General features: G+C 44.3%; 3 protein-coding genes and 2 long non-coding RNA genes across 15 annotated transcripts in view; 3 read left to right on the top strand and 2 right to left on the bottom strand.

The window, feature by feature from the left end:
* Nucleotides 1–33,329: 33,329 nt before the first annotated feature.
* Nucleotides 33,330–214,899, top strand: EDA (ectodysplasin A). Its single transcript, XM_030576225.1, has 8 exons — nucleotides 33,330–33,787; nucleotides 140,326–140,431; nucleotides 195,623–195,652; nucleotides 201,493–201,672; nucleotides 203,580–203,614; nucleotides 204,211–204,262; nucleotides 209,947–210,068; nucleotides 212,068–214,899. The coding sequence occupies exons 1-8, from the start codon at nucleotides 33,491–33,493 to the stop codon at nucleotides 212,317–212,319; spliced, it is 1,074 nt and encodes a 357-aa protein (XP_030432085.1). The 5' UTR covers nucleotides 33,330–33,490; the 3' UTR covers nucleotides 212,320–214,899.
* LOC115657891 lies at nucleotides 118,105–130,072 on the bottom strand. The gene is made up of 3 exons (XR_004002084.1): nucleotides 129,426–130,072; nucleotides 129,137–129,330; nucleotides 118,105–118,270 (listed from the first exon to the last, which is right to left on the bottom strand). It is a non-coding gene; the product is annotated as an uncharacterized LOC115657891 (long non-coding RNA).
* A 3,453-nt stretch (nucleotides 214,900–218,352) lies between the features above and the next one.
* Nucleotides 218,353–256,091, top strand: LOC115657894 (protein Wnt-11b-like). Of its 10 annotated transcripts, none has more exons than XM_030576235.1 (5): nucleotides 223,992–224,074; nucleotides 250,153–250,388; nucleotides 251,666–251,943; nucleotides 252,882–253,174; nucleotides 254,381–256,091. In XM_030576235.1, the coding sequence occupies exons 2-5, from the start codon at nucleotides 250,160–250,162 to the stop codon at nucleotides 254,553–254,555; spliced, it is 975 nt and encodes a 324-aa protein (XP_030432095.1). In that variant the 5' UTR covers nucleotides 223,992–224,074; nucleotides 250,153–250,159; the 3' UTR covers nucleotides 254,556–256,091. The 10 variants fall into 10 exon arrangements, with proteins under 10 accessions (XP_030432089.1, XP_030432091.1, XP_030432092.1 ...); XM_030576236.1 differs by lacking the exon at nucleotides 223,992–224,074 and adding an exon at nucleotides 231,278–231,404; XM_030576237.1 differs by lacking the exon at nucleotides 223,992–224,074 and adding an exon at nucleotides 237,358–237,437.
* LOC115657897 lies at nucleotides 239,125–242,670 on the bottom strand. The gene is made up of 2 exons (XR_004002085.1): nucleotides 241,774–242,670; nucleotides 239,125–239,264 (listed from the first exon to the last, which is right to left on the bottom strand). It is a non-coding gene; the product is annotated as an uncharacterized LOC115657897 (long non-coding RNA).
* Nucleotides 256,092–266,346: 10,255 nt separating the features above from the next.
* Nucleotides 266,347–273,499, top strand: part of IGBP1 (immunoglobulin binding protein 1) — a 15,357-nt gene continuing 8,204 nt past the window's right edge. Inside the window, exons 1-4 of one of the 2 annotated variants that reach the window (XM_030576241.1) lie at nucleotides 266,347–266,571; nucleotides 268,067–268,378; nucleotides 271,206–271,401; nucleotides 272,812–272,894. In XM_030576241.1, the coding sequence (XP_030432101.1) occupies nucleotides 266,381–266,571; nucleotides 268,067–268,378; nucleotides 271,206–271,401; nucleotides 272,812–272,894 (782 nt within the window). In that variant the 5' untranslated portion in view covers nucleotides 266,347–266,380. Of the gene's footprint in view, nucleotides 266,572–267,759; nucleotides 267,781–268,066; nucleotides 268,379–271,205; nucleotides 271,402–272,811; nucleotides 272,895–273,499 lie in introns of those variants that run through there. The other variant, XM_030576242.1, reaches the window with a different exon arrangement.

The following is a 273,499-nucleotide window of genomic DNA, read 5'->3' as shown; positions in this document are numbered from 1 at the left end:
TGTATTATGTGACTTGTTTACATTCCCCCAAATCTGGGGGTACACAAGCTGGCAGAGCCTGATTCTGGAGAAAAGAGAGACTCTGCCACAGAAGCTGCCTACATTTTCAGGACAGGCCTTTATCGACCAGTTCACAGCTCAGTGCCAAGTGTAGAAATGCTGTCTGACTGAACTAAAATAGAATAGATAGAGTTTTGTGAACAAGGAATAGGGCTAGAGGAGGTTGGGTAGGGTTTTGTTGGAACACGCTATATGCTTCAAGACATTTTCTGACCTTAATCAATATGAATTGATGAACTGCACCTCTTTTACGAAGTACCTTGGCACTTGTTTTAGGATTGTCATGGTTTGTGACATAGATCAAGCCACTGTCCTTTCTCCATTTGCTTTATTCCTTCTATCCACCACCCACTGTAATTGTCCTGAGACCACTTTCTAGTTTCCAGATGAGATAGTTACTGTGAGAAATGCTACTGCCCCTTGACTGTAATAACATCTTGTTGGCATAGATTGCAGATGCATTCCTGTTTGGTCCTCGATAACCAATGCTAAATCAGAGCAGAGTTCTGCAAAGATACCCCCTTCATAAGGAGAGTGGAGTGACCACGTAGCAATGTGAGCAAATAGAGTTCAACCCTCTCATTCTTTCACCTTTAGTCACAAAATATGCTCCAAATGTTCCTTATTTACTTGGTAAGTGCTGATAGTTTGCTTGCCTAGCTTGGGCAGGTCACTTACTACAAGGTGACCAGACAACAAATGTGAAAAATTGGGATAGGTGGTGGGGGATAGTAGGAGCCTATATAAGAAAAAAGCCCCAAATATTGAGACTGTCCCTATAAAATCAGGACATCTGGTCACCCTAGTGCTGGGTTTCCATTGACCTGGCAGGTTCAGGACTGTCCCCTGACTATGCTGTTTTGTGCTAGTTCTTTCTCTCTGTTCATGAACTTACTTGGTACTGAGAGTGGTTGGGGGGAAAGAGTTGTATCTTCACAGAAACAAGCTTTTGAAAAGAGTTATTTTCTCTAACAGGTCCAGGCTGTTGTCAGTAAGTTCTGTGGTTTTAGTGCACCATATGCTGTATTCAACACTTTGCCAGTCTAGTTAAATGAATCCAGGCTGGGCTGCTCTCTGAACAGGACTGAACAGCTGGAAGCCATGTTTATTACACTTCATCATTATAAGGCTGTCTGAGAAAATCCTCTTTCTGGTCTGACTGTGACATTACACTCATAATAAACCTTTGTCTGTGCTAGCCTTCTCTCTGGTATACTGTGGGATGCTCCTCTTTACTTAGACTGTAACCCTGCCTCAATAAAGCCCATTTACATTGCTTACATTATAATATTTCTCACTAGTCCTGGTACTATTCAGCATGTGAGATAAGGAAAGAGGAGAGAGTATGAGTCTCTCTGCAGAATGCATGCACAAACATATATGCCCCACATAACTCAACAGGGGCTCCAATGCTGAGAAACCTCTCTGGAGCAGATTTCAGCACAGCCAGATGTGTGTTGAGAAAACACTGTTCCCAAATGGACTTATCTTACTATGAATTCAGAATCAAGATGCTACTTACTTTCCCTTCCAGTTCAGTGACTTGGATTCTTTTCTCTGGAGAAAGACTCCATGCATTGGTGTGGATATGTAAAACCAAATGTTCCCCACAATGTACACTGAGCTCTGCTCCGCTGAGAGAAAGAACCTGTTCTCAAAGCAGTAGCTCCTTACAAATGCATGCAAAGTGCTTCCTTTCCCCTATAGGGTCTGTCTGAGTCAATGTGAAGATGTGATGGAGCAGAATTAGCCAGGATTCTCTTACTTTTCCACAGGACACATAGACCTGGTGAATATTTATTCACATACTTAGCCTATATCATTTGGCATTATTGGCAACTTCTACTCAGGAGAAGCCCACGGCCTGAATTAGCAGGGAGAGCAGCAGGTCAGGACTGAGGTGCACTGGTAAAGTTGTGAAAGGAAAGCTTGTGAAACGGCAGCCCATTTTCTATCTGGATCTAGCTGGGGTATTTGTTTTGGGCTTTGCATTTAAAGTAAAGTACAAATTCTATAAAATAATCAAAGAAAAATCTGAAAAAATGCTTTGTTTCCTCTGACAGAGCTGACTCATTATGTGAACCTATTTCTTGTGAAAATATGGATACCCTGCAGCCCCAGATGAAGGATTCTCAGGGAGTCTCATCTTCATCCAGGCACTGGATTAGAGAAGATATTTTGAAAGAGTCTGATAACAAAAGCAGAACACATCAAGTAAATTGGTAACACTCGGAAAACACCTTGAAGTAGTTTTATCAAACATATTTTTGCTCTGCTTCAGTGGAGGATATTAGGGCAGCTCAGTCACTGCCCCTCAGCACCCCAGATAATATTTGGAAGGAGGCAATTCCCCTTGTCCCATCTTAAACAGAACTTCACTCATGATAGCTACCACTTGGGTTGCTGCTAGTTTACAAACATGGCACCTGATTGGCATTACGGTGGCACCTTCCATTTCTAAACACCCCTCACTTTTTCTCATCATCATGGTTTTCTTGTGCTGCACTTGAAATTAAGGGTGATGATTGTGGAACATTCCATGATGACTTCTGCTAGGGAGGGTCACTAGTTTGTGTTCAGACTATATTGCTATACTTTTTAGAATAGTCTTTACCCAGAAAACCTTACAGTGGCTTATAATAAAGGAAAATATTATGCCTAGCCGCCACATCTGCGTATTTACCATAAAGAAATGTCTAATAGAATTTAAATATGGGTGATAGCAGTAGAGTTCTACAGAAATTTGTAGGATTTTATGGAACTCACTGTAAAAACCTGTATAATTTAATAGAAGATGGGATCCTTTCTATAGACTGTTGGAACCATCCTAAAGAATTCTAATAACAGAGACAGAATTCTCTATTAAATTATTTTCCATGTGGGTTAGGAAGGACAGTCTCCAATATTTAGCCAAAATGTTACAATCTTTTCATGCTGACCTTTCCAAAAAATCTATTCTTATGCAGTTCAGTGGGACGATAGAGGTGTCTAGTGAATGGGAAGGTAAGGATTTCTATTTTTCCTTTCAAGTGGTCCCTATTTACAGCCTTCAGATATTGGTATATGTGTGTAAGCATTGTGTGGATCCTTCCTTTCCATGTCAATGTTGCTTTGCTCTACATTTCAGAGGTGCAGTGACTTATTGGCAGCTCATTAAGGTTATCCTCAGACATATGTTGCTCCTTAGAGAGTGTTCTTGTTGGGTGATTATTGTCATTTACTCACAGTTGGTAGGGGAATGTACAGGCCTTGCATACTGGCTCAATTAGAAGGACAGTAGTGCTCAGATACACAACTCAATATGAGCAGGGCCCATCTCAAAAAATGTAATTTGTTCATTTCAGAGTTTTTATTTTGGTGGATTAAAATTGAAAGGCCATTTGGAAAGTATATTTTAAGGAGGGATTGGAGCAGAAAGTCAGTTGACACATGAAAAGTGGAATAAATGGTATCTCCTCAGTTGTATGGATAATTGTAGACATCATCTTTCTGATATTATTTAAACTTTCATTGGAAGAACCTGATACAAATTGCGTAGCTGTCGGACAGGGGTTGTGATGCTGTTGAACACCTGGGGCCTGACTCTTCATTCACTCATACTGCTTTTACCCTGGTGTATCTGCACTAACTGTAATAGAGCTACCCCTGATTTACACTAGTGTGAGCAGGTAGAGAATAAGGTCCATGGGCTGTATAGATCATCTCCATCATTCTTACAAGAACACTGAAATCCTTGAAGATTTGCACCTTTCCTATAGCTCCAATCCAAGACTTCTGCCATCCCTAGCCAAGAAGTAGCAGTGTAAAGCTGAGGAAGCCCACCACTGACCCTTTTTTCCCAGGACTTGTTATGCTTATAAGAAGCACATGGGATCTTTTTCAGGGGAAAAGGCAATACGCTGCGTTTATTCACTGTTATAGTTACCAGTCCAGATCAACCTAGTGGCCAGCTAGGTTGATCACCGGTAGGGAGGAGTCGGGTTCTGTTGGTCACGACATGATGCCCGGAGGAAGTCTTGGCAGGACGAACCCAAAATTTCATGGCAAGGCACCCTGTTTATATAGTGATTTTCCTTCCCTGGGACCAATGAGTTTTGCTTCATCATGCTGTAATCAATAGTTGTTTGACAAGTGCTTGTTTTCTTAAATTGTCCTTCTCATTCTTTATCACAGCTATCTTGTCCTCATTGATAGGTGCCTGTCTCATCTTTAGAGTTGTCAATCTGCCCTCCTCTGACATTTCAATAGGGGTGTGTTGCAGCCTCTTGGCACCCTTGTGTCTGTTTCTAGTTCCTCCCTCGTACATCTGGTTCAGCAATGGCCTTCACACTTATCTCTTAACAGATACATTCCTCATTCACACAAAACAGAATTAATTGATACAGAACATTTTGAACAGGAGCATCAAATTGCAATGCAAAAGAAAAACAATCATGGCATTCTTTTACTTATTTTAAAATGCTAAACCTACAACAAATTGGTGACCCTCAAAGGTCTGTCACTGCCTTGAAATCAGTCCAAACACAGATTCTGGCTGATGCATGTGTGCCCATTTGCCCATTGGGACATTCTTTTCTGTTATTCAAAAAGGGTGACTGGCAGGATATGATCAAACCATACACCAATACATTTAATACATACTACATTACTATTCTTTATTCTTCATCCTAAATTATATTAATACAAACATATACTCCTTCTACTGCAGACTGACTGGAGAAGCATTATAAAAACTGGATTTACTTTGCATTCTGAGGGCTTGCCATCAGATGAGTCTCATGTGTATTTACCAACACCTGCTCTGGCCTTTTACATTTTGAGAAGCAGTCCTCCAGGCTCTCTAGCCACTTTTCCCCTTAGGTAGGTCTCTCATCACAGCCATACACCATCCTTCTAGCTAGGAAAGGATAGACAAAAGTGAATGAGGGGTCTCATAACCCATTGGCCTGGTTAGTGTGGAACCTGAACTCAGATTCTCTGTGGTGCCCCTAGACCAGAGGTGGGCAAAGTATGGCCCGCGGGCCACATCCAGTCCACGGAACCATGCTGCCCAGCCCTTGAGCTCCCGGCCGGGGAGGCCAGCCATCAGCCCCTCCCTCCCAGCCTCAGCTCGCCATGCTGCCAGCGCTCTAGGCAGCGGGGCTCAGAGCTCCTGCTGGGCAGCACGACTGCAAGAACTGACAGGTGTGGTGTATTAAATTGCTCCCTGTAGAAATGTGCTACTTATGAAGAACCAGGACTTGCAGTGGTAAGTAGAGCACCCTAAGTAGCACATGCTTATGGGGAGCAATTTAATACACTACACCCCAGCTAGGGATGGCTGTGCCTCCCCAAACAGCCTGGCCTCTGCCACCTATCTGCCCTCTCCCCCTGACTGCCCCCCTCAGAACCTCTGACCCATCCAACCCCCCCGCTCCCTGTCCTCTGACTGCCGCGACCCCTATCCACACCCCCACCCCCTAACAGGCCCCTTGGGACGCCTACATATATCCAACCGCCCCCTGCTCCCTGTCCCCTGCCTGCCCTCCTACCCCCCAGAACCTCCGCCCCATCCAACTTTCCCCTGCTCCCTGTCCCGGCTGCCCTCCCACCCCCTAGAACCTCCGCCTCCATATACCAATATCTGAAGGCTGTAAATAAGGACCACTTGAAAGGAAAAATAGAAATCCTTACCTTCCCCTGACTGCCCCTGGAACCTCCTACCCCTTATCCAACCCCCAACTCCCCGCTCCCTTACCATGGTGCTCAGAGCATCAGAACTGGCAGCCATTAAGTAGTACACCGTAAGTAGCACATTCCTAAGGGGAGAAATTAATACACTATACCTGGCCCTCCATACAGTTTTGGAACCCCGATGTGACCCTCAGGCCAAAAAGTTTGCCCACCCGTGCCCTAGACTGTCAAGCTACCCCAGTGCAAGTCTTAAGGAGACAGCACCTCCTCCAACCTTTCAGGGCTCCCTTCTGTAATGAAGGGAGGTAAATGTACAGTGTACATTGGGGGTCATGTACAATGTATAAATCATTTTCAAACAGGGGCATTTTTTAAAATCTTTGATTACCTTTAAATGTTGCTGGAATTTTAATGTCTTCAGTTTTAGATTTCTAACCTATCCCCAGTAGACATGCCCCAAGCACATGGACAGGGTCACTGACCAAGGATACCAACCAGTAGTCTCCCTCAGAAGAAAGTTAACATATTTTGGTATACATTTCTTTGGTATATTTTAAAGTTCTCCTCATGTAAAATAAAATATTCCATATGCTTCCCAGAGAGGAGCCCAATAGGTGCAGCCTCATGGTCTGATTCCCAGCAAGCATAAGTGAATCTTTCATCTCTGAGTGAACAAGGCAGCAACAACTGCTTATGGGCAAATTCATATTATGGTGTTTTCCAGAACTTCATAGATACATTTCCATCCTATTCTGATACTTTGAGGTGTTGCTACATTTTGTGCTAGACTTATCTGCTAACCTGATCCTGCACACCCCATCCTAAGGAACCAAATAGCTAGACTCCAAATCCCTCCCATAGGGCACAATCACTTAATTGGGTATCTTTCTGAAGCACCTGATGGAACCCAGCCTGTAAAGAACTTCTGAGTCTCATTCAATATGCAACTATCAGTTCTAGTGACCTTCACCCAAATCTCAATGCAGGGCAATGGTGGCACTATTCACTGGGCTCCCAGTCCATTGGCAAGAGACAGAATGGATGACTGAAAAAGATTTTCTCCTGCTAGAGTACATGTACTGTATGTCTGAGTTATTAAATATTTAATTAAAACATCATCTATCCCAATTCTTTGAAATTCCAAGTACAGCAGGTCAGCAGTGAAACTGAGTCTGAGTTTTCTGTTTTATAGTGATTATGTTCATTTAATCCAAGATAATCTACTTGGGGAATTGCTTCTGCACGTTCTTGACTGAGAACTGTGTAACTGAGTTGCTATCAACTTCAAGGAGGCATCACTTACTCCCCCAAAACCTGGCCTCATGCTGACTGCCCCCAACCACGCTACTAAACAACCTCTGGTTTTGTTTTCCAAATTAAAATCAATCCAACACCTTCTAACCCATCCACTCACATACTACAGAGAGGAACAGCCTTTTAAAAACCAGAGACTCCCCCACACACGTAGAGAAGTTTAAAAGGGGGAAGAAACTAAACACACTGTTCCAGTGGATAAACCACAAAGCTGGTGTCTTGGAAGTGGGAAGAGCAGGTTTTTCAATATTTTTTTAAGGGATGGGATGGGGAAAATCTAATATGAATCCTGAGGAAGACATTTCTTATACAATCCTCCTGACTCTTCCATCCCAAGCACAGGAGATGCTGTTTCTGCAGCTACAGCTCATGCACCACATAGGCCCTCTCTAACCCTTTACTGATAACTGGGGCCAAGCACTGGAGAGCATAGCTCTGGAAGAATCACATGGAATGGGGCAAGAGAACATCACTGGGGATCGAGTAAGCCCAGTGGGATGAACTTGTGTGTACATGAAAAAGGTTGGTTGTGACCAAACCCTTCTCAAGTGCTTGTGAAATATTGATGGTTACTGAGCTCAGACCTGCAACAGGTCCTTTTACAGTTCATGGTGGCGAGGTGAAAAAAAACATACAGCTGAAGTAAAAATATTCTTTCTACTCCCCCCTACCCAATTTCTCTTTCTTTCTAGCTTTCTTTTCTCTCTGCCTTCTCCTTCCCCTTGCTTTCTCTATACCCTCTTTTCCCTTTTCTCTATTTCTCTCTTCTCCTCTCTGTCATAAGAAAATGACTGTGTCCTTTGAGGGGACAGTTTTCTTATGCCATTTTATACACTGTGCTTCATGTTTAGAACTTTTTTGCACTAGTTCCTATTACATTTATTTTCCAAAATGGTTTGACAAAAAACAAACAAAAAAATAAAAAACAAAACCATGCTATAATTCAGTTGTATTAAAAATATTATCCTACTACTCTCTGTGTTCAATAGTCTCTGTACCTGTAATGCTTTCAGTTCTGTTGTATTTTGGAGCAGAGGTTTTCTCTCTCCTTGTTTAACCCAGTAAAGAAATAAAATGTTAAGAATTGATGATAACTTCCCCCTCACTTTCTCTGTGGCTTTATTTGGGACTACTAGGTTTTACAATGTGTCTTGTATTCTGAGGCAATTAGCTGGGCTTGTACCTTGTCTAGCCTTAGTGCCCAATTGGCCTCTTACCTCCAGGTGAATAGCAGAGACTGTCCTGCAAACCATAGCAAAGACACGCCAGTGCTGATCAAATATAAATTTGGGAAAGTGATACAGCATGAATGAAGGGTCCAGTGGCTCTCATATGTCTGTCCTAGTGGTGGTTTCCTACAGAATCCAATATCATATGGGGACAGAGCAGGCAGAATAGAGGGAGAGCAACACTGTCCTATTGAATTTTTTCAAACCTTTCTTTGTCCTTCTTTCTACTCATCAGATTTTTTCCATGGGTTTCACCTCAGGACAGTCAGAGGCAATGACAAGCACTCCACTTCCAACAAGGGATTTATATAAGAATAAAGACTAAACCACTGAGGTCCACTGTGGCAACTGCCATAATTCTAATGCCCATCTGGAACTTAGTGGGACTAGGACATGCAGCACCACGTCAAGTACTTTATATTGGTATCCAAGAGGCTATATGATAAAACTCTGAAGGCTGTATTTTGGCCATCCAGCACTAAGCTGAAATATCCTGCTTTTTCTCTCAAAACAGCTAAAGCAGAAGAGGAATGAGAAGGATAGAGAGAGAGAGAGAAGGAAAGTGAGAACAACGTACACAAGATGTGTGGAGGAAAAAGACACCAAGGTGTGCCATAAGAAAAGGATAAAGAAGAAAGAGTGGGTGGAGTGAAGTCAGGAACAGAAAATCCATTGAACAAAACCAGGGGAGATGGAGTATGATGTATTCTATAAAATGTATAAAGGAGAAAATTGATTGCCAGGATAGTAAATACCAAATATGTTGTCTGAGTTTGGACACAAAAATAATATATTACTCTTAGAATTGAAGAGGTGATTTTGTGGCTTCAGGCAAGGTGTATTCCCCCTCCTATCCCTTGGTTAAAGCTAAAATCATTCCTGCCATAAAATCTTTTGTCCATGACCCACAGAGATACTTCAGAATAATATATATTTTGCCTGTGAATGCCAGATTTCACCAAACGGTAGAGTTTCAAAAAGCACACACAGGAGAAGAGATGCCTGGAGCCTTTCCCACAAGGGATTTTGCCTCCAGCAAAATTGATAAAGGGCAAATTCTAATGTCCTTGGCTGAGAAAAACATCCATTGAGGGATGGCACAATTTGGCCCTAAGTATTTTGTGGAATATTCAAATGATATTACCTAAGCTGCTCGTCCCTGCCAATCCAGGTATAGTCATTTTGCAACCTCATTGAATAGCAAATTAGTGGACAGAGAACTTATTGCTTACTTCCATTTTCTGACCAACTTATATCCTGTTTATATAATGAATTGGGCCCATTGTATCTCAAATGAGAAGCAAATGAATTTCCTTTCAGTTTTCCCACTCCCTATGCTAATGAATGAGTCCTCCTGAGGCCTAAACCTGACCTGGTTAGAACTGCTTCAGACTCTCTTATCTGGCAGTAACACCTACTCACCATCCTCCTATACACCTTCATCTCTCCATTCCTTTCCATCACACATTCAGTTCTTAAGCCAATATCACTATTCTGTTCTGCAGCCTCAAAGTGAGCCTGCAGTGTTCCAGGGTTGCACAGATTGCTTGCCAACTGCCTGCTTTCTTGCTTCTTCCCACATGTACACACACGTACATATTTTCCTTCCCTGGGTGCCACGCATGGTGTGTACACAAGACTCACTCTCTCCTCAATAAGGCTAGCACCTGATTTTCCTCTCTATAATATTCTGCCCCAAGGATCTATCTACTGTGCAGAAGATTACACAAAATATTTCCTTGGAAGAAGCCAATATATTTAAAACACACTGTCTGGCCATCTCCCCATGCACATCTTTATGGTGTGGAGTCCAGGGAAACATTAGGGATTTTTGAGGTATCCCATCTCTCAGGGAAGGTGCTTTTGATTAGTCCCTGCTGAGATGATTCAAGATCAAGATAATCCAGACAGCCTGAGGCTGGAACAATTCTGCTAATGGGTTTGGTAAGTTACTAGCTTTGCAGCAGGCAGGGTCCAAAGGTTATTAGATCCGCCTAGGGACAGAAATATTAAGCAATACAGTGAAATCCATTCAGCTAAAGAACTGAGGAGTAGAACCCTGATCAAAAGACATGCAGCAGTGTTATCTGGGGTCAGTCTAAGCCATTACAGTCTGGAGCTCAGTCTTTCACACAAAAACAGCTCCGGTCCCAGTTTCAGCACGTAGATTGTTTTGCTTGCTCTGAAAGTTTGTATTAACTGTCTAGATGTTATTCTCCATGTTCCTATATCACTTAAGACAACAGAGAAAAAGAGTAATGCTGCAGCCCTCTTTCCACCCTATGAGGCAGACCTGCTATCCAGACCCTCCCTCCTGTTTGCCCTGTAATAAATTATGACTCTCCATTCCCCGGTTGTTTATAGCAAGGTCCCGGAAATTTTCTTTTTGCTGATGGTATAATGGGCAAAGTGAAAACACAACTGGCCCGCCTGCTGCAGACTGAGGCCTGCAAATCAAAACAACTACAAGGAGGGGCCAAGGCCACATGGGGAGCTCAGGTGGGGTAACCTGAAGAAGCTCTTTCTGTTGAATTCTAGGGAGGGCTAGCAGTCCCAGGCCCTTTTTTTCAGGGTTTAGACCATGAGGGTTGTAGTACTACACAGCTCCCCTTGCCAGCTGAAACTGCTGCTTCTAAACCTGGGGGCAGCCAGTTAGAAATAGAGAAGATAAGGGGAAGGACCAAGGTCCTCCAGTGTTTCAGGACATCTGCCATGAGAGGAAGCTGATTTTGTCAGATAAATCTACCTGATCCCAATGATGATACCTGCTAAATGCCATGGCAGAAGAAGAATCATCCATGATCACTGCTAAAGGGCAGTAGCAATAATTATATAACACCCTAGTGTAAATCTGTTTTCCACATAGTCCGGTTCTGTTTTGTTGGTGCCTTAGGGACAATAATTGTAACTGACTCTAGATCTTAAGTTAAAAATGAAGATACATGGAGGTGTTCTTCATACCTTGGGAGGGGAAGAAGTCAGGGACTGGGGACAGTTGTTGCTTGTAGTGCTAGTACTGGAAATGAAGGAGATAGGGCAATGATGGGATAAAATAAGTCTCTAGGGGTTGGTCTGTTCTTCTAAGGTCAATTTGTCATAGTTTGCTTGAGGTTTGTGGGTTTGATTTTTATAATGAGCCTAGAGAATCTGATCATCACAAATAAAAAATTGTAATTAGTTAATTAATTAGGCAGGATGAGACAAGGAGTTTCACCCAGTCTGACTGGAGCCTAATTTGCATGGCCTTTCATGCAGTTTATTAGAGAAGGAAACCTGATAGGACTTGGCATAGAGTGCTGGGAGTTGCAGTGGGATTAGGGACGCAGATTTTATTTTGATGGGGGCTGGCTACATCCTGGCAGTGGTAGAGAGTTCAGATTTATCCAGCTCCTCTTTCCAGCTCACAGCAAGGTAACAATTTGTAAATGCAAACATGGTGTTTTGGATTTATTAGCTTGGTTTGCAGTCTGTTATAGGGTTTGAGAGTCTCTTTGAAAATATATAAACCCAGAAATGGGTTTTAGACACCCTCAGATGCTTTAACTAAATCAGATGTTTGTGAGAGGAAAGAAATTTCACCTTACACGTGGCTCAGATTTCCTGGCAGGTTTTATGGATCAGCTGTGATTCTAAGTAGACTAAGTGTATAGCTCTCTCTCAGAAAGCCCCATTCCCATAGAATAACTGTTTTCATACTAAAGATTAGCACAGCTTGTTGCCCCACACGCCAGTCCCGTCAAAGGTTGCCCAAGTATGCAGACACTGGAAAGTCAAGATGATTTCCAGTAAGGAAGCACAACCATGAGCTTCTCAAAAGTGACTGTGAATGTGTGCTACCAGGAGCAGCATTTCTCTGCTTCTGTGTATATAGTGAGATCACCTTTAGGCCCACAGTCTAAAAGAAAAATATACACCAAGTTCTTTCCTTCGTCACTACCTTCCTAGAAGGGAAACACTGAAACACAAATGGCCTCACTCCACTCATCCTCTTTGGAGCATTTGTCTCCAATCCCCTTCAATGGTTTGAGACTATGAGCCCTTAGAGCAGGGACCCATTTTATATCCAGCTCTATATTTTCCAGTGCATAACACCATACACATTTATGGAGATCTTTTAGCACTTAATCAGAAATAAGAGCAGCTTTCAATAACCCAGTGTTTCCTGTTGTCAGAGTCAAACAGGAATGCCAGAATCCACAAAAGTATTTAGTGGAAATCAGGAGTCAAAATACATTTGTCAGTCTGGGCCTAATAGCTCTGACTAGAAGCAAGTGTAAGAGTAGAAAGGCCCAGTGATAGCTTCCCACATGGTCAGTGCGGCTCTGCAGTCCTCCCTGCTATTCTTCACGCAGTGTTGCCAGTGTACTTCATTCCTGGTCTGTAGCATTCCCTGCTATTAGAGTTGTAAGCCACCCCACATATATGTTAGGGAGTCTCACCCCTCTAGACATGTCCAGAGCAGATACTATACAACAACAGCTAAAATGTGTGGTGCTTTTGTGACGTGGACAACATATGGCAAGAACTAAGGTCCCTTTGCTCCTTTCATATATGGTCCAGTCTGGGTTGGAATCCAGGTCTAAAGAGATGAATGGCTCACAGCATTACCAATTCCATGTATACAAAAAATGAATCTGGTCCCAAAAATCATGGGATTTTAAAAAAATATTTAGGGTTCTTATTATTTGCCTTCTGGATTCTCAGTTTTCAGGTCCACTGAGGCCTCATTTTCAAGCTTTTCTAACCAATCATGAGAGAAACTTACTTTTTAAAATGAAACTGAAACTCTCATATAATCACATGACTCCAGGAGGTAGGTCATTGAGAAAAGCAACAAATATCACAAGAGTCCTAATAAAATCACAAGAGTTGGCAACACCTTCCCCACGCAGTGTTCCAGATTCATTTCTGGCTCTGCTTCCATTTCACAGCTATGTAACTCAGCTTTGTTAATTCAGTACTTAAATTTCTCATATTTACTGGACATGCAGCTTTATCAGATCTGTGACTACTCTAGACTACCACACAGGAACAGGAGCTGGCCCTGGCAGAAATACCTAAGACCATATATGAGGAATGCATTGAAATCCATACTGAGTCTAATCACTGTACCATCTAAGCAAGAAACAATGACTAGTAGAGCAGAACTCCCAGGGCACCCGTACATGAATGAAAAATGTATTTTGGTTCATGTGACTATGATTCTTCCAACTGACCACTGGATGTCACTGGTGTTCCTCATAAAAGCATCAGAAACAGCTAAGCTGCTTAAGGAAATAGCACAAGGGTAAATCCTGAAGAAAACAGCTGAAGTCTGACATAAGGGGAATTGAAGTATCCACTGAATTAAAAATCCAGAGCCAATAGAGCAATTGCTGCCAGAATTGTAGCTGAACAGCTAAAGGAAAATAAATATATCAGTGAATTTTCCTTAGAATTGTATTGTATCTGCTTGTTGTTTGAAATAGGCCTCTTTTATGGGCAGTTTAATTTTATCATTACTCACAAGGCTTTCTCTTTCAAAATCCCCTCACCAGTATCCCAAAAGGAGTAGTTTATCAAATCTCTGTTTAACTTTGCTGTTTTATAAATTTTCTGCCTGTAAGTTATTTCCTTCTGAGCTTTGTGACCATCTTTCTCCTCACTCAAATCTGTAACTGCAAGGATGCTTCTAGGAATGAATGGGGAGTGAGGCTTTCCTTCCCTCATTCATTGCAATTACCTAGTATCAATAGCTACTTGGGCCCCGAACCTGCACAGCACTAAAGTCAATGAGTGTCTGAACAGGTGCAAGGGGTCTCTATATGGACCAGGGTCAGGGTCTTAGTCATTTGACTTACTGCATGAAACTAGAAAAAATATTATGCGCAGAGAAAAGTCATCCCATTCATCCCCTTTATGACTGCTCTTGTTTTGTCATGAGACCTTCAAACCCATTCTTTCCAGAACCTGTGTTTTATTCATTTAGTTCCTATTAGAAATTAATTTCTCTGACCCACACCTAAAAAGGAGCCACAATGGAATAGTTCATACAATTTCCACCTCTCTAACCACTCCTACATGCTCAACTTTTGTGAGATACAGATAAATCGGATCACCTCTTCAACTGTGCCGATTTATTTTGTCACTTTTACTTTACTGATCCACTTTAGTCCTTTCACTTTACTTGGTGGTGAAAGCAGGGGCGGCTCCAGGCCCCAGCATGCCAAGCGAGTGCTCAGGAGTGGCGCCAGGGTTTTTGGCGCCCTAGGCTGGGGTCCTTCCATGCTCCCGGTTGTTGGCGGCAATTCTGGGGCCGCGGGGGGGGGGCGGTCCTTTCACACTCCCGGTCTTCAGGGCACTTCAGCGGCAGGTCCCGGAGTGAGTGAAGGACCCGCCGCAGACTTGCCGCCACTGACCCAGAGCGTGGAAGGACCCCCTGCCGCCGAATTGCCGCCCCCCCAAATCCTGGTGCCCTAGGCGACCGCCTAGGTCACCTAAATGGAAGCGCCGGCCCTGCGCGTGCTTGTGGCTGCAAACCGCGGGGAGCGCTCTGCAGGCGACTTGCCTGCGGAGGGTCCACTGGTCCCGCAGCTTCGGTGGACCTCCCATAGGCAAGCCTGCAGAGGGTCCGCTGGTCCTGCCACTTGGTGCTTGGGGCAGCAAAATCCCTAGAGTCGCCCCTGGGTGAAAGGGAGATGAGGGAGAGCAATGACTGACATCAGGTAGTGATTTGAGGACCTCCAAAGCTAAAAGCATGAATTTCCACAGCTTGACCTAACAAACTAGGCCCTATAGCAGACTCCTGTCCTCTGTGGATCAAGGCACAGGGGATACATAACACACTAGTGAGTGAGGTATGTATTTGCATTGCAGTCCAGCTCAATTTACAACTAAATTCTTTTCTCTTACTCTCCTGAACATCTCTCTTTAACTTCTTTGATCTACTTCTCTTCGTTATCTCAATTTCATAATTAATTGATCTCTCTTCCTAACCTGTACTCCAGAGACTCCTACCCAGTCTCCTCTGCCTCTGCCTGCATGAATTGTTTGTGGGCTAATGTGCAAGTCACAGAGACCTGGCTGAGTGCTTTGAAAAGATAATTAAGTAAGAGCTGAAGAGCTTGATGGAGTTTCACTTGATACGGTGCTGGAATGGAAATCTATAGTAGTGCCTATGATGGGGCAGGAAATCTACATTAAGTAATTCTGTTTTTGTCAAAAATAATACCTGTCATATGATTAGAATTTAATTTCAGTAGTTTGGCTGGTTTTTTTAAAAGTGGTGGTGTACTGGCAAAGGGAAATAACTGCAAAACAGGGCTAGGATGGGGAAAGATGCAGACTGGGGAAAGAAAATACCTTCTAAAATTAATTGCAAAGTCTGACAGTTAGAGACCCTGGATGAAAAGTGCTATTTTAAGAGCAAGATATTATTAATTATTATTATTAGGCTTTATCTATTAATTTGTTTGCATATTCATCCGTTTGCATCCTTAATGCATGATAGGAAGGGTTTGTAAGTGCTGGGGTGGAGGGGAAGTACGTAATGTGGTAATAGCATTTCCCTTACCCAGAAAGTGGATTGTTTTAAATCAGTGGGGTGTCTCTTTAATGGATTCTGTGGCAGTTGGGGGGAGCCCAGAAGGTTCCATGGCAGCTGAGGGTGGGCGAAAGGTTCTGGGGAAGGTGGGAGGGGGGCAGGTTCTGGGGAAGGTGGGGGTGGAGGAGGAGGTGCTGGCACTGCCGGAAGGCTCTGTGGCAGTTCCAGAGAGCTGGAGGAGTCTGAGGAAAGTGCTGGTGGCAGCAGCAGGACCTCCAGGGAGGAGAGGGCAGAAGGGAAAGTTAATAGCAGCCAGGTCAAGCGTGTCAGAAGAATTGTGTCAAGGGGACAGGTGTTAGGGAGGGAAAGGAGAGGGTGAAAGGGGCAGCCAACCAAGCCAGGCAGAGAGTGAGAGAAGAGAGATGCTGAGTGAACAGCCCTTGCTGATTTTCTTGGTGCGGGGAGGGCAAGGAGAACAGGTTGCGGGAAAGTGCCAGGCAGGCAGCTACATTCAATGCCCCTGCTGGAGGCAAGAGGGAGACAGTCATCCTTTGTGCAGTCAGTAGCCCAGGTGGAACAGCTTCTAGAGGAGAGTGTTGCAACATGGAGAAGGGCATGACAGTCACCAGAGAGCCCCAGCGGAATACAGGGAGTTACTGCCTTGCTAAGGGAGCAGCAAAACAAGAAAAGTGCTCTCAAGCACAGGTGATTCCTAGAGCCTTGAGGAGCCGCTGCTGCACAGGGGAGGGCCACGCACAGGAAAAGAAGTTCCAGGTAAACTGTGTGGTCTATTTGAGTAGAAAAGGTGTGAGATCTTTTCAGCTGAGCTAGCTTACAGTGTGACCAGTTCCTGCAGTTTTATCACAAAACTCACAATATTTCTTGTTTCATTCAAAGCACCGGCTCCTAGAGACAAGGGGCTATGCAAGAATCTCAGTTTTCTTTTACAAAAAAAAAATTCTAGACCTTCTGATTGCAGAGGAAAGCTTACAAATGTTAGTCCTGGTGGAATTCTGTGCCATTGTGCATGCACAGAATTAATGTCTCCTGCAGATTTCTTTATTTCCCTGTAGAAAAAAAACTTTCTGACAAGGAGCTGCAAGAGTGGTCAAACACCCCTCTCCAACAGTACTGGCACATTGTTTCAGGCTCCAGGAGCAGCCAGCAAAGAGGTAAATCAATGAAGTTCTGGAGATGCCTTAGCTGGTTGCTCCTGCCTTGTGCACAGCTCAGCAGCTATTCCCAGCTGGACTGAGGATAGGGGAGGACAGGACTTGCTCTTCCCCTGAAAGGAGCTATTGGAGCTGGATCAGACCCATGCCCAGAAACTTCTCCTGGCTGCACCAGACCCCCACCCCACCACGCCCCAGTCCCCCAGCACCTCAACCTCCCTCCTAAGCCCCCCGCACCCAAAATGCTTCTACTGATCACCATCCTCCCACACCCAGACCCCCTCTACTGGGCCTGCCCACTTTCACCTAGATTCCCCATGTGTAGTAACATGGCTGAGCCTGCCTGCCCACACCTGGTGCATCTGGCACAGAGCCCCAGGGTGTTGCTGAGGCAGGCCTGGCTCTTGTGCTGTGTCATGGTCAGACGCAGCCTCACTGTCGAGTCTGTGTCCTGCAAAGGAGAGGGGCTTGAGGGCGATCTCTCACCTCCATGCCTCCAGTGGCCTGTGCTCCCCACTTCCATGCCGGAGCCTCCACATTTATTTATTTACAAATAAAATTTGCAGAATTTTGCAGAATTTTAAAATATTGTGTGCAGAATTTTAATATTTGTTGGTGTAGAATTCCCTCAGCAGTAAAATTTGATCCAAGTGTGGCCCACAGCTGAAAAAGCAGAAAGCAAATGAAAAGACCATCATTTTTTTTATTTATATGATTTTTTAGAAATCTCAGGATTTTGGGGGGGATCCTGACTTATGACTTTTGAACATTTGTGCTTCACAATACTGAGCTTAATCAGAAGTCTTCAGGCTTCCATGCAAATAGCTTAAATGATTTTGGGATGTTTAGCTGTGTCTACAGTGATTGACTGGTTTTCCATTGTATAACTTGTTTGAAACATGCACTCTTTTTGCCCATGTAGATGTGATCACAATATGTAGTGGAGAGGTGTGTAGGTGGGTGTAAAGGGGGCCACAAGGAGCTCTTCAGGGGCTGATTCTGCCCTCTGTGCTAAAAAGTGTCCCCCCCCTTCCTCCATTGCCCTCACTCCCATGCACTGATTGTATTTTCACAGAAAATTAGTAAAATTAGCTCTTATTTGTGAACAGGGTATGCACTGCACCTGACACATCTCTGCCACATAAGAATAGAAACTATTTTTTCACCCAGCTTAGGGCTTGGCTACACTCGAAACTCCAAAGCGCTGCCATGGGAGCACTCCCGCGGCAGTGCTTTGAAGTGCGAGTGTGGTCGCGGCGCCAGCGCTGGGAGAGACTCTCCCAGCGCTGCAAGTACTCCACCTCCCCAAGGGGATTAGCTTTACAGCGCTGTAACTTGCTGCGCTCAGGGGGGTGTTTTTTCACACCTCTAAGCAAGAAAGTTGCAGCGCTGTAAAGCGCCAGTGTAGCCAAGGCCTGGGTCTCTAGTTAAGGGCAGAGAGGCAAAGGAGCTGTTGCTATGATCACAAACTCCAAACGTCTCAGCAGTAGCAGTACCATCTCTTAGGACTTGGCTACACTCGAAACTTCAAAGCGCTGCTGCGGGAGCACTGCCGTGGCAGCGCTTTCAAGTGTGAGTGTGGTCGCAGCACCAGCGCTGGGAGAGAGCTCTCCCAGCGCTGCAGGTACTCCACCTCTCCATGGGGATTAGCTTGCAGTGGCACTGTTTACACTGGCACTTTACAGCTCTGTATCTTGCAGCGCTCAGGGGGATGTTTTTTTCACACCCCTGAGCGAGAAAGTTGCAGCGCTGTAAAGCGCCAGTGTAGCCAAGGCCTCAGAGTAGATTTCCAAACACAGTGATTATTTTTGACAAGGGAAAGGAGGGAATGTTGACACTGCAAGGTTGCATGGCAGCTGGAAGCCTGAAAGTTTCTGTGGCAACTGGGGAGAAGAAGAGAATGGAGTGAAAGCAGCAGGAAATCCTGAGTAGGAGAGGCAGGGAACAGGCTAGGAGAAAAGATTAATTGGGAGCTGAAGAATTGTCAGGAATACGAGAGGAAAAGGGGAAAAGAGGAGTGAAAGGATTCAATCAAACCTATGAGAATGAGAGAAGAATGCAGTTTGGGTGCAGCATTTGTAATCCACTGCTCAGTATGTTCTGGGTGTCTTCCTCTGCCAGATCCACAGAGGGTTTGTTACAGCTCTATCCTTAAAATCCTGCATCCTTAGCTAACACTATAGAGGTTCATGCTTTTAGGTCTGGAGATCCCTGGTTCAATCTCTGGGGTCAGCAAATATGGCACATATGCACAGAGGCATCATATCATGGAGTAAGAAAGGTTGGAGAGCTTGTGGATGTGACAGGATATGCCCCTGTGTTCACACCCTACATGCTACTGTAATAATGTTTGTACAAGGTATGCTTTATGAGGTATCACTTAAAAACTCATAATTTGCTGATGAGTAATATCACGGCAGAATGCACATAGCAGTATTGTATGTGAAGTTATAAGCTGAAATTAGGACTAAAAGTATGTTTTCCAGATAAATGTGGGCAGTGGCCAAACAAGTTCCTCAGAGTCAAAGGGCAAGCTGACACCTCAGCCAAATGTAAACGAGGCTGATGGACCATTACCTGCTAAGTGGCCATACTTTGGCAGGAAAGGGGGCAGGGACAAAAATCTATGTTTTAGGAAAGAAACAGCATGGAGTTTCCTTCCACATAGACTACCCGCCTGTCTCATTGCTGCCAGCTGAAAATGTTTTTCAGGAGGGGGACTGAAACAATAAAACTATTTCCCCATGCTTATCTCTCTCCCCCCCCCAGCCCAGTTCCTTATATCTCCTTGTCAAATGCTGGAAATGGGCTATTTTCATTACCACTACAAACAGTTATTTTTCTCTCCTGCTGACAACAGCTCACCTTCCACTACATGCATCTGATGAAGTGAGATGTAGCCCACAAAATCTTATGCTATAATAAATTTGTTAGTCTCTAAGGTGCCACAAGTACTCCTATTCTTTTTATAGAAAGCAGGACACCCCAAGACACCCTTGATCTCCCTGCCTATCACATTCATTGCACCTGAAGAGGCAAAGGAAGCAGCTCTTGGATTCTGGGCAAGGGGTCCTGACCTGAAGAGTTTGGTCAGTAAGACTGCTGAAAGCATGTGGTGAGAAAACTTTGTTTTGAATTTTATATAGTTTAAGTTAGGCACTAGTAAAACATTTTCTCTGCGTTTTTCTTGCAAACCATTTCTGACTTTTATGCCTAATTACTTGTACTGACTTAAAATCTCTCTTTGTAGTTAATAAAATTGTTTTATCTCATCCAAAGTGTTTAAACTGAAGTGTTTGGATAATTGCATTTGGGGTAACAAGTAGTGTGTATAGTATTCCTGTAAAGGCATAATGGACTTAATATATTTATACTGTCTAGAAGAGGGCTGGGCACTACAGGACATATGTTTCTGCGGGGATATCTGAGACTAAAGCCTTGTCTACACTGCCACTTTACAGCACTGCAACTTTCTCCCTCAGGGGTGTGAAAAAACACCCCCCATGAGCACTGCAAGTTTCAGTGCTGTAATGTGGCAGTGTAGACATTGCACCAGTGCTGGGAGCTACTCCAGCTGGTAGAGCGACATGAGCTCTCCCAGCGCTGTGCCGTGACTACACAGCCATGTTGAAGTGCTGCTGAGGCAGCGCTGCGGCAGCACTTTAATGTTGCTAGTGAAGACATACTTTGTGATGTGTGGTAATCTTTAAAACTGATAAGAGCCAAGGTGTGGCTGGCTGGCTGCAGCACATGCAGACGTAGCTGGGAGTGACTTGCACGCTGGAGGCTGTTTGTGAGCATTCCAGGCTGGAGGCTACAGCAGCACAGCATTGTTAAGGGCATGCCAGGTTACAAGAATGACACAGCCAGGTTACAGGGCAAGGATAAACAGCTACTCATTGGTCTGGATTTTACTGGTATGTCACAGTGGCTATGGGGCAGTCACTTTAGAAATAGTGATTGCATTTCTACGCCCCTTATTACCAAATTGAAAGAAGTTGGGAGAAAAAGCATGTGGGCCAGGGACTGACTACTGATAAAGGATTAAAAGAGTTACCCAAGCTAGACAGGTTTCAGAGTGGTAGCCGTGCTAGTCTGTATCAGCAAAAAGAATGAGTACTTGTGGCACCTTAGAAACTAACAAATTTATTTGGGGATAAGCTTTTGTGGGCTAAAACCCACTTCATCAGTTGCATGCAGTGGAAAATACCGTAAGAAGATATATATATATATACGCAGAGAACATGAAAAAATGGTGTTGCCATACCAACTATAACGAGACTAGTCAATTAAGATGGGCTATCATCAGCAGGAGAAAAAAAACTTTTGTAGCAATAATCAGGATAGCCCATTTCCAACTGTTGACAAGAAGGTTTGAGTAACAGTGGAGGGGGAGGGGGAATTAGCATGAGGAAATAGTTTTACTTTGTGTAATGACCCATCCTCTCCCAGTCTTTATTCAAGCCTAACTTAATAGTGTCCAGTTTGCAAATTAATTCCAATTCAGCAGTTTCTTGTTGGAGTCTGCTTTTGAAGTTTTTTTGTTGGAGTATTGAGACGTTTAGGTCTGTAATTGAGTGACCAGGGAGGTTGAAGTGTTCTCCGATTGGTTTTTTAATGTTATAATTCTTGATGTCTGATTTGTGTCCATTTATTCTTTTGTGTAGAGACTGTCTGGTTTGGCCAATGTACATAGCAGAGAGGCATTGCTGGCACATGACAGATTTAAGTGAAGATGGAGTGAGGATTTAACAGTCTGCAAATATCTGAAAGGTGACAACAGCAAGAAGGGAAATGGACAATTTATGGTGGTAAACAGGATTGCAGCTGGAAGGAAAGGGATAGAATTAACAGCACGAGTTACATCAGAGATACATCTCACTCACAGAAAGTAATTAGGGTGTGCAATTGCCTCCTAAGGGAACGGATGGAAAGCCCTATTACTTGGGATGTTAAAAACTAGTGGAGAAACAATTATTAATTTTACAATAGGTTACAATTCTGCATTGGTGCCTAGAGAAAGGGATAGACTAAATGACCTAACAGCGCTTTTCTATCTCTAACAATCTTATTATTATTGTAGAGAAAAATACTGTAAAATAACCCTGAAAAAGGTCATTGAGCTCCTGGCTGCTTTTTGTCATGCTAGGGAGTGGACATGCTGGGGGTGAATTACAACTTCACCCATCTTTTGTTTAAAAAGGAAAATAAAAACTCTTTCCACAGCCCCCATAAGTTATTGTTGCTAGTAGCTAAATTCTGATATTACCAAACCTGTTGAATGTGCATTTGGTAGATTGAGGGGGTGCTGGAGAAGTCTAATAAGAAGGCTTGATTTCTTGGGCTAAATATTCCTATTGTTGTTGCTTCATGTTGTATCTTACATGATATTTGTGAAGTAAAAAGGGAGATGTTACCAGACTGTTGGCTGAGTTTGAACAGCCAGACACAAGGGCAATTACAAGAGCACAGTGAGATGCTATACAGCTGAAGGAGGCTTTGGGAGCACATTTTGACAGAGCACCATAATTGCATAATGTGCTGATTTGTTTTTATGTGTCACATCATGATTAAACTGTAATGTGCTTGTGTATGAACCTTAACTGAATTGCCAGCATACTCTATGAATCTTCAGAGGGAATACTGATTTGGGGGGCTGTTTTGTGAATCAACAGAAGTACATTTTAGAGATCCACTAGGAGCAATAAAAAGACTTAAAAAAACCAATTTAAACCATTTTAAAAAGTGCAAGGTGCTGTGCTTTCCTGCATTCGTCACAGGTCATTGTATGTATATTGACAGAAGTTCTTGTTTTCCACTGGGGTTGAGTGGAAGAGATAGTGTGGCACACTGTGCTGGCATCTTGGAGGTTATATTGGACAGGGTCTAGAAACATGTCCGTTCAATGGAATGGCTGCTTGGATGAAAGTCTTTTGGAGTTTGGCTCCATAATGCTTTGGAGCATTTGCCTTTGCCATCTCAGGAGTATTTGCTGGACTTCCCTACATATCTCTCAGTTCTTTTGCCTGTCATTAACATATGCTCCATCCGCTGTCTTGTCTCATGGGCCCTAAACTCAGGGGTCCTGTAGAGATCTGAGAACATATCCATTTCTTGTTCCTCATCAAGGTCAGTCTTTAAGCTGATGTGGAAGGGGTGCTTCTCAAGGATACCCAGTTGATGCCACTGATAACAAGATAAATAGACATTATTAGATTCAAACCTTGCTGGAGAGAAAGAGAAAAACATCCTAAAAAGTTCCCATAAAGATATTAATAAAAGTCTGAAGTGGATCAGACTAGCTTCAGGACAGCTAGCTTTAGTTCAGCCAGTCCCAGTACGGTGAGTATATTTTGGCCACTGAGTCTCCTCGATGCTAAGACAATATAACTTTCGAAAATCTGTAGAGTTGCGAGTTATCTGCTATCTGTATCCGACAACAATTGTAGAGAGATTGCAGTAAATATTAAGAACATCAGAACGGCCATACCCAGATCTGTAAATATATTTACGTGGTGGTCTGCTCAGGGTTGCAAGACCTAAGGCCCAGACTGTAATATAGATAGCAAAGTGACAAAGTCTCAGATTTTTAAAGGTATTCAGGAGTTGCTGTGCTCAGCGTTGCAACACCTGACTAATTTAGGTGCCTAAATCCAGAGCCAGCTCTAGGCACCAGCATTCTAAGCATGCGCTTGGGGCTGCACTTTTCAAGGGAAGGCATTCAGGCTCCTGGGGGCAGCTCTTTTCAAGGGGCACAGTCAGCCTTTTTCTTTTCTTCGGCGGCAGCACTCTCATTTTAAAAAATGATTTAGACATAAGAGCCAAAATCCTATTGAAAGTTGATGGGATTTAGGTTCCTAAGTACCTAAAGTACTTTTGAAAATAAGATTTAGACTCTTAAATTAGTTAGGTGTTGCAATGCTGCATGCAACAATGCCTAAATAGCTTTAAATATCTAGGCTCTAACTCCTGAAGTCATGCAACTATGTCAGCTGTACCAGGAACCCCAAGCCAAAAAATAAGTGGCTTAAAAATTATGAGGGCTTTTTTTAATTATAGCTTTTAGTTCTTTTTCTTTGCCTTTTGTTTTTGGAGTCATTACAGTACTCTGAGGGTCACATTTTCAAGCACATTTTCTCCACAACCATGAGGATTGGCAACTTTTCTTCTTTTCTTAAATGAAAGTGAGATTTTTCTATTGTGATCCCATGCCTCAGGAGCTGGAATTTAAGAGAAACCCAAATATCCAGAGAGCTGACAACACTTAGTTTTTTTAAAGTAAGTTTCTAGTCCTTGTGATAATAAGGAACATTTAAAATGTGACCTAGTGTTGCAGATGCCGTGATGTCTGCTTGAGTCTGCAAAGTGGGGCTGCCAAGTGATTAAAAAAATTAATCACATGATTAAAAAAATTGTGATTAATTGCATGATTAATTGCACTGTTAAAAATAATAGAATACCATTTGGATGTTTTCTACATTTGAAAAAATATTTTTCAGTTACAACACAGAATACAAAGTGTACAGTGCTCACTTGGTATTTATGACAAATATTTGCACTGTAAAAACAAAAGAAATAGGTGAATCAAAAAATACTAACACAAGTACTATTGTGATATCTCCTTATCATGAAAGTTGAACTTACATATATAGAATTATGTACCGAAAACTGCATTCAGAAACAAAACAATGTAAAACTTGAAAGCCTGCAAGTCCACTCAGTCCTTCTTCTTGTTCAGCCAATTGCTCAAACAAGCTTGTTTACATTTGCAGAAGATAATGCTGCCCACTTCTTGTTTAGTGGGCATCTGAAAGTGAGAATAAGCGTTCACATGGCACTGTTGTAGCTGACGTCACAAGACATTTACGTGCCAGGTGCACTAAAGATTCATATGTCAGTTTATGCTTCAACCACCATTCCAGAGGACATGGATCCATGTTGATGACAGGTTCTGCTTGATAATGATCCAAAGCAGCATGGACTGATGCATGTTCATTTTCATCATCATGAGTCAGATGCCACCTGCAGAAGCTTGATTTTTTTTTGTTTGTTTTTTTTGTTTGTTTTTGTGGTTTGGGTTATGTAGTTTCTGCCTCAGAGTGTTGCTCTTTTAAGACTTTTGAAACCATGCTTCATATCTCGTCCCTCTCAGATTTTGGAAGGCACTTCAGATTTTTAAACCTTGGTTCAAGTGCTGTAGCTATCTATAGAAATCTCACATTAGTATCTTCTTTGCATTTTGTCAAATCTGCAGTGAAAGTGTTATTAAAATGAACATGAAATATATGGAAGAATATGGGTAAAATGAAGGAGGAGATATACAATTCCCCTCCAAGGAGTTCAGTCACTAAGTAATTAACACATTTTTTTAATGAGCATCATCAGCATGGAAGCATGTCCTCTGGAAAGGTGGCCGAAGCATGAAGGGGCCTACAAATGTTTAGCATATATGGCACCTAAATACCTTGCAGTGCCAGTTACAAAAGTGCCATGAGAATGCCTGTTCTCACTTTCAGGTGACATTGTGAATAAGAAGCGGGCAGCATTATCTCCTGTGAATGTAAACAAACTTGTTTCTCTTAGGGATTGGCTGAACAAGAGGTAGGACTGAGTGGACTTGTAGATGCTAAAGTTTTACTTTTTGTTTTTGAGTTCAGTTATGTAACAAAAGCATTCTACATTTGCAAGTTGCACTTTCGTGATAGAGATGGCACTACAGTACTTGTATGAGGCAAATAGAAAAATACTATTTCTTTTATCATTTTTACAGTGTAAATATTGTAATATAATGAGCACTGTACACTTTGTATTCTGTGTTGCAATTTAAATCAACATTTATTTTAAAATGTAGGAAAACATCCAAAATATTGAATACATTTAAATTGGTATTATATTGTTTAACAATGCGATTAATCAGATTAATTTTTTAATCGCAATTAATTTGTTGGAGTTAATTGTGATTAATCAACAGCCCTACTGGAAAGAGCTTGAAACAGTAGCTGTAAGAGAGACAAACTGTTCCATGAATCTTAATAACCCCCCTCCAACACCACCCTAGCAGCAACCTCTATTGCAGGAGTGTGAAAATGCATGCTTACCCAGGGACAGTGAGTTCTGTGGGCCCATGGTCCCTGTGCGCCAGCAAATTCAGGGCACCAGGGCCCAGCTCCACCAATGTCTGGGGCCGGATCGCTCTCCCAGCCCCACCTGCCACCCTGCATGCTTCCCCCGGAGTGTCCCCTGTCCCTGCCTACTACCCCCAAGTGCTTCCTGTGGCCCCACCTGCTGACCCAGAGCACCTCCCTCGGAGCATCCCTGCCTGTGCCCTGGGAAGTGGGTGGCTGCCCTGCAGCTCTGTGCTGTACTCCCTTGCCGGCTGCTGCCAGCTACAAAAAGGAGTGGCATCGGCAGCAGGCTGAGGCAGCGCCTGTGGAGCGAGGAGGTACACATGTGATGGCAGCCCCTCCTCCCCCACCGGCACCCACCACTGGGGAGGTGAGGGGGCTTCCTGGACCTGAGAGGGGCCCAGCCCCTAGGAGCATGTGCAATAACAGTGGTGCAGGGTGAGTGTGCTGCCTGGGGAGTGGAGGAGCAGAGGGGATTGTGGTGACCTCCTCTCTGGCCCCAGCCCTGGGGCAGCTTGCCTGCACCCAAAACTTCTCATCCCCAGCCCCTCCCTATCCCAGAGCTCACATCCCCAGCCAGAGCCCTTACCCCTGTGCACTCCAAACCTCTGCCCTAGCCCTGAGCCCTGTACATATCCCAAACCCCTTATCTCCAGTCAGAGCCCTCATCCCCCCCCCCATTATGCAATATAGGGAAATTGTTGAATGCTTATTGTTTCCAGTCCATTTTTACATTATTTTAAAAAAGATATATTGGCTTACAAGGGAGGGGGGAGGGACTTGGACTCATTCTGGGCACCACCAAAAATTATAAACCTGCCGCCCCTGTGCTTACCTATGCACATAAAAATGTCTTGACTGCTGAGGGTAAGTACTGGCATCCTCTCTGCTGCTATCTCTGTCCCTCTCACCTGCTGCTGGCCCTGCAGGTACCCTCTATCCACTACTCCCATGCTGCTAAATCATGCTATCTTTCGGGGGTGTTACCAATAAGGAGATCTTTGTCCGCTCTTAACAAAGAGCGTATTTCATTGTTTTATATTTGTATTGCTTTGAGCAGCATCAACGGGGATCCTAAGTTTCATTTCTTCCTAAACTCGCTTATTTGAAAAAGGTGATCTGCATCTTTACCTGACATTGACTGACTGTGATGTAATTCCAAAAGGAAATAACATTTGGAGGGGCAACTACAGCTGTTGGCAGTATTCTTCCAGCCTGTGTGTTTATATTACTCAACATATCTCACAGTGGGAAATTAAAGCTATGGAAAGTCTTTTATGGCAAGTATGTGTGTCTGGCCTATAAGGAAAAAAACTTTAGAGCGGTGCTGTGAGTCTCTGCTTATTATTCCAGCCCCATTCATCATGCCTTAGATAGCATCCTAATTGAGAGCTCCCTTAGCACCAGCATTCCATATTTTGCCACCACTTGTTGTCTGCTTTACTATTAGTAGTAATATGTATAGTCTCAGACAAAAATCTTCTGATGATTGAAAGAACATATCAGCGATTTACTGTAAAAACTTACAATAATTTTAATTGCCACCATCTCAGCAGGGGGCGGTAATCAGGGAGTTAGGTCCCTGTTTTTGAGGAGGGACTCCTGGGTTCTAGGTTGTACCCTGTGCTCCTAGGCCGATTCCTCTCACCGGTATAATGGGGATGAGATAAAGACGAATGGCTACACTTGAAATTACGGAGCGCTGCCGCAGCAGCGCTTTGAAGTGTGAGGCCATGGCTACACTAGAGAGTTGCAGCGCTGGTGAGGGGGTTACAGTGCTGCAACTTAGGATGTGGCCACACTTGCAAAGCACAGCCAGTGCTGCAACTCCCTGGTTGCAGCGCTGGCTGTACACCTGGTCTGCCTCAGGTGTAGCGATTCCAGCGCTGGTGATCCAGCGCTGGTCAGCAAGTGTGGACCCCACCAGCGCTTTTATTGACCTCCGGGGTATAAGGAGGTATCCCAGTATACCTTTTAAGCCTCTCTGGTAATCCTGCACACTCCACTGCCCTGGGCTCAGCTGGCCCCACCTTTAAATGCCCCGGGAATTTTAAAAATCCCCTTCCTGTTTGCTCAGCCAGGTGTGGAGTGCAATCAATCTATCAGTGACCATGCCTCCATGCCCCAGACGAGCCCCAGCATGGAACAGTTCCGAGCTGCAGGACCTCATCAGTGTTTGGGGTGAGGAAGCTGTGCAATCACAGCTGCGCTCCAGCCGGAGAAATTATGATACCTATGGGCAGATATCACAGTCCTTGCTGATAAGGGGCCATGAACGGGACGCGTTGCAGTGCAGGGTAAAAGTTAAGGAGCTGCACAGTGCTTACTGCAAAGCCCGTGAGGGAAATCGCTGCTCAGGAGCTGCCCCCACGACCTGCCGTTTTTACAAGGAGCTGGATGCCATACTTGAGTGTGACCCCACTGCCAATCCTAGGAGCACGATGCAGAGTTCAGAGCAGGGAGAAGTGGGGGAGGGTGTAGAGGAAGTGGAGAGTGAGGCTACTGGGGTGGAGGGAGACACCCCGGAGTCCCAGGAGGCATGCAGCCAGGAGCTCTTCTCAAGCCAGGAGGAGGCTAGCCAGTCGCAGCAGCTGGAAGTTGCTGGTGAAGAAGAAGCAGAGGAGCGTGCTCAGGGTAAGCAGATTTTATGTTTTGGGAGAGGAGGGTTTGGGTTATGGCTGCCTGCATGCATGCCTAAATGTGGAATAGCCCATTGATTTGCTCTATCACGTCTCTGTAATCGGCCTCGGTAATCTCTTGAAAAGTTGCAGCCAGAGCGTGGGCAATGTGCTTTCGCAAGTTTATAGGGAGAGCCACCGTGGTCCTTGTCCCGGTCAGGCTAACTCGTCCGATCCACTGTGCAGCGAGGGGTGGGGGACCATGGCTGCACACAGGCAAGCTGCATAGGGGCCAGGGTGGAATCCACATTGCTGTAGAAGACCCTCCCTCTCTTCCCAGGTAACACGCAGCAGTGATAAATCTGGCAGTAGGAAACCCTGTTGAGAATTTAGGGATACTTCAGTGCAGGGTGCCAGGTTCGCGGTCCCCCCCGCCCTTCCAGCAGGTAGCCAGCACCGTGGTGCGTTCCGGTCTCCCCCCCCTTCCAGCACGTAGCCAGCACCGTGGTGCGTTCCGGTCTCCCCACCCCCCTTCCAGCAGGTAGCCAGCACCGCGGTGCGTTCCGCCCCCGCCCCCCAGCCGGCCGGCACTTCCGCGGACTGCCCCTCGCGCCAGCAGCTCGGCAGCTTCATGTTCCCTACTGTCCCCTGTGCAGGCCACCAGCTACCTCCTCTACCCAGTGCAGATAAACTCCCGTGAGCCATCAGTCAGTTCCCCCTCCCAGGTGAAGTCGGGGCAGAAACACTCACCCCATTGCTCGCCATGCCTTCGCTTCCCTGGCCTCTCTGTGTTATGTTAGGTATGTGGGAATGATGCTACAAAAAGTCTACAACCTCCTTCACAGTGTGATAATATACAATGTAGCCTGTGTGTATTACATGTTTCTATCTATGTTTTTTTTAAGTGACCTTGACTACTGTAGCTGGATCACCGGCCTCACGTCGGTTGCAGAACTTGAGAAAAAATCTGTGAAAATCAAAAGAAGAATTGATCAAAGCAGTTATGAATCACTACAACAGAGAAAGTAGGAAGACGCAGGAATGAAGAGAGAAAATGTATGAGTGGAGGCAAACACAAAGCAGGAGAAAGGAATTGGTTACCAAAAAAATCTCAAAGCACATGATAAGCCTCCTGGCTCGCCAAACTGACTCTTTTGAGTCTCTCGTAGCCATGCCGGCAGATCTGTACCGTGGTAACTCACAATCCTCCCAAAGCTCTCTTTCTTGTGCCCCAGTATTTGCACAAAACACCTTTCTCCAGCAGCCAGTTTCTTATTACCCCCAGCTGCCCCCAACACCTGTACAATTACCTACCAGCCCTGATAACTACAATCCTTACCCTGTGCACTCCACCCCCATTACTCTGCAGCATAGTAATCCTGAAGTGCAGCAGATATTGAACAGCAATCCAAACAGGACATATTCAAACCTCTGAATGTACAGTCCACCACTCTAACCCCCCTGGCCTTTTATGTACTGTACTTTGAATAAAGGATTTTATGGCTTTTACAATACTTTTTATTATTGCAGAAAGTGGTAAATACTGTACCCCCAAGGTAGAAAGGAGCACAGCAAAGGCACCAAACATTACTGTTGGCTCTCAGCATCAAATTGCTCCCTTAAAGCATCCGTAATCCTTGAAGCCCTTTCCTGGGCCTCTCTAGTCGCCCTGCTCTCTGGCTGTGCAAATTCAGCTTCTAGACGTCGAACCTCGGAGATCCATTCCTCACTGAATCTTTCACCCTTCCCTTCACAAATATTATGGAGGGTACAGCACGCGGATATAACAGCGGAGATGCTGCTTTTTCCCAAATCTAGCTTCCCATAAAGACACCTCCAGCGGGCTTTCAAATGGCCAAAAGCACACTCCACAGTCATTCTGCACCGGCTCAGCCTGTAGTTGAACCGGTCCTTGCTCCTGTCAAGCTTCCCTGTATACGGTTTCATGAGCCAAGGCATTAAGGGGTAAGCAGGGTCTCCAAGGATCACAGTGGGCATTTCGACGTCCCCTACTGTGATCTTGCGGTCTGGGAAAAAAGTCCCAGCCCTCAGCTTCCTGAACAGGGCACTGTTCCGAAAGATGCGTGCATCATGCACCTTTCCAGGCCATCCTGAGTAAATGTCAGTGAAACACCCACGGTGATCCACAAGCGCTTGCAGAACCACAGAGAAATACCCCTTGCGATTAACGTACTTTGATGCCAGGTGGGGTGGTGACAGACTAGGAATATGCGTCCCATCTTTTGCCCCTCCACAGTTAGGGAAACCCATTTGTGCAAAGCCATCCACAATGTCCTGCACGTTCCCCAGAGTCACAGTTCTTCTTAGCAGGGTGCGATTAATGGCTGTGCAAACTTGCATCAGCACCATTCCAACGGTCGACTTTCCCACTCCAAACTGGTTCGCCACCGATCGGTAGCTGTCTGGAGTTGCCAGCTTCCAGATTGCAATAGCCACCCGCTTCTCCACTGGCAGGGCAGCTCTCAATCTCGTGTCCCTGCGCTGCAGGGTAGGGGTGAGCTCAGCACACAGTCCCATGAAAGTGGCTTTTCTCATCTGAAAGTTCTGCAGCCACTGCTAGTCATCCCAGACTTGCAGGAGAATGTGATCCCACCACTCAGTGCTGGTTTCCCGAGCCCAAAGGCGCCGTTCCACGGTGCTGAGCACGTCTGTTACCGCCACAAGCAATTGAGTGTCTTGAGCGTCAGGTGTTTCAATATCATCGTCTGACTCCTCACTGTCACTTTGCAGCTGAAGGAATAGCTCCACTGCCATGCGTGATGTGCTGGCAACGTTCATCAGCAAGGTCCTCAGCAGCTCAGGCTCCATTTGTAACAGAAATTTCAGAAATCGCGCTGTAGACTCACAATGCCGCCAAACTGCTCGGAATGTGTAGCAAAGCACCACCGGGCGTTGGAACAGGAAGCGGAAAGACCGGCACACTTCCTTCCCAGTCCCACAAGCCACAGCGCCAAAATGGGACGAGGTGCTCTGTGGGATAGCTGCCCACAATGCACCACTCCCAACAGCGCTGCAAGTGCTGCAAATGTGGCCACACTGCAGCGCTGGTAGCTGTCAATGTGGCCATACTGCAGCGCTGGCCCTACACAGCTGTACAAACACAGCTGTAACTACCAGCGCTGCAGAACTGTAAGTGTAGCCATGGCCGAGTGTGGTTGGAGCACCAGTGCTGGGAGAGAGGTCTCCCAGCGCTGCACGTAAACCACATCCTCTAGGGTGTAGCTTCAGTGCTGGGAGCTGGGCGCCCAGCGCTGCAGCATTGATTACAGCGCTGTATCTTGCAGCGCTCATGGGAATGTTTTTTCACACCCCTGAGGCCATGTCTACATCTAAAATTTTGCAGCGCTGGTTGTTACAGCTGTATTAGTACAGCTGTATAGGGCCAGCGCTGCAGAGTGGCCACACTTACAGCAACCAGCGCTGCAAGTGGTGTTAGATGTGGCCACACTGCAGCGCTGTTGGGCGGCTTCAAGGGGGGGTTCGGGGAACGCGAGAGCAAACCGGGAAAGGAGACCAGCTTCGCCGCGGTTTGCTCTCGCGTTCCCCGAACCCCTCTGCAAACCGCAGGGAAGGAGACCAGCTTGCTCGGGGTTCGGGGAACGAGAGAGCAAACCGGGAAAGGAGACCAGCTTCGCCGCGGTTTGCTCTCGCGTTCCCGAACCCCCCTGCAAACCGCAGGGAAGGAGACCTGCTTGCTCGGGGTTCGGGGAACGCGAGAGCAAACCGGGGAAGGAGACCAGCTTCGCCGCGGTTTGCTCTCGCGTTCCCGAACCCCCTGCAAACCGCAGGGAAGGAGACCTGCTTGCTCGGGGTTCGGGGAACGCGAGAGCAAACCGGGAAAGGAGACCAGCTTCGCCGCGGTTTGCTCTCGCGTTCCCCGAACCCCTCTGCAAACCGCAGGGAAGGAGACCAGCTTGCTCGGGGTTCGGGGAACGAGAGAGCAAACCGGGAAAGGAGACCAGCTTTGCCGCGGTTTGCTCTCGCGTTCCCGAACCCCCTGCAAACCGCAGGGAAGGAGACCTGCTTGCTCGGGGAACGGGAGAGCAAACCGCGGCGAAGCTGGTCTCCTTTCCCGGTTTGCTCTCGCGTTCCCGAACCCCCCTGCAAACCGCAGGGAAGGAGACCTGCTTGCTCGGGGTTCCGGGAACACGAGAGCAAGCTGGGGAAGGAGACCAGCTTGATTACCAGAGGCTTCCTCCTTCCACGGAGGTCAAGAAAAGCGCTGGTAAGTGTTTACATTGGATTACCAGCGCTGGATCACCAGCGCTGGATCCTCTACACCCGAGACAAAACGGGAGTACGGCCAGCGCTGCAAACAGGGAGTTGCAGCGCTGGTGATGCCCTGCAGATGTGTACACCTTCAAAGTTGCAGCGCTGTAACTCCCTCACCAGCGCTGCAACTTTCTGATGTAGACAAGCCCTGAGCGAGAAAGTTGCAGCGCTGTAAAGTGCCAGCGTAGCCAAGCCCTCACCCACCAGAGCCCAACCGCCAGGCAAGAGTTAAAGAGAGGCCAGGCGAGGTAAGGCGGAGTTCCCCAGCTGCCCCGCCTCCAGGCCTTGCCTGGACAAGGAGCCAGGCGTGTCGGAGGCCGTGGCGGCTCCTCCCCTGCGGGCTCCTCCCCCTGGCCGGGTGCTTCATGCGGCTCTTCTGGCCGCACAGCCTGGCTGCGGCTCCGGCTTGGGGTTCCTCGGGCGAGGATGGAGCAGTAGCCGATCCTCCTTTTCCTCGCAGGAATCGCCTGCGGTGGTACTGACCATGAGCTCCGAGCGTAGGGAGCAGGCGGCGCCCCGGTCTGACGGAGGTGGCTGCGCCTGTGGCCGCCGGGGCAGCGGCGGAGGCAGCTGGCGCCTCTTCCTGGGCTTCTTCGCGCTCTCGCTTGCGCTGCACCTCCTTACCCTGGGCTGCTACCTGGAGCTGCGTTCCGAGCTCCGCCGGGAGCGGGACCCCGATCCCACGCCTTCTCCCCGTCACGGGGGTACCGCGGCCGCCCAGAGCTCCTCTGGCTCGGCCCGCCTGCAGCACCTCGCCGAACCCACGGACCGCCGCCAGCAGGTGAGTCACGGGCACTGGGGAACAATGAGGTGACTCTGGATCTTGGAGGTACTAGGAGTGTGAGCACCTGGGTGGCTTTGCGGGGTATGCGAGTGGACAGGGGAAGTACAGGGCAAGTGTCTGCACTCCTTAGATAGCCGGCGTTTTTGCAACTGCTCTTCAGGGCTGATGGAGGGTGTCTTGGAGACAGGTAGGGGTAGCTGGGCATTGGGGAGAAAGTCCTGCTGCTTAGCATGCTCCCTTCTCGATCACTGTGAAACAAATTCTCTGCCTTGAAGAATTTCTCCGTCTCCCCAGCATGATGTTAATGTCACCTAATACTAACGCTGGGGCTTCTGTTTCACGTGCAAGAGTGGATTTCATCTACTCCCTCGCCCGTGTTAGGATTTTCCAAACAGCTTGTACCAAGCCTGTATTAAAAGGTGAGTCTGGTCCTTCTCTCCTTCCTCGAAGCAACAGACTTAAGAACATGATGGCTTGTGGCTGCAATTTTGGAATATCATGCATGCCTCTTCTGGCCAGGTGGGTGCATGCTTTCATCATATTCAGATAGAGGATTATAAGGAGTTTGACCAAGGGGTAGAGAATGTATGGGTGAGAGATCTTGTTGCTGTCTTGGGTCTGTAGGAAGGAAAAACCTTGTCACCAATTACAGAAATTCTAAAAGTGTTTTATAATGCTATGCACTCAACCTTTTTAGCTTTGTGAGGTTTTGTACTTCAGATGTATGTTTAGATGGATCTTTTCTCCCCTCTTCATCTTTTTCTTTATGTACAATGCAAGCCTGAAGGGGTACTTCAAGTGGCAATTGTCTTGATAAACATTAGAATCCTTCCCCAATGCTCTTGCAACAATTTTCTTATCTCTGGCTTCTTCCAGACCTTTTCAGCAATTCAAGAAGCATTAAGTTTATCATTCTCCTTTATGGTACTCAGTCTCATGAAAGTTAAATAGCTTTATATAAAAAAAAAACAACTGAAATCTTTCATAAGGGTCCTGATCACCTGTTTGATTTTTTATACCCCAGATACCTATACTTTCAAATACGGGATTGAAATTTAGGGAATTTTTTTTTCTGTTTTCATATCGTTATGGATAATCAAAGGCTCACTTTTATTCACTTAAATCTAACTTTGTTTTAAATGAATTGAATGGTTTCATCTACAACTGCTGTTGAACCCTCTAACTTCTGTTGCTTTAAAATTACACTTTCTATGACAAAATGTGTTTTCGCCACTGTATTCTGAAAGGTTGACATTAACAACTGGGGAAATTGACTATCCAGAGGTAAGGTGAAACTATACAACTGACATGACACAAAACACTGTCAAACACAGAAAAAACAAAGATTTTTACTTACCTTTTAAAATGCTGTAATCTTAGGTGTTAATTGTAACAATAGTATATATTATATATAAAAAATGGACAGAATAAACATTCAACTGATTGTTCTCAAATTTTAACTGCTTACTTTTAATGTGGAGATTATAGTTATATAATTCTCTTATCTCCTAATATCACCCTTCTTGGATCCCTTTTTGTGTGCTGCTCTTTCCTCTTCTGGTTTGGGGTGTCTGTTGCTCACCCCTCCCCACTGAGCCAAAAGTGGCTTTTGTTTTTCAATAAGGATAGAGGAGGAGGGGCTGATTCTACGCTAACAGCTGCTGGCCTAACTGGCTGAAAGGTTGAGTGGGGGCAATAAACTGGATTCTTCTCTTGCATGAAAAATGAAGGTGGAGGGAAAACAACACCACTGGAGGAGGTGGAGTCTGAAGCCACTCTCCCTGTCCTGTACTGCCATAGACTGAGCGGAAATCGGGACTCAGTCTCCTGCTCATCACGTTCAGGTCATCACCCCATATGTGGAGTCACTCTATAAACAATAGCTAGTCAGTAAGGTTGGAGAAGGCAGCCTGCTTTTGTTTAGCATAATTCAATCCATCCAGTTACTTGTCTTTAGAACTGTATATTCCTATGACTTGAGGTGGAATGGTGGTCCCTGCTGAGCATGAACTCCAGTGACACATTCTCCTTCCTGGGTGAAAAGCACAATTGTGGATGAAGGGGTACTTGTAAAGAGAGCCATTGTGTAGCAAGCATAAAGCCCTGCCTCATCCCATGTAGGAGTTTATTACAGTTGCTTCCCTCCTCATTATAGAAGATACATAGCCCTGAAAAATCCATGAATTTGGAATAAAAGTTTCCACTACTTGGCAGTTGACCATAAGCCATCAATCTCACTGTTCAAGTCTCAGCAAGTCTGCAATTTTAATGTACTGTACCTGAACCACAACTGATTAAGGGAAACAGACTCTGTTGTAGCTACAAACAGTAAAAATAAGCTACCTATTGAACTCAAATAAAAACTGTTGAGTTCTAACAGTTTTTCATTCTTTATGTTAAGCCTTGTTAATATAAAATTAATTGAAACTGATTTATTTGATATATTAAATCTTTAGATTGCCTTGCACTGTATTCAACTGTACAACATTACTCCTACATGCTTGAAGTTCCTCAGGGGCCTTCATGCAAAATAAGATGAGTCTTAAACTATCCAACTGAACAAATGTACCATGTGTGACAAAGTTCCTCCCCTACCTTGGTAGGTCCTGCACTTATTGGCAGATTTGTTCACCTCAGTGATCTTCCCCTCTGGTGGAACCCACAGTCTGGGTCAACTCCTGTGTCTGATCAGGAGTTGGGAGGTTTGGGGAGAGCCTGGGCCCTCCCTCTACTCCAGGTTCCAGCCCAGGGCCCTGTGGATTGCAGCTGTCTGTAGTGCCTCCTGTAACAGCTGCATTACAGCTACAACTCCCTGGGCTACTTCCCCATGGCCTTCTCCAAACACCTTCTTTATCCTCACCACAGGACCTTCCTCCTGGTGTCTGATAATGTTTGATTGTCTGATAATTCCTCCATCCTCCAGTAGCACACCCTCTCAGTCTCAGCTCCTTGCACCTCTTGTTCCTAGCTCCTCACACGCACTTCCTCTCCTCTGGCTCCTCCCTGCCTGACTGGAGTGAGCTCCTTTTTAAACCCAGGTGCCCTGATTAGCCTGCCTTGATTGTCTGCAGGTGTTCTAATCAATGTAGCTATCTCCACTGCCTTCTAGAAAGATCTTAATTCACCCCAGGTGCCTTGATTAACCTGGAGCAACTGCCATTTGGTTACCATGGTACCAGGGATTTGTTTAGCCTGGGGCTAACATACCTGTTCCCCAGTACTTTACTGTAGCCTTCTGGCCATGCCCTATCACACATGAAATAATAAAAGAGTGATTGCACTTAACCAGATTAAGTAGTTAAACCATATGTGCTCTGTTGTATATGGATTTAGGGTAATTGATCAATTTGGATACAGACTGAAGTCCAAATGTTGTCTGTACAGTTGAAACACTCCAGGTAGGTTAATAGTCTAAATATGTTCATTCTTGTATAGCTGGGCAGTAGAACATTAAAATGCTTGATAGTGATGGAAATATTCTAAGTAATAATGAGAACATGCAAATGGCAATTTAAAGGACAGTATACTACACTTTTGTCCTTGAAGTGCCTACCTGTAGGTAACTGAACAGTATGTGCATATTTAGAGCATGGTGCCCTTGACTATAGGTGTAATTGATAATATTCAAGAATACTCACCTCCTTTTCACCTGTTTTTGTCTTTGCAAGAAGCTTGAAAAAGGATTACTTCAATCTTTGTGGGAAAATAGATAAATTTTAAGGCATGTGGTTTTATTTTACATAAACTATTGTGATTAGAGCGCGAGTAAAATTCTGTAACTAAAAATCAACACCAACGGTGCTAAATAATACAAAATACACAATAGACTTCTTGGTAACATTAGCCCCATTTGAAAAGTTATGTTGTAACCACAGTCCTATCTAGATATTGTTATGAAATAATAATCCCAAATTATCAGAGGCATTGTAATATTTGTTAAAATTAAATACACTATACCGAGGTCTGCAACCTTTCAGAAGTGGTGTGCCGAGTCTTCATTTATTCACTCTAATTTAAGGTTTCGTGTGCCAGCAATACATTTTAATGTTTTTAGGTCTCTTTCTACAAGTCTATAATATATAACTAAACTATTGTTATATGTAAAATAAATAAGGTTTTTAAAATGTTTAAGTAGCTTCATTTAAAATTAAATTAAAATGCAGAGCCCCCGGACCGGTGGCCAGGACCCAGGCAGTGTGAGTGCCAGTGAAAATCAGCTCATGTGCCGCAGGTTGCCTATCTCCTGCACTATACACATCTTCGATATATCATTTGTTGCTTATATTCTTTTCTGTATGTCCAGATACCAATAGTAGCTAGCTGCACCCTGTGAATGCCATCAGAAGAAAATAAAATTGAGCAGGTTTATTTAAAAAAAAATTACTACTGTTTTAAAACTAACATTATTCCACAGCATTTACAATAATCATTAGATATCAATTTCTAAACTAGTTTTAAATATATATGATTTTACTTACAATATTCATAGTGCTGATAAATTAACACAGTGTGCCATGAATATACAAGTATTTATAATCTATCAGACTTAAAAAAAAAAAGAAAAAAGGAAATCTTATTTCAACACAAATCTAGAGTGATTATGACTTGTATTGATTATTGAAGTAATTCAATTTGCTGTAAATGTGGACAATTTTGATATTTTTTTTTAAAAATGGTTTCCTGCATTTTTTGGGAAGGAATCTGCAGCAATGGTCAGCATAGATATCTTCATTGGACAGAACAGGCTCTTGGCAGGAATTTTGTTTGGCTGAGCTCCAAAAAATGACCTCATGACAGGAGTGAGATCTGGCAGCTTAATAATTGTGCTTTCCTATCTCACAGGGTAGTCAAACATGTAACTGCGTTTAACTTCAGATGCAAGGACAGCTCTTTCATAGCAAAGGTTGAGGAATTGCAGTTCCTAACTTTGTCCGAGTAGGTCCACTGTTGTTGCATCATCAGTTTAGCATCTAGGCGAGCAGTTTAGTAATGGTGCTTTATCTTTGACTCTTAGATTGCTGCCATTTTTGATGTTACATAGCGCACAGGTAGGTGTCCGAGCTAAAATGGTACAACACAAGCAATCTGTTCAAATCAAATTGTTTGACTGTAGAAATAGTTCAGTATCAATGCTGTATTTGAGTTTGGCAGGCACTTCATGACTAAGTGCATTTTCAAAGAATGGACAGCGGGTTGCACCACAGATGTAGGCTTAAGATGCACTAGTTTATTCTTCAAATACATCCAAATTAACTTCTACAATATTTGGTTGTAAAGAAGTCATTAATGTGACGTTTGAGCCCTGCAGCATGCACTCAAGGCTCAGTTATTTTGAGGGCTTATTTTGAGGAGTTTCTTGAATTTTGCCTTTCTATTTCCTGCATTTGCTGACATGCATTGTACAGTTCTTGAGTGCAAATAGTTGCCTAATTTGGTTCAACATCACATCATAAAAAGGATCAGATTGACACTTGCATTACTATCTGTGCATGTTTTGAATTACTATTTGACTGAATACAAATTTAGTGCACTCCATTTATAAGAATCACCTGCATATAGTGATCGAAACCACTGGGACAAAATCATTCCTATACCTAAAATATTCCATTTGTAAGAATCAACCGCTTGTATGAATCAAATCATCCAGGACGGATGTGAGTCTTATAAAAGGAGTACACAATGTTCCCTGGGATTTTTACTTCTATAGAGTACAGAGAAGACCGGGAAAGCTGGTATAACAGCAAAAGTCCTTTAATATAATGAACCTCCAAGTTACTTTTGTGTGCTTCTGATAGGATCTTGTCTATAGTTACTGTGAAGTCAGGCTTATGTTTTATGAATGTCTGAATGGGAAGGGACTGAGACTAGCGTAGCCTATTTCTCAAGGCAATATTTCTTCAGTATAATCTTCAACTAACCCCCTATTGAAAAGAAGAATCTCATCTGTACTGCACTGTATAGACTGCAGTGACGTAATTCAGTTTGAAACCTTTGTGGTAGCTTTTTTCTCTAAGAAATTACCTCAGGATAAATCAGTGGGTGAGAACTCTGTTAAAGAATTGTATCTCCAGTAATTTCCCCCCCAAGTAGTCCTGAAACTTGCTCTAGAGTTTAGCTTAAAAACACTAAATTCTGTTTGAATCAGTCTGTTCCTTTGCCTATAATCTGAGCAATGATTTTGAATAAGTCTCTGCTGACATCTAGCAGGTGATGGATTTTGAAGCCTGGCTTTTAATGAATGTAAGGTGAAACTATTGCCCCCTTGCGACTGCCATGGAAGAAATAAAAAGCATCCTATTGGAGTTAAATCAACTATCCATCGATTATGACTAAGGATACGATTCTGTCATGGAGGTCATGGATTCCATGATTTTTTTTTTCCCCAGGACCTCTGGGACTTCGTCTGCAGCAGGGCTGGAGCAGCTGTCAGCCCCGGGGCTGGAGGAGCAGCAGCCACTGGAAGAGCTGACCAGTGGCCAGCTCTGGACCGCTGTAGCAGTGGCTGGAGGTGGGGGCTGCTGAAGCAGCTGGCCAGGGCTGGGTCAGCTCCTCTGGGGCTGGAACAGCAGTGGTCAGCTTCTGCCACAGCAGCAGTTGTGGGGCTGGAGCAGCTGCAAGACCTGGCAGTGCTCCGTTTGTCCCTCCCAGGGTATTTTTAGTAAAAGTCAGGGACAGATCACTGGCTTCCATGAATTTTTGTTTATTGCCCACCACCTGTCCCTGACTTTTACTAAAAATACCTGTGACAGAACCATAACCTTAATTATGGCACACCAGACCTTTTCCTGAGGCATTATGGCCTACTTAGTGAGACTTCTTGATATGTAATTTAGTTGCTATTTGAGCTTCATATAGAAAAAACATGCAAAAGCAACAATATTATCTAGCTATCATTTTCAACATAGAGAATATCTTCCCCAGATGTAGCCTTCGGATTAAAGGCCTCTTGTTTGCCTTTGGTGTATAAATGTACTGCACTAAGCTTAAAAAAAAATGGAGAGGGGAGAGATGGAACATTGGCTGGGTGTCAAGTTGGTATAAATGCTAAACAGAGGTATTCTCTCACGTCAGTATCTGCAAATCTCTAAGGTAACTCCTGTTTTTTGTTTTGTTCTGTTTTCTCACTGGTTGCATCTAAGCAGTTGTTCTTCCAGTTGTAGATAGATTTATATGAAATAAAAACTATGGAGAGAGACTCTCTCCTTTTTACCATTGATGGGCATTATCATAGCAGTTATGGGCTGATATATTAATACATTACTTTTGCAACAGACCCTGAGTATCATTCAAGTTTTCAGCGATGCATTCTAACACCTTGTCTGTTTTATTGGTAAGGCAATGTAGGTGTAGGAATGAGACTTCTGGGTAAGAATAAGATTTGGCATTCCTACTGCAGAATGTTACCTAGTAACATTGCAACAACTAAGTTGCCTGGACTAAATACAACAGTAATAACTAGCTGTACTTGGAAAGGATTCTTCCACAGGAAGGAACCTTGCTCTGTTCCTTATCTCACTTCATTGTCATGGCGATAATGTGATAGTAAAGGATGAGAATTCCTGATCAAATCAACTTGGGGATGGAATGATTATGGTAGACTGCCTTTTCTGCGGGGAAAAGGTCAGTTGGTTGTACAGTGTGGAAAGATATGATTTTGCTGTCCTCCTACATAAAACTCGGTATTAATTCAAATACCTGTCTTTAAATTCTGTGGTGGACAACAATTTTTATTCAGATGTCTGAAACAATATTTTTAATGTACTACTTTCAAGGAGTTTATCCCATTGCTATCTTCAACACATTTCACTAGTAGTGTAATATTTTCAGAGATCATCTGCACATCTCTGTGTAAAACAGCTATATTCAGATATCTGTGCATTTTAAGTATTTCATTACAATTTTGGTTTAACTACCATTTATATAAGTGTATTTGCCTGCATCTAGAAGTCTTCCTCAAGATGTGTTGCCCAAATATATTCTCTACTGTTTGAGGTGTGCATAGTACACTTAAGCTGGAGACTTCTGATCAGCAGTAATTGTTGGAGTGGCGCATGCACCCTGAGTATCCTTGTGCTTCTGAGGGCATAGAGGGTGGGGCTACCTCAGCGGCATCCCTCAGTTCCTTCTCACTACTTAGGGCCACAAGTTGGAGCTCACTTCTAGAACACTTTGCAGCCTTCTATTCTGTAAATAGCTGTAAATTGTTAGTGATAGGTTAGGTTTAGTATAGGAATTTTGTAGAATTTCCTGTTGGGGAAACTGTGTACTTTGTTTTTACCTTCCCAGGAGGTTTTTGATACCAATTCAGTCAGCGTGACTGACCATAAATTCCTGGGATTCAAAAGCTACCCAATTTGTGAGGCAGGGATGCTATTAAATTATGGCTGCACAAGATATTTGACCTACCTTGATGGAGGCATGTTTCAAATACATGCTCCATTTGCAGAGCATTTACCAGGAGGACTTGGTGAGCATGGGAGTCTCACCTTAGGATATTCCTCTTTGAAAAATCAATGCACCCTGACTCTCTTAAATGAATCTGGCCTATGACCCAAGATTCCTTGCAGCAGAAACTAAGGATGAGAGAAGTACCTCTGTATGTCTGATTTCAGAGATTGTGGAAGATGCTACTGTGACCTGGTCAATGCGTAAAACGTAGTTCAATATAACTATGATATTCACGGGTGTGAAAAATCCACTGTAGCTTTATTGGTGGATGGCTGTATTGATTAACCAATGCAGTCTAAGACATTGATCTGTAAAGATTCATTCTCCTGAGGGCTACAGCATCAGGAATGTTGTTAGTATTAAGAGACTCTAGGAGCACGTGAGGAAACAAGTCCAGTTTATTACAAGTTCCTTTATTAACAAATTCACTAAAATACAGTAACAGAGAGAGAGAGAGAATGCAAAGTGTTTAGCCCTATGACTGACATCACTCATAGCCTGCTGGTGGACCCTGGAGTGGTTATCATCCTTGTATCTCCCTGTATGTTTCTTCCTCCCAGCACAGAGGCTGGGCAACACCTTTTATCCTAGTTACACTTATGCCTGCTAAGACTCAGATATATGCATAAGGGTGTCAACCCCTTTTTCCTTGTTTTTACTTCCACAACCCATAAACTTTGGGGTGCTCCACCTTTCATAGGTTATCCTCTTAGTTCTCCTTATTTTTGTTAGCATCTACATAGGCTAGTCTCCATGGTAACCTGCAGTTACTGCAGAATTTCTCATGATGTTACAGTTGGGTGTCTTGTGGTCTAGATGGTTACATTGTGGCATATTTTCCCAAACATTTACCCACTGGCTTGTTTTTTACTGTAATCTTATAACTTAACTGCTACAAGGTTATTCCTGGGTCACCTACTTACATCACTCCTCCTTAGGCCTAAAGCCTAGTGTGGCTAAGCTGAAATCTTACAGGCCTCAGCCTGCAGGCTTTGCATTACAGCTTTACTTTGCTTATATAACTAATACTCTCATCACTCATAAGTGCTTGTCAACCTTATGCTCCTATGATGCTATCCTATTTAAACCTAGCCATCACACATTAATTATACTTAACCACACCAATAAATGAGACAAATGGCTACGTCACCATAACTATACTGATATAAGCCTGGTGTAGACTCTGCTAGGTTGAGGGAAAAATGCTTCTGTACACCTAGCTACTGTCATTCAGTAAAACCTCTTCCATTGCTGTAAGCTCTGTCTGTACCACAGGGTTATGCCAGCATAGCTATGCCACTGTGGTGGCTGTAGTGTAGACGTGACCTGAATCTTCTGGCTTGAGGAATCCCTCTGGAGACAGAAGTAGTGGGAAGCATCAAGTCTATAAGAAGTGATACAGATCCCTTTCTCTAAACATGTTATCAAAGCCCTCAAAGCTCCAGATCATCTGACATATATGGCAGCTCAAAACTTCTTAAAAAAGTTCCCTGAGCACCCATATCACTACTGGACTGGAGCTAATCTAGCCTTAGACTTGCCTCAGATCTTCTCCATAACTGTATCAGTGATGCTGGGCGACTTGGTACGGATATTGCATGACCAGGCACTGGTATCACAATAGTCACACAAGGTAGCCAATGTCTAGTGCTCCTATGGCTCCAATGAGGTTTTGCTAGAATCAGCATCTTATGGCACCAATCCTGTGCCTGCTTTCAGTTACAGTACCAGTGTCATCATTGGCCCTTTCAACTATGCGATCATATCTTGCTACCTGACATCTCTTTGTTACTGAATTCTCTATTTCCTCCTGCACTGCCTTCAGTCCACTGTGCTGGTTACCAGATAGAGTGAATTCTAGTCTGATTCCCACTACTACAACTTCTCCTTTTCATGAAGACTCTTCCTTCTTTACCTCATCTGTTCCGAAGAAGATGGAAAGCCTTCCCCTGAAAAATCTGTGTATCTGGACTCTCTGGATCGCTGTCCCTCAAATATTACTAAAACCGGGGATCCACATAGACTCAGAACATTGGTACCCACTTCCTTGCTCACCAGTGCCTTATTTTTCAGCCTGGAATTTCTGGTGTTCTTGGGGGACTTGATTTTAGGAGACCTGTTTCAGCAGTTTGTTCTAGACCTAGATCTCCTGAACTATCAAGAAGGGAACTCTTATCTCTACACTAAGTGGCACCAACTCAGGAGGTGTCTCCTTTGAATGCAGTATTGCAAATGAAAGACCAGTCGATCCTTGCACATATCAAGAAGTGTTAATCCCAGAGCCATAGTCAACTGCACAGCCACCAAAAGATTTTTCAGGACTTGGTGAGGAGGGTAGCCTTAACTCTTGATATTCCAGAGCAAGGAATTCCAGACCACATGAATTGGTGGATGCTGTGCATACTTCAGGATTAGACTTCTAGGTCTCCCAATCCACAAGGGTCTCTTAGACCAAACAAAAACTCTGTGTGGCAGACACCCAGCTTCTTTAGCTCTTGCTTTGAAGTAAGCAGACTGATGCTACCAGGTATCATACAGTGGGTTTGAACAGGTTTATACCCACCCAGTACCAGGCAGTTTGCTGACAGCAGTGAGATTTTTTTATTGGCAGCCGCTATCAGAGATCTGCTCCAAAGGACAAGGAACCAAAAGGGCTAGACTTCTTCAGTAGCAAGTGGTGTTCTACTTAAAGACAAATTAAGATTTCAGATTACCAAGATGCATTGGTCAAGTACAATTTTTATTAATTGGGGTTGGTGCTAACATTTATTGCTAAATTGCCTCAGGACTCTGAGGCGAATTTAAGTCCATTGTAGTAGAGGATCAAACAGCTCTCAATACAATTGATAAAACATATAGGTTCATGGCAAAATAATGTTTAGGTCTTCAGAGATTTCTAAAGAATTACAGACAACTGTTTGAGGATCTCCCCTTTTAAGGGTTGTAATTTGTTTGATGAGACAGATGATGCTTTTCAAAGAGTTAAGAATGACTGTATGGTTGCTGGATGTATATACACCAGCCCCTATATGTAAGCATTTTTAGCCCATAGGCTAGATAACCAGCTTAACATCAGTGCTTACCTACAGAATCTCCTAGAAAATAACTAACAGAAGTTGTCTAGGAGAACATCCTCATCGGCCACAAAATCATCTCTCCCCCACCTCCATCCTTTGAGACAACAAATTTGACTTTTCTCACAACTTACTTTTGGATCTTCCTATCCTGTCTCCTCCCTTTTGGGGATCTTCGTGTCTCACTTCCATTTATGGACTACCGTTACAACAGATTGGTGGGTACTAGAAGTTGTAGAAGTGGGTTATGGGATTCAGTTTCATTCCCTACCCGACCCTCATCCACCTTTACTGTCCTTCTTCAGGGACCTTTCCCATTATAACATGTTAGAACAAGAAGTGCAATCACTTCTGTCTCTGAATGCAGTAGAAGACATTAAATATTCTGATATGGGGCTCCCTCAGTCTCTCATTTTGAAGCTGTTCTGCCATATATAAATAGGCATTGGACTAGAGAGAGAAAGTGGGAGAGAGTGAGTCTGTAGCCTGCTGGTTGGGGACCCACCTGAGAGCTGGAAGATCCAGGGTCCAGTCTTGGCTCCAGTGACTCTAAGCATTTCTCATTGGCTATCTTAGGTGCTTTCTCTCCCCATTCACTGTATAGGGAGCCTAGGTACCTAACTTAGAGTTTGTGCATTGCGGAGTTGTTCCTGTGACATTTCTAGTTGCTTGAAAGTTAGGCATTGCCATGCAGAGTGTGACAATGCCCAAGTCTCTTTATGAATGTGGGTCAAAGTGCCTAGCTGTTGTAAAAGCTTGCTTTAGATGGCTGGGGATCTGGGTATTCATAGATTCTAAGGCCAGAAGGGATCACTGCTATCTAGTCTGTGGCCTACCATATAGCATAGCCCACAGAACTTCCTCAAAATAATTCTTAGAACATATCTCTTAGAAAAACATCCATCTTGATTTAAAAATTGTCAGTAATGGAGAATCCATCAAGGATCACAATTTACACTTTAAATAAAGTCTGAATTTAAGTTTCAACTTGCAGCCATTGAATCATGTTATACCATTCTCTGCTAAATTGAAAAGCCCATTATTAAATATTTAGTAGGTACATATGGACTGTAATCAAGTCACCCCTTAACCTTCTCTTTGTTAAGCTAAATAGATTGAGCTCCTTGTGTTCATCACTCTAAAACATGTTTTTAATCCTTTAATCATTCTCATGGCTCTTCTCTGAATCCTCTCCAGTTTATTAACATCCTTCTTGAATTATGGGCACCAGACGTCCTGATATTTACTTGTTTGTCCCACGTCCCGACCGATGTTCGGTCGGGACGCAAATTGTCCCGATTATTTTGCACTCAGCACACAGGCAGAGGGGGCTTGTGCCCCCAACTCAGCCCTGGCCCTGCCCCGACTCTGCCCCCTCCCTGCCCCATTGGATCCCTCCTCAAATCCCCACCCTGGCCCTGCCTCTTCCTCAAGCGTGCCACATTCCTCCTCCTCTTCCCCTCTCCCATCCCTTCCAGGCTTGCACGAATCAGCTGTATGGCGGCACAAGTGCTGGAAGGGAGGGGGGAGAAGCAGGACGTGGCAGTGAGCTGGTGCAGTGGGGACGGGGCGGGCGGGGAGCTGCCGGTGGGTGCTCAGCTTCCTTCCCCCACCCCTCCGCTGGCGACCCCCCTGTGCCTCTCCCCCCTCCGCCCCCCGTGTCACGATATTTCATCTGCCTCATCTCGTCACCCTAGCACTAGAACTGAACAGAGTATTCCAGCGGCAGTTGCACTAATGCCAGATAAAGAGGTAAAATAACATCTCTACTACTTGAGATTCCCCAGTTTATGCATCCCAGGATTACATTAGGTCTTTTTGCCACATTGTCACACTAGGAGCTCCTGTTCAGCTAATTATCCAACATGATCCCCAAATCTCTTTCTGCATCCCGGGATGGAAAACTTCATCCAATAAGTATGGCCTACATTCTTTGTTTTCAGATGCATACAATTACATTTAGCCATATTAAAACCCACAGTTTGCTTGTGCCCAGTTTACCAAGTGATCTAGATTGCTCTGAATCAGTGAGCTGCCCTCGTCATTATTTACCACTTACTCAATTTTTGTGTAATCTGCAAACTTTATCAGTGATTTTGTGTTTTTTCTTCCAGATCGTTGATAGACATTAAATAACGTAGGGCCTTAAAACGATCCCTGCAGGACTCCAATGGAAACAGATCCGCCCGGTGATGATTCCCTGCTTAGTTACATTTTGAGACTTGTCAGGTGGCTAGCTTTCAATCCATTCATTGTATGACAGATTAATTTTATATTCTAATTTTTTAATAAAGGTGTCACATGGCACCAAGTCAAATGCCTTACAGAAGTCTTATTATGTCAATACTACTACCTTTATTAATCAAACTTGTAATCTCTTTAAAAAAAATACCATGTTAGTTGGACAGGATCTGTTTTCCATAAATCCCTGTTGATTTTCATTAATTACATACCCTCCTTTAGTTCATTATTAATAGTCTCTTATCAGCTACTCCATTATATTGCTCAGGATCAGTGTCAGGCTGACTAGGCTATATTTACTCAGGTCATCTCATTCACCCATTTTAAAAATTGGTACAGTATTAGCTTTCTTTCAGTCTTCTGGAGCTTCCTCAGTGTCCAAAGACATACTGAAAATCAATGTTAATGGTCCAGTGAGTGCCTCAGCATGCTGTTTTGAAACTCTTGGATGCAAGTTATCTGGACCTACTGATTTAAAAATGTATAACTTTAGTAGCTTCTATTCAACATACTGCAGAGATACTAGAGTGGAATGGAATGGAATGAGTCATCACTATATGATGAGACTGCATCATCTGCGCCCCCCCCCCAGAACAAAAATATTTATGGACTATTTCTGCTTTTTCTGCGTTATTTTTGATAAATCTACCTCTTCTGTCTAGTAATGGACCAATACCATTGTTAGGATTCATGTTGTTCCCAATGTTATTTTAAAAAGCATTCTTATTGTCCTTAATTCCTCTGGCCATAGATTTCGCTTCGTGCCCATTGGCTTCCCTTCTCAATTTTCTACAATTCCGAACTTCCCCTTTCTTCCATCTACTTATATATAATTTTTTGTTCAGTTGGCTTCACTTCCTCTCTAAACCAGGCTGTTTTTTAAACTAGCCCGGGCTTCTTACTAAATTGGGAGATTGTGGATTTTGTAGTGTTCTTAAGTGATTGCCCATTATCATTCACATTTTTCTGATTAAATTCTTCCTCCTACGATTTGGCTCATAATTGTTAAAGCAATGTGTATGTGTGTAAATAAAATATTACTGGTCTGGATTTTTTTCTGTATGCACATTATAAATGTGATTAAGGCATGATCACTTGTACGTAAACTACTATTAACCTGTATATCTTTGATCAGTTGCTCTTTATCTGTTAGGACAAGGTCTAACCTAGAATTCCCCTGTGTTGACTGCAACACTTTTTTTGAGTTAGGAAATTGTAATAGATAGTATTTAGAAATTCCAAGGGTGTTTTAGTACCGGCAGCATGAAACCTCCAGCATATATCACTCAAATTGAAAACCACCATGATCTCTGTTTTTCCCCCCTTCACGTTGTAGATGGGAGCATCAGGAAGACAGCTTCCTTTTCCCTAGTGTGAATTGGTGGTCTGTAGCAGACACAAACTAATACCCCATCTTTTGCTTTATGTGGCAGGCCATTGATCCATAGGCATTCAAGATAATTTTCTTCCGTGTTATCAGTGACTCAGAAACAGGTAATGCTATTTGGATGCAGAGTGCCACTCCTTCTCCCTTTTTGTCTCCTTGTTCCTATGAGTAGGTTATAACTGTTGATTTTTAACATTGCAATCATACAAATCATCCCACCAGGCTTCAGTAATACCAACTAGATTGAATTTATTCTATTAAATGAGCAATTCCAATTGTTTGTAACCCAAGCTCCTGATATTAGTGTGTAGGCATGTTAAGAATTTATTCTCTTCATGCCCTTTGTTTCCTTGATTTAATTTTGTTCTCAGCATCTCAGTTTTGTGCTAATTGAGCACTCATACAGTCCTCCTTTTTTACCCTCACTTTTTACTATTAATATAACTTCCTCCTGACTGTTCTAGCCAGCCTGTCCCCTAGGAGATTGTCCCACTTTCTATGGGGAAAGGGGTCTGTATAGTTTGATAGCCTCCACCTCATAAAAGGGGGACCAAAGCCCTCCACCCTCCATTTCTTACCTAGCTAGCAATTCACTTCCTGAATCTTCTGCTTTCTGTCTTTCTTTGGTCGTGGGACAGGAAGGATCTCAGAAGAGTGCTTAGATATTCTTTTCAGAATGCTTCTGAGTTTTCCTGAAGTCATCTATCATCTGTGAGATATCCTATGACACAATGCATCTTCTTAGCATACACAGTGTACTAGCAGATGCTTTAGGCAGGTGATTATGAATAGTCACTAGTGGTCAATTGAGAAGATCATGCAAATCATTTCTTGTAATGTAGGATTTTCCTTGCATGGACTTGTATGCAACCAAAGAGAAGAGGAAGTGTCAACAGTTATACTCTGGCAGTATGGAAAAACACGGTTGTTGGACAGAGGCTGAAGTCCAAGTTGGACACACTTCAAGTCCCATGGTCCCCAGCTCTGTTCTACTCATACTCTTATTCCTCTGCTTCCAAGAATAATAAAGATCAAGCTGGAAGCAGCCAAGTTAATTCTAATAGCTGCAGCATGACTGAGACAGACAGTTCTGATATGCTGGCCTTTGGAGCCTTTCAGTGTAACAACCTATAACCTTGCCTGTATTCCAGCTCTGATCTCCCAGAACCAATGGCATATCTTACATCTGAATTTTGCAGTCCTCCATCTGACAGCATAAATGCTGAATAGCTAACTTAATCAGAGAGAGCATGCTCCTCAGAGGTCAGGGTTATCTTTGTGCATAGTAGAAAAGATTCTGTGAGATCCATGTTCTTGTCTAAATGGATGAGATTTTTACATTGACTCGACAGCATCACCTGTCACCTTCAAAATCTCAGATCCAATTATTCTGGACTACTTATTGATCTTTAAGAAATCATCCTTATGAAGTAGCTTTCTGCATGTGTGCTGGCAACCATGTCAGCCAGTCATCCACATATACAAGAATTTTCTGTGTTCTCTTAACCAATGGTGGAGTGGTTTCAGAAAGGTCTCATGTTCCAATTTGGGAAATTAAATGTAGTTCTAATAGGGCTCTGAGCCTTCCCTTTGAGCCCCTTGCTCTGTGTCCTTGCTGCATGCTGTCTTTCATCTCTGACCTTCTTTAGTGGCAGTACATCTGCCAGAATAGTGGATGAGCTGTAAGTGTGAATGGCCAGTCCACCATACACAATTTTCCACAAGGATAACATTTCTCTAAAACCACACCAAGTTTCTACGTAAGGTGGTTTATGAATTTCACGTAAATCAAATTATTTCCTTACAGTATTTTTCCAGAGTGAGGAGGGTCACTGCTTTTTTTGTGAACAGCTAGTGCTTCAGCCAGTGTGTGACTGCTAAAATTTTAGTGTGGATTGGTAGGGATGGCTGAGAGGAAAAACCTGATACATCAAAATCACTTAGAATTGATCAGTGTCTGTTTCTAGGAAAGAGAAAAATATAGAGTAAAGCCAGGAAGGAGAAGATATAGTAAAAGCAAGAGAAGTAAAAATATTTTAAAAAAATCAATAGACTTATAATTGTATATGGCATTTAATTGTGTATTCCTTTAACTGTGAGGAGTTGTGGTGTTTGGGGGCATAAACTTTGGGTTGAGTGCTATAAATGGCAAACACACAGGTGTCTTTCACTCTGACTGGTAGGTCTTGGGTGCATTATTACTTTTTTTAAGCCCCATGTGGGGAGATAATGTTTGTTTGTGTTTTTGTGTATTTACATATGTATGAGTAGGGTGGACAACAATCCCTGTCTATGTTGTATTCTGATAATTCAGAGGTCAAAAGAACATCCTGTCATTTAAATGAATTGTAACCACAGAATATCTCGGTATTCATCTCTCTTTGAAATGTACTGTGAATGGTGGAGGAACAAGCAAATTGCTTTTTGCTAATTCTATAGCTAAGTACCGGTGATGGACCTCCTTCAAAGTCATGCTCATTACCTTTTGAACTCCCAACTTGTCAAAAGACATGAAATTGTATAAAAGATCCTTGAGTCCTGATTCTGTCATCTCAGCTCTGCGTAGGCTTCATCAGGTGAAGTTTGAGTCGCAAGACTGACGTTCCAGTTATGCTGGTATGCCCTGAATATGATATTTGGACATTGAACTATAACCTATGAACTATTTCTGAAAGAACTCTTTGCAGCTACAAAGCTCACCATCTGAATCTGAACCTCAGTGAATTGAACTCGTGTCTGTATGTATATTGATCTTTTAACCATATTCTTTCTATGTTTTTTTTTTTTTAATTTTTAGTTTGGTTAATAAGAATTGGCTATAGTGTGTATTTGGGTAAGATCTGAAACATTCATTGACCTTGGAGTTAATGTGTCCAATCCTTTGTGATTGGTAGAACCTTTTCTTTTATATGATGAAATAAGATTTTCAGAAATCATCATATTTGACTTAGGTACCTGGATGGAGGCCTGAGGCTGGATCACTTTAAGGGAACTAGTATCAGAGGGGTAGCCACGTTAGTCTGGATCTGTAAAAGCAGCACAGTGTCCTGTGGCACCTTATAGACTAACAGACGTTTTGGAGCATGAGCTTTCGTGGCTGAATACCCACTTTGTCGGATGCATGTAGTGGAAATTTTCAGGGGCAGGTATATATATGCAAGCAAGAAGCAGGCTGGAGATAACGAGGTTAGTTCAATCAGGGAGGATGAGGCCCTCTTCTAGCAGTTGAAGTGTGAAAACCAAGGGAGGAGAAACTGGTTTTGTAGTTGGCAAGCCGTTCATAGTCTTTGTTTAAACCTGAGCTGACGGTGTCAAATTTGCAGATGAACTGAAGCTCAGCAGTTTCTCTTTGAAGTCTGGTCCTGAAGTTTTTTTGCTGCAGGATGGCCACCTTAAGGTCTGCTATAGTGTGGCCAGGGAGGTTGAAGTGTTCTCCTACAGGTTTTTGTATATTGCTATTCCTGATATCTGATTTGTGTCCATTTATCCTTTTCTGTAGAGACTGTCCAGTTTGGCCGATGTACATAGCAGAGGGGCATTGCTGGCATATGACAGCGTATATTACATTGGTGGACATGCAGGTGAATGAACTGGTGATGGTGTGGCAGATCTGGTTAGGTCCTGTGATGGTGTTGCTGGTGTAGATATGTGGGCAGAGTTGGCATCGAGGTTTGTTGCATGGATTGGTTCCTGAGTTAGAGTTACTATTGTGCGATGTGCAGTTACTGGTGAGAATATGCTTCAGGTTGGCAGGTTGTCTGTGGGCAAAGACTAGCCTGCCACCCAAGGCCTGTGAAAGTGTGGGATCATTGTCCAGGATGGGTTGTAGATCCCTGATGATGCGTTGGAGGGATTTTAGCTGGGGACTGTATGTGATGGCCAGTGGAGTCCTGTTGGTTTCTTTCTTGGGTTTGTCTTGCAGTAGGAGACTTCTGGGTACACGTCTGGCTCTGTTGATCTGTTTCCTTATTTCCTCATGCGGGTATTTGTAGTTTTGAGAATGCTTGGTGGAGATTTTGTAGGTGTTGGTCTCTGTCTGAGGTGTTAGAGCAGATGCGGTTGTACCTCAGTGTTTGGCTGTAGACAATGGATCGTGTGGTGTGCCCGGGATGGAAGCTGGAGGCATGAAGGTAGGCATAGCAGTCAGTAGGTTTTCGGTATAGGGTGGTGTTAATGTGACCATCACTTATTTGCACCATGGTGTCAAGGAAGTGGACCTCCTGTGTAGATTGGTCCAGGCTGAGGTTAATGGTGGGGTGGAAGCTGTTGAAATCGTGGTGGAATTTTTCCAGAGTGTCTCCTTCCCATGGGTCCAGATGATGAAGATATCATCAATGTAGTGTAGGTAGAGAAGGGGCGTGAGTGGACGAGAGCTGAGGAAGCATTGTTCCAGGTCAGCCATAAAAATGTTGGCATATTGTGGAGCCATGCAGGTGCCCATAGTGTTGCCACTGATCTGGAGATATATATTGCCATCAAATTTGAAATAGTTGTGTGTGAGGATAAAGGCACAGAGCTCAGCAACCAGTTGTGCTATGGCATCATCAGGGATACTGTTCCTGACAGCTTGTATTCCATCTGTGTGTGAGATGTTTGTGTAGAGAGCATCTACATCCATGTTATGTCCCCTCTCAGTCTTCTCTTTTCCAGACTAAACAAACCCAATTTTTTCAATCTTCCTTCATAAGTCATGTTTTCTAGACCTTTAATAGTTTTTGTTGCTCATCTCTGGACTTTCTCCAATTTGTCCACATCTTTCCTGAAATGTGGTGCCTAGAACTGGACACAATACTCCAGCTGAGGCCTAATCAGCGCAGAGTAGAGCAGAAGAACTATTTCTCACTTCTTGCTTACAGCCCTCCTGCTAATACATCCCAGAATGATGGTTGCTTTTTTTGTTTTTTTTTTTGCAACGGTGTTACATTGTTGACTCATATTTAGCTTGTGGTCCACTATGGCCCCCAGACCCGTTTCCGCAGTACTCCTTCCTAGGCAGTCATTTCCCATTTTGGATGTGTACAACTCATCGTTCCTTCTTAAGTGGAGTACTTTGCATTTGTCCTTAGTGAATTTCATCCTATTTACTTCAGACTATTTCTCCAGTTTGTCCAGATCATTTTGAATTTTAATCCTATCCTCCAAAGCACTTGCAACCTCTCCCAGCTTGGTATTGTCCACTGACTTTACAAGTGCACTCTCTGTGCCATTATCTAAATCATTGATGAAGATATTGAACAGAATCTGATCCAGAACTGATCCCTGCGGGACCCCACTCCTTATGCCCTGCTAGCATGACTGTGAACCTCAGGGAATGGTTTTCCAATCAGTTATGCATCCACCTTACAGTAGCTCCATCTGGGTTCCATTTCCCTAGTTTGTTTGAGAAGGTCATGTGAGACAGTATCAAAAGCTTTACTAAAATCAAAATATACCACGTCTATCACTTTCCCACATCCACAAAGCTTGTTACCCTGTCAAACACAGCTATCAGATTGGTTTGACATGATTTGTTCTTAACAAATCCGTGCTGACTGTTACTTATCACCTTATTATCTTCTAGATGTTTGCAAAGTGATTGCTTAATTATTTGCTCCAATATCTTTCAGTGTACAGAAGTTAAGCTGACTGGTCTGTAATTCCCCAGGTTGTCCTTATTTCCCTTTTTATAGATTAGTACTATATTTGCTCTTTTCCAGTCTTCCGGAATCTCTCCTGTCTTCCATGACTTTTCAAAAATAATCGCTGATGGCTCAGATGTCTCCTCAGTCAGCTCCTTGAGTATTGTAGGATGCATTTCATCAGGCCCTGGTGACCTGAAGACATCTAATTTGTCTAAATATTTTTTAACTTATTCTTTCCCTATTTTAGCCTTTGATCCTACCTCATTTTCACTGAAATTCCAGGCACCACAAACCTTGGTGAAAACCAAAACAAAGGAGCCATTAAGCACCTCTGCCATTTCCACATTTTTTGTTATTGTTCCCACCCCTCCTCCCCATTGAGTAATGGGCCTACCCTGTCAGTCTTCCTCTTGCTTCTAATGTATTTATAGAATGTTTTCTTGTTACCCCTTATGTCTCTAGCTCAGTGGTTCTCAAACTTGTTCCGCCGCTTGTGCAGGGAAAGCCCCTGGTGGACCGGACTGGTTTGTTTACCTGCCGCGTCCGCGGGTTCGGCCGATCACGGTTCCCAGTACGTCCCTTGGCCCACGCCACTTCCACCAGCTCCCATTGGTCTGGAGCAACGAACCAGGGCCACTCGTTTGATCTCGTTTTGTGCCTTGGCCTTTCTAATTTTGTCTGTCCGTACTTGTGTTATTTATTTATAATCATCCTTTGTAATTTGACCTAGTTTCAACTTTTTGTATGTATGTATGTATTTATTTATTTATTTTTAAAAGATCATTGAAGATCTTCTGGTTAAACCAGGGTTGTCTCCTGCCATACTTTCTATCTTCCCTATGCAGTGGGATAGTTTGCTCTTGTGCCCTTAATAATGTCTTTTTGAAAAACTGCTGTCTTCAGTTGTTTTTCCCCTTAGAGTTACTTCCCATGGGATATTACCTATGCACTCCCTGACTTTGCTGAAGTCGGCCTTCTTGAAATCTATTATCTTTATTTTGCTGTTCTCCCTCCTACTGTTCCCTAGAATCATGAACGCTACCATTTTATGATCAGTTTCACCCAATCTGCGTTCCACTTTCAAATTCTCAATCAGTTCCTCCCTGTTTGTCAAACTCTAATCTAGAACAGCCTCTCCCCTAGTAGCTTTCTCCACCTTCTGAAATAAAAAATTGTCTCCACTACATTCCAAGAACTTGTTGGATAATCTGTGCCCTGCTCTGTTTATTTTCCCAGCAGATGTCTGAGTAGTTGAAGCCCTCCATTGCCACCAAGTCCTGTGCTTTGGAGGATTTTGTTAGTTGATTTAAAAAAAGCCTCATCTACTTGTTCTTCCTGGTTAGGTGGTCTATACAGTAGACCTCTACCATGCCATCACTCATGTTTTTTAACCCCTTTTAGCCTTACCCAGAGACTTTGAACAAGTCTGTCTCCTATTTCCATCTCAACCTCAGTTTAAGTGTACACATTTTTAACACATAAGGCAACACCTCCTCCCTTTTTCCCTTCCTGTTCTTCCTGAGCAAGCTATACCCTTCTATACCAATATTCCAGTCATGTGTATTATCTCTGTGATGCCAACTATGTCATAGTTGTGTTTATTTACTAGCATTTTGAGTTCTTCCTATTTATTCCCCATACATCTCATGTTAGCATACAGATATATTGTTATACCAATATAATAAAAACCAGCAGGATCTTATCAAGAGGGATAAGGCAAGGATGCCACATTTATTGTAAATATAATAATAAGGCAAAAGATAAAAGCAAGCAATGTTGTTTTACTATTTATTCCTATCTCTACTTATTCCTTACATACACACACACACATGCGCATCTATCTATCTATCTATCTATCTATCTATCTATCTATCTATCTATCTATCTATCTATCTATCTATCTATCTATCTATCTATCATTCAGGTTCTGTATAGGTGTTATAGCTACCAGCCTAGAAGTTGCTCATACCAAGTTACTGGCCAGGTATCTTGGCCATGAGGATGGAGCGGAGTCTGTGTCAGATGCACCTGATGCTCCTGGAGGCTGGCAGCAGAACCAGAGACTCAAAGTCCTCAGTTTTTAGAGTCCATTTTTATAGGAATTAATTCTTATGTTAGTCTATGGGAACCTTTTCATCCTGCTGTTGTTGGCTCAATCAGCAGATGGCATATTCCTGGTGGCTCCACACTGTCTAAAGTGGCACATTCCTTCCAGGTGTTTGGGATGGATCCCAGTTTACCCTCCGGGGGTTGTCTGGTGGTTCACTTGACACATTCTTCGGCCGGTGGATCCTTTCTAGGCTGGCACCTCCCTAACCATTCACGTACATCAAACATTCATCAACATACATTCCATATCTTAACCATATTTTAATCTACTGTCTCCACCACTTTTGTGGTGTATGTTAATTCCTATGAGATTCCTGACTCTGTAATCACAGAGGGTGGGGGTCTGTTTGTTTACATTGTATCAATTACAGCTTAAGGCGAGCATAGTGTTTACTTCAAGAACAAAGTCAATTAACTTGTTTGTAAGTTTTAGGTAGTAATAGAGTATCTTTCACAGGACAGATACAATCAGTGTTTTCTGCAGACAGGAGCTTACAAGTTTTAACATAAGAACTTAAAAGATTTTTGTACTTGGTGAAACTGAGGGGGTCACTGTCACCTGGGGGAATCACTGTTAGTACCCTCTTTAATATCTCTACATAATAAGATACTGATTTGATTCCCACGCCCCAGTTCTGTCTTGTCGCTCCCTTATTCCTGTTGGAACAGCCCATGCTCCCCCCAAATTTTACCATTCTCCCAGGTCTCCATATTTTTTATGGTTTGGTCACCTGCCCCCTTCGAGCCTAGTTTAAAGCCCGCCTAACTAAGCTAGCCAGTCTGTATCCAGATATGCTCTCCCCCCTTCCTCAATAAGTGGACCCCATCTCTGCTTAGGATGCTGTTTCAGAAAGTAAGACTGCTATGGTCAAGAAAACTGAAGCCCTCCTGGCAACACCATCCTTGCAGCCAGGCATTCACCTCCAGGATGCATCTGACTCTGCTTGGGCCCCTACCCTTGATTGGAACCTGCGCTCCCAACTTGTTCTCTCTTACTCCCAGAGCCTTGGAGTTATTTCTGATCTGCTGAGGGTCATACCTTGCAGTATCATTAGTGCTCACATGGATGAGTAGCATGGGGTAGTAGTCAGAGGGCCGGATAATCCTCGACAATCCCTCCATAACGTCTCGGATGTCTAGTTTAAAAATAAATACATATGTTTACAAAATCAGGTCGTTAGCCTGTTACAGTTAGCTACTGGAAATTTTACCATTGACTTTAGCAGATGCAGAACGGGGTCCTAAAGCAGTCAGAATTATTTGTTTGTAAAGTAATATTGAAATGGAGAAAATGGCAATACAGAAAACTTCTTAAAAGGAAGTTAGAGTCAATCCACATGCAAGAAGCCTAATTAACATTAGCCTGCAAAGTCTTCAGAAATACAAGATGAGCTCTAAGAATGGGCTTCCTTCAACAGTTGTATAGAAATTAACATGAATTTATAGTGCCCTTAGCTCTCTTGCAGGAAGAAGTGTTTTATAATTTTTATACATTTATAATGTATTATTTTAGAAATCTTGAATATTTACAGTGTTAATCTGTAATTGGTGGACAAATGGGACTGCTAATATTGTATATATTTGATTTTTTTATCCGTGATGCATGCTGATAGTTCTTCATAGTGGTCAATACTTGTGTCTAGATTATGCAGTCTGCATTGATTAGCAGACTCACTCTGCAAGGTAGCTCTACTGCATTGATGGTATAGGAGTAGAAGGTTTGCTTTGCTAGTTCTTCTCAGGACTCTGATGTGATGTCTCTAAAAGTCTGCCAATTGATGGCTAGGTTGAGTAGTTGTTGAGGGTAATTGACTCAAGATAAATAAAAAGGAATTTGTAGCACATCTGTGCCAAATCTGATTCAGCTGTGGGGCATTACAGTGTGATGTGGACACAGGTTTAGGATTATCTTGTAGATTCTAGGCCAGAGGAGCATATCTCTTGTTGTTCAGGGGAAGGCTGACAATCTGGATTGTCCAACAAGGTGTTTTCATTGTGCAGTTTTGGCCTTGGGGTAGGTTGCCATTCCATCCTATTATCTTGTAGAGGAGCATTTTTTGTAGATGTTTTAAATGGGAAGGGACTTGTAGGTTAAGTAAAAACAAACTAGTGATTTTTTTGGATGAAGGGCTGTGGGAGTAGCCTAAGCACCTGTCTACACCAGGCCTCTCAGAAAAGTTAATCCAAATTTATTGACAAGAGAGGCCGTGCAGGGGTTTAATATGGTTTAACTAATCCAATTTAATACTGCCCACCTCAGTTAATTCAGATTACCTTTCCTGAATGCCCCTGTGTAGACAAGTCCTTAGGTGTCTCCCACACTCCTTCATTCCAAGAAACCACTGTTTTGTTTTTCCTTAGCCCACAAGTTCCTTCCCAAGTGTCCCCATGTAGACAAGCCCTAACAGCCTGTCCGGCCCAGACACTTGGTTAGAACTAGTTCTAGAAGTCAAACCCACACACAAGCACTTGATAGTTAACTATATTCTTTTTCCATCCATTTTTATACTGATCACTTGTGTTTATCAGGAGCCTTTAATCAATCCACGTGACTAGAATACAAGCAGCAGCTCTGGTTTTATAGCTAATTTTAAAAGTGCAAAATGCATTGCACACTTCTAAACTTAGTTTTCATTTCAAAGTAGTAGTTGCTTCCTATTAGCATCCTAATTAACTTTGATCTTTCTTGGACCCAAAACATCATGTTAACAATGCAGTGTTGCCATCTCCTTCACATTTAACATGAGTAATGTGATTTTTGTCTTCTGTAGCAGACAATCTCATGATGACTAAAAACGCTGAAAGCTTCATGTAATTTTTGGGAAGCAAAATGAGAGAGACACTGTAGGCTAGGGAGAGGTCTTCCGTTGACTGCTTGTTAATGTATGTTCCCTTATAATGAACCAAGGATTCATACTTTGAGGATAACTATCATTCACCAATTTCACAAATGAGATAATTGAGCGCTTCAGTCAGAGGTGGAAATAGAATCCATGTTTCTCTGACAGACAAATCTCAGCTGCTCTGAAAGCCCCCCCTGCAGCAGCTACTCCCCCCACCGTGACAGCTAACCCCTCTCCCCCCCGTCTGCCTGTGGCAACTAACTCTGTCTGGGGAGACTTCCCCCCGCCCCCGGCAGCTAACCCTGCCTGGGGAGACTTCCCCCCGCCCCCGGCAGCTAACCCTGCCTGGGGAGACTTCCTCCCTCCCCCCCTGGGCAGCTAACCCTGCCTGGGGAGATCTCCTGCTGAAACTAAGCCTGCCTCGGTAGCCCGCCCCAACTCACCTCCGCCTCCTCCACTGAGCACGCCAGCGCTGCTCTAATTCTCCTCCCCACCCAGGCTTGCGGCACTGATTGAAGGAGACTTAGAGCTGGGCTGGGTGCTCAGCAGAGGAGGCAGAGCGGAGGTGAGCTGGGGTGGGGAGCAGTCCCCTGTGCGTCCCACCCTTGTTATTGCGGGCAACCCTCCCCACATGCCGCCCCCACCCCCCCAGCTCACCTCCACCTCCTTGCCTGAGGGGCTTCTAGGCAACCCCAACCACTAGGCGCTCTGGACGGCCGCCTAGTTTGCCTAAATGGTTGCACCGGCCCTGCCTGGCCGCTGATTACGCACAGCCAGACACCAGGGCGATTAGAAGAGCACACCAGGAAGCGGTGCGCATTAGAGAAGCTTTGAAAACCAGTTTCATCACTGGCCAGGGTACAGTGTGACTGTTGTTTGTTTCTCCTTGATGAACCCCTCCCCTACCCTTTATTGACTCATTCCCTGTAAGCCACCTCCACCCCCTTCGATCACCCCCTTGCTTTCACCCCCACCCATTTGCTTTCTAAGGAAATAGTCACTCTCATTTAAAAACCATGTATTCTTTATTACTTAATTATAAAAAGAGGGAGAGAACTGACAAGGTAGCCCGGGTGGGATTTGGGAGGAGAATAGTAGGGAAGGAAAAGGCTACTAAAAAAATTTCATAATAATGAGAGCCTTTTGGTTGGGCTGTCCAGTGGAGTGGGCGGGTGCACGGAGCCTACCCCCATGAGTTCTTACTCGTCTGGTGGGTGAGGAGGCTAAGGAACATGGTGAGGGGGGAGGGTGGTTACACGGGCTGCAGCGGCACTCTGTGATCCTGCTGCCGTTCCTGAAGCTCCACCATACACCGAAGCATGTCAGTTTGATCACGCAGCAGCCCCAGAGTTGCATCCCGCCACCGCTGATCTTCCTGCCACCACCTCTCATCTCGAGCATCTCTCCTCTCATCTCGGGCGTCCCTTCTGTCCTCACGTTGTCTCTCCTGTCCTCACGGTCACTGGCATCTTTCCTGTAGTTTGCTACCACGTCCTTCCACTCATTCAGATGAGCTCTTTCATTGCGGGTCACTTCCATGATTTCCGAAAACATTTCTTCTCGCGTCTTTTTTTTCCCGCTGCCTTATCTGAGGTAGCCTTCGGGACGGAGTAGGGATGCTTGAAAAATTTGCAGTTGCATGAGGGAGGGAAAAAAGGGAGAGAAGTATTTAAAAAGATACATTTTAGAGAACAATGGTCATACTCTTTCACGGTGAACAACACTATTGACCTTACATAGCACATGTATTTTCACTACAAGGTCGCATTTTGCATCTTAATATTGAGTGCCTGCGGCTTTGATGTTACAGATCACAGACGCAGGTCCAGGTAGCAGAATTCGGCTTGCATTCGGCCATGGTTAAGCCATTGTCTTTCATCTTCTGCAGCCTTCATCTATTCAGCACCCTCCTTTCCCAAACAGCAAGCAAAGCCCGTTGAGTGCTGCTTCTTTCTTGTTAACGTGCAGCAGCAGAAACCACCTTATGGCTGGGATCATGGAAGATCACTGCTAAACACCCCCTTTCCCCCCCACAACCGCGTGGCTGGTAGCAGGAAAGATCCCTGCTAGCTAAATGAGGAAAAGCTCAGCGCCAGTCATGCCCCTCCCCCTTCCCCCTGCTTGGCTACCTGCAGGGAAGGATTTCTTTTAAGCCACATGCAAACAGCCCAGTAGGAATGGCCATCTCTGTCCCCTTACTTAAATTCCTGAATTTCAATCAGGTTACCATGAACGATATCACTCTCCTGAGGATAACACAGTGAGATAAAGAACGGATGTTGCTTGAATACCAGCAATCACCGGGACCATACGCAGCTAGGCTTTGTCATGCTGTGGTACCAGATTACTTGCTACATGCATGGCGTGGTCAAGTGTCCTACCATGGAGGACAGAATAAGGCTGCCCTGCCCAGAAACCTTCTGCAAAGGGTTTTGGAGTACCTCCAGGAGAGCTTCATGGAGATGTCCCTGGAGGATTTCCGCTCCATCCCCAGACATGTTAACAGACTTTTCCAGTAACTGTACTGGCCACGAATGCATCCCAAGTCCTCAGGGCAAATTAATCATTAAAAATGCTTGCTTTTTAACCATGTCTTATATTTACAAGGTACATTCACCAGAGGTCCCTTCCATGGCTTCATTGTCTGGGATAGTTGCTTGGGAGGGCTGGGAGGGTAATTCCATCAGGGTGAGAAAAAGCTCCTGGCTGTTGGGGAGAACGGAGTGCTGTGTGCTCTCTACAAGCTCGTCCTCCTCTTCCTCCTCATCTTCCCCGTCCGCAGAATCCTCAGCCATGGCTGCGATTACCACCCCCACCTCGGAATCGACGGACAGGAGTGGGGTAGTGGTGGCAGACCCCCCTAGAATTGCATGCGGCTCAGCATAGAAGCGACATGTTTTTGGCCTTGCCCTGGACTTTCCATTTGCTGCTTTGGTTTTCTGGTAGGCTTGTCTAAGCTCCTTAACTTTCACACGGCACTGTACTGAGTCCCTGGTGTGGCCTTCCTCCATCATTGCCTTGGAAATTTTTTCAAATGTTTTTTTCATTTCATCTTTTGGAACGGAGTTCTGTTAGCACAGTTTCCTCTCCCCATATAGCGATCAGATCCAGTACCTCCCGTGCGGTCCATGCTGGAGCTCTTTTTCGATTCTCAAGAGACTGCATTGTTACCTGTGCTGATGAGCTCTGCATGGTCACCTGTACTGGTGAGCTCTCCACGCTGGGCGAACAGGAAATGAAATTCAAAAGTTCGCTGGGCTTTTCCTGTCTACCTGGCCAGTGCATCCGAGTTCAGATTGCTTTCCAGAGCGGTTACAATGGTGCACTGTGGGATACCGTCTGGAGGCCAATACCGTCGATTTGCGGCCACATTAACCCTAATCCGACATGGCAATACCGATTTCAGCGCTACTCCTCTCATCGGGGAGGAGTACAGAAACCGATTTAAAGAGCCCTTTATATTGATATAAAGGGCCTTGTTGTGTGGACAGCTGCAGGATTAAATTGGTTTAATGCTGCTAAATTCGGTTTAAATGCGTAGTGTAGACCAGGCCTTGGAGTTAGAGCTCTGGATCAAAGCTGCATAGCCACAAGATACTCAGGGTGGTTCTTCGAGTGCTTGCTCATATCGATTCCAGTTAGGTGTGCGCGTGCCGTGTGGACGATCGTTGGAAGATTTTTACCCTAGCAACACTCGCTGGATTGGCTTAGGCGCCCCCTGGAGTGCCACCCTTGTGGCACTGGATATATGCCCCTGCCAACCCAGCCCCCTCTCAGTTCCTTCTTACTGCCCGTGACAGTCATTGGAACTGTGGAGCGCGGCATAGGTGATCTCCACCACCCTAGCTTTACTCGTTGTACTGTAAATAGTTGTTTAGTGTAATTGTTAATAGTTTTACCGTTATAGTTTAGTTAATAGTAAGTTTGTATATAGTGTAGATAGTACTTGGAGGGAACAGGGTTCATCCTCTTTCCTCCTCCAAGGTACCATGGTCCATGCCCAGGTCCCCGGGTTTCAAACCTTGCTCGACTTGTCTCAAGCCAATGCCTACGGGAGACCCCCACGTCTCCTGCTTGAAGTGCCTGGGGGAATCCCATCAACCAGATAAGTGTTGCATTTGTAAGGCTTTCAAGCCTTGAACAAAAAAGGAGCGGGACTTTTGTTTTAAAACAGCTCCTAATGGAAGCGGCATTTAGCCCGGTGCCTTCGGTACTGCGCGCAGTCCAGACACCGTCAGTCAAAAGCGCACCAGAACGACCCGGCACCAGCAAAGACTCTCAGCACCGGATGTCTCCAGCACCGGTTCAGTCGTGATATCGTTCGCTGTCTTCGCGGCCCAAGAAGCAGCACAAACCCCCTGCTGCCTCTGTACAGTTGCAGAACCGCCTGTGGCCCCATTGGAGCAACAGCCCGGACCGGATCCCACTAAGGCTCCAACTCCAGCCGACTTTGGCACCGTCGATTCTGGCGCCGCAAGGGTCGTTGAATCCAGTGCACACAAGCTCCCCGGTGCACACTGTGGTTGAGCTTGGCCTGCCGTTCACTCCGGAGACCTTCTCCACCGCTCGTGACCTGATCACGCCGACTGAGCCTGAACCGCCTCAGCCCCCAGCACCGCCAGTGCGGACTCTCCAATCTATAGGCAATCCAGCTTTCATGCAACCCTCCTCGCAGAGTGAGACTGCTCAGCACTGATCTCGGTCCCAGTCCAGGTCACGGTCCCGATCCTGCCGATAGTCCTGGACCCGGCACCGCTCGCAGTCCCAGTACCAATCTTCATCTCGGTGCTGGTCGTACTTGCAGCGCCGCTCTGCTTCATGCAGGTCTCCTTCCTGGTACGAGCGGGTTCCGGCACCGGTCGCCCTTCAGCTGATCTCGGCACCGTAGATCATCGTCACGATCTAGATCGGCCTCCTGGCACCATTATGACCATTGGTCCCGATCCCGATTGCAGTACCGCCGAAGATCCCGGCACTGGTCTTCAGCTCCCAGGCGCGAACTGACAGAGCGGGACAGTGGAACATCACATGAGCGTTCGGCCCCGCCTTGGCCTTTGCGACCAAATTCATCGTCGTCCCAGGCGGGGAGTGGCTACCATACCTAAGGCCATGACGCTGAGGGTGCTAGACAGGGACAATATGAAGGACAGGATCCTGATCAGGGACCCCTACAATGGTCCTTTTGGACCCCTTGGGCATACTACCAAGCCCAAGGTGTCTCCTCAGGCACTTCTCAATCCGCTCATTTGGAGTATGGGATGTCTGAGGCCACTGTGATCTGCCCTCTTCCAGTAAACTCGGAGGCGACTGTCCTACCACCAGATCAAGCCCATGACACCACTGTAGTGGACCTAGGGCAGCAGGACCCTCCCCAACCAGAGCTTCCCCAGGATCCACTCGTCTTGGGGATGTCCTCTTCCTCCTCGCCTGATGAGGCAGTGGCAGGCCCGTCCTTCTCTGGCCCACTGCCTATAGATCTTCATGCACACCAGGATCTCCTGCGCAGGGTGGCACAGAACATGAACCTGCAGTTGGAGAATCCGGTTGTGGACATTTTGTCAGCTGATGCCCCCACACGTGTCCCCCTACCTTTCATTTGGACCATCCAGGCTAATGCCGATACGATCTGGCAGTCCGCAGCGTCTATTCCTCCCACGGCCAGAGGGGTTGAGAGGAAATACATGGTGTCCCCCAAGGGCTATGAATATCTGTATGTTCACCCTCACCCTTGCTCCCTTGTGGTACAGTTGGTGAACGAGAGGGAGCGACATGGCCAGCAAGCGCCCAACCTTGAGTCCAAGGACGCTAGGTGCCTGGATTAATTCGGGCACAAGATTTATTCTGCTGGTGGTCTACAGCTCAGGGTAGCTAAGCAGCAGGCCCTCCTGAACCGTTATAACTATATCACTTGGACCTCAATGGGGAAGTTCAAGGAGATGGTCCCCCAGGAGTCCAGATAGGAGTTTGCCGCCTTGCTCGAGGAGGGCAAGAAAGTGGCGAGGACATCCCTGCAGGCATCTTTAGATGCAGTGGACTCGACTGCTAGAACTCTAGCTTTGGGCATGGCTATGCACCGCACCTTATGGCCACAAGTGTCCGGCCTTCCACCGGAGCTGCAGCAGACCATGCAAGACCTGACCTTTGATGGCCAAGGGCTGTTCTCTAATAAAACTGACTCTAGACTTCAGAGTTTGAAGGACAACTGGGCCATCATGCGCTCACTGGGCATGCATACCCCGGTGATGCAACGCAGACCCTTCCGGCCCCAGCCTAAGCGCACCTACTCTAACTCTCGACCATGGCAAGACTTCACCAGAAGGCTTGGCCGTGGTAATAGGAGGAGACAATCTGGTCCTCAAGCAGGCCAGAATCAGGGCCCCTCAAAGCCATCGGTGGGGCCCAAACAAAACTTTTGAAGGTGTACTCGAGGACGGAGCACCAGTCTCCTTGCCAGATCCTTTCCCACCTTTCTTCAACTGCCTCTCCTATTTCGTCCCTGTGTGGTCCCTCATAACGTCAGATTGCTGGGTCCTACGCACGGTGGAAACTGGATATCATCTTCAGTTTGTTCCCTCACCCCCCCAGTCCCTCTTCAGGGACCCCTCTCACAAGCAACTCCTCTTACAGGAGGTACAGGCGCTCCTGGCTGTTGGAGCTGTAAAAGAGGTCCCAAAGGATTTTAGGGGCAGGGGGTTTTACTCTCGTTACTTCCTAATCCCCAAGGCAAAGGGGAGTCTATGGACCATCCTGGACCTCCGCGAACTCAACAAATTCATAGTAAAGTTGAAGTTCCACATGGTTTCCCTGGGGACCATTATCGCTTCCCTGGGTTGTGGAGACTGGTACGCTGCCCTTGACATGAAGGACGTGTACTTCCACTTAGTGATTTACCCGCCGCACAGGTGATTCCTTCGCTTTGTGGTCAACCAGCAGCATTTCCAGTTTACTGTCCTTCCGTTCGGCTTGTCCACAGCACCAAGAGTCTTCACAAAACGTATGGCTGTCATAGCGGCCTCGCTACGCTGACGTCGGATACAAGTGTTTCCATACCTTGATGACTGTCTCATTCAAGGTCCCTCCGAGCTGCAGGTGCATTCTCATGTTCGTTTCATCATGAGCTTGTTAGACTCATAGACTCATAGACTCTAGGACTGGAAGGGACCTCGAGAGGTCATCGAGTCCAGTCCCCTGCCCTCATGGCAGGACCAAATACTGTCTAGACCATCCCTAATAGACATTTATCTAACCTACTCTTAAATATCTCCAGAGATGGAGATTCCACAACTTCCCTAGGCAATCTATTCCAGTGTTTAACTACCCTGATAGTTAGGAATCTTTTCCTAATATCCAACCTAAATCTCCCTTGCTGCAGTTTAAGCCCATTGCTTCTTGTTCTATCATTGGAGGCTAAGGTGAACTTGTTCAAGCAACTCAGCGTGCTGCTAAACACCGAAAAGTCCACTCTGGAACCTACACAGAGAATAGACTTCATGGGGCGATCCTAGACTCAAATCTCGTCAGGGCGTGCTTACCGCAGGCCCGCTTCCAGTCCATGATGACCATTATTCATGGCCTCCAAAAGTTCCCAACCTCGACTTTTGTGACCAGACATGCCAGACTATGTCTCTGTCCACTTCAGACCTGTCTCTTGTCAGTGTACCATCCAGGCCGAGACAGCTTGGGCATAATTCTCACTGTGCCGATGGAGGTCTTAGCCTCTCTGGGTTGGTGGCTAAACCCCACCTTGGTTTGCAGGGGGATGCCATTCCATGCTCCACAGCCCTCTGTAGCCCTGACCACGGACACGTCATCTCTGGGCTGGGGCGCTCACCTTGCAGGACTTCGCACACAAGGTCTTTGGTCCGCACAAGAAATAACCCTACACATCAACATAAGGGAACTGAGAGCAGTACGCCTTGCGTGTCAGGTATTCCGTGAACACCTTCAAGGCCGTTGTGTCACAGTCTTCACAGACAACGCAATGGCCATGTTTTACATCAACAAGCAAGGTGGAGCTCGGTCGTCCCTCCTCTGTCAAGAAGCCATGCATCTCTGGGAATTTTGCATAGCTCACTCAATCGACCTGGTGGCATTGTTTCTCCCAGGAGTCCAGAACATCTTGGCAGATCGCCTTAGCAGGTCCTTCCTAGCTCACGAGTGGTCGATTCACCCGGATGTTATCCATTCTGTTTTCCGGAAGTGGAAGTTTCCCCACATAGACCTCTTCGCCTTTCGTGAGAATTAAAAGGGTCAGATGATTTGCTCTCTCCAGGGACGCTGCCTTGGCTCCTGTTGGACGCCTTTCTGAGAACGTGGAAGGACCATCTGCTCTATGCCTTTCCTCCGTTCCTACTGGTCCACATGGTCCTTCTCAAGTTACGCAGGGACAAGGCCCGCTTAATCTTGATTGCTCCGGCATGGCCCAGGCAGCACTGGTACACCACACCCCTCGATCTGTCGGTAACCAAACCAATTCCTCTACATTTGTGGCTAGATCTGATAACTCAGGAACATGGTAGGCTACGCCATCCAGACCTACAGTCCCTCCATCTCACAGCATGGATGCTGCATGGTTAACTCAATCTGAGTGGCGTTGCTCCAGTTCAGTGCAGCAAGTACTCTTGGGTAGCAGAAAGCCCTCCACTTGATCCACATACCTGGCCAGATGGAAGTGCTTCTCCTGCTGGTGTGCCCAGAACAATGCTGTCGCTTTGGAGGTGCCAGTGCCTACCATCCTAGAGTATCTCTGGTCCCTGAAACAGCAAGGCCTAGCTGTCTCATCCATCAGGGTACACCTAGCAGCAGTTTCAGCCTTCCACCCTGGTGAGAACGGGCAACCAGTCTTCTTCAATCCTATGTCAGCAGGTTCCTCAAAGGTTTGGAACATCTGTACTCGCAAGTTCGTCATCCAGCTCCTACGTGGGACCTCGATTTGGTCCTGTCTAGGCTCTTGGGTGCCCCCTTTGAACCAATGGCCACCTGCTCTCTTCTGTACCTTTCCTGGAAAACAGATTTCCTCATCGCTATTATATCAGCAAGGCACATGTTGAAACGTTGGGCCTTCACAGCAGACCCACCATATACGATGTTCCATAAGGACAAGGTACAGCTGCGACCACACCCACCTTCCTCCCTAAAGTGATGTCTGCCTTCCATGTCAATCAAGACGTCTTCCTCCCGGTCTTCTTTCTGAAGCCGCACGCTTCGTGATGAGAGCAACAGCTGCATTCTCTAGATGTTCGTAGGGCTTTGGCCTTTTACATCGAGTGAAGAAAACCTTTTAGAAAGATGTCCCAGCTGTTCGTAGTGGTGGCAGACTGGATGAAGGGCCTCCTGGTCTCCTCACAGCGAATCTCATCTTTGGTTACGTCATGCATCCGTGCGTGCTATGACTTGGCTCACATCCCAACTATCTGCCTCACTGCCCATTCTACTTGGGCTCAAGCTCCGTCCACCACCTTTCTGGCCCATGTGCCCATACAGCAGAAATGTCGGACAGTGACTTGGTCATCCGTGCACACCTTTGCTTCCCACTATGCCATAGTGCAGCAGTCCAAGGATGATGCAGCATTTGGTTCAGTGGTCGTTCACTCTGCGACATCTCACTCCAACCCCACCGCCTAGGTAAGGCTTGGGAATCACCTAATTGGAATCGATATGAGCAAGCACTTGAAGAAGAAAAGACGGTTACTCGCCTTTGTAACTGTTGTTCTTCGAGATATGTTGCTCATATCCATTCCAAACCCGCCCTCCCCGCTGTTGGAATAAACAGCAAGAAGGAACTGAGGAGGTGCTGGGTTGGCAGGGGCATATATCTGGCGCCATAAGAGCGCCACTCCATGGGGCGCCTCAGCTGACCCACCAAGTGTTGCTAGGGTAAAAATCTTCTGACAATCATGCATGCAGCGCGCGCGCACACCTAATTGGAATGGATATGAGCAATACATCTCGAAGAACAACAGTTACAAAGGCAAGTTACCGTCTTTTACCCGGCAGACTGTGACTGAACCTCTTACTGTCTTGGTGAACCCCAGTACATCACGATGTGGGGAAGAGATAAGTGTTGGCAATTTTAAATTTGATGCCTCTCAGTTTAATTGACTGTACCTTTGCTTCACTGGATATCCTTATTCTGAAACCAAGAAAATACTTTATATGTACTGTTTGTTATTTTGTATGCTTTTACCATGTCCCATCATATTTTTTTTCTCCAGTCTAACTCTTTTCAATCTCTCATACATGTCTTTCCATCTGCCTGATTTATTTGTCATATATCTCTAACCTGCCTTATATGTTTGCCATACTCCTTGTTAGTATTATGTGATCAGAAATTAGCACTATAGTCCACTATGTTTATACTTTTGATTTATATAATGGAATTATATTCAGTATCCCTGTCTCTTATCATTCTTCTTTGCTTTTTTTATTGTCCTGCCACATTGATATTTTCCATTAAATGGTTCATAATGAAATCTATTTTTTTTCCTGAGTGGTTACAGTTAATTTAAAATCAGCGATCCAAAATGTCAATGACCAACAAGTTTTTTTAATTTTTTTTTAAAGGGGTGTGTGGGTGGGAGAGAGGATTGATAAAATCCAAAAAGCCCTACTGGGTTCGGTTTTTCAAAGAGTGGCAGGAGGAAGACTTGGGTTTTTTCACAAACTTGGGTAACAGCTTTGAGCAATATCTATTCATTTCATTACTCCCTGTCTGGAGTGATATGGAACTTGTAGAAACTGAATTACTAGTAAGAAATTAACCTTTATATACTAATTTGTCATGAGCCAAGAGTATAATGTGCTCCTAAATCTGTCATTATTAGTTTAACCCATGGAACTATTTATGGAGGTGGCCTTCAGTAGAAGGCTGCTTGTGATTATATGAATTAAATATTTTGGAAACTAGCTTTTCTTTCAAGTTTTAGAACAGGAAAACTGTACTCTAAATAAATCACATTCTATAATAAGTCATCCCACACATACCAGAAAACTCTTTATAACAGTTCCAGATATGTATGGTCCGTGCTTCTGCTATTGGGTAGCCGTTAATGCAAAAATGTTATGTTGAATTTGGGTGGATATTGTGAACAATTATATCTTTTGCACTTCTGTATCGTTCACTGTTTGTGAATTATGCCACATGGTAACTGTGGTAATTGGCACAAACCATCAGGTTAGTGTAATAACCTGATCTTAATAAAGAGATGTAACCACATAAAGAAAATGTCCTCTGAAGAGTATTCGTAGTGTGCCCATAACCATTGACCTTAATAATTTTGCTGTCTGCATCAATTTACATGCAATAAGCTTGCAGTAATTTGGAGCAGCATTCAGATCATGAGTGGTAGTTATGATGCTGAGCTTGTCTTTTTCACTGCTGAGTTTAGAGTCTTTGAGGTTTGGATTAAAAAACTTCAATGAAACCACAAGAAAGACATCGAGTGAATAATTGAACAGGTGGAACAAATTTGTTAAATCTGTTATTAAGAAAACAGCAACTTGCTTTTTAAGTAGTAAATCAATCTGCAGTTTAGTGTTTCATTTTGGGGCGGGGATTTGAGAATCTAAAAATATCTATAAATACAAAGAAAAACTGTAAAAGAACTGATCCAAATTACAGTATTACAAGTGCCTGTTTTTTTGACGTTATGTATATTAAAGTTCATTGGCATTGCCACTGTGACGCAGATGTGACTAAAAGTCGGTACATTTCATTTAGGTTAGTCCAATTTTCATTTACATGGTAGCTAGTCCTTATTTATATTGCACTAACTTGTAAAAGCACCAATCAGAATTGGGGCCCCATTCTGCAAGTTGCAGTTAAAAACATATTAAGACAATACCTACCCACGTCTGTTAGACAAGATTCTTCATGGGTCTCATCTTTATAAAATAAGACAGCTTATCTAGGTGACGTGGAATGGAATATGCAGGAGATGCAATATATATGTATTGTTCCCTCCACTATATTACCTAATGCTTTGTCTAGTCTAGTTTCAAATATCACAACTTCTTTTGGAAAGTTATTCCACAGCCTAATACTTCTTAGTAGAGTCTTCCTGATATTTAGCCTGAGTTGTCCCTTAGGTAATTCCATCTGATTACTTTTGGTATTACCAGGTGAAATAAGTCTTCAGTCTTGGTATTTACAAATTTCAAACTCTATAGATTTGTCGTATGTCTCACCCCTTACTCAAGCTATGCCTATTTTGCTTTCCAGATTTTTATTAGGTCATTCACATCTCCTTTCAAGTTCAATATCTTTCTGCTGGTAGTGAAAATCCAGAACTGAATGTAATATTCCAGATTATGCATCATAGCTGCGCAGAGATGTGGTACATCCCCAATCTATAATTTGATTTTTTTGCACATTTTGATGTATCCCTTCACAATCTTATTGTCTAATTTGATGTCCACTGTGTCTCAGTATTTTTTTTCCATGTTTCTCACTCACACTGAATATAGTAATTTGGGTAAATTTCTTTCAGACAGTACTGGTTTTTGTTTCTCCATGTTAATCTAATTTTGCTGTCTTCTTCTCTTGTCTCCACCCTCTGTCTGTCTGTTCTTTTCACTGTTGCATACATCATTTTCCAATTTTAATAATTTCTGCAAATTTGAGTAATCTGGAGGAGAAGGAGAGCCTGTTAAAAAAAAAATCTTAATTTCTTCATGTTACTGCTCCATTTCTCTGGAATTTGTGTGCTTCCTCTACTGTAAAATAACTGAATTACTTATTTCCTAAATCTTGTCTTAAAAGGTTATCTGAATAATGGGGATGGAGAAGAATTGGGTCTGGGCAATTGTGTTACTTGTTTATGATATACAAAGAAGGCTAGAACATTTTTTAAGTCTCTTCTGTGCACTTTTAACCTTTTGGCTTATCTATACTTAAAACACAACAGTGGCACAGCTGTGCTGCTATACCACTATGATGTGTAGACACTACTTATGTTGAGAGAAGGGATTCTCCTGTCAGAAGGGAATCCACCTCCCCAAGAGATGGTAATTAGATTAACGGCAGAATTCTTCCATCAACCTAGTGCTGTCTACATGGGGATTTAGGTTGGCATAACTAAACTGCTGGAGAGTGTGGATTTTTTACACCCCGGACCAACATAGTTAGCCAACCTAATTTTCTACTGTAGACCAGGCCTTGGAAATATCAGGCATATCAAATATGGTATTCCATGCTTTTCTGTAAGTCTCCTGTGGAGGATCCAGAGATGTGGGAACTTTGTCAGCCCTTAACTGAAGGGACTGAAAAGTTGTCTCTTTAACAAAATGATTCTCTTGCCAATAGTTAGGTATTTGGGTTAAATAGGTGTTAACAAAAACAGTCTGAATAGAAAATCCTGTTTGAATCAATTTCTGTTCCCTTGATATGGAAAACTCTCTAGTTGCCCATAGTCTTCCAGGAAAAGCAGAGTAGATAAGACCTGATTTTCCTAAAGTGAAAATTTATGAGGAAAGCCTTCCTCCCAGCCCCCAACTTTTTAGGCCTCTATTTATACATTAAAGAAAACAACACAAACCTCTCCCTCCCGCACAGTCAATTTTAAACTTCAACTTTTCTTTATCTGTTTGTCTTTTGTAGGGTGACCAGATGTCCCAATTTTGGGGTCTTTTTCTTATGTAGGTTCCTATTACCCCCCACCCCCATCCCGATTTTTCACACTTGCTGTCTGGTCACCCTTGTCTTGTGTGTTTTATTTACCTTTTTCTCCCAAGTCACTGTACCTAGCTATGGTCCTTTCCTCTTTCTGTAGGGAATTTTATTATGCTTTTGTATACCTGGAGAGGCTGATCTGTCTTGGTATTCGTATAGCCCTCATCACTGTAGGATCTGAGGATCTCAGTCATGAATTGATTTTATCTGCACAGCACCCAGGTGAGGAAGGGGTTGGGGGAGCATTACCCCATTTTTCAAATGAAGAAATAAGGCACTGAGTAGCTTAAGTGATCTGGCCAAGGTCACACCTGAAGTGTTTGGCTCAACAAGGAATTGAGCCCTGGTCTTTGGAGTTCAAGCTCCAGTCTAATCTGCTATCCTTTAGATCATTTTTGCTACTGATTCTAGCTGAACCTGTGACTGCCTTCTAATTTGAAAACAGTTAACTGACTTAAAGTTCAGATGAAAGGCCAGATGCAATGAAAACTCTTGAATTGTGTTTTTATTTTTAAATCTACATTAACTTGTCAGATCAATGAATTGATGTCTCTTGCACCATGTAAAGAAATAAGCCAAAGCCATTAGTTTGCCAGATGTTGGGTTGTTAAAAATCTCTATTCGTCATAACACAGTGTAAGTAGAGAATGTTTGTTGTTTGCCGAAACTTCCTTTTCATATGCAAGCAAAATAATCCAGGAGATGCCTTTGGTTGTTAGCTGGAAATATCCTGAGTGATCTTCTGCTAAGTAATTTCTCATTCAGCCAACACATTAGTTAAAAGGCAGCTCTTGAATATTCATCAAGCGATCTCTTCCTTAGCAGTGTGTTTCTCAAACAGAATCTATCATGGATTTATTGAAATGTATTAGATCTCAAGCTGATTGCATATGGTGTCATGATCTTAATTCTGGCCTCTTTTTAGGTATGCAAGACTGTGCAACTTTAAATCTTAGCATTTTGTGTTTCGTGAATCTTTATGCATGTAATTAGATTATCTTAATCCATACCAAAGAGAGGGCCTTGTAAACCTAAAGGATTAAAAAGTTATCAGGTGTCTTTTTTTATATCTTGCAGGCAGTTTAGATGTACTGTAAGTATGCGTATGTCCAAAACTTTCCATTTGAAATGTATGTAGTTTGACAATTTTGGAAATATTATTATAAAGAGTGAAGTAAAATAGTTGCAAAATATGTTAAGAGTTTTATGATTGTGCAACTACTTCAATATGTGAATTTAGCTTTGCTCTAGGTAGTAGAGTAAGTGGGAAATATTACACGTGCTGCTCATTTATTTTTTTAACGGAAGTTGTTCTGTGGCCCTAATAGAACAATTGAATGGAGAGACATTCAGTATTGCAATTGTAAACACTTGTGAGTAGCTTCTACTGGTCCCTAAAGACTCCGATGCTAACTTCTTTTAATATTGTTGGAAGAATTCCTGTAATTTAAGTTTAGTGTAAACAAAGTACACACACAAAACAGTTCGCATGGAGGTCACAGAGTCTAAATAAGCATGGGGAGGAGTTTATAATGAACAACAGACTTAAGGAATGCCACACTGAAAAGAGTAGCCAAATCAAAGTCCAGAAGAATTCAAGTCTCATTAAGTTTTCCTTTACAAGACATAGCATCCTATACTGAAATAATCAGAGCTCAAAATAAGGCAAAGACCCTCATCCTGTTTCTGAGGGGGAAAAAATTCATCTTAATTTCAGTCAACAATTACTACCTGAGTAGTACCTAAAAACAACAACAACAGAACCAACCATCAGATTATAGTTTCAAGAGCCATTTATTGACTCTCATAAAAACACTTTTTATTACTCTGGAAAAACTAACTTTTACTGTCCATTGTAATTAACACTGTAAAATGTTTATACAAAAGTCCAGATAGAAATTGAGTTTACAGGTACTGAATTCAATAGGAGTAAAATAAGCTCTTTGATTTGTTTTTTTCCTCCTTTGGCAAGAAAGTAGCATAATTTGAATTTGAGGAAAGCTCTCAACTGGGAATGACTTTTTGTAATGTGAAAAATGCATCATAAATTGTCAGAAGAAGATCCAGAGCAAGAGAGTAAGACTGAATTTCTGCTATTGAAATTCAGTAGAAATAAAACTTAACTTTCTTCTTTGGGTGATTGTACACATGGATTTACGCTGGGTGCACCTGCATCTCATATGCACAAGATAGGATTCTGTCCATTCAGGCCACACCTGTGTCGTTAACATTTTTGTGTCCTACACCCTAGGCATGAAGAGCAGAGCGGACCCAAACATTCTTTACTTTCTTGGTATCTGTAACACTGAGATGGAGCTTTGACAGTGTCTACCTGCTTTCCTGTGATTGCTAGTGATGATTTATTATAGTTGTTGGGAAGGTAGTTAACTTTTAGTTTGTTCATTGGATTGAAAAACTCGCATCATTATTGCACTCTCTCCTTTTTTTTTTTTTTTAAAGACACTAGGAACATTTGAAGGATCTCTACTCATTTTCCCCACCTTTTGGGAACTGCCTTTCTTTTTTTTCAGGAAGCCTGGACTGGGATCACCATGGACCAGTAGGTCCAAGAGATTTGTGAGCAACAGATATTACATAGAATTCTAGTCCCTTCTCACCCCATCCCTCACTTGAGATAATATTGGAGCAAGAAGTGTTCTCTCTTCTGCATCTTGGAGTAGTGGAAGAGGTGCCCTTAGAATTCAGGTGCAGAGAAATTTAATCCCATTATCTTATTTTTTCTTGCCAAAGAAGAAATAGTGAGTAGTTGGAATTCTATTCTGGTCCTTCAACATTTCCACAGGTTCATCCATTTCACATTCAGGATAGTAACTCTGGCCTCCATAACTTCTTCATTAGAGTCTCAAGATTGATTTTCTGCTCTTGACCTTCAAGATGCCTATTTTCATATATCCATACATCTAGTTCCCAGGAAATAACTCTGATTTCTAGTAGGAACATATCACTATCCATACATGGTCCTGCCCTTTGATCTTTCCACAGCACCAAGCATGTTCACAAAGTGTGTGGCAGTTGTAGCAGCTAGTTTAAGGAGACTAGGAATCCAGGTCTACTCATATCTCAATGCCTGGTCGATATGGGGAACATCACCCTAGTAGGTGACCTCTTAAATCCGGGTAACCTTTATTGATCTATGCCACACTGGGCCTCAAAGTCAACAGAGAAAAATCAACACTTACTGCAAGATTAAGAGTTCCTGGGAGTCATGTTAGATTCCAGGTCAGCGAGAGCTTATCATCCACAAGAGGAGAGATTCCAAACTGTAGTGGACCTCATCAATGAACATAAAGTTCACGCAAAGACATCAGTGAAAGCATGCCTCAGACTTCTGAGATATACAATGTTATGTTCCTATGTGATGTAGTTTGCCAGACATTACCTAAACTCCATGCAAAGGTGGTTTTGAAGTTAGTGTATCTACCCTGTAGATACCACATGAACATATTGATCATGGATCCACAAGAAATCTTCTCTTCACTAAACTAGTGGAAAGACCCACTTCAGGTGTGCAAGGGAATATACTTGCGTGCCCCTCTTCCTACCAAAAGTCTGGTGACAGACATCTTTGCTCAGGGATAATGGGGGCCCATCTAGAGCACCTTCAAACTTGGGGCCTACAGCTCCCTCAGGAAGCTTTTCCACAGATAAATATTCTGGAATGCAGAGTCATCCATCTGGCATGCAAAGAATTCCTTCCTCTGCTCCAGGAATGCATAAATCAAGAGTAACCAACAATACTGTTGACATAAGGAGTAGCTGTAGAACAGTAGGCGCCACTATGTCAGGAGGCCATTTGGCTTTGAATATGGCATGTTGATCAATTGAACATATTGCTGTCTCTACATCTTCCACACATTCAGAAGTCTCTAGCAGATCACGTTAGCAGGCAGTTCTTAGACAACCATGAATGATCAGTCGAAGACTCAGTATTGCAGACAATCTTTCACGAGTTGGGGTTCTCAACAATAGACCTATTTAACATTTTTTCCGATCTGATCTGTAGCAAGTGTTTCATTCCCGAAGCAATTCTGATACAGGTTCTGTCAGATACATTTTTCACCGCTGGACACCTGGGACTGCTCTGTTCCACTGATCTCCATGATCTGAAGGTCTGAAGGTCCTCAGGAAGCTCTACAGCAAGATGCAGGATCAGTGATCAGAATAGCATGGGCCAGGCACTTCTGGTATTTAGATCTCATGGACTTCTTCATGCAGCCCCCAATTACCTTATCTGCTCTGCCCTACCGTCTCTCAGATCGTGTACCCAGACCAAGCACCATTGTATTGGAGGGCTCACATCAACCAAAAGAAGCAGTTCAGCTGAAATGGAGGGTTGTTGCTGGATTTTTTAAAATTTTGCAGGCGTTGCATCTCAAGGATGGTACAAAGGCAGACTTGGGTGAGCTATCTGACATAGATGGACTAGTTTCCAAAACATATTTCACTTCCAATGTAGAAAAGAAAGATTTGAGTTCTCAGGGCAAAGAAAGATGAAAATGAGGAAAATCTAAGCTTGGAGAAATCGGAGAAATTGTAGCATCTGAATGATCAGTGCAACTCCCATCCTGTCAGATAAATATTATATTCATTTTAAAAATGGAGATATGGGGCATGACAGGTTAGACAACTTTGAGTTAATATCAGTCAAAGTTAGAGCTGTGCAGTTTCTGGTTCTCATACTTAAGCCAGTGGTGCTTAGGCCACACTTCTGTCAACTGTTTTATCATATTTGTTGTGTTTTGGGGAGGAAAAATTAGCCTTGAATCTAGGTATACGCTCTGAGACCTTGATCCTGCGACCAGTTGATAAATACATGCTAATTTCAAAGCATGTAATTCCTTTGTAGTTCCACTGATGGGTGCCTAAATAGTTCATCTATTATCAGTATACATCTGAGATTATATAATTTCTCTATATAGCAAGATAACTGGCATTGTGGACTCCTACCACAGGTCTCCTGTATCTGCAAGTGGGTTAGAGCAAAAGGAAAGAAGGAAACTGAGGTGAAATTTTAAGTAAGTGTTCAGTGGCATTTTTTAAATAGATCTCATGAGAATTAACACGTTTTCATTACAAGATTAAACTGCAGTTCTTTTGGCGTGAGAGTTCAAATATGCAGCCAGATGTGTAAACCTGATTGCATTTGCTAGTGGTATATTCCTGACAGTAAATTGGCATACAACACAGTTGGCAGTAGCTGTAAATTTGAGGAGCTGCAACTGAGTAGAGACAAAAAGTGACCTAAGCATACATGAATGGTAAGCTTTGGTTTTAGTTTATTTCCTCTGTATCTGTGTGAAAGACCAACAAAAACAGTGGGAGCTGACCATACAGGGGAAAGAATGAAAGTCACTGAACACAAAGTAGTTTCAAACACAAAGTAAACTGAAATAGATAAATATTTCTCTTATCTGTTAGCTACAGTAGTAATACGTGTTAACTTGTTAACAGTAAGTAAACACTCCAGCAGAATTGTATGTGATTTTTTTTTTGTAGTAGACTGTCTTCTTAAAACCTAGTAATGTTAAATTGGCGAGTCTGAGACCTCCCAACTTTTCCAGTGAATGGTTATTGAGTTGTTAATTTCTTCAGTGGACCACTGAAAGAGTTCACTTCTGTTTTCAATAGTGGTTCATTTTCTTTGATGCACTATTCATTGACCTTTTATCAAAATATTGTGATATGCTATGATTCTATCTTATGTTTTTAGAAGGTTAAGGCTTGCATGCATCCATTGTGCTGGCTGTTAAGTTCAGCAGTTAACACATGAAATCAGGCCTGCAAATTATGGGTTTTCCCAATGGACTACAGATTTCAAGGCCTCCTATAGGTTTACAGGGATAACTTGTAATTTATAAGGAAATTCCATTGTTTTTGTCTTCCCTGTTCTGCCTTCCTCCTTAGAAAATAACCAATCAAAGCTTCCTGCATATGCTGAGAGGCTACCTTCTCCCACTTAGTCCTTGTAGCAGCCAATGTTCATACCTGATCATCCACAGTTCCAATCCCAGGTGCTACTGAGGTGTGGTCTGTACTAGAAAGTTGCCCTGGTTTAACTGGGATAATTTTAAAACTGGTTTATTTTAAACTATTGGAAAAAGCTGTGTACGTGCTCTTAAACTGAAATAAGAAAGTCCACACTGCCTTTTGCACCATTTTAAATAATGTTGTTTAGAGGTAAAGTAAAACCTATGGAACTCGCTTATGTAGACAGAGCCTGAGTTAGCAGCAGCAAAGTGCCAGTCACAGTGAAGAGGAATAGCTCCCACACCCTTTTTTATAATCAAAAGTCTGGTGAGTTAACACAGATAGTATTATAGGATCCATAACTTGTAAGAAGAGAATGAGTTAAGATGAACAATGCTCTTGAACTATGAGTCCTCATAATCTGGTAAAATGGCTAGCCATTTTTACTAATAGGATTTTACTTTAGTTTTAAGATAATGCACATATTGCCTATCCAATACCTAGGGCATAGGACTGAATAATGTTTAACATGTTACTACAGTACAACCTTGATTTTTATGAATACCAGTCTTATGAACAACTGGTTATATAAGACATATCTCCTTCCCCATTAAGAAAATATCACATAATAAAAGTGATGTTGATGAAGAACTGGTCAACATCCCTTTATATTCTGTTGCCTTAAGTATACTCAAAATCTCTCTGTAGTGGTTTGAAGGACAAGAAAAAAGACAGATACTGCAATTTATGTACCTTACCTACTGTAATTTTGAGATTTTCTGTTTTTATTAACTCCTCAAACCTCAATTTAGTTCGTTGAATAGGATATTAATGTAACTTGAGTTTTCCTGATGTAGTAGTTTTGCTTTACAAAAAACTAATTTACTTGTAATACTTACATCTTAAGCAAGTTGTCCAGCTATGATAAACTGAAACTTTTTGTTATATGTGAGTGGGTGGTTAAATAACATAGTGTTCTAGTCTTGTACTGTCCTTATTGTCATCTCTTATCTTTCAAATACTCTCCAGAACTTTGAAAGCTCTTGATTTATCTCCACCAAAATAAATAGTTTATCCCAGTATGTTAACCTAAGGTTTTTTTTTCTGAATATAACTGAAACTGCTACCTCCACTTTGAGATACTCCTTTCTTGATTGATTTTCACCTCATATGACAGGGCTAAGTTCTGGGAAGAACAATAGAACAGTTTGGCCTTGGGGTAAGTAATATCCCTTTTTTTCTGAACAGCTTGAAGGAGTCTGTCTCACTGTTCCACCAACCACACTTGTGCCTTTTGGACCTCTCGTGGGAGCTCTGTAGCAACTGTCAACATGTATGGATTCTTTTCTAAAGCAACATCCAAAACTTCAACAACTTTTCAACTAAGGTAATGGCATCAGAGCCCACATGGACTCCAAGAAGTCAAATATTTTGCAGCATTATTGATTCTCTATTTTTAGCCCCCTCTCCATAGCAATGGTACCTTTTTAGTATTGGTTTGTCCTCCATTTGGATCTTTTCAGTTTAGCTTCTGTTCTGTGTTCATATGGGTTTTCATTTCTCATTGTTTTAGAAACACTATTTTTTCTCAGATATTAACATTTGTAATTTATCTAGGTTAATGAGAAGAGATTGTCAGTTCACACAAAGAGCTTTCCCTTTAAAACTTGCAGAAGTCTACTGTCAGTCTTATTCTTTCCTCTAGACGCTGCACGTAGGTAGTATTATCTCTTTTCTGAAACCTACCGAGTTTTATGATGTTCGGAACTGAATTCCACTGATTGTAGATTATACTGTAGCATCTCTTGTTAAACATGACTTACAGCTGGCTAATTGCACCGCCACCTGCAACTTGCAATCCTTTGTTAAAACTAGTTTTGAAAGCTTCTTGAAACTACACTGTTTCCTAGTTTGGTGACTGTGTGGAGAGGGTAGACCTTTTTGCTTTCCCCACTTACATGAGTAGACCCACTACTAGTGGTACTACTTGACACTCTAAAAGTGAGAGAATTTGTGTGCTACACTCCTTATTCAAACTGTTTCATTAAAGTCCTATAGTTGAAGATACCCAGTGCATGGCGTTTTGTATGAGGAGAAGTCTTCTTTGTCCTTTCTATATTAAGATGCTCAAACTTAGCTACAGGGAGAATTGCACCCACTTTGCATGTGGAGTCATAAATAGATCTGTTTTATTTCACTCCTAGGATGACATTTAGAATAATTTAATTTATTCTTTTACAGCTATGCATGGACAAAATGTTTCTCCAAATTTAAAAGTTCCTCCACCTCCCTTTATTCCTTCTTTTCTCTCCTGTCATTTTATGTCCATCTAAATTTTTCTAACCTTTCTCTTTCCTTTTCTCTCTTTTTCCATGGGTTCCCCATTGCCATCCCTCCTACTACTCATAGGGTCCTGTACAGCTCTGCATTTTAGACCAGGGCTATGCTTCTGCCAAAATATTAAAATTGAAGATGGTCTCCCACTGCATGAGAAGTCTTAAAATTATGCACCCATATTCTACGTAAATACAACTTAAAGAAAAGGATAATGTAAATTAAAGGAAGGCTCTGTGTTAGTCTTTGCAAACTTTTCTCTACAACTGTTTCATCAGTTTGGATGCTTAGCTATGCTATAACTTGTTCACCCCATTTTTTGATCGAGTAATGTAATTTTCAAGTGTTAGAACAAAACAAAGAAGAATTTGTTTTGTACTTGTCTGAATAGGCAGGCTGTTGAAACGAAACAAAGAGGACAGACTGAAAACAACCAGCACCATACCAGCCCAAGGCTACAAAAAATATCTTGTTACAGCGGCATGTTTCTCAGTATTAAGAAGGATTTTCCAAGCCAAAAACACTGATTTTTTGAGGCATGAATACGGGTTTTTCATTTTTATTGGATGGGCTGATTTGCATTTTTACAGTACATAGAGCCCTACTCAAGGTTGAAAGCTGGTATCTTTCTGACTCAGTTTTGAAGAAAAGGAATGGAGATTTGGAAGTAGCTGTTAAGATACTGTAATGTAGAATTCATAACATTAAACTATTTTCAAAAAATAAAATTACCATGTTTGTTTAATACTGTATTAAAGTTCTCATATAGGAACCTGATTTTTGGTCAAGAATAAGCAGAAATATTTGGAAATTGAAAATTAAGATTCCAGTAAAAGTTTTGATTGTAAAGTTCTAACCTTAATATCTTTCAAAGTGGTAGCTGTGTTAGTCTGTATCAGCCAAAAGAATGAGGAGTACTTGTGGCACCTTAGAGACTAACACATTTATTTAAGCATAAGCTTTCGTGGGCTAAAACCTGCTTAATTGGATGCATGCAGTGGAAAATACAGTAGAAAGATCTATACAGAGAACATGGAAAAAATGATATGACAACACCCATTTTTTCATGGCGCGTGGGTGTGTGTGTATGTATATATATAATACTTCCTACTGTATTTTTCATTGCATGCATCCAGTTAAGTGGGTTTTAGCCCACGAAAGCTTATGCTTAAATAAATATGTTAGTCTCTAAGGTGTGACAAATACTGCTCATTCTTTTTGCTTAAAATCTTTGCATCTTCATTTTGGTATCAAGTTAAAAGTCAGCTTATTCCAGCAAAAGCTCCCAACAGACATCATAATAATAGTTATTATATATCCACACAAGTGCATGAAGTTACTCCAATGGCAGGAATGGAGGATGGCTTCCAAAGGACTTTGTATTGTTAAGCAGGTGCAAAGACAGCAAGAAATAATAGTAGTAGGGCAATTTAAACATATACTTAGTATGGTGCTCTGTCCCCCTCTAGTAATGGCCACATCGCATGGAGGTTGAGACTACAGTATCTTGGAGCTAATAGAGCTGACTCTTTTAACTCAGACAGTAGAAGCTCATTGTTTCAGAACCAGGAGTCTTGGGTTTAGTCCCCACTGCTAATGACCCACCCATAGACCCCATATTACAACATATATGTTGCATACAGTATTTTCAATTCTATATTAAGTGTGTGCTTAACACTTGGTTGTATAAGTAACATATTGATACCTACATACACAGCTGGTGAAAATGAAATTTTGGGGTAGGATAGCTACTGAAAATATACTATCTAAATATTATTCACGACTCAAACATCTTCTCTTTCCTAATTGCTCCCCCTTCCTCTTCTTGGTTTAATCCCCCAAATCCATCCACGTTTAACCTATTAAGGATTTTTTTTAAAGAAAAGAGCTCCAACACCAGTGTTCCGTTAGCTGGTGTTAAGAGGCCACAACCATACAATTTTGAGTGAAAATTGGGAGAGGGAGACAGGTAGCTGCATGATAAGTACTCACCACTGCCGTTGTAGAGAATCAGGCTGGGCCAGAGAGAAGGAAAGCTTAACTGAAGAATCTGCTTTTTCCTTGCTATCCTGTTTGTGGTGAGTCTAACAGGAAAGTACTCTTTCTTTAACTTGCTTTATTGATGAGGAACAGAATTTTTGATCGTGTGAGTTACTCTTTTATATAAGTATTGAGAGGATATCAGAAAAGATTTGGGAATGCAACCGAACTGAGGCAGTATAGGTTATGAATTGCACTAGGGGATTACTTAAAGCCATAGACTACCAGCACCTCTGGGACTTATAGCTTTCTATTGGCTTTACTTCTCTTTTTGCTGCCCTCCTACCCACAAGTTTTAATAGCTGAGACAATCCCTGTTTTCCTATAGCCCAGCCATTGAATACCTACTACTATACGTTGCATGACATTTTTCTATACATGCGTAAGTGCTTTTTTACTCTATTTTTATCATCGCAATGTATGTTAAAGTAATTTTTTTTTTAACTTTTTGAGAAGCTTTTAATGAAAATAGTAAATGACCTTCTACTGGATGTTTTTGGGAATATTATGTAGATCACGAGCACCAGAAGCTTATTGTACTATGATAAAAATCACTGCCAACTTTCATTCAATGTTCTGCTTGATGCATGCATAATATATGTATCAGTATAATTTTAAGCATAACTCATGGCCAGACACATTGCAACTAATCCATGAGACTATTTACAGCCAACCTTTTGCTACTTGCTTCTTTGCGTAATTCAGCAGAATAGGATGTGTCAACACTCAGATGTTTGAAAATGAGCCACTTTAGGGTGTGTGGGTGAAATGGTAAACCAAAACTGATTAGGTAGATGTTAGGACATGCTGATAGGCATCATGTCTGCTCAAAAAAGCTACTTTTAAATATTTCTTGTCTGAGTATTAGTGGAAAATTTACAGAATGCCAGATGAAAGTGTAGTCCAAGATCTGCAGTATAAAGTTTGCCTTCAATTGAAGCATAATTAATTTCTTAAATGAGTCAACTAATATTATCTAGAACTCTGCATCTCTGCTCCCTAGGATGTTATAAGTTTGTCATCCTATCCATATGTCCTTTCACTCCTACGATAATGAAATTCCTTCTAAAAAATAAAATTAAAATGTGTTTTTTCTTCTCCTCGTCTCCTTTTAGGTATGCAGTTTTATTACAGAAGGCTGTCTGTGACTACTGCCTTTCCACTATGCCTACTATATGATATACAAACACCTGGAAATGACAGACTTAATATTAGGATCTGTGTTTCTGTAGCTTGGAAACTTGCTTGCAAAGAATCCATAGTTTGCTTCCTCTTTGTATATTTGTGTGGGTCATTGTAACTGAATACATTTAATTCACAGCTGTAACCAAAGTGCTCTAGCTAGTGCATCTGGTTTCAGTAATACAACTTGAGTTAGAACTGTTTATTCTTAAGCTCATTTTGAAAGAGCTCTGGGATCCTTTCTAACATAATTTATAATAGTTTAGTGTAAATCTACAAATTATCTTCATATTCTGTGCATATATTCTTATTAGTCTAAACCAACTATTTTGACACTGGTACATACACCAGTACTTTGTTCCACACTTTTTGTCTTTGATCCTCTGGGCTGTCTCCTATGCCTTTTAATGAAACTTTTTGCTAGGCTGTTATATACCACTAGTGTGCATCTCTTAGTCTGCTGTTTGAGTTCTTAATAAACAATGGAACTTATGTTGGGGTTTGAGCAGCATCAGAGATCACTGAGAGATAGAATGCACATAGTTGCGTAAAAGGCAATGGTTACGTCCAAGTATAGCTAGCCAAAATTTTATTCTGAAAGACCAGCATATTTGTTTAAGAAGGCTGTGGGCTTCTGGTTTAAAGTGTTTGCTATATTGATATCTAACTTAGTACTGTCACTGCCACTCAAAGTAGACATGGACAAATCCTGGAGCTTTGTGTGTCTTTCAGCATCTGTACAGTTGTCAGCACTTTCTGATGTCTTACTAATACTCATTTATGAGTAGACTGTAGGCTATATACATTATTTTTGGTTATATTAATCAACTGTCTTTATCATGTAGACTGCAGTTTGATCTCCATCTAGAGAACTTCTCAGACTTTTTAATATAGCGCATCATGAGTACACCCTCTTTCCCAATTACAGTCACTTAACATTCCTGTGGAAAGTGCAACAATTACTTATCTGGAAAAGTGGTAAGTGTTTAATGTATTTCTTTTAATTTCCAGTTACTAAAATGTACAAGATGGAGAGCAGCACCATGTGACCAATAATAAGAATCAGTTATCTAGAGCTTGCATTATACTGTACATAATACTGTATCTTTGTAGTAAAGTAAAACTACTATTTTCTTTTCTTGATTGTTTATATCCATTCATGCTCTTGGGTATGGTTCCTTCCAGCCACTAGATGTCCAGTGTCATGACATTATCCAGCCCCTACATATAGGGGGCTCACAGACCTCAGTTGTTTCCAACAGGTATAGAACTGACATTCTTTAGCTACCTAACTGAATAGCTTGAACAAAGAAGGTGGTGGAAGAGTAAATTTCAGAAGATGAGGAAGATTAATGATCACACACTACTGTGCAGCTCTTCCTACTAAGCCAAGTGAAAGCTGGCTTGCAGTAGCTGAAAGTGTCTATTATAGCATAGCTGATTTGTGGAGGAACTAGCAGGGCCATGAGGTGCCCACACTGCCAGGGTCTAACAAAGCCGAAAGCTGTAGGCTCCTTCATGATCAGCTGTGGGAAAAGTGGACTTGCTGCATCTCTGCACTTAGGTGTTGGGTAGGAGAAGAAAATCATCAGCTTGTCCTTTTCTCCCCACTCTCCTCCAAGCCCCCAAAAGACTGTCATCTAAGAAACCCAGAAGTTCTCCTTCTCAGTGCTCTGCCCATTGCTTTCACAGATATGTTGGGCAACCTGTCAAGGGTTCACTTGTCTCAGCTGTCTCCAAACATTAGCATGGTACCTAATCTCCAACATGAAATCCAGCCTGCTCAGACTATTCCGTTGACAAGAAGAACTAGTGACATTCCAACTACTCACCCTAATCTCATAGAACAGTACTTTTGTGGAGTCTAAAGCATCTCTGGTGTGTTTGTATTATCATCATAGTAACTGAACACATTACTTTAGGCCAGTCTCTCCTCTTCTGTAGAAGCAACCCTGTTGATGATCAAAGAGGCCATTCTTTCTGTTGGCTTCAGGAATGGTAAGTGGCAGCCTAGCTTCTGATACATTGCCACAGGGAGTGGAGCAACATAGGGGCTGTGCCGGAGGCAAGAGAAAAAGAACAAAATGTTATCTTCTACCGCCACCTCCCTCAGCCCCACTCAGGCATGCCCTGGGTCCCTTATAAGTTTCAGCCATTAAGACATGTCCCTGTACCTAAGAAGTTTCCCACAGGAACTCTTTCTGGACTGGAACAGTCCAAGGATAAGTACTTATCAGAAGAAAGACTGACTAAAATCTAGTATATGTTAGACTGCATTCTAGGTTTATAATAAGATGCAGATTTATCATTTAAAGGGAATAGGATTCCTTCAGCCCAGAGAAAGGGACTAGAAAGAATATCTGAGTGCCTTTTCAGATGACTAGCATATTTGGGAGCTGAATTTCTTGGGTATTTTTTGTGGAGAAGATTATGAGCCCTTTGAGGAGGATAAAATCCAATGGAAATATGTGAACTAGAGAAGGGGCAGGATGGCTCAGATTGCCATCACATAAGGGGGAAGTTCCACTAAGTCAAAAAAGACTTGCTGCACTTAACTTCTATGATTGCCCAGTTATTTAAACTGGAGGAATAGAAGATGGCAGAACCAGTCCCAGAAGATTCAGCATTTTCTAGTTCATGCACGCTCTTCAAACAACCAGCTCTTCGTGGGTATGCATATACATGAAGAATTTGGTGGGTAGTGAGTGGCATTTCCCTGACTTTATTAATCTGTTGGGTGCTTTATTTTCTTTTGTTTATTTCTGAGAAAGGATGTAGAGATTTTCACAGAGAGTTTCAAAATGGATATAGCTATCTCTGATGCAGCTAAGAGAAATACTGTTCTCATGGAAATGGGGGAAACTCTCAAGGACTGTAGACAAAAGAATATAGGCTTCTCTGTGGAGTACATCCAGATCCTCTGAGGTTTCTTTTTAAGCTTTATTTCTCAGTGCTTATGCTACAGAAACTGAGCAGCTCTCTAACGGTCAAAAACAAGCAGTCAAACCCGGCCAAGACCTTGTTTTGGCATTATCTGTCATGTAGGATGCCACATACAACACCAACTTCATGCTCTATGGCAGGGATCTCAAACACGTGGCCCACGGAGTTATTTCCTGTGGCCCCCCCATAGCCGCCAACTCCACCGGCAGCCAAGCTCCCCTAACACTCCACCCTCTTCACCCTGCCCCCGAGCGCACTGCATCCCCGTTCCTCCACCTACCTCCCAGCACTTCCTGCCGCCAAACAGTGGTTTGGCAGCACTTAGGTCTTTCCAGAAGGGAGGAGCAGGAGCAGGGATGTGGCGTGCTCAGAGGAGGAGTCAAAGAAGAGGCAGGGCTGGGGTTGGAATGAGGCAGGGAGGGGGCAGAGTTGGGGCTGGGACTTTGGGGAAGGGGTGGAAAGAGGTGGGGCAGTGGCGGGGCCTCAGGGACTAGACGAGCAGTCTGAGGTATGAAGTTCAGCATGTATGATCCTTTGCTGTGAGTAGTTGGGAAGAATGTTTGTTAAAAGTGACAACATATTGTATGAATGGTTACTTTAAAAAGTTTCTGCCATTATAGCTATGTTGATAGACTGTTAGTGAAGATCATCATCAGTGTTACTAACCACATAAGGAATAGTTACAGATGTTTGTATTTTATTAAAACCCTTCTTCGCATTACAGTTTTAAGAAAGTTAATACATTGACTTTTAATAGCATATTATATTACTCTTCCTTTTTTTCATTTTTGACTATACTTTTGTACCGTGTATGAAAAGGTTTCAGTGATTTGGCCCTCAGGCCAATGTATTAATCCTCATGTGGCCCTCATGGTGATTTGAGTTTGAGATCCCTATGGCTTTGTCAGTTACTACTAGAAGGTCCAGATAGCCAAAGCTGGAGTCTGCATACCATTCTCCAAAGTCAAGTTGGTAGTCCTTACTTCTAGAGATTTTTTCTTTTTTTTTTTTTTCTTTTTTTCTTTTTTTGGTAGTAGGGAGTACTCTAAAAGTTTAAGCATTTACTTATGAGTGTGTAAACTAAAGCTCAGTCACAAAAATGACACCAGTCCACACACCCTAGTTTCATTCCAATGGCTCTCAATTATCCAGGAGCCAATTCAGATATTCAACCTTCATATCCTTTTCATAATACTTTGTTTTTTGGCTGAAAATTTATTGCTTTTTGGCTTGGTGTATTGTGCGTATTTCCCATCTTCATTCTTTTAATCCTTTAAATTGTTTTCTAAGATTTTTCTACCTTTTCAAATATCCCCGTCATCCTTTCTAATCAGTAGTACATGCGTGAGTCAAAATTATGACAGACTCCAATTAATATCATATTACTGGATTCACACCATTTATATGAATGCTTTTTATACAAAAACATTTTATAAAATGTTAGAGAAAGAAATTACATGAAAAGAACAGAATTTGTAATTACTAATATGGAAAACAGATTGGCTATTTACTGAGCTTATTTATTGAGCACTGTACAAACTGAAGGCCAAACTAATACAATGTGAGATTCTATGCCCTTGTTATTGATACTACTTAAAAAAACATACTGTCTGAATATCCTCATGAACCCTATTTTAATTCATTATTAAAGCTACAGGGAGCTATCCAACCCTAATTAGAACTCATTTTTTGCTTGCTCTTTTTTATGGAATGTTTGCAGTAGTGACAATAAAGATGAAAGCAATAAGAGTGTGCTATATGCAGTTTCATTTGTAGAAGTGTCTAACACTAGTATTATTGATTGATAGTACATTCTGTATTCAAAGCGGCAATTTGTCAATCTGGAAAAAAATTAACAGGTATATTGGATGTATACTTATAATTTTGTCCTTCAGTAGCTTTCTAGTTCAATACTGCTACAGGATTCCTGAAGTTTTCTTTGCTGTTTTGCTAGGACTACAAAACACTGACTCATGGGATTCATGGTTTTTTGACATTCTTGCTTGTATATTGCATAAATCTAATAGGGATGAGCCTGACTGGTGAAGATGAGATCCAGATCTGGATTTTCCAAAAATGCAGGAAAGTTTGGAGTTGCTTTTGAGTTCAGACCTATTTCTAATGGTAAATCAATTGTTTTTCTTTGAGTATGACGTTCACTTTGAACCTTGTAAAGTTTAGCCAGGTTCTTTTTAGTAACATACACTTACTTACACTTACTTCTGCCTCTCTGAAGGAGGAGCTAATTGAACCCTTTTGCAAGCAATAGGTGTTACTTGTCATATAATTCAGTATTCACAAAAATTGTAATGACTGTTAAGGAGCCCTCAGGATCTCTTGCAGAAAGTGACTTTAGACTCTGAAATAATAGGAAGAGAACAGATGAAAAAACTACATATAAAAAAATCGCCTTTTCAATGTAATCCAGACTTTCTGTTTCTCTCAATTTCTTTTTTAGCTTCCCATGTGAGATGGGGAGAAGTTCCTCTGTTAGTGCTTCCCCCTTCACCCCCCATTATCTATTGTGTCAAGGAATCTAGGTTTACTGAACTGGGTAATGATTATTGAGCTGCTTGTCTAAAAGCTTTGTCAAAATGCATTTTTAAAAAATTTTTGTTTATTGCAGTATCAGTTCTGTGATTATTTTTCCTGGACATTAGTTGTGGGATTTTGCAAGGTAAGCTGGTGACTTCTACACTTGTGAAGGTAAAACTGACATGTAAAACTCAGAACCACTGTATAGTATTGGGTGAAGATCATATTGTGTTTAACTCAGTCTTGAAGAGCCTTCCCTGTGTTTTTGGTAAAACTAAGCAAGACAGCAACCCAGTGATAAGAAATCATGATAGAATAGGTGCTAAGGTACTTTGTTCATTGGGGACTATATAAAAACCTAGATAGGATATTTGCAGTCCCTTCCATTTATCACAATTTTCATAGGGAAGTGTCCCCCAACTCCATAGCAACTGGGAACAGATCACATCTTTCCCTGTTTCTGTGCTTAGTTCCACCCCTCAGGAAGAATTCCCCAGATGTTTTTTCCTCCGAGTGGCACACACAACAGGTTTCCAGGATGTACACACTACTTCTGCTCCCTTGTGCATATGCATGACAATAATATAATCCTATACTATTTTTCAAATACAATAGATTAATATACAAAGCACTTGTGGAGTGGTAGGTTTGCTATGCACACAGTGTACCTGACAAACCCACAAAAGCAAGGACATGCCAAGTTAAGCTATACCTTCTTTTTCACCCACCAGCACACACCTTGTTACCACAATTATGATGTAGCACCTGCTGCAACCTTAACTCTGCCCCCTCAAATTGTTGTCCTCCGCATTCCACTTTACCAAACTATACCCCTGGCAACACTATTGAGTGGGGATAACGTTGGAAATGGCTGACACCACCGGGCAGTATATTAGTTTTCTAGGGTTTTTTAAATGCTGGAGTGGAAACATAAAGCAAATTTACAGTGTGCCTCTCTAGTGGATGGGCTGCACAAAAGTTTGTTTGTGACCAGCTTAAAGGTAATAGAGCTGGGTCTCTTGAGTTCAGGCAGTGGAGGTTCACACTTTTTAGATCTAACGGAGCCCGGTTTAATCCGCACTGCCGATGATCCACCCAGAGGGATCGCATTACATAAGATTAGTCAAAGTGTGAGGACACCTTTTATAACAGAGAAGGATTTAAACCAGGGGTCGGCAACCTTTCAGAAGTGGGGTGCCGAGTCTTCTTCATTTATTCACTCTAATTTAAGGTTTCGCGTGCCAGTAATACATTTTAACATTTTTAGAAGGTCTCTATTCTATAAATCTATAATGTATAACTGAACTATTGTTGTATGTAAAGTAAATAAGGTTTTTAAAATGTTTAAGAAGCTTCATTTAAAATTAAATTAAAATGCAGAGCCCCCCTGGACTGGTGGCCAAGACCCGGGCAGCATGAGTGCCACTGAAAATCAGCTTGTGTGCCGCCTTCGGCACCTGTGCCATAGGTTGCCTACCCCTGCTTTAAAACCTTCTGTCTGTCAGAATAAAATGTGACAGAAAAGTGTAGTTGCTAACAGAAGTTTTTATCCATGATACATAAATTATTTTATTCAATAAAAATGTAATGTCATTAGTACATGAACTTTGTTATGATGCATAATAATAATCTCTCTACAAACTTTCATGTGGAAAGACTACAGTCAACATTAAAGGTCAAACTGCCAAGGACAAACTTCAGCTATAGCCTAATTTCAAGGACTTGCTATTAAAAATTTACGAAAAGTAATAAAAAGTCCTTTTGAGTTTAACACTAAGAGAAATTTTACATATATTGGCCTACTTACTTTTAGCAGAAAAACCTCACTTTCTACCCTGTTTTATAACACAAAATATGGTGTTGCTACTGGGGACCACCAGAATACCAGGTTTTTTCTCTATGGTGACTGGCATTCTTGTCTTAATTCATTTAAATCCTGAAAACAAATAATTTGAAATCACTGCACAAGATTTTCTTTTTTATATTTGTGCTATATGCTTGTTCAACAAAAGTCTCTCTTGTGCACCTATCAGTGAAACAGAGATGGATCAGGATTTCTCCTGCAAATACTAGTGCTGGGCACCAGTCTTCAGGTGACAGCAGCAGTGAGGTCGAGCAGACTGTTTCTCTTCCCCTGTGCTCAGTGTTCCCTGAAGGTGTCAAGCCAGTATGGGGCTATTGAGGAGGGGAAGTAGCTGCAGTCTCAGTGCCTTGCTAGTGAGGAAACAAATTGTTGAGGGGAGAATACACTTAGGAAGGTATGGAAACATGCTGGGGAAAAGAGAGGACTCCTCTTGGAGTCCTTGTTCACCTAGAATAATCAGGTCACTCTCCAGTTTCAATTTGGGTCAGTCTTTCAACCAGTGAAGAAATTATGTGCACCATAACAAGTTCATCCATCTCATTGAAACATATCAAGGTTAAGGTTGTAATAACTATATACTTCATTAATAGCTGATGTTTGTTAATGTTGTCTCTAACCCATATGAATCATAGGACTGGAAGGGACCTCAGGAGATTATCGGTCCTGCCATGAGTGCAGGGGACTGGACTGAAGTATTATCTAGACCATCCCTGACAGGTGTTTTGTCTTATCGGCTCTTAAATATCTCCAAAGATGGAGGTTCCACAACCTCCCTAGGCAGTTTATTCCAGTGCTTAACTGCCCTGACAGGAAGTTTTTCCTGATGTCCAACCTAAACCTCCCTTGCTGTAATTTAAGCCTGTTGCTTCTTGTGCTATCCTCAGAGGTTAAGAAGAACAATTCTTCTCCCTCCTCCTCATAACAACCTTTCATGTACTTGAAAACTGTTATCATGTCCGTTCCCTCCGCCCCCACCACCAGTCTTCTCTTTTCCAGACGAAACAAACCCATTTGTTTCAATCTTACTTCATAGGTCATGTTTTCTAGACCTTTAATCATTTTTGTTGCTCTTCTCTGGATTTTCTCCAAATTGTCCCCATCTTTCCTGAAATGTGATGTCAGGGTATCCCACCACCTGTGTATCCCTTCTCTTCGCTGAGGAAGCGACAGGGGGAGCCTGTACGTGTTGCTTCCTCTGGATCAGGAAAGGGTGCTGCCAGGGGCAGCTGCTGTCTGAACAAGTATTCAGGCTGGTGAGTGTTCTGCTTAAAGAGACAGTGTGCTGTCACACTCACTCAGGCACACCTCACTCAGGCACATATATAGTGCCCCTCCCAACACACACACACACACACACACACTCTCTCTCTCACATTCCCCCCAACACTCTTACACTTACACTCTCTCTCTCTCTCTCACACACACACACACACACACACACACACACACACACACACACACACACACACACATTGTCGTTGTTGCTGTTACTTCTTGGTACTTCCTATCAAAATCTGCAATACATATATATTTTTTGTAATTTTATGCTTTCAAAGTTCATTAAGGATTATAGAACTGTTTTAATTTTGTGATTGGTCTGGACATTTCAGAATTTTCTTTCTCTCTTATGCTTAAATTTAATTCTTTGAGTAGTGAGTTCTAAAATTCCTAACCTGTCCTGGCTGGAGTAATTATCATTATTACTTTTATTACCATAATGTGCTTTGTCATTCATTATTTAAAGTGGTACAGTCAAATAATCATATCCTTCTAGAATATAAATTTAGCTTGTGGTCACCTTAGCGGTGCCAGTTTTAAAAAAATTAGCTAAACACACAACATTAGACATTGTGCAGACAAAGGTTGCTTATTTTTAGTTATATCTGTAAAATAACTTAAAATTCCTATGAAAATAAATGCTGTTCCAAGTCTGATACTGATAGTAATGATAGAGTCAAATGTTAGTGAGTTGGGAACATGATTGTGATTGGTAAACGTAAATGCCAAAATCATTAGAAAAATTAATTCCTGTTCTTGGTAAAAGAGGAAAAAAAAGAGTTGCATATGTTAAAATTAATAATGTTTTTAGTATAGTGAAAAACAGTTGACTAAAATAGAGTAGATAATAGCAGCAACACAATGTGTCTGTGAGAGAAAGTAAGCAGAGCTTAAGCAGATTTTATTTTTTTTATTTATCTCTATTAAAGATAGTGTACAAAGTATAAAACTTGTATTTCTGTGTTAAAGCTCCAAAACTGATACCTCAAGGTTTGGGATTGGGAATATTTTGCTGTATTATCTCCTGATTGTTCTAAATTTACATATAAACTTAAAATATGGCTTTAATTGGTATTTGTATTTTTTTATTTATATAGAAATTAGATACAGTGCTCCTGCTAGCTAATATCTTAAGTTATCTGCAAAAAAGCCTAGAGTTTTCAGGTGCTTAAGTAGCACCTGGAATCACAGTGAAAGTTGCTCCACCACCAAAATCTGAAGTGGTGCCCCTGGTAATCCAGGAGTGACCAGAGGGCTCCAGAATGGTCGTAGGCTCTGGCAAAATGCAGCCCCCATACAACAGCTTGGAGGCTGTCTTAAGCCACAGGCAGAACACCAGGCACCATGAGCCGCAGCAGCAGCGCAGAAGGGTTGCAATACACCATATACCATGCCACCCTTATTTCTACCAGCTGCGACTCTCAAGCCATCTGGCCAGTGCTTAATTTGTGCCAGGGCTCAGACCTGACATCTCTTTTAATACAAATTAAGCACTGGAGGGAGGCAGCAAAGCCTGGAGGAGATTCGGGGGGAGCTGGGGCAGGGGTTCCATGGGGATCAGGGGTGCCAAAGTACAAGATTGCCCAGGACACTATTTTCCCTAAGGCTGGGCCTGGATGTACTTCTCCTTCATTTGATTCTGGAGTGGAGGTTGCAACGAAGTGCAGTGGGATAGCTGGTTGATGTCAAGGATTGCTATAATGGGAATCAAGAAGTTCAAAGCGCCCCCCCACCCACTGTTACTCTCTGAGGGTCTGATCCTGCATCACTGAAGTCCAGTGGGAGTTTTGTCTTTGACTTCATTGAGCACAGGATCGATCCTAGGAAGGAAGGAGATCTATTTTTTCCTAGTGTTTCCACCACCTCCAGAGTATGAAGTAGCCAAAACCCTTCTTAGGTGGCAAAACCACAAACTTCCTGGGCCCATTCCCAGCAACACTGCAGTTACGTATTGTCAGTACTAAAGTATGTAGGGGTGTAGAGAATGCAGATGACAGTGTAAAATAAACTGAACTGAATTTAGAATTAAATAGTAAGAAAGGAGTTCTGCCCTGACTGTGTTGTTTTGCAAATGTAATTCAGTGAAAATTTCCACTTGTTCAGCAGATTAGAATGATAAATTTCCAGTGTACTACACAAAAAGAGCCTTTCTATAGAATTTAGGTCTTAATTGCAGAATAAAAGACCTTGGTTATATTTGTCAAGTATATCAGTGTTGACTTAAACTTTTTATATGAATAGCTTTCTTTGTAAGACATTTTAATATTTTATCAGCCTCAATTAACTATATAATTAAAAGGCTATTAGACAGATATACACTTCTGAATAATAACTTACTGTATCTCAACAGTTTCATAGAAAAGTGGGAGTGTGTTAATAAAATTTGTGGATGACACGAAGTTGGGAGGTATTGCCAGTGTGGAGGAGGACTAAACTATCATACAAGAAGATCTGAATGACCTTGAAAACTGGAGTAAGAGAAATGGAATGAAATTTAATAATTCAAAGTGCAAGATCATGCACTTAGAGACTAAAACCAAGATTTTTTTCTATAAGCTGTGGACTTATCAGTTATAAACAACAGAGGAGGAGAAAATCTTTGGTGTACTGGTTGATCACAGGATGACTATGAGCCGCCCATGTGATGCGGCCGTGACAAAGGTTAATGCAGTTCTAGTATGCATCAGGCAAGGTATTTCCAATAGAGACTGAGAGATGTTATTACATTATACAAGGTACTGGTGAGACCTCATCTGGAATACTGTGCAATCTGGTCTCCCATTTTAAGAAAAATTAATTCAAAGTGGAACAGGTGCAGAGAAGAGCTAGTAAAACGATCAGAGGAATAGAAAACTGGCTTTATGAGAGGAGACTCAACCAGCTTAGCTTGTTTAGCCTAACCAAAAGAAGGCTGAAAGCACATATGATTGCTCTCTATAAATACATCAGAGGGATAAATACCCAGAAGAGGGAGGAGTTATTTAAGTTAAGCACCAATGTTGACACAAGAATAAATGAATATAAACTGACCATCAGTAAGTTTAGGCTTGAATTAGACAGCGGTTTCTAATCATCAGAGAAGTGAAGTTCTTGAACAGCCTTCAAGGGGAGCAGTGGGGGCAAAAACCCTAACTGACTTCAAGACTGAGCTTGATGAGTTTATGGAGGGGATGGTATGATGAGACTGCCAAAGGTGGCATGTAGCTGATCTGTGTCTTCTAGGAGCAGATCTCTCCAGTGGAATATTCTTTCCCAAGTGTCTGGCTGTTGGGTCTTGTCCTCATGCTCAGGGTTTAACTGATTGCCATATTTAGGGCCAGGAAAGAATTTTTCCCCAGGTCAGATTGGCAGAGATCGCCAGGATTTTCACTTTCCTCTGCAGCATGGGGCACAGGTCACTTTTTCAGGCGTAAACTACTGTAAATGGTGGATTCTCTGTAATTTAAATTCTTTAAATCACGATTCGAAGACTTCAGTAACTCAGCCAGAGGTTATGGGTCTATTACAGGAGTTAGTGGTTGAGGTTCTGTGGCCTACAGCATGCAGGAGGTCAAACTAGATGATCATGGTCATAATGGTCCCTTCTTGCCTTTAAAGTCTACGATAAACTAGTTGAAGCACAGAGTACTATCAGCAATGTATTTTTTAGGATTTTTTTGTTTGAGGTCTACTTATATGGAGTTGGTAGCTCTGTTGGTTTTATTGCAAGTCTTGCAATATTTGGTGGGTTTAAGTTTCTCATGATCTCTCAATTTCTGACATCAGATTTGTGAATTATGCCCTTGTTCAAAATAGTTCCCATTCCTACCTAATTTCATTACAATGGAAGCCACAGTTTGCTTCTAGTCAAAAAGTCTTCTGTATCCTGACATCCTTTGCTTGTGGAAATGAAGCAGACCCTAGTAAAGATGGCTATCATTTTCTGGGTTCTTTTATTAGGAAATGGGGCAGGAAAACCAGGGGAAACACAAAGGAATGTGGAGTAGTGAGGGGTAGGACTAGACAGAGGGAAATGGTGGATGGCATGATACTATAAGGGTAAAAGGAAGAAAAATATGGGGGGAAAGAGATCAAGGTAGTGTGGAGGGTAAATGTGAGTAGAGCAGGGAGGGCAACTGGGAAAGAAGACAAACAGGATAGTGATGAGGAAAAGGAATGAAAAATATAGAATGGCAATGCTCCACATCCTTAGAAGAGTATAAATGGAATGCACCTCAGCGCAGCCAACAGGAAAGGCTGCATTTTTAGATGTTCACTTGAACCTTAAATGATCAGGCAGAAATCAGTGATAGGTAGTACTCTTGAAAGGCTTGATTTTTTTATTTATTTGTTTGATTGTATTTATTGTATCTGGAGCTGGCAATACTGTTTGTTTATTAAAAAAAAAAAAGGTATAATTTTTTACGTGACCTGTCCTCTGCTTCCTCAGAGTTCAGTTAACCTTTCTGTGGCTCAGTTTTCCTGTCTGTAAAATGTAGTCAAATATCATTCGATGTTCAGAGGATTAGTTAACTAACTCCTAATCTTACAGACCGTGTATACCTATCCAGTTAAAGGTCAGGGCCCCAAATATATGTTGTTAAACTGAAATGGAAGATGTTATAAAAATGCAGAATATTTCCTGTATCACAAAGTAAAAATCTTTGAGTTACTTTTTTCTTATTTAAAGTCACTTCCAATTTTTCTGGAAATGAACATTTCTCCAGTGACCTTATCATGCAAAAGAGCTTGTTAAAAAACAGCTGTCAAACAGCTGTTCACCATCTGGACTGCAATGGCTGAGGAGAAACAGCTGGCTGTTCTAGCATAGTGGATCCTCATTTACTAAGAAGTTGCATAGGATGAAGTTTATTAGTACTGTGCAACATCTTGTCTAACACCATACTCACTTGTTTGACACAATAAAATATACAGTTTGTCCTCCTAAAGAAAAAGTAGCCCTTGACTCAGATAAAGTAAAGGAAGAGAGTTATATTATTATTGCTCCTTGCATACACAACCAAACACTGCATGTTTTATAGCAGAGGAATCCTGATTTTGACAATTTAATTGAAATGTTGATCTCAAAATGCAGTTGTTGATGTTATCATATGAATTCATGCTTAGCTGATCTTCAACTTATTAGTTGCTCTGCATTTCTCTTTTTATCACCAGTGGTCACTTTTGCTCAAAAAAAAAAAGTGTAAATTTGGCCAATTTATAACACTTAAAAAAGTCTGGTAACACTTGCAGTGTAGTTTAGCCCACAGCTCTAGAAATGCACATTAGTCCTGAACAGATACAGTCAATCTTGCCAGCATATTATGGTTTTGTGATATGTAGAAATGTCTGTCAGTAACACTATTTAGACCATACAATTAATCAAATAGGTAACTTTTGATTATGGTTGAACCATAGTTCCCTAAATAAAAGACCAATGTATTTATATGCCATGTCATAGAAAATCAGGGTTGGAAAGGACCTCAGAAGGTCATCTAGTCCAACCCCCTGCTCAAAGCAGGACCAGTCCCCAGACAGATTTTTTTCCCCAGATCCCTAAATGGCCCCTGAAGGATTGAACTCTCAACTCTTGGTTTAGTAGGCCATGCTCAAACCACTGAGCTATCCCTCCCCCTGAGCATTCACAGCCCTGGTATGCACAGCACTGGCTTTAACCATTACCACCTTACCCCATGCAATGGCCACAACGAGGTTCTTGGGCCACATACCAGAACCCCTATTCTGGTCCCCTTTCCTCAGCCACAAGAGGTTCCAGAGTACATCCATCATTACCACACAGAGAAACCTCTGACTCCCACCCCCTCCCCCCGAGACAGAGATAGAGATAGGGATAGAAGAGGAAGAGATACTATCACAGGCAGACCGGATGATTCACCACCTGCCCCACACTCCTCTTCCATACTGGACGAAGTGGTGATTGCCGTCTACCTCTATGGCACCAGATGACCTGAAACAGTTCCAAGAACTCTTCAAAAGAGTAGCAAACGGCCAAGAAATCGCCTTACATGAGGTGCAGGAGAACCAACATAAGTTGTTAAAAATCTTACAATTGGCATCATCGACCAAGATTGCCCTTCCTATGGATGAGGCTATAATGGAGGCTGTGGAGGTAATATGGCAAACACCAGCATCAACAAACAGGCTGACAGGAAATACTTCGTTCCAGCCAAAGGCATGGAATTTTTGTTTTCACACCCTGTTTTCTGGTAGTAGAGGCTGCCAGTCAGCACAGTAAACAGCCTCATTTGCACACCACACCACAAGACAAAGAACAGGTCCTCTTTGGGTGGAAGGTTTATTCAGCAGCCATCCTTCTGCTTAGAGTTACCAGCTATTCTGCTCTACTAGCAAATTATGACTACTCTAACTATAATAAAATACAAGAGCTTGTGGAAGACCTCCCCAAGAATAAACATTCTCAACTTAATGAGGATGTCGTATTATTAATGAGGGTCAGTTAATAGCCCACACAACGCTGCAAGCCTCAATGGATGTAGCGGACACAGCTGCCCGAACAACCTCAACAGCTGTGCTAGTGAGAAGAACATAATGGTTGCAAGTTTCGGAAATTCAAAAAGAATTACAGCTAAAAGGGAAGGACCTCCCCTTCGATAGGGATAAACTATTCTCGTCTCAAACAGACAGTGTCCTCCAACTCTGCGTACGCTAGGCATGCACCCACCAGCTGACAAACGGCCATGCTTTACACCATACCAGAGGTCACGAGACACCTCGTTTAACCATCAACAACTATGATACTTCATTCAGAACAGATCCAAACAACTCAGAGACGATGAGCTCCACAGAACCAAGGCGCTTCCACCTGTCTGTCTGCATCTAAGCCACAATTTTGAAGTATTGGTTGAAGGTATGCACAACTCTCCACATCTCTAGCACCAACAAATACCCCATCCCACAACTTTGGTCAGTGCCTGTGCCAATTTTACCATGCCTGGGCTGCAATAACCACAGATCAATGGGTTTTGGAGATCCATACATTCTGGCTACACGATTCTTTCACAACCATCCCCCCCTCCACTCCCCTCCTCAGGAACCCCTCTCTTGAGCACCTTCTGCAACAGTAAGTAGACCACCTCCTACTGCTGGGTGCTGTAGAACCAGTACCGTATCAATACCATGGGAGGGGGTTTTATTCCAAATATTTCCTGACAGAGAAGAAAGGAGGGGGATGGAGACCAATCTTAGATCTCTGAAAACTCAACAGGTTCGTATGCAACCACAGGTTCAAAATGGTCATTCTGGCCACAATAATCCCGGAGCTAGATAGGGGGGAATGGTTTGCAGCCCTCGATCTCCAAGACGCATGCTTCCATATTACAATACATCCTGCCCACAGAGGGGTCCTGTGGTTCACAGTAGGACCCAACCAGTATCAATACAGGATCCTTCCCTTCGGACTGTCCACTGCTCCCTGCGTATTCTCAGAAACGCTCGCAGTAATAGCAGCAGCACATTTACGACGCAAAGGAGTCATAATCTTCCCTTATTTGGATGATTGCCAACTCAAGCATGCCACCCAATAAGAAACAACAGGCATGCTGAAGACCACAATAGACCTGTTTCACCAGCCAGGTCTACAGATAAATGAAAAGAAATCCACCTTGGAACCACCCCAGCAATTGGAGTTTTTGAGCTGACCTAAACTCCATACAAGCCAAGGCAATATTACCAAACCACAGATTCACTATATTGACCAGTCTTATTTCCACAGTGACCATCAGCCCACAAACTTCAGTGAGAACATGCCTTCAGATTCTGAGACATATGGCAGCTATGACTTTTGTAGTAAAGTATGCCAGACTCCGTATGCACTGTCTGCAGTACTGGTTGAGCATGCTCTATGCAGCCAGCAAACGCTCTCAGCAGATGTGTGACACTATCACCAAGGGTTATCCTCTCCCTACAGTGGTGGATACAACCAGGGAATGTATGCTTCAGGATTCCCTTTCAACAAGACACCCCCTCCCCAATCAGTGATTATTACAACAGATGCTTCCCTGATAAGTTGGCACCCACTTGGGTCACCAGAAGGTACAAGGCAAGTGGTCCGCGACGGAAACCCAACTGCATATCAATCTCCGGGAACTCTGCGCGGTACACAATGCATGCTGACAGTTCCTCCCACTCATACGAGAAACTTCAATCTCTATTCTTGTGATGTGCATGTTTTACATCAGTCGCCAAGGGGGAGCCAGGTCTCATTCACTATGAGTAAAAGCCATGATCTTGTGCATCCCCAACAGTATAAACATCACAGCATCATACCTACCAAGATGCCAAAACACTACAGCCGACAACCTCAGCAGGCACTTCTCACAGGAATACGAATGGGAAATACATGACAGTGTTCGCAGCATGATATTCCAAAAATGGCATCACCCAGTAATTGACCTTTTCGCCTCAGCAACAAATCACAAATGACCAGTATTTTGTTCCATGGCAGGCCTGGCACCTGGATCATTAGGGAGTGCCTTCCTCATCCCATAGAATGCGTCATTCATGTATGCCTTACTGCCGATACCACTGATCCCACGGCTCATCTGCAGGATACGACTCGACAGAGCATACATCATTCTCATTGTCCCCACGTGGTCCAGATAGACTTGCTTTCCGTACCTCTCATGTCTAGCAGTCTGTGCCCTACAACGGCTGCCTTTATGGACGGACCTCCTGTCCCAGAAAAAAGATCTGACACCCATCCAGACCCAGCAAAGCTCCATCTCAAAGCATGGCTCCTGTGTGGTTCCAACATGGGGAATTGAACCATTCGGCGAAAGTAAAACAGGTATTACTAAGTAGCCATCACCTCACCACTATAAATACTTACCGCCACAAGTGGAGAAGATTCTCCCTTTGGTGTCATCAAAAACAGCAGGACGCGACCAAGGCACCTCTATCTGTGATCCTAGACTACCTACTAGAACTGAAGGAAACAGGGTTAACCATAAGTTCTATTAAAGTACACCTGGCTGCCATCATGGCCCTCCACGAACAGACAGAAGGGACTTCAATATTCGTTCACCTGATTACATAACGCTTTCTAGCAGATAGACAGAACATGTACCCAGAAGTACACCAACCTGCACCACAATGGGATCTCAATCTTGTGCTCAAATGTCTCAGAAGACCACCCTTCGAACCTCTAGCAACCTGCTCACTCTTAGGTATGTCAATGAAGGTCACATTCCTAGTGGTGATCATGTCTGAAAGACGTGTCAGTGAGGTAGGAGCATTGATGGCTGAACCACTGTAGGCTGTATTTACCAGAGACAAAATCATGTTACGTCCTCACCCAAAATTCTTGTCCAAATTGGCTACAAATTTTCATATTAACCAAACCATACACTTACCTGCCTTCTGTCCCAAGCCACATAAGAACTCTTGAGAAGCAAGGTTACACATGCTGGATGTCAGACGGGCTGTAGCCTTCTGCTTGGACAGAACTAAACAGTTTTGCAGGTCACCAAAACTATTCATCTCTATAGCAGAACACTCCAAGGGCTCTACAGTATCAACCCAGAGACTCTCTAAATGGGTCTCTTCCTGTGTTCAAACTTGCTACCACCTGCAAAACAAAGAACCCTCCCACACACGGGCATCAGATCCCACTCAACACGAGCCATGGTGACATCGATTGCATTCTTGAACAATGTCTTCTTAATAGACATTTGTAGAGCTGCAATCTGGACATCGGAGCACACTTTTTTGCAAAGCATTATGCTATCACCCAAGGCCTTGTCTTAGACTCTAACGTTCGCCTCCCTGGGCTCTCATCACACACTTATACCTAACTCTGAACCCCTACCTCTCTTGGTGGAGTACTGCTCTACAAGCACCTAGAGTGGAGCACCCACAGGGACACCACTAAAAGAAGAAGTTATTCATCTTGTGTAGTAATGATGGTTCTTTGAGATGTGTCCCCCTTTGGGTGCTCCACTACCCACCCTCCTCCCCTCTAATTCGGAGTTCACACAGCTGAGCTCTGCAGTGGAGAAGGAACGGAGGGGATGGTTGAGGGTGCACGCTCTACAGGAGGCACCAACGGCTGCATGAGATGACTCCTGTGCGCAACCTTCTCTGACCAAGTACTGCTGCGAAAATCTCCAATCCCCAGCGCAGGGATGCACCGACACCTAGAGTGGAGCTTCCACAGAGATACACATCTCGAAGAACCATCGTTACTGCACAAGGTGAGTAACTTTTTTTTCTTTTTCTATTTTCCCCTTCCAATGCCAACAGGTGGAATAGATCGAGAAGTTCAGCATTAGCCTGATGCATTTATTAATACCTCCTTCACACCTGTATCTCATTTGGGTGTCAGTCTGATCCCCTCTGAGTAAAGTACATATTTTTTTTTCTCTAAAGGAGTCTCTACTCTGAGAAAAGAATTACACCAAAATGTCTTTGCAGAAACTTGATTATAGACAAAGTGCTTAGATCAATTGGACTTGTAAAGTGAGCCCTTAAAGGACTATTGCTAGGGATATGACTCTTCTGGGTCAAGTTCAGAATTGAATGAGCAGGTGCTGAAGTCAGAAGGAATTGTACCTGCTTATTTAGGAATGAATTTGGTCTAACTGTGGTGTCAATATTTTATCCTAGAAACCAGAATTCATGTGAGTAAGTAACATTTATTAACTATATCTAAAAAAACCAAACAGTTTTGAAGATTTTTGGCTTGAAGATTTATAAAATGACTCTGACTCTTGGAGAGGAAATGTGTGGAGATCAAGTTCTTTAAAGGTATAGTTTTAACAGACCACTCACAGGTGCATAGCGCCAGGGCATGACCAGGCAAATTACCAAGACCTCTGGAGTTTTGAAGTCAGCTACACACATCCATACCTTGTGTGATTCATTCTGCCTCTATTGAAGGTGTTTAGGAACTCTTTCTGCTCCAAAGTCCATTCCTTTTTTATTGATGACCTATCAAGGAAATTCCTTTTGCTGCTGCTTCTGCCATATTCTCTTTCCTCAAGGGGCAAATTAATTTGCTTCAGATTCGGTTACAAAAGAGATAAAAAGAAGGTGGTTTTGTGTGGGGAAGATGGTCCCTCATCAATACTTTGCATTCTTGTTCCTTTCTATGATTCCTCAGGTTTGTTAATTCAACCTGATGAGCACTGATGTTCAATCCCACTTCATCCATGGCTCACTGCAGCATCCTTGTTAGGTGTTTTGTGATGTATCTAGATTGGATAGTCTCCTGACTTGGAGTTTTCTACTTCTAAATTAAACTAGGGATTAATCTACAGGAGTATAATCATCAGGACTAATTCACCCTATGCTGTGCCCCTACCTTGTTGGTAGTGGAGAACCCTGGTCCTTCAAAATACCAGGTTTGGGGCAGTTTTGTGGTGTTGCTCTGTAGCAGGCTGCAAAGGTATTGATGCAGATCTATAGGCATGGCTTGGGCTGAAGGCACTGAGGTTTTTGTCCCCAGTGATATCAGTGCAGCTCTGTCAGCAGATACCGGAAGGGTTCTGGCAGCAAGAATTAAGGCATTATGCTACTCTGCCTCCTACCACCAGTGGAGCTCTTCCCAAGTAATAGTTATCTAACACCTGGACATAAGAAATATCTGCCTAGGCATCAGTATAGCTCAGACAACAGCATTGTTTGTCACCAGGCCAAAACAACATCAAAGCACTCCAATTGGCATAATAGGGTTTGCACTTGCTATGTAATGCAATGCAAGGATAACAGAGTCTAGCACTAGTTCTTTGCTAGAGGCAATTAGATTGAGTTGTTATTGCAGCATCTATTCTGTTTTCCTCTCAGTCAAGGTGGATTCCAGTCAGGTGTTACTGCTGTAGACCTGAAGCGCTTAATCTGGTTGCTATGGGTATGTCTACACTATGGGATTATTCTGATTTTACATAAAGCGGTTTTTTAAAACAGATTGTATAAAGTCGAGTGCACGCGGCCACACTAAGCACATGTACCGAGGCTAGCGTTGATTTCCGGAGCGTTGCACTGTGGGTAGCTATCCCATAGTTCCCACAGTCTCCCCTGCCCATTGGAATGCTGGGTTGAGATCCCAGTGCCTGATGGGGCAAAAAACATTGCTGCTGGTGCCTCTGGGTACAGCCTCACCCCTCCCTCCGTGAAAGCAGCAGCAGCCAACCATTTCGTGCCTTTTTTCCAGGGTGAACTGTGCAGATGCCATTCCACGGCAAGCATGGACCCTGCTGAGCTCAAGACAGCAATCATGGACATTTAAAACACCTCACGCATTCTCGTGCAGTCAATGCTGAACCGGGACCTGCAAAGCCAGGCAAGGAGGCAGCAGCTACGGCAGCGCGACAACGAGAGTGATGAGGACATGGACACAGAATTCTGTCAAACTGCGGGCCCCTGCGCTTTGGAGATCCTGCTGGTAATGGGGCAGGTTCTAGCTATTGAACGCCGATTTTGGGCCCGGGAGACGAGCACAGACTGGTGGAACCGCATAGTGTTGCAGGTGTGGGACGATTCCCAGTGGCTACGAAACTTTCGCATGCGTAAGGGCACTTTCGTGGAACTTTGTGACTTGCTTTCCCCTGCCCTGAAGTGCCAAAATACCAAGATGAGAGCAGCCCTCACAGTTGAGAAGCGAGTGGCAATAGCCCTTTGGAAGCTTGCAACGCCAGACAGTTACCTGTCAGTCGGGAATCAATTTGGAGTGGGCAAATCTACTGTGGGGGCTGCTGTGATGCAAGTAGCCAAAGCAATCACTAAGCTGCTGCTACGAAAGGTTATGACTCTGGGAAATGTGCAGGTCATAGTGGATGGCTTTGCTGCAATGGGATTCCCTAACTGTGGTGGGGCAATAGATGGAACCCATATCCCTATCTTGGCATTGGAGCACCAGGGCACCTGCTACATAAACCACAAAGGGTACTTTTCTGTGGTGCTGCAAGCGCTGTTGGATCACAAGGGACGTTTCACCAACATCCATGTGGGATGGCCGGGAAGGGTTCATGACGCTCGCGTCTTCAGGAACATTACTCTGTTTAAACGGCTGCAGCAAGGGACTTACTTCCCAGACCAAAAAATAACAGTTGGGGATGTTGAAATGCCTGTCATTATCCTGGGGGACCCAGCCTACCCCTTGATGCCATGGCTCATGAAGCCATACACAGGCAGCCTGGACAGTAGTCAGGAGCTGTTCAACTACAGGCTGAGCAAGTGCAGAATGGTGGTAGAATGTGCATTTGGCCATTTAAAGGCGCGCTGGTGCACATTACTGACTCACTCAGACCTCAGCCAAACCAATGTCCCCATTGTTATTGCTGCTTGCTGTGTGCTCCACAGTCTCTGTGAGAATAAGGGGGAGACCTTTATGGCGGGGTGGGAGGCTGAGGCAAATCACCTGGCCACTGATTATGCACAGCCAGACACCAGGGCGATTAGAAGAACACACCAGGAAGCGGTGCACATTAGAGAAGCTTTGAAAGCCAGTCTTATCACTGGCCAGGGTACAGTGTGACTGTTGTGTTTGTTTCTCCTTGATGAAACCTCCCACCCCTTGATTGACTCATTCCCTGTAAGCAACCCACGCCCCCCTTTGATCACAGCTTGCTTTCTAAGGAAATAAAATCACTCTCGTTTAAAAATCATGTGTTCTTTATTACTTAATTATAAAAAGAGAGAGAGAACTGACAAGGTAGCCTGGGTGGGGTTTGGGAGGAGGATAGCAGGGAAGGAAAAGGCTACTAAAAAAATTTCATAATAATGAGAGCCTTTTGGTTGGGCTGTCCACTAGGGTGGAGTGGGCGGGTGCATGGAGCCTACCCCCATGAGTTCTTATTTGTGTGGTGGGTGAGGAGGCTAAGGAACATGGTGAGTGGGAGGGTGGTTACGCAGGGGCTGCAGCGGCACTCTGTGATCCTGCTGCCGTTCCTGAAGCTCCACCATACACCGAAGCATGTCAGTTTGATCACGCAGCAGCCCCAGAGTTGCATCCCGCCACCGCTGATCTTCCTGCCGCCATCTCTCATCTCGAGAATCTCTCCTCTCGTCTCGAGCGTCCCTCCTGTCCTCACGTTCGTCCCTCCTGTCCTCACGTTGGTCTCTCCTGTCCTCACGGTCACTGGCATCTTTCCTGTAGTTTGCTACCACGTCCTTCCACTCATTCAGATGAGCTCTTTCATTGCGAGTCACTTCCATGATTTCCGAAAACATTTCTTCTCGCATCTTATTTTTCCGCCGCCTTATCTGAGATAGCCTTCGGGACAGAGTAGGGATGCTTGAAAAATTTGCAGCTGCATGAGGGAGGGAAAAAAGGGAGAGAAGTTTTTAAAAAGATACATTTTAGAGAACAATGGTCATACTCTTTCACGGTGAACAATACTATTGACCTTACATAGCACATGTGTTTTCACTACAAGGTCGCATTTTGCATCTTAATATTGAGTGCCTGCGGCCTTGGTGTTACAGATCACAGACGCAGGTCCGGGTAGCAGAATTCAGCTTGCATTCGGCCATGGTTAAGCCCATTATCTTTCATCTTCTGCAGCCTTCATTTATTCAGCACCCTCCTTTCCCAAATAGCAAGCAAAGCCCGTTGAGTGCTGCTTCTTTCCTGTTAACATGCAGCAGCAGAAACCACCCCATGGCTGGTATCATGGAAGATCACTGCTAAACACCTCCCTTCCCCCCCTTTTAAGCCACAGGCAAACAGCCCAGAGGAATGGCCATCTCTGTCCCCTTACTTAAATTCCTGAATTTCAATCAGGTTACCATGACCGATATCACTCTCCTGAGGATAACACAGCGAGATAAAGAACGGATGTTGCTTGAATGCCAGCAATCACCGGGACCATACGCAGCTAGGCTTTGTCATGCTGTGATACCAGATTACTTGCTACATGCAGGCGTGGTCAGCTGTCCTACCATGGAGGACGGAATAAGGCTGTCCTGCCCAGAAACCTTCTGCAAAGGCTTTTGGAGTACCTCCAGGAGAGCTTCATGGAGATGTCCCTGGAGAATTACCGCTCCATCCCCAGACATGTTAACAGACTTTTCCAGTAACTGTACTGGCCACGAATGCATCCCAAGTCCTCAGGGAAAATTAATCATTAAAAAATGCTTGCTTTGAAACCATGTCTTATATTTATAAGGTACACTCACCAGAGGTCCCTTCCATGGCTTCATTGTCTGGGATAGTTGCTTGGGAGGGCTGGGAGGGTAATTCCGTCAGGGTGAGAAAAAGCTCCTGGCTGTTGGGGAGAATGGAGTGCTGTGTGCTCTCTACAAGCTCGTCCTCCTCTTCCTCCTCATCTTCCCCGTCCGCAGAATCCTCAGCCATGGCTGCGATTACCACCTCCACCTCGGAATCAACGGACAGGAATGGGGTAGTGGTGGCGGACACCCCTAGAATCGCATGTAGCTCAGCACAGAAGCGGGATGTTTTCAGCCCTGCCCCAGACTTTCTGTTTGCTTCTTTGGTTTTCTGGTAGGCTTGTCTGAGCTCCTTAACTTTCACACGGCACTGTACTGAGTCCCTGGTGCGGCCTCTCTGCATCATGGCCTTGGAAATTTTTTCAAATTTTTTTTTCATTTCATCTTTTGGAATGGAGTTCCGTTAGCACGGAATCCTCTCCCCATATAGCAATCAGATCCAGTACCTCCCGTGCGATCCATGCTGGAGCTCTTTTTCAGTTCTCAGGAGACTGCATTGTTACCTGATGAGCTCTGCGTGGTCACCTGTGCTGATGATCTCTCCACGCTGGGCGAACAAGAAATGAAATTCAAAAGTTCGCCGGGCTTTTCCTGTCTACCTGGCCAGTGCATCCAAATTCAGATGGCTTTCCAGAGCGGTCACAATGGTGCATTGTGGGATAGCTCCCGGAGGCCAATACCATCGAATTGCGGCCACACTAAACCTAATCCGACATGGCAATACCGATTTCAGCGCTACTCCCCTTGTTGGGGAGGAGTACAGAAATTGGTTTTAAGAACTCTTTTTATATCGATATAAAGGGCTTCGTTGTGTGGACGGGTGCAGCATAAAATCGGTTTAATGCTGCTAAATTCGGTGTAAATGCGTAGTGTAGACCAGGCCTATGACAGGACTCACATTAGCCTATCCTACAAGTAAGGCAAGGATGCATGGGGACAAAGCTGAAGCCAGTCTGAAATTTAAGTGTGACCAGCCCCTCTTACTCTTTACTTCTGTGCATAGACAAGGTTGTGTTGTGTGGCAGAAGCCAGTTAAATTCATGGTGAGAAATGGGATCATCATATTGATGCACTGAAAAAGCATAATTGAGCGCTGGTGAACCCACTCTTTTTGCCAAGACAACTGTGGTGTTGTGTAAGTTCCAACAGTGATACAGTGCTAGTATAGTGATGTAGTGACTTAGCAAATGCAAGAGTAATGCAGCACCTTTCTCTCAAAAGCAACATTAAGTGTGTGTGTGCGTGTGTGTAAAAGACATTTTTCAACATTCAGAAATATCTTTCAATAAATTCTTAATTTAATCTGGAAATATTGACTTCTCCTCTACCTGCTTCTGCTTGTATTTAGGTTGATATACACTGTGATACTTGATTATAATCTCAGATATGTGGGTGTAGCTCATCACTGCATGTTGTGAAAAATCTGCTACTATGGATTTTTAAAGACAGACACGCACACACATTGTTGGATATCTTTAAGACAGGTTATGAGCCTTATTGTGTGGATTTATAGGTTGATGTTTTATAGGTATGAACAAATTAATTTGAAATCCAATCAATAGTCAGTCATGCAAGAAATACTTCTCTAGTCTTCTCTTCACAGTTTATATCCTCCACCAGTCTCTCATTCACAGTATGGTCTCTGATATTTAAAACTAGAGTAGATTTCCTGTCTTAAAAGAATGGATACTTGATTTCTTGTTTAATAAACCAAGCTTTTCCTAGATTTCTGGGATATACCTGCAAAGAATGGATATACTAATCAATGGACCAAAATCTTAATTATATGAAAGACTCAAGGTAGAGAGAGAAAAAATACCTTGAGACAGTATCATCTTGATATGAAGGATTTTTGCTTGGCATTTCAGATTCATGTTATTTTACTAGTTGCAGATGTCATCCATATGTGTGCAACAGGGCTAAATATTTGCAGACGTGTTTGTGCAAAATAACCCTACCATGTGTCAGTGCAATATTTAAATACTTTTTATGGTGAGCTTAAAGTACAGATGCAAGTATAATTGTTTCCTTGCATCTGTGAATGATCTCAAGCTAAATTTTCCTGATGTCATCTTCGTACCCTGTAAGGTTTTTCATAAATCAGAGTAAATAGTGAGTATTCCTGAAGCCTAAATTAGAGTTGGAACTTTCAGATCAGTTAGAAACTAGATTACCTCCTGAAGTCTCTTCCACCTCTCATCTTCTATAATTCCATGATTCTGGGATAATTATTTAAACAAATATTAAATAAAGGGCTACACTAATTCTTTGCTTTGCTGCATAGCACACAGTCTTGGTTTTTGAGTTCCCACTAAAGGATCAAGGAAATTTCTTACAACAGTGCTAGACACCCCTGAGCAGGCAGGGGGAAAATGGGGTCATAGCCTGTTTCCCAGCAGCCAGCATGAGGAAGGAGCATATACTGCATCTTGTTAAAGGATGTAGCAGCTTTTGCTGCTGTATTTGGTCCCCTTATGTTTTCAGATGCATTGTCTATTCAGCCACAATACTTCTAGGAGTTACCACTCAGGGCAGTCAGTTTCACCTCCCAAACATATCCTCTGTTGCCAGTATTGGCCTGAAGCCACAGTCTTAACTATTTTTCCATCTGAAATGAAAGTCTGAAATGGAAATATTTCCATTCTGAACTTCTTCCTCAATTGCACATGCACGTAGGTGTTTGCTTATAGGACTTCTCGTGATTACTGAGCTAGTGGTTATGCTGTGTGTAGGCATTTGGGGTTTTTAAGTATTCAGACATGGGTTTGGTGTGGCAGAGGAGGGGGAAAAGACTATCCTTTTGTTACCCAGGGTTTTCTGAACTCGGAGCAGTGGTAATTTAACTGCTTCTCTCCAGACAGTGTCAAGAATAAATCAACAGGGACATAGCTCCTCCATCAGATAAATGATTGGTACAAAAAAGAGTGCTTTTACCTAAAATTATTCAAGAGCACACACATGTATACTATCACAATAGGTTCAGAGCTCCCCAAATATTATAGTTACTTAAAGTCTGATATGGTTTCAAGTGATCAACAGCTGGGCTTTTGCAGACCCTTTTTTGTCAAGCTACTGGAGAGTTTAGATGTCCGCTCCTTGCCTGAAGAAAATCTCCCTTGGACTGCTCGAAAATGTATTCTTTTGCTTAATCTTTTATAGATAACTTCAAAAAAGCACATAACTCATAGTGACTCCTAATGGGTCACTGATTCTCCTAATTTCAGCAAATTACTCATCTCTTATCAGACTATTTCTAGTTATAACTGGGCCGCCCAGAGGATTCAGGGGGCCTGGGGCAAAGCAATTTGAGGGGCCCCCTTCCACAAAAAAAGTTGCAATACTATAGAATACTATATTCTCATGGGCCTGAGGCAAATTGCTTCACTTGCCCCCCTCTTCCCCCCCCCGCTCCCCCAGGGAGACCCTGGGAAAAATAAACATTTAAAAACCTTCTGCATCTTGGCACAAACCCAGTTTTGAGAAAACTTCATCACCTTTACAAGCTATCACTGGATCTCAGCATCAGCTAGTGCTAAAAGGCACTAAAGTTCATTAAAAGGGTTGGACAAATATTTTCTGTCAAAACTTTTTTTGGATCAAAAACTAGGGGGTTTTAAAAGGCAGAAAAAAATCACAGACAATGTCTGCTTTCCTTCAAAATTGGTTGTGGGTTTTTTTAAATTGAAAAGTTGAAATTAGTCTGCCAAAACCTGAACATGGTTTGTTGTTTCAGAAGTGTGTGGCCAAATATTTGCTGCTTGATGTGTTTGTTTAAAGAAACAATAAAAAAATTCTGCTTAAAAAAAATCCAAAACTTTTGAACCACCTCAGCTTGTGACCAAATACCTGAGCCTATCTAGTAAGAGATTTCCCCAGGTTTCTGATACTCTGCTGGCTTCCTTGTCTCATATCTGTCTCCATAACTTTGGGTTCATTTAGGTTAGAACAGAAGAACATAAGAATGGCCATACTGGGTCAGACCAAAGGTCCATCCAGCCCAGTATCCTGTCTACCGACAGTGGCCAAAGCCAAGTGTCTCAGAGGGAGTGAACTAGCAGGTAATAATCAAGTGATCTCACTCCTGCCATCCATCTCCACCCTCTGACAAACAGAGGCTAGGGACACCATTCCTTACCCATCCTGGCTAATAGCCATTAAAGGATTTAACGTCCATGAATGTATCTGTTTCCTAGAGACTGGCTCCATGGGGTCCCTCACAAACTGGAGATGGTTACTGTGGGTTTGTCTTTAGTATAGCTTTTGTACATACTCCACGAACTGAGCATTTGAGCTTGTTCTAGAATCTGAGATGAGCCTATGTTGTGAAAACTGAAATGCTCAAAATAGCACATGCATGTGAATGGACACAGGGTGCTAAAATTAAATTAACCTAGGGGGTTCTCAAACTGGGGTCAGGACCCCTCAGGGGGTCACAAGGTTATTACTGGGGGTCGTGAGCTGTCAGCCTCCACCTCAAACACTGCTTTGCCTCCAGAATTTATAATAGTGTTAAATATATAAAAAAGTGTTTTTAGTTGATAAGAGGGGGATCACACTCAGAGGTTTGCTATGTGAAAGGGGTCACCAGTACAAAAGTTTGAGAACCACTGAATTAACCTGTCTGGAGCCTCAGGGAATGCAGGGGAGGGGGGGGTCTCCCTTGGTAGGGTTGGGAAGGAGGTAGGTGGTGTAGGATATTGCTCTTCTCATGTGATCCCTCCCCCATGGAAAAGATAACAGCTTGGCTCTTTGTGTTAAATAGCTGTCTGCAAGCCTCAAACTGCTGAATGAGCTTTAGGGAAGGAAAGGCTGTGCCTCCCCAAACAGCCTGGCCTTTCCCCCTATCTGACCCCCATCCACTGACTGCCCACTTCAGAATCCCCGACCCATCCTGCTCCTTGTCCCCTCACTTCCCCCCCAAAAATCCCCTCCCCAACCACCACCCCAGGACTTCACCCCCCACTAAACCCCCCCCCTTCCCTGTCCTGTGACTGCCTGAGCCCTATCCACACCCCCACCAAGTCCTGACAGACCCCCAGAATGCCCATGATCCAACTCCTACTCCCCGTCCCCTGACCACTCCCCACCCAGAACCTCTGCCCCCTCCCTGTCCCCTGACTGTCCCCGGGACTCTGTGCCCCTTATCCAGCCCCCTCCCCGGCCCCATACCATGCTGCTTACCGCTGCTTCCCCATTTCCCGGAGCCTCACTGCCCCATGTCCAGGAGTGGCCCTGGACAGCGCTGCAGCAACATGCTTCCAGCGGGGCCCGGGAGCTCGCAGCCCTGCCCCCTTACCATGCAGCTCTAAGCGGGGCAGAGCTCAGGCCCCGCCCAAGCCAGGCCACTTTAGCTCTGTCCAGGGCCGCTCCTGGGTTACCTCCACCTCTACCCTCTCTTGGAGCCTCATCGCGCCATGTCCAGGAGCTGCCCTGGCCCTTGAACAGAGCTGCAGCAGCCTGGCTCCAGGGGGACCAGAGCTCGCAGCCCCACACCCTTACCACGCGGCTCTGAGCGGGGTGGAGCTCAGGCTCCACCCGAGCCAGGCCTCTTTAGCTCTGTCCAGGGCCGCTCCTGGACATGGCACGCTGAGGCGCTGGGGGATGGGGGAAGGCAGAGGCGGGGGTGGAGCCAGAGCATTCTCTTGGGGGCCCCTACGGGGCCTGGGGCAAATTGCCCCACTTGCTCCCCGCTCTGGGCGGTCCTGAGTTATAACAACAATAAAATGTATATGTCGGGGCACTTAAAACCAAGGTCTACTTTCCAAACATTCCTTTCATTCTCATGGTACATTAACTCTGTCCATCCTCCCATTTTGATTAGCAAAACTGCAATCATGCAGCTGTTTGGCCTTACCTCTCAGAGCCCTAATGATCATTCCTGGTGAGGTGGGATTTGGTTTGCAGCTAGCAATGGCTAGCCACACAAAATGGCTGACTGCAGTAACGTCAAGTGTAATTCTCCCATAACACTTTCACATATTAAAAAAAAAAAAAAATTACAGGGTGAAGAGATGCACCAATAACCTTAACTTCACCCTAGAATTTCAACTATAGGTGAGTTTGTAATGTAAATGACAGTTAGAGAGTGTAGTCTCATTGAGCTGGCATGGTGCAAATAAGGAAAAGGTAGTGTTGTCTAAAGTGTAGTAAGATTTCATTCACAGCTACTGGAAATCCAACACAGAGCAGTTCACATCTCATCTGTTTGAGACACTCAGTTTATGCCAGGGCCGCCCAGAGGATTCAGGGGGCCTGGGCCCCGCCGCCGAAGACCCAGAGCGGAAGAAGCTCTGGGGGCCCGGGCCCCATGAAAGTTTTCTGGGGTCCCCGGAGTGAATGAAGGACCCCTCACCAGGGGCCCTGAAAAACTTGTGGGGACCCCCGTGGGGCCCGTGGCCTGGGGCAAATTGCCCCACTTGCGCCCCCTCCCCCAGGCGGCCCTGGTTTATGCTAAGCAAAGGTGTAATGCAAGATGACTGTTATTAGCTCAGCTATGCATTAAGATAATAAGTAAAAGAATGTTTTGGGTTTGGAGTTTTTTTGTACAGTGCTGTGCACAAATCCCTATCTTGGGGAAAGTATCATCAGATAATTTTCATCTCTGTATGTGTCTGATTATCTCTAACACCATAGTGTAAGAATATTATAGAAAACAAAGTATGGAGGTAATTAAAAGAATTGTACATTTATTGGAGTCCCACTGGGTTTAATAAACCAATAAATATGTTTTTAAAATAGACTGTATGGGTTAAGAACAAGATGTATTGTCGTGGCAGGACTTGTTTCCGGCACAAGAGTAGATTTTGGAATTATTCGGCATATATCCACCTCACTTTAGAGTACATGAAACTCCATTGTCCATGGCATATACAAAGAGAGTAGAAAAAATCAGGATTGATGAATATTTTGAGTTTGGAATATGAAAGATAAGCATTGTGTGCCAGACATGTAAAGGACAAAAATATTGCACGATAACTGGAAAGCTGGACTGCTAAGAGAATTTAGATATATTTTTGTGTTGAGCCAACTTCCTATATCTTCAACCAAAGAACTGGTTCTATGCAAGGAATGAAAAGGCAAAATGACGGTGAACATCTATTAGACAGTCATGATCGGTGAAGAGTGAGAGTGACATTTCCTGAGCAGTCCTTAAAGTATTCTAAAGTGGGGGATGCTGTGTTCATGGGGAATTCTAACTGTCCAGATTAAGTAACAACTTTATGATGTACAAAGTAAAGATTCCTACAGAAACATTCCTAGATCATCTTCCTACTGATGGGAACAGGCTAATTAGAGCTGGCTAGAAAACAGAATTTCCCTCCTGCAAAAAATTCAGTTTTTGAAAAAAAAAAAAAATTCCTCTGGAATCGAAATGGAAACTCAAAAATTAGAAACTTTTATGGAAGGAAAACACTCAAATTCCATTCTGGAGAATCAAAATGGAATCTTTGTTGCCAGTCCCTTAGGAGCACCACAGAGCCTCAGTGCAGGGTGTGCTCTGGAAGCCTGACAGGCAAGCAGCTGGGGAGACAGGCAGGTAAGATGATCAGATGTCCCAATTGTATAGGGACAGTCCTGATATTTGGGACTTTGTCTTATATAGGTGCCTGTTACCCCACTACATCCTGTCCTGGTCCTCCTACAGGCAGGCAGGCTGAAGTTTCCATTGAAATCTTTGGCGGAATTGACACTTCCCACCGAACACGTTGATTGTCATTGAATCAGCATTTTCCAATGGAAATTTGAGCAGCTCTAAGATGGAGGGAGACTCAAAGTGAGAGATCTTTGCTAGGGATAGTTGAATTTAGCATAGTAAGGAATGGATTCACTTAATGCAGCAATACAAAAGGAGCACTGCATTTCAGGTGCCACAGGACTATTTGCTGCTATTTCTGGAAAGCAAATTCTAAGGCATTCAGACAATGACTGGGTAAAATTCCTCAGAAAAAGAAGAAACTGCCAGTATGGTTTCATAAGGAACTGTTCAAATATCTAATATTTAAAGGAAAAAAGGTGAAAAATGGAAAAACTTCACTAGAAACAATCACACTGATTATATTGTGGCACAGCAGTAGCTGCACCATAGTTACAGTGGTGTTAGAGTCCAGTTTTAACAGTTGCTGTAAACTTTGTTTTATAAAAATATTTTTAAAATGGCAAAAAAAAATACAAATAGTGCTCAAAGTTTATATTTTGTGATGGTTTGATATAAAACAAAATGATACAGCGAATAATAAGAGTTTAAAAATCACTCTTTCGGCATTTCTCACTGACTTCTCTTTTCTTTTGTATTCCTTTTGCATGACATCTAAAACTCTAGGACTGTCTTTTGTCCACATTTTTTGTTCCTCATGTACTGATTTCTAGAATATCAGTTATATCAGTAATATTTGACTATAGAGCAGTTTATAATTTCATTATCGCCTACAACACTAAATAAATAAATTTATATTGCCTACAAAACCATTGATAACCAAGGATCCTAGAAATCCGTTTGCCATGGAAAAACCCAGAATTTGCTTTTTTACAAAGAATCTTTAGTTTTTACATTTTGTGAAAAAATAAAAACATTAACTACATTTTACTGACATACTACTGTCACTTATTCAGTCTGTACAACCTCCCACTCTTTTGTGGTTGATGTTTAAATGTGCTTTAAATTTACACTGGAACCCCATTTCTCCCCTCTAATTGGGGCCTGGGTCAGACTGGATAATCAGAAGTTCAGATAATCAGGAGAACTGGCAAAGAGCTTTCTATCCCTTATTTTAAGATGGGGGGAGGGGGCTGACAACCCAAGCCCCAGCCACCCAGGGCTGACTACCTGAGCCTCACAAGCCAGCCCCAGGCCACTGGTTGTTCCATTAATATGGAGAGCTGGATAATAGAGGCTTGGATAAACTAGTTTCTACTATATAACAATAAAACATTGTGTTCAACTGATACATATGTATTTTGTAGCTAGGGAAACTAAAGTTCAGCGTTCATTTTATCATGGAAAAATGTGGATTTTTTTTTTATTGGAGAATTTTGGTTCTTATTTACAGAAAATTAGGATCCCTGTTGATAACGCACTTAGTTGCTCTATAAGGCTTTCACTTCTATCTCCAATAAATACCAAAACCAATAAATACCCCCAGCTTCTTCAAATTTGCTTTCTAGAGCAAAACCTTAATAGTAACCTCAGCAGTATTAAGAAAGAGTAATTTCCCAAATGCATGGAATGTATGACAATCAAATTTTATATCTTGTTGTAATCAATATAAAAGCAGAAGATGTTACAATTTGATGGAGTTAGAGGCATGTATTACTTTTTGGTATCTGCTGGAGGTGGAAGTGAAAGCCTTATGGAGTGATGTGGTTTATTATCCATAGTATTGGAGGTAATATGAAGGTGCAGAGGAATGCAAATATCTTTTCACATATTTCCATTCCTTTAGGATTTGGGGGTAGATGGAATGTATCCTGCTGCAGCATTAACTGCCACTAAACATATTTTTTGTTTACCAATTGTTTTAAATACCTGAACCAAGTAGTATATCAGCATGTGTGCAGCAAGATATGTAGGTATCATCTGGTTACTGCACATTCTATCCTGCAGTTTTTATTTCTATGGAAATTTAAGCATTCACACCCACACATGGGCACATATACATACCACTCATGGATTCCTGAAATTTTCAAACTTGAATTGGGGGACAAAATGTAACAGTACATTGGAGTAATTTGTTCTGAATTCTGTAAGAGAAAAGTAGTATTTTTTTTATTATCCATATCGCATGTGACAGTAACACGCAATGCCCCATTTTATTGTGAGCAAATCAGCATTCATGCAGCACCATGCAGCGTTGTAGAGCTATCAAAGTATTCCATGATTTTGATTCCTGTTGGCCCCATCTTTTTAAAACTACTTGTGAGACAAAAGGTGAGGATTACAAGTGTAAAGAAGCTTACTGTTTAGCCGTTCAGACCACCAAATTTTAGTAAGCTTTAGTGCCCTTGTGGTATAACTAGGCTTAAATTATTAAAAAAAAATTTAAAATAAAGAAATTACAGGTGAGCCATTTCTAATATGCCTTGTCCCTGTCCTTATACACTCTGTCCATTGTCAGCAGTCAGTTAATCTCATTTGCTAGTTATTGTTGCTGAAGGAGTGTTTGAGACAGACCTGAAATAGCAACAAATGAAAGGGTTTTTTTTAAATGGTGAGAGGAGGTGTAATAATGACTATAAAACTGTAGAGTAGATGCTGTGAATACAGAATGTAATTTTGAGGTGTTGTTGTTTTGCCCATCAGATCGCATGAGCTTGGGGAGTTGTTCTGGACAGGAGTTAAGGGCAGCTCTGTTGTCACCATAAAAATGAACTATAGTTTCAAATACTGAGGTGATGGGGGCAGTATAAGTACTTAAAGTTGATGTAAATTCCAAAAAATAAAATCCTACTGAATTCTTTATTATTTGGTGTCTAGTTATGGGCCTAATTCAAATAAGTGTGAGTTCTAGTTTGCAGTGATTTGGGATATTAATCACGCACAAAGTCACAAAATGGAAAAATTAACTTCTCGTTTTAGTAGATTCAACTACTATTCTTAAACAGTATGAGAAATTCCAGGGTTTACTGCAGACTGGTAGATACTGTGTGCAAATAGTGCAGCGTATCTATATAAACCTTTTTTTGGAACGCAACAAATTGAATATGTCAAATACGTAAAATATTTAAATTGGGATTTTCAAAGAAGCCTAAGGGAGTTAAGTGCCAAAAGCCCATTAAAATTCAATGCAAGTTTGACACCTAACTCCTTAGCTGTTTTGAAAATTTCAGCCTCATTTATACTTGTGTATATAGAACACTATATCCAAAATATCTGTGTATATATAGATGAGAGAGATTTGTATTAATCTTCAAGACGACTTTGACTTGATTGGAAAGCAGACCAGAGGAAGTCCAAACAAAAAATTCTATCGTAGGGTTGTAGTGGTTTTTTATGGTTTGTGTGCAATTTTTTATCTGACTCCTTGACTGGTGCATTCCTACTAAGGATAAAGTTATGTGCTCTACTGCTTGTAACAGTCTGTAATTAATCAAGCTGTTCTCAATTTTAATGTTTCATGTTGTGGCAAAGGCGGATCTCTTTGTCTTTTAAAGATCAACTTTACTAAAAAGTTTGATATTTGGAAGAATTATTTGATCTAGCAGTTTAACAAATGTAGGTATCTTTAAATGTTCCTTTAAATAAATTTAATGTGCATTTCTGGTTTATTTTTATTCCGATGGAATGTCTGTATTAGCAGTGAAAATTTTAGTCATTTTGGTTGTGATTTTTTTTGTTTTTGTATTTTTGGCCCTATGACTTAATACTGGAGCATGTGAAAAGGAAAGTCCAGAAGTTATTGACATTACATCATAGTTTTCAAACCAAAGCTTTAAATAGACAGTTTCTCTGTTTCTGAACCGAATCTACTCCTGAAAACTAGAAGTTTGTTTTTTTCATTTGAGACAGCTTTTGAATTAGATTTGTACCAAGTAGTTCACCAAAGATTCATTTTCTCAACTTGCATTAAAGACATCACAACTTCCCTGCCTGGCAGAGTGTTGCCAATTCTTGTGATAAAAGTATAAGTCTCACAATATTTGATGTTTACTTAAAACCCCAGCTCCTAAGGGTATATGATTAGGAGAGAATATCACTTTTATTTGAGAGGGGAGAAAAAAAGCTAGGTTTTAACCCCTGTGTTTGGGAAGGGTGAAAATGTGAACCCCAAAAGGCTCAAATAAGACTACAAATAAACAAGGCCCAAAATGCATTATGTTTAAAATTCCTGGAGTTCGGCAATACTGCAGCTGTCCAACTTGAGATAAAAAGTGAGCCTTGGAACGTGGCAGTATTGATGTATATGGAGATTTGGCAGTTATCCAAGAGCTCGGGGCACAAGGGGAGTGATTTAGTTGGGACGATTCAACTGCTTAAAGTTAAGAACATATGCAGTGAGGGTGAAATCTTGGCACCATTGAAGTCAATGGGAGTTTTGCCATTAACTTCATGGGGCTAGGATTTCACACAAAGTATTCACAGAATTGGAGCCTAGTTGAGCACAGAACATTTGATTACTTCCTCCCCCATTTTACCACCCCCGACACTGCCTACCTGGAAGCAAGTTTATGTGATTGGGAGCTGGGGAATAGGGTGAGACAAATGTTCATATTTTCAAACTAACTCTTCCTTGGAATTCTCCCTCAAATGAATCCTATTGAACCAAGCTGTTCTTCCATTTAGGAATTGTAAAGTGCTCCTGTTGGTGCAGGTTGCTCAATGACAGAAGATTCACATTCTCTGCAGCTTTTTCAGTCCATGACTCCTGGAACGTGAGGAACCAACCAGTAGGATCTAAAACAGGGTTAGGCAACCTATGGCATGCGTGCCGAAGGTGACACGTGAGTTGATTTTCAGTGGCACTCACACTGCCCAGGTCCTGGCCACCAGTCCAGGGGACTCTGCATTTTAATTTAATTTTAAATGAAGCTTCTTAAATATTTTTAAAACCTTATTTACTTTACATACAACAATAGTTGTTATATATTATAAACTTATAGAAAGAGGCCTTCTTAAAACGTTAAAGTGTATTATTGGCACGCGAAACCTTAAATCAGAGTGAATAAATGAAGACTCGGCATACCACTTCTGAAAGGTTCCAATGCTGATCTAAACCGTTTCCCTATAGGACCATGCATCACACTGCCAATAGACCCTGAAGGGCCTGCTTCATTCTAAAGCAAATATTGCTAGTAAAAGTCAAAATGAAAAGAACAGTATTATTCGTAACCACTGTTTCCTTCTGAATTAATTTAAAATTTATGTTCCGATTTCATGCCTTCCACTCTGGATCCTGTTGCTATTTACTCACCACAGCTGTCAGGTTCTTACAAGGATGAATGCAGATTAATAGCTGACGGACAACCAAATCTCTTGGAGAACTATTTGTATGACTGTATGCTGAAAAATGAAGTGGACTTCTTAGATGATATTTTCCAATATTTTCATTGGATGTTTGGTCTCATCCTTTTCTCTTCTTTAATCTTTATATTACTATAGTGTCTTGAAGACCTAGATGTACTAAAAACACCATTGAGCTAGGCACTTAAAACACATGTTTACACAGCTCCTGTCCCAAAGTCTTTAAAGTCCAAGACAAATAACATGAGAAGGGTGGGAGGAACAGGATTTAACCAAATATATACATCTTATTTGTCTCAACATTTTAAATTGATATAAATTACCAACTGGTGCTATTTGACCATCAGGCCATCATTAATTGACTGATTCTTCTTCGAGTAGTGTCCCTGTGGTTGCTCCACTGTAGGTGCGCTTGCGTCCCTGAACTGCTAATCAGAGAACTTTGGTAGCAGTGTCCGTGTGGTCTGCATATGCCCCCTGCATATCTCCCCATCATGCTCTGCCATGAGCTAACCAGCATGCTTAGGCAAACCTCCCTCAGTTCCTTCTCAACTGGCCATGGCTAGAGTCTGAGCTATTCGCTGTAAGTTCATCAGATCATTAACTCGATTGTTCAAACTTAATTAGTTACTAATCTGTATTTGTTAGGTTAGAGTTTGTTTTTTAAGGAAAATAAAGGAAACAATCAAACCTTTATCTACTTATTCCCCTTTCTCCAGGGACGACCCCCAGTGCAGGGTATGCCCAGTTTACTGGGACTTAAGAGATGCCCCTCCTGTAAAGAGGCCAACCCTGTAACGGATGGACATTCCTTGTGTCCGATGCCTCGTGGAAAAACACATTCCCCAGAAACGTGGTTTTTGTCAGCAGCTGAAGCTGCAATCTCGACAAGACACAGAGCTCAGACTAAAACTCCTTCTACTGGAAGCAGCTCTCCAACCTCCTTCAGACCTGCATCAAGATTCTCCCAGAAGACAGGAATCTTCACCAATCCTCTACAGCTAAAGGTGTGGAATCTAAAGCCATGAGACATTCACGTAGGGCTTCAGAAAAGAGAGCTGAGAGTCCCCAGAGCGAGCCCCAAACCAGCTGGAAAAGGTCCCCAGCATGTTCGGTATCATCAGTACTGATGGCATCGATCCCATCCAAACACAGTACCCAGAGGTCACACGGTACTGTCCCAATGGAACACTGTGATACACCTAAAGACCTGATGGGCATAGGCACTGAAGCAACAGTATCAACTGGGAGACTATGCTTTGGGGGAGGCTCACTCGCTACGGGAAACAGCTTCGATAATATCAACAGTATACCAAACAGTGTTGGAGCATTTAGCCTGGCCTACATCACCAACCCCATTGGTCTTGGCACCAGGAGCCACAACTGGTACTGACTTCCATGGCACCACAGGAGTTCAGATACTCGAAAGACCTTGCAGTATCTGATGTACCTGAGTCTCCCTTATTCGGTACCAGGGCTCCGGTATTAACTTTACCTCAAGCTTGACAGTCTCCACTGGCACACTGCCATGCACCTCCATTCTCCAGTGGAGAGTTGGATAGTGAGCAGGAGGAGTTTGTCTCCCATCACTCCTTCCATGCATCATATAGTGCCCAATCTGGGCCTCCACAGCCATACTGTCCACCAGGCCCTCGGCCATCCTGATATGGGCAACCAGATTACCGGCCAGCAGGACCCTTACTACCATCCCAGTGATCTTACTGGGACCCATGGGAGGCATATAAACATTGTGCCTCTGGAATATCTAGCATGGTTTGCCATGAATCAACAATGTGCCCTCCATCAGCCTCTGCATCCAGAGCCTCTGAACCTCCTGAAGAGGTGAGGGAGGAACAAGAGTCCTACCCTGACAAAAAAGGTCATACCACTGACCAGCGTCTTGTCCTCCTCACCGTATGACTTTAAACTCTTTCAAGGCCTAGCTAAGCGGGTGGCAGACACTCTGCAATTACCTCTAGAGGAGGTAAAAGAACCACACCATAAGCTGATAGACATTTTGCAATCCTTTTCTTCATCCAGAGTAGTCTTCTCCATCAGCAAGGCTCGCCTTGATCCCGCCAAGCTTATATGGAAGACCCCTGCATCAATCGTGCCAACCTGTAAGCAAGCCAGTAAGAAATACTGCATCCCAGCCAAGAACACAGACTTTCGTTTCTCCCATCTACCTCCTAATTTCATCATTTGGGGATGCAGTGAATTCCAGCAGTTGTCAACACCAGGTGAAGTCCACCCTGTGTGATAAGGATTGGAAACTCCTCAGCCTTTTTGGAAGAAAGGCTTATTCTTCTACCACACTACAATGCTGCATCATGAATTACCAAGCACTAACAGCAAAATATAACTACTTCAGTTACTCCAAACTCAATTAATTTATTTATTGACTAGCTTCCGGAATATCACAGAGATAAGTTTAAGGCTATTATGAATGAAAGACAATTGGCGATCAAGACAGCACTTCAGTCAATGTTCAGCACAGCTGATACTACAGCATGATCCATTTCCACAGGAACTGTGATGCGATGACTACATTTATCTGGCTTCCCCAGTGAAGTACAGACAGCCATGGAGGACTTTCCCTTCGAAGGCACCAAATTGTTCACAGAAAAGACCTCCACACACTGAGACTCCAGGGCTATCCTTCAGTCATTAGGGATTTATACACCTGAACAGTAGAGAAGATATGGTCGTCAGCCATCACTTGAATTGTGCATAGCACATGATCAAACTCAACGCTTTTATGGGCCACAAAGGAAGAAGTCCAGATTCTCAGAGCACAAACCAACAGGCCCACAGCCTTCATCTTCCCAATCATCCACTTCAAAACATCCATTTTGATGGACTGGTCGGGGTGTGGACAGACCACTTCCTCTACACCATCTGACACTAATCAACCTTTCGCATCCCTTTGGATGCCATCTTGCCCTGTTCCACAGCACCTGGGAATGGATAACATCTGACAAATGGGTGCTAGAAAACATCCGCAGTGGGTATTCTATTCATTTCACTTTCTTCCTCCCCCTCCCCCCCAACATCCTCCCCTTTTCCTCTTCAGGTACTCTTCTCACAAGTGTCTCTTACGACAAGACATAGATCACCTCTGAGTAGGAGCAATAAAACCAGTATCTCAACAAGTGTAAGGCAAAGGTTTTTACTCTCATTACTTCCTAATACTCAAACAAAAGGGCGGATTGGAGACCCATACTGAACACCTCAGAGCACTCAACAAGTTCATCAAGGCTCAAAAATTCAAGATGGTCACTATCTAGCAGCGATTATTCGAGCTTTGGAACAGGGAGACTGGCTTTCAACCCTCTGCCTTCAGGATGCTTATTTCCATATTTCAATCTTAGCATCCCACAGATGGTTTTGCAGATTTACCCTAGAGGACACTACCATTACCAGTACAGAGTATGCCCCTTCGGGCTATCATCAGCTCCCAGAGTATTCTCCAAGATCCTCTCCATTGTGGCAGCTCATCTTTGTTCTCAGGCGATCATGATCAACCCCTGTCTAGACAACTGCCTCCTCAGGGCTCATTCCTTTGACAAAGCTCTGTGGGTTACCCACAGGACTATGGACTTATTCAGAAGCCTGGGCCTACAAATCAACATTCAAAAATTGATTCTCTCCAAGCGAGAGCACTCCTTCCACAATAGAGATTCCTCAGTTTGTCCACACTTATGGAGACAGTGCAAGCAAGCCCTCATATATGAGCCAGGCACTGCCTTCCAACCAGGGGTAAAACTTGAGGGACTTACCAATATGCAGAGCAGCCAGGGTCCTGGGGCTCTGGCGGCAATTTAAAAGTCCTGGGGCCGCTAGCATGGTAGTGGCAGCGGCAGCCAGGAGCCCCAGACCCTTTAAATTGCCACTGGAGCTCCGGGGTAGCGGCAGCGGCTGGGAGCCCTGGGGCTCCGGCAGTGATTTAAAGGGCCAGGTGTTCCAGCTGCTGCCGGGAGCCCCTTTTAAATCTCTGGGGCCCAGGGCAGGTGCCCCTCCTCCTACACCCCCTATGCCCCCCCATCAGCGGCCCTGCCGGTACGATCGGCTGTATACTGATGGCCACTTTCTTACTAGTACACTGGACCGGACCAGATTACTTTCACCTCTGCTTCCAACTTCTGGAGTACATGGTGGTGGGTACATTTGTGATAGCTCATACCAAACTTTGCATGAGATGTCTCCATTCATTGTTCAGCTTGGTTTACAGGCTGAACAGAGATAGCTTAGAGAAACCCATATTGTTACCCACCGAGGTAAAGTAATCCTTCTCACCACCAGTACATCCCTCATAGGATGGAGAGAACATCTCAACAAACTCATGGCATAAGACAAGTAATCACCCACAGAAATGTCTTCATATCAACCTCCTTGAACTCAAAGTAGTCAGGAATGCATGTGCTCACTTCTGTCTGCTGATCAGAGGTACACACACAAGGGACATGACAAACAACATAGTATGCATGTAGTACATACATCATTGATTTTATGATTCAATCTGGCAGCCCCATAGAATATCAGGGTTGGAAAGGACCTCAAGAGGTCATGTAGTCCAACCCCCTGCTCAAAGCAGGACCAGTCCCCAACTAAATCATCCGTTGCCCTTCCTTTGTAAGAAAGCACTATAACCATGGAACTGGTGCATTTCCCACAATGTTGAAATATCAGTGGCTTACCTACCAGTAGTGCAGACCACAACAGCAGACAGTCTCAGCCGCAGGTTCCCATACGACCATGAATGGGAGATGAACTCAATAGTACTCCATGACACATTCGGACAGTGGGAGGCACCAGCAATAGACTTGTTCACCACTTACCTGAACAAGAAATGCCCATGCTATTGCTCCAAGGCAGGTCTCGGACAGCACTCCTTAGGGGACACTTTCCTTCATTCAAGGGATAAGGGCCTTCTATACCCCTTTCCTCCATATCCTCTATTGATTAAAGTTTCATTAAAAATAAAAAGCAAGAGAGCAAATGTTATACTAATTGCACCCACCTGACTGAGACAGACATGGTACCCTTATATGTTATAGTTGGTGATGTGTCTGCTGATCCCTCTTCATTCCACTCCATATCTCCTCTTTCAGAATGAAGGACGCACTCTTCACCCCAACCTGCAGATACTTCGACTCAAGGCCTTATTCATGATTCCAGCACATAGAAAGATCCTGCTCTCAGGAGGTACAGGAAGTGTTATTACACACTAGGAAATCAGCTACCCATCATACTTGCCTGCAAGAGTGGACCAGGTTTCAGGTTTGGTGTAATCCCAAGAAAATTTCCCCAACATCTGCTACTCTCCCAATGGTCCTAGAGTACATACTGATTCTCAAGAAATCAGGATTATCTCTTAGTTCACTCCAAAATTCACCTAGAGGCCATAGCAGCCTCCCATCAGCAAATAGAGAGTTACTCAGTGTTCTCGCACCCAATTACAAAGTGATTCCTTAAGAATATAGTAACCCTTTTCCCTTTGACTCCGAAGCCCCAGCCTCCCATTAGGGATACTGCTCAGGAGTCACCTGCAGAGGAGCATGCATAGGGATCACTACTTGAAGAAGAAGGGGAAGTTACTCACATTGTGCAGTAGCAATGCTTCTTTGAGATGTGTGTCCCTATGGGTGCTCCACGACTCACATTCCTACATACTCTACAGTAGAGAAGGAACTGAGAGGGGTTCGCCTACACATGCTGCGCTAGCCCCATGGCAGAGCACAAAAGAGGGGACAGCATGTGTATGGGCTGAATGGACACTGCAACCAAAGTTCTCAGATCAGCTGCACAGGGATGCAGGCGCACCTACAGTGGAGCACCCATAGAGGGACACATCTTGAAGAACCATTGTTACTGTACAAGGTGAGTAACTTCTTTCTTGTAAGTGTCATGTTAGCAGTAGGTTTTAAGAGAGAGGAAGGATGGTCTAGTGGTTAGAGCACTAGCCTAGGACTTGGGTGACTTGGGTTCAAGTTACTGCTCCACCACATACTTCTTGTGACTTTGGGCAAGTCACATAGCTTCTGTGCCTCAGTTCCCTGTTTGTAAAATTGGAATAATAGTATTTTGTTACTTTACAGGGGTGTTTTGACAATAAATACATCAAGAATATCAGACGCTTGGATACTACAGTAATGGGAGCCATATTAGTACTGCAGATAGATGGACTTGAATAAGGAGAGGGTTGTGGCCTTTCTAATCAGTTCTGGAATGATGTTCCATGTGTCAGGGCAGCATGTTTATCACACAAAGACATCTGTGTACAAAGTTAACTGTCAGGGTGATAAGGTTGGCACCATAACCAAAATTAGAGGAGGCAACGGTGATTATGTGATAAAAGCAGCAAAGTCATGGAGGACCTTGGAGATAAGGACAAGAACTTGAACTTCATACAAGGACGGCAACCCAGAAAGCCAGTGGAGGAATCTATTTTGAATGCAGAGAAGGATACAATCGGGGGGAGTTAGGAATGCTGAAAAAAAAGAGGAGGTTCCAGTCATTAAGATGGGATATGAAGAGTGACTTATGAGAATTTTGGCTGTTGTACATTTTTTATATTTCTGTACATTTTAATTGCTACTCCTGTATCTTGATCCCTCTATGCCTCACTCCCCATAATATGTTTTGTGAAAATTATCATATTTAACTTCTTGTTTGCACATATATATTCCTTCCCCCCTGGATATTTCCACTATATGCATCTGACGAGGTAGGTATTCACCCATGAAAACTCATGCTCCAGTACGTCTGTTAGTCGATAAGGTGCCATAGGACTCTTTGCTGCTTTTACATATTTAACTTGTTACAATAATTTTATATTCAAAGACGTGGTTACATCTTTCAGACAAGATTTTGTAGTATTGCTGCCAAGTTAAAGAGCAAATCATGTAGGTTGTTCACTTCTTGTATTTTATAACAAAAAATGAAAAATAACCTATAAAGACAAAGGCCTTAAATATATTGAATATCTCCTTCGATAAACATGACTCTTTGTGTTCTGTCTTCTTCTCTGGTAACTAAGTATTTTACAATCTATTCAGTTTGTTACATCCCATGTTATCATGGATGTATTTTTGATCTGGTACAGTCAAAAGTAACAGAGACAGCTGTTCCAAACCAACAGCTCTGACATAATATTTCAGAACACAATAAAACCACTGTATTGCCTGCAAAGAATGTCTATAAAGAGCTTAGTTATGGTAACAGTCTTTCTCACACTAATAATCTCTAAAACTGAAAATGGACAAGGAAATCTAATCATAATACTGAAAAAGCAATAATGCAAGAGCATCAGTTTTGTGCTTATTTTCAAGTTCTTTGAGATATTGTGCTGTAGAAGAGAAGGCAGGTTTTTTATGGGGTTGGGTTTTTATGTTCTGTTTTTGTTTAAGTTCTCTGACACATCTTTAAGTTTTAGTTAGAGGCAAAATATCTGGTTTACGTGAACTGATTTGTTAGTCTAGTTTACAGATGATTTGAAGATGACTTGCATTTCAAATCTTACTGCTTTATCTACCTACTCTGAAAAGTTACTCTACATTGGCATTTTACGATTCTGTGTTTATTGTTTCCATGATTTCCATGTCAAACATGCTCATTTTACAAGTAAAATATTTTTTTTCATTGCATACCTGTGAAGTTTGCCTTGGATCTGAAAGTCTGGCTGCATTTTTTCCCTTATAAAGGTTCTGTAGGCTAAATTAGTCACACCTGTGCAATCTTTAAATTGTGTCTTCAGTGACACCTGTGAAACCCCCTTGAATTCAGTGAATTTGCACAGGAGGAAAGTATAGAGTCAGCTCTCACTCTCTTACTTGTGTTATCACTGCCGGGATAAGAGAAGAAGAAATTAAGCAAAATCTGTTGTCACTGAAGTCAGCAAATCTCTCTCTCTCACACACACACACATAGGAAACATACCTGTTTTAAAGAAGTGCCACTTTTTATGTAGTCACATTTCAGAGTATAACAATCTTTATGCTTGTTTTCTACTTCTTTTCTCTTTGTGCTGTTGGAGCCTTTTGAGATCTTTTCACTGTGTTTCCAGTGGAACGTCTTTGGTGCTATAAAGTGCTCCTTTTGGGCATATATGCTATGTCTAAGACACTGAAAGAATGAGATAGGTAGGTGGCTAAGCCCTTGAGAATCATTGTAACACCGCAGCATCAGGTTTGTGGTACGCATAGTTTGTATGTCCAGTAATAACTTCATGGCACATCTGGTTTCATGTCCTGAGGAAAGCTTCCTATTTTTGTGGTACCTTTTTAGAGAAAATGTTTATATAAGTATCTTATTCTTATTTCTGTAAACTTTGGAATGCAGGTTTTTTTTTTAAACAAAATTAGTTTCTGTGAGTAGCTGCAGGCTATATTACTTTGGTTAATTCCTGTTGTGTTCTCATGACATTCCAGAGCGTTACTGTTCAATCTTTCCAGCTAGAATTCTATATGTCATTGCGGTGAAAATACATTCTTTTGAATGTGTTGTTTTGTTCTTTTTTGTTTTGTTGGGATATACAAAGGTGTAACTGACTCATCCCTGTAAAGCATGTTTTACGGGTTATTTGGGCTCCTGCCTCCGTGCTCCCTCTTCTACCCCCTTTAGATTATCCCTTTTCTTTTCACTTTTTGACCTTATTTTTATCATCCTACAGTGATTTTCTTGATTTAAAAAATAGAGAATAGTTTTGTGATTTGGTAACTGTTCTTAACTTAAAGTAGTGTCCAACCTGAGATTACACAGAACAAGTAATAGTGATTTGTTCAACATATTGTGAAGTTGTATGCAGTGTAGTTCAAACATATTGGGAAGTTGTCACTTAATTACATAAGAAAGGAAATGCTCCTAGGTACTGGAGTACTCCTTAGTAGAACCCTTTGTTTCTACAGGTACTGAGGCAAAGAAAGCCAACTTCCTTCAATCTGAGGATTTGAGATTTTCTTTCTGTGGAGTGGGTAGCTAGGTTCATCATTTCTTTAGAAACAAAGTCTCCAAGAAAGAGAGTAATTGAATAACCTTGACGTCTCCCACTGCAGATAGGATTGCTGTGCCAGTTCACTCAATCTTTGACTGGCTTATGATGAATGTAAATTCATTACCTGTTTAGCACCCCAGTAGCGTATTCATTGGAAAAGCTTACATACCTTGCACTAAATCACCACTGCCTTTTCCTTGCACCCTGGCCAGAAAAATATAGTAAAAGAGGCCACTGTTATTGAGGTCAAGACCCAGTGTTCATTACATCTGGTCCATAATTCTAAGGCCTAAGATAAGTAGAGTACCAGCTATAGATATTAGCTCCCTTCATTGGGAACTACTGATGCTTCATAAACAAATACCAGTTCAAGCACTGGAAGAAGATTTGACAGTTTGCTGATTCTGATCCCTGGGGAAATTGAGGGATTTAAAAAACTCATTATTTTTCATTTTTACAAAAATAGACTTATTACCGTTCCAATATGTTAATGGAGTTTGGTTTAGGAAAAAACTTTTTTTCTGACAGCATGACTTCTGTCTGCGTTTTTCCTCTATTCAGCCAACTTACAAAGGGAAAACTTGCCGTGGGGAAACATTTTAAAATTGATTATTGCAACTCTAAAGCAAGGTGCTACCAAGTGAGGCTTTGTGATGGCCTGGTAAATGGTCATTGAACATAACATAAGAACGTAAGAACGGCCATACTGGGTCAGACCAAAGGTCCATCTAGGTGCACTAAAAATAGTAGTGTGGCTGTGGGAGTATAGGTATCGGCAAACTGTGGCTAGCCTATGCTGCTGTTCACCACCGCTAATGCTATTGCAGCTATGCTACTGTTTTGAGCATGTGCGCTCTGTGAGAGCTAGCATGAGTATGTCTGTTTGAGCTGGAATCACTCCTCCAGCTCCAAGTGTAGACATACAGATTATCTCTCCATTTATAACTTTTCCTGTGTTCCATTGGAATAATGAACCTGTTAACTAATAGAGGAAGTCTTGTGAGTGCGTCAGAAGGAACTTTTAACAGGAGCTGAAGAGAGATTGACTGACTAATACTCCCGCCATGTTCAGAACTAAACATTAACCATCCTTTTGACTTTAGATTCCGCACAATAATTTCTCCACCCACTACACTAATTCTACAGAAAGGCTGTCTAGGAGTTGGCTACTGTTCCTTGATTCTCTGCCTGTGTCTGTCCCCATGTGCAGGATAGAACAGCCTGCAGGCTGCTCTAAACTTTACCAGCTAGCTATGGTTCCCAAAGTTCCATATGCCAGCTGGGAACTGCAAGAGTACATTACCCTCTAGCCACACTCTTTGCCTGCCCTTCTCTGCCTCCATTATGCCCTTCTCTGCCTCCAGTATGCCCCAGCATTAATAGGCTGAGACTATCTCACTTTATCCAGGCACTGACTTCATTCTAACCTACATATGAGTAGTCATTACTAATGCAGTAGTCTCACTAGTTTAAATGGGACTATTTTTGTGCAAGTAAGGGTTGTTGGATTGGTCATTAATATATGTCTGACTCATCCTGTTATGCCTTTTACCCCCATACAATATGGCTATTGTATGAACTAAGCTCTTAGGGTAGTGGGAGATACTACAGAGCCTATTCTTACATCATTATTTCTGCAGGAAAACTATTTTTATTAATCTATTTTTAGAATACGTCTATGTTCAATAGCAGCTGTGATCATATGATAAAATTACAGTCTGTTCTTATTAGCAGTCTTTTATTGCAGCTTCTTGTGGTGAAATGTGCATCTGTGATCATTAACGAAAATATTTAATATTGAAGGGAAAGTGTATCTTTCCCTAAAATAAATCATTTTTGCATGTCTTGAAAGAAAAAATGGTAGCAGTGGGAAGGAATGAAGGAAATACTTCATTTCCCAAAGTGTAATAGCTCATGAAAAAGTTAATAATAACTTTGATAATATATGGAAAGTCTAAACTTTTCATTGTTAACACTGAAACAACTTTATTTTGAAATAACAGAGATTCTATGCCACTAAGAAGAATGCTTTTAATGAGAATACAATTTTAGCCCCAGTGCTACAAACAGTTATGCACAGGCTTAATTTTAAGCACAGGAGTAGTCCAGTTGAAGTCAACGGGATTATTCTTGTGAGTAAAATTACATAATTGTGTAAACTGTGTACTTGCTTGTTTGCAGATAAGGGTTTTAATTTTCAGTACCTTGGTTTTTTTTTACTATAGCAGTTTTATAAAACTCAAAAGGATACCAACTACTAGTAGCAATACAAACAGCATTTAGCATTTATAATTTAGTTCATAGTACATTTTCATCTTAAATTACAATAGCACAAACTTTCAAATTAGTTTTACAAAACTTTAACGTGATTTAAATTAATTATATTTTAAATCAAGTTAATTTAATTGCTCCCCCTGCAATCATAACCATGGATGTTCTAATATTCACATTAAATATCCAATCCTTTTTTGAATCCTATTAAATTCTTGACCTCTGATACTTTAACAGTTAAACAGGCTAGGAATATGCTATTTAGAGAAGAAAATCTTGTTTTCTTTTATCAGTCTTAAATGTGTTGCTTTTTAATTTCATTAAATATCTTTGTTGTGTATGAGGGTAAATAAGCTGTGTTAGATAGACATGTAGCTGCTTTTGTGTGTCATTAATTTTGAGAAATTTTTTAAAAGTAATTTTATTATAAGAATTGTATCTTACTTTTTAAAATAAAAACAAAGCCCTCTACACCCAACTACCAACTGCTTTGATCACAGTTGCTAATTTTGCTTTCTTCTAACATGTCACTGCAATAAAGATCCATTTAATATTTGTAGATGCAAAATAAAATATCAGGAATTACGAAGACTAGATTTGAGTTTTTCTCTGTGAACAGGGTAAAAGTTGATAAGAATCATTTAAATTGCGCTTGGGATCACAATTCCCTTTGCCCAAATCCAAGGATTTCTGATTCCTTCCCCTGTGCTACTGCTTGGTCTTCTATTAGACAGCAATGGATTTTTTCCCCATATATACTAATTTAGGTAATATAGTTTGAGGCAGATAGGGGGGATAATAAGTAAAATCTGGGGTGGAGTTACCTCCCTAGGGGGTTCACACGTTCCTGGGTGATGAAGTATCTTAGTCTTTTTGAAATCTTACACTGGCTTCAACACCTGTGTAATGAGTTTATAGCCCATGCACAATAAATCGTAATCCTGGCTGTTAGAAAGACAGTCATGGGTACCAAATAGGTCTTTATCCTATTTTATCATACAGCAATTACAGACCCACTTCAGTATGAGCTAGCTTCTGTATCAGATATTCTTACCTTGTCAGCTGTGAAAATATACGTGGGAGTTCATGTTGTAAAGAGACAAACCATACTTTATTAATCTAGAAGATTTTGGACAGAAGCATAGATATCAGAGTTTAATTTTTCCTATGTTTTATCTGTACCTTCCAGTTGATAGCTAGGCTCTTCTACAATTTTAACCAAGTTAGTGGAGTTCTTGCCCCCTCCTGTAACTGGACTTGCTATCAGTATGGGTGGCCTGTGCTGAGTTGATCTAAAGTGGGTTTCACTTACCATGGCTGAGCCAGTAGGACATAGATGAGCAAACTACAGCTCGTGGGCCACATCCGGCCTGCAGAGCCATCCTGCCTGACTCCTGAGCTACCGGCCTGGGAGGCTAGCCCCCGGCCTCCCCCGCTGTTCCCCCTCCCTCGCAGCACAGCCTTCTCTACCTGGTCCTCCATCCAGTTTTGCAATCCCAATGTGGCCCTTGGGCCAAAAAGTTTGCCCACCCCTGCAGAAGGAGGGATCATCTATGTGCTGAGCTCCTCTATACTGGGAATCATCTGCCCTAAGAGTGAGCCAGTAGGAGTAGTACTGAGCTGGTCTCAGCTGGAAGTTACTGTGCAGATCTTATGTTAATCTACTAGAGTTCTCTGAGATTCATAAATATTAAAGTGAGGAGGGACCATTAGGGTCATTTTGTCTAACCTCCTGCATAACACAGGCCATAGAATTTCACCTAATAATTCCTGGAAGGAATTTATCCTTCCCTTCTATCTAATTTAACCTCTTAACCTAGTGTCTTTTCCTATGCAGGTCAGTAATAGAATTGGTACTCCTTAGTGCTGTTTGAGTTCTGTGCCATTTATTTCTCAATACTCTTCCCAAGTTACAGATAAAATACTAAGTCTGTTTCTGTCCACTGTGTGTTTGAGATGATTGGAATCAATGACAAATCAAAGGATTGTTTAACGTTTGGTTCCTAAATCATCTGTATTTCTTGAATATCAATATTTTATGAAGAGATGCTTGGAGGAAATGCTACCAGATTATGGATATATCTTTTTTTCTTGGAATAACTAGAATGACTGAAATGGAACTTCTGAATGCAAGTGACACTATATGCCTCAGGATGAGGAGGTTAACTTTGCACTGTGAAAAATAATTATTTAGTAACTACTGATTTATTGCTTTTTTAATGTGAAAAGTATTTTACATGAATTGTTGGTTACTACATAAAACTTTGTCTCTGGGCTAGTCTGCATCAGATTATAGAGATCTTTCTCCTCCAGGTATAAGGTATTATTCGTGTTATATTACTTTCAAATCTAATTAAAGGCCTGTAAAGATGTCTGAATGCTAGTGCCCAGGGAGACGTACAATAGAGAGAGAGACTCCTCTTGACAAGGTTCCAGGCTTGTCACAGAGCAGAGAAAGTCACAGATGCATGATTTCTCTCTCTGTGGGTGCGTCTACACTACGGGATTATTCCCATTTTACATAAACTGGTTTTATAAAACAGATTGTACGAAGTCAAGTGCACGCAGTCACACTAAGCACATTAATTCAGCGGTGTGCGTCCATGGTCCAAGGCTAGTGTCGATTTCCGGAGCGTTGCACTGTGGGTAGCTATTCCATAGCTATCCCATAGTTCCCGCAGTCTCCCCTGCCCCTTAGAATTCTGGGTTGAAAGCCCAGTGGCTGATGGGGCAAAAATCATTGTCGCGGTTGGTTCTGGGTAAATGTCGTCAGTCATTCCTTCTTCAGGGAAAGCAACAGCAGACAATCATTTCACGCCCTTTTCCCCTGGATTGCCCTGGCAGAAGCCATAGCATGGCAACCATGGAGCCCGTTCAGCTTTTTTTTTTTTACAGTCACCGTATGTGTACTGGATGCCTCGGACAGAGGCTATACTCCAGTGCTACACAGCAGCATTCATTTGCTTTTTCATGATAGCAGAGATGGTTATCAGTCATTCTGTACCGTCTGCTGCCAGTGTAATTTGGCAATGAGATGACGGTTACCTGTCCTTCTGTGCTATCTGCTGCTATCATGGGTGCCCCTGGCTGAGATCGGCCGGGGGCGCAAAAGCAAAACTGGGAATGACTCCCCGACTCCATCCCTCCTTTATGGTTTCTAAAAATAAAGTCAGTCCTGCCTAGAATATGGGGCAAATGTACTAGAGAAGCAGCGTATCAGAGAGTACAGCTGCTCTGTGTCAGATCCCGCAGAAATGATGAGCTACATGCCATTCACGGGGGGTGCCCCTGCAACAACACCATCCGTTGCTTCCCTTCTCCCCCAACCTTCCTGGGCTTCCATGGCAGTGTCCCCCCCATTTGTGTCATGAAGTAATATAGAATGCAGGAATAAGAAACACTGAGTTTTTAGTGACATAAAATGAGGGGGAGGCAGCCTCCCACTGCTATGATAGTCCAGGCAGTACAGAATCTTTTCTTTTCACATGAAAGAGAGGGGGCTGATTGAAGCTCAGCCCTTAGTTGCTATGATGAAGACGGTTACCAGCCATTCTGTACCATCTACTGGGAATGACCGGGAGTCATTCCTATTTTAACCCAGGCGCCCCCGGCCAGCCTCACCTGAAGCCAGCCAGGAGCACTCACGGGTTGATAAGGACGGTTACCAGTCCTGCTGCACCGTCTGCCACCGGGGAGGGGAGAGGAGCGGATACTTCTCTTCACTGCTGCAGCATCGCGTCTACCAGCAGCATTCAGTAGACATAGGGTGACATTGAAAGAAGTCAAGAAATGATTTCTTTCCCTTTTCTTTCACGTGGGCGGGGAGGGGGGAGGGAGGTAAATTGACGAGCTATTCCCTGAACCACGCCGGACAATGTGTTTGAACCTACAGGCATTGGGAGCTCAGCCAAGAATGCAAATACTTTTCAGAGACTGCTGGGGACTGTGGGATAGCTGGAGTCCTCAGTACCCCCTCCCTCCCTCCATGAGCGTCCATTTGAGTCTCTGGCTTCCCATTACGCTTGTCATGCAGCACTGTGTAGCCTGTAGATTTTTTTTTCAAACGCTTTGGCATTTCGTCTTCTGTAACGGAGCTTTGATAGAACAGATTTGTCTCCCCATACAGCAATCAGATTCAGTATCTCCCGTATGGTCCATGCTGGAGCTCTTTTTGGATTTGGGACTGCATTGCCACCCGTGCGGATCAGAGCTCCATGCTGGGCAAACAGGAAATTAAATTCAAAAGTTCGCGGGGCTTTTCTTTTTCACCTGGCCACTGCATCCAAGCTGAGATTGCTGTCCAGAGCGGTCACAGTGGTGCACTGTGGGATACCGCCCGGAGGCCAATACCGTCGATTTGCGGCCACACTAACCCTAATCCGATATGGTAATACCGATTTTAGCACTACTCCTCTCGTTGGGGAGGAGTACAGAAACCGATTTAAAGAGCCCTTTATATCGATATAAAGGGCCTCGTAGTGTGGACGGGTACAGCGTTAAATTGGTTTAACGCTGCTAAAATCGGTTTAAACACATAGTGTAGACCAGGCCTGTGACTTCCTGCAGGAAGGCTCTAGGTGCGTTGCAGCCCGATGAAAAGGGGAGGCCCCATGTGGAGAGAAAAGTTGGAGAGGAAGTCCACCCAGCATTCACCCTGCAGCAACAGCTCCTGTGTCAGCAGGGCTGGGCCAGGCTCCATGCTCTATGCGTTGTAATAGGGCACACAGGGTCACAGCACTACTTTCTCAAATTTGGCTCTACTATCTGCTTCCTTCCTCCTGTCATGATGGAGGGGCAGCAGAGCCAAACCTGAACAAATGGCACTGTGACCCATATGCCTGTTTGCAATGTCTGGAGTGGGTAGCTGGGCCCATACCTGCAGGACACAAGAGCAACCACTGCCCGTGCCCGGGGTGAACACAGAGGAGGCTCACTCTTCAGCCCCTCCTACCTCGGGGCCTCCTCACCTTACCAGAGTAGATTAGAGTTGCAGTACTGGCATGTAGGGTGCTGCTGCAGGTGGTCATTTCCCCTTCATTTGTCTGGGCATTTTTTAATCAAATATCCCAGAGCAATCACTAAACCCATGACTTTTACTACATTTACCTGGTTGCTCCATGATTTTTTTATTTTAAAAAAAATGCTATGACAAATCTGCAGCCCTAACAATGCACAAGTCAAGGGCTTATGAAGGAGCTTAATAAATTAGCAAGTGAATAACAAGTTCTTCAGACAATAATTAGAAATGACTGCATCAGTCATCTTTAGTTTGTTAGTTATTTCCAGCTAGGATCTCCAAGACCTCCATGTGTTGCTACCTAAACTTATAGTAGAAAATCAGAAAGTTCTGTGGTGTAAAGAATTAGTATGGAAACTTTTTTTAAAAACTTGTTAAGGTTTTTTAACATTACAGATGGCTTGAAATAAATGAGAATAATATTCTAATGTAAAAGGGAATTTAAATTTTTTTGTTTGAAAATGAGGTCCAAGTAATGGATGCAAAAGTCTGTATGGATTTCAAAACTCCTTTTGTGGTGATTGATTTGTGTCTTGACATTTGACATGGCATTCTCTTGAACCTTCTAATGACATAAAGGGCAGATATCATACTATGAATAGGGAGCTTGTTTTTGCCTTGGAGTTGAGACACATTGCTTTTTATTCTAAATTTTCTCATGTTAATGGCAAATATTGAAATTTCACATTTTAGACTATAGAACAAGCACAGATCAATTTTTACTTAGCAATATGTACATTGGATATCATTGAGTTTAGTGTGCCAATAATGCATATATTGCCAGTATTAACCCCTGTTTGAAGAGTTTACGTTTTTATTCTGTGGCTTGTATACCTTGTGTGTATATATTATTATATAGTCTTTTGTTACATGATCACATACTATTTTTTTAGCATTCTACACTTTGCCTCATTCAGTGAATAGGATGGTTGTGGTTAGAAATGTACCCTCAGCCAGAGCCCTCACCCCCTCCCCCACACCCCAACCCCTTGCCCCAGCCCCACACCAGAACCCACCCCCCCCACGCCCCAAACCGCTACCCTAGCCCTGATCCCCCTCACACCCTCTAAACTCCTCAGTCCCAGCCCCACCCCGGAGCCTGCACTGCCAGATGGAGCCCTCTCCCAATCCCACACCCCAACCCCTTGAGCCAGCCCGGTGAAAATGAATGAGTGTGTGATGGTTGGAAGAGTGAGCAACAGAGGGAGGGGGGATGGAGTGAGTGGAGGTGTGGCCTCAGAGAAGGAGCGGGGCTTCTGAAGAGGGGCAGGACAGGGAGCAAGGACATTCGATTTTATGCAAGTAGAAAGTTGGCAACCCGATTCTGGACATGTCATTAAAACCAACATTTTCACATGTTATGTTACCCTCTATGAAGGCAGATATGCCTGAGTTTCGTCATTTTACAGATAGCATAGAAAAATACTAACATTTGTCAGCCTTTCCAGAAAGTAGTATGGCTAAGTGGCCTACTTTTAACATCTCAGTAAGATATAAGTTTTTCCTCAGTAATAAGAGATGTAAAAGGCACATAATTACTAATATCAGATAATAGGAGAGGAGAATGTAAGACTCATGGTCTCCTGGTTCCCAGCACATTGCACCTTCCCCTAGGTCAAAGGATATTTTGATGAAGGAAAGTAGCAGGGAGGAGAAGATGAAGCATCACTTTGCTTGTGTCCTGTCTGGAGGATCAGATGCATGTAATGTGCTGAGGAGAGATTCGGGGGCAGTCTATGCACAGTGCTGCTAATATATTATGCAATTTTAGCAGTCAGTCTGTAGCAAGTGCTATTGGGAAAGCACAGACAGAAAATGGTGGTGATTTTCAACATCTTATAGTTCAGTCCAATCTGAATGGATTTACACAGAGAGAGCAAAAGGCACCTCTTTAACTCCAGGACTGTCCTGTTGCCAAAATTCAAAGTCTGTTGCAAACCACATAACTATTAGAGCTCTTAAAAAAAAAACAAAACTTTTTTTTGTAATGGAAAGTGCTAGACAACCTAAATATTGGGGTCACTACCATTCCGCATGTAATAAATGTATATACTTCAGCATTTAAAATCTTCAAAGCACTGTGCAGACATGGTCTAATTAATCACATAGCACCTTGGCAATACAGAGAAATATTATCAGTCATTTACAAATAGGAAAATAAAGTGACTTTGGCAAGCGTAATTCTGATTCATTTGACAGAACTAGCGCTAAAATAATGACTCTTCATTCCTAATATCTGTTCTCTCATCACAGGCATACAGGAGTACTCTTCACATAGGAAAGTCATGTACTCTGTAAGTCTGACATATGACTGACCAAGAAAACTGAGGTCCTGTAGTATCACATTACGCTGGTTATGGATGCATCAGAAATTCAGAGATAGCAAGCTAGCATTTTATGCTGTTCTGCTAATCAGTTTTACAGAAACTATTCTTCATGGAATTAAGAAGTTATTGATATCAAGACTCAAATCTCTGCTAAAGAGGCGTTGTTCAGTCAGTTTGGCAGTGATAATTTGTTGGTAAAGAAACCTCAACTTGATGTTCTTACTGTTCCAGCTGGCCTTGCTGAATTTCTTCCTCCCTGAAGAAAAACTGCATCTTGAAGAAGAAACTAGGCATGTTCGCCGAAATAAAAGGAGTAAAAGTAGTGAAGGACCTGATGGTGAGTTTATCTTTATTTCTTATGGTTGCGTTTCTCATTTTCACAGACAAGTGAGGGACAAGCAGGTAGTGAATAGATAGTGTGTGAATAGATTGTGTAAGTTAACAAGGGAGCTCCTGTCTCATAGTGTCTCCCTGAAATTACTTGGCATCCAGATCATTAGTTCTGTAAATTACTGTTTCCATACTACACAGTCTAGTAAATGATATTAAAATTAGTATCCTAACCAATCGTTGTTTTCCCCAACTATCATCATTTTTTATAATCTCCATTGACTCAATAAGCGGATTCGTCTTGTCTAACAGTAAGGCCTTTGGCTTACTTACTGATTTGATTTGTTCATATGATGCCTTTGCTCCCTATTTCCTTAAAATCCATGTTCAATAGGTTGTTGTGCAGGCTAAACAGCTGTCAACAGCGCTACACTACAGAATGAAAATGTGTTGTAACTGGGTGCTGCATGTGGTTGTAGAATAGATGGGTCCAAGCTCCATACCACTTAACCCCTAAATACTTAATGTTCTTTGAGTGTTTGTGCACATATATATTGTGCTTAAGGTGTGTGTGCACCCAGGGCACTTGAGCCAGACGCTTTTGGTCATAAATTGAGGCGGCACATAACATCCTGAGTGTCTTCCTGCTTCCAGCCAAGGTCAGAAAGAGGTGAGGCCACCCTAATTCCCTCTCCGTTCCTTGTCAGCTCACAGCTTGATGCCCCATGGCTTACTGTTGTTCAGCACTTATCAAAACTCTTTTATAAACTTAGTTTATGTAGTAATTAGTCAGTAGTTAGATAGAGAGAGGTTTTTTGATAGTGTTCCTTTTTCCCTCTCTGTTTTTGAGAGAATTCTCTCCCCTTTTTTCTGGGTTGGTATGCTAGTACTGTAGTTATTCTTCCTTTGTTTAGGGTGCCAGTGAGAAAATCCCTGGGTTTTAAAAATTGTCTGTCCTGTCAAGCAGCCATACTTGTAAACAATGGGCATACAAGGTGCTTTTTCTTTAGAAGAAGGCCACATTTCAGAGAGATTCACTGTATGTAGATCCTTCTCTAGAAGAACGAAGAAATCTAGAGAGAGCAGACTGAGAATATATCTCATGAAAAACTTCATACATCCAACCTTGTATCTGGGTCACTCCCAGAATACTAAGCACCCAGATTATGTTTCATTGAGGAGTGCTTCATAAGCCTTTGTACCTTCAGTAGCCATTCTGATTCTGAAGACCTCATCCTGTGAAAGAGGGAGAAATCCCCAGAAGTCTGCTAGAGAAAAGAGGCATCAATCACAGTCTCTAGAGCCATCATCTAAAGCCCTTAAGTCATCTTGTACCTCAAGGGGAGAAGGTATTGCTCAAAGTCCAGGAGAGACGTCTTGACCAGCCATTCAGCCCATAAACACGAGGCTTGAGTACCAACTGCGAACTTACCTGAATCTGGCACTGAGCAGACTTTATCAAAGGACCTAGTACCACTATCTTCTACTGCAGTGGTTCAATTTCTTCCAGTACAGACAGTCCCAGTACCAGTGATTTTGATACCAGCTAGGTCAACACTGATTACTCTCTCAGCACTGAATAGCTTTCCACCCCATATTCAATACAGCCCTTCCCATTACTGACTCTATTGGTACTGGCTACACCACAATTATATATAGTAGCTAGAGATCTCAGCTGAGTTTGCATCAGTCAGGAGTACTAATACCCAGTATGTACAGAGTTTACTCACAGTGCTGGTGAAAACATTCCATTTTAGCCTATGATCCACATCCATTGGCACTTCAACTGTCCTGCCTGAAGAATATTCCTTCTGATCTTCAGAGTTAGGGAGCAGCAGGGAAGCCTTTCCCGTGGCATCATTGGGTTACAGACTTTTGCTTTCCTTGACAGCTCGTCATTCCGGAGTGGAATCTTATACTAGTAATAGATCCCTCTCTAGGGATATTACCCCTTGGGTACCCCTATGTTGGCCTTACTGGGCACATTGTGGCTATTCCTCATGCTAGTAGATCCACTTCAACAGTACAATCAAGACCTCAATCTTCTGAGCCTCAACTTACTGAAAAAGTCACTTCCACCAAACCACCACCTCCTCAGCTTTTTATCTCTAAGGCACAGGCAGAAGAGGAACTTAAAAATGAACCTCAGTGGATCCAATTCCTCATATCATCCTCTTCCCCAGATGAAGCTATTGCTCCTGAGCCTATACCATCTATGCCTAATGACTATAAGTCATTACAGGAGCTCATAAGGAGAGCAGCCTCTGCTCTGGAGCTCCTGTAGAAGTTGTCCAGGAGAACCCTCATAGGCTACTAAACATCCTGTGTACTGCAGTCCCTGGTCGAGTGGCAATGCGTATCAATGAAGACCTCTTATATCTCACTAGATTGTTATGGCAGGCCTAACCTCCATACAACCTACATCTAAAAAGGCTGACCAAAGTTATGAAGTTCCAGCACAGGGTTTTGAACAATTGTTCTTTCACCTGGTGCCAGGATTATTAGTAGTGATGGCTGCAAATGAGAGGTCTTGACAGGGACAACAGATATCTACACATAGGGACAAGGAATCCGGTGGCAGAAAAAGGAACTCTGTGGTGAGCTTATAAATGAGAATCTCAAATTACGAAGCGGTTCTCTCCAAATATGACTATGCTAACAGGGATTCTCTTACAGAATTTACAGACAAATTACCCACAAGCGTAGAGAGGAGTTTAAATCTTACCTTGCCAAGGGCCAGGTAAATAACCATTTCTTAAAAGCCTGAGCCAAAAAAATCAAAAAACAGCACCAGAATTTGTAAGTCTTTATCAACTCATCAGCCTGGTAAAAAGTAAAGAAATCAAGATTTGGGTCTCAAACCACTGGAGTGAAGACCCTTGGGTTTTTTAATCGCATCTTTTGACACTATAGTAGAAACACTACTTTGCACTATAGTAGAAACAGGTTGAATGTAATCAAAATTTGTCTCATTCATCCGACATGGTTACAGGTATTATAGTTCAGTACATCCATGCTAAAGCATTTCCCCCTGTATACCTCCCATGTTGCACAATCATGTTTGCATTGATGCATTTTTGGAAAATCTTGGCAGTTATCTCATACTCCCTCACTTGATTTGATTGTGGGCATCTTTCACATAATATAATGTAGTTTGTGTTGTTTTTGGCATGGATATGTGAAAAGTTAGTAGGATTCGCTAACTTGGGTACAGAGAGATGAGTAATTAGAAGAAACATTCTTCAAACTGTTCCCTATCCCTGAAATAGCATAGTACTTTCTGTGCATCAGTCAACTTCACTTGTCTATTCTTGGCCTCCCTTGGTCTTTATTTCAAAATATGAGAATCTATATATAATTAATTCATTATGCAGTGATTCACATTCTTTGTTGTAACACTTGTTCCTTCTTTCCTTACCCCTTTAGTATGTCTGTCTTCACGTTTTGAATTGGTCTGATTACAATTGTAAACTCTTCAGAGTAGGGACTGTGTTTTTTATAATCTCTTTCAAACTCTATACAAAGCATAGTGCTATATAAATGATTATGAGTAATAATAACCTAACTACAGCTTAGCAATTGCTACAGCCTAGCCCCAATAACTTCCAGAATGGTGGGGTTGTGGAAATGTGTCAGCTTTGACCCCACCTCTCTTCCTCAGTTCACCTACCAGAATTGTGGCTCACCTGAGGATTAAGGTTTTAGTCAGTATCCAAGAATAAGTCATTTTACATCAGTAGATAGCATGAATCTAACTAATGAAAACAATGTCCACTTTTCCATGACCAAAACCACAGAAAGTGATTAGTTTTCTATGGCTAATCATAATCTTCTGACTAATTTTTGCATAGAATTTATTCTAGTGCTTTACTTTCATTGCTGTACATCCTGTTATGTATGGCCTTGATTCAGGAAGGCTCTTAAGCATTATACTTAAGTGCTTTCTGGATAGGGATGCTTTCCTGAATTGGCCCCCTATGTATGGTACTCAGTGTTGCAGTTCTGCAGCATTTTATGTTAAACATTTTAAAAGATTGTCTAGCTGGTTAGGATTAAGAGAGAATCTCTGTTGGAACCACTCAAAAAAATTTGAAACTAAAAACATATGTTCTAGAGTTTCCCAAGAATCTAAACACTGCAGTCAGTGTCCTAATTACAGTTAATAAGATTATTTAAAAAAATACCGTGTGTTAATCCCAGGGGCAGCTCCAGGCCCCAGCACGCCAAGCGCATGCTTGGGGCGGCAAGCCGCGGGGGGCGCTCTATTGGAGCCGCGAGGGCAGCAGGCAGGCTGCCTCCAGCGGTTTGCCCCGCAGGCAAACCACCGGAGGCAGCCTGCCTGCCATGCTTGGGGCGGCAAAATCCCTAGAGCCGCCCCTGGGTAACCCATCTTATTGGGATGTTTATATTGGTTTGGTTTAACAGCAGGCTGTAAGGAAACATGCAGGGAGAAAACAATGGCTCAAGATAAGTGACCCTGTGGTAAACACTTAAGGGTTGTTATGGCGACAAATAAGGGAGCCCAGTCTCCTGCTGAACCTACCAAACTGCTTTTATGAAGGAAGGCAAAACCCTGTGGAGGAATGAAGGAACTGTGACTGAAAAAAAGCTATTCTCTCTCCTTCATCTCCACCCTCCAAGGCGTAGTTGTTTACAAGCCTTTTGGGGAAACCAGACTGATACAGACACTAGCTGGGGGTGTCTGAAGAAACTAGGCCTTGCTTAAGCTTCCGTCATGCGATGATAAGCCTCTGGGTAAGATGCATGTAGACTGTTGTTTTAAAATTCTTTTTCTTTAAATGATTTGTTCTTATTAACATTGAATAATACTTCACTTTTTAAAAGGTTATCTGTTCACTGTCTTCACCACTGGTCACAGACTCCCAAAGATAAGCACTGCAGGTGCTGAACCCAAAGATAAGCACTGCAGGTGCTGAACCCAGTTGCCACCTGCTTGTTAAACACAGTTGATATGTAGGTTACTGTAGCCCAGGAAAAGATCCTGGTATAAGTGTGGGAGAATGATGTGAGATAGATATATAAATTGAGGGTATGGCTACACTTACAGTTGTACAGCGCTGGGAGTTACAGCTGTGTAGGGAAAGCGCTGCAGTGTGGCCACACTGACAGCTACCAGCGCTGCAGTGTGGCCACATCTGCAGCATTTGCAGCGCTGTTGGGAGTGATGCCTTGTGAGCAGCTATCCCACAGAGCACCTCGTCCCATTTTGGCGCTGTGGGTTGTGGGAAGGGGACGGAGGGTGCGGGTCATTCCACTTCCTGTCGCAATGCCCCGTGGTGCATCGCTACACATCCCAACAGTTTGGCGCCATTGTGAATCTGCAGCACGATTTCTGTTAGAAATGGAGCCCGAGCTTCTGAGGACTTTGCTGATGAATGTCGCCAGCACATCACGTTTGGCAGTTGAGCTATTCCTTCAGCTCCAAAGTGACAGTGAGGAGTCCGACGATGATATCGATTCGCCTGACGCACGTGACAATAAATTGCTTGTGGCAGTAACGGACATGCTCAGCACCGTGGAACGCCGCCTTTGGGCTCGGGAAAGAAGCACTGAGTGGTGGGATCACATCGTCCTGCAAGTCTGGGATGACGAGCAGTGGCTGCAGAACTTTCGGATGAGAAAAGCCACTTTCATGGGACTATGTGCTGAGCTCGCCCTGACCCTGCGGCGCAAGGACACGAGATTGAGAGCTGCCCTGTCAGTGGAGAAGCGGGTGGCTATTGCAATTTGGAAGATGGCAACTCCAGACAGCTACCGATCGGTCGCGAACCAGTTTGGAGTGGGAAAGTCGACCGTTGGAATAGTTTTGATGCAAGTTTTCAGGGCCATTAATCGCATCCTGCTAAGAAGAACCGTGACTCTGGGGAACGTGCAGGACATTCTGGTTTCCCTAACTGTGGAGGGGTGATAGATGGGACGCATATTCCTACTCTGGCACCACCCCACCTGGCATCCAAGTACATTAATTGGAAGGGGTATTTCTCTGTGGTTCTCCAAGCGCTTGTGGATCACCATGGGCGTTTGATTGACATTTACTCAGGATGGCCTGGAAAGGTGCATGACGCACACATCTTTCGGAACAGTGCCCTGTTCAGGAAGCTGCAGGCAGGGACTTTTTTCCCAGTCCGCAAGATCACAGTAGGGGACGTCGAAATGCCCATTGTGATCCTTGGAGACCCCGCTTACCCGTTAATGCCATGGATCGTGAAACCATATACAGGGAAGCTTGACAGGAGCAAGGACCGGTTCAACTACAGGCTGAGCCAGTGCCGAATGACTGTGGAGTGTGCTTTTGGCTGTTTAAAAGGGCGCTGGAGATGTCTTTATGGGAAGCTAGACTTGGGGGAAAGCAGCATCCCTGCGGTTATATCCACGTGCTGTACCCTCCATAATATTTGTGAAGGGAAAGGTGAAACATTCAGTGAGGAATGGACCTCCAAGGTTCAACACCTGGAGGTTGAATTTGCACAGCCAGAGAGCAGGGCTACTAGAGAGGCCCAGCACAGGGCTACAAGGATTAGGGATGCCTTAAGGGAGCAATTTGATGCTGAAAGCCAACGGTAATGTTTGGTGCCTTGCACGGGAGTGAAGTGCAGTGGTTACAATGATTTGCAGTGCCTGTTTTTCCCTTGGGGTACAGTATGTTTCACTTTCTGCAATAATAAAAACTGTTTTAAAAGCTAAGAAATCATTTATTCAAAATACAGTACATAAAAGGGCAGGGGGGTAGGGTGCTGAACTGTACAGTCAGAGGTTTGAATATGTCCTGCCTGGAGTGCTGTGCAATGCCTGCTGCACTTCAGGATTAATATGCTGCATGGTGATGGGGGTTGAGTGCATAGGGTAAGGGTCGTAGTTCTCAGGGCTGGTAGGTGAACGTACAGGTTTTGGGGGCACCTGGTGGTGGTAAGAACCAGGATGCTGGAGAAGGGGGTTTTGAGCAAACAGTGGGGCACAAAGGAGAAAGCTTTGGGATGCGGGGGGGTTAGCACGGTAGTGATCTGCCTGCGTGGCTATGAGTGACTGCATACAGTCCGTTTGGCACGCCAGGAGGCTTATCAGCTCCAGTCCTGCAGCCTCTTATTCTCTCTGGCATACTGATTCATAACTGCTTTCACCAAATCTTCTTTGCTTTTCCTTGGTTTCCTCCTCAAGTTCTGTAGTCTTTCAGCAGGCTGTGATAGGGGCAGAGGATTCAAGGACACTTAAAAAAAACAGAAATAGAAACATTTATTACAGAGACTGCATTGTTTATAATCACAGTGAAGGAGTTTGTAGACTATTTGTAGCATCATTTACACATAGCAAACATAGCACAGAGAGGCCACAGCAGCGAAGACATGGTGAGTAATGCGGAATTAAGCCATGTTTCTGCCGTGGCTCACCTGGGAAGGGGAGCTACTAGAGTCAGGGCTCACTGGGGTTTCTGTGCATTGGGGAAAGCAGAGAGCAGCTAGGGGGAAAGTGCACTGAGCACCACCCCCACAATTGCCACAGCAGTTACTCCAAGAATCCATGTTTCTGCCGCGACTCACCTGGGAAGGGGAGATGCTTGAGTCAGGGCTCAATGGGGTTTCTGTGCATTGGGGAAAGCAGAGAGCAGCTGGGGGGGACCTGCACTGAACACTATCCCTACATTTTCCACAGGATTTTATCCTGCCAGATATCTCGCTGCTGCGGGTTACTTGGGAAGAGCGGGAGGGTCTTCAACAGCAATGTGGATTCCGCCCTGGTCCCTGTGCAGCTTGCCTGTGTGCAGCAATGGTCCCCCCACCCCTCGCGGCACAGAGGCGCGGACGCGTTAGCCTGACTGGGACAAGGACCACAGTGGCTCTCCCTATAAACTTGCGCAAGCGCATTGCCCACGCTCTGGCTGAAACTTTTGAAGAGTTTACAGAGGCCAATTACCACGACGTGCTAGACCAAATCAATGGGCTATTCCACATCTAGGCATGCATGCAGGCAGCCATAACTCCCACCCTCCTCTCCCAAAACATTTCCATCCTAAAAATAAAATCTGCTTACCGGGAACCCACTCCTCTGCTTCTTCTTCACCAAGAAGTTCCAGCTGCTGCGACTGGCTAGCTTCCTCCTGGCTTGAGAAGAGCTCCTGGCTGCATGCCTCCTGGGACTCCGGGGTGTCTCCCACCACCTCGGTAGCCTCACTCTCGGTTTCCTCTACACCCTCCCCCTCTTCTCCCTGCCCTGAACTGTCCATCGTGGTCCTCGGATTGGCAGTGGTGTCATCCCCAAGTATCGCATCCAGCTCCTTGTAAAAACGGCAGGTCGTGGGGGCAGCACCTGAGCGGCAGTTTCCCTCACGGGCTTTGCAATAGGCACTCTGCACTGCACCGCATCCCGTTCATGGCCCCTTTCCAGCCTGGACTTTGATATCTGCCCATAGGTATCATAATTTCTACGGCTGGAGCACAGCTGTGACTGCACAGCTTCCTCACCCCAAACACCGATGAGGTCCTGCAGCTCGCAAGTGTTCCATGCTGGGGCTTGTTTGGGGCGTGGAGGCATGGTCAGTGATTGATTGATTGATTGATTGCACTCCACACCTGGCTGAGCAAACAGGAAGGGGATTTTTAAAATTCCCGGGGCATTTAAAGGGCGGGTCACCTGAGCCCAGCAGGGCAGTGGAGTGTGAAACGATGAGCAGAGTGGCTGAAAAGATATGCTGGGATACCTCCTAATACCCTGGAGGCCAATAAAAGCGCTTTTGGTGGCCACACTTGATGAGCAGCGCTGCATCACCAGTGCTGGAATCGGTTACACCCCAAGCAGACCAGGTGTACAGCCAGCGCTGCAGCCAGGGAGTTGCAGCGCTGGCTGTGCTTTGCAAGTGTGGACACAGAGTGAGTTGCAGCGCTGTAACCCCATTACCAGCGCTGCAATTCTCAAGTGTAGCCAAGCCCATAGATATATATAGAGATATAAAATTTTTGCACTCAGACCAGAAAAGGGAGAGAGGTGCAGATAATCCTGTCACCATGACACTGTGTACCTCTATTCACAGTCTATAAAATGCAGTGTTGTAAAGATAAATTTACTTCTGTTTCTTAGGTGCTTGAATAGTAGTGATGGGGTTCAAGAGCAATGCATCCAAAATCATTCCCTCTTGACACCAGTTGAGTCTTCTCCCATATATATACACACCCCAAAAGTTTGGTTCTTCTGAACATAGCAATTTCATTCTGTTCTCCAGTTTCAGATACTCTCTTAGGTACAGTTTAAATATTTAAAAAATTCTTTAAAATTATAAATTGCATATTGCCAGCATTAAACTTCATACTTGAGGTCATATAATTTAACCTTTTTTAGCTCTTCTAAGTGAAATGCCAAAATTCTTAAGTAAAACAGAGCTTACTCAATTTGCATAGCACCTCATCATGCCAAGACATCTGAAGCTTCTTTAAAATACAAGCAATTAATGCTGGGAAGCTTTTCTCATTGGAAAAAATTAGCAAACCTCTATATGAAGGGAGAAAGAGGTGGAAGTGGTAGAAAAGGTTTTAAAGTAAGGGCTAGTCTACACTGGCAATGTTAAAGTGCTGCCATGGCAGCACTTTAACGTGGCTTGTGTAGTCACAGCAGAGTGCTGGGAGAGCTCTAAAAAAACCACCTCCACGAGGGGCATAGCTACCAGCGCTTTACAGAGCTGAAACTTGCTGCGCTCGGGGGAGTGTTTTTTCACACCCCCGAGCGAGAAAGTTGCAGCGCTGTAAAGTGCCAGAGTAGACAAGCCCTAAAGTCTGAGAAGTTAACGGGGGTTGTACCAGCTTACAAGCTAGAGGAGAGAATATTTTACAAGATAGTCTACATAAAACAGGAGGGAAATTTATAGTGGAGAAAGTCTTTAGATCCCCTAGACTTTCCCCAGAAGATCTTGACCTTCCTAAAGCAGGAGTTTAGGGAAATGAATGGGAGCTAAGCAGGGTAAGGGATACTGAGTCAGTAAAGTAAGAGGAGATAAAAAGAATCAACTGTGAATGAGAGAGAGGAGACCCTGGAACCAACAGAGATATGAGGGAGCAGAAGAGAGGTTTAAGAGTTGTAGAGAAGTCTGGAATGTAGAGACTATATTCTTCTTGATTCTAAACCACAACGATTAAATGTCTCTTTTCTTTTTATAAAAACTGTTACTGATGATATTATTGCTCTAACTCTGAAGGGTTTAAAAGTGAAAATAAATTGGAATAGGGGAGAAAATACAGTATCATTTAATGAGCTTCACCAACTAATTTATCATGAAAGTGTTTCAGTAATTTCACTTTGAATTAGTAAAATTTCATCTGTTAATCAAAAGGACAAACCTATGCTTCTATCCTAGTACTGCCAGCAGGTGCTCTCTTCTCCCCTTGATAAGTGTGTAACTTGCATTGATTCTGTCTGAAAGTATGTAGAGAATTGATCCCTCTGTTTGGCACCATCTTCAAGGAAAGATAAAAGTATTCAAATTATGTGCCCTATATGATTTGATGCTTGCTAAACTAGACAAACTCTGCCTGCAATTTTGTTCTGCCAATCTATTGTTAGTTTTCCTCTCTTAGCCTGCAGGCCTCATAAATTGCCCCCCTTGCAATTTCACAGTGGAAATTGTTTCATTGTGGCCATATTCCAAGAAATAATTTAAAGTACCATGAAATCCCCAGGATTTCCACCCCTCAAAATGCTGACAAGTATGTTTTACTTGGAACAGACTCAGTGGGTGATTCCAGCTGAATCATAGAATCATAAGACTGGAAGGGACTGGAGAGTCATTTAGTCCAGGCTCCTGCACTCACAGCAGGACTAAGTATTATCTAGAGCATCCCTAGCAGGTGTTTGTATAAACTGCTCTTAAAAATTTCCTAGGATGGAGGTTTCACAACCTCCCAAGGCAATTTATTCCAGTGCTTAACCACCCTGACAGTTAGGAAGTTTTTCCTAATGTCCAACCTAAACTGCCCTTGCTGCACTTTAAGCACATTGCTTCTTGTCCTATCCTCAGAGGTCAAGGAGAACCATTTTTCTCTCTCCTCCTTGTAACAACCTTTTGTGTACTTGAAAACTGTTGTCATGTCCCCTCTCAGTCTTCTCTTCTTCAGGCTAAACAAACCCAATTTTTTCAATTTTCCTTTATGGATCATGTTTTCTAGACCTTTAATCTTTGTTGTCACTCGTATGTCCACGTATTTCCTGAAATGTGGCAGCCAGAACGGGGCACAATACTCAGCTGAGACCTAATCAGCACGGAGTAGAATAGAAGAATTACTTCTGTCTTGCTTACAACCCTCTTGCTAATACATCTCAGAATGACTGCTTTTTTTTTTTTTTTTTTTTTTTTTTGGTAACTGTGTTACACTGTTGACTCACATTTAGCTTGTGATCCACTATAACCTCCAGATCCCTTTCTGCAGTACTCCTACCTGGGCAGTCATTTCCCATTTTGCATGTGTGCATCTGATTGTTCTTCTTCAAGTGCTTGCTCATATCAATTCCAATTAGGTGTGTGCGCGCCACGTGCACGTTCACAGGAAGATTTTTACCCTAGCAACACTCGGTGGGTTGGCTGGGTCGCCCGCGTAGTGGCGCCGCTATGGCGGTGAATATATACCCCTGTCGACCCAACGACCCTTCAGTTCCTTCTTACTGCCCGTATCGGTCGTTGGCAGTGGAGCGCGGCTTAGCTGATCTCCACTTCCCTAGCTACTCGTAGTTCCTTATCAATAGTTGTGTATGTAGCTGTAGTTAGTTTTAGTCATTTCTATAATATATTTAGTGTATATAGTTGCGAGGGGATCGGGGATTAGCCCCTTCCCCCCACCCGGTACTGGGGCTCATGCCCAGGTCACCGGGCTTCAAACCGTGCATGGTCTGCCATAAGCTGATGCCAACAGGAGATTCTCACAACTCCTGCCTTAAGTGCCTTGGGGAATCCCATCTCTCAGATAAGAGCCAGATCTGTAAGGCCTTTAAGCAGAGGACAAAGAAAGAGCGAGACTTTCTCCTCAAACAGCTCCTAATGGAGGCAGCTCTTAGTCCTACGCGTGCTGAACAATCTGTATCAGGGAGAAGCGCTCTTTCGGCTCCGGATCGCCCCAGTACCGCTAAGGCCCCTCGGCACCGACTGTCGCCTGCACTAATGTCGGCTCGGCACCATTCCCTGTCACTGCGGGTCAAGAAGCATCATAAGACTCCCGCTGCTTCGGTGCCTCCTGCACCACAGTCGGAGCACCTGCCTATGTCGGACCGCCTGGCACCGACACCTGCCGCGGCACCACCAGCTTCTGCATCGTCGATTCCGGTCCTGCAAGGACCGTCGAGTCCGGTGCCTGAAAGCTCCCCAGTGCATGCTGTGGTCGAGCTCCCTATCCCGTCCTCACCTGAGACCTTTTCCAAGGCGAGGGATTTGATTGCACTGATGGAGTCTGCACTGCCTCAACCCCTGGCACTGCCGGTGCCGGTCATTCAGTCTATTGGCAAGCCTGCCCTGCTGAGGCCACCCTCCTTCGGCACTGCTGAGAGGCACCGATCAAGATCTCCGTCCCACCGGCATTCTCGGTCCCGTCGCCGAACCCAGTCCCGACGCCGTTCGCAGTCCCCACACCGCTCTCCATCACGGTACCGGTCACACCCACAGCACCGCTCAGCATCCCATTCGCAGGCCTGGCACTCCTGGCACCGATCCAGCTCCCAGCACCGTTCCCGGCACCACGCCTCTCGCAACCGCTCCAGGTGACTAGCCTCAAGATCCCTGTCGATCTCCCGGCACCATTACGGTTGCAGGTCCCGGTCTCGTTCACGGTACCGTTATGCCGCCCAGTACCGCTCCCCGGTGCCTCACCGAGAGAGATCGTCTAGAGACGTGGCCCCTTCTCAGGGTTTCTCAGCTCCTCCTTGGCTGTCTAGACACACCTCAATGTTATCTCACGCGGACAGTGCTTCCTATGCACAGGACCATGACTCAGACGTGCCCAGCCGAGTCCTCCAGGAGACCCAAGGTCAAGAACAAGGGCCTCATCAGTGGTCATTCTGGACACCTTGGGCGTATCACCAAGCCCAAGGTGCGCACTCACAAGCACCACACTCCATGCAATCTGAACATCGGGGGCCAGAGGCGACTGTAAGCCACCCCCCTCCTGTGGGTACGGATGAAGCGTCCGTTCTGCCGACAGACAGTCCCACCTGAACCTGACACCGCCCAAGAACAAGAGCCCACACTGGACCCTCTTGTACCTGGCCTCTCTTTTTCCTCCTCTCCAGATGAGGTGGTGGCGGGGACATCCTCCTCCGGCCCTCCCCCAGTTGACCTGAGGGCCCATCAGGATCTTCTGAGGCGAGTGGCCCAGAATATGAATCTTCAGGTGGAGAAGGTCCCGGAGATAGAAGACCCTGTGGTGGACATTTTATCAGCTGACACCCCCACAAGAGTAGCCTTGCCCTTTATTCGTACGATTCAGGCAAACACCAATACCATCTGGCAATCTCCAGCCTCTATTCTGCCCACGGCCATGGGAGTTGAGTGGAAGTACATGGTACCCTCAAAAGGGTACGAGTATCTGTATGTGCACCCTCCTTCCCGCTCTCTGGTCGTGCAGTTGGTTAACGAGAGGGAACGCCATGGCCAGCAAGCTCCTGCTCAAAAATCCAAGGAGGTTAGGCACATGGACTTATTGGGCCGCAAGGTATACTCTGCTGGAGGCTTCCAACTCAGGGTGGAGAACCAGCAAGCCCTACTTAGCCGATACAACTACAACACCTGGACGGCGGTGGGCAAATTAACGGAGCTAGTTCCCCAAGACTCCCGCCAGGAGGAAGAAAAGAAGGTGGCAAGAACCTCTCTCCAAGCCTCACTGGACGTGGCAGACTCAGCAGCCAGAACTCTGGCCTCAGGAATGGCCATGAGGAGACTACCATGGCTTCAGGTATCAGGCCTTCCACCTGAGTTACAACAGATTATACAAGACTTGTCCTTTGAGGGCCAAGGCCTATTTTCTGAAAAGACTGACCCTAGACTGCAGAGCCTAAAGGACAACAGGGTGATCATGCGCTCGCTGGGAATGCACACCCCAGTGACTCAGCGCAGGTCCTTCCGTTCTCAGCCTCAGCACGCTTAGCACCCGCCTAGGCCACAACAGGACTTCAGCAGAAGACGCGGCTGGGGGAATCACAGAACGCAGTCTGGACCCCAAGGGGGTCAAAATCAGGGCACTCCCAAACCACCCGTGGGACCCAAACCAAACTTTTGAAGGGATGCCTGAGGACGGCATACCAGTTCTTTCCCAGGATCCTTTTCCGTCTTTGTACAACTGCCTCTCCCATTTCCTCCCTTTGTGGGCCCAACTCACATCGGATCGTTGGGTCCTACGCACGGTAGAATTGGGATACCATTTATTTCACCTCAGCAGATCCTTCCTGTCTTACGAGTGGTCGATTCGTCCAGACGTTATCCATTCTGTTTTCCGGAAGTGGGGCTCTCCCACAGAGACCTCTTTGCCTCCCGTGAGAACAGGAAATGCCATGTGTTCTGCTCCTTCCAGTGTCACTCCCCAGGTTCCCTATGAGACACATTCCTGATACCATGGACAAGCCATCTCCTTTATGCCTTTCCACCATTCCCGCTGGTCCACAGGGTCCTGCTCAAGCTCCGCAGAGACAGAGCCCATCTGATCTTGATCGCTCCAGTGTGGCCGAGGCAACACTGGTACACCATGTTGCTCGACCTCTCGCTGACCAACCCAATCCTCCTACCTCTTTGGCCGGATCTCATAACTCAGGACCACGGCAGACTTCACCACCCAGACCTGCAGTCTCTTCACCTTACAGCATGGTTGCTGCATGGTTAAGCCAGTCCAAGTTATGCTGCTCTGCCTCAGTACAACGAGTACTCCTGGGTAGTAGGAAACCTTCCACTAAGTTAACGTATCTGGCCAAGTGGATGCGCTTCTTCTGCTGGTGTGAGCGGCGTAACGCTGTTCCTACCGAGGCACCGGTTCCTACCATCTTGGACTACCACTGGTCCCTAAAACAACACGGCCTAGCGGTTTCATCAATAAAGGTGTACTTGGCGGCCATCTCTGCCTTCCACCCAGGGGAGAACGGCCACTCTGTCTTCTCTCTCCCCATGGTTTCGAGGTTTCTCAAGGGTTTGGAACGTTTATAGCCACAGGTCCACGGCCTTGCCAGATCCTGGCTCCTCAGCCTAGTTCTGGCCAAACTTATGGCTTCTCCCTTTGAGCCGCTGGCAATCTGCTCGCTGCTATACCTGTCCTGGAAGACAGCAGTCCTCGTAGCCATTACATCGGCAAGACGAGTCTCTGAACTTCGGGTTCTCACAGTCTACCCTCCGTATACAGTGTTTCAAAAGGACAAGGTATAGCTGTGACCACATCCGGCCTTCCTCCCTAAAGTGGTATCGGCCTTCCATATCAATCAAGATATCTTCCTTCCGGTCTTCTTCCCGAAGCCACACTCATCACGCCGAGAGCAGCCACTGCACTCCCTAGATGTCCGTAGAGCTCTCACGTTTTATATCAAGCGAACAAAGCCCTTTCGTAAAATATCCCAACTCTTCGTCGCGGTAGCAGATCGAATGAAGGGCCTGCCTGTCTCCTCCTAGAAGATTTCATCTTGGGTGACGTCGTGCATCCGCACCTGCTATGACTTGGCTCATGTTCCGATGAGCCACCTCACCGCACATTCTACTAGGGCTCACGCTTCATCTGCCGCCTTCCTGGCTCATGTACCCATCCAGGAGATACATTGTGCAGCTACCTGGTCCTCGGTACACATCTTCGAATAACACTACGCATTGGTACAACAGTCCAGAGGTGATGCGGCATTTGGTTCGGCAGCGTTACATTCTGCGACATCTCACTCCGACCCCGCCACCTAGGTAAGGCTTGGGAGTCATCTAATTGGAATCGATATGACCAAGCACTCGAAGAAGAAAATACGATTACTGACCTTTGTAACTTTTGTTCTTCGAGATGTGTTGTTCATATCCATTCCAAACCCGCCCTCCTTCCCCTTTGTCGGAGTAGCTGGCCAGAAGGAACTGAAGGGCAGTTGGATCGGCAGGGGTATATATTCACCGCCATAGCAGCGCCACTCCAGGGGGTGACCCAGCCGACCCACCGAGTGCTGCTAGGGTAAAAATCTTCCGGTGAATGTGCACGCGGCGCGCGCACACCTAATTGGAATGGATATGAGCAACACATCTCGAAGAACAATAGTTACAAAGGTGAGTAACCATCTTTTCCCTCCTCAGTAGAGTACTTTGCATTTATCCTTACTGAATTTCATCCTATTTACTTCAGACCATTTCTTCAGTTTGTTCAGTATTTCATCCTAGAATTTGGCATGTAATATTAATGTAATAATTTCTGGCCCTGACTGATGATATAAGCAGGCTTGCAGATTCTCAAGGCACAAGCTGCACTTGCTTTGCAGCGTGGGATCCCCACCCCCATTCCAAGTCCTTTTCCTTAGGAGCTTCTCTTAAGTGTTCAGATGTGGAGGAGTGAAGAACAACCGATGATGTCACTCCCTGCCTTATATAGAGTTAGCATATGGTGGGAACCCTTTGTTCCAAACTTGGTTCCCAGACCAGTTTGTGGAAAAATGCAGACATCCCAAAATGGAGTCCAGTGTCATGTGGCCTGGTCACATGCATACCTTGCTGAGTCAGAAGAGCCATTCCTTACAGGCCGTCTGGAGCATTCTCAGGAAGGCTTACCAAGTGGGGATTAGCTTCTCCTAAGGCCTGTTGTTTTTCCTAATGGTCCATTATCTTGAATAGGCCCAACTTCAGTTACAAAAATGATACATGCATACAAATAGGATAATCATTCAACCAACCATAACTTTTCCAGTGACACCTTACATGACCCATTTTGTACAAAATACATCTCAGTAATGCCATAATCATATTATAATGATGTTACTAGGATGAATATGGGGTGTAGTGTCACAATTAGTAATTTAATTAGCCTGTTTAACTGTCCAAATACTACTTTGATAGTAGCATGTGTATGGAAGATAATTTTATTTTAAGAAGTATCTGTTGAAAGACAGTGGATGTTCTACATTGCTATCCTCTTCTTCGCTGCTCCTAAATGAAAACCTTTAATTCTTTCACGACCCCTTCCTTCTTCAACTAGCAAGTCATCCATAAAGTCCATTGTACTTTGTTATAAGATGGAAGATGAAAAATGAGTTTTTCCCTGAGCTGCATGTTTTCATGTAAATTAGATAGATTACTCTGGATTTCTTTAGGGTGATATTGCAACAGGCGGTACCAAGCTCTTTCATACGAAAAAATTTCCAGAGCCACAAGTTGTAATTTGTTCTTCCAATAAGTGCTTTACAAACATTTAATGATTTCATACTCGTACCACTGAGTCATAAGTCCATATTATCCTCATTTTACAAATGGGGAAACTAAGACAGAGAAGTTAGAAGATTTGCCCAAGGCCACAGAGGACATCTATGTCCAGATTCTAATAGAGCAGTTTTTAGAGTGATACAATAGTTAGACTAAAAATTCTTGATGATTGGGTCTTTATATTTGACATGTGTAACAATGAGCACATTGTTGCAGCCTAACAAATAAAATAGGTCTTCTCTCTGTCTAATTTATAAGATTAATTTTAGGCTTGTGCAAAATATTTTGTTTTTTTAAGAGTCAGAGAAGTGTCCAATGAATCACAAAGGAAGAATGCCATATTTTCTGTAACATTGGCTTCTGCATTAGTTTAATGAAGGAAGAGTTGTACAATACAAGGAAACCATAAAGAATGTTAAATTAGTTCTCGTTTAAATAAACCGTGTTTGACACATTTAATCTCTAAAGAATCTCTTAAAAATGAAAGAAGATGAACTACAGAAACCCAAAAGGAAAGAGATGTATTCTCTGAAGGGGTCTGTAACATTAGTGAGGAATTAATTTGTAAACATTCAAGTAAATCCACACAAGCAATAAGAAGCAAAGATACTCAAAAAGTGTGGAAAACAGTACTTAACTGGTGCTATCATGTTCCATCCAGTCTGTTATTAAACTGGATGTATTGTTTATCTGTTTCCAGTAGCACCTACAAAGTGTTATGCCATAGAAATACAAAAGAAGATACAGTTCTTGTCTCAAAGACCTTACTTTGTTCCTAAGTCTTTGTTTCTGGCCAGGAAGTATGGGGTATGGGTAAGAGGTTACAAAAGTACAGTAAGAATCACAGAATCTTCCCTGTCCTCCTCATAAAGTGGATATTTTTGGCTTTTAGAAAGGCTGGGATAGGTGATATATAAGTTTTCATGCTGGGCTCTCTGGAAAGGAAACATTGCAGATCAGATCCTTAAACAGATCTTTTAAAAACTGTTGCGCACACAGAGCCAGATTGTGCCTAATTCTTATATAGCTATAGTGGTAAGGGGAAGTGAAATTCTTTTCAACCCATCGTTCCCATTTGTGCTGTCCACAGAAGCGCCAAGCTCAGTTGTGGTCCCTTTGCTTGAGTAAGTGTAGGGGACTGTTCCTCCACCCCCCACCCAAGCCTCAGCACCCAGAAGGGGAAGAGAGTATGGAAGCCAATGGTCCAGCTCACAAAGGGGTGTGTAGAGCACCACATGAAATAAGGTGTCCCAGCAGGTGCACATCTACTTCCTGCTGGAGAACACCAGGAAGAATTAAGGGAAACAGAGGGATACTGTCAACTTGAAATTTAATGAGTTTCAAAACATAATTTCAATTACTTTGAATACTACACCATTTGTTCAGCCCTGCTATGCATTTTTGTCATTTTTACAATCACATTATCTTAAAAAGGGGGTTCTCTCCCCTGTGAGTATCCTAAAGCCAATTTAGCAGGCCCCCAGCGATCCCCCAGTATAGGTGAGCCCTATATGGACTCCTGGTATTGCAAGGCCCTTTTCTTCTTCCCCCTCCCTCCTCCATGTGGCCAGCTTTCCTAGCTCTTAGAATAGCCATTTGTGACATTGGCAGCCCCGATAAGTTAGAGAAGACTTATGACTGCTGTCTAGCCCAACACAGAACAGCTCTAAAATGGAGACAAGGGAATGCAAAAGTGATTTAAAGCCACTCATGCAAAAAAGCTACTCGCCCTGAGTTTCCCATAGTGCTCCTTGACTGCAGTTGGGGCGTATATGGTTAATATTTTTTTTCTTTGCTCAGATCTTAAAGGGTTTTTACCATTTCTGTTCTCTTCTTGAAGAAGCAGACTTATTCTGTTACTATTCAGCTTCTTAGCTTCCTATTTATTTCTGCATTATTATATGCTCTATAATATAGTAATCTACTTACTATTCACTCCACTTGCCAGTTAATTTTGTTTTCATCCACAGATTTCCCCTCCCTTTTTTGTCTCCTTTTTGTTTTGGTATGTCTATTCTTTTGTAGTACCGCTGTAGCTCCCAGATTAACAAATCATTCTGGGACTGGTAATTAGCAACAGTTGTGCTTTAAAAAAAAACACACATAAAGAATGTGAAGTTAGTCCACTTTTACATAAACTGTGTTTGAAATGTTAGATCTCTATTCCCAGAGCAACAGTAAAAATATTGCTGGCTCCATGCTAGCAAAGCCAAAATATGGGAGCAGCATGGTTGAAACTACGGGAGACAATTCCATGCTCTTGCCCTTTGGAGGGGTTGATGTTATAAATAGTGACAGACATAATGTCTTACAAAGCAGATGTCATTAGGTCCTTTTAAAAAACACTTTTTAAAAACTACAGCTCATTGTGCTTTCATCTCTATGCCCAGTTAGATCCCTGCAATACTGGTTTCCTGGTTTCATTTTCCCTTCCTAGATTTTTCATATTAAATTTGGTGAGAAACAGAGTGTTTGTTGGCCTACTCTCTATTCTGAGGCAGGGAGGATGGGAAGAAGCTCAGCAAATGTCAATTTAAGAACAGCTAATGCTTTTCCTCCTCCTACTTTGGCAACCTTGCTGAAGAGAGCTCTTTATGGGGCCTGATTGGTGTTGATTTTACTGGAGCAGGTAGCTTTTGTTAACATGAAGATTGCAGACCTCTCCTGTTGGGATACCAGAAGCTGGATTAGCATCAGTAGCTGTACCTGACGTCTTGAAAATAATATGCCGTTTTGCATGGGTTTGTCTCTCTAATAATGGTCAGAGTTTACAAATGGGAGCAGTGTTGTTGGTATTGTCTTCTTGTCATGAAATGGTTTGTTCTACAGTCAGCTCTCAGATACTCAGAAGTCATAGTATGAATTTGCTCTTTTTTATTCTGCCTCCTTCCTTCCCTTTTTTGCCTCTTAGAAAGAAATGCTTCCAGGATGTTCCCATCCTGAGAAGCAGGTTGTACTCAGAACTCATTCTTTTCTGTGGTTATGCATTGCAAAGCTATTTTGCCCCCAAGCTTCCTTAATCTAGTGCCTGGTCTATTACTTCTTCTTTATGTAATGATGATGTGGGTTTTTATGTACATCTTACAATAAGCAACTTTTCCTGCTCACTTCCTCTCCTTTTTAAGAGACGCATCCATCTGACTCAAGAGGCATAGATCAATAAATTCCTTTGTGTTAGCCATAGGTGCTGAAACAAGGGGTGTGAAGAGTGCTGCAACATCCCCTGACTTGAAGTGGTTTCCATTAAACACATGTTTTACAGTTTGGTGTTCCAGCACCCCTGGTGTTAACCACCTGAAATTCCCCAAAGTCCAGGAATTCTCAGAAACAAAGACGTATTAAGGTAATAGAAGCCTTGATGATGAGCAATGAATAAATAAAGAGAACATTTCCTGGATATTAGCACAAAGGAAATTCACCAGAAAGTACTTAAACTTCTATGTAGTTTCAAGAAAATGGAAGAACCAGAGAGCAGTATTAGACTTGAAGGTGCTGTACAAATATATGAAGCCTCTCACGAGGAACAAAAACTCCTACCTACCCTCTCAGTGGCACGTTTGCCAAGGATGTTTATGACATTGGTATGTAGGAGTTCAAAGCCTGCTTAAAATCCTCTTCTGCCATTCACATAGGTGGTACATGTTTCTGTTACAGTTAGTTTGCGCTGTTGTACAGAGCCTTACAGTTTGGGCTCTCTTCTACAGCAAATACATTCACAAAAATGCAGGTAACACTCTGGACCATAGGCATACATCTGTTGCCCTATTTAAACATCTTCATTGAGATGACTTTCGTAGAGGAGTAAGAACTGCCAGAAACATCCACGAACAGTTAATTCATGGTTTTGTGATCAATTAGAAAAAGAGCAGATTACCCATCTTCTCAGTTCCTGATTCATCAGAGACTGATGATGGATGCTCACAAGGGCAAGAGCTACCTGCCCCAGGAACATTCCCCAAAAGAAAATACGTTTTTCAGGCACAGACCATAAAGAAATCTTCAGTATGCTCTCTGCTCAAACTCCTTTGCATGAGTTTCTTACACAGACATTCTTTTGTGAGGGTAAGATACCTTCAGTGATTCTTGTTGGAACACATCTCAGAAAAACGTGTACCTCGAAGCTATTGCTCTGAGTGCTGAAGAGAGATCTGGACTGGTGGAAATCCAAACAATGTATAGTGTCAAGGAAACACTTCCAAGCCCTAAAGAGTTGTGGCAACCAGAGATGCCAGCCTGATAGCAGGGTTCTGAACAACATCTTAATCCAAGGATTTTGGAGTCAGCTATCTTAAAACAGTATCAAATAGCTAAAACAAGGGTGGTGAGATTAGTGTCAGCAGTGCTGACTCCCTCCTTAAGTGGTGGACATCAGTAATTCTGATAATATCACACTGGCTTTGGACAGCCTGGTTCACTGAGAGATTAGATAAAAACCTCATCGGCACTATTTTAAAAGGTTATAGTGCAGCAGTCATTGTAGTAGTTAGGTGCTGCCCCCAGATCCATCCCAAACAAGTTTGAGTTTGGGGGTGTATCAGCTGAAAGGAAGATCTTGAGATGCAAGGAATACAAATAACAGGGAAACATGTTTGTGTGGGCTCCAAAAAGAAATACATAGCCAGAATCTGTTCAAGGATGTGTATTGAAATTCAAACATGAGTGTTTAAGATTAACCACAGAAACCCACCTGTACCTCCAGGAAAAACTTAAACGTGAGACTTGGCACAAGATTGTGGTGAATAATATGGTACTTATGTGATTTTTTTTTTTTTTTAAGAATGAGTTGACAATCCTGATGTCAACAGATTTTTGAATGTGGCAACTAAATAATACTCCATTTGTTTGTAAATGTACCACTTGACTGGAGTCTGAATTTTATCTTCAAAGCCCTTGTCCTGATTCACTGAGCCTCCACCCTCTCCTTGTTCAAACTGCTCAAAAAGTTTTCTTCCTTCTCTGTTGACTACAAGAATTGAGTCATAGGTCTAGCCCCCACTCTTCAAAAAGTCAAATCCAAGTTATTCCTCTTGTTATATTCTCAGAGAGCATCTTGTCTCCTTTGTATGTATATTAGATAGTAAACTGCTCAGGGGAGGGCAATTTCAATTTGTGTCTTGTATAGCACTGAGCATGTTGTGAGAGGCTTTCAGTAATTACAGTGGGAAGGTACAGGAGCAAGAAGCCTGTGATGTCTTTGGGTAAGATTTTCAGAAGTGACTAGTGATTTCAGGTGCTTCGGTTTCTGAATGCCTTGCAGAGGGCCCTGATTTTCAGAGGATGGGTGCTTAACCCTTTCTGAAAATCAGGACCTTTCAAGATGCATCAAGTTGGGCACCTAAAGTTGATGCACCCAAAATCGGTACTTATTTTTGAGAAACATGGGCAGTACTGATGAGTAGCGTACAAACTTTACAACAGCACAGATGTGACTGTAGCTGAACTGCATACTCATAATGAAGCTCTTCCATGTTCACACCACCATGAATACTAAACTAAACTAGTAGTTCATGACTTCTTCACTGCTGGAGTGAGATTCAATTGTCTATCTTATTAGAAATACTTATTAGAGTGTTCACTGCTGAGCTCTCATTTCAGTGACTATGCTGTGACCTTCAATCATTTTAGCCACATAATTCCATCATTTGGCACCCTCTGGTGGTCAGATTACTGTGGCTGTATTGAACCCTGACTGGTATGTCCTTGTGTAAAAGCAATCAGGCAGTTGTTTTATAGACTAGGTATGCTATACACCGTGAAAGCAGTTTAGGATTTCACAGAGCTGAAGAACAGGATCAGTGGGAAGCTGTGCAAATTTTTTTTTAATTGCAAGATATTCTATAGTTTACATGGAAATTTGTTAATTTTGCTGTATATTGCAGTTACTACTCTCATACTTGCTCTTATTAATATACCCACCCACAACCCTGTGTTAATCTGGTTTTAAACAGGTAAACTCACACACACACACACACACACACACACACACACACACACACATTCAGCAAAGTATTGTTTCACTTCCAAGGGCTGTAAGACAGTGAATATTGCAAAGATCCCAGTCACTAAAGGTACAGAGCAGGCCTTCTTACTTTACAGAAGCCCTTTTTGTAGATTCGTAGACCTAAGAGATGGAAATGATATAGTAAAGCTTTTAGCCTAGATCTATTATGTGAGTATGCATCTGCATGCATGTAATTAATCAGATTATTTATCTGACAGTATAACTAATATTTCTACAAATTTACAATAAGTGTCTAAAAGTGTACGTAGCAGGGAAAACACAAACATGTAGGTTTCTAGCAGACATGAGATAAACTTGAGAACAGACTACCTCACACCTGTCCTTAATTTCATGTGGGTGACTGTAGTGGGGAGTATGTTTAAAACATTCCTTCAATGAACGTTTTAGATGTAGCAGAACCTTTAGGACACTTGGTCAGATTCTTGCTGAGGAATCACTTGGGAATCATTTATTCTGGAATTCATGACATATGTCTGTTGTTTATCTTCATGGGTTATGACTTAAAATGTCAGAATGTTTTGTTTTAAGCATCAACTGAATAAAATAAAACAAAAACACAGCTGTAATACTACTCTTTAAATTGTTGAATTTAAATGTATGGTATTGCTAAAGCAAGCAGTAAGGAGTAGTGGTATATAAAGAAAATAAATCCTGTGGCTCTAGCCAACAAGCCCAAAAAATCCTCTGGATTCTTGATTAGATATATTAGCCTGTATATAGTAGAAATAGTGATGTTGTCTGTCAGCTCTGTAGCAAAGAGCACTATTTGGATCACCACCTAAATGCCTGAAGGAAAACAAAAGGCTACATATCAGACACATCTTACCCTCCTCCATATCCAGTAATAGTGCAGCAAACTAAATAGGAAAAGCTGCAGGTTCTCATGTGAACCCAAGGAACTTGGCTGGGGTTGGCTGCGTGTGAGCAGAGCCAAGATTTTTATTTATGTATTTATTATAATTCAGTCTAATGTAATTATTGAGCCAGCAACAGTGGCTCTGTAGTTAAGCTGGTAACAGGGTTTTCATTCAAAGTCTCATATAAGACCTCATTCTAAATACCTTCACAGAAAAATAACCTCAAGCTTCTCTTTTATTTGAAACTTATCTTGCTTACATTTACATTAAGAGAGAATGTTTGTTGTCTTGACACTTTTTAATTACAACTAATCAAAAATGTATGGCCTAATTCACCACCACATTACTCCAGTTTTATGTTGGTGTAATTCCTAAGGCATAAATGTGACATAGCACTGAGGTGAATCAGGCCCTTAATGTTTTAGATATCCAAAAATGCTAACTTTTTAAGGAAGTCCTAACTCGAATATGCCTATTATAGCAGTATTCTCAGAAAACTGCTTCAGGAGGCAGCCTGGCTTTGCTAGACTGAGTGTTCTTCCTGAATCGTAGAGGGAGAATACAGGTGCTGCTGTCTTGAAGTGTGACAATGGCTTTATGGATTTTGAAAGGGCTTGTTGGAGAAACAGGCAATCAAGGCTGGCATCATTAGTGGAGCAAAGGCAGGAATCAAACTTATAGTAAGATAACAGATTGGATAGATAGGGTGGGACTAAACTATGGAGGATTTTGAAAGTAAGGATAAGAAGTTTTGTGTTTGAAGTGGCTTAGGGATTTGGAGGGATGACATAGTCAGAGTGACATGCCAAGAAGATAATCTTAGAAGTGGTATTTTGAATGAATTTGTGGGTAGGGGTTTGATGCTAGAGAGGAGATTACAGTACTCAAGACATGAAATGATCAGGATTTGGACAAGAGCAGGCACGGAGGAAAGGTCAGATCTTGGAGATTCTGTGAAACAAGCAGCAGCAAGATTTAGAGACTGCCTATTTGTGTGGGCCAAAGGAGCAGGCCAAGGCAAAGATGAAACCAAGATTATGCAGCCAGGGGGATGATTGTGTTGCCCACTATGAATAAAGAAAAGGGGAAGATGAGTGGATTAGGGAGACAGATCAGGAGCTCAATTTTATCTGTTTTAAGTTTCAGATGATAGCTTGACATCATCTGAAGATTTCAAAAAGACAAGCTAAGATTTTTGTTTGGATGGAGGGAGAAAGATCCAGAATAGAGAAGGAGATTTGAGTCACCAGCGTAAAGATGATAGTTACAGCCGTGTTAGTAGAAGAGGTCACCCAAAGATAGCATAGAGGGAGAAGAGGAGAGGGACGAGGATAGAGCCTTAAGAGATCACCACTGAAAAAGGGAGGAGAGGAGGAAGATCCACCAAACAAGACAGTGAAGGAGCAATCTGAGAACAAGGAAAGGTTAGAGCACGGATTGGCAACCTTTGGCAGGCAGCCCGCCAGTATAAGCCCCCTGGTGGTCCAGGCTGGTTTATTTACCTGCTGCGTCCACAGGTTCGGCCGATTGCAGCTCCCACTGGCCGCGGTTAGCCACTTGAGGCCAATGGGGGCAGTGGGAAGCAGCGCGGGCCGAGGGATGTGCTGGCCACTGCTTCCTGTATCCCCCATTGGCCTGGAACCATGGCCAGTAGGAGCTGTGATCGGCCGAACCTGCCGACGCAGCAGGTAAACAAACTGGTGCAGCCCGCCAGGGGTCTTACCCTGGCAGGCCATGTGCCAAAGGTTGCTGCTCCCTGGGTTAGAGTCATGAAAACCCAGGAGATAAAAAGATTTTGAGAAGAGTTTGACTCAACAGTGACAGAGATCAATGCATGTTTATACCATGAAGGGAACAAGCCAGAGGAGAGTACAAGGTTAATGAAAAGAGCAAGGGCAGAGATTAGACTGAAGATCAGGAAGATCAGACGATGGGAGGGGAATGGGTCACTGGGGTAGGTGGAGGGATTAAAAAAGAAAAACAAGGGATCAGCCTCAAGGTCCGTGACACAGAGTTCAGTGTGGAGGTGAAGTGTAAAGGGAGAGTTGATGTCCTGTTTAGTTGTTTTTTGTTTGTTTTTTTTACATTGAAGCAGCTGGCATGATCCTGTGTGGAGAGGGAAGGCGGGACAGGAGGTGGAGAGTGTTTGGGGAGGGAGTCAAAAGTGGTAAACAGACAGCTGGGATTGTGGGCCTGGGAATCATTGAAGGTTGAAGTAGTACTGCTACTTAACCAGAAAGATGGTGAAGCTGAAGGAAAGAGGCAGATGATGGTGTGGAATGTGATGTTGGTGGGCATAGATAGCAGCAGATGTGAGGAGGAGGTTGTGGATGTCTGATCTAGATTTTTGTGCATCAGGATAAAGAGGGAAAGAGGAGTAGGTACAGTGGGCTGATGGGACCTGTGGAGGAGAGAGAGAGTAAAAGGGAAAGGGAAATGAAGTCAGTGGACAGAGAGGAGTTTGTGGAAGGAAGAAATGTAGATGCAGATAAGAGGAGTAGTGAGAACCGTTGGAAAGTAACTATAGTAGAGCAGCGCCAGGGCTCAACCCTCCTTGCGGGTGGAGGGGAGCCACACCGGCCCACCGCGCTCTGTCGACTCAGGGTCCGTCCCTTGCTGTGGGGTGGAGTGAACCCACAATAGTTAGCAAGTGGCCCAGGCCCTTAGGCAGGGCGGGTTAACACACACAGTCTACGTTCAGGCCTCGTCAGCGGGGCGGAGCACAGGGGAACAGTATAAAAGCACACTCAGGCCCTTAGGCAGGGCGGGGCAACACACACAGTCTAGGCTCAGGCCTCGTCAGCGGGGCTGAGCACAGGGGAACAGTATATAGCTTCCACCGGTCAGGGGAGGGGGAGTCTGCCACCCTTGAAGGGGTGGCAGGAGGAAGGCAGGCCCTCCCACTCCACTGCGTTTCAGCCCGGGGCCCTAGTAGCGGTCAACACCGCTAGTGGTCAGTGGGAGATCCTGACCGAAACACACTGCCATCGGCTCAGGTGAGCCTGCAGCCTGACTGGGGTCGGCTGCCCCCGGGCCACTTCCAACCTCCCCCTCACTGGGTATCTGCCCTCTGCCAGCGTAGTCCAGGGGGTCCCAGATCATGGGTTCCTCAGGGTGTCCAGCGTCGGGAGGTCCAGTCCACTCGTCGGGGTATCAGGTGTCAGGAGGTCCGGTCCACTCCTCGGGGTACCGGATGTTGGGAGGTCCAGGCCACTCCTCGGGGTACCGGGCGTCGGGAGGTCCAGTCCACTCCTCGGGGTATCAGGTGTCAGGAGGTCCGGTCCACTCCTCGGGGTACCGGATGTTGGGAGCTCCAGGCCACTCCTCGGGGTACTGGGCGTCGGGAGGTCCAGTCCACTCCTCGGGGTACCGGACGTTGGGAGGTCCAGGCCACTCCTCGGGGTACCGGGCGGCGGGAGGTCCAGTCCACTCCTCGGGGTACCGGACGTTGGGAGGTCCAGGCCACTCCTCGGGTTACCGGGCGGCGGGAGGTCCAGTCCACTCCTCGGGGTACCGGGCGCCGGGAGGTCCAGACAGCTCCTCCACAGGCCAAGCGTCGGACCGCTCAGTCAGCTCCTCTGAGTGCTGGCCCCAGGGGAGGTCAGGCCAGTACCCCTCCGGGTACCGGGCATGGGGTAGGCCGGGCCCAGCAGGAGCTTAGGCCCTAGCATCTGCCTTCTCTGGCAGCCTCCTCCTAACTGAACGCTGAGGCTGGGCTTTTGTACTTCCGGTCCCACCCCCTGACTTCCGGGGGGCAGGGACAGGCGGGACGGGCCTTGGACTTCCTGTCCCACCCCTTGACTTCTGGGGGGCGGGGACAGGCGGCAGGGCCTCCGCCCATGGCCGCACCTTCTCTGGCCTATGTCCCTCAGGAGCGCGGGGGAGTGGGGCCCCCTCACTACAGTAACAGACTGACATGATTAGAAAACAGCTGAGCAATTGAACAATTGAATCAATAAATGGAAACCCAGCCAGTCGATAGCAGTATCAATAGGCAATCAACCAGATGTGATGAGACAGGTCACTTAGCAGTGAGTTATTTTAACAGACAGTCATGCAATGAATGGATATGAAGTAAGCAGTCAAACGAGTGGGGCAGTGGATAGCCAGCAAGAACTAGCTATTTATTGTGAGATGGCAGTTCAGTAAAAGCAGGAGCTGGATAATAACAGCAGTCATGGAGCATGTTGAGTGGAGGTGGGGGTGCAACCTCAAGAGGTAGGTCAAGAGGGCAGTGACTCCACAGGGTCTCGTGGAGTCAGCAGTCAAAGAGATGAAGTAAAAAGGGTTATCTCTTATTTTTTGTAATCCTATCTAATGTAACTAAGGGTGTTCTCAAGTATTTTATCACTTTTTAATATTCAATGCCTTTCATTTTCATTGAATGTGCCAATGTGCTGCTTTCTGCACTGGGTGTCCGTGTATGTTTTATGGAAGAACATACATTGGAGATCAGTTTATGGAAAAATGTTCATTTTTCATTTCTACTAGTGTAATTTAAATGTATTAATAACTTTAAACCTATAGCATAGAAGTATAAATGGTATGCTCAGTCTTCTTCATTAAAGAAATAGTTAAATAATATTTAAAGGAAGTATATTTGAACTTTATTGAGATAACTGAACACAGTAACCTATTTGGAGAATAGTCACATAAAAATGCAATCAGTTAAACTTTTGTTAAACTGGAAATCATAAAAACACATTGCTACTGCAATACTGCAAATGCACTTCTCTGAGAAACAGCTTCTGTGATACTACACATTTGAACAGTAATATATTAAGTTATTTCTCTAAAGGGAAAATAATCCTTAAAAGTGTAGTACATGGATGCTAAGAAAGTTTTTATTAAAACTTAGCCTTTAGAAGAGTACTTAATTTTTTTAAAGGGGGGCACAAATCCTGAGGAGTGTTCAGCACCTCTTAACTCCCCCTAATAGAACTGCAGATACCGGGCATATCAGAAAATTAGATCACTTTGTTTAAATATACTTAGGTTCCTAATTTTCATCACTCAAGCTTGAAAATTTGGGGCAAAGTAAACAAACTAAAACTGTTTTCTCCTAATCCCTTTCAATTCTAGTAATCTTAGGTGTTGCTTATAGTAAAAATTTTTGTTTAATACTTTTTTAGATGGAAGTATGATTTTTAACGTTTGAAGGTATTTTACTATTTACAAAAGTAGTTTCTATAAGTAACAGTTCATTGAAATTATTCTTTCAATTATGGTCCTTTAGGTCAATGGGAAGAAATGCTGATTATGAAATGAAAGCTGTGACATTATAGAATCCTCCTCATATTCTAAAGCAGGGGTCGGCAACCTTTCAGAAGTGGTGTGCCGAGTCTTCATTTATTCACTCTAATTTAAGGTTTTGCATGCCAGTAATACATTTTAACATTTTAGAAGGTCTCTCTGTATAAGTCTACATTATATAACTAAACTATTGTTGTATGTAAAGTAAACAAGGTTTTCAAAATGTTTAAGAAGCTTCATTTAAAATTAAATTAAAATGCTGATCTTACGCCGCCAGCCTGCTCAGCTTGCTGCCAGCCTGGGGTTCTGTTCACCTAGGCCAGCAGCGGGCTGAGCGGGGCCTGTGGCCAGGATGCCGGCTGGCAAGGGGCCAGCAGCCAGGACTCCAGACTGGGGGGGGGGGTGTCAGGGCAGAGGGCTGGGGGGTGGAGGGGCGTAGGACAGAAGGCTGGGGGGGTTCAGGGTCAGGGCAGAGGGATCGGGGCTGTGGGGGTGCAGGGCAGAAGGCTAGGTGTGTGGGGGAGGTTCAGGGGTCTAGGCAGTGGGGGTGGGGGGGTTGGGGTGAGGGCAGTGGGGGCATGAGAGGTGCAGCGCAGAAGGCTGGGGGGGTTCAAGGGTCAGGGCAGAGGACTGGGGGTGGGGGGGTGCAGGGCAGAAGGCTGGGGGTGGGGGAGGTTCAGGGGCCAGGGCAGAGGGCTGGCGTGCTCAGCTTGTGGGCGTGTTTCCAGCCCCCTGCCCTGAGCAGCTCATGGCAGGGGGCTGGAAGGGATATGCCCTGTCCCACCCTCTTTCCCAAGGCCCCGTCCCTACCTCTTCTCTGCCTCCTCTATGGAGCAGCAAGCACGCTGCCATTCTTTCCCCCTGCCCCTCCCCCTCGCAAGGGCCATCAGCTGATCTGCACAGGGAAGGAGAGGAGTAGGGGCAGGAAAGCAGCACAGCTAAGGAAAGAAGCGGGGGAGGGGGAAGCTTGGCTGCTGAAGGACCAAGCTTCTGCCTCCTGCCCCCGCAGGAGAGAGCGGTGGGCGGGGGGGCTGAGTGGGGCTGGGGGCCGGGACCGCGGCAGGCAGCAGCGTGCCACTCAAAATCGTCTTGCGTGTTGTGTTTGGCACGCGTGCCGTAGGTTGCCAACCCCTGTTCTAAAGTGATGAACAGATTTATAGATCTAGTCATCCTTATGTCTGACTGCTGTTTATTGCTAGTTATTTTTGGCTTTTGAAGTATTTCAGCAGTAGCTCAAATGAGTAATACTACTTTCACCAGCTTTTTGTTTCATATATTTGTTTTTCATTGGTAAAGAGAGAAGTTGAGCAACCACTAGTGAAATAAATCTTTAGACTTACAAGTCTTTGCCTGCTGAACACAAAAATAGTTCATCACATCTAAAGCTTAGTGATTTGCAGATGCTAATGGTAGATATTATAGTAACATTTTGTATGGTGGACATGATAGTAACATTTTGATCAGCCAAGGCTCGCTCACTCACTGAATGTGTTCTCAGCTTGGATTGTCTTTGCCTTTTCATGCTCCTCTCACTGTGTGATTATTATAAATAAATGATCTGCTGGAGATTTAAAGAGAAATTAGAGGCCACATCAAATGCCAAAATGGCTATACAAGGTCATATTTGTATGCAGATGTGCTTTCTAATGCATGACTATTGTTAAATATTCCATGAGCATAATTTTCTTCTTTGAGTGATTGCTTATGTCTTTTCCAAGTAGGTGTGTGGGTGTCACTTGCACAGTCGCCGGAAGGTTTTTCCCCTAGCGGTACCGTCAGGTCGGCTGTGGAGTCCCCTGGAGTCGTGCTTTCATGGCAATGTATATAGGTTCCTGCCAACCCACCAACTCCTCGGTTCCTTCTTACTGCCAATGACAGTCGTTGAAGCAGCTCCTCTCTTGCTAACAGTGGACTTTTTTTTTCTCATTGTTACCTGTAAATAGTTAAAAAACTTAATGTCTGTTAGTTAAAGTAGTTTTAGTTAGATTTAGATAAGTTTCAGTTGGTGGTTCCACCCACCCACACATACACACACATTTCCTCTTCCAGGGACTGGGGCATGCCTCAGTCTCAGGGTTTCAAACCATGCAGGTCCTGTCTGAAGCCTATGCCAAAGGGAGACCCACATGACGCTTATCTGAAGTGCTTGGGGGAAGCCCATCAAACAGATAAGTGTAAGATCTGCAGAGGCTTCCACGCAAGGACCAAGAAGGAGAGGAACTTCAGGCTGAAACTACTCCTCATGGAGTCAACCCTTCATTCCCAGCCCGGCACAGGCAGCATCCGAACCCAAGCCCAGCACTTTGGTGCGGAGCACACCGGCCTCGGTGAGAGAGGCCATGGCACCAAGAAAAGACTCAGGTTCCATGGACCCTCAGCACCACCATTCCCCAGTGCCAAAGACCTCCTCTGGTGTGAGTGCCTGGCACCACTCCCATTCGTCAGTGCCGCACAAAAGAAAGACAAACAAACAGAGGTTGCTCTCCCACTAAGGTAGTGGAGCGAGGAAGCACCAGTGGGGTGTATCCTGCGCTAGGACACTCTGCTCTGGCTCCGACTCAGTAGGCACTGTTGACTCTGGCCTCTCAGGGAGGTCTTTGAGTCCAGTTCTAGTAGACGCCCTGGTGCAAGCATCGGCTCATTCCGCACCGCCTTGGTCACCAAGATCGGAGTCTTCATCAAACTCAGAGGTGGAGTCATATGCCTCTAGGCAAAGCTGGCACTGCTCTCGGAACCACTCTAGACAAGAGGAAGGGCAGCCGCTACCCATGATGTCCAGGACTCTGCAGTGGCAGGTGCTGGGTCAGTGACCCTTCTTGACCCCGGCCTACCACCAAGCCCAAGGGCTGGGGTCAAGATCCTTGTTGGTGACTTTGGAGGCACAGGTCTGATCCCTCCATCATCTACATAAGTAGCCCGGGAACCACCACAAAGGCAGGAGATGGGCAGGCAGGACAGTACCGAAACTGCTGCAGGACCCAGAACTGGGGCCGGTCCCAAGACAAGCACAGGCCTGGAAACTAGCACCATTCCCGGCACCGCACAGCACTTTTCGGCACAAGGGGATGGATTCCTGCAAACCAGAGGGTCAGGAAGACCCGGTGCCCCATGGGCATTTTCCTCATCCTCCACGGATTAAGTAGTAGCGGGCACTTCCATCACACTGCATGGCATGGACAACAGGGCACACTAAGATTTGCTCAGGAGGGGTGGCTCAAAATTTGAGCATGCAGACAAAGGAGGTGTCGAAGGAGACCGACCCTATGGCTGACATTCTGGTCCCTGAAGGTCCCTCGAGGGTGGCTTTGCCCCTCATTAAGACTATCCATAAGACCACTAAGGCATTGTGGCAAACACTTGTCTCTCTTCCCCCCGTGACGAAAGGGGTGGTAGGTAAGCAAGTTTTTTTCTCTGTAGCAAAGGTCAAGAATATTACAGTAGCAATGCACTGAAATGTAAATACCATAAATGTCTGTGTATTCTCTAGATCATCTCTCTGTTTCATAGGGCACTTTTAATCATATAGTCTCTGGATCTGATGAATAATTTTTTAATAGATGGATAAGGTGTATACTTTGTATTAAATTGATATACTCTTCTCTATATTATTGTAGTTAGGTTGAAATTAGCTTCCAGTTATAAGACTTACCTTGACATTCTGCCCCTAATTTGAACAAAACCAGACTATTCTTTCTGAAATTATACAGATATCATCTTTTTCCTGCATACTTTTTTTTTCCCCTTGACAGGTTTGGGGCAAATTGGATAAGAAGTTTGAATTGTTTCATGATGAATAGTATTTCAGAGATGTTTTCCTAACTTAGTTTTTCTAAAAATGTTTTGGACTATAAACTCCAAATTTGTCTTCAAACTCCAAATTTGTTTTAATCTTCTCTTCTTGGTGAGCACTGTCCCTCTGACCTGTTCTTTGGAATTTGGTTGAGAAATTCTTTCCTCTTTGAAAACAGCTTCTGCATGTTTCCAAAAGTTTTCATGACCCTGATTTTGATATTTCAACATGGTTTCAGACAGCTTTCATCTGGCTAGCCCAAATTTCCTAAAAAATCTTGAAGACATATTGGTGCCTAACCCCTCCCAAAAACACATGTTTTAAATTAAGTATATGGCTCCATGCCGATGACTTGAGTTTGTCACAACTCAGCCATGGACTGGCCTTAATAATACTTTGCATTTGTGTAACGCTTCTGAAATATTTAGGCCTCAGTGCCCCTGTGAAGTAAGCAAATATCATTACCCCCATTTTATAAATGGAGGAACGGAGGCTAGAGACCTGACCAAAGTTGTTAATATTGTTAATATTTGGTCATTGGAACACTTATCTAGGCGTATGGTGGATTCTCTATTACTTGAAATCTTTAAATTGAGACTGGATGTCTTTCTAAAAGACATGCTCTAACTCAAACAGAAATTATGGGCTTGATGTGGAGATTGCTGGGTGAGGTTCTTTGGCCTGTGTTGTGCAGAAGGTCAGACTAGATGATTATAGTAGTTCCTTCTAGCAGTAGAAATCTATGAAAATTAACCAGGCTGATCAGTTTCTCGGGTGTCATTCAGAATCCTTATAGCAACAGTAAAAATTGACAATAATGATGTCAATTGCACTCTGTTAGGGCTTTAGAAAGCTCTAAGAAGCAACATCAGATGGTGGGGAGGGGTTGTTTGTTTTTTGTTTTGTTTTGGGATGGAGTTTTTTGTTTGTCTGGGGTTTTTTGTGGAAAAACACACCAGAAAAAAGGAGTGGTGGAAATGCCCTCTTCCTATTCCCACCACCCAACTGTCCCTCCCCCTAGCAGCAGCCAGGAAGATGGGAGAAGACTCAGACAGCAGAAACGATACCCCCCAGAAGGAAGATGTGATAAAGGGTCAAGAAAGAAAGAGGAAACTCCTCCCTGTTAGCAAGAATATGTGGTTGTGATGGGATGTCCACCCCACTCAGGACTGAAAGGGGTTAAGGTGGCCAGGCAGGCCAATTAACTCCACAGGCTGCACCTGGAAGGAGAGCCAGGGAACAGGGAATTGATGGTGAGCAGGCTGAATTGTGCAGGATAAGCAGGGCCTATAGAGCCCAGAACCTAAGAACAGGTGGGATCTAGCAAAGGCTACAGGAAAGCAGGCAGCAGGCACTCCCTGGGAAGAGGAAGGAGGGAGTTGGTACTCCGGGGGGCAGGAAGAGTAGGAAGCAGTCTGGAGAAGGTACAGTGAGGGATGAGAGGGTAGAGCCCAGAACTACTGAGCTGAGAGTCCCTGGACTGGAACCCAAAGTAGAGGGCGGGCCTCGGTTCGACTACTGGCCTATGTGGAAGTGGCATCATCAAGGCAACCCAGGAGAAGGCTGCCTGGGACTGTTTGCATTGAAAAACTTTGGGATAACCCCAGAAGGAGGAAACAGGGATGATAACCTGGCCAGAGGGCTGAGTCATGCAGAGGACACTGCGGTTCCTGGAGTGAGGTGGGTCCTCAGAGTGAGATGATGATGGGAAAGTCACCACCCGAAGAGAGCATGCCAACTGGCAGAGCTAATCCCCAGGACGGCCAGCAGGACGTGCCACTGTGACGAGTGGATCCGTGACAGTGTGCTTCAGATTTATCAGGCACTTGGTAGTCAGAGGCTGGTATGAAAGATGGAGGCAGCATGGTCTAGTGAATAGGAGACTGGACTGAGAGCAGGAGAGCTTGGTTCTGCCACTGGTTTACTGTGTGACCTTGGCCATGTCACTTCATTCTCTTTTCCTCTGTTTCACCTCCCATCTTTTACCTGTCTGGTCTGTGTAGATTGTAAGCAGTTTGGTACAGAGGTCATTATGTGTTTTGTGTAGCATAGTGGATCCCTTATCTTTGTTGGGACCTTTATGTGCTCCATAGTAATGGAGCTCCCAAGCAGCGTACAGGGACAGCGTCCTGGTAAGAATTCCAGAATCTTCCCCTTTTCCAGAAGTTGCTGGTGAGAACTGAGGTCCAATCAGACTGATGTCTCAGGGCCTTATCTTTTTATATGACCTTCACTTCATAGATGTTTGCTAAGTATTTAGGAACACAGGAATTTCTGTAGCAGAGGGGACCAATGATAATTTAATCAGGTATCCTGCCTTCAACAATAGTCAGCATCTGATACCTCACATAAAAGTACACAAACCCTTGTAGAGGATATGGAATAATTTTCAAGACCTTCCTGTGACAATGTTGGGAATCTGTCTGTGTACAACGTAGAGAGACAAGATGGGTGAGGTAATATCTTTTATTGGACCAACTTCTGTTGGTGAGAGAGACAAGCTTTTGAGCTACACAGAGCTCCTCTTCAGGTCTACAGAAATAGGTCCAATAAAAGATATTTCCTTACCTACCTTGTCTGTCTAATGTCATGGGACCAATACGGCAACAGCTACACTGTGTACAATTTATGAATTCATGTGGGTGGTATGCAATGGTTGTATCATGAAATGTGTCTATGGCTATGTCTACACTGCAGCTGGGAGTGAGCCATCCAGCCTGGGTAGATAGATTCACAGTAGAGAGGCTTGAGCTAGAGTGCTAAAAATAGTGCGGATGTTGCGGCTCGGGCTGAAGCTCTGGTTTCTCTTCAAGTCATGTCCCTTTGGGTGCTCTACATCAGAATATGTGTGCATCAGTTCACTATTGATCAGAAATTTTGCCCTCATCCACAGCCTCGAGTACAGGTTATGCCCAAGATGCCAGGCTTCCAAACCTTGCCAGGCCTGCCACGGGTCCTTTCTGCACGGTGACAGACATTCAAGGTGCCTGTGCTGCCTGGGAGAAACTTATATTCCCTTTAAATTTTAAAATCTGCCTAGGATTTTAAAGCATTATGTTCTCATGCCCTTCTCTAGGACTGACATGACCTACAATGCCTCTGTCCTACAATTCGTACAGTATCTACTTCTTTAGCGTCCTCCTCCATGATGGAGGTATTACTTGGGAGTCTCCTGATGTGGAGCCCCCATAGAGACATTACTTGAAGAAGGAGATGTGTACTTTGTACAGTAACTAGAGTTCTTTGAGATGTTTGTCTCTGTGGGTGCTCCACTACCTGTCCGCCTTCCCCTTTTCTTTGGAGTCTTCTTCTTGGGACTTACGTGGTTGAGAAGGAACTGGAGTGATGACAGGGCACAAGTGTATCTAGGGTGCAGGCATGGACTTGTGGACACTGCTGACAAAAATCTCCAACCAAGAGTGCATGGGTGTGTACGTACCCTGATATGGAGTATCCATGGAGGGACACAAAGAAATCAAGTTACGGTACCAGGTACGTTACCTCTTCTTCTCAAGCCTAGGAGGTCAGGTAGGTTTGAGAACCTGAGCTCCAGCCTGAGTCTTAGTTTTTAGCATGCTAGCTGAAGCACCTATAGCATGAGTTTGTCTGCCTGTGCTGGGAGGATCACTCCTAGTTGCAGCATAAACATACCCTTAGTAGATGTTGAATTTTCCATTTGCTGACAGGGCTACAGCAAGTCTCTCTCAGAGCCGAGACAATGAAAATTCGTTAACGTTACCAACTGTTTTCTGACCAAAAAATGAGCATGCTGTGGAGCTCAGCTGACGCTGGGAGAAGCTAGTCCTTCCATCTCCTCTGCAAGGAGGGGATAGAGGAAAATCCCAGCCATGAGAACAAAGAACCTAGATGTTGGAATGGAGATATAAAAACTCGAGAAGTCCACAGGGACAGACAAGGTTTGGGCAGTAGAGAGGAAGAGACAGGCATGCTGTGATAGGAGGGTGGTCTGGCTTAACTGAAGGACCAGATAAGGTCAGAGCAAGCTAGCTGAGCTGGACAGGCTCAGTGATTCTGAAGAGAAGTCATGAGCTGCAAAAGAAGGACACCCTGGAGCAATCTGCTCAAGCCCCAAAACTCCCAAGAGTGGTAAGGAACCTGAGGCAGGGAAATGCATATAGGTGTGTGGTGTTTTGTACAGATGTGTATGTTTCTTATGCTAATAAATGAAAACTAATGGTGTTTTAGAATCCTGTGCAAAGTCTGTCCACTCTGTCTGTTGGCTTCCACTGTCAGATACCCCCGATGAGGTAAACCATACACCGGAAGGCTCGTACTTTTGATGGGTTTCTGGGGAATGTGCAAGAGCTGCTGGGGAGGGTTGAGGGAGATTATACTATTTTCAAGGCCTGGGCATTTGGGCCATAGGGTCCCATCGCCAAGAGGATCTGCACTTGGAGTGTGTGCCTACAGGCCCTAACCCAGGGATAGTGCCTAAACTCTACTCAGCCCCAGAAAGCTAAAGGCATGGGGGATTCAGCATTTGGATCCCCTCACAGCATCCAGCAGAGGGAACTTGATCAGATCAGATCTCTGACAGTAGATCCCAGACAAGTCACTTAAAACTCCATCTATCTGTCTTTACCTGCAAAATGAGAGCAACATAGCTTCTTCCAAGTGGTTGTAGACATCTTGTATGCTTTTTGGATTTCACCTATGATAAATATTTCACCCATTTTATACATCGGTAAAAAGAGAGACAGGTTAAGTGACTAGTCTGGGAGTAGGGCTGCCAAGTGTCCGGTTTTTGACCAGAACGCCTGGTCGAAAAGAGATCCTGGTGGCTCCAGTCAGCACCGCTGACCGGGCCGTTGAAAGTCTGGTTGGTGGGGTTAAGGCAGGCTGCCTGCCTGCCATGGCTCCGTGCTGCTCTCAGAAGCCATGGCATGTTCCCCCTTTGGCTCTTATATGTAGGGGCAGCCAAGGGGCTCCGCATGCTGCCCCCACCCCAAGCACAAGCTCCGCAGCTTCCATTGGCTGGGAGCTGTTGGGACGGTGCCTGTGGATAGGGCAGCACACCGAGCTGTCTGGCTGCGCTTCCGCATAGCAGCTGGAGAGTGGACGTGCCGCTTCTTCCAGGAGTTGCCTGGGGTACATGTTGCCCAGAGCTTGCACCCCTGACCTCCTCCCATGCCCCACCCCTGCCCCAGCCCTGATCCCCCTCCTGCCCTCTGAACCCTTCAGCCTCAGCCTGGATCCTCCTCCTGCACCCCAGAGCCCACACCCCCAGCTGGAGCCTCCATCACCTCAGTCCTCTGCCTGAGCCCTGATCCCCCTCCAAACCCCTCGATCCCAGCCCAGAGCACCATCCCGCACACCAAACCCCTCATCCTCAACCCACCTCAGAGCCTGCACCCCCAGCTGGAGCCCTCACACACACACCCAGCACCCCAATCCCCTGCCCTAGCCTGGTGAAAATGGATGAGTGAGTGAGGGTGCGGGAGAACGAGCAACGGGGGGGGGGGGGAGGTGGGAGGGATGGAGTGAGTGGGGGCAAGGGGCGGGGCAAGGGTTTTAGAAAGTTGGCAACCCTATCTGGGAGGCACTAGGTGGTATGAGATCAGACAAGATGCCTTGCTGCTTACACTGGCTAGCTCTGTAAACTTGGGCTTTGCTTAACTTCTCAGTATAATGGGGTTGATAATTTGGAGAGGGCCTAATCTCACCATCCTTCAGGTCTATACAAGATTTTCATTATATACATCTATATTATATTTTCTGGGCTTGTAATATTTCTTCCCAAACAAAAACTCTGTTTATATGGAGTTAACATTGAGAATACATACCTGTAACTTAATGGTACTCATTGCAGGAATGTTGTAATTATCCCTGGAACAAATATTACAAACTCAAGAAATTCAGATTTCAGGTTGTATAGTCACTACAAAGAGCTAAAATGATTAGTGCGCTTTCGTAATTTGGATTTGATATTAGATTAATTTTTAAAGATGCATCAGTGAGCTTTTTATTATTTACTTCTTCACAGTATCTGTCGTACATAAAAGAATTCATATGGCGGCTGTACGTATGTGTGCGTGTGCACATACACACACGACTAACTTGGGTACTTGTTTCTGTGTAGTGTTGAATATGTAATTATATCATCTAAAATCTCCTAGCGGCCCAGTAAAATTTATCCAAAGAAAGAGAGCTCTGTTCTAAATTGAATGTTGATGCTATCAGAGTATGCTTTAAGATGATCCACTCTGTTCTAATCTTCACAATTTGGAACTCTATCCAAGGAGGCAGCTCACTTCGTTAATCACACCTCTTTTGGCAGATATGTAATATAATCTATCTTTTGTAGGACTTACTTAAAACAGGCATATTTTCAAGAGCTCTGCTTACATCAAATAAACCAAGAAACTGACCTGATGTGGTGGAATTGGAATTTATTTTTCAGCAAACTCCACTTTTATTAATTAAATTACCATAGATGTGTTTAAAAGATTTCCCACCTATATTTTTATGTGTCTTGAAGTTGTTTTGGTTAGATTTTGAAGATATACATAGTCAGTCATGGCAAATGTAGTGTGCAGAAAGTAAAATCAGAGAAAAAATGTGAAATCTATTACTCTTTATAAGAGATGCCAACTATAATAATTTTGAGTTGCATCACCACCTTTTTTTTTCTATAGACTTGGCATTTATCCAGCAGAGCTTAGGTCTGCAGGGGCTTGGGGCTAGTACCTGTTCTCTGAAGTAGGATAATATGCTACACTCATCCCTTCTGCTACTTTCTGTATCGCAGGTGCTGCATTCTCCTTAAGTTAAATGAAGTGCATGCATCTCAGCCAGGGTGGATTTGATTTAAATCATGATTTAAATCACTAGTCAGGAAGACTCGATTTAATCATGGATTTCTACAGAAAAGTGCATTCTTGTTGGTTGATATAAGTTTAATGCATATTCTTCACAACTCACAGATAGATGTAGGTTTCATTTTTAGAAGGTACACACTATACATTTTTTAAGTGATTTAAAAATCATTGCTGCCATTATAGGTTTTCCCTTCTAGTGAGAGACTGGTATGGTAGATATCAAATCAATGAAGGCTACACTCAGAAAGACCTCAAGACTTCTGGAATATGCTGCTCAAACAGTTTCACTTTTGTTTCTACTGCCTGCCCCTCCCTTCTCACATTTATCTCCAGACTTCTTCTTGTCCAGATCTATTCCACCCCCAGCAATCTTCTGTTCATTGAACTTTTTGAAACTTTGCACTTTTAGAGAGAAGTAAAGGATTGACTCTGTGTACACAGATTTGCAGAGGGACAATAGGTTTGAGGTCTGTTATTTCTCACCTCTGTATATTTATTTATTTATTTAAAACATTTTTTGCTGTTAACAAGCATGTTATCTTTGGAGACACAAATCCATAGTTTGAGAACTATAAAACTAAGCATCTCTGATGTTATCTTCTAGACTGAGCACTAAGTCCCATTGGGTAAATAGAAAGATTAACCTAAATAATCTGTACAGAAGCCCCGGGAACTGCATAAAATTGGGTCCCTAATCCATGTACTGCTAGAACTTGTTTACAAAACTTTTCTTAAACATTACATGAATATATGGTCTCATACTAGTAGAATTAGAATTTATAATCCCTATTCCATGAGAAATCTTTGAGCTATAATGTATCCTGATTAAAACTATATTTAGATAGCTTTTTTTCCTCAAAAAGCATTTTATCAAAAAATTCAATTTGAATAAAAAACAATTTTTTTTTAAATCATGGATTTTTATCCACTCTGATCTCAACTAACTTATTGCTAAGACCTATGGCTATAATATTTCTGCTTGAAGGAAGGCCTCTTGGTTGTAGATTGCTTTGTAAATTGTAGGTGCAGTGTTTTCCATTGCCACAGAACCCTACCTGTCCATGCAAGCTGGAGTTCTTCAAATGCTTGTTCACGTTAATTCCAATCAGATGTGCGTGCGTCGTATGCCCAGTTATAGGAAAGTTTTTCCCTTAGCTCCCGTCGGGTTGGCTGTGAAGCCCCCTGGAGTGGCACCTTAATGGCGCTCAATATATGACCCCACTGACCTCGCCCCCCCTTCAGTTCCTTCTTACTGCCCCTAATGGCCATTGGAACTGAGTTTGCTTGCCTTGCAAGTGCTTTCCTTAGCTTTCTTCTCTAGTTTGTAGTTTTAGTCTAGGTTTCAGTTAGTCTAGGTTTCATGTACATAGTGTATAGAGTAGTTAAGATTAGGGAACAGAGTCCTCCCCCATCCCTTACCTTCCTCTCTGCTCCATGGCATGCCTCGGGGCTGAGGGTTTAAACCTTGCAGGACCTGCAGTAAGGCCATGCCAACTGGCGACCCCCACAACACAGCTTTGAAGTGTCTGAAGGAAGACCACCAAATAGACAGATGCAAATTCTGTAGGCCTTTCTGCCCTAGGATGAAGAAAGAGCAAGATTTCCATCTGAAACCTCTTCTGATGGAGTCCGCTCTCTGTCCCCAGCCCACCACAGAGTGTCAGGGTCAGGCACTGAGTGCATTGGTGTGAAGCAGTCTGATCTCTATTCCAAGAGACCCTGGGCACCCCCAGTTCAACTCCCCCGCAGTTCAAGCAGTGCACACACATCACTGCTCTCATTTGCCGGTGCTGCACAAGCAGAACAAGAAAACTGATAGGGGCCATTCCCCAGTGCCGACGGCAACCCAACCGCCAGGCACAGCAGCAGTGCATCCCTCAAAGGAGCACTCGGCGCCCAAGGAGCAGGAGTTGGCGCCATTGACTTTGGTTCGCCGGAGGGGACTGTCAAGTCTGGCACCCAGCGGCAACTCGGACAGGCAGTGCCAGGTGAAGGAGTTGGAGTTCCCCTCCGCCCCGGATGCTTGAAGCCACCAGGGATTTAATAGTGATGACAGCCCCTCAACCTTTGGCTATCAGAGACAAGCCTTCAGTACCGCTGCGTCCGGCGCCATCTAGAGGCAAGCCAGCCATGATGTGGCGATCACCTTCTCCAGTCTGACACCACTCACCTCGGCACCGCTCAGGTTCAGCATCACCGAGGCATCAATCTCCAGCTCTTGCCCCCGTGTGCAGTTCCCCAGCACCAACGAGACAACAGTCTCGATCTCTGGCACTGGCAGAGCCGCACCAACCTCCCAGTGCAGGCACACTGGCATCAGTCCCCAACGCAGGCACATTATCACCGGTCCCTGGCGCAGTACCAGTCAGCATCACCGTGGTCGTCACGATCCAGATCAGTGTCATCTGACTTGGACGGGGACTCATTTTATTCCCACTGTAGCAGGCAAAGATTGGATAGGCAGAGAAGTGAGTCACCGGCGGCATGACCTCCGCATTGGCAACCGCGGCCTCAGCAGCCCGTTTGGACTGCCTGGGCTTATCACCAAGCCTAGGGCTCATTTTCCAGGGGCTCTTAGTCGGTGGTCTCTGAAACCCGAGCACCCCAGCCACCTAAAGATTGCCCAGAAATTGGAAACGACCACAGCACAGGGTTCACAGCCTAGATCACCACTGAAACAACCATGGCGACAGCCACAACAGCTGGCCAGACCACCGCTGCTGCAACAACAGTCAGCACAGAGGCCCCACGCACTGACCAGGAGGACACTGGAGAGCTGGAAGGTCAGGAGGACCCTGTACCTTTTCTAGCCTCCTCATCCTCTAAAGCCCTGTAAATGGCTTAACACCTCCCACCCCTTTATTTGACAGATTAAGTGGAAGAACTAATACTTTTTTTAAGGTATTCAACCAGATCTATAACTAGTCAAATATAAGTAACTGATAAATACTAGTGAAAATTGTCAAATAATATATTTGACAAATATATTTTCCTGCTATTCAACCAGCTCTGGGAGTAAGTTAAATTTTAAGTATATTAAATAAGCTGATACAAAATGTTAGATACAATACAGAATAAATGTACACAGCTGTTGTTGTTCTTTAAACCGTGGGATGTGGCTTTGGAAAGGTGTGAGGGCACAGATCTCTTTCACCATGGTTAAAAGGATTAATCTTTGGACTAGTAAATATATGTGAAATGTTCAAGCTTGATACCTTGCTACTTTTTAGAGTAGAATAGAACTTCAAAAATGTCTGACACTACAGTGGGCCTTTTCCTCCTATCCCAAGTAAAAGGAAAGAATATCAGCATTTTCTTGTAACTTTTGAAAGATCAGAAAAGTTAACAATGTTGAGCAAAGATGGAAGTTTAGACAAAGGACTGTCTTATGTTGTACCGGAGGAGTCTCATGACTATATGATTGCACCAGCTGAAATATCCAACTTCTCCTGCTGGAGATGAACAGATGCAAACCCCAGAGACTCAGAAGCTCCCAAAGCTAATAATAATGTGTTTTTTCATGTCAGAAGTATTTTTGTGTTTGTGGAAAGATCCACTTGCACAGCCCCAGCATCTCTCTCTGCCGTGCTTGGAACAGATGTGCGTGTTGTAATATAGACTGTGAACATTGACATCCCATGTGGTTCTCATTCCCCTCATTCGTCTTTGAAGCTAATTGGTTCCATCCATTTCAAATGTGTTTGGCTCACCACAGTTATTTGTACTTTCACTCTGTTTATAGTTCTAATGGTGTGATATATATATATAACATGAAATAAACTCTTATGACTCAAAAGTCTGAAGAGACGGATACACAACACTCAAATTCCATTCTGATTTTTTTAATTTCAATTATGTTCTCTGCCAGCTCTTCCTTTGCTTCTCGGAATGCTATAGCTAGGCTCTTTAGTGATAGCTGGTATGGTCATTGCTAATTCTATAGTGTGTGTAATTATGGAGTTCAGAGAATAAAAAATGGGAAGCCTGCAGGACAGTGTAGACACGAACCTCTGTCTCTCCCTCTCTTTTTTTTTTTTTTTTTTTTTTTTTTTTGGGGACAATAGAGGAAATTTTGCAATGCAGCTGTCTGCACTGTACCTGACCTTTTTGTTTCTTCAGAACCCTTTCATGTTTCTATAGTGAAGTGTCTTTCTCCTGGATCTGAATGATTTGTTGGACAGCTTTATAATGTTAGTGAAAATCTTGTTCTTTGTTTTAATATCTTTAGTATGTAAAATTGCTAGAGCTGGCCAGAAAATAAAAAGCCCTTTCCACAAAAAAATTTGTGGTTTTGAAAAAAAAATTGTCCCAAATTGAGACAAAAATAAAAAACACAACTTTTTTTTTTTTATCAGCCAGGATTACAAGAAAAAATCTGTGTTAGAGAAACCCAAACAGAATTTGTGACTTCCCAGCTGCCAGCCCAAAACGCTCTTGTTAATTTCAAAAGTGAAATTGATTAGAGCCTTTCAGCCCAGCAGCCAGAGAGGCAGAGTATGGGATGTTCAGCCTCCTCCCAGCTCCAGGGCCAGAGAAGCAGAAAGCTGAGATGCTCAGTACATTCAGAGCTGGGGAAAGGCAGGGAGGCTAAGTGCCTGGGTTCTCTGCCTCTCTAGCCCCAGTTCTAGGGGAGAGGCTGAAGGGAGGTAGAAGTCAGGTGAGCAGCCAGGGAGCAATAATTTCAGTTTTCCATTGGATTTTTTTCCAAAGCTGAAATTATTCTGCAGTAAATTTTGGTTTGGGACTAGCAGATACTTTTTGGGGTTCTTCTCTCATCTTTCTTCGTCATCAGAGGTAAAATTATTATTATTTATTTCTTTGTCCAGATGCCCCAGTTAGCTTGTTCTACCATTGCTGATTCCAGATGGCTTCCTTCCCCTCTCTCCACCCCAGAGAAATACTATAGTTCCCTTCATATATGGCTCAATTCAGCAAGCTGCAGAGCACGAAGACCCTAATCCAGCAAAGCATGCACCTGCTTAATAAGCAGACAAGCAGTGATGTCAAACGAGGCATTTACAAGTTTCTGAAAGTTACTGTTTTTCCCCCACCACTGTAACAGAGACTGGGGTTTAGTGACTAAAAAGGAGGTTGCATTATGTCTTTAAAATCTGGTATCTGAAGAGGATTTTACTAAATATTAGGCCAAGCATTAGAGAACAATAAGCTTGTATCAACTATATTCAATGGAGTTTTGAAATCAGAGTAGGTGCCTCATGAATTGTTAACATTTTACAGCTGGCCGAATGAGGGTAACTTCCAGTATTGTAGAAAAAGTGCTGGCTTTTCCCCACCACAACTTGTAGGTGCAACTCATTTGTTCCCTCCTTCCCTTCCCCGAAGATGAGAAGGGTGCAAAAGAGTTGTTATTGAGTGATGTATTTACTTCTCTCAGTACATGACCTCCGTTTAGAGGAGAATTCAGTACTATATCACTGTTCAAATCAAGATTCTGTGGGATTTGACCAGTGAGCCCTTGGGCTTTATTTGAGAAGAGAACAAGGAGATCGCTGCAGTCAGACAGCACTAAATTGTGATCAATATTCAAGTGTAAGTGTGTCTTTTAAATGGACACTATCACCTTAATAGTCAAATTATAACTAAAAATTAAAGAAAATACTGTGTTATTCTCAATGTTTACTTTGTGTATTTGACAATACTACTTATGATCAGTTACAGTGTTTCCCCTGTTTAACCAAGTACATTTCCACATGTGTGTGGGAATTTCACAAAACTTGACGGGGCAGATTTCGTACACAAAAAACTGCTATTAACTCACTTTTTAAATTTGATTAGACTTCAGGTTGATCACATTTAGGAGTCTAAGTCCCATTTTCATAAGTGCGTTAGAAGTAGAGCTGTACAAAACTCAGAATTTCCATTTAATGGGAAATTTCAACATTTCAAAATTTATCACTGCAGATTGGAACGAGTTGTGCATATGATGCACCATTACTACTGACTTCATAATATAATGTAAAAATAATAAAAGTAATAAAAATAAAAAAGCAAAATGAATTTTCGAAATTCTAATATGAAATTTTGATATTTTCATCACTAAAAATGATTTGTTTAGATGTGATTTTTCCCCCGTGGAATTTTTGTCAAAATTGATATAATTTTGCAAAAAAAATCATTGAAACATTTTTTTTTCTAATGAAAGAATGTTCAGACAAAAGTTTTGCAACTGGTACTACTTTAGAGTCTAGCCTCCACTGAAACTCAATGAAATATAGGTGCTTTTGAAAATGTTACTCTTGTCTTTTTCTTCACATTCATAATAAGCTGTAATTAACACTTACGGTCATCAGTACACTGTCAAAAACCCTTAATTTTGAGAGTTCATAACTGAAAATTTCCTTCAGTTGAAAGGTAGTCATTAATTATATATTTATTGTAATAATAAAAAGTTGGAAAATAAAGCATCTGCAACTATAATTATTAAGAGGGATGAAATCCAGCTTGAATGATATTGTATTATCACTTTTAAATGTAATTCTATAATATTAATTTGACATGTCATTTTACTTTTGTAAGCATTCCTGAATTATGATATAAAATGCTTCTGTTGCTGGAATGTTAATGACTCTGACAAACCAGTTCTCTGGAAAGAACTTACCTATGAAGTTTGCTTGTCCTTTCTTTTTTTGGCTTCAGTGCACTTCAGTTTATTATCCATTTTATTCCTTTTTTGCCCAAGAAAGAGGAATGGAGATAACAAGTTTAAGGACTCTTTGAGAAAATAATTTTGTTTGTGTTGCCAGCTTTTTCTCTTTTCTTTCTCCAGTCAAAACTCAGTTTTGCTTTATTTTTTTTAATGTTCTTATTTAGAATTTGTTGGACTTACCTTGCTATTGCCATGAGATTCTCTTTATGGAAGAAATGAAATTAAATAAATAGCATCATCTGCAAATCTTTAACTCTTGTGAAAGTTCTGAAGCCAGACAGTTGTTCATTAAAGTCCTTAACTTTTATCATTAGCAAAGTATAATTAGTGTTATGGCCCTGATTCAGCAGGGTACCTTAGCACATGGTTAATCTGCATCATGTAAGAGCCCCATTGAAATCCAGGTACCTGCTTATGTACCTTAGTGAATTGGGGCCTGGAGGAGCATATGTTGAGCCTATAGGTTCAATGGTCATATTACCTGACTCAGTGGCATAGCTGGGACAGGAAAACTGGGTTGGCCCTGGCTTTCCAGTGGGTGGGCAATGATGGGAGGTGACAGGAAGGGGCGCGGAAGGGATCGGGTGTCCTGGGGAGGGGGCAGGAGGGATTTCCTCCCTTACTGCTCAGCAGCCACCATGAGGTGGAAGGGGTCCCCGGCAGGGCTCGAGCTCCGCCCACCCCTGCTGACCCCAGCTTGGTCTCCGTCAGCCCAGCTGCGTCCCCCTCCTGTCAGCCACACACTGCTGCCCTGGTTTCTGCCCCACCACTAGCCCCGCCCAGACCATTCCCCACGAGGCACACCCACCACTGGGCTACTGCTGGGGCCAGAGACCGGAGCAGGAGTGCACAGTGCTAGCAGGAGGATGATGCAGCTGAGCTGACAGATATCGAGCTGGGTCGGGAGTCCCAGCCTGTGGATCTGGGGGGCTCCGGCCCCGATTTGGATGGGCCTGGATGCTAAGGTCAGCAGACTCAAGCTCTCAGGGCTTGGGTTCCATGGCTGAAAATTTGCAGTGTAGGCACTGTGGCTTAGGCTGGAACCCGAACTCTGGGACCCTCTAGCCTCACAGGGAGCCGGAGCTCGGGCTCCAGCCTGAGCCCAAACATCTATACAGTGGTTTTTAGCCCCTTTGCCTGATCCCCATGAGCCCAAGTCAGCTGACTCAGGCCAGCCAGGGCCATGCTGCAGGTCTTTTATTCCTGTGTAGTCTTAAAATAAGCAGTGCTATAGCTGCTTTTGTGGCTATAACTTGTGTGTATTGGTGTTTGGTTTCTGTTCTCTACATCAGAGGTCTCCAAAGTTGGGTGTGTGCACCACAGGGGTTGCACAAGAGGATCCTTTGGGGGGCACGGCAGGAGGAGCGCTGCTTCGGCAGTTCAGGTGGCTTTTCTTTTTTTTTTTTTTTGCTTCGGCATTTTCTGCTTGGGGCGGCATGGGGTGTGTGCTCAAAAAATTTTTACTGATGGAGTGCATGATCAAAAAAGTTTGGAGACCACTGCTCTACATCATTTGTTCAAAGCCTTTCTGGGTAGCTGTGCCAGTTTACCAGACCTCAACTGTATTGCCCATTACCTGCTATCTCTGATTCGGTTATACACATAATTTGCAGTGGATCTTAAACTGCTCCAAATCCCAGTCTTGTGAGTGGCTCAGGTTTTCACTGTGTATTATAATTCATACAGTTGAACACGTAGAGGGCAACAGGGTCACACTGGTGCCCAATATAGAAGCAAAAGCCTGAAATGACCCTGTCCTGTTTGTCAGTGCATTGACACCTCTAAGCCAGTGGTTCTCAACCAGGGGTACATGTACTCAGAGGTCTTCCGGGGAATATATCAACTCATGTAGATATTTGCCTAGTTTTACAACAGGCTACATAAAAAGCACTAGCAAAGTCAGTACAAATTAAAATTTCATGCAGACAATGATTTGTTTATACTGCTCTATATACTATACACAGCAATGTACATAAAATATTTATATTCCAGTTGATTTATTTTAAAATTCTATGGTAAAAATGAGAAAGTAAGCATTTTTTTAGTAATGTGGTTTGACACTTCTTTGTATTTTTATGTCTGATTTTGTAAGCAAGTAGTTTTTAAGTGAGGTGAAACTTGGGGGTGCGGAAGACAAATCAAACCCCTGAAAAGGAGTACAGTAGTCTGGAAAGGCTGAGAACCACTGCTCTAAACTACCATTTTCCCCAGAGTTTCATCACTGGTTCTAAAGATTTAAAACCTAACATGATGTGTATGAGCACGGTGAGCATATGATGTATATGAGCATAGGTGATAGTGTAGGAGGATATAGACAGGTCTACAGTATCTTTCAGTAGAGGTCAGTTATACTGAACTTCTTAACAGGGCACTTCATTAGTGTATCCAGTTTTGTAGTGCTGTATCTTTCCTCTTTGTTGCTTAAGACTGGTTATAGAATAATAATATTACTTTCACTCTGCCCACATGATGGAGACTGCTAAACTAAATAGGCTTCTATACCATGTCTGTCACTGCTGGTCTGTGGTCATTGCTGAACACAATACAACAGGGACCCCAAACTCAAATCACCACAAGGGCCACATGAGGACTAGCACATTGGCCCGAGGGCTGCATCACTGACACCTTTTCATATAAAGATACAAAAGCCCCTGCCCCAGTCTGGCACCGGACCTGCCCCCACTCCACCCCTTCCATGAGACCTTGCCACTGCCCTGCCTCTTCCCACCCTCCCCGCCCCCATTCCAACCCCTTCCCCCAAAGTCCCCATCCCAACTCCGCCCTCTTTCCCAAATCCCCACCTCTTCGCCTCCTCCCCTCAGTGTGCAGCTCCCCGTTCCTCTCCCCTCCCTCCTGGAAAGTGCTAAGTGCTGCCAAACAGCTGTTTGGTGATGGGAAGAGCCTGGAGGTAGGCAGAGGAGCAGGGACATGGTGTGCTCGGGGGGAGAGAGGGTGGCAGGGGAGAGGAGCCCAGCAGCCACAGGAAATAACTCCAGGGCGGACAGAGAGCTTGGCAGGCCACAGCAAGTAACTCCACGGGCCACGTGCACCCTATGGGCTGCATGTTTGAGACCCCTGCAATACAATGTGCCTAAAAACCACCTAGTGAATTGTTATATCAATGTTCATCATATCTTCCAGCACCATCATAATCATAATACTTCTGGAAATGTTTTTGTGGAGTAAGACTTGAAATACAAGGTCTCAGTCTGGAGGAAGGGAAATGTATAGTGTTATTCCAGAGAAATAGGGATGGGGGTTCAGGTCTCATCCCCAGAGCATGAAGGAGGGGAATTTAAGTATTTAATTTTGTCATATTTAGTAGTTTTTTGTGTGATTAATTTTTTTATTAATTTTCATCAAGAAGCAAACATTAAAAATTAAAAAAGTAAATGGTTTACAGCTTGTATCTGTGACCAAATACCGCACATTTCATAGAATATTAAGTAAAATTTTGCAGTTGTGCAACTTTACAACTTGTCAAAGCTGCAGTACAAAATAGACAGTATTACACAGCCATAATATGTTTGAATGGGGGTTAATAAAAACCAGACATACGCAAAAAAGAAGGAAGAGGTGATGGGGTGTAGGAAGAGGTAAAGAAAAAGCAGAGGTGTCAAGTGGAAGTGGCATTATTTGAGCTATCTCAGCATTCTTTATCCAAATGTATCAAGAAACGAGGTTCAAATTTCTTTGAATTCATATAATTGTTCTTTTCGTCTATAAGCTATTCTTTTTTGCTGCTAACTTAGATAGATCCAAATACCAGTACTCTATTCTGGGCACAAGCCTACTCCTCCATTTTTGTAAAACCATGTACTTGGTAATCATTGTGGCCTTCAGTCTTTGTGGTGGAGTTAAACCCAGCATTGTAGGTATATAACCTAGGATATAATTTTCAGCTGAGGTTTGGTTGCTGAAGCCAAGCCAAGCAGTATTTTCACTCTAGTGTCCACCTCTTTCCGCAGCTGCCTAATTGCTGGACAGTGCCATTGCATGTGGAGAGGGAAAGGCCCCCATCTTGCATAAGCTCTGTGACATTTTGAATAGCATATTTACTGTAATAAGCATAGCCTGAGTTCCACAGAGGCATTTTTAACGTTCCATAAAATACTTTGCCATTGGGCTTCTTTTAAGGGCTGTGATGAATCCCCTTCATACACATCCACAAAACTCCAGACCAGTGGAGTTCCTCTTCACTAGTAAACATACATAGTAGACATGGGCAGATTACCACTTGTGATATTAAAATGCCAGTAATGATTCTGGTGAACTCTGCCTATCTCTTGTTCCCCTGGATGATGAGGCTATACACCAGCCACCTTGACAGCACCAAGCAAGGATTCAGTTACCAACTCAGCAGGTGCAGACTGAACTGTAAGAACTACCATACTGGGACAGACCAGTGGTTCCTCTAGACCAGTATCTTGTCTTCTTATAGTGGCCAATGCCAGATGCTTCAGAGGGAATGAACAGAACATGGCAATTTATCTAGTGACCTGTCGTCTCCTGTTGTCTAGTCCCAACTTCTAACAGTCAGAAGTTAAGAAACACCCATACTGAGTGGTTGCAACCCTGACCATCGTGGCTGATAACCACTGATGGACCTATCTTCCATGAACTTTTATATAATGCCTTCTTTTTTTTTTTAAACCCAGTTATACTTTTGGCCTTCACAACATCCCCTGGCAATCAGTTTCAAAGGCTGACTGTGTTGTGTGAAGAAATACTTCCTTATGTTTATTTTAAGCCTGCTGCCTATTAATTTCATTGGCTGTCCCCTGGTTCATGTGTTCTATGAAGAGATAAATAACACTCACTTTCTCCATATCATTCATGATTTTATAGACCTCTATCATGTTCCCCTTCAGTTGTTTCTTTACCAAGCTGAATAGTCTGTCTTTTTAATTGCTCCTTCTATGGAAGCTGTTTCATACCCCTAATCATTTTTGTTCCCCTTCTCTGTTCTTATTTTTATGTTCTTATGTTTTCTGACTGTAAGCAGCCAGACACAGGGGCCATGACAAGAGCTCAACGTGGAGCTATGCAGTTAAAAGAGGCCTTGAAAGAGCACTTTAATGGTCAGCCACAGTAATCCATTGTGTCGGACTGTGCTCTGGTCCTGCAGTTTTGGAAACTTTGGGAATTATGCAGTATTTGCTATACATTTATAATTAATACATTGTATATTTCACTGAACCAGAGTTCTTTGAGTAGTGTCCCTGTAGGTGCTCCACATCAGGAGTGCCTGCAACTTTGATCGGAGATTTTTGGTAGCAGTGCCCATTCAGCCCATGCATCCACCCCATACATCCCCATGCCCTGCACTGAGATTATATAGGGCTGCATGGGCTAACCAGCCACAGTTCCTTCTTAGCCACCTTCAGCCTGAGACAGAATCTGCACAGACCTGTTCTCTCTAATTTTTCAGCAATGTATGTTAGTTAGCATATAGTTAGTTACCTTATAGAGTTTATAGTTGTTGGAACAGGTGTTCCCTTTGGTCTCTTTTTTTTTCTTTTTTCTTAAAAAGAAAACAAATTTTATCATAAAAAAAGAGTTAGATAGTTGTTACGAGCTTCCTTTTCTAGAGATTTCTTTGTTATTTGACCCAGGAATGCCAGGCTTCCCGGTACCTTTTCTGCCATGAGGCTATTCCAATCAGTGACTGGCATTCCAAGTGCTTCCGCTGTCTGGGTGATACTTGTATCCCCAGTAAGTGCAATATCTGCGTGTCCTACAAGGGTAGATCTCAGAAAAATAAGGAGCTGGAGTAAGCTTTACAATCCGCTTCAGATCCAGGGGCAGAGAAGCCCCTCTACATTGATCTCCCAGTACCACTCGTGCTCTGTCCATGTCAAAATCTCAGTCACCAGCAACCACTAGAGATCTGGGGAATACTGCAGGATCGAGTACATCTATGGTACTGAAGTCCTCAACAGCATCTTCCTCTAAGGAGAATGAGATAAGGAGTACATCCTCAAGAAGTTGCCAAAGCACAAGAAGGCTACATAGACCTCAAGTCCCAAGGGGAGTTCCATGCAGGCACCGAGTAGTGTCGGTACTGCAACAGTGAAGAAGAGCCAGTCATCTAAGACAGACTTGGTATCGACTTCGGGTACCTATACCCAGAGCATCAGAGACACTGTTGAGAAAAGTCCTAAGCCCGTTCCCGAACAACACTTGGTAACAGTAACATGGAAGTCAACTATACCAAAGACGTATGGTAAAGATGGGATCAGAGCCAACTCACTCTCATGCCAAGTGCTTGGTACCAGCTGCATTGGTACCAAAACTGTCCTCCACAGGTTCTCGGTTGACCCCATCTTTGATACCCATCAATACCGCAAGAATTTAGATACCCTAAGGAACTGATAGTACCTTTGGGGCTGGAGTCTTTTCCTCAGCCAGTCTCCAGTTTCGTATCTCAAACTACCTAGCGCTTATTACCAAATATGACTTTTTGATCTATGGGCAGATGGCGGATATTGCAGATAAACTACCTTAGTAGCATCATGCCTGCTTCCAAGCTCCTCTAACTGTTTGTTGTACCATTGCCTCTAATTGTATTAGTAAAACAATGAAAAGTCAATACCAGTGCTAACCTGGGGGTGGGCTGGGTGCCATCTTCACATTTAAAAGTTGCAAGGAAAAATACGTGCAAACATTTACCCAAGGTTCCTTCCCCAGTCATCTGGCTCATCCATTGGCAGCACTGGGTAGACTACAGTGGAGTCTCAAACAGGTCCTAGTTCATGGCATATCTGGACTCTCTCTCTCTCCTGTCCCCACCCCACATTTCCTTTCTTCTCCTCCTCCTTGCTGTTCATGGCAGGGGTTTCTTTAATACAGTTGGGCCACATCTTAATAGAGTTTCTCATGTACACCATCCATTGCTATTACATGGGCTATCTTCACTCACACTGTCAATCACATAACTTCCCTGTGGAAAGTACAATTACTGACATGAACAAGTAATATTAGGAAATCATATATGCATTTTCAGCATTTTTTATTGCATAATAGCAGCTGGAAACGAGGAGACCAAGCACCATGTGACCAGCCATTTTTTCACAGATCATCATCAAATGTTCCACAGACAACAAAACTCCTTCATCTTTCAGAGCAGCAGGTGAAAGCACACCAATGTACAAAAAGACTGAGCTACATTAGATCACTGGTTTCTCTACAGGTGCTGGAAAATCTAATAAAGAGCTTAGCAAAAAAGGTTTTCATGGGAGTTTCTCAGAGCAATATGGTTTCTCAAAGCTTGCAAAGTGCTAGCTCTGGTTTCCCTTTGGCAAAAGTGAATATAGTAAACCTAGCTTTTAGTGGAGCATTTTGTGAAGGGTTTGACACTGGCTGGGAGGGGAATATGGTTTTAATTACTTAGCTCTAAAGAAGGTTCAACCTGTGTGCACAATGGAGAAACTATTATTGGAACTCCTCAAATGTTTAGAAACAAGGGATTTGGGAAAGAGTAGGTGAGGCCGGGAATGTGAAGTCTGTGGAGTGCAAGATGGTGTTTAAGAATCAGGCCATCACTTACATACCTGACTTGGTGAAAGTTCTTGAACATATAAGTTCAAAGGAGTTCTTAAGATTGTTTTCTTTACAAAGTCATTCGCGAGAAATTAATCCTGTGATCTTACTGACAGCTGAAAATGTTGACACTCCCTTTAAGTGTCCATTACGTTAAATTAAATTACAATGGAAATTCATATGTCACGCACATGGGTCATAAATGAATACATTATGACTATGCAGTTATAGTGATGACCAAATTCATTTTGAGAGGGAGCACTTAAAAATTAAACTTCTTATCTGTCACATTTTTTTAAAGAGCTTCAACCAAACTTCAACAGTTGTGCTTGCAGTTTTGTGTACCAATTTTTTGCATGCACATGGCCCCACTTTTACACATAGAAATTCTCGAGATGTATGATCAAAACCTATGTGCAAACTTGTGGGCAGTTTAGAGGTTGAGATGAAAATTTGGCTATATGTGTTAATAGAACCATAACTCCAGGAATGAAAAGTATTTTCCATCATAGAATTGCTGTAGTCCAGAAACAGATGCTAAAAGGAAAGATAAATTCTGTAGAAATTTTCACCAAAATTCGCTATACTGAGTTCTTATATCAACCATCATCGTTACAGATCATCCGTTTGAGAGAAGACAACACAATAGGAAGATTTCACATAAATGCCTTGGTCTAACAGATCATTTGATCATAGGCCTATGCTTTCCACAGCATTGGCTTACCTTGCTATTTTGTTTTTGTGCCAAATCAAATTCCAGCCACCTTCTTCATTTTTTTGTTATTGAGGGAATGCTTGCTGTGAATTTCAGTATCTTTCTTTTCTCTTTGTAGGTCCAAGTTCAGTTAAAAACAAGAAAAAGGGTAAGTTAAAAATCTAATTTAATTTACTTGCTCATTGCAATGACTTCTCTCTAGCAAATGAGAAGCTACTTTTGGCTGTGAACTTTCTCTGATGAATATGAATACTGGACAAGTGGCATTTTTGCTCTTATCAGTTTAAGTATACCTTGCCTCATATATAATTTTCCACTTCTGTTGTAGTGATTGCAACATTGAGCAGGCCCATATTTAGAAAGATAGACATTTACTAATTTTCCCCCCTAAAAGCTGGCACATCAGTTTTCAGAGGAGGCAGTGTAGGGGATGCAGTTGTAATTAGCTGCATAGTATACAAATAATTCCCAAGCGTTCATATGTGTAAATGCAGTTGGCTGGGTCATGGGTCAACCTATCATTGGCTGCTTGTCCTTCATCATGTCATTTTCACTAAAATGATTTTCAGCATAATCTCTGATTCTTAAAGTTTAGTCAGCAATCAGCCTAACTTTTTAGCAAGCATGTCTTTAGTGATATGAGCCAAAGTCCATTGACTTCAGGGCTTTGGATCAGACTCTAATACCACATCCTTCAAGCTATTCAAAGTGTTCAGTAATTTATTTTAAAAGTGCTTATTAAAGAGTTTATTTGACATTAATAAGGTAATTTAGCACATTAGCCCAGTTGAGCTGCAGTGGTATATACTACCTGAGAGCTGCTATTTTGCAGCCCTCTTTTGAAGTATTTATGTTTCTGCACAGACTTTTTGTTAGGAATCTAACAAATCAAAACACCTCAATTGCCTACCAGAGTACCTCTCAAAGGTCTGATGTCAGGAAACTGGTTTCAAAGAAGCAGTGCCATGCTACCTACTGTTACTCTTCCCTTTGCAACCCTTGAAGTATCCTTTTTATGTATTCTGTAAATGCTTGTGGACATTTACAGAACGTTGTAAGTTTGAAAGAAAATTGCTGTGTGCAGTGCTTGCGTTCCTCCAGGTGTAGCCCACATGCTTGAAAGAGAGTGCAGTACTGATCTAGGATGTGATTCAGCAAAGCATTATTCATGCATTTAAATTAAGCATATGCTTAAGTCCATCCCTGTTCACCAAAGAACTTGTACATGAGCTTAATGTTAAACATATGTGGAAGTGTTTGCTGAATAAGAACGGAGGTAAGCATGTGCTTAAAATAGGATGACTACCCATCCCTAATTGGGTGGGATAGTCTCAAAATGTACATTTCAAGTCCCAGTCCTGGGCTGAATGACTTTGAGACAGCATTTGTCCCGGATTCCCTGTGGCACTGCTCCCTGCCTGCCTGAGGCTCAGGGCAGCTCCAGCCTCTTCCCAGTATGGGGGAGGAGCTGTGGTGGGCCTTAGTCCCCACTCGCCACAAGGCCCCGCCCCCTGTCATTGGCTGATGCTGGCTATAGTTGGGAACTCTCTCTATGTTTTCTATGAAAGGCACCCTAAATATTATATTTTCCAAAGACCTAGTTTCAAAAAAAAATCTGAAAACTTAATCCCTCTCATGTAGAATCAGTAGAACTAGAGGCCTCATAGGAAGTGATAATTATGACATTTTAAGTGCTTTGGCGCAGCAGAGGAAAAAATGGTAGTGCTGTATTAATCAGTATTTTTCAGTGTCTGTGGTGCTGCCATATTTTGCAAAAACAGTGATTGTTCGTTGGTTGGCACGCCCTAAAGCAGAAAAAGTCTCAATTCCCCCTGCTTTTAAGAAAGGAAGTGTCTGCATGCTGCCTGAAGACAGAGTTGGCAAGCTGGGAATGAGACAATCAAAGCACGCTCTATAAAGCTCTTCTGTGGCGGTGTTGGTGATTGCATGAGGACCCTGTGAAATCTGCCTAGATTTTTGGTATGTGGCAATTCTGCGCAGGGCATCGTTTGCTATGCAGGAGCCATGCAGATGCCATCTACTTAATCATAAGTATCAGCTTTCTCTTTTGGCTCGGTATCAAATGCTGAATACTTTCAGGAGTTTTTTGAGAGGATACACCAACACATTTCCATGTTGTGATTTCTTCCCTTGTTTTATATGCACAGTTTCAAGCATAAATGTGTTCATGCTCGTTCACTTTTTCTCAGTAACTCTGGCTTATTTCCTGTGGGTAAAGGGTTTCAAGTATGGGTGGAATTCTGCCCAAGAAAGTGATTTATGTAACATGTTTTGTGGCGGAGATAGAGCAACTAAGTACCTCATCACCCCCCACAAGTTGCCTGCTTGCTCTTTTTACCAAATTTGAAGAAATTTCTTGCCCATCTTCCAGATGCAGCAATTGTTATACATCTCTTCAGCTCTGGAATGATCACCTCACTAGAGGCTGAATCAGGAGTTCTCACAATTTACCGTACAGCTCTGTTTCTACTTTGTAGGTTAGTAAGTAAGATTCACTGCATAGTGGAAAATTCATTTAAACTTGATGCACCATGTGCTGCATCAGAATTACATGTAATTGTTTTACACCTGAAGTAGCAAAATAGCCCTCTGGGGCAGGATTTAGTTAAAACAGCTGTAATGTGTATTCCATCTTGACTCCCAAGGCAGAGCAAGGACAAACAACAGTGAATCTGGCTTGGGTCACATTTGATCCTGTATTAAAGTAATCTAGGATAGAGAATGATATAAATCAAAGGAATTAAATAAAAATGCTTTATGGGAGATGTGTAAGGATTTGAATTTTGATTCAAGGTGATAATTTCAAAAATGTGTAATTATCCTATTGGGGAGGCGAGCTTGGGGATTGGAAGACTACTCAACCATCTGCCAGCTCAGATTGGAAGAGGCAAGCATGCTAATTGGGAGAGAAATACTACCAACAATATACTTCGTCTGCTTTTACAACTTCTGCCCACCCTCCTAAGACATATACCTTTTCATAAAATAATTTAAATCAAATTTCTGCTTTAAAAATACTGCAGTCTAGTTTTTAATTTTCGTATGACTCAAAATACAAGAGCAGGCCCAGGGAACATGGGGGAGAGAATGAGAGAATTCTAGTATTTCATAAAAGTAGTCAGCTCTCAGTTCTGTACACTAACATGTACAAGCAGTGGTGACTGTCTAACTTCCATTTCAGATAGAGACAAGAAATGAACTTTTGTGCCACCTAATGAAAGAAAAAAACCTGCATGTTCCATCAAACAACTCAGGAAAGGCACTGTGATCAGTTGTAGGTAGCTAGCACAGCAGCTCTGATTCTAGGCATCCTTGTTAACTGCTAGGTATGTGCTTAGAACAAACCAAAAGGGGGAAGCCCTTCCAACTTTGTGCTCACCAAAAATAATGAGATTATTTCATTTTGCACCATGACATTGATAGACAGAAGTGCAGTAACTTCCTTAGAAACAATTCTAGTAGTCTTTCTTTTCTGTCCTAAACGTCTGCTGTGGTCTGATTAACAATTGTTTATATTCTGTCCTAGAGATGGCTGCATTTCTTTGTTTGGTAAAGAGATTCCTATAAGCTTGTAAGGCTCTTTAAAATAAGAGTTGCTATAAAAATATAAATTTTTTTTTTGAAAAAAAACTTTTTAAAAGAAAATTGTTTCCATCAAACTCTGAAAAGTTAGGAGATGCCAGAATTAAAGTTGCACAGACAGCCATAGTTAGGTCCCCTTGTACACATGCATTATGATGGTTTTTACTTATTCCTTTTTTTATTTTATTTCAACCACTGCCTCATCTAATGTGCAGGTTGGACAGTGCTCAGGGAATGAGACAGCTGTTCAGTATTGGTATCTTCATCATGCTGCTAGTAGCCCCTGCATTGTTTACTGCACATCTTCCAAAGCCTGCAACTAATACTAAATCATTCATTGCCTCAGTCTTTTTTCTAAAGCACTTATTACAATAGTATCTGAATGCTTGGCAAACATTCATTAATTTATCTCCAGTGCAATATTAGAGAGCATTATTATCCCTATGTTATAGATGGAGAAACGGAGGGGGAAAAGACTTACCTGAGGCCACACAGTGAATCAGTGGTAGAGCAAAGATTAGAACTCAGACCAGCTTGAATCCCAACCCTCTGTTCCTTCCTATAGACCAGACTACCTTACTGGAACAGTTGTTGAGTATCCATAGCTCCTGTTGACTTGACTTGTAATTGTGTTTTTCTGTACATTAAGCCCCAGATGTCTCAAGTTGGACACTCAGAAAATGAGGGATATGCAACTAACTAGCAGCCACATGCCAGACTTTTGGTTTAAGTGACTTACTCGGTATCACATAGGAAGACTGTGAATAGAATTTAGTTTGTTTGGCATTCACCTACCTTAATCACAAGATCATCTCCTCTCTCCCTTCAATCCCCTACCTTATTCACTGCACACCCTTCAACTTCTGCAACAAATGACGAGGCTGGCTGCAGGTTCCTGCTTCAATTACACAATTCTCATTAATCCCCAGAGCCCATCCAGCTTGTGCACTGAATGAGACATAGGTCCTGTGGATAAAAATAGAGCTGGTCAAAATTTTTATGACAGAAGTTGTCTACCGGAAAATACTGATTTGATGAAATTGAAACATTTCACAGAATTTTAATAGGATATTATCTAAATGTTTAATTTTGACTTTGTCATTTTGACTTTCATGTTATAATTTTATCATCAAAATGTTTTGACCTTATTGAAACAAACTATTTTAACAATATTTTGTTTTTATGAAAAAAAATTGAGATTTTGACTTTTTGTCCTGATTTGAGACAAAAACAAATTTTGAAATCTCTTAATTTCCATCAGATTGGAAATTTTGAAGTTCAATCATCTCTACATATGCACAAAGAGACTGAATTAACATTCAACGGGGCAATGTAATTTCCTATGTTTTAAAAAACATAAACACAAGTTATATTATGTACAACTGTAACAACAACCACACACGCACACAATCTTAGGGGGTATACATCTACATGAGCCCTTAGCAGGTCTTGAGCTATAGGACTAACTACATTAGCAGGCATCAGGAGAAGGCTGTTATTATGGGGGGAGGTGGCCCACTTAGGTTCAGGGGGTACTTGGAGAGCCCAGCCAGTGCTCTCTGTTCTCTTATCCCTAAATAAACAAAAGCTTCTTCTCCATGCAGTGTCCCCAGACTGTGGATGGGCTATTTGGACCATATTCTTCAAGGAAGTATTTTGAAGCCTTTTTTTTTTTTTTTCAAATATACCCTAGTCAACCAGCCTGCCTTTCCAGAGCAAATCTGCAAATCTAGAGCACCCAAATTTCATGCTCAGTGCATGTCCCACATATGAACACAAGATATCAGGATTTCCAAACAGGCAGATGAACTGGATCTTTAAGATAGAAGGTTCAGCTCCATGTTTGTCTGAGGATTCTTGCTCCAGGACAATAGATTCCCTCTCTCCTCTTCAGTCTAGGTTACAGTACTGCCTTGTAGAATGTTTAGTCCTAACTTAAAAATATTTATATACATCCCAAGGAATCTGTTAGATAAGGGGCTTGCTTCCTTCATGTTCAATTTCTCTCTTCATACAGTAAGCCCTGCTGAACCCACTTCGTTCTACCCAACAAGGGCAAGTGCAATCACCTGATGAAAAGGCCAACCACTGGTCACTATCTGTCATCAGATCCAGATTGTCTCACACCATAACATCACATTCTGGGCTGAATCACAAAATCTGAGCTAGCTGTTTGATCTTGCTTTTAGCTTATCTCTCACCAGCTCCAACATGGCTGACTGCTGGAATAGAATGTGAGAACATGATCCTGGCTCTTCCTTTTTCTCACTCACTAGGAAGTTACCTGCTGTTCTCTTATGGAAGAGTACAGGGAAGCCAACTCAGAGCTTTTTAGTGCCATGCTGAGTAGGCAGAGGATCTAACACACTATCTTGTGTTTTTCAGGTAAAAAGGCTGGTCCTCCAGGGCCCAATGGTCCTCAAGGGCCACCAGGACCTCCTGGACCCCAGGGGCCCCCAGGAATTCCAGGAATCCCTGGAATTCCAGGCACAACTGTAATGGGACCTCCTGGTCCTCCTGGTCCTCCTGGCCCCCAGGGACCACCTGGGCTTCAGGGCCCTTCAGGTAAGTGTTTATTTCAATCCTAATTGGACAGATGCTTTGCAGACACCAGTGATGAGGGGAAAATTCCATGGTGATGATAATGGCATAAAAACTGAATAGAACATACCCAGAGACCTCTCCTTCAGTTCTAACCTGAGGCAGTGGGGCTGCACTGTTGTTACAACAGTATAAGAAGGTTCATTTTCTAAGTGCCATGTACAATCTCTCATCAGGATGCAGACACTAGTACTCCTAACTAGAACTGGAGAGGGAGGAAAAAGAGGTTAAAAACCCTCTTTGTCCTTACCAGCTCAGCTGGACAGATTGAAGATGGGCTACTACGTCTGCCCCAGCTAGCCTAACTAGTGCTGGTCCACTAACTAGTACTGTGCAGTGCATAGATAAGCCTGGCTTTTCACAGACAAATAAGACCTGATCCCTGCCCCCAAAGAACTTAGACTAAGTTTCAGCATAACACAGTGAGTGATAACAAACAATGAAGGCAAGAGGATCATATGGTTGTTCTGGTTTGCTATGGGTTCCACACTGTTTACTTTTATTCTATTTGCAAGAAAAAGATGCTACTTAAATTCCCCATACATAGTCATTCCACTGGGTGAGAGTAGCAGTGAACTGCCAGGAGCTATTATCCTGATGTTACCTGCTATGGGACTAGCACTATGGCTAAACAGAGCAGCCAAAGGAAACTGGGTTAATATCTACATATAGCTATGTGTTATCAGTTACTTCTGTCTCTCTTTGAGAAGCAGCATTGTCTAGTAGTTGAAGCATGTAACTGAAAAACTGGGTATTGTTATTTCAATTCCCTGTAAGGTCTTAAGTCATTTCCTTTCTCTTTGCCTCAATTTCTCAATTTGTAAAACGGGTGTAACACTTGTCTACCTCACAGGGGGCGCTGAAGCTTCATTTTTGTCTGTAAAGCACTTTGCAGATTTCTAAGCATTCTCTCTGAAGATGTCAAAGTATTTGTTCCCATTAACCTCCTAGTGAGCCTGAATTTCATTGGTACTGAAGTCTACAATCAGCTGTAACTCCTATGTATGAGTTGTCAGATGGATTGCTTTGAGGCTGCCCTGCTTGTAATATTGGTCAACAAGCTAATCTGTCCTAATCCACATATCTGATGTGGTAAACCATTGGGAAGGACATGACTGGATCAGAAAAGCTGCTGACTGAGACAATTGTTAGGTTAGTCTCAGAGTAATCACAGACAGCAAGTCTCACCTCGTTCACATGAAAATATTTTTTCCTGCACTTCCCATTTTCTCTTCACTCTCCCTATATATTGTTTTAAATCATTTTCTGAGATAACAGAACACTAAACCTTCCTTCCTGAATACAGACAAGGTTTATTACCCTTTCCCTCATGGTGCTTTCAGAGAAAACTGACTGGCTTTCAGTCTGTATACTAGGAGTGGCCAAAATGCAGCTCATAGGCAACTTGCAATCCTTAGTTCTACAGTGCAGTCCACAGAGACCCTTATCTTTATTAAAGAGATCTGTGTTACAAAGATAATGGGGTCCTATTGTGTGGTCTGGCTGCTCAGAATGAGTTGGAGCACTGCAGTATGAAACATATAGTCTTTGGAGGATGCACCCCCATAATCAAGATGAGAGCTGCTGCAATTTGTTCTATTTAATGAAAACAAGTTGAATAAAGTTTGGGGACTCCTGATTTGTCAGATAAAATTGCAAACCAAGAGGAAAGCTGGAATGCAGCATTTCCAATTAGGAGACCTGTTAATTGTTAAGCTCAATGTCACTTGTTGTCTTTCTTCCTTCCCACTGAAGATGTGGTCCCATTAGGAAAACCTGGTTTTTACTCAATAGACAGGAGATTTGCTGCATCTGATTTTGCAGAAGTTTCTCAAGTGCCATCATTATTTTGTGGATATTATATTTTGCAGGTGCCACAGACAAAGCTGTCTCCAGGGAGACACAGGTTGGTTGATTCTGTCTTAGGGGGAAATGTCAGTTGAGTTGGCTAGATATTAAATTTTACGAGGGTACATTTTCTAAATGTCCATTTTGTGATAACTTTCCTGAATAAATGAACATCTTGTGCTAAATGGTTGTTACACTCACATAAATACCAAAAGAAATTACCAGAGTCACCTGTACCGTTGGAAATGCCAGAGGAAGCACTTGATTTGCTGCTTACTGAACAGTTTGCTACCTTTTCTCACCTTCTTAAAATACCTTAAATAATCTCTTGTCATTGGTTTGTTTTAACCCACTCCATCTTTTACAAAAAGCGTTCTTGATGTACAAGGAGTTTCAAATGTAAAAGGTAAAGACTGTATGAATTGTACTCTTTTTAAATAGAAATAAATGTACTCAAATCCACATTGACACAAAGAAAATAATAATGAGTCCTCTTGCCTAGCTGTGCACAGCCAGCAATATTCTGGAGGTCTGCAATGACTACTTTGAACTTTATATCCTGATCATCAATTCCACAGAGAGATAAATAAGGTTATTTAGTAGAATAAAGCAGTGCATCTGGATAATTTTAACTTGCTGTACTTTTATTTGCAGCCAGCTGTGGTTCATCTCCAGGGCCAAGGGTCAGCAATTCAAGTAAAGAATGGTAAGAATGACAAGAGATTGTCAACAACTAAAAGGGTACCATCCTGCACCCTCAATTTTGTAGCTAGGCTCTCTGTGCAGTATACTGCATAGTATGAGACACTAATTCAACTCATGGTGTTCTCAATATGTTCCTCTGTTAACCTCCCTAAGTGACACTAAGACTTTGTGCTGCCTCCAGCCCCATCAATCCAACTATCTTTTATACTTCATCCATTCTGTTCTCTACTATCCTAAAACACACAAGTCCTTCCAAATAATTCTCTGTCGCAGTCCATCCTCTGCCCACTTGCTGACCTCCAAATAGATTACCTGCCTTTTCAAACCAACTGAACAATCAGTCCCCCATTCTCCCCTCCACAGACTAACCAGTCCTTTTCCTCAATCTATCTTCTGCTCTCCCTTTAGTCCTGAATGTATCCTGTGCCTGCCTCCATTTTTCAGCAATCCATCTCTGTCCACTAGCACCCTACTCCATTCTGTAGTTCCCAGTCCTATCAATACATTCTCTGTCTCTGTCAATTCTCTGTTCCCTTCCCAAAGTTCCCAATCAGTAGACTTTTCTCCTCTTCTAACCCCCTAGATTCCAAATCAAATCTCTACCCACACTCTTCACTTTCCCTCAGGCTCCCCAAATCTCTGACCTCCAATCTATCAAACATCTTAGTCCAGCTCCATCTATCCAAAGTACCCACCCCTCAGCCAGTTGATCCTCCCATCCAACCAGTTGATGTTCTTTTCTTCCCCAAAACTTACTAAATCTTTCTCATCAACTCACCTAGCAAATTGACCCTTTCTCCCTCTACTCATCCTCAGCAAATTTGACCTTGTGTTCTCCTCTGCCAGTAAAATTGATCCTGTATGTATTGCTATTCCCTGCAGTAATTTTGATCCTGCAGTAAAATTGAGCTTATGCTTTCTTCCCCCATCAAAACTGATCCTATGTCCCTTTCCAATTTTCATGAAGGTTTCTTTTCTCTCTGCCCAATGGAGGGTCACGAGATTAATCAGATGCCTCCTTTCTCTCTGTGGTTCAACTCCTGTGGTTGTGTTGGAAGGGGAGAAATTCTGTGATAAGTGCTCCCCTGCCTGGACCCAATCCAAATCACTGGAACACTGATCATATTTCCCACGTAGTATCCCAAGACACTCATAAGACCATAAGAATGACCATCCTGAGTCAGATCAATGGTCCATCTAGCCCAATATCCTGTCTTCCAACAGCGGCTAGTGCCAGATGCTTCAGTGGCAGCGAACAGAACAAGGCAATTTATTGAGTGATCCATCCCCTGTCATCCAATCCCAGCTTGTAGCAATCAGAGGTTTAGGGATACCCAGACCATGCTCTGATCATTTCAGCTAATAGCCATTGGTGAACCTGTCATCCATGAATTTATCTAAATCTGTTTTGAACCCAGTTACACTTTTGGCCTTCACAACATCCCCTGGCAATAAATTCCACAGGTTGACTGACTGTGCATTGTGTAAAGAAATACTTCCTTTTGTTTCTTTTAAACCTGCAACCTATTAATTCCACTGGATGACTCAAGTTCTTATGTTATGAGAAGAAGTAAATAACACTTTCTTATTTACTTTCTCCAAACCACTCATGATTTTATAGACCACTGTCATATCCCCTCTCAGTCATTTCTTTTCCAGGATGATTAGTCCCAGTCATTTTAATCTGTTCCATACCTCTAATCGTTTTTGTTGCCTTTCTCTGTACTTTTTCCAATTCTAATATCTCTTTTGAGATGGGGTAACTAGAACTACATGCAGTATTCAATACATGAGCTTACCATGGATTTATAAACTGGCATTATGAAATTTTCTGTTTCCCTTTCCTAATAGTTCCTATAATTCTGTTAGGTTTTTTTGGCTGCTAGTGCACATTGAGTAGATGTTTTCAGAGAACTATCCACAATGACTCCAGGATCTCTTTCTTAAGTGGTAACAGGTAATTTAGACCCCATCATTTTTTATGTATAGTTGGGATTATGTTTTCCAGTGTGCATTACTTTGCATTTATCAACATTGAATTTCATCTAGCATTTTGTTGCCCAGTTACCCAGTTTTGTAAGATACCTTTGTAATTCTTTGCAGTCTGATTTGAACTTAACTATCTTGAGTAATTTTGTATCATCTGCACATTTTTCCACCTCACTGTTTACCTCTTTTTCCAGCTCCTCTATGAATGTGTTGTACAGCACTGGTCCCAGTACAGATCTTTGGGAGTCCCCACTATTTACCTCTCTCCACTGTGAAAACTGAACGTTTAATCCTATGTTCTGTTTCTTGTTTGTTAACCTGTTACTGATCCATAAGAGGACCTTCTCTCTTCTCCCATGACTCCTTACTTGGCTTAAGAGCCTTTGGTGAGGGACCTTGTCAAAGACTTTCTGACAGTTCAGGCACACTATATCCACTGAATCTCCCTTGTCCACTTAACTATCTTGAGTAATTTTGTATCATCTGCACATTTTTCCACCTCACTGTTTACCTCTTTTTCCAGCTCCTCTATGAATGTGTTGTACAGCACTGGTCCCAGTACAGATCTTTGGGAGTCCCCACTATTTACCTCTCTCCACTTTGAAAACTGAACGTTTAATCCTATGTTCTGTTTCTTGTTTGTTAACCTGTTACTGATCCATAAGAGGACCTTCTCTCTTCTCCCATGACTCCTTACTTGGCTTAAGAGCCTTTGGTGAGGGACCTTGTCAAAGACTTTCTGACAGTTCAGGCACACTATATCCACTGAATCTCCCTTGTCCACTTGTTTGTTGACACCATAAAATAATTCTATTGATCGATAAAGCATGATTTCCCCAAGGCTGTGTTGTTGACTCTTCCCCAACAAATTGTGTTCATCCATGTGCCTGATAGCTCAGTGGTTTGAGCATTGGCCTGCTAAATCCAGGATTGTGAGTTCAATCCTTGAGGGGGCCGTTTAGGGTTCTGGGGCAAAAATCTGTCTGGGGATTGGTCCTGCTTTTTGAGCAGGGGGTTGGACTAGATGACGACCTGAGGTCCCTTCCAACCCTAATAGTCTATGATTCTATACTTCTGTTCTTTATTGTAGTTTAAACTAGTTTGCCTGGTACTAAAGTTAGACTTACTGGCCTGCAATTGCCAGGATCACCTTTGGATCCTTTCTACAAAAATCAGCATCACATTAGCAGTCTGCTGGTCATCTCGTACAGAGGTTGATTTAAGCAAGGCCAGCTGAGGACACACAGAATAGCTACAGCTCAGCATGCTCTCCATTCACACACAGAAAGCTGCTGCAGAGTGCTCTGAGAGCTGCAGGGGAGGGAGTGAGGAGGGAGAGGGGAAGTGGATGCCCCTTACTGCCTCCTAGCTAATATAGGTAGAGCTGATAGCAATGCTTATAGTGAAGGCTGGCACATACTATCCATTGAAAGAGCGTATTTTCATTTCTTTATAACGTTGCCAGACTTTAACCATTGGTGCTAAAATTTCTCATGCCAAGTGTCTACCTCAGGCTGAACTTTTTCTGACGTTTCAGAGAAATGTTACAGTTGTCCCTTCCAGTCCTATGATTCTATTTCTGATAATTATATTAGGGGAAAACACATTGTTTTGCATATGGTGGTGGTTTTGTTGTTTTTTTTTAATGTTTACAACTTTCATTGTGAGGTTCCTGCTTTCAAGCAGGGACTTGAAATTTGGCAAATGGGTCACCCACAGGTCAAGAGAGATCCCCTTTGGTGCATCCAAATTTCACCAAATTATAAGCCTTTAAAAATTACTGTTTGTACATTCTCAGTAGAAGTATGCACATTTGGCAGTAAAAATCTCTGAACATTCCATCTGTACTGAGTATGCTCCACAGAGCTCCATGGCAACCGCAGTGAGCATGCTCCATTCCCACAGAACTTATGAATAGGAATTATCCTGCAGTTGTTCCTCCCAGCTTCTGGAGGCTAATGTGCCTGGCACCAAAAGTGAGAGCAAAGTAGATTCACTCCTGCATTCTCAGAGGTTCCCCCACTGTCACCCAGCAGGCTTGAGGACAAGGAAGAAACACTCTGCCTTGAATGTAGACAGGAGAAGAACGGAAAGGCAGCTTTGGTGGGGAAAGGATAGGAGCAGAAATAGACTGGGACAAAATAATTAGGCATGAGAGAACTGGGTAGAACCATCTGTAACCACTAGAGCACATTCCCCCACACAACCTGTAAGTTAAAACAGTATTCATGGATCCCAGCAGTCCCCTGCTGTCAGCAAATAGCTGTGAAAAGAACCAGCAAAATGTGTGTCTCATCCCCATCTAGTGGCTGGCTCATATAGAGGATAACAGCCTACTACTGCTACCAATTACTTCATTAGGTCTAGCGGTAGAGGTCTGTGTTGTGGATCTAAAGGTTCCAGCCTCATTAAAGACTCAAGTGTTAGACAGTATAGTACCACATGATTAAATTCTTGTTTTTATTTCAATTATTTTTTAATCTAGAAAATTACATACAAAGAAACCATGTTAAAAGAATGTTAAGGTTGCAAAGTCAAGCATTCAAAAGTTAGGAAATGCCAGAATCAAGGTTGCCCATGTAAACTTAATTTGACACCCTGTGCATATGCATTTATGAGACAGCCTTTAGTTACAGGATCACATACTATTCTTCCCACATGACCTCGCTTCATTCAGTACATAGGATGTACCTCCTCTGGGGATGAATCAGAGCTGTGTAATGAATTAGGCTGTTATCTGTAGGACTTTGCCTCATTTGTTGAAGAAGTTGGAAATTCTGCAGGGAATGAGGCAGGAGGTTGCAGGAAGAAAAAAGATGGTCTCATGGTAAAGGCAATTGAATGCTTCCCTGGAGAATAGGATTCTACCTGTCTCCACCACGGAGTTCCTATGTGATGTTAAGTAAGTCACTTGTACCAACCTTCTCACAGGAGGCCACTAATTGTATGTTCCTTTATTCTCCAGGTGCCCAACATGAGACACCTGGAGCCTGAGTTACAGAAGTGCAGAATTCTCAGAACTGCAGTTGAAGTCAATGGAAGCTGTTCTTTGAATACATAAAGTGCTATGTAAATGTGAAGTACTCTGAAAAATCAGGCCTTAGAGTCTCAAGTTGGGCACCCAGAATTAGTGGACGTTTGACAACTTTGGCCATATTCTCTCTGTGCCTCAGTTTCCTACCTCTAAAAGGGGATAAGAATAGCACCTCTCCTCATAGGAGTGTTGTCAAAATAAATGTTTGTGAAACACTCAGATTGTGGTGAGCATTCCACAGACACACCCAGGAGGAAATAATCATTCTGTATTCAGTCCAGACTATGAATGATGTACAGTAAATGAAGCCTAGGGCCATATACTGAATGCTGAAAAGAAATATTGAATATCTACCATTCAGTGAGCACCATCCGTTATACTGAATGAGGCAGGATTCTTGTGCAAGAAATAGTACAACACGAAATCAAAGACAGTATCATAAGGCTTACACACACACAAGGGGGCTGAATTAATCTACTGGCATCGTTAATTCTGGCATTTCCTAAATTTGAGTGCTTGACCTCGCAACTTTAGTATTCTTTTAATATATTTATTTTATATGTAAGATATCTGTAATCCGTAGTTGTGTTTGTGTTGCTACTGCGCTTTTCATTCTGACGGGTACTGAGTGACTGCCATTTTCTCATACTGAGATCTTTCAGGTGGAGTGCTCAATGACTGGTCTCGCATCATTATGAACCCCAAGGTGTTTAAGCTGCATGCACGCAGTGGGGAGCTGGAGGTACTGGTGGACGGCACATACTTCATCTATAGTCAGGTAGAAGTGAGTACGGTCCTAGGCCTAACTCCTATTCCAGTATACAAAATGCAAAGTCTTGCATGAACCACAAGGGGGCTCCAGAGAGCCAGCAAAGGCCAGGAAATTGTATGTCTCTGAACCATTTCATGTTCTAGGATGTAAGTAGAGGAGGAAGATGTACAATTTTGGGGAGTGCACGGTCATGTATTATACCATAATACAAACTACAAGGGATTAGTTACTGAGCATACGTGCAGACTCAATACAAAATTCCATGTGCCATAAATCCTGCTGGTTTTTTCTCCATACATTCTATTGTGCAGTTACTCACATTCCAAGTCAGTACTGAACAACAAGCCTAGAAGGAAGCTAGAGGTCACTTTTCTGCTGGAGGTGCTGTCTTTTAAGAGATCTATAAAACCAAAATCCTGACTAATGATAATTTAAGATCTCATGTCACCGTTTATAAATGTAGGGCTGTTAGCCCTGCTGTTCTGGCCAAATCCCAAGTTAGGTAATTCCATCCCACCTTGCAATTTCTTCCTGTGGTTTTAAATGGATACAATACTCTTCCAAAATCATTGTGTATTACGGCTGTGGGCTGTAAAACAGCTGCTGCAGTTCACTCCAGAGATGAGTGCAGTGTATATATGTATGTAGTTTGTAAAGGGCTTTGGAATCCACCAGGATGGAAAGTGCTGTGTAAATAGATGATGATGATGATTATGATGATACAGTACACTTCTCAACATGGCATCTCCCAGAGAACTGTTTCCTCCACCCAAGTGTTTTTCAGGAGAAGGATTGTTCAACTGGGATGTCTCAATATTCTGATAACCCATATCCTGGAGCTTCTGAACTCCACAGAAAATGAGGCAGCTGCAGAGCTTCTAAACTCCATCCTAGTCCCTCCATAGTGTCTGCATTGACCTCTACAGAGAAAAGCTATATAGATACTGGAACAGATTTTAGAAACTCTGCAACTGGCAAAAGGGCTTCCATCAGGCTCCATAATTAAAATAGCTTTACTCCAGACTTTTATAGTATCAGCTGCATCTTTTTATGACTTTTCTGCCTGTAAGTAACAGTTCCGAGGCAGGCAATGCAGATTCCAGACATCAATGAGTTAATCTTAGAATCTCTTCCATGGAGCTGTGCACCAATATATAGGCGGCAAATTGGAGTAAAATTGTTCCCTTAAACTCACACTGACAATTGCTGGCAACAGCATTTCAGTAGTGAAAACTTTGTCCTGTGAAAAAGTAGAGCTAACTTTTTTCTTTGTTTGGGGCAATATGCTAGCATTGAGGTGGAGATGAGCGTCCACTGGGCAGTGTCTGTGCAGTGACAGGATTTCCTTTCAGCCATGCATCAACAGGATGGGGTACAACTCAGTGAAAGTCCACAGACTATGGAAACTAACAAATACCCATTGCCTCCAGGATGACTGGCTTCTCCTCATCAGATGGATGAGCCCTGCCATTGTCCTCTGAAATCACCACTCTCCATACAGACTTCTACCATACATCCTTCAGTTCTTCAGTATCAATGTTTTAAAGGGAATGGAACAGCCTTTGCAGGAAAATTAAAAAAAAAAAAAAAAAAGTTAAAACTTAAATGTCCTGAATCAATAACAGAATTGCTGGGGGGACTTAAAAATAGCAGGTTTATTAATGTTATACATTCAATCCAAGTATTTGAAGATCATTTCCCCTTTCATTTACCTGCCCAGGCCCGAGCTCAAGAGTCTGTGTATCTCCTATAATAGCAGATGACTTTGAAAGCACCTCAGATAGCTCATCCTTGAGCATTATTAATGGCAGGTTATAGGGGGCTCTGAGATCCTGAAAACTAGCCAGCCCACTGTAGAAGTAGGTATAGAGGGACTATGGAAGTGGTCCGTGTTTAAATGAGGAAAGGTGCAGATGCATGAGCACATTTGCAGCAAGAAGTGGGTGGTTTCCTGGTGCACAAAACACACCTCTGCCTCTCCATAACACCATTTCTTCCTCCTGCTTCATAGGTGTACTACATAAACTTCACAGATTTTGCCAGCTATGAGGTGGTGGTGGATGAAAAGCCATTCCTACAGTGCACCCGGAGTATTGAAACAGGCAAGACCAACTTCAACACCTGTTACACAGCTGGGGTCTGCCTCCTCAAAGCCAGGCAGAAGATTGCAGTGAAAATGGTCCATGCTGACATCTCCATCAACATGAGCAAGCACACGACTTTCTTTGGGGCCATACGGCTAGGAGATGCACCAACATCTTAGATGAACTTGGCATATACATGGAGTCTCCCAGAACTGCACAGTGCTGCTTTTCATAAGAATATGAGGGGGTTCTATAATCCAGCCACAAAGAAAACTGATCCAGAGCTATTTATTTCTTTACGTGGATACAGGAAGAGCAAGGTCACCTGTGATTTGCATGGAGACTTGTATTGGAAAGGCAGTTGAGAAAGCATTGTGAAGAAGAAAGGCTAGCATGTCCTTTCTTGCCTCAGTGTTTCAAGTATTACTGCACTGATATTCTGCTCTGTGGTCCTCACCAGAGATTTCTGATGAGAATGATATGTGTTTCATGCTTTTATGTTGCACTAGCTATAGCATCCATGGCAGTGGCAGAAGGCGAGAAAAGACAGACTTTCTGATGAGTTGTTCTCTCTAGGCACTCATGCACTGCTGCCTTTGCACACTGAGGGCAAGAAACCTGTGGGGTTTCTCCACCTACGAGGGAGAGTTCTATTTTAGGGCAATGACATTGCAGTGTGAAAGGTGACAATGCGCCCCAGACAGTGGTGTTCATCCTCTGGGCTGTAAGAATAAATAGGTTGAGTGCTTCTCTACGAGGCTTGGAAGCAAGGTGCAAATGTAATAAGCATTTGATGAGCATTAAAAGATAGTCACAAAATAAAATGATACCACATAAAAAATTCTCTCACCATTTTGCAAGCCCAGCATTGAGATGCTCTAGGCAGCAATGACCACGAGATGTTTCGGTGCCACTGGTACTTTTAAGCTCCTGCCATGTGCCCAGAGGTTTAAGTTGCTCTAATGGGCACTTCCTGGAAGTGGTGGTGTTGCAATAGCAACTTGTGATTTTACAAAACTAACTTGTTGCATGTGAGGAAATATTTACATAGGCTTCATAGTGCAGCCTGCTGCAAACACGGCTACACACACACACACACACACACACACTGCAGCATCCACTGAAATGGGTTTTTTTAAGATTAACATATACAAGCAAACAGGGAAATCTTTTCTGTTACTGGCAATTATGTGCTGAGTTCTAGGTGCTTTATTCTTTTCCTATACTAGTGAAGAATCTTTCATTTCTTGTCTGCCCTTCTCTATCAGAAAGAAAGTGTAATAAGTGGTGATTAACTATTTTCCAGCATGACCTGTACTGAAAACTTTGATCCAACGCATACTCACCCTTCCCACTTCTCTTTTCTCTGGACTCAACTGATTCTAGTCCCAATGTACCTTTTAGGCATTAATGGAAAAATTAGAAGACTGTTTCTTCAAGCTTTCTGAGCAGCCCTTTCCTACTATTTCCATTTGACTGATGAACTCTAAATCCAAGAGCTGTACTTGAATTCAGGAAGGGGAAAGGACTTTATTCACTTCTCTGTATCATACCCTTTAAAAAAAATAAACTGGCCATCTTTGAACAGAGCTTTCCCCAAAAATACAGATTATATATGGGATGGTGATAGCTCAGTCAATATATTAAAATAAAAATGAATTTCTGGAGATTGGAAGAAAATCTTAAACAGACAGCCTAGTGCTACCTTCCTCTTTACCAATAAAGGCTACTTGACAGTGATAACCTATTGGCATTTGAAAATGACCCTCCAGAGCACCACAAAGACAGGAATTGGCTTGGCCAACTAAGGTGCCAACCTATAATCTTCAGCCCAGAGTACCCTTAGCTTCACTGTTCTTCCCCATTCATCATGAGCGATGTCAATGTATAAGGAGAAAAGCACCTTCCAAAGATTGCCATTCCTATGAGAGAAATGCATCATAGGGGGAACTAGCCTTTGAGTTCAGGCCTTGCTACTCATTGGAGGGGTATAGTTATGCCATAAGTGCATGACAAATTCCCTATTATTCTTTTCTTCATATGATCTGCCTCCTTTCCATCCTCAACATGTTGGACTAGCATGAACATTAGGACATTTAACTAGTTTTCAGTGGTTTGTTTCCCTCAGAATCGATTAGAAAGACACATTCTTCAGATAACAATGAAATTGGGAAATGTTTGTGATGGGAACCTCTGTTAACCAACTCATTAACAAGTATACTTTCAAATATAGTCTACTTAAACGAGAAGACTAGGGACAAGCAGAAGTAGTGAAATGACAGACAAGAGCATGATGGAGTTAGTAATGCTCTTGTGTCCCATTGTGCTAGGCCCCATGATTCCGAGTTGAATGATAAGGCTTCCACTAAGCAGCAATATTTCATCTGTGCAAAGGCAGAACACTCACTGTGGGGAGCACCATGTATCTCTGTCTAGCACTCCTCCTGGCATGTACATAGAACAGCAATGAAGGACTCCGGAAGGAACAGAATAGCGCCTTCCTCATCAGCTTTAATTTCTTGTATGTTCAGTTAGTAGAATGCACCTTTTCTGATTTTGCATTAGACCAAATGGTGAATTCAATATAACTTGAGTTGTACAGCATCGAGCACAGGAGACTGGGGATCACATTACCTGAAGAACTCTGATAGTATGTTAATGGCCGTATTCATTACTGGTATAAATGACTGTAATTCCATGAGAGAGTGAATTGAGCTATAAAGAGTCTTTTTATAAATGAAAAGTTAATGGCTTCTCTAGCAGCAAAATCTCATTAATGGAGTATTAGAATACATTTTAAAAATTACTTAACTTATTATAAGTTCACCTAGGTTGGGGTGGGCAAACTACGGCCCGGCCTGCGAGCCATTTTAAGCCAGTCACCGAGCTCCTGCTGGGGAGCCGGGTCAGGATGGCACCACACAGCTCGGCCCCGCTCTGGCACTCCAGCCGGGATGCCAGGCTGGGGGCCACACCATGCAGCTTGGCCCTACTCCGGCTCTCCAGCTGAGGCACTGGTTCGGGGGGCCACACCACGCAGCTCCTGGAGCTGCAGCATGGCCCTGCTCTGAGGGTCAGGGGCCGCTCCACACCTAGGAGCCGGAGAAGGGACATGCCACTGCTTCCGGGAGCCATTCAGAGCCTGCACCCCAAGCCTCTCCCCACACCCCAACCTCCTGCCCCAGGCCTGATCCCTCTCCCACACTCCAAACCCCTCAATCCCAACACAGAGCACCTTCCTGCACCCCAAACCTCTTATCCCCAGCTCCACCCCAGAGCATGCACCCCCAGCCAGAACCTGACCCCGCACTCCTGCCCCAGCCCTGATCCCCCTCCAAACCCTTCGGTTCCAGCCTAGAGCACCCTCCTACACCCCAAACTCATCTCCAGCCCCACCTCAGAACCTGCACCCTCAACCAGAGCCCTCACCCCCTCCTACACCCCAACCCCAATTTTGTGAGCATTCATGGCCCGCCATACAATTTCTATTCCCCAGTGTGGCCCTCAGGCCAAAAAGTTTGCCCACCCCAACCTAGGTTATAGCATGGATTTTTTCTGGTGGTGCAAAGAAAGGACTTGAGCAGAAGAGATATGAGACCAGACTCTGGTCTCCAGGGCGAAAAGAGGCACTGTGAGAGAATTTAACAAGATACTAAGGAAAATAGGGGCTGGCTTCAGTCATCCACTGTGATGTCTTCCGTTGTGACAGGCATCAGTTGCTAATCAGGTTGAGAGAAGGAAGTGCTTCGTTAATGGACAAATGTCGAGCATATCAGGAATTCTGGTGTGTAGTGCTGTGCTCTGCAAATGCAGCCCCTGCTGCCTTCCTGTTTGTGTCTCAGCCTTTTCCCTTTGAATGGCAATCTACTTCCTCCGCCCTTATCAGTGAGCCTTAACTGTCACTTTATTGCTAGCTGGACCCCAGTTGCAGAAAAATTGCAAATGGTTACTGATTTACAATATACAATTTAAACCTCCAAAACTCTTTCTGTGGAGACAGTTTTTAGAGAAACTGGAAAAGCTGCTACAGTCAGGCCATTGTTAAAAGAAGCAAGTATCTGCAGTAGATGCCTTTAGTTGTGAGCTGGCTACTAGAGAATGATTGACCTGCTGCCTTTGCTATATCCCCAAGTGCCTTTCTTATACAGATAAGCAGGTTGCCTTTTTAACCTATTGAGGACTCATATAGCCCTGCTCCTACTGACAATCGTGCCTGGTCATCACTGGGCTGCGATGTTCCTTTTAAAGAACACTAGAAATTAAAATGCTTTGATGGAAGAGTGCCAGCATTTGTGTTTAGATAAGCATTCTGAATTGAACAAATTAAGCTGGATGGTTCAATTTTTCTCACAACATGGGAGCCATAGGTTGGGAGATCCCCCTCATCTCAGCAATTCTGCCCTTTTATCCCTCTTGGGAGACAGTGAAGATTCAAGCTTCCAAAGCTGTCTAGCTGCTTATTGGTCTTTCCAGTTTTAGAGCCCGTTGCCTCCTGCCCCGAAACAGAATCCTGTTGCTATTCTCCAGCACACAGCAGCATTGCCACAAGTTTCTAGAGCAAAGAGAAGCAACTGTGTATTTTATAGTAGTCTAAAGGTCACCCCACTGAACTGAGAATTTATCCACAAGTGCTGTGTTCGGGCTAGGCAGTTAGATGCTTTTGAATCTGTTTGGAATGCAGAAAAGCTGCAAAGAAGTTTGAATGCAGGCTAAACACGACTTGGTGCGTACAGGAGCTCATTCACTGTTGAAACAAATAGCAGTGTAGTACTGGTTTCATTATTCTGTGCCTCCATCTCTTCCAGCTATCTCTTCTGAGAGCAGACTGTGCCTGTTGGGAGCATTGGGAACAAAACCTTTGGTGACTTGAACTAAGCAGTGCCAGCTATCTAGTTTTTGCAGGCTGAATCTGAGTCCATCATGCAGCAAGGTCCCTCCCCCCTTTTTATTATCCCCATCATCCTGCAGATAAGTTTTTCTGGCTCCTGGATTGTATACTCTACCCACTTGAGTTTGCAGTAGGAAGCAATAATGTAGTTTATTGTCATTGTTGCATACCTTTACAAATGTACCCCCTACAAGATGGGGTTTATGTGTCATTGCCTTTAATTGAGTAAACGGTTTAGGAATCATTGCTTCCAGCAAATCTCCACTCAGGCTCGTTAATGAAAATATTATGGCAGAGGAGTTTTGGTCAAAGATATAGCAACTCCGAGCCCATCTTACCGTTGTGTGAGCTGCACACATTTAGTGATGCTGCGCTGTGAGTCAGCATCTTCGTTCAAGACGCAATCTGTATATAAAATATACATAATGTATATAAATGGGATGTAAGTTTATGTAAATTGTCAGTGTTTTCTTTGCAAATAAAGCTTTTTCCTGATCTCTGACCAAGTTCAGTCATGGCTGAAACACTTTTATTTTTTTTCCCTTAAGAACCTTCTGTCTGATAGCAGTTTGTGTTGCCAGTTCTCACAAGTGTATGATGAGTCTCCCCATATCTGGTATTTTTCTTAAAGCCCCAGCTACTGGGATTGAGATTGCATGAGAATCACAGCTTTTATTTAAAAATGAAAGTTTCTGGTATTTATGGTTGCAGAGAAAATATTGAAAATGTGAACTGAGCGCACCCTAAGTGCTCAGAAGAGAAAAGAACCTCCCAGATTTATATTTTTAAATCTCATGATTTTAAGCCAATCTTATCATTTTGGGGGCCTGCCCTATGATTTTTGCATTCTAGGGCTCCCTTTTGCTGCATTGTTTTAATGGTAAAGAACCCTGACCTCTGCAAAATTGTTCAGTAATGGTCATTTGTCTCCTCCCTTGGATTCGTGTGGAGCCAGAAGATACTGTACTCAGAACTGGTTCTGGGGTCAGGCAAGCAGGCATCTCCTTCCAGGGCACACTACTGCTATTCCACTTGGCTTTCTTGTTTTCCTCAGCTCTTATTGGCTGGCCATTTTTGCTTGCTGATTGGTCACTCATAGACTATAAGGTCAGAAGGGACCATTATGATCATCTAGTCTGACCTCCTGCACAGTGCAGACCTCAGAATCTCATCCACCCACTCCTATAACAAATCCCTAACCTATGTCTGAGTTATTGAAGTCCTCAAATTGTGGTTTGAAGACCTCAAGCTGCAGAGAATCCTCCAGCAAATGATCCGTGCCCCATGCTGCAGAGGAAGGCGAAAAACCTCCAGGGCCTCTGCCAATCTGCCCTGGAGGAAAATTTCTTCCCGACCCCAAATATAGGGCACGAGGGCACCAAAAATGTTTTCTGCCCTGGCTGGCAAAATGGCTAGGGCCACGCTTGACTGTAATCACCCCATAGAGAGTGACTAGCAAGAAGGGAGCCAGCCTGAGAGAGAAACAGAACTGGCCCATTACAGATGAACAGTAACACCCTGATATATGGCCTGGGGAGCAGGATCTAGAGCAGTTCACAGCTCACACTCATGGCCCATTCCCTAAGATGAGTGCATCAGAGCTCCCTCTGCTTGAAGCCTGGACACCAGAGAAATCTCAGTGACTGGGGAATCTCAGCCCTCAGAGATACGGGCATCCAGCTGGGAATGGGCATTAAGTAGGCAAAAGAAGGGAGTGAACTGTACCCCATTAGCCAAAATCCCAGAGTAGCGGCATTACTGCAAAGCAGAAGCCTTATTTTCAGTCCAAAGTGAGATGGTTGTGCTGATGGGAGGTACACACTCCATTCTCTGCTCGTGTGCCTTACCCCCAGCCCTGAAGAGCTCCTACTAAGTGGGAAAGAGAGACTCAGTCTCCTTGGCCTCTCTACTGAGTCTGTCAAGAAGGGGGCTAGTCAGGGCCAGATGTGATGGTGTGTGTTGTGATAGACACCTGCTCACTCTGAACCATGCTGGGACTCAAACTGGTGGGGGGAGAGATTCCCTGTGAAGTATCTGGGCTCTCTGCTTTGTGCCATTTGTTTTGCAGGTGCTGTATTATATCTTGGACCTGCTGACAGATCACCTCATTCAGAGAAGGATGGCTGTGGTGTGAGGCAGGGAGCCTAAAGTTACCAGCTTATTCCTGTATGCAGAGTATGCTGGCCTATTACAGCACTAATGCCTGTTGCACTGCTGGTGAGTGGCCACTCTTCCCTTCTCCCCTTGACTGGGCCATGTTGCTGAAACCATTAGAACAGCCAGATCCAGCATGTCTGGCCCGGTACTGCCCAGCCACCCCAGTCTAGTTCTGTCTGAGAAACACCCAGAAGCAGTGTCAAGTCACAAGAGCAGGTTCTCTGGGTATTCCCACTAACGGGATTCAGTGCCTCTGATGCTGAGCTGTGGAACTGTACAGAAAAGCAGTTGCCCCTGGGGGGTACAGTAGCACACTTGTATTTGGAAGACATCACTGGCTCCATCTGTATAAGGGAGTGTACCCCCCAGCCACCTCAGTTCCTTTGCCACTGCCACGAAGAACTAATGGCACTAGTTCCCTGGTCTGTGAGCCTATGCTCTTTGGGTAGTCACAGCTAATTACTGCTAGTTTTTGTTAGTTGGATGTTGGCCTTGGGTTATCTCCAGGACCATGCCTGATCTCAGATTCCATATGGGGTTCAAAAGATAAGCACCTTGCTCAGCCATCTTCACTGAGATGGATGCACATGTCCTTGCCACAGGCCTGGGAGAATCACACATAGTATACCAGTGCACAACTTGCCAGGTTGTACTCCTCAGACAAAGAGGGACAGGTAGCTCAGGCTGCAAGCATCCGAGCAGACTGACCTAATACTCCTGCAGGAGGTCTGAGGTCTGCTTCTGTGCTGAGATCTTCTCTAAAGAGGCCAGAGATGCATCTAGCCACTTCTGCCTTGGCAATTCCCTCAATATTGGGCCCAAGGTCCACCTTTCCGAAGTTAATGCTTGCAGAGGCTGAGCTTTCCGTCTGGCACCATCCTTCACCACAAGCTCCATGTAGACAGTCCACACTACACAATGGTCTGTGACAGCACTGAAGACTCCTTTAGTCCTGTTAGAATAGATGCTGGTCGATGCTGTAAGCAAAAGGCAGGCTTCCAGATCTCCATGTGACCCTGCCCCAGAGAAGAAGGAAAAGAAGCAGCATCCAGCTTGCAGAGAGAGGCCACGGAGAAGAAAAATAGGAGGCATCATTCTCCTCCAGCACTGACACATTTCCTTTGGGGACTCCTTACCAGTGCTGCTGTCACCTTTGGTACATACTCCTCCTCAGCTCAGGCCTCCAGTGCTGTTACCATCACCACCACCAATTTCTCTTCTTGTTGGAGAACCCCCCTCAAAGCTGTTGACTACATTGCCACTGCTTGAATCCCAACAGCAATATTTGCCTCCAACTTCAATCCAGAACATAATGGAGGAAGATGGTATCCCCTCTGAACCAACTGTGTAAGTTCTTCTGGCCCACTCCAGAAAGCCCAATTCAGCTTGCCTCGTGAAAGACATTATGTAGGGCCACGTTCAGTACTCATGTTGGCCCTACATTCAGGGGTCCAAGCAGGCTCTCTTTTTCATGGTGCCAAACTCATCATGGCACTATCTTCAGCACAAGATACCTCTCCTGGCACTACAGGTATCTGTACTAGCACCAAGGTATTTCCCAGGACGGAGCCTATCCCAGGCACAGTTCTCTTTGAGAGTGTGTTCCAGATGGTGCAGATATGCCCAGCACTATTGCGGCTGTCATTGGTGCCAGCACTGACACCTCTTCCTCTTCCAAAGGGAGGAATAGATACAGATAGGCACAGGGAATTCCCAGCCTTTGGATGAAAATGCTGGGGATTCTCCAAGGAGTCTGATCAGGGACTTTCACTTAATTTCACCCTCAAGACCTAAACCAGCTGTTTAAAGTGCACAGAGGAGTTTGTTTGGGTTCCCCCATCTGACACTCTGGGGATGTGGAAAAAGGCTAGGGGATGCTCAGAGCCTGGGTCTTGTGCTAGGGAGTTATGTCACCCATACCAGTAGAGAGGTTAACTTTGTTCCCTTCCCTATACTCCCTTCCCCTTCCTCTGTTCCTTGCTAGGGGTGGTGAAGCTGGATGGAGGAGGTGAGCTTAAGAGCTGCAGGCCAGTGTTTCCCTAGATGGAGATTCCACGTTTTTTGGAGCTGCACACATTTTGTGACCTCTTTTGATTGTCTCTAAAAAAACAATAAAGGCTTGTTCTCTCTAAGGTCTGTCTTTGCCTTCATGGCATTGAACCCAGGCCTTCAATAGAACTAGTATGACCAAACAAGGTTTAGAAGAGCTGACGCCTTCAGGGGCCCTGCACCCAGTGAAGCCTGATGAAGAAAATGGGTTTAAAGCATTGTACCTGGTTTTCTAGTCCAGAGACTAGATTCTCTACTCACTCATAAGAACCCTGTTTATTCACTGAGGTGCATGTGACCCTCAGCGCTGCATTTTGCTTGAGCCCTGAACCGTAAGATATAAAGAGCTTTCCCACAATGTAAACCAGCAGGCGGATGGAAAAATCTAACATGCAGGCCTAGCTCAGCTCCACTGTGTTCCACCTCCTGTTAAGACTACACCATATTCCTTCACCGAAGACACCAGGAACTTGGGAAATAGCCTATTAGGAAAAATTTAAAACAACCGCTGCAAAATAAGCTCTTGTACAAACTAGGCAGTGGCAGTGCTGCCTGCTGCAGGAAAGGAATGAAGAGTCAACAGCATTGAGCCAAACAAACAAAAAAGTCCACTTAGCAAAATATCCCATGAACTGTCCCAGGAGCCAGACATTCTTGTTGTGATATGTATGGACCAACCAGTAGGTGGCAGAGTGGTCCTGGATATGTGACTACAGAAAATTTTTTTTTTGAGATATGCTGGTACTGAGGGAGCTAATATGAGTAGGGTGACCAGATAGCAACTGTGGAAAAAGGACGGTGGGGTGGGGGGAATAGACGACTATATAAGAAAAAGTCCCCCAAAATGGGACTGTCCCTATAAAAGTGGGACATCTGATCACCCTAAATATGAGGCTGTCATAGGAAAATCCCCTATCTCTCCTCTTTCTCCCCCAGTGCAGTGTAACTACCAGGTAATCATCTTCCAGCCATGCTTCGCACCATCAGGTTCCCGGGAGGAGGGCATAGTGATAATGCAGTAAGCAGTGGCAGCACAACTTCCCCCTCCCATCACCCACATATACTCCTGGCTCCTGTCCATGCCTGTTCCACCCGATACTAAGCCCCACCAGGGAAAGACAGATGGTCAGTCTCTGTGACCCATTCAGTTCGGGGCTAACTGGGGGCAGGGCCAGCTCCAGGCACCAGCCCAGCAAGCAGGTGCTTGGGGTGGCCAATGGTGAGGGGTGGCACATACAGGTCTTCGGCGGCAATTCAGCAGCGGGTCCCTCACTCCCTCTCTGAGTGAAGGACCAGCCATCGAATTGCCACTGAAGACTGAAGCGGGGGCAGTAGAGCTGCAGATCGTGATCATGGCTTTTTCTTTTTGCTGCTTGGGGTAGCAAAAACCCTGGAGCCGGCCCTGACTGGAGGTGAAGGGATGTTGTGAACACCTATTTGCTGAGCCCTGGACTGAGACTGAAGACTCACTGCTCACTCACCCCAGTGATGGCTTCTGTTCTCTCTGCACTGCACCCTACACTGGAGGTGAAAGGCTCTTGCTGGCTGCTGCTGCTGCTCAGAGCTGTGTAGTTGGGTTGGTACATTTGTTACTGTCTGGAGGGCAGGAGGGGAGGTGGAATACCAGGGGTTTAAACAGAGGCCACCTCTATGAGCCCATCTCTTCTGCCCTCACCTCTCTTTTGATGTAGCTCAGGGAGGCTCCATCCCTTTGGGAGGCTACTGCGATCTTGGGAATAGAAGCAGCCCATGGGCTGTGGGAGACTGGGCACCCCCTAGCAGAAGCACCAGTGGAGCCCATGGGATACTCCAGGTGCAGGAAACCCCTAGTGAGGGTGTGAGCTGGACTTCACCTCAGGACTGTGCTGAGTGACTCATTCATGGGAGCTGGATGGTAAACCCCTTGGTGCGTTCACTCCCCAGCAAAGGGTCAGGTATTGTAAAATTTCCCTCTGCATGAGCTGCAGTAGCCCAGAGAGGGAGAAGGGAATTCCGCCTCCAGGCTCACTCCAGCCTCGTCTCCCCCACCTCATGGCGGGAGGCATGGCCAGTTGGGCTGAACAAGGACACCAGTGCTGATTGTGACCACAGCAAGGGATTCAATTCCCTTCAGATGTCCAGCACCTCCCATCTTGTGACTATTCCAGCTTGGGCAGCAAAGGGGGCCCTACTCTTCCAGTTTACATTTTGCCCGGTGGCACCATCCGGTCTTAGGTGCTAGCCTGAGCCCAGCATTTCCTACAGTGTCAAATTGTTTGCTTGGGATCCCTTATACAAGCTAACCAGGCTTAGCTATGAGTTCTGACCCAGAGCACAGCAGGAAGTGGCAGCAGTTAAGACCCTAGGACAAACCCTTTGGACAACAATGTGGTTTCCAAACTGGGGAAGCCCCACAAAAACTCCTCTCCTTCCCTGGGCCTTGTCTGCTCCATTCTGATATTTATTTCCTTTATAGTTTCAAATTATCACCTGGAAGCATGTGCAGTGGCATCTCCACCCCCCTGTTCCCTAGTTTCTCTTTCCCTTGTGGCTTCATGCACTGTTTTTCCCCATCAGAGGCGTATATCTTTATTTTCCCAGTACTGTAGCTGGGACTCCCACGCACTATCTCCTTCCCCAAGCCTGCACTGGAGCCTATTTATATAGAAGTCTTCCTCTCCCTTAGCCCATATGAGAGCACAGAAGCGGTGGGAAGGGGCTGCTTGCTCCTGGAGCCCATCATGTTTCTGTCAGAACACCGGCTGGCTGAAAGAGGATATTTGCTGCTCTGGCTGCTCCCATCTGTTCTCAAAGCCCAGCCTAGTGCGGAGGTGAGCCCAAAGCCTCTGCCATGCCAGCAGGTAAGGCTAATTACCCAGGATCCTTTGTGATTTAATAGCCACATGATACCCCCGGTGGGTCTGAGACAGGAAGTGCTTGTTGTGCTCATACCCTGCTGTGATACTGAAGGGGGAAAATGGAAGTTTAAAACCAGATTTTGAAAACCTTCCCCCAAAACTCTGATCACCTCAGCCTAGCAGCCACTCCTTTTATAGCCTGTCTTTTTAATGTCCCCTCTCTTACACTTTCTTGTCTCTCTCTGCTGCAAGGACTTTCAGACCTTGTCTTCAATCATCTCTCCCCACACCTCTGCCTTGTAATCTCCCCCCTTTGACCATTAGCCTTGTACCCAGGTGCTTTCATTTTTGTCACTCTGTGATATCGTTACCCCTCATCTTCAGAGAGACTCTGTCTTGAGCAGCTTTTTGGATACCATGTGTCTGAGTGAGGCTTTACACAGCTCTTGTATGTCCAGACCAGGAAATGCTAGATACCTTGGACACATCTTGTCACCCTGTATTGTCTTTTCCTCCCCCACTTTTCTGTGACTGATCTCCAGGGTGGCTCCCCTTTGGCGACCAGGTGGTGAAATACCAGATCTACAGAATTAAAACGTGGGGGACAGAGCAGAGAGAGAAGGAGAGCCTCTATAAGTAATGAGAACGATGGCTTTCTCCTCCTCTTATACCCACCCAGTTTCTACTCCCTGGCTGTCTTGGCCTGTAGAGCAAGGGAACATGGGCCTGAAATCAAACCCGGTCTCTCTAATGACAGTGAGAGCACTAACTCCTAGGCATCTTTTTTTCTTCAAGGCCAGGTGCTAAAGCTGGATCTAGCTCCCAGCCAGTCACTCAGGTGAATGACAAACTATTTAAAACAAGGGACAGATGTCATTGCATTGCCTCCTGCTTGATCACACCCCCTGACTGGGTCTTTTCCTGCTCACTAAGTGATAGGCTGTGGTTAGAGGAGGTGGGATGGATCACTTGACACTTGAGGGAGGATTGTGGCTGCCAGAGGATTGAGGTTTCTTATTGTGGAATAAGAAATGACTAGGCAGGTCCCAATGGGAACTATTCTTACTTCCCTGTCCCCTCCTTGAATATATGCCTGTCTGAGGCTGTGCTTGGGGGAGTGGCACATGGCACAGTGGAGCCATCAGGATATGCACCCCACTGCAGCCTAGGTTCTGGGATGCCGCTGGCAGACTCCACACAGTCTCATACCCTTCTGCAGCCCAGTGAGTGTGGCACAGACCCTTGCTGGTAGAGGGAAAAGGATGATTGGTCAGTGTTGATGGTACCTGAGAGCAGCCAATGAACAGTGGTGACCTAGCAGTTGGGAGCTGTCTGCCTCCCTTGTGCCTTATTTTTGTTCAGGAGAGGGGGTAGAGGTGCTGTGTGGTTCCTTCATTGAGTCTAAGCTGTGATCTGCTGGCCCAGCATAGGTGCATCAGTGTCACCCAGGCTGGGGGACTTCAGCAGCATACGCCAATAAACTGGGCTTATTCAGGGGCTTCTCTGAAGGTAATAGTGCCAGCAGGACCCTTCATAAAGGGGCGCAGCGCCCGGGCCAGAAGTGACAAATCCATCACTTCCAGAACAGACCTCGCTGGCCAATCGGTCCAGTCTGTGGGGGCCCCCAAAGCATGGGGCCCAGAATGGTCTCCCCGATTCACCCTACCCAAGGGATGGCTCTGAGTTCCAGCCCCCACTGTACCTCAGAAAGCCAGGTCACAACCCCCTACAACTCTGAAAGAGCTTCCCACCCACAAGGTCAGATTTGTGATTATGCTAGAAACTGTGTGTGAAGTAGCTTATTCCTTGATCTCAGTCTGCCATGGCCAAAGTACTTGCCTAAGGGGGGGAGCATGCTTGTGCCTGAGGATTTCTAGTATAAATTCCAAACTGCAGTAAGGTGTGTGTGATAGGAGTGGAGCCACATCTGAAATGAGGTGTGGGCTGAGCTCCTTCACTCTCGTTGATAGCTTTCCTTGTTTCTCCATAGAGCTCAGTTCAGGTCTCATGCCAAGGTCTTGGCCTCCGCACATTTCCAGAGAAGCTTGGCCCTGGGGTTAAGCAACTCGACCTCTCTGACAACTTCATCCAAAACCTGACGGAAAGCTGCACATCAAAGTTAGGGCAGCTAGAGCACCTCAACATGCATTTCAACCAGTTGGCAACTGTGTCAGAAATGGCCCTGACTCCTCTAACTCATCTTCACTCTCTGCTCCTAGCTGCAAACCACCTTGATAGGAATTACTTCACCAACGGAAGAGCCTTCGGGTCACTGAAGAATCTAAAAGTCCTGGACCTTTCTGCAAATAATTTGGACAGTGATATGGCAGCCTGGTACTTCAGCAGTCTCACCTCTTTAAAGAAACTGGATCTGTCCTGGAACAAGATGACCAGGCTGCCAGAGAGCATCTTCCAGGGAACTCTAAAGCTGAGAGAGATCATCCTTAACAACAACTACATCACAGAAATAGAGGAGGGAGCTTTTGCGGCTCTATTAAATCTAAAAGTGGTGAATTTAGCTATGAATTCTCTTCACTGTATCTCAGGCTTCAGCCTCACACAGCTGCAAGTTTTAAATCTCAGCTACAATGCCCTGGAATTCTTTGTTACAGAGGAAAGAAAGGAACACTACCAGCTTCAGGTGCTAGATCTGAGTCATAACAAACTGATCTACTTTCCAGAGCTCCCCAAGGTGCATCGCCTCACACACTTAAACCTCTCTGATAACGCCATGGTCTCTTTGGCTCCAAGTTCCACCAGTACAGCAGAGTTCAGACTGCGGTATGATGAGATGGCAAGACCTAACATATCCTTGAATATTTACAATGCAGCAGCTAGACTGTCAAAGATAACTGACTTAGATCTCAGCAGTAACCTGTTGTATTTGTTCCCAGTTACTTTCCTTCATAATTTGAGCTCCCTCCAGAATCTCAATATGGCTAAGAACTGTCTCCATAATATAGCTGTGGAGTCACCTCCTGGTGATATGGAAAGCAAGGAGCCAGGCGCGATGCATGACAATGCCTTTCTGTCGGTGCGGTCACTGGATCTTCAAGGCAATTTCATTCATTCCTTGCCACAGTGGTTTTTTGGTATTCTGCCCAAACTGGAAACACTTGACCTTGGTTCTAACAGCCTCCAGCCTTGTGAGAGCCAGAATGCTAATAAAAGAGAGATCCCAATAGGTCATAACTCAGCTCAAAGAGGTAACTGTACATCCTTCTGTGACCTACCGCAGCTGAAGTATCTGAGTTTACGTAGGAACAACATTGTGAGGCTATATCCTTACATGTTCAACCAAACCACTTTAGTCTCCCTGGATCTGTCTGAGAATGAAGACTTGTTCATGCCAAAAGGAGCTCTGGAGGGTCTGGAATTCTCTTTGCAGAAGCTCTCTCTGAGAGGAAACCAGATGGACAACAAGAAGACAGAATTCCCTTGTCTGAAGATGCTGAAAAAGTTGGACATGTCAGACAACAAGTTGAGTCTTCTGCCCCCTGATCTTGTCTGCTCTCCATTGGAAAACCTGGACATTCGCAATAACAATCTCCAGGCCTTAGAGAAACCTGCCACCGTGAGATTGTCCAGCAGCCTCAATCATCTGAATGTTGCTGGCAATCCCTTTAGCTGTTGTGCGCTGAGCTGGCTGGAAATTCTACAAGCTGCCCATGTAAATGTGTTGGATCTGAATGAAACTCTGTGCTTTTATCAGGACAAGAACAGGAACTTCTCAGCTAAGATAGCCAACAAGACCACGTGGCTTTGTCCTCATCAGATAGGATCTCGCTACCTGATGGTATTGCTGGTGGTGATCACTCTTTGCTTTCTGTTTCTCAGCTGTGGGATATGCTGTCATCTGAAAAAGAGTCAGAAGCTGTCAAAGTATCTGGGATTCAGAAGCAACAGGGTGGACCCCATTCCTTATCATCCAAATAAGGAAAAGAGAACTGAACAGATTGCAATTGACAGAGTTACAGAAGTATAGTACAGGACAGGAGAGGGAGAATAATATTTATTGTATTTTAGGCACCTGCCCCTCACTGATACATTAAAGGTTTCACACACAAGACAATAAAACATTCAACATCAAATCAATATGCTGTTTTCCCTCTTGATGCAAGCAGCCTAGACACATGCTGTAGCCTCCATGGGCCATCTCTCCATACTGCTTTTTGTGTGTGCAAGGGAGACTTGGAAATGTTTTGTTGTATTTAGAAAGAATTCCCTGATGGGTTTCCTGCCCTGAAACAAGGCCGGTGCTCTTTGAATGGATCTCCCCGTCCTGTTTCTTCCATCGCTCACAGCTGAACCCATCCTCTCCTGTTTGTGAGCAGATTGTTATCCCCACAGCAATGGAATTGTTGTTCTACAGAACTGTTGTTCAGCATTGTCCAGGAGTTGTCACCCGGCCTTTCAATAGGCAAACTAAATACTTGTTACTTGTCAACCTAGTAAACAAGAAGCCCCCCAACCCTGCTTTCCCCCCTGCAGTATGAGGGCTGCAGAGCCATATGAAATGCCCCTTGTAAAGAAGTGTTAGGCCTGGTCTACACCTAAAACTTAGGTCAACCTAGCTACAGTGCTCAGAGGTGTGAAAAGTTCACACCCTGGGAGATGTAGTTAAACTGAGCTAAGCCCTGATGTAGACACTGCTAGATCCTCAGAAAAATTCTTCCATCAACCTAGCAACCACCTTTCAAGGGAGAGGATTTACCACAGCGATAGAAAAACTTTTCCATCACTGTGATGTGTCTACACTACAGCAGCATTGCTGCAGCTGTTTGGCTGTAGCACTTGTAGTGTGGACAAACCTGTAGTGTGTTCTTCTGTAATGGCCCCAAACACAACAGCTTACAGTATCAAAAATGGCCTTGTGGGGAAAAGGGAGAGGGTGATTTCTGCAGAATCCCAGGATATTGTTTAAAAATGTGACTGTCCCCTTTGTTGACACTCCTGTCCCTTGAACTTTCATCCAAATCTTTGTGCTGAGTTGATACTTCTAAATGGCTCCGAGCAATGCAGATTGTGCCTGAGGACAGCTTGCCATGTTCTTGGCCATTGTGATAGGAATGAATCTACCTCAACAATAGGAACTCGAGTTGAAAATTCTCAGCCTCAATGTCTGCTTTTAAGTCAAAATTCCTAAGCTTTTCAGCTCAGTGTGCAGGCAGATGAACATCCTCAGTGCTTGAAATAGGACAGCCAAGCCACAATTTCTGAACTGTCATAAACCTGCAGTGACTTCTTCCACAAGGACAGGAGAGTGCAATCTGGCGGTCTAGCTCCAGGGACAGCTGGGCCTCCCCATGGAAGCCAACAAGACAAAGAGCTCCCTGTCACTGTTCTAACCAGTAACACTCTCACCATTGCTGCTCATGCTCCCCAGATAATCAGCAGATGCTGCAGGAGCAAAGTCCTGAAAGCAGTAAAACATATTGAGACTGCAGCTCTCTAGCTGCCAGGTTACTCCTTCCTGGACTTCGGAAGCCAAAGAGAAACACTCATTACTATCATGGGTGTTGTGCTTGAGCTCAGACACATTCATTTTCCGCCCTGTCACTGCCAGGATTGCTGTGACAAAAACCACTGCTTTTCAGGTTTCCTCAGTTCTAGTCTTTGTCACCCCAGCCAGCCTGGCACTGAATCCGACACCCAGGAACATTTACAAGTTGAGCTCTACACACGTCTGGTGCTACAGAGTACCACAGAGTGAATGGGGTTTGGAAAAGGGTTAAATTATTCGTGAATTGTCATTAAATGATTTATTGTAAAATAAAGGACACTTTGCTCTAAAGAAGGTGCTGCCCTCTACCTCCCCCCAGTCCCCGCCACCTGCATTGTGTCTGTAGGTCAGCTATTATGTGCCATGACAAACCAACTTTCCTAATGAATGGGAATCTATACCCATCTCATTGGATGGAGCTGAGCCCATGTTTCCATGTTCAGTTCAGACTCTCTTTGATCCAGAAGGGTACTGTGGTCATTTCAAGATTGGCCATGGGATTATGCTGTTCTCTATTCCACTGTGCTTCCCTCCTTATCCACCAGACTCTGTTGTTAACTGTGGATTTATTCATCTCATTTACATTTGAAGCTCCTTAGGACAGGAATGTATTTTCTTATTTGTCTTTAGAGCACTGTGTACACACCACTGGTGCTACATAAGTAGTCTGGCTGCTCCCAAGAGCTGTGTTTATCATGCAAGAGAAGGTAAGGGAGAGAGGGCTGGATGCCCTCTGCATATCCAGGGCATGGTTACTTCAGAGGGTGTTTCATGATAAACAAAGCCCCGGTTGCAGGTGCTATTGTTTTTTGACAGGTGTTTTTGAAGCTGTAAATGTGCATATTGGGTGGCTTCTTGGTTAGGAATGTTCCTCATTTAAACCACATACTAGGTTGTACTTTCCTCCATGCATTCCACAGTACGCTGCCTTGGCCTTCACCAGGTTTAGTCATCACCACCTTCCACTGCCCCGTGAAGAAGCCTTCAGTGTTGTACATTCCATGCACTCTAAACCAGGACAGCCCTGCTGTGCCCCACTGAGAGCTTTGTTAGTAATTCACCTGGTACCCAAGAGCCATAACTGCTGACAATGTAAAATGGAACAAATTACAGGCACCTTCACCTTTAATATGAAAGAACAGCCCAGGGAGTCTACAGACCCCAGTATGCCTCCCTTTCAATCTGTGTGAATGGTGACTTAAATTGAGCTGGAACATTGCATGCTGGTCCCTCTAGTCTTCATTAGACGTACTTCTGTATTAAAGGTGACTCGACTGCAACCACACGCAAAAGCCTCGGTGCTGCCTTTGTACCCAAAGCTGCTCTTTCAGATGTCCATCCTGCTCCAGTCCTCACAAAGATGCAAGAAGTAGCTTTCAAAAGCTTGAGATTCTTTATTCTCTGTTGCTCTGTGTGCCAAGCACAGCATCTAAGTGGAAGACAGGGAGGGAGGAATGTTTTCCATGATCCCTAGGGCTTATGCTGTGGCCATTGAACATTTCATAGACACTACAGCTGTGTGTTCACTAGGAAAAAGGTGTGTTCTGTTCTTAAGTTAATGAGCATGAGGTAAAATCCTAGTGAAGACAAGGCAGTTGTAGTATAAATGCATGTGAACAGGTCAAGGTAAACCCAAGGCTCCCTCATAGTCTAACTCAACCTCCTAGCTCATGTGAAACCATAAACCGCCTTATCTTCTCTAGGATTTTATCCCATGTTAGCTAACTCGAGTTCAGAATGCACCTTTTTTCCTCAGGAAGACAAGCCCTAAGTGAGCCTCCTGTCCCCTGTGCAGCAGGTGAGGGAGAGTGGTGATGCAGGCTGAGTGAGGTGAGTGGGAGACTCTTATGCTATGTTCTGGGGTCGAAGGATCTTTGCAAAAGAAGCTCATGAACCTTTTCCCTCTAATTTTACCCTGTTTCCCTCCCTGAGGGAGATTGAGGTTTTCTAAGCATTTCTAGGTAAAGTGATGCTTGTTCTGTGCATTAGGGACAGAAGAACCTGCCATACCATGCATTTGCTCACCCTCCTCAGAGCTCAGTGGGCCCCACTGGGTGCCCTATATATGGAAGAGAGAGACTATTTCCTTCTCGTGTACACTGGCACCCATTGCGGTCCCTGCTGCCACTCCTTTCCACTATCTCTTAATACCACTTGCTTGTTCTGTGTGACTCAGCAAAACTCCCCTGACAGCTGTTTCTAATTAGAGGTGCTGGGTTTTTTGTTCTTGTTCCTTCCTCTGTGATGGGGCTCAGTAGGGACTAGAATCTGCCACAGCCTAGCCAGTGCGGCATCTCGGTGGGAGGGAGATTTCCTCAGTGGAGAGTGACATGAAGGCAATTTGCAGTCTCTCCTGCTTTGCAGCCTCCTTTTAGAATCTCCCTCCTGCTGTGTCTGAAATCTCCCTCGTGCTCACACTGTCCCAGCCTGATGGTCCAGGAAAAGCAGAAGTGAAATTGTTCTCATTCCATTGGCATGTTTTCCCTAACTGGATCCGACCTGCTGAGCTTCCATCAAAGGAGATGGGTGGGAGCCTGGAGATGCAATCAGCCAGGTAGCCCGAACTATGGATTGTGCTGCTGTAGGTGGGCATGGTCCCAGGGGCGTGCGAAGCGCTCTCTCTCTAGCAGTGCCCTAGCCCTTTGGGATCCCTTACAGAGTGGCATTACAAACTGCTCCAGCCTCTCCAGCTAGTGCTGGGGACAGTCCCCCTGCCCTTCAGTGCCTAGCCCATGGGAGGAGGCATTGCTGCTACAGTCATCCGGGGGAGCTTGCTGCTCAGTGCTATAATGGGGCTGTCTGAGTTAGTCCCTGTGTGAGTTCACCGAGTATGGACTGGTTCTGGAAGGTCACTGCCTCCCACGGCCCATTTCTTAGTATCTTTTCTGTGGTGAAGCCACGAGTTCAACCAGCAAACCAGAAAGAGGAAGGAGGCCTGGCCCTGAGGGAGAGGCAGCCCCTCCCTCCTGGAATGTTTGCCTACAGTCTCTTCTGCCCTGGGTCACCTACCCCCTCAGTGAGGAGCTCTGGGATGGGGAAGGGGGTACTTGCCCCTAGTGGATGCAAAGTGTACGCAGGCTACCCCACCCAAGGATTTCTCTGGATTAGGTCAGTGACAGGGGAGCTGCCTCACTCCTGAACAGTGCGGGGATGGAAGAATCACCACCACATGACAGCCTGACACTTCTGGAGCGTTGGTGGCTTTACGTCATTGCAATACAGAATCCTCAGCTATTGTAATGTCATAGGACAAGATACTCATCAAATACCACCAGCAGCCTCCCTCCAGCCACCAAGGGGCTCTCTCTTCTCTCTGTCCCCATTTCCCTTCTAGCTGCCGGAAGGGAGAAGGATTCCCAACAAAGCACCTCTTTTTCCCCATTCCTGGGCAACACTGTACAGGGCTTTTTGCTCAGCTCTCGCCATTGCCTCGTGATTGTAAGGCAGCCCATGGATATTGGCATCTGTGACCTGTACTTTGGTGAGAAGCACCAAGCCAGCCAGTGGTGTGGGCCAGAGTAATGCAGGGCACTGAAGGGCACCCAAAAATGGGTTAGGGCACTCCTAAGGGGCCCTAACTCCAATAGTGGCCCTTTTCCCATCATCCTTTGTTCTGGTCTGCCTATCCAAGCCAATTTAATTAATGTATCAGAAAAGATTTCATGAGAGCTATTATCAAATCCTTTGAGGAACACAGCTCTATCATCCTATCACAGAAGCAATCAAGTTTCCCTAGCAAGCTCCCTCTCTGGCCCCCTCAATGCTGTTTAGTTAATGCTCACAGTTCCCTTAACGTCCAGGTATTTCATAACCTTTTCCTCTCTTTCTATTCCTCCGTCCTTTCACTCAGGAGGGTGGTTACAGAGACTTGCCCTGCATACAGAAGTTTGTCCAGTTTAGCAAGGTGTGATGTGGCACTGGTTTAATGGAATGAGTGCAACTTCTGTGCACAGACAAGCCCAGTGACAGGTTGCAGTTTGCCTGGATCCCTCTGCTGTCCTTCCTACAAGATCTCCCCAGGGAGACAGTCTGTCAGCTGACTCCCTAGACATGTTATCCAGACTGGCTGGTTTGGACATAGTCATATTGTCCAAGTGTTCCCTTCCCTGCTTTTTATCCATTTATGCAGGCTCTTCTGCCCCTCCCCACATGACACACAGACCGGTCACAAGAACAGCACCAGCTACTCTGGTGGGTGGCAGTGGTTACTGTGGCTCCATTTCACTTTCTCCATGACATTCTTCCCCTTCCCTCCCCCCCCCCAAAAACCCACTTATATGTAGAGTCTCTATAGAAAAGTGAAGTGTCCCTCCTGACCTGGGAAAACCCTCAGGATAGAGTGTGACACGGAAGTGGACTGGGTATTTTTAGCACTTACCCTTTGTTCGTTCTCTGGTTCAGGTTGGAAAGAGGAACTGACCTCAACTGAAGAATGGTGTTTGCTTTAAAAGGAAACCCTTGTTTGTGGGACAGTCATCGCAAGACTCATCTGCAAAGGGGGTGACCTACAAAGTCGCCTTTTTAGGAGGCAGCATGTTCCAGTGGACTGAGCTTGGGAACAGCTCAGCAGCTGAACTAAGCCAGCAGCTTCTGAATTTTAACCCCAATGCTGACACTGGCTCATTATGGGAGCTTGGCACTTATCCTCTTTCCCGTATTTACCCCATCAGAGAGTCAAGGAAGGGAATAGTGATCTTCATGGTATGTTATTAAACAGGCAACATCTGCCAATGGCTCCTGCACAGTAACCAGTGGCTGCAGTTTCTTCCAAGCCTGTGAAAAACTGCCATGTCTCGGCTAGTGCTGGGCGTGTCTGTCTGCAAATGTTGCTTCTAATTGGCAACTACTGGATATCCTAGAGCAGATACGAATTGTGAATTAGCTAATGTTAGTGCAGTGCTGTGTAAGAGCTTAGCTGTAGTAGTAGTATTTCTGCCTTTTCTAACACACGGCGGCTCAGAGCCAGGCTCTACACCCTGTTCCATTTTATCCTTAATTGCCAGCAGACTGACAGCATTACCACTTGGAAGTGCTTCCCAGCCAGACCGCAAGCTCCTTTGCTCAGCTTGTGCAAACAACTTTGAAGAGTCTTCCTAGTTCATGAAGCCTCCTGATCATAACAACCAACTCCATCCTATGTCTGTCTCTCTGCCATACTGTGCGTGCACCCACAGGGCCTCCACACTAACTTATTCCAGGAGAGGATCCTGTTCGGTGATTGGGACAATTAACCCCCTGGACAACGTCCTGTAAAATAACAACAAACCACTGTGCCCCCATTTTGATTTTTGGTGGCTTTTGCTACTGGCTACTCCTAGCTTCTACTAAACCCCATTATCCAGCTCTTCCTGCAATGTATATACTCTGCTCATTGCTACGTCTGCTTCTTACTGGGCTTTTCTTCCATAGCCACCAACCACTGGACAGGCGTGAGAAGAGCTCAAGGCATAAGGCAGCCATTTCTTCCACTGGACCTCTTAATCCAATCAAAACAAAGTAGTGAAAAATTGCTCCTTTGACCTGGTAGGAAAGTTTGGTCCTTCGGGGGCAGGCCTGTGACTCTAGAATGCCTGTGCAAATAGTGTGACTCTGAGAGTTGTGTTTGATCTGCTGCTAACATGCAGCAAAGCCCCTCTCCCATCCAGTCGCAGCAGAGATGAGTAAATGTTTTTACCTGCTCTGGTGTTCAAAGAATATCAGTGTTGGAAGGGACCTCAGGAGGTCATCTAGTCCAACCCCCAAAAATACAACTCTGGTGGGACTCAAACCCACAACCTTTGAATAACTTCATCTGTCATTGATCTAGAAGGCTAAGGCGCTATCTGTTGTGGTTGCATTGCAGGCTTCACTGAGGTCAGGGGTCAGACAGACAAAATTGCTGCATGCTGGCTGCTTCAAGCCTCTGCTGTACTCCATACCCTGAGTAACACTGACAGCGAGGCTGGCTCCTCAGTGTCAGATGCATAAGTACCTGGATATCATACTCACCAACTCTCCTTTCCCTCTCCCTTTTAAACTGTCACTGGCTTTGATATTTGAGTGCTTTGGGATTTTAATAGATTTGCCTGCTAATTATTTGATTTTAGATTCTTGAGATTGCCAAGTTGCCAGTATAAAGTGCCAGCCATACCCAGGGCTATCTGGGTGAACTGAAACCAAACAATGATTTGGTGTATCTGGGCCAGGATGCATCAAACAGGTATCAATCCAGGGCAATAGGGCACAGAATGCCAGTTTGCGATCTCTCACACTCTGACTCTTGGGTGACAAGCTAGCTAGCTAAGGCAGTTTGTACCAAGGACAGGCAGAGGATGACTCCAAGATCAGAGTCTCTGCCTACTCCCTGGGAAGAGACAAACGAATGGGGTCCCTGTGCTCCCCAGAAGGGACTCTGGGATCAGTACCATGTTGAGGACAGAATCACCTGAACTGAGAAAGGGATATAAACATGTCTTAGCTGTACTGAGGCATGTCTATATATGCACAGCATGTTGAGATCCTCAAATGTAGGGCACTATCCAATGCTCTGTGTAGACACATTGTTATTTCTGTGCCTCCTGGAATGGGCTCTGGACAGGAGCTCTGCCTCCAGTTTTAATGCACCAACTAAAAAAAAATTCTTTTATGCCATAAATTGCAATCTGCCAATGCCAGCAGGAGTGCAATGAAAGTGGGAAGGCCCAATTGATGGGTACCAACTGGAATCTCATTTTGCCTTTATTGATATTCTGCAGACCACAGTACAGAATATCTGAGAATCCTGGGTATGTGACTATGTCCCCCACTAGATGGTACCCTCACCTTATATTTTCATATGATCTCTGACTGTGACTGTAGAGGTTTCTTAGGAGCTAGCTTTTTCATAATTCAAGATAATGAGCCACTGGACTGGTATTTGGTTCTGTAGTCTGTTTGGGTGGGTTTTGGAGATAGGCCAAATCAGGGCTGGAGTTTGGGTGTAAATTCAACAGCAACAAATTTTGGTGAGCTGTTGTCATGAGATTTCTCCCCTATCTTGGGCAAAACCTACCTGTTCTCTCACTAGTTCAATCATCTCCAAGCCAGAACTGAAAAAAAATCACACCTGGACTCCTGACCAGATGCACCTGGTGCCTCCTGTGGGCATTCCTGCCTGTGGAGGCTGAACTCTGAGGAGTTGACCTCTGGACAGAATGATGTGCAGTTACGCTTGCCACAGACACCAGGCCCGGCTGCATGTCTGAGATGTAAGCTGCTGCCCCACTGCCAGAGGATCTGGAGCCCATCTGTTCTGGTGACAGCATGGTCTGGAATCCTCAGGTCACCAGTTCATGCTTTACAGCCTCATTGAAAAGGAGATGTGGAGAGGTTTATGGTGGTCATAAAGGTGGAGTGAATGGGAGAACAGAAAAGGAGGGGAGCTGAGGGGGAGCCTGTACTTGGGTGTATGGGGGGGGGGAGGGACTGCTGTCACTGCACTGTCCCTTCTCCCATTAGCTGGGGAAGCAGGGCAGTGGGAGAGCTTTGAGTGTGGGAGGGGAAGAAGGTAATCAGCTGGAGCAGGAAGCAGAGAGCCTGGAGAATGGGAGAGCTGGTACCAGGGAGTCAATTGTATAACAGATTAGCAAATTACATGCTGGTGAAAAGGGACAAATCAGCCATAGGGATTCTCCATGCAGTGGGTCCAACCCAGGCAGCTGCAGTGCAACCTTCCCATGCCCACCTCACCAACATGCCTCAGGCTGCCCTGAGCTTCATTTCTGTGGTCTGTCTGCTGAGGGGTGAAGAGGCCAGTTAGTGCTGATTATGGAGGGGTTTATCAGTGTGGACACCTGGTCACTAGGAAGTGGACTGAGAGGCATCAACACCTCCCACATTAGCAAGGTCAGTGCTAAGGGGCAGGAGGCGTCTGTATGTCTGGGACTCCCCTGTTTGGCTGAGGGTGTTTAGGAGCATCCTGAAGTTGTCTGTCAGGGACCTGTATTTGGTGTTTGTATTGGGTGGGGCCTTATGCTGCAGACTGGGGGAAGGTGTTAGGTCCCTCTGGGGCCTGTCAGTTTGCATGCAACCCAGGATAGCCAAACCCATTTCTGGTCATAAAGCTCCCCTGGAGTTTCTCTGAGAACCAAATAAACCAAGGAGCAGGGGTCACAATACATGGCTGGTGAGGGTGAGTCACCTGCCTCTTAGCATCCTAAGTGCTACTTTCCTGAAGGCTTAGAGGGGTTCTCCTTCCTGTCTCACCCTGCTGAGACTCCTGCTCCCTCCCTCTGAATGTGGGGAATTCTTCTCACATCTGCTTCTCAAGTGTTCAGTGTGGGGCCTGCCAGGAGTACAAAGAGCTCAGAGCTAAGTAGATGAGGCAGTAGTTTCCCATTGCCCAGGAATCCCATCGCAGGGCCTGCGGGGAAATTGCTGATCTGTCATGTTCTTGAGTGGTAGTTGCTGTTAAGAGTCAAATGTCCCTTATCCCTGTATTTATTCAGTTAATGAACCCCACAGCTCAACACCCAGGATTTGAGGGAGAGGAAGCTGCATGAGTAGTTCACTCTCTGCAAAGATGTGGTATTTTGCTAAGCCTGCCTTTGCATACAGGCTTGGGGCAGGTTGTGGAAACGTTGGGGCATAGACGTTGTGCTGGCAGTACTTTCCTTGGGGTTGTGTGGTTCTGTTAGAGGTAGCTAATGAAATTAGCCCAATGAAATCACCCAGTGAGGTTAGGGTCTCTGCCAGTTTTCCTAAAATCTCCCACCATTACTTTCAGTGGTGCAGCCCCCCCTAGTGACAGTGACAGTGTCATGAAGACCTGTTCAGAACTGGGTTAGGTGCATAGAAGTTAAAATGCTGGCAAGTGCCTACACAAGGACTCCCAACAGCGCTCACACGAGTGGAGCTGCACTGGTGGGAGATTTTAGAGAAGCAGAGCCAGTGTAGATACTGTTCCATTAAGCACATTTTGCTGGGTGCAAGGCAGCTTTGGGTGCATGAACACAGAGCACAATGACTTTGAAACTGGCAGGTCTGGGGCCCAGTTCAGAGCTGCCAGAGCTACTGTGCCCCTTTGGATGGTGCTCAGAAGGTGCAGGGGATTGTCAGCAGGCTGGGAGAATATGGAATGCTCCATGGTCTATGTGATTCTGAAAATTTGGCTAACTGCATGGGATAGGCACCTACGCTGATATGTAAAACGACATAGCAGGCATGCCAAGTGCAGTGCTTCATTCACTGCAGGGGTGGCTGTAGGTATTTTGCCGCCCCAAGCACGGCAGGCAGGCTGCCTTCTGCAGCTTGCCTGCGGGAGGTCCCTGGTCCCCCGTATTCAGCAGCAGTCTGTGGGAGGTCCGCCAAAGCCGCAGGACCAGCAGACCCTCCGCAGGCATGCCGCAGAAGGCAACCTACCTGCTGCCCTCATGACGACCAGCAGAGCACCCCCTGTGGCTTGCCGTCCCAGGCACACGCTTGGCGTGCTGGTGCCTGGAGCCACCCCTGATTCACTGATCACTTTATGGCTCACTTGAGCTTTTCAAAACATGCATCTCTGAGGGCTAAAGATGTGATCAATTTGAATTGGTATGTTCCAGTTGGTTTTATTATACCAGCATGAAAAAGCACCTGGACAATTTTTCACAGCTGAAAAACCAATTTTTCATGTTCAGAAAACTCCAGATCCATTGAACAGATTTTCTTCAAACTTTCCTCCCACCTCTGGACCTAGAACAAGCACAAGACACTTCAGCTCAAAGGGGAACTTACAAGGAAAGTTATTTAAAAACACTAAAAAAGGAGGTTCAGAATGAAAATAATATGCGAGCCATAACTAAAGAGAAGTGTGAACCACACGTCTGAGCTGTGTTCAAGGTAAAAACTATCAACATACCTATGCCTTTAGGGTGTGAGAAAAGATATTTACAGACATCCAGAGGCACAGCAAGTAGCATCAGGCTGGAATGGAGCAAAGAAAACTGTAGGCTGATTATCAGGAACCATTTTTACCAATTTGACCAGGATTTATCACCCAAAAGAATTAATGGAAGCACCATTGCTTGAATAATTTAATAGTATACAGGACAAAGCACTGGAGATTATACTGTTGGACAAATCCTGCATCAGCCCCCAGGAGAACAGGCTAGCTAGATGGGGCCTTTCCAGTTTTAACTTCTGGGATCTTATCTTGTGTACTATCCAATGTGTCACGGAATTAAGGAACAAGTTTCTCTCTCATAGCTCCTGGGAAAGGTTAAAGTTCATGGACCAGATTCATGTTGGGCGTAAGCACACTGAATTCAAAGGAGTTCTAGGAGCAACTGGTCCAAGGTGGAGAAAAAGATTTCACATGCAGTGACAATACTCAAGTCTTCAGATAACATGGGGCAATGCCCAACTGCAGCCCAAACATTAAGTGGAGCAAATGACAGCAGCGCACATTGTTAAACAGAAGGAGTGGCCTGAGGAGACTTTGGATTGATAAGAGGTAACTGAGCTGGGTGGATGATGCTGAGGCTGTTACAAACTAATGTAAAGATAATTGTTTCCTGCACCTGTAGTGCATGTATTGTTCTTTATGATGATTATACCACCACATCCCAGCCAGGAATTATGCCAAGGCTGCCTCGGGGCTCTGGATTTCTGTGGGAGGTGATTCCCTCTGGCTGATCTCCTGGGACTCCCCTGAGATTATCCTGCTATGCAGCACCTAGCCAGCTCTTCCTTCCTCGGCAGTCCCCTTAACACTGCCCTATACTTTCCTCAGGAGAAGAAGTAGATCTCACCCACGCATGCCTCCATGCATTTAATCTGAAACCAGCTAGTGAATTTCATCACAGATGAGATCATGCACATTTCATGGCCTTGGAAGAGGCAAGAGGAGTTGCTGCTCTCTAAGGGCTTGTCTACATCAGAAAGTTGCAGCGCTGGTGAGGGAGTTACAGCGCTGCAACTTTGAGAGTGTCCACATCTGCAGGGCATCACCAGCGCTGCAACTCCCTGTTTGCAGCGCTGGCCGTACTCCCGTTTTGTCTCGGGTGTAGAGGATCCAGCGCTGGTGATCCAGCGCTGGTAATGCAATGTAGACACTCACCAGCGCTTTTCTTGACCTCCGTGGAAGGAGGAAGCCTCTGGTAATCAAGCTGGTTTCCTTTCCCGGTTTGCTCTCTCGGTCCCGGAGCCAGCCAGCAAACCGCGGGGAAGGAGACCTGCTTGCTCGGGGTTCCGGGACCGAGAGAGCAAACCGGGAACGCCGCGGTTTGCTCTCTCGGTCCCGGAGCCAGCCAGCAAACCGCGGGGAAGGAGACCTGCTTGCTCGGGGTTCCGGGACCGAGAGAGCAAACCGCGGCGAAGCTGGTTTCCTTTCCCGGTTTGCTCTCTCGGTCCCGGAACCCCGAGCAAGCAGGTCTCCTTCCCCGCGGTTTGCTGGCTGGCTCCGGGACCGAGAGAGCAAACCGCGGCGAAGCTGGTTTCCTTTCCCGGTTTGCTCTCTCGGTCCCGGAACCCCGAGCAAGCAGGTCTCCTTCCCCGCGGTTTGCTGGCTGGCTCCGGGACCGAGAGAGCAAACCGCGGCGTTCCCGGTTTGCTCTCTCGGTCCCGGAACCCCGAGCAAGCAGGCCTCCTTCCCCGCGGTTTGCTGGCTGGCTCCGGGACCGAGAGAGCAAACCGCGGCGTTCCCGGTTTGCTCTCTCGGTCCCGGAACCCCGAGCAAGCAGGTCTCCTTCCCCGCGGTTTGCTGGCTGGCTCCGGGACCGAGAGAGCAAACCGCGGCGTTCCCGGTTTGCTCTCTCGGTCCCGGAACCCCGAGCAAGCAGGTCTCCTTCCCCGCGGTTTGCTGGCTGGCTCCGGGACCGAGAGAGCAAACCGCGGCGTTCCCGGTTTGCTCTCTCGGTCCCGGAACCCCCCTTGAAGCCGCCCAACAGCGCTGCAGTGTGGCCACATCTAACACCACTTGCAGCGCTGGTTGCTGTAAGTGTGGCCACTCTGCAGCGCTGGCCCTATACAGCTGTACTAATACAGCTGTAACAACCAGCGCTGCAAAATTTTAGATGTAGACATGGCCTAAGAGAGACATACAAGGTAATTAACAATGTAGAAGAGGCTGAAGTGCCTGGAATTTGTGCAGGGCAATAAGGAAACCCAGGGGTTATAGTATTACTAGGCTCTCTGAACTCCACTTGGGTGTGTCTGGATTAGGAAATGCACAAGGATGCAGCAGATCATAGCTTTCCCTCACCTGTTACCTTCCAGGGCCTTCCATCAGGGCTTCCTTCACAGCTGAACTTATTCCTTCATAGCTGAATTGGCAACATAGCCAATGTCTTAATCTTTCATAAGAAAGAGCAATCAATGGATGGATGGTCCCTTCCCATTATGGTGTATCTTGATCCAAACAGCCAGGAGATGGAGGGAGAAGAGAGGATGCACTGATGGAACAAATGAGAGCAGAAGTGAAGGACTAGCAGTGGAAGAGGCTGTACTGATGTATGTGCTGGAGCTCCATCTAGGTCAGTGGCTTCGGTTACTCATTGAGTAGCAGGCAAGCAGAGACAATACCAGTCTGAGAATCAAAGCCATAATAGCTGATTTGTCTCTTTATCTTTCCCATTCTGTTTCTTCCCTCTTCTGGCCATCATCTGGAGCAAGGCAGAGCAGTGAAGAGGGCAAGAAATCTGTCATACTGTAGCTGAGACATCTCTTGATGTCACTGTTGTGTCTGATACTAGTTTTGTAGTGTTCCGTGATGACCACACATTAGAGAGGATTCAGGCAAGGCAAGAAGGGAAGGCAGGAGAAGGTGGCCACTGCTACTTTGTTTATTCAGATGCTTCGCTGAAAAACATATTGATTTAAAAAATAAATAGGCAGCTTAGCCCCCAGTTCTGGTAAGAGTCTGATCTTTAACATGGAATGTAGAACTCCAGGAATATGGGACAGGCCAAATCCTCCAGCCAGATATAGCACACTGCATGGCACTTTGTCTCTGAAATGTGCAGCACAAACCTACTTTCACCAGCAGGAAATCTCCCCCATTCAGAGATGCTCAGGGAGGATTTTCAAAGTCGCTACTGCACAGGAAAAGAAAAGGCAATTCTCCCTCTGATTAGGGCCAGCTCCAGGCACCAGCCCAGCAAGCAGCTGCTTGGGGGCCAATGGTGAGGGGCGGCACATCCGGGTCTTCAGCAGCAATTCAGAGGCGAGTCTCTCACTCCCTCTCGGAGTGAAGGACCAGCCGCCGAATTGTCGCCGAAGACTGAAGCGGCGGCGGTAAAGCTGCAGATCGCGACTTTTTTTTTTTTTTTTTTTTTGCTGCTTTTGCTCCTGCCTCTGATACAGAGCACTCAACCCTCTGGTTCGACCTCAGAACCCAAAGCAAGATACTGGCAGTGTTCTGTCAGGGAACACATGGTAAATGGAAACTGGTTCTGTCTTGTGCCCGGATCTGAGGTGCAGAGATGGACCAGACTCCTCCTCCTGGAACACAGTGAAGCAGAAATCCATATGCAGGAGGGTATCTACTGGCCTCCATATGAAGGGGTCCTTGCAGAGACATCCCAGCTGTGCCTTTGTTGGGCAGCCGTCTGAAGCAGCTTTTCTCCCTCCCCCCACCCGGGTCTCTTCTCCCTCCACTCTGCTGAAAAGTTATTCCACAATTTACCAGGGTTTGCTGAAAGCCCCATGGTTCAAAACCTAATCATCAGGAAGAGCCCAGGAACAGAAAGACTAATGAGATGGAAATCAGCTGATTTCAGCAATAATACAGTATAGATTTTTCTCTTTCTTTTAATTTAAGCCTCTTTTATCTCCCTTTGGGATTTGGGAGAGACCTCATCCCCTCCCCAGTAGGTACCTTCCTCATGGATCATTACTCAGACACAAAGCTCTAAATACCTTTTCATCCCAGGGAAGTAACTGGGGAAGGTCAGCAATCCAAGTTCCATCATCGTTTTATTTCACATGATGGCAAGTCAAAAGGAGGTCAGGGGGAAGATATTAACTACCCATCTAATTATGGCCAGTAAAGAGAAGATCCCTTCCATTTAAAGCGGTGATCACGCAAGGGTTAGAGTGAAAAAGCCCAAGGCAGATGTCTTATAACAGGGAATATTTCCAAAAGAAATTAGTATTTGACTTCACAAGGCTGTTGGCTCCATCACAGCCCATCTGTTCCAGTCGAATCCTTCCCGTCAGCCCTGCTTTGCACTGGGGCATCAAATGAATCTAGGGTGGATAAGAGCCCAAATTAACTCTGCAGTGAAAGCATACCTTCCTTTATATTTTCCTGACCTCTTTTTTTCCCCTCTCTCTTTGTCTTGCTAAATTCCTGAGTGTTATATGCATGGTTTTACTCAGCTGTGTTAATTGGTCAGCTGGGCTTCACTCATTGTAGCAGTGGAATTCAAGATGCTGCTTCTGATCCAGAAAGCCTGCTGTGCTTTGGGACCTGCTCTGATCCCCTGCACCAGTGCTGTGGCTGAGATAGTTGGGGTGCTTTATCTATAATTTTCCCAGTGTGCACTCTGGGGTACTACTGGAGGCAGGAGGGTAATTTATGTGATGTGCCACATTCTGGAATTCAGTCCATCAAAGCCTGAGCTTCATTGTGCAGTGCAAGGCACATTGCTTTGGTCAAGCATTTGCCTGGCTGGATAATTGCTGGTTCTTTTTATGTCTGGTATGGGCCAGTGCAGAAGGAAAAGGGTTCATTGTGCTGTGAGACTAACTCCAGCATCATGCTGAGTTAGGTCATGCTGTGGGCAGATGTTTTGGTGATGGGCGTAGAGGAAGTTCAATCAATCAATTAGTTTTAGGGTTGCTGTGTATTGTGTGTAGTGTGTCTGTTCTCAGTGCTTGTGTATATATCGTGGGCCAGTGTTATGGATTCCAAAATGATGGTGGAAGCTGCTTTGCAGCCCCTTGCCTTCACACAGCTTCTGGAAAGGTGATTTAATGGGATTACATTGGAAATGTTTTTGTTAGCAGCATGCTGAGAGCTCTCCCCAAGCTGGTCTGACACATCCCCAGTAGGTGTCCCCAAGTGCCTCTCCTAATCACATTAAACTTCTGCAGATTGATCCTCATACAGTTATGAAACCTATTAGCAGCTCCTAATATCCTAAGCAAGTCAAACAGGTAGCGCAAAGGATTTGTCTCTAGAAAAAGAAAGGGGAAGGAGGTAACACTGAGAAGTCAATGGCCAGTAGCAGGACTTTCCCACGTTCAGTCAGATTCTGAGGAATCCCTATACTGAGTTTCAGGAGGCCATGGCTACACTAGAGAGTTGCAGCGCTGCAACGTAGGATGTGGCCACACTTGCAAAGCACGGCCAGCGCTGCAACTCCCTGGTTGCAGCGCTGGCTGTACACCCGGTCGAGCCTCGGGTGTAGCAATTCCAGCGCTGGTGATCCAGCGCTGGTCAGCAAGTGTGGACCCCACCAGCGCTTTTATTGACCTCCGGGATATACGGAGGTATCCCAGAATTCCTGTCCACAACAAACCGGAAGAAAGGGAGAGCTCAGAGTTCAGCCAAACTGCTTATTTAAAAAACAAACACAGCTCCTGTTTGCTGAGCGAGCGGAGGCAGGCAGGGGAATTACTTTGGAATGTTCACAGCTGTTTGCTTGAAGAGAGAAACAGCACGCTCACACGGCAGAGGGGGAGGGGGAAGTCCATGTTGAGCAGATGCTTATCTGGTCTGAGGGCTATTTAGGAGTACATAATTTGCATTTAGTGAATGAGAGAGGGGTGGGCGAAGGGGTCAGAACTTTTAAAATGATTGAAGGTAGGCACTGTGTGTCTTCCAGTCCTTAGAACTTGCAAGGCAGGGAGCTGAGAACAGTGTCAACTCCCAAAATCCATTATCTCTGTCTCCTCCACGCTCCCTGCCACATTCCACCCCACCCCCCTCTTTTGAAAAGCACGTTGCAGCCACTTGAATGCTGGGATAGCTGCCCACAATGCACCACTCCCAACAGCGCTGCAAATGTGGCCACACTGCAGCGCTGGCCCAACACAGCTGTAACTACCAGCGCTGCAGAACTGTAAGTGTAGCCATGGCCTGGGAAGCCAAAATTCCTAGCCCCAAATCCAAAAGAGGGGATCTTTGGGCTTCTCTCGTTTACTTTCCGCCCCCTTTAAGGTGGGGATTGAGCTTGATTTTATTGGTAACGCGGGCCAGAGCTGGTGCTTTTGGCAGTAATTTGGCCCCACATGTCTCTGCCTTTCCCAGAGGGCTGGATTCTCCCCGTTGATGAGACTTAGTGAGATGGTCTATGTTTTTGATTGACTCGTATATTTGGATAGTCCCGCTGTTTAAACTGGGGGTGGGTGTTGCCACTGAGCTCCACTGTAGGTAACCTGGAGACTGTGGAGGAAGTGGGGGCAGGAGAGAAGGATAGGACAGAAGGGCCGAAAACACAAAGCAAGTACTTATGTAGGGTTGCAGGATCATTTTATCCTACAGAGCAAAAGGCCCAGAAGAGCAACCCTCGACTTTGTGCCCTATTGCCACTGGCTCTGATGTTCACACCAACTATTAAACCATGACATTGTGCTGTTTCCATCATTTCTAAACTTTTTCCAGAACTACAATGATGTCAGCACTGGAATAAAACACTCAGAGGCAACAGTGGCCATTGGATTATTAAGAACAAATGCAATGGAACAAAGGGCTGGGGGCTAGGACCTGCCAGTGCTCAGTTCCCATTCACGGTGTGGCAATGGTCAAATCCCTCAAGGAGACACCATCAACCTGAAATTCAATCAGTTTAAAAAAATTACAAGTAGTTTCAACCCTGCCTGAGATAATTTGTAAAGCCACCTCTTGGTTCTCCTCCTTCAAATCCCTCAAGGCTTGACCTTGGGAAATGCACCCATTAATCATGGCTAGATTGAGGGACAGGTGGGGAGAGTGGATATTCTTTATTTATTTATTTAAAGTATTCAGAACCATCAAGCTGTGCACATAATAACAAGAACTCCAGGTTACTATCACCCTCATTTTTCCTTCCCTTCTACTTTTTGCATCTTGTTGAGACTGTAAACAGTACCTTCTGGATAAGGAGTGTCCTTGTGTGTGTCCCCCTACCAATGCCCAAACAATAAATATTAACAACTCAGCTCCTACATTTGCTGCTGAACTCCCCTGCCAGCCTCAGAGGTTTTACTATTTTTGTAAAACATTTTTCTCAGCAAAGTCCCACTCAAACTAGAAAAGGAAGGCCCAGATCCCAAATTCGCTTGGTTTCAACTATTTAAATGGATTCAGATGATTTCAAGGACCTCTGAGGATCTGGCCCTAATTGACTGCAGGGGGAGGTGGAAAACTGAAGATTTGCAAAGTGCTGTCAAGTCAATTAACTCAAAAATTCGGCTTTCCCCCCTCTAATCCATCACAACTAGGAGGTGTAATTTAGAACTACCCTAGGTAAAGCAAATCACTCAGAATGTGAATACAGTGTAAATCGGCAGCAGCAATTTAACCTGTTTTGTCTCCCTCTTCCTATCTGCAACAGGGAGATATAAAAGTTTATTAGAAAATTTTTTAAAATAAACGATATAGAGAGTTTGAAAAGTCAGTTATTGATCATCGGGGGTAGCATACTGAGTATAGGGGGATGCTAGTAGTTTGGTATTGAAGAGCACATAGCATATACAGTCTGCCATGTTCCCAATGCGGGGAGTAGGGTGGGTAAGATCAAGATACAACACTTGATCTTAGCCAAATACTAATACTTAATCTTTCCCCTTTCGAGTAGCTCAGCAATCCTAAATATTTGTACACTGTTTGCAAATGCAAGGCGTTATGGAAATGCTAAACCGTGGCTGGCAGCGGACTCACTGGCTGGCTCTCCTACCTGTGCACTGAACAGGAAGAGGCCGCCACGCTCCGGCTGTTCACACGCCTTGGTCAAGCCCAGGGGTGGTTTGCAAACCAGGAGGTTTAAGGGTTTGAAGCAGAGGTTTAACGTTACTGGCCTTTGCTCTAATCTGCGGGGGGTTGTTCCAGAGCCGGCGGGGACCGGGCAGTGCAACGGGGTCTCCCCTTGGTCCTGGGGACGAACCCCTCGTGAGCTCCTAGAGGGACAGCGCCCCCAGTTGATTGCCTTGATTCACAGCAATTCACATGCAGATAAAACGGAGCCGCCTAGTTCTCATTTCAAAGCGCCTCTTCAAAGCCGCAGCCAGCTCCTCGCTACTCCCCGGGGAAGTGGAGATTGACACAGTCTCAACGCCTCTGAGAACTGCCTGAAATATTTGTCTGACACTATTTAAATGCCGAGGGGGCTGTTAATGCAAACAGGCCTGGCAAGGGAGAGCTCCCTCTACGAGATAAGCCCCTGCACTGCCGTGAGATCCCGGGACAGCCCGCAGGAGAGCGGCCCCAAGGGGCAGCGCTGGGGAAGGCTGGCTCTGGGCACAGCCAAGGGGCCCAACCCTGATGCGCCAGGAAAAGTGTCCGCGAGTCAGTCCCCAGGCTCTGCGCCCCACCCAGTCTCACTGCACATCTCCGGCCGGGCTCTGCGCCCCCCAACCCCAGACGGGCACTGTACCCCTAACCCCGCAGCCGGGCTCTGCGCCCCCCAACCCCACACGGGCACTGTGCCCCCAACTCTACCCGGGCACTGTGCCCCCAACCCCGCAGCCGGGCTTTGCGCCCCCCAACCCCACACGGGCACTGTACCCCCCAACTGGGCTCTGCGCCCCCCAACCCCACACGGGCACTGTGCCCCCAACCCCGCAGCCGGGCTCTGCGCCCGCCAACCCCACATGGGCACTATGCCCCCCAACCCCACACGGGCACTGTGCCCCCAACCTCACACGGGCACTGTACCCCACCCAACCCCGCAACTGCGCTCTGCGCCCCCCCAACCCCACACGGGCACTGCACCCCCCAACTCTACCCGGGCACTGCACCCCCCAACCCCGCAGCCGGGCTCTGCGCCCCCCGTTCCCCCTGGGCCGGGCAGGGGGGCGGAGACGCGGGCACTGCCGCTGCCCCCTGTTCTCGCTGACTCTGGGGAGCTACGGGCAGCCCCGGGACACCTGGCCGGGCCCTGGGGCGGGGGCTCGGCGGCCTTTCCGGGGGAGGGGGGCGGGCTGTGTAGCTTTGACACGAAGCTGCGAACGGCCCCGCGTGTCCGGCCGGGAGCGGAGCCGCCGTGTGAATGGCACCGAAACTCCCATTGTCCGTCCCCCCGGGGGGTGCTGCGCCCGGGCGCTTTAAGAGCCGGGGGCTGCCGCCGCCCCCCAGCCCTGCTCCCGCACTCGCCTCGCCCCTCTCCTGAGCGCCGCCTGCTCCTGCGATGGGCTCGAGCTTCCCTGCCCCGCTGCGGCTCACCCTGGCGCTGCTCTGGCAGCTGGGACTCTCCGCGGCGATCCAGTGGCTGTGAGTAGCTCCTCAGGGCAGAGGGGTGGGGGCCTGCAGCCCTCCCCCGCCCCGGCCGCTGAGAGATGCCCTGCCCGGGGCTCCCCAGCTCAGCTGGAAAATCCCTGTTCCCTAAACGGCTGCCTGGGGACAAGGCAGGCCCGGCCACCCGCCAGGGGAGCTGGCTCCCTTTCTTTGTCCTCTGCTATCTAGGTGGTCCAGCGCCCCTGCCTTTCCCCCTGGGTTAGGGCCACTTTCTGGCCAGGGCTGCAGCTCCTTGCACAGGCTGTGTGCCATTGTTCCCCCCGCTGGATTTTAAACTCTACCCAGCCATCCCTTCCAAGCCCTTTCCCCTTCTGGCCAACTAGCCACTGTCTGCCTTGGGGCGAGCATGGAAGGATTTTCAGTCGTGCTTTTTAAATGGCATCTCAAATCAGACTGACATTTGCCCCTCAGGATACAAGTGTTAGCTGGTCTTTATAACTGCTTAGGTCCACTGAGTTCACACCATAGCAATGAGTCACATGCAGCCTTGGGTGGGTGGGAGCATCCATTTGCTCCAGTTTGGCCCTTTGTGTGTATAGAATAAATAAACATACACACCTATGTGGCGATTTATAGCCCAATTTGCAGATGTTCTGGGCACTGACACTATTTTAAATAAACAGAAACTGTGGTTGCTTATCCCTCTGGAAATCAGGCCCTGTGTGTCTATGTAACAATAGCGTGTGCTAGATGGATACATTGTAAACCCCACACACTGTTCACACTTATTCCCTCCAGTAGGGAATGCCTCTAAGGGTGGAGTGCCACCAGGACAACTCACAGCACTGATGACCAGCTTCCCAAGTGCGCTGCCCTACAATGTACCTCAATCTGGATCTGGAGAGGGTGCCTCTAGGCACAGAGGGGAGTTTAGCTGTCAGGTCTATTCAGTCCAGGTGCCTCTGCTGAGGATACCAACAAAGGGATGCAATTAGTACTAGCTATATTTGTTTTAACAATGTTGATACCAGGCCTGAGACCCATCACCTCTTTTCATGGGGGGGACCGCTGAACAGCTGTCACTGATTTGGACCGTAACCAGATTCCTGATCTAAAGGTGAAAGGCCTGGTATCCAGTTACCAATACTCAACACATGGCTCATCTCTCACCCCCAGTAACATCTCTGGTCACAACAAGAGTAGGCTGGACTGGATTCTCTACCCCTGTCTCACTTGTTTATGGTAATTCCTCTTTCATGACAGAGGGCTGATGGTAAATGGCAGCAGGGTAGCCTGGAACGAGACCCAGCACTGTAAGATTTTGGATGGGCTAGTCCCAGACCAGGTACAGCTGTGCCGAAGAAATCTGGAGCTCATGCATAGCATTGTACATGCAGCCAAAGAGACCAAGGGAGTCTGCCAGAAAACGTTCTCGGATATGAGGTGGAACTGCTCTTCCATTGAGTATGCACCCAGTTTCACCCCTGACCTCATGAAAGGTAAAGGAAGCTCTGCTAGATCATCTGGCGTTTCTATACTCTGCTTGTCTAGGCACTGAATTTTCATTCTCCGGCAGTCCGTTCACATGCAAAATTCCCATTGTAGTCAATGGGCCATATTCTAATGTCAGATACTCTGAAGTAACTATATTGAAGTCACTAGAGAGATACAGAATTTACACCAGTGTCACTGAGATCAGAATCTGGCCTGAAGCATGCAAAGAGACTGCAAGATGCAGTCTCAGAGCTAGCTCTCTGTCTGGGTGACTGACATTAACTTCCACATAAAAAAAAGAATAATTGTTAGAGACCCCCAAACAGGAAGAGGAGAGTTAATCCCAGGGAAAAGTAAAGAACAGAACAAAACAGGGTGAAAAAAGATAGCATAAAAAATAGAATAGGAATGGGATGCAGATGGGTGGGGGCACAAAGGAAGTATATTTTCTTATACCTGTTTTTGTCCAGTTGCTATTGACTTAGCAGGAATTTTGCATTCTTGCTCCTGTGAAAGGAATTACTGGCTAGAGGGAAAGAAAGTAGCTTTTTGGAAGGAATTGAGAGGCCACAGTCTCCCTAATCTAATAGAGCTCTGGCCCTAATGGCTGGGGTGTAATGGGGGGGGGGGAGGGTCCCACTATAATATAAATTATACATCTGTCAGAGGAGATGTACTTGAGCCGTTAAAGTACATCGCTGAGTAAACCATCCTGGGTTCTGTTTCTGAAGCTGCTGCTGTTTTGCTGTGTGACTTTAGCAAGTTGCTCTAACTCTCTGTACTTCATTTTCCCTTTCTGTGAAATGGGGAGAATAATGCTGACCTACACCACAGTTTTTGTGAAGAGTTTGTGAGATTTCACTAGAGAGAGTGTGTGCGTGCATGCTCTGAGATCTTGGGTGAAGAGAGCTGTAGAAAACCAAGGGACTAATTGTAAACAGCACTGCTCTCTCGAAGGACTCATGTAATGAGGCTGAGGAGAGCGAGCCTCTGCTCACTGTGGAGCCCAAATCAGTGTTGCCTGGAGCATAAGCCAAAAGGAAATGCTTCTCTCATGCCCCTTCACCCCAGGTCCTGAATTCTGATTGCTGTTGTGCTGCCGCTATCACCATGCTGAGATCCCTGTGAAACGTACAGTTAGCATCAAATGAATGAGAGGTGGGGATGATTCTGAAGAGTACACAGTGATTTTGTCTGTATGAAGAAAGCTCTGTGGCACTCGGAATCACATTGGTGTTTCTCGGATTCAGGACTTTTTGGGATTCTTCCTTTTTCTTTATAGGGACCAGGGAATCTGCATTTGTCTATGCATTGGCTGCTGCTGCTGTCAGCCATTCCATCGCTCGGGCCTGTGCCTCAGGGGAACTACCTATCTGTTCCTGTGGATCTGTCCCATCTGAGGTGCCTGGGCCTGGCTTCAGGTGGGGTGGCTGTGGGGATAACCTCCGCTATGGCCTCCAGATGGGTTCTGCTTTTGCTGATGGTCCCATGAAGTCCAGTAAGGCAGGAGGACAAGCCACCAGGCTTATGAATCTACATAACAATGCAGTGGGCCGACAGGTGGGTATTGTCATTGGCCACAAAAATTGACATGATAGCCACAACCAGGGCACCTCCTTTAAGAAATAACTGGTTATTCTGGCAGAGTTGCGCAAGAGGGCTGCAGCCTCTTGCCAGATTGTTGGGAGACTATGCATGAATAAATTGGAGAGGCAATCGATGGGTTAAAGTAACTTTATAATGACCCATGCACACAAGAACATGCCTTACAGAAACAGGGCAGAGTCCCTGCCTTCCTAACATCCAGGGAGATAATTGCTGTCTATTTATAGCTTTCCAGTGGAACATTGAGACCCATCCTAGCTTTGAACCTGCTTTACCCCAGGAACTAACCTGCTATACTAAGAACTGCATGTTTTTCCGTATGTCTCTGCAGACCTCCACTCCTGGTTGTTAATGGACCTGTGGTGACCAAACTAACCCAATCAATGGCCTTGCTGACAATTTGCCAGGAGCCCACAGCTGGCACTTAATGTGCAAAAATGGAGCAAATAGCAGCTACATCTCCTGCGTAATACTATGGAGTGATGGCATGCAGAGGCTACAGATCTCCATACATAGCCACGTTACTTGGAGCAAGATGGGAAACATCCCACAGCACACCCCTGAATTAATGAAGGGAAATGTCAGGCCTCATTGCAAACTTATGGATGGCACTTGTCCCAAGGACTACCCTCTTGTTATAGGGACAGTAAAGCATAGTAAATGAGCCCTTGGATTCCCTGTTAGTCTTGATGCAGCATTTCATGTTTGGCAACACAGGAAAGCATCCCCCATAGGTAATAAGTGAGATAAGTCCTCCTGGGTGCCAATGACTGGCCATATTTTCTCATATCCTGAAGCCTCCTATGGATGCTCTTCAGAGGTCTTCTTGAGATGTATGGGCTATGTCAGGGAATCTCAGCCTTGGGTTCCTTAGTGATTTTATTTCTTTCCAGGTATTGATTGACTCCTTGGAGACCAAGTGTAAATGCCATGGTGTTTCTGGCTCCTGCTCAGTTAAGACTTGTTGGAAGGGGCTGCAAGATTTGAGTGAAATAGCCACTGACCTCAAATCCAAGTACTTGGCAGCCATCAAGGTGACCCACCGACACATGGGAACCAGAAAGCAGCTGGTGCCCAAAGAACTGGACATCAGGCCAGTGAGAGAGGCTGAGCTGGTTTATCTAGTCAGTTCTCCAGACTACTGCACAAAGGATTCCAAACTGGGGTCTCTGGGGACTCAGGACAGGTAAGGACCAGCTACAGATGCTGTAGCTTCTCTATGTTATAACTCTCCCTTTGATATAAGGGGCTACCTTATACCTCTGCAGTCCAACCTAGAAACAGTCTCTCTCTAAATCCCTTCTTGTCTGAATGATTATTCTGCTATAACATACACAACATGTCCCATAGCCAGCTTGATTGTGAGTGCATAGGGAGGCTGTAATTGCAAGAGGTTCTGAAATCTCCCTGCATCAGCTTTAATAAACTCCCCAACTCTCTTGTCGTGCACACCCTACCGCAGGCAAACCTTGTAACCATGTAACTCACTGCAGACTTGAAGACAGTTTGAGGGAGGGGAGAGGATGCAAAAGGTGGAGAGAAGCACCTTCTCATATGGTCTTACAAGGGGCCTCCCATGGTTTAGATTGGGCCCCATCCATCTTATTATTCTATTTGTTCCACTAGAGCTTGAGTGTTTTGTGGGGAGGAAGAATTTGCCAGTTAGTTAGATGGCAGATCCAGCAAGTGTGGGGATTCCCATGAAACCCTAGCAGCTTGTTTATCTTCCCTGGGTACAGGATGGTAGGTGCCCCCATATTTAGGATTCAGCTGTAAAGGCAATGGAGAGCCCAGTAGATTCAACGAGTCCATTCCTCAGCCCAGCCCTGCTGCCTGGTATACGAACCTGCTATTCCAATGGGTCTCAAACTTTTGTATCGGTGACCCCTTTCACATAGCAAGCCTCTGAATGCGACACCCCCCCGCCTTATAAATTAAAAACACTGTTTTGTGTATTTAACACTATTATAATTCTGGAGGCAAAGCAGGGTTTAGGCTGGAGGCTGACAGCTTGCAGGCCCCCATGTAATAACCTTGTGACCCCATGACGGGTCCCAACCCCAATTTTTAGAACACCTGTGCTATTCAGTAGGTAGAGTCAGAAGCATTTACCCACCCCACCCTGATGAGTCATGAGGATAATGGTCCTCCAGTATAAACTCTTCCATAGTCCTCCTGCATCAAACTGGTCATCATTCCAGTGTCCCTCAGGGAGAAACAGCCCCTCCCAAACTATTCTCTGGTGCCCATGTATGTCTTTCCCTGGAGGCTGAGCAAGTCGCTTCCTAGACTGACCTATCTCAACTCCTATGCCATGACTAGTACCTAGACACAGCTGTACCATCACATCCCTAAAGCCCCTCAATGCCCTCATCTGCTTCCACTTTGGCAGGCAATGCAACAAGACCTCCGTGGGCAGTGACAGCTGCAACCTGATGTGCTGTGGGCGTGGCTACAATGCTTACACTGAGAGTGTGGTGGAGAGGTGCCAGTGCAAGTACCATTGGTGCTGCTATGTGATGTGCAAGAAGTGCCAGCGGACAGTGGAGAGATACGTGTGCAAGTAATACAGAAGGCCCTGAAGCAGCCCATGCTCTGAGAAAGCACTAAAGGACCTATGCTCCGAGGCACTCCAGAGCATGCCTGGATATTTAATTAATCACAGGGGAAGCTGTGAGCTTTGGCTAGAAAAGGGGCCATGGTGAAAATCCTCATATTGGCATTACCCAGGAAAACACACATTTTTGGGGAAAAGGCCAAGCCTGATGTCCTTAGCCTCACCCCTTCCAGAGCAAGAGAAACAGCTGCCTCCTGGGGCTGACCTGGTTTGTTCAAATTTTCAATCTCCAGCTGGGGACAAATAATTTAGCGCCCTGCATGCATGGATCTCTTTCTCCCCTGAGCTGCCAGCAGCCATTGTCTCTTTGTGGGAAGCTTCTGAAGGTGGCCTGAAAGTCAGGAGTGATGGATGGAAAAGGGTGTGGGGTGGGGAGAGACAAGAATGAATTCAGGGGAAGAAAGAAGTGCTGCTCCTGAATAAGCATGCTGAGGAAACCATGGGCATGCACTTTTGGGGTGGAAAGCTGACCCAAGGCCACCAGATACTCCCAATTTCAAGACAGGTACATGTTCATTGTCTTCTGCAGCATCACACTTTCTCTCTAACATTAGGATCAGGCTTGGGTGTAAGCTGGAGAAAGGACTCTGCCACCCTCTTCACTATGGGAGAGATCCATTCCTTTGTCCTTTCATAGCAATGACAGAAAGAGAGAGATTCTAATATCATGGTGATGGGCATGCTATAAAAGCTGAGACAAAGGAAAAGTCCATAAGGGATGTAGGCGGAAATAGTGGGATTGAAAGCGCTATTGAACCAGAGGGGTCTTGGTAAGGACCAGGCCTGATGCTCCTGCCCCCGAGCTCACACCTTGTGAGGTGGAGAAGCCAGTAAATTGGGTGGCACATTATCATTCTCACATCCTTTTCTCCCCTCCTCTTTTGCTCCTCCACGCCCAGGGTGGCAGCCTGTCTGCCTGCTCCTGTCTCTGAACCAGGCTCACTCAGGTGTGCTGACAGTGAGTGCTGAGTACATTGGCTCCAGGGCCCCTTTGTAGGATTTGGAGATGAAACTGAATTTTTTGATTTCTGCTTATTTATTTGGTGCCTTTTAAATAAATATGTGCGTGTCTCTGCCAATGATGGCCCTAAGCCTCATGTGTTACTCAGAAAGGCTCCCCACTCTGTACCCCCCAGAACTCAGCTGGCCACAAAAGGGATGAGGCAATGCTGTCTCCCCTCTTTGCCTGGTAAAGGGACTACAAAGCAGACATTCTGCATCCTTTCAGGAGATGAAATTGCAGAGGTGGCTTCATAGTTTAAAGGGAAAGGATGTTTATTTTCATTTGAAGATGCTTTTTTCCCTTTCTCCTGTATCTCTTCTGGTACTGATAACATACTGATTTGGCTGTTGTGGCCAGACACAGATTTCCCTATATGCACATAACAAGCTTTGGAACATTTTTCTGGGTTACTACCAGGGCCGGCGCTTCCATTAGGGCACCAGGATTTGGGAGGGTGGCATTTTGCCACCCTTGGCGGCAATTCGGTGGCAGGGGGTCCTTCTGCGCTCTGGGTCAGCGGCAGCAATTCTGCGGCGGGTCCTTCACTCTCTCCAGGACCCACCGCCGAAGTGCCCTGAAGACCGGGAGCGCGGAAGGACCGCCCCTCCCCCCCGCCACAGCCACAGAATTGCCGCCAACGACCGGGACCACGGAAGGACCCCCGCCTAGGGCGCCAAAAACCCTGGCGCCGCTCCTGGTTACTGCAGATCTAATCTCCCAGCAAAGTACCCACTCTTCTGGGATTTATTCCTAGTAGCAGAGAGCTTGAGTCTGGGGAAATGATCCCTGAGTTGTTTCTGGTCTTTATAAATCATGGGTCAAACTGACCTCTGTGAGAGCTGGCAACTGGAGGAGAGGTCAAAAGTGAGAGTAACTTACAAATAGACTGACTTTCTCTTCTCCCCAAAACAGAAAATATATGCAAAAATAAATGATAAAGAAAAATGAAAAACTGTCAGATCTGATTGCCTCATTTTGTTACTAACTTCAGGGTAAACTACATTTAAAAGTTAGTTTTTTATAAATATAAAAACAAAATCACAATAAATCTCTCATTTAATAAAATCATCACTATAAAAATCTCTTTTTAGTACCATTTAAGTCAGAAACGTCTACCATGATACACACATTCCCAGCATTTGAATTACAATTTACAAAATATACTTTAAAGGCTAACTATATTACAGTAGTACACAAAGCTGATCACTGCTGCCAGTCTATCACATGTATTTCCTTTTTCGCATCATTTGAAATAGAAATGTTTTAAAGTGTTATGGCCACATGTAACAAGATAATTTTTTTGGCCACAGCTAGTGCTGGCCCCAACAGCCTCAGTTCTCTCAGAATACACATCAAAGCCAAGATGAAAGCAGAGAGACACCAGCTGCAGCTTTCACAGATTCCTCTTCCTCTGACTGTAAGGAGATGGATTTTCCTTTTTTTCTAAAAGGCAATATGCTCAGGACATCTGTAGGGTGGGGCAGGCTTGTAAACTCGATCAAAATTCTAGGGCAAAGCTCTTGTGGCCCTGGGGATTCTGTGGCAGCTGCTGATACATTTATTTAAAAAAAAATTGTGAGTTTAATTGAATTAAATAAGGAAATGAATAATTCTTTTGCTTCACTCTCTTGTGTCATGAAATCTGTTCTAACTCTTTACTGTACTCAGCCTCTAAATGTTAATATGCTGCAGGTTTTGTATAGATAACGAAGAGCTGCATCTCACCAGTTCTCAGCAGAGATCTGGAGGTAGTTTGAGATAAGCAGATGTGCTAGAAATTAAAATAATCAGAGGTGAAATAGCTAACTGTTTGAAATGCATATAATTAGAGTTCAGCTTAATGACTATTGTTTTAGACAATCTGCAGACTCAGCCAGATATCTCTGCATCAGCTACTCTTGGACCCTATGTAGATAGTTTTTCTTCACAGCTGTGAAGGTTAGAAAGTTAATTTTCTATTTTTAAACAAAAGCTCAGATCTGGAGCTCATGCTTGTGGAGTGTTTGTTCTCACAAAATTTTATTCGCAAAGAGAAGGGAGCTTTCAGCCCTGCTGGTTATAGAGGGCTTCCCACTGTGACTGAGGTGCTGGACTTTTTGTGCCTGCAACCAGCAAGTATAGCCAGACCTACCCTTCTTTATTCCAGTGAGTTAATGTTGGTGCTTAATTAGTAACATAAATGCCTCCACCATAACCACTTAATTGCTGAATAACTACCAGATCCAACCAGCAGAAGACATCACCATGCCAGGCATACCATGAGCTGGAAATGCAGTTTAATAGTGTTAATGAACTCTGTGGATACTAAATATTATGGAAGTAGGAGGAGCTATGAATCCCACTGAGCATGGAAAAATGATTTAGTGATGCCAGAAATGTGAGTAGGAAATCACAGAAGGTGATAGCACACTAGATGTGAATCTCCAGTGGTTTGAGAAAAACCAGACTGTTTTGTGCTAAATCTGGAAAGGCATCATTTCTGGAGCAGTTAGAGGATAGTCCCACTCTATCTGGCACTGGTGAGGTTGTACCACGGAGGCATCATTCAGTTCTGGGCCTCTCAGCCCCAGACATATTGGCAAAAGCTCCAAGTAGAGCAACAATAATAATTGGGAGTTGCAGGGACTGATTAATGAGCAGCAATTGAAAAGGTTAAAACTCTCATGTGAGGGGAACACGAGACATGTGTAATGGAATGAAGGGTGCAAACACTTTAAGGACTTATTTAGGGTGGTACAAGGGGATATAAGTAGGTGTCATGGGCTGAAGCTGAGAGGGAATGTGGGGGTGGGGGACAGACCCAGCGTCCAGTCCCCCAGTTCCAATTACTCGTATTATTTAGCATAGTGGAACAGTTTCGGCAAGAGAGGTTGAGGGAGCCCTACATCACAATATCCTATAGCTCCCCTAAGAGGCAGAGGAGACCTCCTTTTCCAACCAAAGGCAGCTAGTCAGCTGCCACTGCAGCCTCAGGGTGTGTGTCATCTCTCTTCCCCAATAGGGGAATAGATAAATGATCTGGGTAGTAGTGGATCCCTGGCCCTCATCCCCCCACTGATGGTAGTCCCCCAGAACTAGAGAAAGTAGGTCGTGTGGGTTGGGGTGGAATGCTCTTTTTACCAGAAATCTTTAAGTAGCCCCTAATTTGCATGGAATGGAGCAGATTGTAGCTTCTATTTGTTTACTCCTGCAGCTGAAGGCATATCATAGCGTGAGCAAGAGCTTGGTGAATGATTACATATATGTGCAGGAGAACCATTTTTGCTTCTGCATACTATGTTCATTATTTAATATGAAGGGGCAGCCTGCAAAGAGATGTCCCACTAGGCAATACTCAGTCATTATCCAAGCAGCTAGGCTGCATTCTCATAACGGTAGTCAGAACTGGCGGTGCCTATGTTGAATATAAAGGCAGATACAGGCCATATCCAGCCTAGAGCCCATACTTTTGGCCACCGCTGCTGTAAGTGGCTCTGTAAATCTAATGAATCCTAAAGAAGAGCTAGATGTAGCTTGAAAGCTACATCTCTCACCAACACAAGTTGGTCCAATAAAAGATACAGGGTTACCAGATCGCAACTGTGAAAAAATGGGACGGGGTGGGGGATAATAGGGGCCTATATAAGAAAAAGTACCAAAAAACAGGACTGTCCCTTTAAAAATGGGATGTCTGGTCACCCTAGATATTACCTCACGCACCTTGTCACTGAAAATCTAACTCATTTTAGCCCTAGGAGGGCAGCAGGTGAAAACAGGAACCCTAGCTCACAGTAGGGGAAAGGCCTGGGCACCTGACAACTCAACAGCACAGGTAAGAGCCTGCCCACACTGCTGGGTGGACCTGCTTGCTCACTCTAGACAAGACCTGGGGGTGGGCAGGGGCATTGTCTCCGCTTCCCATTATTTCCTTTCATCTCAGTCTAGGATACATTTGGCTAATGTTGATAATGCTCCTCTAGGCCTGTTTGACCCCACCCCAGATAATCTACACTGAAACTGCTCACACACAATACAAAGGGGTGGGGTGCTATGCCTGACCATCAGCATGTTTGCAATTAGCCAGAGAGCACCACTTCAAAAAGGGAGCATCAGATCTGGTGAGCAGTTGTTGAGCCTGATAAGAGAACAGGCACTTCATAGGATTTTCTTTAGTTCTGGGCAAGGGATTTATTCTTCAAGGAGCGGGCAAGTTCCAGTTAGCAGACAAAGCAAGGCCATCAATAGGAAAGATGAAAGTGGCCTTCATCTTCTCTTCCCTGTTTCTAAATGGAGCAGGGTCCCTTACCCTCCTCCCGAAGGCTTCAGCTCTGCAGAGTGGTGGGTATCTAGCTTTCTTCAACTCCCCTATACATTGTTGTTGTCCTTGGAGAATCATAGAAGATTAGAGTTAGAAGAGACCTCAGGAGGTCATCCAGTCCAACCCCCTGCTCAAAGCACGACCAACTCCAACTAAATCATCCGAGCCAGGGCTTTGTCAAGCTGGGCCTTAAAAATCTTTCCACCTCTCTAGGTAACCCATTCTAGTGCTTCACCACCCTCCTAGTGAAATAGTTTTTTCTAATATCCAACTGCAAAATAACTCAGTTGCTACGTGCCAACAATTGCTTCTTTAGGACAGGTTCTGTCATGCTGCTTTGTTCAGACTCTGTGCTAATTTTTAAACAACACTTGCCCATAGCAACATCCACTCCATAAACACCTTCTGGAGGGTCCCTGGATTCACTGACAGGGGCAGGTTTGCTCCTACCATGTGCGCACACATACATTTGGGGGTGGAGAGAGTTGTTTCACAGGCCTGGAAATCCTGCTAAATTGAGAACAGCTGAGGCTTCCTCATTGGGGGAAGGGGGAAAGAAAAGAGTTCTGCCTGTCCAGGTGGAAGAAATTAAGGGCTCGACTGTTGTTAATACCAAACATATGCCTCTCTGGTTTAGCTGATCTAGTTCAATAAAATGACAAGGGTCCTCATTACTGAGCTAATCTTAGTACTCTAATAAGCTAGAGGAGCTGTTTAAGACAGCAAAACAGATGACCCTATGAGAAAGGAAAGAGAAGCTCCCTGCCTCCATTTCCCCACCCCAAGCCAAAGGGAGACAAACAAATGATTGGTTGACGTTCTACAAGAAGTTGACTCCTGTTTGCTGTTTCTTCTGGCTGTTATCCTGCTGAGGCTCCACTGCAGCCAGTTTGAAGTCTAAGTCTGTTTATATACAGGCTAGTGGGAGTTGCTTCACAATTCATCGCTTCTATCGGCTGAGTTCACACCATGGGCTCATCTTATTCCATTCTATAAACTCGCTGTGGGCCACTGTCCCATCCCTCTGTATTTCAAGGGCTCCCTGCAACTCCCCACCACCCTCTCCCTGGTAATCTGTGTGCACCCCCATATTAGGGCCCTGTATTCTCTCCCACTATGCCAGGGGATGTGAGGATTTATTTACTTTAGCCTCACCAACCCTCCTGTGGGGTAGGCTTAGGATATGCAAGGATCGCTGACCTAATTGCTGAAAAGCAGCCATCTGTGGAGCATGGTAGCCATTTAACAGCATCAGTATACAGGTGTTTAGGACAGGAAGTGAAGTAGAATCCTTTATCCAACTGAAAATGTAGGTAGCATTTAGGGAGCTTGAATTCATGCCCATTGGAGTTTGGCTAGGAACCTGGATTCAGTATGATGACGTCTCAGAAAACGCTCTGAGTAATCAGGGGTTTGGTCTGATGTCCTCTGAAAATTGGCATCTTCAGCTATATGATGCTCCCAGCTCCAGGATGGGGTTGTGGTAGAGAAATAAAACTGGCAAGAGACTGGGTCTGTGCTGGTCAGGGCCTAGCCCACATGTTATTGCTAGGAAATTGGATCATACTAGTCCCGCTCTCTGTGAGGCTTGGGGCCAACTACCACATGTAGATCTCTCTGATTCTGCTAAAGTATCGTGGGCACCTAGCCTAGCACTCTGGGAAGGAAAAGCCTGTGATTACACTAGATTTTTTCCCTAACATTTCCCACTGGTGCTGCCAGCAGTTAGCCTCACCAGCGGGAGTGTACTTGCAGGCCAGCTCCTGCTGTCTAAACCAGCTCAGAGCAAGTCTAGGTTACACAATGGTTAAAATGATGGAGGAGCCAGTATACTCTACAAGTCCTTCTGTTGCTATCACCTGGGGCGCTGCGTGTCCTAGAAGAGGATTACACTGTTGAAATCCCATTTCTAGAAGTAACAGTGGGTGGTTCAATGGGAGGTACTCGCCCCTCTTAATGAATCGATGTGCTGTACCCCCCCTCCTCCCCCGCTTCAGTTGGATAGGATTCTCCTTCTCTTCTTCTACTGGTCTGCTGTGTGGTGTCCCACTCTAGAGATGGCTGCATTTATGCAGTGGGTAAAATGATTAAATAGAGAGTGTATAATTCATTAGTAAAGAGGTTTGGGATCCATTTGGATGACAGGCTACAGAAATTTAAAACAAAATATTACTGTTAAGAAAATCTACACCTTTCCAGGGCCGAATCCATGTCTGTACTGGATTGTCTGTGTCTGATTTAGATCATGAGCTACTTATTATTATTAATAATCCAGTACAGCAACAACCTCTTTAAAAAAACCTGCAGCAGAACTAGCTCTAATACAGCAGCATCAAGGTATTACTGGTGATCTTGCAATAGGTGCTTCTGGCTTCTTCAAGGGAGGGGAGAGGCCAAAACCGGAACCCACACCTCACCAAGAGTTACTTTAATCCCTGGGATGAGACACAGTATGTGGGGGTGTTGCACCTCACTGAGAGACCAATCACAAAGGCTACTATGGTCTTGGTTGGCTTTTCCCACCAAATCAATGAGCAGCAGCAGTTCGGTCAGGCATATTTCCTGCTCTTTCAGTCTTGCAATGAATTAGCTCCATCGGGGGAAGTGCAACAGGCAAAGCATATCAATGGACCGTGTGTCTGTGTCCAGCATGTGCTTCTAGTACAGCCAATATGCGATATTTCAGTTTTATAAAGCTTTTATTGGAAAGGATTCTCTGCTCTTCTCCTATCACACAATAGGACTATGGGTGCAGCATCCAGATTTTCATTTTCACTGTAATTTCTTCATGGTAAGGTTAATGGGGAAAAATGAGACTAACAATGGTCTAACAAATACATTTTCAGACAGCTGTGCGAAGGAAATTGGAGCAAAAATCATGGGGAAAGGTAAGACAATTAGCTTTAGGAAAGCTAGGTTTTCTCTGCATTAAAAGTAACGTTGGTTTAAGATGGGTGCCCTGCTACTTTGCCCATTTTGCTAACAAGGGAAGATGCATGGCAAAGCTTGTAAATAAAATTGTCCACAATAGATCATTTTCATGGGTCCACCAAAAGCTTGGAGCAGATACACAGCCCCCATATAAAGCACTAACATCAAACAAACAGGCTTCTTGACTAACAGTGAAATGCACAGAGCACACTGTGGGACCATGAAAGTGGGAGTCATGACCAGGCTGGCAGGAACAGGCTTCTCTCAGAATTTTGCCCATGGAAACTTCTTGAAATTCACAGTTAATTTACCTGAACATATAGAGGATGAGACTTTGCCCTGTACACAGGCAAATGGTATATTCCTGAGGTTAAAAGAGTCTTTGATAATGGTCACGGTTTAGAAATGCTGCTCCAGACATATGGAAAGGTACAATTTATTTTAAAAAATAACCACCAAAATGTTAAAACTACGGCAATAACCCATAAGGTGAAGTATACATTCCCAATCCCTATTGGAATCTTGTCAAGATTTTGTCCATATCTTCCACTGGCAATGAGTGCTACAGCTTAAATACATCATGCGTGAACAAGTATATCCTTCCAACAGTTTTGCATTTCCTACTTTTTAATTTCACTGTCTTGTTCTTACATTATAAAACAAGGTGAATGGAAGCCCTCGATCTACCTGTCCTATAACATTGATACTTCTATCATATACCTTCTTATTTGTCTCCTTTATAAGGTAACTAATCCTAGTCTTTTCTATCACTCCTCTTATGAGTTTTTCCATATCTATGATCCTTCTCATTGCTCTTCTCTGACCCCTGCCTCCAGATCTGCAATATCCTTTTTTAAATGGAGTGACTAGTACCATACACAGTATTGCAGGTGAGGCTGCACTGTTGATTTATCTATTCCACTTCAGTGAACTGGAAGGTATCACTGGGAATTTCCAGGACCTTGAATATTTGTCTCCGCTATTGCAGAGAAAAGAAAAGAAAAGAAAAAAGAAAAGGGGTAGGTTCTTTCACCTCAAAGGGACTACTAGGAAACTAAGACCCCTCCTTCCTGGGCCAGGCATATCAACCAAAACCAACACTGAAAACAAAAAAAGAAGGGGAACAAACAGCCTCTCTGACCCTAAACAAACCTTGGAGGTTTTCCATATATTTACTCGGTTCACTGCTTTCTTGCGCTACAGAGTATAATTAGACAAGTAACAAACCATTCACTAAATTACCCTGGCTTCATAGTCTTTTTTTCAAGAGCATAGTAACCCTTTCTGAGACAATATAGCCTCAACTCAAGGAGACAATTGCAACCCCATGCAGTATCTTTGAGGACCTCTGTATTAAATATATGAAGACAAAAATGGGGGCGGGAACTTTTGGTATAAAAAGGCTGAATTAAGCTGACACAGGATTTTCTTTCTGATCCTGCAAAATTTTGGCTAAGGGAGTTCCACTCCTGCTGAAGGCTTTGAAAGGCTTTGGCACCGTAAGTAGAGCCCTGCGTGGATACCAAATTTTTATCTGCAGGTGTGGATACCTGAGGAGCTGCAAGGCTCTACTGGGAACAGCAGCGGCAAAAGCAGCTGCACATCCAGCCACTGCTTGCAGGAGCCAGCGCCCCATGCAGGCAGCTCCTCCGGTGTGGCTGTATCGCCCATAGCCTTGCCCATGGGAATGGGCACCAAATTCAGTGACTTGCATGCTCCCAGTCTAGCATGACCAGGGACAGCTGCCACTGAGCCTGGTGCCAGCCCCAGTGGGCAGGGATGGTACAGCCATGCCAGAGGAGCTGCCCGTGTGAGGCGCTGGCTCCTGTGAGCGGTGGCCAGATGTGCAGCTGCCTGTGCTACTGCTGTTCCCGGTAGAGCTCTGCAACTCCTTGGATATCCACTTTTTCCCTGCATCCGCGGATATACATTTGGTATCAACGTAGGACTCTAACCATAAGACTGATGGGTGAATCCTGGTATGTTTAGTGTGTGTTTAAACTTGTTTTATTGTTTTTATACATTTTTTCTGTAATGCTTTTACCTTAAGAATAAAGGTACTGCTGAGAAAGCTGCATGGTCACTTGTACCTGGTGGCAACATGCTGATCATTGTCCTTGGAGGAAAAATCACAGCCCGCTGCTCCCAGATGGGAACACAGAGATGAGAAGCCTCAGGGAGCAGCTGAGCTCCCAGTGGGGAGCTGTGCAGAGCTGAGAGTTCTGGATCTGTTTCCCACACTGCCACTCGCTGGAAGCACTCCTGGTGAGGACGTGTTCCACTACCAGTAGGAGGGTAGTGTGGACATCAGCCACTGCAGTAATTAATGCAGTGGCCATAAGTCGACCTAACATATGTCAATTTAAGATTGTAGCATAAACATAGCCTCAGGCTTCCTGCTTCTGATATAAGGTATTAAAAACAAATTAGATTCTTTAGCTATTTGTTCTTCAAACTCCATTTTGACCTAACTTCTCTACTGCTTATTGCCTGCAATAATTTATGCTCCTGTTTCTTGGGCTCATGATGGACAGACTTACAGATTTTAAAGGATTTCTGTTTGGTTAAATAGCCTCTCAAACTTTGGCCTTCTGACTATATTGGTTTCCTCTGTGCTTCCTGATTCCTTTTTTATCCAGCAGTATACATCTCTTCTGAGATTCCACTATTGTTTTTTCTTAATAGCATCCCAGCCACCTCTAAGGATTTTATTTCACTTTTAGCTTTAGGGCATTTTTGACTAACCTCATTTTATTGATCATTTCTTTTCTAAAGATAGTCTGTGGATTGTGGAAAGCAATGTCATGTGCCAATATGAGATGTGTTACAGGCACATGGTAGCGATCCAAAGTCGTTAGCATGTCAGATTTTTCTAGGGTGAAGATGGTCATAGAGTTTTAATAAAAACTAAGTTAAGGAAGGACAGTCTTCTTTTTGCTGCTGCTCCTATAAGGAACTCATAGGTAAGGAAAGGTAACATGCACGTTTTCCTGGAGGCTTTGTAGAACTGTAGTGTCAGGCAGTTTGCTCAACCCCTATACAATTAACAGTAGCACATTCCAGCGGAGTTGATTAAAGCTGACACACGTTTCCTATGAATTGACAGGGCTGGTTTAGGTATTTGTTGCAGTCCATGGAGGGGCACCAGCCCGGGCACAGCTGGCCACGGAACCCAGGCGTCCTGCCACGCTGGGTGTGACTCTCGCTTTCCGCCGGCCCAGCCCGAGGCACCCGCGCCTGCAACACCTGGAAGCCAGGCTCAGCAGGCGCCCTTTGTGCGGTGCTAGGCCGCCGTTGGTGCCAGAGGCGCGCCAGCCCAGGTACCTCAGCCGCGGCTGCCTGGGGTCCCCCGAGCCCCCGCCCACGAGGAGACTCTCCAGGAGCTGCCTCAAGCCCCGAACCCTCCGCGCAACTCGCGCCGTTCCGTCGACCAAGCTGGCGAACGGGCGCGTCAGTTCAGAGCTGCCTCTACTAATATGGCGGCCGGGCGCGCCTGTGCCGCTCCCGGCAGGAGTTGCGCATCGGCCCCGCGCACCTTCCTAAGATGGCGGCGGCAACAGCAGAGACGCCACCGCGTCTCCCCGAACTGCTGGAATCGGGCTGGCGGCTCCTGGAGGAGGTGGACGCCAGCACGGAGCCCTCCTCGGGGGCCCCGGCGCTCCAGGACAAGGTCCGGCGGGGGCTCGACCTCCTGCAGCAGGCAGCCCGCGGCGTAGCGCAGCTCGACCTCTTCAGGTGCGCGGCCGAGCTGCCCCTTCGGGGGCTGGAGGCTTCAGGGCGCGCCCCCCTTTTCCCGGGCTCTGCGCCCCTTCCCTGGCAACCGGCCTCGCGGCCCCTTCCCCTGGGCAGCCGGCCCGGTCCCGCTCCCCGGGCTCCGCGGCCCCTTCCCCTGGATAGCCGGGCCCGGGCTCCGCGGCCCCTTCCCCTGGATAGCCGGGCCCGGGCTCCGCGGACCCGACCAACCAGTCGGGCTACCTCGGCCCGCGCACTCGGTGGCCGAGCCTGCTGCATGTCGCTTGGGTGGGCCGGGCGGTCAGTCTCGGCGCCTGCTGTCGGTCCTAGGAGCGCAGGTTTATACAGGCCGCGGGTGTTTGAAGCCCCACGTCACTGAACCCTTCCCAGATCTTAAAATGTCCCCGGTAGGAAGCAGCTCCCTTACACCGGGCCTCTGGCTGGGGTAGAAACCTGAACTGGTGCCACTGGCAGTGAAAAGGGCTTGCAAAATATCCCTAATAGAGGCAAGATTATGGAGAGTTGGCTGCAGAGCTTTGGTTAGGATCTGGGACTCCCAATGTTCGGATCACTGAATCCTGCTTCTCCGGTAAGTATAGTTCCCAAGCAGGGGGTATGAATGAAAATCCCAGATGTACTGTTTGTGGTAGGTGAGAGAGAACTCGTGCTGCCACCTCTGTGGCAGTTTAGTGGTTAAGTTTTACAGACGATGACAAGCATTTCAAAGCATGTCAGAACAGTTTTGGCTTTGTGCAAAATAAGATGTGTATATTTGCTCTACTTCATAAAGTGCAATATTTAAAAAAAACCATGGACAACATTCTTGATAGAGAAGCAGAAAGCTACATACTAGTTTTATACTACTTTATTTTTCAGAGCCTGACCCCTCCCACCCCCCATGGAGAAACTACCCTGGAATGTCGCCACCACCTTGCAGATGAAGGGCATTGGTTTTCATAGCCCATCAGTTCTGTGGCTTGGTCTGTCAGAGGGATTGCTTCATAGTAACATGAAGTGCTCTATCACCTACATGCAAAGCATCCTGCATCTATTTTCTTGCTGGTCCTGTTAGCAAGAAATCAAGTTAGAGAATTAAAACTGGCCCCCATTAATCAGTGGGCTGGTCTACAACTATTTTAGGAGCGCATAACAATCCATAGAATACGGTGATGCAGAAAGACCTAAACCAGTTGCTAAAGAGCATTGTATGTTGTGAGTATTAGTGTATCTGGGGCCTTGTCTAGGCTAAGATAAAAGCTATGGTGATATAAAATATTAGCTAACACATTTTAAAAACCCATCTCTTATCCTAGTTTAGACAGGACTTCAGAGTTTGCACTCCAGGAGCTGTCTTCAGCTGAGGAAATGTGTTCCATCCATCCCTTCCTTTTGGTCTTCTTCCCATGGCAGAGATGTGGAGATTACAGCTCTTCCTATACATGCTATAGGCGTGAACGCAATAGGGCAGAGGTACAAGAAGATCTTATTTCTCTTTCAGCCAAAATGAAGACCTGGAGGAGATTGCATCTGCTGACCTGAAGTATCTGCTGCTACCTGCTTTGTTGGGAGCCCTCACCATGAAACAAGTCAATCTCAGCAAGCGACTGGAGCATGTGCAGAGTGCTCGTGCCCACTTCATGGACTTCCTGAAGCTCTGCAAGAACTACCAGATTGGCAAGTTCCACCTTCCACCAATGCCAGAGAGTCCTAATGAAAATGAGCCTAGAGAGAGTACTTCCGGGGCTGGCCCAGCTGGCAGACAGTCCAGTCTCGTGGCCATGGCATCTAGTAGACAAGCAAAAATTGAAAGGTAGGTCTTCTTCCCCCCCCCCCCCCCACCTTAAAGCAGTTGCAGATACAAAAGTAGGGGTGGAAAAGTAGAATATTTCATAGTACAAAATGTACAGTATGATATTGTAGAAATGAAGACTATAAAATGGTAAAGAGAATAGCTTGAATTAAAGTGAAAAAAACAGTTTTTCATCATCCATATGTTAAATAACGTGCATTCTAGTTTTCAAGATATTCACCATAGATATCATTTAATGCTATAAAGTTCTCCTTGAGCAGGAGAGCCCTTGATTTACTATAGCATTCATTAATAGGCATGTTGATTACAACGTCTATTTAGTAGTTGCAATCACTCAGGTAACTATGACCCCATCTTGCACAGAGAGGAACCATTTGTGCAGTATTTACCAGACTGGAGCCTAAAGTTGTAAATGAGAGGAAAAGAAATATTACCAGAGCCTCTGTTTCAGGTGTGGCCAAATTTACTGACCCACCAAGCTGCATACAAACACATGGTCCCAGCCCCAGAGAGTTCATATTCTAAGATAAATGGATTTGGGATGGTAAAATATCATCATTTAACTGATCCAGTTGTCTCCACAACCTTTTTACTGTGAGAAGGAAAAACACCATACACTTATCAAAGTCCTCAGTACTGCTACCTCTTCTTTAGCATAAGCTTTAATGCAACAATTTAAACAATGCCTATTTTTTAAATTGAATAATAAGATATGATGTACGTATAAGGTCAGTTCTTGCTATGAGACCAAGGTTGTTGGCTATAATATGTATATGGGAGGAGGAGGGGAGGCAACATCTTCTTCTCTGTAGATTCTGTTCAAGGGCAAGCTGCAGTCTGATCTGGGAAGTTGGCTTGATGTCAGCAGTGAGGAATCACATTGACTTCAATTAAAGACAAGCATAGTTCACACAGACTGGGCAAGATTTTCTTATGTGGATTCACCAGTACACCTCAGTTCAGGTGAATGGCACCTCTTCCTTATATTCCAGACCTGCATGTTCCTGCCTCCTCTTCCCCCTCGCCCTCCATCACCCCAAGTGCATGGAGGCCCTCAACTGTAACTGGAAGGAATGTGGTAGAATTCTAGAGTCTGGGGAATAGTAATAAAACGTGTGGTGTCCTTGGAGTAACTTATTTGAAGAGGATTGTCCTACGTCAAAGTATAAAGGTCACTTGGATGGGATCACTTCCCTTATACTGCTCCAGGAGGAAAGTTGGAGGTCTGGTCCTTCTGTTGCTTATGTTTATGCTTCTCCAGCCCCTCAGTATTGATTTTAGTAAAAGATTCTCCTGAATGATCAGCACTTCCAACCCCCTTAGTCTCTCTCTCCTTGGTTCTTAATGTTTTATTCTGAGGATCCCAGAAACGATTCCCTAGCTGAGTTTGTTAATCACTGAAACTGGGCATAAGGGGCTAGCTGTAGAAGCATACTTGATTTAAATAATAATCCCATAAAGTAATAAAACAGCTCCTGCTTTCTAGTTCAGGTGTCCTTTTGCACTTTGAACTCAAGGATTCAGACTTTGAAGCCCAGATCTCTGTCTAGCCAGGAATTACTGCATCCTATAGGATCCTCTCTGATATCTTTATTTCCTAAGAAGGGTTTAATTAGCTCTCATGTTGGTGATCTCTCAGCAGGGGCACTAAAGATTTTAGGCCATGAAGTTCGAGTGCCCCTTTCCTTCAGGTAATCCCTCCATTAGGAGTATTGGTTGTATTGTGTGTGGGAAACTCATTGCCTGTGCCCATGCACTATCTATTCTATGCATAGGTGGCTTTAGCACAGCTTCTACCATAATAAAATTTACTTGAGAAAAACCAAATGACCTTTGCTGTAATATTTTATGCACCATGGGTGGTTTTTTCAATTTGGTTTTTCCACAAGGTACCCATAGTGGCTATTGTTGGAGAAGTTCCTGGGTGTTAAGTACTCCCTTATGTGCAGTTATTCACACATCCTGTCAGCATGACTTTTCTCTTTAAAATGCTAGTTTCCTTAAGATGGCACCGTACCCACTTTAAAATTGTATCTCTGGTTTTCGTTAATGGTCAGCAGGCTTTTTGACATCTCAGCCAGCATCTTATTTGAAATATCTCCACTTTGCTGTTAAATAAGATACACCTGCAGCTAAGGTCTGTTCTTACCCACACTGCAGCAATGGGCTGTCAAAAACTGCCCTTTTGTATATTTTTTTTGAGTTCCAAAAATTGCATTAGGCACCTCACAAAAACAGGTGAAGATCCCTTGCTTGCTCCAAAGAGCATATAATCTAAACTTGATGTGACACGTCAAAGAAGGATCATAAATAGACAAAGTGAAGGGGAGAGGAAAGGGAGACTGTAGCAGATTTCCCTCTTGGATTGTGCTATATGCATGTGACTGTTTATATATTCTCATAGCCTTAGAGGGGAAAGGGAAGGCCTTTAGTCAAGAAGATAAAGCCACCTGCTGGATGCTGATTAGTGCTGATTAGTATGGGAAGAGTGTCCTTGTACTCCACGGTTGGGTTCTCAAACTAGTTTGTGGGGCACTTTGCTGATAGTCTCCAGAGAGTGGGCTGGCCATAAGGTGCTGACTTGTATTGAAATATATTGCTTTACTTTTCCCCGTAAGCCGCTGCTGTAGTTCTGTTGGGATGTGTTCTAATTCTGAACTTCAGAGCTACTTGTCCCAAAAGGTAATTTCTCTAACAAAGTGTGATCCACCCTGTAACAACATCCTGAACTCTTTGCTGTACTGTCAGCTGTGTCAGAATACTATCTGTTAAAAAGTTGTTTGAAAGAGGCTCCTTAAATGGTCCTGTCTCTCCCTCCCTGAGGCAGATACAAGCAGAAGAAGGAGGTGGAGAATAGGTTGGCCTCCATGAAAGCTTTTTTGGAGAGTGGCCAGGCGGAGGAGGAACAGATACGGGAATTCTACATGCTGCAAATCCAGAAGTGGATCACAACGAGCCTGGAGGAAATAGAGAGCATTGACCAGGAAATGGTGATTTTGAGAGGAAGGAATGCACTAAAACAGGTATGAGATTTGGGATATTTAGTGGGGTGTGGGTCTTGTAGGTTGATAACTGACATTGGTGAGCCTGAAACAAAATGAAAGATTATTGGATGGTTTCAATGGCAGAGCTTCATATGTGAAGTCATGGGTTAAAATCCTACATAGATCACAAGTGAAATGAATGGAGGGATCTCCGTTTAATGTCTAATAGATATTTGTCTGTATTAACAAACCAGGAGCAAATTTTCATGACCTTTTCTAGTTGTGGACAGTCAAGGCTTGCAACAGCAAAGTGTTGCACATCAGACTAGAGGTACATTTAAAGATTGCTGGAGCAGGTTTGCCTTGTTTCTCTACACTATGCCAGATTGTCAGTCCCTCACTCTTAAAATAATAAATCTGCCACAGTTAAAATAATAATCCAGTGATCTTTTAAGCATGCAATCTTGGCTTTCAGAATGTCCAGGTGCCATCTGAAAGGAGTGACCCTGTTTAAACAGTAAAAGCCCCGTCAGCAAATGCAACGTCTGTATCACACAGAATGATGCTGTTTTCAAGAGTTCAAGCTTTGTGCTGTTCACTTAAAATGTCTACTGGTTAGAATTAGAAATACATTAAATGGATATTGCATAAAATATTCCAGCTTTATTTGGGATGTAAAGTTGTTTTGTGCACTTCAGTGACCTGTCTCTGTAGCACTGTCAGCTGGAGTGACAGCGCTCTGCTCATCTGCAGTGCTTTGAGGTGGTAGAATTACTGTTCGTGATAGGATTTACTGAGTGGCAGATGTGCCATGTTTGGTCTCTGGGAGAAATAATTGGTCTTGTTTCTTTCCTCCAGATTAGTCTAGCTCAACTGCAGCTGCCTCATGTTTTATCAGCTTCTTGCTTTCACCCAGGACGGGAGTGCCTGAGGCACAGGGAAGTAACGTCACATGCTGAAGCTCACCTAGGAAGTTTACGGCGTAGCATGGGTTAAGGCCGGAACTTGTCAGACTCGTGGTATGTCTATGCTGCAGCTGGCGCGTGATTCCCATCACCAGTAGATAAGTGCACTTGGTTTGCTCGAGCAAGTATGCTAAAAACGGCAGTGTGGTCATTGTGGGACAGATGGTGGCTCAGGCTAGCCATCTGAACTTCAACACAGGGAATCAGGCGGCCTTGGACTCAGGCAGGAAGCCCGAGCCACTGCCTGTGCCACAACATCCATCCTGCTGTTTTTAACACAATATCTCAAACAGAGCTAGCACAAGTCACTCTCCTCACTGGGAATCACACCTCCCAGCTGCAGTGTAGACGTACCCTCAGTATGTTTCTCTGACTGCAAAGGTGGCATTCTTCTCATGCTCTGCACTTGTGGACATGGAGGGGAATGCAGGGGAGGTTATTCTGAATGTAAGTCTTCTGTTTGCTTTTTGTTTCCCATCTCAAGGCTTCAGCACCTCCTCAAACTTCTCAGCATCCCAGGACTGCAATGAAACCTTTCATTCTCACCCGAGACGCCATGCAGGCTAAGTATGTTGCACCATAATAATGTTAAATGCAATCTCTGTCATACAGCACTTGCGTTTACAAAAGACTAAGCTGGGCTCAGGGCATCCTTCCACATCCAAAGGAAATATTTCTTCAATACCTGCACCACGTCATGATGGCTTTTATCATATGTGGTGAGGTGAGAGTCTGTAAGATACCTCCTCCCACTTTTCCTTTCCTTTTATTTCCCCTCTACCAGCATGCTCCAATATGCTGTCCTGGCATCTCTCTGTGGAGTGCACTGGTCCAAGAGAACCACCATATCTATGGTCTGTTTTCTTTATATTTCGTTAACTGGGGAGAATTCCCAGCTGGCAAGGCTTCCTTTGCCCCTCTCTGAGCCCTCAGTGTGTCATAGCAGCATCACTGTTGTTACTCAAGCAGTGAGTAACATAAGAACGGATGTACCGGGTCAGACCAAAGGTCCATCCAGCTCAGCATCTGTCTACCGACAGTGGCCAATGCCAGGTGCTCCAGAGGGAGTGAAGCTAACAGGCAATGATCAAGTGATCTCTCTCCTGTCATCCATCTCCATCCTCTGATGAACAGAGGCTAGGGACACCATTCCTTACCCTTCCTGGCTAATA

Source organism: Gopherus evgoodei, chromosome 9, assembly GCF_007399415.2.
Source record: "Gopherus evgoodei ecotype Sinaloan lineage chromosome 9, rGopEvg1_v1.p, whole genome shotgun sequence".
In the NCBI taxonomy this organism is placed as follows: domain Eukaryota; kingdom Metazoa; phylum Chordata; order Testudines; family Testudinidae; genus Gopherus; species Gopherus evgoodei.
Note: the sequence above shows the minus strand (reverse complement) of the source record. Positions and strands in the feature narration are given on the sequence as shown.

What these genes read in the sequence shown, in the direction of transcription:
- LOC115657894 (XM_030576227.1), top strand. Translation starts at nt 223,955, where the DNA reads ATGTTTCTGTCAGAACACCGGCTGGCTGAAAGAGGATATTTGCTGCTC. An exon ending in AGCCTCTGCCATGCCAGCAG is followed by an intron (nt 224,075 to 226,061) that starts GTAAGGCTAATT and finishes GTTTCTCCATAG; the next exon opens with AGCTCAGTTCAGGTCTCATG.
- EDA (XM_030576225.1), top strand. Translation starts at nt 33,491, where the DNA reads ATGAGCTCCGAGCGTAGGGAGCAGGCGGCGCCCCGGTCTGACGGAGGT. An exon ending in AGCAATTCAAGTAAAGAATG is followed by an intron (nt 204,263 to 209,946) that starts GTAAGAATGACA and finishes GAGATCTTTCAG; the next exon opens with GTGGAGTGCTCAATGACTGG. An exon ending in TCATCTATAGTCAGGTAGAA is followed by an intron (nt 210,069 to 212,067) that starts GTGAGTACGGTC and finishes CCTGCTTCATAG; the next exon opens with GTGTACTACATAAACTTCAC.